A 283,024-nucleotide genomic window follows, 5' to 3' on the forward strand; every position below is an offset into this window, starting at 1 on the left:
AGCTAAATTTAAAGAGGCAATGTCTTTAAGGGCAAAACTGTATACATTCGATTTAGCAGTTAGAAATTTGCAGGTTGCATGACGCGTGAACCAGTTTATCAATGTTTGAACAAGGCCAGGGGCACAGAAATCCCCCCCCCCCCTGCGTGCGCCCCTGAAGGCCTGTTTGTCTTCTTCAGTTTAGTTTGATTTATTTTTAGTGATATAAATGTCAAGAAATACTGATTCAACTAATTGTTTTTTTGAACAGTTTCAAGTTGGTTTGATTTTCTATAGTAGTTGGTTTGAGGCTCTGCTTCCATTCTTCTGATCTGAATGCACTTAAATGTCCAGAGTGGTACAATAAAATCGTTGTCCCTAAAAGTATTTTGGGAAACAGTGGTGGTAGATGAATAAGAAATACACTATTAAAAATATTATAATAAAGATATTAAAAAATTGAAATCCGTATAAAAATTAATCAAATAAAAATAATTACTATTAATTAAAGAGAAATAACAAATGAGATGTAATGGGTAAGGGAACTGGGGATAAAATTCAAATGTAATAAAGAATGAAACAAGAAATGTAAAAATGAAAAAGTTAAAAGAAATAATAATGAAAAGCTATATAATGCAATAAATCAGTAAAATTAATTAAATGTGATAAATGGTGTAATCTTTTGAAGCACTAACAAGCTTCATGTCTTTACTAGTCCCAAAAGATTATTTGGGAGCTGGTAAAGGTGAATGAATATAAGAGTATAGCGTAATAAATGATACAGAATGAGTGAACATATTATAATAAAAAATAATGAACTATAATGATTGAGATTATTATTATTATTATTATTATTATTATTATTATTATTATTATTAATAATAATAATAATAATAATAGTGTAAAAAAATAATGGTGGGCATTTGCCCTGTGAGAAAGCCATAGACACTGGCAAAACACATTTGGAAATGATATCACTGCATTTAATCATTTCAAGAGTTTTCATAATATTGCATTTATTTTACTACTTCCTTTTCATTAATATTCTTAGCAAGTAATGGAAAAGCATGGATAGGAAGAGGATGCAGTACATCCCTTTCCATATATCCCCTGACCCCAGCTGCAAGTGTTGTCCACACATGTCAAACAGGAGTGAATTGTTTTAATATCAGTGAGTAACCACCCTTACCTTGTAAACTGTAATATTCTGGATCATAGTCACAGGGCACTCTGTCATATACTACATTAAACTCAGATTAGGCAGTGCATACTGCTCAACTGCCCTGCTGGTATATGCAGTCATGACAATATATCTACTGTACAGGATTGTTGTGAGGTATGTCCAAGTTACTGCTGGATCGGGTGCTGCACTCAACTGCCAGGATTATTTTAGATGAGGGCAGGGAGGTTAGGGGTTAGCCTAGCACTTCTAAAGCTCTAGGCACAGCCCCACGATACATGACACACTCCCAGTGTACGTGACACTATTTGTCCCAACAGACAAAGCTAAATGTTGGGAGGTATCCTAGTGTAAAATTAAAGAATGTAAAAATAGTGTAAGAAGTAGTTTAACATGGTGTAGCATACTTATATTCACTCAGTTATGTTTGTGCATACGGTGGGGAGGGAGTTTAAAAGGATATGGAGCTAGCTATGCTATTTAACAGTCTTTTCTCAAGCGCAGAAAATTATTCTGTTTAGTAAGGGATAGGCTAAGACACAGTAAATCTCACATTTTCAGAACTTTTCTGATGATCTGAAAATCTATTAAACATATTTTTAATTATGAAAAGACATTAAAACAGTAGGAGCGATGCTTGAAAGGGGGTATTGCAGTTTAATTTATTGCATGTCCAATATGCCTTGCAAAGCAAGAATTCATCTTTACGGCAACATTCCACAAACCCCCATGGGTCCCTGACCACACTTTAAAATGCAGCTACACTGATGAAAGAATGGAGACATTACTTCTTACCCAGGATTGTGCCCTCTCCTAATTTTGGATGAGAGGGCATGATATTTAATCTTAAGACACTCTGCCTGTAATATAGATCACCAATTACTGTAGAACAATTTCCTTTGTTGTTGCAGAGTGAAAAATAAAAATACATGCTCATATATATATATATATATATATATATAAGAAAACAGGGATACTCTGCACTCTCCAAACACATAACCAATGCTATATCAAGTACTGTTCTATATTAAAAACAGGGAATGTTAGTTCCACATATTGCAATATATGTTTAAGCTGACCAACTCACGCCAAAGTCTTCCCATTCTGGTCAGTCCTAACATGATCAAATGCTATGCTATTTTATCTGGGCTTAAGGCTTACCTGCACACAGCTTTTAAAGGCAAGTCTTTCCCTAGCACTAGCAGCCATGGGAGACCTGTGCCGAAGTCAGTAAATTGGATAAAAGTCATTTCAATTAAAGTCTAGCAAACTTGGTTGTCTTTGTCTGAAAAGATGCGTACGGTACGCTACGACGTACAAGGGCACGCTACGGCGTGAAAGGGCGTACGCATCCACTGCACGTGGCAGCAACAGTAATTGGTCTTTTACCATACATTCGCACAAACACGCATACTTATAAAATAGTACACATTAATGGTAGTTGCAACACATAGTCAGTTATGTCGAAATATAGTTGTATTTATATGTTATATCAGAGTTACATGCATATTAGTGAAATACACGGAATGGGTTGAAGGAATAACATCATGAGTGGTATCATAATGAACCTTGTCACATATCCTACTGTTTGGTTCACTCTGCGAGGGAATCGCAGAGTGCATACGCAAGTTATGAATGATAGGGAATTATGAACTACTTAAGACTAAGGAATCTTGGCGGGAAGAGCAGAGCATACCCCCTGCTGAGATGACCCCCTCCTTTGGATTCCTTTGTATGAACTGGCCAATGAGGACGACCCCTTGGACCTTCCTGAGACCTGGACCAATAGATGCAAGCTATTCCATCTATATTGTATTACTGTATGTGACTGTGTATATAAGCAGCAGCTTGTGATCCTGAGTGCAGACTTCTTGTCCCCAGACTTCAGGATTGAATGACTGTACTGGATCCAGAGCACCTGTGATAAGTAACGGCTGTATTTACTATTACTTCGCTTGAGCATATTATTCTACTTATTTGCGAATAAATCTTTGTGCTTTGGAAACACAAATCGAGGTTCGACAATCGTTATTGGTTAGCGACAATACGCACATAACAATTTGGGGGCTCGTGAGCTTTGGAGGTTTCGTTGCCGATGAAACGCAAGACCATTGGATTTCGGTTCCTCAACAAAGGGTGGAGACGCGTCATAAACGGGTAAGAACGCATAGTGTTCAAAACTTGAATTTTACTCTGTGTTGCGAAACCGAATGTCCGTTTTGCATTATCTAGGGCACGCTAACTAGAACCTAGGGACAAAAGAGAAAACTGTTTCTTTTTACTGTCATTGTGCGTTTTAACTGTATTGCATAGCGTATGTGTACTTCCTGCTGTGCGTACGCGAACTTCCGGTAAACTTGCCACGTGGTTAAACAATCGTTTTCATAGTTATTGTACATGCATAGTATAATCACTTGTGAAAGCCTCTGAGACATTATTACTATTGTTGGGAACTTTTGATTTTCTGCGCAGAAAAGGTGTATAGTGTGTGATGTTGTAACGTAGATACACTGTTTTATTGTGGATTGTGCTCAGTTGCTGTCTGACGAGGCGGATTGCCCAACTGAAGGACGGTATACAGGGCAGGTATACCGAATGCGAAAACCGTGTTTTTCGCAAAAGCGCTACCAATAGATCGCAATGTTTGCTAATAATTAGTATTGGTAGGCAGTGCGATCCGATCGCACCGTTAGTGCGGATTGGTGAAGCAGCTAGGAGGAATTATACTGGAAAGACAGGTTGATTGTATCGACTTTGCACTCCCAGCGATAATAAACTCAGCAGATTTTTGTGGTTAAGCCAGGGTATCGAGGAGCTGATAGCCCTTGGGGCCCACAAGTGATATTTCTGTATTAGGGATCCTCGCCTGGTGCGAGAAAAGCGAGTGAACGCGGCTAAAGGAAATACGTTCACCGAGCATTATAGATCTCTAGCGGTGAGTATAGCAACAGAGTTGAAATCATTAGGTGGAAGGAACAGAGCACTGCGGTGTGTCTGTGTTTCACATTTGGCCGGAAGGAACAGAGCACTGCGGTGTGTCTGTGTTCCGGGTAGAAGGTATATTGTTCAACATGGGTGCTAAGCATACGCTAGAGATGGTCAGTGTACTGCCTAAGGAAGGCCCTATTGGTTCAGCTAGGTTTCTCATGTGTAAGAAATATGGTGCATATGCAACTGTGTATTGTGACACGTGGGTCGGGATGACCAAAGCTTGTGATAGGCCTTTCCCAACAATAGGGAGTTTTAATGCAGAGGTACTAAATACTGTAAAAGATAAAGTATGGTTGATCAAGTCAACGAAAAAGAGAAATAGACATAATGATTGTTTAAAATTGTGGCAAATGGAAGGTAACACGTGGCAGAGCAGCGAATGCAAACCGGAAGTAGGTATGGTGAAAAGTGCGCGCGAGGCGGATGTAACCATTGAGAAGCGTGGCGAACTCAGCGCAAGCGCGCCCCCGCCACCTTATGTGGCGGGAGGGGTAAGTACAGCCGTTGTTAAAACTGAAAATAGAAAAATTACTAAGTTGTACCCTGTTTTAAACCAGTTTTAATCAAGTGTATCTGAAAATGAAGATGAACCCACTGTGATTTCGGCCATTGCCCATGCTGTTAGTGTACTAGAGGCTCAGCGCAAGTATGAGAAAATGGCTGAGATAGGTGAGAGTAGCGTGATCTCTAGGAGTGAAAGTGTTCTAAATCTAGGGCCTGTAAATCCTGTAGTGTCCCCTGAAGTTAGTGTACCAGAGGGCGCGTTCCCAGTCCGCACAATATCAGTTCCCAATGGGAAACCGGATAAGGATGGTGTAGTTCCTTTAAGAAATGTTACAATGCATTGTCCCTGGACTAGATCAGAATTACGTTCCATTATGACTGAATTCCCAGACCCTAGAAAGGAGTTAGCTAAATGTCAGAAATTTGTTAAAGACTTAGGGAATGCTCACGAACCAACCAGTAAGGATTGGCGGGTAGTGTTGAGGGCGTGTCTTCCTCCCAATACTAACATACAAAAATTTATTGAAGATTGTTTGTTGGAGGAAGATGACACCTTGACTGATGAGATTAACCAACGGAATATAGAACAAATTGTCAAACATTTAGCCATCTGTTTTCCAGTAGTAGTAAATTGGAGTAAGATTTTCACCATTAAACAAAAGGATAGTGAAACTGCCTCAGATTACTTTACTAGAGCTATAACAGCGATCGCACAATTTACTGGGATATCCAACATAAGTGAGGACCCACATCACAGAGAGGTAGCTGTAGGGGTACTGATGGACGGCCTTAGAGAAAATTTAAAGACGAGAGTACAAACCACATTACCTAATTGGAGAGGCGTAACGGTAGACTCTCTTAGGGAGTCTGCTGTGGAGCATGACAAGAACCTTTTTAGAAAAAGGGAAGAGAAAAGTGATAAGTTAATGACGGTAAGTATACAGGCTCTAGAAGGGGTGCATACACGACCACCAGCATACAACCCATATAACAGGAAACCTAAAGTGATCAGGTGTTTCAACTGTAACGAGGAAGGACATTACAGGAGAGATTGTAATAAAGAAAGACTCAATACACATAGGGGTGGGTCACATAGATATCCTCCAAGGAAGGATTCACATAGACTAGAAGACTCACATCTACCCGCGCATATTACGGCAGCAAATGCTGCGCGGGAACTCAATAGTCTGCGCTAGGGGTCAGGTCATACCTGTAGTCTACAGCCAGTGAGGTTAACTGAGAGTCAGAGTGAAGAACCAACAATGATAGTTGACATAGCTGGTAGGAAACAAACTTTTCTTGTAGATACAGGGGCGGCCCGATCTGTGATAACCTCTCCTTTCAATCTACAGATGACCAGTAAAACCATTCCAGCTATGGGGGTGACGGGAAAAGTGTTACATTATCCTCTAACTAAACCCGCTGAAGTTACTATCGGCCCTCTGCATACTAAGCATTCGTTCCTCTTAGCTGCAGCGGCTCCTACTAACTTGCTAGGGGGAGACTTGTTATGTAAAATGGGATGTGTCATATACTGTACTTCAGATGGTGTGTTACTAGATATACCCGAGAAGGTTGCACATGAGGTACAGGACATATTGGACACCCCTCAAAGGTTAATGTTACACTCTCCTGTTATAGAACAAAGTCCATCTCAAGTAAAGGGGATGTTGCTGGAAATACCAGGTTCCCTATGGACCAGAGATGGACAGGACACTGGACTGATGGCAAACGTAGCCCCTGTCATGGTCAATCTAAAAAGTGGTAGGATAGCTCCAAAAATCCCACAGTATCCATTAAAACCGGAGGTGGAACTAGGGGTATATCCTGTTATTGAGAGGCTAATACAACAAGGGATTTTAATCCGTACAGCTAGTACAGCAAATAGTCCCATTTTCCCTGTGAAGAAGAGTGGAGGGAGGGGCTATAGATTAGTCCAGGACTTAAGGGGAATTAACAAAGTTGTTGAGAGCCAATTCCCCGTAGTGCCGAATCCAGCTGTCATCCTCATGCAGATTCCACCGTCTGCCAGCCATTTTACTGTCATTGATCTATGTTCTGCTTTCTTTTCAGTCCCTCTTCACCCTGACTGCCAATACCTTTTTGCATTTTCCTACAGGGGAGTGCAATACACATGGACCAGACTACCCCAGGGGTTCATTGACAGCCCCAGTATTTTCTCCCAAGCCTTACATGACTGTTTGCAATCCTTTCAACCCCACAATGGGTCTGTTCTAATTCAATATGTGGACGATTTGTTGTTGTGCTCTGATTCTTTTATGTCATGTTTACATGATACTAAATTGTTGTTGCTTCATCTTTCACAAACAGGGCACAAGGTAGCAAAGGATAAATTACAGCCATGTCAGACTAAGGTCAAATACTTAGGACACTGCCTCACTAAGGGGCTAAGACACCTGACAACCGACAGAATTGAGGCTATACAACACATGACCCTGCCACAGAGCCAGAAGCAGATTCGTACTTTCTTGGGGATGTGTGGATACTGTAGGTCCTGGATCCCAGGTTTTTCTATTCTGGCATTACCATTGCAGGAGCTAGTCTCTTCCTCAAAACCAGAACATGTTGTACACACAGAGGAGTCAGAGCAAGCGTTCTTTAATCTTAAAGATAGTCTGACAAGAGCACCTGCATTGGGAATACCTGATTATGAAAAGCCTTTTGAACTATTTTGTACAGAAGCTTATGGTTGTGCAGCAGGGGTCCTCGCACAGAAACATGGTGACACTAGCAGACCGGTAGCATACTACAGTGCACAATTAGACAATGTGGCAAGATCACTCCCAACATGTCTCAGAAGTGTAGCAGCAACGGCCCTTCTAGTAAGTAAGAGCGAGGATGTAATATTAGGACATAATTCAACCATCTATACACCCCATGCTGTATCAGCTCTGTTAAATTCAGCCCAAACCAGACATGTTTCTTCAGCTAGATTCACAAAATGGGAACTAGCCCTGATGGCACCCTCAAACATCACCATCAAACGATGTAGCACCTTAAATCCAGCTACATACCTTCCGTATGTGTCTCTAGAGACACAAAGGGTGGGAGGTGAGGAGACCCTGGTTGATGATGAGTTAGGCAAGAATACTGACACGCATGACTGTATGGAACACCTGAATCAGACCTTTACTGCAAGGCCCGACATACGTGACACCCCCTTAGAAAATGTAGATTTTACGTTTTATACAGACAGAAGTTGCCATAGACAGACAGAGACAGGAGAGCTATGTACTGGTTACGCTGTTGTAGACAATCAGGATGTGGTAGAAGCTGAACCCCTTGGCCCACCTCACTCAGCCCAAGTGGCGGAACTAGTAGCACTAAGGAGAGCGTGTGAATTGGCAGAGGGTAAATCAGCCAACATATATACTGACTCTAGGTACGCCTTCGGGGTAGTGCACGATTTTGGGGCCCTTTGGCGTCTTAGAAACTTTACGACAGCAGCAGGTACACCAGTAGCACACTCACAACACATAAAAGGACTTCTGACAGCGATACAGTTACCCAGAACAGTAGCCGTCATAAAGTGCAAAGCCCATACCTTTGAAGAAGACCCAGTGTCACTGGGCAACAACAGGGCAGACGAAGCTGCTAAATGGGCAGCAGGCCAACCTATGACTGTATCGACCGAGACTATGATGGTTTTTCAGACATTAGACATGCAGAAATTAATTGAAATGCAAGATTTGTGTTCCCTGCAGGAAAAGGCGGTCTGGAAGGCGAAGGGATGTGGTCAAGAGTCCTCAGGACTCTGGAGGGATGGACAAGGTAAGCCTGTAGCTCCCCGAACATACTATCCAAGCCTGGCTGAAGCAGCACACGGCCTGACTCACCTGGGTAAAGAAGGTATGCGCAAACTGGTGAGAGCATACTGGTGTGCTCCCGGATTTTCCTCTCAAGCTGGTAAGAAAGCAATGTCATGTCTTACTTGTTTGAGGAAAAATGTTGGGAAAACTATTCCAACTGAGCCATCCCACATCCCTCCTACAGACGGACCTTTTCAGGTAATACAAATTGACTATATCCAATTACCACCGTGCAGGAATCTAAAGTATGTGTTAGTATGTATTGATGTGTTTTCCAGTTGGGTAGAAGCATATCTGGCAGCCACTAATACTGCTGTGGTCACTGCAAAGAAAATTGTAAAAGACTTTGTGTGTAAGTTCGGTATCCCTAGAATCATTGAAAGTGATAGGGGTACCCATTTTACTGGTGATATCTTCCAAAATATGTGTAAACTCATGGGAATCAGTAGCAAACTTCACACCCCTTACCGACCACAAGCCAGTGGTAAGGTGGAGAGAGTAAACGGTACTATCAAGAACAAACTGGGTAAGATAATGGCTGAAACTGGGTTGGCATGGCCTGAGGCTTTGCCGTTGGTCCTCCATAGCATTCGAACCACTCCTAGACCTCCTCTTAATCTGTCCCCTTTGAGATACTGTTCGGACGACAACCTCATATTATCGTGAGTCCACAAGACGACTTAAAGTGTAATAATGAAGTGACTGTACAATATCTTATGAGTAGACAGCTGAAACAACAACAACAAAAACTAAAAATACTGTCACCTGGTATGCCAGAGACGAACTGTCATGATGTTGAACCTGGAGACTATGTTATGATCCGCAATTTCTTACGTTCAGGTTGTTTAACAGACCATTGGGAAGGCCCGTACCAAGTGTTGCTGACCAGTACTACATCACTGAAGGTTGCAGAGAGAGACACTTGGGTCCATTCCACCCACTGCAGGAGAGTCCATAATCCGGAGAAAGTGCAAGACAAAACTCAGACCGACGACATAGAACTGTCACTTGTGAGCCTGTTCCGGGAGACCTAAAGCCTGCAGTTGAGACACCTGAACCAGAGACGTTGCCTCAGAACTATCCTTCCAGCGATGGAGTGGCGGTTTTTGTTTTTCTTTTGTTCCAGGATTTTCCTTTTTTTTACTTTTTCTAGGACATTCTATTTTTGTGAAGGAGGATGGAGGACGGAGGAGAGTTCTGGGAGTGATACGGATGAAATGGAGACCGAAGAAACTCTGAGTTGCCCATTATCAAACTTGGTCCAGGGGTTATGAAAAGGTCTGCTAGCTCAGGAACTCGGAGGCAGTGTGAGGGGCTATTGTCTGATGAGTATTGTATCTGCAAGTTCTGTGACTCCCTAGTTGAAGAGAGATGCATCCAACGATGCCAGTCCCCCAGTACTCTGAATATAGGCGGGCATCCTTTGGAGGATTATCACTCCCTGGTGGGTAAGGTGCTAAACCAAACCGAGTGTTGGGTGTGCTCTCACGTGCCTCAAGGGCAGCATAATATAGGACTAGTGCCATTCCCTCTAAACATATCTGAAGTACTCGAATTGAGGGGTGGGAGGCCCATAGAAGGAAGGTACAATAACACTAGGTCCCCTAGTCTGACACTTCGACAATACTCCATAGGCAGATCTTTGCTGTGCCTAAACATATCTCATGCAAAGCGCCTGGAGAATTGGGAGGCTGACCTATCAGATCAGACAATGGCTCGCCACCCTCATTTTAGAGGAAGACTCACAAGGTCACTACTAGGCAGGAATGTTGATGGAAGTCACAAGTTAGGGCGTATAACCAAACATAAGAAGGTATCCATTGGAAAAGTCTCTACAGATAAATGTGAAAATGTCATTAATGCCGACACGTGTCTAGAGCAGATGAAGATGAAGACACTAGGCAAGGGTAGTTTTATCAAAACTCTGTGTGATATTGTCAGGCGCCGTCCGCACGGCCGCCTGACTGTGTGATCGCGCGTCTGGTTGCTAGGCAACCAGACGCGTCATTTCCGGATTCCCCCTGCCATCCATTTCCCCCGCAGTATGACGCGCCCCGTTGCTAGGCAACGGGACGCTATGTATTCCCGGCGGCAGGCATGACAGCGCTCAGCGCTGAAGCTGATTGGATCCTCACATTATTTAAACCCCTTCCTGTCCTTTAGTCAGTGCCAGAGTATCAGGTCTTCCTGCCTCCAGCGTTTCTGTGTACCAGTTGCTATATTGTTCCTGACCTTCCTCGTGCTGCCTGTGACCCTTTTGACCCGGACCGTTTGACCACCCTTATCTGGATTCTGCCTTTGTACTGCGCTCCCTGAAGATTACCGACTCGGCTTGCCTCACCATTCTTCTGGATTTCCCTTTTGTACCTCCTCTACCTGAACGTTGCTGAACCGGCCTGTCTGACACCCCCTTGTATCTCGCTGTGGACTCTAGGAAGGACCGCGACCTGCGTGTCCCTGCAGCGGAGTCCATACTTCCTTGCGGGGGTTCCTGGTGAATACCAGGGGCACGTTAGACTCCGCGCCTTCCTCTGAGTTGCGCCAACAACAGCAGGTACCTTCTACCAGTCATACACCCACTAACAGTCGTGACAGTATACTCTGGCCATGACAACGGAGGGGTCTGGTGAACCGTCTGCTCGTGACCTACTTCTGCATTTGGCCCAACGAGTGGAGCAACAAGAAGCAGCCCAAGCGCATCTTCTACAATGTGTCCAAGGGATTGCTACCCGCTTCGATACATTTCAGAATGCTGCACCCGCTACACCAGCCATAACCTCTGCGGCATCCACAGCATCCAGTGTGGTTACGGTCTCTACAGCGGCCTCCGGTGTACGCATCCCGACACCCGAAAAGTTTGACGGTGATCCCAAGAAGTGCAGGGGCTTTCTGAACCAATGTGCCATCCAATTTGAGTGCAACCCAGGGGCCTTTTCTTCAGAACGCACCAAAGTAGCTTTTCTCATCTCCTTCCTCAGTGGTCAAGCCCTTGCCTGGGCCTCACCTTTATGGGAACAAGGGGGTCCACTTCTTCATAACTCCAACTCTTTCATTGAAGCTTTCAGGAAAGTCTTCGATGATCCCGGAAGAGTTGCTTCTGCAGCTACCAGCTTGTTAAACCTCCGCCAAGGTGACCTGTCCGTGGGGCAATACGCAGTTCAATTCCGAACCCTGGCTTCCGAGTTAAAATGGAATAACGAAGCACTGGTGGCAACCTTTTGGCAAGGTCTGGTGGACCGGATTAAGGATGAGTTAATTTCCAGAGAACTCCCGGCTGAGTTAGATTCTCTCATCTCCATGTGCATCAAGGTGGATTTGCGTTACTAAGAGCGCACGCAGGAACGCTCTCCTGGCAAACGGTTCATACCACGGCTAGCACCCCAGTTCCAAAATCCCATCCTGCCAGTGGACGAACCAATGCAAGTAGGACGCTCTAAATTATCCCTTGAAGAGAGGGAGAGACGCTTCAAACAACGCCTGTGTCTGTATTGTGGAGATCCGGGACACCTGCTAAGAGTTTGTCCCAAGAAACCCGGGAAACTCTTCCTCCTAAACGGTGGCGGGGAGGCCGTTTTAGGAGAATCCACAGTTGCTCCCTATGCTAAAGAAAATTCTCCAGAATTTCAGATGGCTGTCATCCTGAGCACCCCCAAGGGTACCTTTTCCACCACGGCCTTTGTGGACTCCGGCTCCTCCGGGAACTTCATTTCGGCGAATCTAGCTTCGCAGCTCCAAATACCTCTGAACCCATTGCCCCAACCGTTATCTCTGACGGCAGTCGACGGAAGTCGTGTCACTCACGGCTCCATCTCCTCCGTGACTTCTCCTGTTCGGTTGAGGGTAGGAGTACTTCACAGCGAAATGATCCAACTTTTGGTGTTGCCGAGGTCCATTAATCCCCTCATCTTGGGGCTACCATGGCTGAGAAGACATTCTCCTCAGATGGATTGGGACCACGCTCAAGTTATGTCATGGGGTGAAGGATGTCGCTTTGAATGTCTGTCTAGAGTCTTGCCTCCTAAATGTCAAGTAATGGCTCAGTCCGAGCTAACCCACCTTCCTGAGGCCTATATGGAATTCCAGGATGTATTCAGTAAAGTGGAAGCGGAGATCTTGCCTCCTCATCGTCCCTGGGATTGCGCTATTGTTTTATCTCCTGACCAACCCATCCCCAAAGGGCGGACCTACCCTTTATCTCGTCCAGAGACGTCAGCCATGTCTCAATATATTTCAGAAAACCTGAAACGGGGATTTATCCGCAAATCTACTTCCCCAGCGGGTGCAGGTTTTTTTTTTGTTAAGAAGAAGGATGGGTCTCTTCGGCCTTGTATTGATTATCGTCCTCTCAACCGCATCACTGTCAAAAATCGATATCCACTACCTCTCATCTCCGACCTCTTTGACAAACTCAGTGGATCTCAAATCTTTTCCAAATTAGATCTCCGTGGGGCCTATAATTTAATTCGCATCAAGGAAGGAGACGAATGGAAAACGGCCTTTAACACCAGAGATGGACATTTCGAGTACCTGGTGATGCCCTTCGGCCTCTGCAACGCCCCAGCCATCTTCCAAACCTTCGTTAACGATATCTTTCATGACCTGTTATACACTTCTGTGGTAGTATATCTAGACGATATATTAATATTTTCTAAAGATCTGAAGACTCATCGGGAACAAGTAAAGGAGGTCTTACGTAGACTTCGGAAACACCACCTCTATTGCAAGCTGGAGAAATGTGTGTTTGAGATTAGTCAGGTATCTTTTCTTGGTTAAATCGTGTCGAGTCAAGGTCTTTGTATGGATCCCACCAAGGTGTCAGCTATTCTGGACTGGCCTCAGCCACAAGGCCTTAAAGCCATTCAAAGGTTCATCGGCTTTGCAAACTATTATCGCCAATTTATTCAGGGATTCTCCACCATTATAGCCCCCATTACAGCGTTAACCAGGAAGACTGCCAACCCTAGGGTCTGGTCTTCGGAGGCCATGTCTGCCTTCATAACATTAAAGAAAGCATTCTCTTCAGCCCCAGTTCTGTCCCAGCCAGATCAAGAACGACCTTTCTTCCTAGAGGTAGATGCATCCTCAGTAGGCATTGGGGCGGTGCTTTTTCAAGAGTCTCCGGCTGGCTCACACAACCCGTGTGGGTTTTTCTCCAGACGATTTCTTCCAAGCGAATGTAATTATGGAATAGGGGACAAGGAATTACTGGCCATCAAGGCGGCTCTGGAGGAGTGGCGACATCTGTTGGAGGGGGCTATATTTCCTGTTACTGTGTTTACCGACCATCGGAATCTAGTGTTCATTCAAGAGGCTCGTTGCCTTAATCCTCGGCAAGCCCGCTGGGCATCCTTCTTTGCTCGATTTGACATGAAACTCACATTCTGCCCGGGAGCCAAGAATGGACGTGCCGATGCATTATCTCGCTCATTTGACGATTCCGATCGTTTAAGACCATTGGTTCCGCAGCATATTATTGATCCTTCTAATATCGTAGCCCTTACTAGGACCAAAACGTCCTCTCCTCCTCCAGGCCGGTCATTTGTGGAGCCCCATCTCCGGTTCAAGACCCTGCAGTGGGCTCATTCATCCCGCATTGCCGGCCATGCTGGAATAAAGAAGACAACATCGCTGCTTTGCCGACGCTTCTGGTGGCCTAATGTACGTGCCGATATTGAGAGATTTATTGCTTCCTGCACTACTTGTGCTCAACACAAAACTTGTAGAAGAGTCCCGGCAGGCCTTCTTCGTCCACTTCCTATCCCCGATGCTCCTTGGGAAAGTGTGGCCATGGATTTTATCACAGACCTACCCCTCAGTGCAGGGTTTACCACTATCTGGGTGGTTATTGATCGATTTTCGAAGATGGCACATTTTATTCCTCTAACTGGACTGCCCACGGCCAGTCGTCTGGCAGATATCTTTATCAAGGAGATATTCAGACTACATGGGTGCCCGAAGGAGATCATTTCGGACCGCGGAGTCCAATTTACATCCCAGTTTTGGAGAACCTTTTGTAAAAGAGTAAACATAGAATTGAAATTCTCTTCGGGATACCATCCGCAAACCAACGGACAGACGGAGCGAATCAATCAGGATCTCGAGACATTCCTCCGCTGTTTTACCTCCGACAACCAGAATAAATGGTCTCAATTCCTTCCTTGGGCGGAGTTCTCCCATAATCAACACATTCATGAGTCTACCGGATTCTCTCCGTTCTTTATTGTATACGGAAGTCACCCTGTGTTTCCGGATCCTTTTCCAGTATCCTCTTCACCGGTTCCAGCCGTAGATACTCTTTATCGGGAATTTTCTCTCATTTGGGCTAAGACTAAGACGGCTTTACTCAAGGCTACTCAGCATCACAAGATCTTTGCAGATCGTCATCGGAGGGCCACTCCTCTCTTAAAGGTGGGAGACCAGGTATGGCTATCCACCCGGGACCTAAGACTAAAGGTTCCTTCTATGAAGATGGCTCCTCGATTTATTGGCCCGTACACCATCATGCAAGTCATTAATCCTGTATGCTTCAAATTGAAACTTCCTCCTTCTCTGAGATGTCATAATACTTTTCATGTCTCATTACTACGACCACTGGTACTCAATAAATTCTATCGACCTCCCGGTCGTCCCCCACCAATACAAACCTCTTATGGAACTGAATTCGAAGTCAGTCGGATCTTGGCCTCTCGCATTCTTCGTGGCAAACAGCAATTTCTGGTCCATTGGAAAGGATTTGGCCCAGAGGAGAGATCATGGGTGGACAAGCAGGACCTTCACGCTCCTAGAATTCTTAAAAAGTTCCTTCAAACAGGAGGAGGAAGAGGAGGGTATACTGTCAGGCGCCGTCCGCACGGCCGCCTGACTGTGTGATCGCGCGTCTGGTTGCTAGGCAACCAGACGCGTCATTTCCGGATTCCCCCTGCCATCCATTTCCCCCGCAGTATGACGCGCCCCGTTGCTAGGCAACGGGACGCTATGTATTCCCGGCGGCAGGCATGACAGCGCTCAGCGCTGAAGCTGATTGGATCCTCACATTATTTAAACCCCTTCCTGTCCTTTAGTCAGTGCCAGAGTATCAGGTCTTCCTGCCTCCAGCGTTTCTGTGTACCAGTTGCTATATTGTTCCTGACCTTCCTCGTGCTGCCTGTGACCCTTTTGACCCGGACCGTTTGACCACCCTTATCTGGATTCTGCCTTTGTACTGCGCTCCCTGAAGATTACCGACTCGGCTTGCCTCACCATTCTTCTGGATTTCCCTTTTGTACCTCCTCTACCTGAACGTTGCTGAACCGGCCTGTCTGACACCCCCTTGTATCTCGCTGTGGACTCTAGGAAGGACCGCGACCTGCGTGTCCCTGCAGCGGAGTCCATACTTCCTTGCGGGGGTTCCTGGTGAATACCAGGGGCACGTTAGACTCCGCGCCTTCCTCTGAGTTGCGCCAACAACAGCAGGTACCTTCTACCAGTCATACACCCACTAACAGTCGTGACAGATATAATTCATGGGCATACTGTTCCTTATGTTCTCCCTGAGGATGTGTATTTTGTTTGTGGGAGAAGAGCTTATTCCTGGGTGACTCCGAGTTCCAAGGGCTTGTGTTTTCTAGCTAAACTGGTTCCTGAAATCATGACTATTACTCATGAAGAAATGGTTGATATTCACAAGACTACATCACCACCATACATACACACACAGTATGAACACCGTGGCAAGAGAAATATGATTCCTGGTGAGGAACCCATAGCTACAAAATTGATTAGTGAAACTGCTAGTTTCCAAGTTATGGTTGCTCTAGATCTCACCAGGACCGCTCGGGGAACATTAAACTTTAAATATATCCAAGACCTAGCCAAATTAATAGATAATATCACCGAGATGTATGATGACACTTTCAGGTATACTGGAAGGGAGCTACAAGCGTACAAGAAAGAGTTGATGCAACATAGACTGGTACTAAATTACCTCACCTCTATTACTGGTGGGTACTGTGTGACACTGGCCACCCAGTTCAGTGTCAAATGTTGCACGTACATTACTAATAATACGGATGACCCTAAAGAGGTTATAGACCGGAAGATAGATGAAATTTTGCAGCTGAAATGGGAATTTCGAAAGAGCCATAATTCTTCGTTATATGAGGTCGGGGAAAAGGTGGCGGGTTGGTTCTCATGGTTGAACCCAGCAAAATGGTTCTCCGGTCTGGGGGAGTGGGTACAGGAAATGATTGCGAGTGTAGGTAAGCTCCTTCTCCTGATACTGGGTGTCATCTTAGCAATTGGTTTAGTTGTCAAATGTGTTCCTACTGTGTTGAAGTGTGGAAAATGGTCTCATAGGAGTAACACTGAGAAAGAGACTGAAAGGGTGGTACCAGATACCGAGATCATGGTCTGTGGAGAAGTATTGTATAATCCTGAACTTGAAACGGTGATTGGGTGATAGTTTATTACACTATCAAAGGGTGGAACTGTCGAAGTCAGTAAATTGGATAAAAGTCATTTCAATTAAAGTCTAGCAAACTTGGTTGTCTTTGTCTGAAAAGATGCGTTTGGTACGCTACGACGTACAAGGGCACGCTACGGCGTGAAAGGGCGTACGCATCCACTGCACGTGGCAGCAACAGTAATTGGTCTTTTACCATACATTCGCACAAACACGCATACTTATAAAATAGTACACATTAATGGTAGTTGCAACACATAGTCAGTTATGTCGAAATATAGTTGTATTTATATGTTATATCAGAGTTACATGCATATTAGTGAAATACACGGAATGGGTTGAAGGAATAACATCATGAGTGGTATCATAATGAACCTTGTCACATATCCTACTGTTTGGTTCACTCTGCGAGGGAATCGCAGAGTGCATACGCAAGTTATGAATGATAGGGAATTATGAACTACTTAAGACTAAGGAATCTTGGCGGGAAGAGCAGAGCATACCCCTGCTGAGATGACCCCCTCCTTTGGATTCCTTTGTATGAACTGGCCAATGAGGATGACCCCTTGGACCTTCCTGAGACCTGGACCAATAGATGCAAGCTATTCCATCTACATTGTATTACTGTATGTGACTGTGTATATAAGCAGCAGCTTGTGATCCTGAGTGCAGATTTCTTGTCCCCAGACTTCAGGATTGAATGACTGCACTGGATCCAGAGCGCCTGCGATAAGTAACGGCTGTATTTACTATTACTTCGCTTGAGCATATTATTCTACTTATTTGCGAATAAATCTTTGTGCTTTGGAAACACAAATCGAGGTTCGACAATCGTTATTGGTTAGCGACAATACGCACATAACACCTGGGACTCACCTGACACAAGTTGGAATTAATGTAAAGAATGGGGTGCAAGAGTCATGGGACTTACATTGTATAAACAAAAACAGACATAGGTCCTCTGCACTCACCATGCACAGACTGGGGTGCAAGAGGGGGTTGCCCACATTGTATAGACAAGAAAACAGGGATACTCTGCACTCTCCAAACACATAACCAATGCTATATCAAGTACTGTTCTATATTAAAAACAGGGAATGTTAGTTCCACATATTGCAATATATATATATATATTGTATTTTATTTTTTTGCATAATATATATTCATGGGTCAAATTGGAAATTTATAAGTTGTGGTACGAAAATTTAGAAGTGCCGGTATTGAAAATGTAAGTGAATGAAATTTGATATCTTTACAATCAAAGCATTAGGATAAATGGCAAATATGGTGTCGAAGTCAGCAAATTGGATAACGTCATTTCAATTAAAATTGAGCAAACTTGGTTGTCTTTGTCTGAAAAGATGCGTACGGTACGCTACGGCGTAAAAGGGCACATTACAACGTAAAAGGGCGTACGCAGCCACAACACGTGGCACCCACAGAATTTAGTCTTTTTACATACATTCGCACAAACACGCTCACTTATAAAATAGTACACATGAATGGTAGTTGCAACACATAGTCATTTATGTCGAAATATAGTAGTATTTATGTTTTATATTAAAGTTATATGCATATTAGTGAAATATATGGAACAGGTTGAAGGAATCATATCATGTGTGGTATCATAATAAACCTCTTAACATTTGCTACTGTTTGGTTCACTCTGCGAAGGAATCGCAGAGTGCATACACAAGTTATGAATGATAGGGAATTATGGACTACTTAAGACTGAGGATTCTTGGCGGGAAGAGCAGAGCATACCCCCTGTAGAGATGACCCCCTCCTTTGGATTCCTTAGGATGAACTAGCCAATGATTGACAACCCCTTGGACCTTCCTGAAACCTGGACCAATAGAAGCAAGCTATACCATCTTCATTGTATTACTGTGATTCTGTGTGCATATAAGCAGCAGCTTCACATCTAGTGTTCAGACATCTTGTCCCCAGACTTCAGGATTGAATGACTGCACACTGGATCCAGAGCGTCTGCGATAAGTAACGGCTGTACTTATTATCACTTTGCTTGAATATATTATACTACTTTTTGCGAATAAATCTTTGTGCGTTGGAAACACAAATCGAGGTTCGACAATCGTTATTGGTTAGCCACAATATGCATTTAACAATGGTGTGCCACCATATTCCTGCCCATTTCAACCACTGTATATAACGAAAAGGGCCCTAAATTATCCATCCCACTTTGATTTCCCCGACCCTTAGGGATTTTCTTAAAATACAACAGAAAATTGTGTTTTTTTGGAGATAGGGTATTGCCCTTATACATCTAGAGGGTACCATCAGTGATACCGCTGGTGGTGACCCCGGCAATAAAATAAATCGGTTTTTGTATCTAATAGTTTTAATCAAGATCGTGGCAGTAGGAATACCAACTCAGGATGGAGATAGCACAAGAAATGATTAGAAAAATCCTTTATTCTTTGCATAAACCATTTTTTTCTATTTGCAAACATTTTAAAATATATTTATTATGTAGAAATGTTAATTAAACTATTGTATTACCCTCTATACAGTTATTGCAAAAATTCCTTTTAGTTTCCATATGGGACACTAGATGCCCCATAATTTATTGCCCCATCCTCCCCCATTGTCAAATGGATGTCATGGCATGAATTTACAACTGACAGAGAGGGCTTCAGGCTTATCCTTCCTCTGGCAACATCTAACACCCCTTCCCACAATCCGGTTGACACCCTTATCTTCCACTTGAGTTCTCAATGACCCTATAACCAAATACTGCTTGTATGTACCCTGACTAATGTTTCATAAATAGATACTTATTGTTACGTCTGCTCTCCACTCTGTACCCCCCTCACTTCCCTTTTTTTCTGTATCCCCTCACCCCGTACGTACAAAACTTTAATAATAAAAATTATTGATGATAAAAAATATATATATATATTTTATTTTTTATTTTTTAACTACTTTTAACAAATTCTGGTTTTTCAGTTCCTCTGCGCATACACGAACCAGCTAACTGGTTAATTTTCTGGAAAATATAATCATTATTTTTAATAATATTTATTTATATAGCTCTGAATACTCATATGTTCAGTAAATCCAAATTCCCTATACTATATTTAACAGAGGGAAACATATTTCTCTGAAAAATCTTCCATATAGGCCATGATTAAAAATCACCTGCTATATAAATGACACGCTAGATACAACATTAACACATTGCGATCAATTGGAGGACAATTTTGTTGCCTACAGCAACCAATCAGATTTTAGCTGTCATTTTTAACACGATAAGGGGTTAAAATATAAGAGATGATTGCTGTAACTCATTGTGAGCAAGAAACCGGGAGGTTAATTTAGCTTTGCTGACACATTAATTGACCATTTGCCATAGCCAAACTCTACTGTTACCTGTGTTCTGTCACATGGCAAGGGGGCTATAGCAAAGGATTTAGGGGTAAATTTATCAAGCTACGGGTTTGAAAAAGTGGAGATGTTGCCTATAGCAACCAATCAGATTGTAGCTGTCATTTTGAAGAATGTACTAAATAAATGATAACTAGAATTTGATTGGTTGCTATAGGCATCATCTCTACTTTTTCAAACCTGCAGCTTGATAAATTTACCCCTCAGTGCAGTGTTGGCTAACCTGTGACACTCCAGGTGTTGTGAAACTACATGTCCCAGCATATCCTTCCATCAATAAGCTGCTATATATTGGCAAAGCATGTTTTTTTTGGCTTGTAGTTTGACAACACCTGTGGTGAGACAGGTTAGACAACACTGCCTTAGTGACTCTTCAACACAGCTATCAGATCATCATTGTCGTCATCATCATCAATATTTACTTATAGATCAATTGTCAAATAGAAATGTATGACCATTCATACTGATTTTAGAGAACATGGCAAGATCTATATTTTCAAATAAACAATGCCCCCATCAAAGCAATTTATTTTATTATTCCTATTTGAGAAAGTCCCTGTGCATATTTATAATTAAGATCTCACTGTGCTAACTGCTCCCAGGAAACTGCTTGGGGTAGCTATCAGAGACACACCATGTTCGGCAAATCCACTTAGTCCTGGGAGGACTGATCTTGAGGTACAAGCTCAAGTCAAAGTATTGGAGAAGGTAGAATAGTGATGGACGAAGCCAAAGTCAAGGGATTGGAGAAGATATAATAGTGGGGGAGGAAGCTTCAAAGCACAAGCAGAGAAATCCAAAACAAAGCTTTGTTCCTACAAAGGTTTGGTAAAACTGGGGGACTTTATTAGGGCCACAAACAGGTGAGATAATTTGTTCTGACTGACTTGACCTTTTCATTGAAGGGCTGATTGCAGATTAAAGAAACCTGTGTAGTTATCCAGGTGAAGTTACTAGCTAGATTGCTGTTCTTAGCAGAGTGCTGATTGCAGGAATTGAGAGAAGGTGTTTGTAGCTGTCATTGTGAATTGTTTTTTGACAGCTGTCATCTGAAGTTAGCGATGTTAATCATCACACAAAAAAGTGAACTACACCTAATACGATAAAACAGAAAGGTCTACCATGCAGAGAAATGAGTAGAATATTGTCCAAAATAATCAATATTTTATAGTAATGTTGCATGTCTACATGTAGAAAAATGTATACCCTGATAATTGCATATATTATTATGATTCTGTGATGTTCGAGAATATCTGGCTATTCCTTAATATACTGTGATTCACACCCAGATGTGAATTTCCCCCTCTATCAGCATATACACTGCCTTTCTGAGTGACCTCAGAAGTGATTTCCTATTGTTGCAATAAAATATGAAAAAAACCTTAGAGAACAGATATAGAATCAATAGGACTTTCCATCCATTCTTAAATATGTCCCTTAGTTCTGTACTGCTGAGATTTTTACCAATGTATGGAAACTTCCTAATAGCCAGCAGTCTTATTTGTGAATTTCAAGAGAATGTGACATGTGCAAGTGTTTTCTCTATATCCCTGGGTAAGTGTGTGTATATTCACTCACAGCAGGTCCCTAGCAAGTCAATTTTTTGGTTATAGAAATTATCTTGGCCAAAGGAAGCAAACAGTCCAGAGAATGAGGGTTTTTATACTACAAAAATAAATATATAATGATTACTGGCTAGAAGCACAACAAACAGGAGAGCCAAACCAAGCAGTGACAAGTTATGATCTTCTAGAACAGCCAGAGGTGTTCCTGATATTGTGTGCAACTTCAAATGTGTGAAAGTACTAGCACTCCAGTTGGGGAATTCACATATTGTGAGCCAGAGTGCTTACAATGGTTTCAGGAATTAAATGTTGAACTCCTTCCCAGCGTCATAACACTTAAAGACACAGGGGTTTAAAGCTACAGCATACATTATTTGGACAAAATATGACGTCGCTCTCAATACCGATCTTCCATCCTTCGAAAAATTTTGAAAGGAGTGATTACTGCAGAAGTGGACGGCATCTGATTGGTGTAGTTTGGATTGTTATCATGATAATTACACAGGATTTATAATGTGAAACCACGCTGTGCAAGTTTTGGACTTGTGCGACTGAAGCATAAAGACACTTGAGATCCATCGCCCCTTCATGTAGCACACAAATATCAACTTTAAATTTCAGTGTACAAATAAGCTATCAAGTATTTGTGTGCTACATGAAAAACAGTCAGTATTTAACTTATGTGCAAAACAGAATACTAATTTGTACCCCTTGCATTGTAACATGGTTTTGTCCAGGAGACTGAAATAAGAAGTTTCTCAAGTTAAAATCCTTAATGAATCAGGCCCCTTGTGTATAAACCCACCATAGAAGCACAGACTGATGTCTAAATGCAGACTAATGGGTCATCTACTCTGTCCTTTCTTTGTTTTTAATGAATGGTTTATTCTCAGGATACATGTGTTTTTCCTAAGCGTGTTTAAAAGGGATGTCCACATTTGCAAAAATTCTTGCAAATATAACCCTTGCAGCAAATTATGGTCCACTCGTTATCTGAAGCTGGGAGTCAACCAACTGTTCACATTGGCTTACTTCACAGCTGGTATATGAAGCCTTCTGTTTAGTTGAAAGTCGTAACCGAGTCGAAGAGCATTATTAAAAAAGCATGGCAGGATATAGTCTCTATGAAATTAGTGTGATTCAACATTTCATCTTCAGGTAGCTGGGACTTGCTACACAGGGGGTTAAAAATCCACTATTCCTTTAAGTTGCCTTATGGTTGCATGTTGAACTACATCTTCTGAAGTTTTGCCATCTGTACAGAACTTTGATGTTACCAAGGATTGTATCAAGCACAAACACTGGGGATTTCCACTTTCTCAAAATGATGCAGCAAATTATTAAGTACTGGCTTCTTTCGCTAAAGGATGGACAGAACAGACAGCATGCCGTACAGAATATCTTAAATATAAACACTTCAGTTGTTTAAGGTATATTATTTAGTACAGTAATAAACAGGATCTATAAATGTATACAGTATGTTACTTTAGTTCTACTTGGTCTTTAAAATAACTACCATTATAGCAATCATTGTCCACAATGTTTTATTAAAGTGTTTTTGGTTAGGGTCTGATCACCTTACTCCATGCAGTCTTTAACTCCTGCTTGTCCAGGAAGTTTTGAAGTAAGCGGGAATAGAACAACATGTACCAAGTAAGGACATAAGAATGTTCGGAGATCACACAATTGTGAAGTAAGTTTCCTATGAAGCTGATGCAGGAAGACTATGTTATCAAATATCCTTGTATATGAACAGAAGTACATACATCAAACTTTTTTCTCATTTGTGTCGTGTTTTTTTATTTTTACAGGAGTTGAACTTCTGAAAATTCGTTACAAATTTATCATATTTGTCATTATGTTTTAGATCCCTTTACATGCAAATAATAATACTAATAACCTGGTATAGATCTGGCTCCAAAAGCTTTTGCACAGGAAATTTTAATACATGTATTGAAGCTGTATGACATTTTATATAACTGCTGCCTCAGGAAGTAGTCCTCGTTCCCTATAGACCCTTTCTTAGCTATAAATGATCTCTGTGTCTTATGTACCGAGATATAATTTTAGTTTTTCCGAAGAACTATTGCTGTTTGCATCAGAGCTGTTAAACAAGCATTTCCTGTAAGATAAAAAGCTTTATACCTACTTTTGTGACAGTGCCGAGGGCAACGAGAGGATTTCACAAGACAGTTAAAAGGTTCAAATATTTAACATTATATTAAAAAAGCCTTTTTACCCTATTTCTACTTAAGCAATTGGACTGTTTAAAAACCTTAGTGACTGAAACCCGCCTAAGGGACCAACAACTTTTTTGTAGCATAGGAAAACAAGTGTTGCAATTAGAACTTCGAAGTAAGTGAAAGGAGACAACAAGTTTAAACTTGTACAGAATAAAAGAAGAGTCTGTTCAGATTTTATAAGCTATTTAATACTTGTTTTACCCGGAGAACAAATGTTTCTTTTCAAAGAAAGTAATTCTACTTTTTTTTTATTCCTAGCCAACTTCCAGCTGTTTGGAAAACGATCTGCGTCATGCTGTTCCTCTATATATCTATTTTTCGTATTTCTCCAGTCATATCAGCATGAAATTAGGAGGCCCAGATTTAAATGGTATTTTAACTACAGTGTAATATAAGCTCTAAATAATGTCACACTAGAACTATATGACACCTTTTGAAAAGTTGCATTATCATGTTAAATTTCTTTGACCTGTGAATTTACAGATCATTAAACCAGAAATAACAGAGCTAATTTCCTACTTGAGTTTCTTTTTAAATCATATTCACTCAAAATATTCAGCATAAACCAACTTTTCATCTGTTGAGTTATACACCTCTGGTGAAAGTTATATTGGTGCCCTCTCCCTCCTGGTTTTCACCCCTTGACCCCTCTGTTATGACTTTCAATTAAATGATCCCCTTTCAGGGACACACTGTTTTAAATAACAATTTATATCATGTCATAGAAACCAATTAACATTATCTAGCATTTAATAACTAGACCTAATAATGTTTGAGTAGTTTTAGGTAAAATAGTGACTGAAGAATTATACAATTGGGTTTATATAACTCACATATGTGGTAATCAAAATGTATCTTATCATAGGCAAACCGAAGGGGGTTTCCTAGTGCCTGGAAACCCCCCTCCAAGCCTGGGGCACTGTATAATTGAGGTGGCTGGACCCTGTCCAGGCTTCACATAGCTCTGCTTGAAAAGGGAGAGCTGCGTGCACCTAACAGTAGTGCACGCAGCATTGCCCATGTATATTATGGGGATAGGAAGATTTGGAGAGCAGCCAAGCACTCTCTAATATTATAGCCATGCCCCCATGCATGCTGGCCATGCCCACTGGTGGCGTGGTGGGGAAACCCCTCTCTACAAATCCTGCGTTTGCCCCTGCTTATAATGAAGCTAAGACAAGAGTAATGAGAAGTTTGTTGGGCCTTTAGATACTTACAGTGTGACTGTGACCCATTAAAAATAATGCATCCCTCTCTAGTTTTCACTTACTGAATTAAGCCCTTGGTGTCATTTGGCAATGCAAAACAGTTGGAATATCTTCATTTGCAGTGTATGTCCAGCAATTACCAGCATACTGCGCCCACAAAGTCCAGCATAGCAATGTTTATATATATCATACCCAGAAGCCTCTTATATAATTTGCATGAAATCAGAGCTGGTTTGAGGTGCAGTAAACAAGGCATTTGTCCTGGGCATAGTGTAACGGAGGCTCAGTTGTGCTGGGTTGCCATAGCTAATGGACTGCAAAGGGACTAGAAAGAGATCAAGATGGATTAGTAATCAGTCATGTGACTCCCGTCATCCAACGTCTAGTGTTGGATCCTTATTTGACTGTTAAAGTGTAATTTTTAGTAAATCAATATGATTGTATCTTTAACGTCAGTTTATTGTATTTTACTATGATGCTATATTTGTCTTTAATAAGTAAGATTAATTAAACCTGCGATTTCTATATTGAATAACATATCTTCTATTCACTAGCTACTTTTAATGTTATAGTCTCATGTGAAACTTGTGAAACCTAATCTATATGTAAAAAACTAAATTTGCACATATAGGGCCTGAGTCGTTAAGGAACGTATCTGGGTTTTTTGCATACTTTCCATAATAGACATAATATGCCAAGAAACGCAACCGCGTCCACAGAATCCAAAGATGTAAAAGACATTTACTACAGCCTACTATTTAAAGGAGAGGCCATGGTGTGGAAAGGGCGGATGCACATAGGCAAAGTACAATGAGGGCTTTCCTGGGCAGCAACATCCAAGTCAGGTCCGAGCGTGTGCATGAACAAGCGGGTCTCCATGTGTAATATCTGCACCTGCTCGGGGTCTAGTTTAAATCTCTACTGTCAATCATAAATAAACACAGCTGCACACCCATCATCATCTAATGGAATTGTTAACTTTGTTCCCTACACCTTTCATACACTCCACTCATTGAACACCACTATATTAAGACTCATGGAGGATGCTTATTATGGTGCCATTTTGTCTGTTTAGGATTTATACATACTTGTTTGCTTCCTTCAGTTAACTTGGTATTTATTTTCTTCCGGCACTACGTATGAATGTGTTTGGGTTTATTTTGCTTGGGTTAAGGTTTTGTCATGAATTTATACGCTAGTAATGTGCCACATTGTCAATCTTTTTATATTTTTCAATGTTATGTGCCTGTTTAATAGTAGTTCACCTTTTTTTGTGTGTTTTTTTATTCCTCACATTTCCTCAGTTTTCTCAATGCATTTGTAATAATTGTTTGTGTTTATTTTAATTATAACATTTCCTCAGTTACCCAATGTATTGTACATTTGTGTGTTCCTTTTTGTATGATTTTTAATTTTTTTTTGCTTTACAGTTATATAATGAGTCTTGCAAGCTCACTTTTAGGTGTAGGTATATTTACAATCTTTAATGGCCAAACAGACCAAAAAGTTTACAAGTTGTGAGGTAATTTAATTTTTGGACCCTTCATTCTTCTCTCTCAGAAAGCATTTAATTGAAATGGCTGAGGCCTAGGTGACAACAGCCATAAACCCCCCCAAAACCATCAACTGTTCCACCGTCGGTGGCCCAGCGAGCATGTCTTCAGGCCAAATGTCAGCCTCTTTGAGTTGCCTGATGTTGAGGTAGTCCGTCGCTATTGGTTCCCACCTCATGTCATCATAGACACCCTGCGTATTGTGCAGAGTGACCTAGAGCCAATGTGCAACATCCCGACAGCAGTACCGTCATTGAAAAAACTGTTGGCAGTATTCTATTTTTGCGCCACTGGCTCATTCCAGACAATAGTGGGGGGTGCAGCAGGAATTTCCCAGAAGTCCTTCAGTCATGTGCTGAAGGCTGTTCCGCAGGCATTCTTGTAGCAACTCTAGCAAGTAATCCATATTTTGCCATTATAACTCGTCAATGCGGGACACGCCTTGTACCATATCGTCATCAAAACAGGCCAATGCTTTGGTCTCAAGGGGACTGAGGTCAGAAGGAAGTGGGGGGCAACCGCCTGTCCGGTGAACCTGCTTGTGGTGCTCCCTCAACTTGTCCTTTAGGCAACGCTTAAAGTCTTGCCACCGGAGAGAAGAGATTCAAGAAAACATGTGTCGTTTGTCTCATTGTTAAATTCAAAGCCTAATCTCTTTAGATATATTGACCCAGACATACCTTTATTAGTAACAATGTTTTTTTTCGTTTTTGAATTTGGTAATATTGATGTAGGTGATTAAGTATGTCTGTCATCTAAAAGAAAAAGAGGGTAAAGGAAGTGTTTATCTCATCAAAGGTGGTCCATGTGTGAGAAAAGATTTTTCACAACTAGGATTCTCCGCATAGGTCTGATTCATTTAGGAAAGGTGTGAACAATAAGAGAATACTTTTTCACTGTGGACTAACAATGTTGGTTTGAAGGGGAGACTATATAATACAAATGTGCACACATTTATAGTTGGGGCATGTCGTTCAAATAATTTATTTTTTTGTCCTAAATGAATTGTATGCTACCTGTAAAATCAAACACTAGTTACCTTACATGCCAAAGATGTAAAGCATTTTGCTTTGGCCTTTGCATTGCTTAAGGAATAAAGTGCAATGTCTCTATGTATATCTGAGGGATAACACTTTGCAATACATTAATGTGTAATATTCATGCCAACAGAATGTGTGCGCCTACATCACCAGCCTACACATCAACACCTGGAGAAATAGGAAGGGGAGGGGCAGGCAAATGACCCTGAGGAGGAGGAGCCCGATCTTTCGGGGGAGGTGCAGGATGAGGAGGCCCAGGAGGCGTACCAGGCGGATGATCATCCATGGTTCTCATTCTCTCCATTCCTATTTAGTTCAACAAATCTGGAGAATGAGGAGGAGCCACCTGTGCTGGTGGAAAAAAATGAGTGTCTGGCTTGAGTAAGGTATTTGCATGTCCAAAAGTGTGCGCCTCTGAATCTGATATTTTTCTACAGGTAATTTGGAATAGATCCGGTGAAATTTTGATATTCCACAGGGTCGGCCATAATGTACCCATGAATTTGGGCCGGAAAAACAAAACGAAACACACACAATATATATCTATATGTGACTCCGACCTTAAAAAAATACAGACTACTACTGTGTTCAGCATAACATGAAATTCTGGTCATAATTTTGCATAATATAACACTTGTGCACTCTACTGAGCTGGCAACATGTGGTAAAAAGAACAATTACACCCATTGAGCTTGCATTGTATTTTTAAATGTAGTGAAAGGGGGAAATGTTAATATTTGACTTTTATTATTTATTGACTTTATTATTATTTATTAACTTCAATTTAATATAGAAATGATGGATTCTGAAATACAGCTCAGAAGAAGTCAGACGACCCAACCATACTCTCCCCCCAAATCTTATTTCCCCATCCCAAGTTATTTTGCAGCAATTAAAAATTTAAGAAATAAAATTCAAAAAATACCACAAAACAAATCAAAAAAACAAACTAAAATTATATTTTTTATTTATTTAAGTTATTAGCTGATAATTAGTAAGTTCTTTTTCAAGTTTGTTAAACAATAAAGTTTTCAGTTGAGTTGTAACAATTGGTGTGTGTTTCAGTAATGTAGGATAGATGTTAAAGCAATTATTTACTAAGGCTTGGTATACATCCCAAAAAAACACTATTTGGGGTCACCATGTAACCACACAGACTTCACACAAGAATGTAATATTTTTTATCAATGTTTAGAAACATAGGGCTTGAGTCATTAAGGAGAGCAAATAAAAAAAGGAGTAACTTTACTCCTGGACAAATCATGTTACAATGCAAGGGGTGAAAATTAGTTTATTATTTTGCACATAAGGAAAATACTGGCTGTTATTTCATCTAGAACACAAATACCTGGTAGTTTTATTTTTACACTGAAATTTAAAGTTGATCTAGGACATGACCTATCCCAACTATAAATCTGTCCCCACATTTAAATTTACCTCCCCTCCAATGCAACATGGTTTTGTCAAGGTGTAAATTTACTCCTTTTTATGCTTTTCTCCCATTAATGACTCATAGACTTCACTTTTATTTCAAATTAGGGTATAGTTAACAAATCAGATAGTAAAGGATTTGTGGATGTTGGACATACAAATCAACAGACACAATATCAAAATGTAAAAAAAGTGAAAAAAAACTAAATTAAATGTTAATATAAATATGTGAAATCTAATAATAAAATCACTTAACAAAACAGAAACAACTCCTTAGAAAAACACATTGGGGTAAATGTATTAATGTCCGGATTCTTCAACTCCGGCGTGTTCAGCGTCTTCGGCGATTAAATTTAAAGCGGCGCTGCATTGTAAAGGTAAACTTCCCTTTACAATGCAGCGCCGCTTTAAATTTAATCGCCGAAGACGCTGAAAATGCCGGAGTTGAAGAATCCGGACATTAATACATTTACCCCATTATCTCTTACACATTTATTCACATCTTAACCCAAAAAGAAATTCATTTTAAAGAGTCATAAATTAAATACTAAATAACACTCTTCACTTAAGAAAAATATTAACACTTCCAAGTTGTCAGTTTACCAGTATGAACTTAGTAGAATTTTATCTACCACAATTAGTGTCCAGTCTTTGGTGGGTGCTTTCCTGTACTACAATCCGACAGCCTCCGTTCTCCCTAATGGATGTGCGCCTTCCCCTTTCCCGATTTGTAACGGCACCCAACAAGGCTGCCCTCTGTCTCCCCTTCTCTTTACCCTAAGGATGGAGCCACTCGCTTCCAAAACTCATAACAATCCAAATATTACAGGTATCCCTACCAGCACCACATCTACCAAACTTGAGCTCTATGCTAAAGACATTCTTCTCACGCTTATGGACCCCATGTGTCTCTCATTTTTGCGATCATGGCCTATTATCAAATTTCAAGATCAATTCAGATAAAACTGAAGCCCTCGCTCTTAGCTTTCCTCCTACTGTGCAATCTAAGCTTCCTTTAACTTTAATTGGCAACCACAAAAAAATAAATACTTAGGAACACTGATACCTTATTTACAGCAAATCCCCCCTCCCCCTTATTTGTGTCCATAAAGTGTGACTTGTCCTCCTGAAATACCAATTTCATATCTTGGGTGGATAGAATGGCTGCGGTAAAAATGTATTTACTCCCCAGTCTACTTTATCTGTTTGAGACACTCCCAGTTCGAGTACCTTCTCCTACCTTAGAGATATGCAATCTAGTATTTCGTGCTTTATCAGGCCGGGCAGACGTCCAAGGGTCCACCAGAAAGTTCTGTCCCAACACTCCAAAAAAGGGGGCCTAGGTCTCCCCTGCCTCCATAAATATTATCTCGCTGCCCACCTCGCTCACACAGTTTTGGTGCATGCTAACCATGGCACCAGGTCATCTAAACTTCCCCTTTCATCTCTCCTTTTATGTACTTCCTCGCTTTCCTCCTGGAATCCCTAGATTGCTCTGGAAGCTCCCTAACCACATTCTCACAGCTGCTAGGTATTTACTACACGGAATTGGATAAATCCTGATCCCCCCTCGATTGCTACCCTAATCAGCAATGTTTGACAAATTTACAAACTTGAAAATATCAAGACAATCCCGGACAGACTATTTTGATGCTTGAGAGCCGGCTTGTGTAATTCTTTTGCTTGACAGGTTCTGAGAACGATGCCCATTTTTCCCTACACATCTCCTTCCCTAATCTCTCCTCCTCTCTCACCAAACCTCTGCTTCCCTGTACTAATTCTCCCTTGTCCCCCTCCCCCTTGCAGACCCCTCTCCCCTTTTGTGATGCCTTGTATTTTGTCTTTTTGACAACCTAGTTTGATTTATTACTGGCTTTCGTCTTCATCACTTTGGTATATTTTTGTACAAGATTGCAATAATTGCTGTTTTCTGCATATTTGTAAACCCACTTTTTTGTCCCTCCTCCTCTTTTTGTTCTGTACCCTCCACATTCCCCAACCGTATACAAAATCTTAATAAAATATTGTTACAAAAAAAAAAAAGAATACATTACTGCCTGAAGCACGTTTCATTCATCTACACAATATGGATATTCACAGATGTGTGCTGAGCGCTTGCCTAAAGAGACTTGCTAATTACAACAATCATTTAGTTTAATACATATTTTATAGCGTGTAATTAGACTTGGGAAAATTTTATAGGTAAATTTTATTCACATACACCCCCAAAGCACAATGTGTTTATTTCAGAACTCTGTTTACAAATGACTTACTTTTATAACACAATACTAGCTCTTGGGAGGACTAAAAGGTAATATAAGCAGTAAGCGCCTCTTATGCAAACCTCACTATCATTTTTATATGACTATTAGAGATGAGCAAACTTCTTGAGTTTTGTTTTGATGAACTATTCATTCTGGCTAGACAAAGGTTCTGTTTTCATTTCAGCATTCAGTAGAACCACGGCTGGTCGGTTCAAAGCATCAAGCTTTAAAGTATGTTACGTTCTGTCTTACACTATGTAAGCTTTCCCTAGTGCTCAGTGTACATTAAATACAGCAGGTCACAGGGTGGAAATAGTTTCTGTGCAGTGTGTGCTACTAGATATGTTTTATTTTTTGCTTCATCTGGCTGAGATAAAGCAGCTCAGATAGCCTCTTACATGAATAATAGAAAACGTAACACTTCTTGTGCACCTGGTATAATTTATTTATTGTGAGTGCTGAACTTCTCTGTGTGAATACACAGAAGCACATGTGCCTCTTCTAGCTCCGCTTAAGGTGCCACTATTCAGGGAGTAAGCAGGATGAGTGTGACCAGACCACTTCTCACTCTGACAGCGATACTTTTGGTTTGGAGCCTGCAATGCTTCTGCTGTCCCGTGGCCAATCAGTCCACTCTCAAAGGATCATAGAAATAATACCCTGACCAGTTTTATGAAATCAAGCAACAACTGCTCAGGATATTGTTTTTGTTACTCACTTTTAACCAATATAGTATAAATGACTCATAATTGACTCACACCTATCCTTTGTTGCCCACATTGACTCTATATCTAAATCATGTTACATACATCTAAAAAACATTTCCAGAATTCGCACATATCTCACACAAGACACTGCAAAAACCTTAATTCATGCACTTATCATCTCCCGCATTGACTATTGCAATTCCCTCCTTACTGGTCTTCCCCAAAACAGACTCAAACCCCTACAATCTATTTTGCACGCTGCGGCAAGATTGATTTTCCTTGCAAATCATTATTCCTCTGTTGAATCACTCTGTATGTCTCTACATTGGTTGCCTGTTTTCTACCGAATCCAATATAAAATACTCTTACTAATCTACAAGGCCATCAACAACAAAGCTGCACCAACCTACATCTCTTCTCTTGTCACAAAATATCTCCCAACTAGGCAACTCCGCTCTGCACAAGATCTGCGTCTTTCATCCACACTCATTACATCCTCCCATTCCCGATTACAGGACTTTTTCAGGGCTGCACCCACTCTATGGAATTCTCTCCCTCGCACAATAAGACTCTCCTCTAGTCTACAAGCTTTCAAGCATTCTCTGAAAACCCACCTCTTCAGACAAGCTTATAATATTCCTCACCCACCCTCTTAACCTCACTACATTACCCTATTACCACCTGTTATACAACTACCCCTTGACCAACATTGTTGTGTGACAGGATCATTTAACTTATGAGTCACTTTTGCAGTCTGGCTGGGCCGACTGCAAATGTAGACTTAACCTCATGTGTCAAACTCCCATTGTCCAATATTGTAAGCTTGCGAGCAGGGCCTTCTCACTTCTGTCTGTTTTACCCAGTTTGTTTATTAGTTTACTATGTTTGTCCCCAATTGTAAAGCGCTACGAAATATGTTGGCGCTATATAAATAAATGATGATGATGTCATGTGTTAGGCTAGGTACACACTGGAGCGTTTTCGTCCAATAATCAATCAAATCAGCCGACATACGACAGTTCGGTCGGAAGTCGGGTTAGTATGTATAGTAACACTATGGTCGAAAGTTGTTCTAAAGTGTCGATTGTCTGCTCATTTGGTTGGTCGTAGTTTAATATTTTCCAATCAATCACCTAATGATCATGTAGTGTGTATGCACTCATGCTCAGGATCTCCATAGAGTTTACAGAGTCGGGCTCTTTTCAGCCGATGCTAGCAATGAATGTCCCCGTGAATAAATGTAAAGAGTGCTGTAGAAGGAATAAATAATTTGTTCGCTCTGAGACAGAATGTTTCTTTTCTTTTCAAATTCGTTAGGACATGTGGATAGCTATAACAAGGCGGTTTTAATCAATGTGAAAATGTGACAATAATGAATGAATGAATGAATATTGTGCTGTCATTCTCTAAATAGAGGACCAGATGAAGCACAGATCTGAAGGTAAATTGTGTCAATGTGTATACATGAATCGCCAGATTGATCGGACCTTCAGTCGTAGGTACAATCGTTTGAGATAACACATCGGTCAGAAAATTCTTCAGTGTGAACCGAGCCTTACTAATGATTGTTTGGATACTATTTTGAATATATAGTTGCAAAACAGAACTGACAGGACTTTCAATGGCAGTGTCAAAGAACCAGCCTGTTTATTGAAAGATTTATTATTTTGGAACAAACACGGACTAAGACAAGCAATATGTGAACAGAAGCTCAGTATATAACCTGTCCCTAGATAAAATTATATCTAATAGTACCTTCACCTGTGTGCAAATAATATTCAGATCAGATGAGGGGACTGTAGAACTGCCTCAGTCCATATATGCATAATCAATATATTCACAGAAAATATCATTAGGAAAATCTTAAATATATCCACAATTTAAATACGTTATCCAAATCTAGCCTATATTTGCCCACTCTTCCGGAATGTCTGAGAGACTCACAAATTCTGGGTAGGTCTCCTGGACTACAGAGAAACCAGGCCATTATCCCGCATTATGCCCACTTCATAGTGAAGTGGGCTGGAAAGCAGCCAAAATGAACACTTTCACGGGGCCCTGTACCCTTGCGATTCACGCACCCCCTAGGAACGATAAACCTAAACTTGGCAAGTATTATCTAGCCACCAACAGATTATCATAGATATATGATAATCATATCATATCATAAATATGAAAATATATGTAACAACCAATATTCCAGAGCATAATCTAGCCATACAGCTAGGTGATAAAACTCTCATTTTATACATGGTTAGATGAAAATTATGAACTCATACCCTTTTTTAATATATTGATTGTGTTGTTATTTATTAAATTATATATGTAGTAACATGCATTACATAGATCATGTATTTTATATATGTATTTTGTGTTTTCAGTGAATTACTGTTTGTTATATGTACACTTCAAGCACTATAGAATTTGCAGGTGTTATATAAATACATGTTAATAATAATAATATAGCGATTGTGAACACTATATATTTGGAACATCCCCACTTCTTTTTTTATGCATACCAATGACCTGTTGAAGAGGCATACTCGAAAAACGTAGTTGGTCTACACCCGTTAATGTTGGTGCCAAGTGATTTGGGTTTTTTCTGTATGTACCTTTTAATATTCGCTCCTTAATAAATGTAAATCACTTTATCTATTGTCTGTTTCTCTATTTCAGTTTAACACTAATCTATTTTTACAAATGTGACCCAGCAACCACGGGGTACAACAAAATGGAGCCGCCCATGGACTCCAAGAAAATGGTGGCACCGAGATTAATGAGCTGTTTGTATCTGCCAATAGGTTAGGATCCTGGAGGGAGGAGGAAATGGAGGGCAGAGACAACACAAGGAGCCTATCAGTGCCAATCTGAGAAGGGAAGAGCATAAATCGGAACTTACTTTGAGAGAAGGTGCCATCTTGAGCGTGTAGCGTGTGCAGGAGAGGCTGAGTATGACAGAGCCTGAGCAGAGCAGACAGGCCAGTCTGAATCCAGCTAGTGGAGGGTTGGAGAGACTTGGCGAGTAAAAGTTATCCAGAGTTGCTGAGTATCGTGTGAGGGACATGGTTTACATGGGACTAAACTTGCCAACTTTAATGATCTCCCCTCTGGGTGGTGGGTCAGGGATAGTGCTGCAAATCATGTATTCTTGCATCATCCGGCCACTGGAGGTAGGTTCAAAATGAATGAATTCTCTGAGAAAGGCCTGTTTTCACAGGAGTCTCCCTGACCTTCCAGGAGATTAGGCAAGTATGCAAAGGACTAGTAAACGACCAAATGAACCATGTAAAGAGTTGCTATTGTGGGCATACAAAGCTAGTACCTGGCTAGAGAGAGTCTACTGGTCTAGCTGTCTTGTGGGTGAGCAGAGAGGACTACAATCAAGAGATGGTTTGGTCTCAGTTGATTGCTGCTGTAGCTTGTCCAGGGTCCTGCCTCCATAGTCACATATAATTGTACTTATCATTTAAACATATATTCACATACTGCTGCCACTTCACAAAGATTGAAATCCGGGGAGAAAGAGGAAAAAAAAAAAAGTTCCAAACCTGCTGACACCAGAAATGCAAAGCGCAATGGAACTTCTTGCAGAGAAGCGTGAACAATGTGGAGTGGCTTCCACAAAATGTCTGTTTGCTAGACCAGCTGCCTTGTCACATTTAAGACTCTCTGACAGTGTATGGACCCGGCCACACAGGTCCAATGCCCAGCTAAGGCTTCCACAGGTCGGTGTAACAGTTTTATTATGCAAAAACATATTGCCTTCTGTTTTTCACAGATTCATAATGGATTTCTATTTTTCCTTTCAAGTGCAGAGAAAAACCTGAAAACCAAGCTGTGGAGAAGCACATGGTCAAGTTTATCCAGACATGCCTGTGCCCGGAAAGCATCATCATGTAGCATCTGCACTGAGAGATCGAAACTGGTTAGCTGTAAAATTCTATTCTATATAAATGACTGTATAATAGCTGTACAGATAAATAAAATTAGTTGACATGATACCTAGTGGTTGACCATGACTGTAACCTGTATAATTAGGTATCTGTGTGCGCAGGTGTATGGATGACCTCCCACGGCCGAAACAGGCAAACGTTCCCCACCATGCAGTCCATTGTCAATACTTTGATCAAAGTCAAACCGAAAATCTCAAGTGGCAACTCCGTTGAAAACTAGCTCCTACACATACCCATATGATTGTCCTGTTGCCAGGGCATTAGGAAATGGGTGTCCCGATGTAGCACACTCCAGAAATGGGCCCTCACGATGCAATAAAAACAAGTGTGTGTTTCATATATAAAATGTTGTATAACTTGACATCATATTTACATAATATTCACATTTGGTATGCAACAGATTGCAAACTATTATTATCTGCAAAAGAAGTCTAAGAGTGGCTGCAGCATTCTTCAGTGGCGTTACTGCCAAGAAGTCTCTGTGAATGAAACTACCCTTCTCCCCATCCCAACTTTATATTAAATATTTTCCATTGTGCTAAGCACTCTGCATTCTAACTCATGTCAGATTAACCTGGTTTTTTGTGTGTTTTTTTTTTTTTTTTTTTATAAATAAAAAAAAACCAAAAAAAAAAACCACCACCCATCTCAGTGTACCTATAACCAGAGAACATTAATTTAACATTTAATACAAGTAGGAGTTGTAAGGTGATGAATGCATCAATATACAGCACATCAGCTAAGCAGTTAGCACTTCTGCCTCACAGCGCTGGGGTCAGGAGTTTAATTCCCGACCATGGCTTTATCTGTGAGGAGTTTGTATATTCTCCCCGTGTTTGCGTGGGTTTCCTCCAGGTGCTCCTCCCACACTCCAAAAACATACTGGTAGGTTAATTGGCTGCTAACAAATTGACCCATCTGTGTATCTGTCTGTCTGTGTGAATCAGTCAAGGAATTTAGACTGTAAGCCCCAATGAGGCAGGGACCGATGTGAGAGTTCTCTGTACAGCGTTGCGGAAGTAGTGGCGCTATATAAATGGTGGTGATGATGATTAATATACACACAGGGATGCCCGGTGATACATTTTAAAATTAAAAACATCTTCAAATTGATTTGCAAGAATTGCTAATTATTAACCTTATTTACTTACATTAATTTACCCTGGCAAGTAAACAAAAAAACAAAACACACACACCTGTTTTCACAATGGGTGTGTATATTTATTGGCAAGACTTACCATGCAGCCGTTCAAAATGCAAGTCGTGATTATTGCCAAAATATAGAAATGATGTGCAATACTTAAGTAGATGTTTCGCATCTGACCTTGGTGAATAATAGACATACAGCAACCATATAAACAGTAAATACTCCACAAATGTATCCTACATACAGAACATGCCTCATATTGTGTATCACTGTAATATTTATTATTTTAATAATTACATAAACTGAAACAATACAAAATTGATTTTGCTTGTTGCCAATTCACCTATTTGTAACACTGTCTAATTTTCCTAAAATACTGCTTAGAATAACCTTATCTAATAAATCAGGAGCGTGAAGGGACATGAGGACTGTGTTTGTACACTGGTGTCATGTAATTTGTGGCAGAAGCCCACATCATGTAATACTGGAGAGAAATAGGTGAACCACTGTGGGGAGGCTGAGTGTGAGACGTGGTCCATTGTAATTGTTCTTGTGGAAAATATGTATCCACGGGGCTCAGGTACATGAAACAATGCTGGGAAAGAGAATAGGTGAAAGGGGCAAGGACACATTAGCTGCATGCTCCTATTACAGGCCACTTACTGTATTAACATTAGTATAAAATAGAAATGAAATATGCAAACCATATTCTAACATAAACAAGGCAATTTCAGATAAAGAGCTTTTGTTTATCATATTAAAAGTCTTAATAAAACAGAGGGTACACACAAATGCATTCTTACCTGGACTATTTTATTGCCTGCTAGGATTCCCAGATGCCAATGCCATATCAAAGAGGAATAGAACACAATATATATTGATATGTTGAAAATGACAGTAAACAGTATTACCTATATTTCCTTGCATGTCACAGCCTTAAATTTAATCTTACCCAACAGGTCTGTTCACATGAATATTACAGTACCTCTGTGAAGTCACTGGTGCCAAGTGATCAGATAGGCTGCATGTTCATAAATATTGGTGGTTGGCAAACACTATACAATCTAAATCTAATGTACTGAGTATTTTGCATGCAAACATACTCAGCAGTGAATTTGGAGGATAAAACATTTAAACAAATATTTTGAACTGCTAAATTGGAATTTTCAATAAAAAAAAAAACATTTTTATTGTTTAATCACATATTATATAGTGTAAAAAGAAAACAATTTGAGTAGAACAACAATGGTAGAATGTTTGCAATAAAATGCAGATGCACACAAATATCTATTTTTGCTTTGAGTTGGATTTGCACTCCCTTTTGGCCGAAGACCCTTCCTTGGCAGTGGGATCACATAGAGCATGCTTTATAAATCTCCGTGTTGCTCCCTTATCAAGTTTGGCAGCTTTCTTACGATCTGTTATTTCTTTGACTCTGTTCATGTAACTTCGTATTCTTTCCTACAATACAACAAGAAAAGCTTACATAACATTTCAAAGAGGCATATTCCAAAGAGTCATGGCTCAAATAAAATTTATTCCAACAAGGGACAATATTTGTTAAACACCAATTTTACATAGAAATCAAAATAATTTGTAGGACTTTATAAAAGCCTAAATATTATGTTCAAATTATTCCACTATTGCCTTCAGGGGCTGGCTGGGGAACATCTGCCCCCAGGGCTGGTCCCATTGTAGACTACCTGCGTTTTCTTTCCCTTTAAAATGTTCCTAACAGTATCAAACCCCAGGCTAAAATGTGCATGGTAGCCCCGAATTGCCTTCTATATGGAATATTTAGAAGTTCTTCCTGATCTGTTAAGATATAAAAAAAAAAATACACATAGAATATTGCTGAAATGTAAAATTACTTAAATTCATCAGCAAGACTGCATAAAACTTTAATATTTGTATTAGAAGAAATATTTAAAGAAAAAAAAACAAAAAACTCCAATATAGCACGCAACCCAAAACCATGCAACTTAGGTGAAATTCATCTCTGCAGACTCCTATACTCCAGGGCTCATTCACACATACACGCTGGCAAGATGGATAAAGCAGCATGAAATATAAAAATGAATCAAGTGATTGTTTTTTCCTATGCGCCTTTACTGCATTGTGCTTTGTCAATCCAACAGGGTGTACTGGTAGCACGCATTGATGCTTATGAAATAGGGTGTGCTACAATCTAACATTAAAAATGGTGTTAAAATGAAAATATCTACTAATGACTCATCTGACCTATTTTTAATGCGCTTTTCATGCACTTAGTAGCTCTCGAAAAAGGCATAAAAACAAAAACAAAAAAAAAACAACAACAGGTATGAACAACCTCTGAATGTAAACTGCAGATACCAGTTACTGATGCAGCGGAGCTGTGAGCAGTACGAATCGGGGACTGCAGGAGCCAGCAGTGGACAATTTTTTTCCCAAACAGCAAAGGACCTGGAAGTGGGACCTTAAGGTTTTTGTAGTAGAGAAGGAAGGAGTATTGCAGAAAGGAAATGAGAGCAATGACATTAAGGGCTAGATTTACTAAGCTGCGGGTTTGCACACAGATGTATAGAAATCACTCAAGAAATATTTGCTTAAACCTAAAATATAACAAAGAACTATAAAAAAAACAAAAACATCCGACGCTCACCTGATGGGATGACTATATTAGAGACATGTTAGTACATAAATACAAGCACAAAAAAAAAAAAAAAAAGTGTTTTAATAATAACACAATTAAAAGTTGAACAGCCAGGAAAAAGTAAAACTATTACAATAAATAAAAATGACAGATTACATCATTCAATGCAACAATTCCATATATTGCTTGGCTCTTTTTGGTGGGAGGGGTTTGGTTTGGGTAATACATATCTTTTTTTAAACCATTATTATTCCTCAATGACAAATCAAAACTACAACCAGTTCATTTTCACTTATAATATTTCATATTTCAAATCAGCGATATGCTTTGATGTTCACAGCTGGCAAGGAATCTTGAGATACAGAGCATATATATTCAATTCGTGCATTCAGCTTAATGGAACAAAAAAAGACAAACCGAAGAGATTTATTAGAAGTTGTAAATATGTCACTTATACATAATTACTGGACAGTACACATCGCTGCTGATGCCAAAAAAGCTTTTAGCTTTGTTGCAGAACCAAATTCTTAACTGTTGAGAGAATGAATTAGTGAGGGAATTGGATGAGGGGTACAGGAGTGAATGGATGCGTGTGTGTAAAAGGCTAGCCTTGTATTGGGGGCTGCTTTCTCATCTTTGCTACTAAATCATTGCATGTAATATTTATGGCGTTAAACAAGAATGCAGAAAGCCAATATATGATTTAAGAATTTACTCAAAGATCATCTTAATGTAACATTTTTCGTTAATATCTCTTGGGTAAAATGTAAATATAAAACATATATCTCCTGAAAATAACCCTTTAATCTTTGACAGATTTGCTGAATGCTGCATTGATCTTTCATTAGTATTGGATTTTTCTAGGTGTTATACAATTTGTCATCACCAACGTGTCTTTGGATGTAAAATGAAACCATGTTTTATCAGAACGAGCTGTATGCGGACTGGGTGGTTAGTTTTATAATGACAGGAGACCATTTTTCTTTTTAGGTCTCTAAAAAAAAAATTAAAAAATGTTGAAGCATCACCAAAAATGAATACCTAAATCAACAATCAGTCTGCTCTCATACATGTACCCCACGCTCTCATACTTCTAGATTCACTCTTCAATTAAAAGAGCAATAACAATAAAATAACAAAACAATAAGCCTGTAAAGTTTGGCTATTTGTTTGCAATGTGAGACAAGCTAAAAAAGTAACTGCACCTAATACTACATTGTAAGATCACAAAGATATAATAAAATGCACAACGATCCTTGGATCCCGCCAAAAACACCAAATATTATATCCTTATATTACACAGTAATATAAGGGGTTCATCATTCCTTATACAATACACAGAAAAAACACACACACACACACACACACACACACACACACACACACACACACTTATGCAGACTTTTTTGTGCCCATGCCAAAGTATCATTTTATTCCTTTAGATGGTGCTGGTGAGGCCTCACCTTGAATATGCAGTTTTTGGGGAATAAGTTCCCAAAAATACATATTCTGGAACTGAGGAGAGTGCAGAGAAGGGCAACTAAATTATTAAGGAATATGGGAGATTTGAAATATGAGAAACATCTGTCAGAGTAATATTTAATTACAGTAGATAAGATCTGATCACAGTGTATAAATATAGTAATAGTTCACATATGCAACCTGGTCATTATAACGTCCCCACAGGTTCTTTAAAACAAGAGCCGTGAAGCTAGTATTGGCAGACACTGTAGAAATATTTAAGAAAGTATTGAGCATTTTCCAAAACAGAGCAATTGCCACTAACCTAATGTAGTATGTTGGTCTAGGAAATTGTCCAACTACCAGTATGGGGTCAAGACAATTCCTAATATGCTAATTTGACAATTTCTTATAAACTTTTGGGGTCAGAAATCCAGACATGCGCTTCTGAAAAGTTATTGTTCACCCCTTAATACTAGTATAAGGGCTCATGCCCACTGGTGTTTTTTTTTGTTGTTTTTTTAAAAAAAATGCATTTCTATTTGTTTTTTCTTAGCGGACATTGTAAAACGCAAACTAATTACTAGCCATATAAAACTGCAAATATGCGTGTGTGAATTAATTCACAGTATTAGCTTGGTGTGGCTCAGATAAACTATGTCCAGCCATGGACACACAGTATGAGATGATGTGGCGCTCCACTAAGTATGCAGCCCGTCACATGTGATAGAGGGTCCACCTCCCTCCAAATAAACTACATTACAAAAACAACACACGTACGTTTGGCGCAAACCTTCCAACACACAGATGATATTCAATATATGGATAGGCTCCTCCCACCAGGTGATGAGCTAAATCCTTCTCTGCAAATGGGTATGATGACCTACAGCAGACTTGTAAAAACACAAAATATAGGGACAATAATAGTGCAATATGTTGAAAATTTATAAGTTAATAGTCCCAAAGGGGTCCCAAAGATGAGCTCTTTATTTTCCTCCACTTGTGTATAAAATGAAAATGACACCAGAAAAATTCCGTGTTGTCTACACCACAATCTCCCCCAAAGGTATTGTGCTTACAGAAATGTAGATGGTATTAGGCATCTCATGTATAATATATATATATATATATATATATATATATATATATATATATATATATATCCATGGATTTCTCCTCTAAGTCTCATCACAGGATCAGCTCCACAGAATGGACAATGGAAAAAATAAAAAAAAATCTGGTGCATTACCTTAAAACACCATATTTATTGCATGAACAGCATATCATGCTAATACAAATAAAAACATATATATAAAATGGTGATGTATATGCTCATACCAGATTCCGCTGTAACAATGCGCATATCACAAAATCCCCACGAATATGAAGAATCCAGCAAATGAAATCGATTCAGCTTACATTCATAACCTACGCATTTCGACTCACACAAGAGTCTTTTTCAAGGTAAGCTGATGTCCACTAAAAGCCTCTTCTAGTATAAAGCATGTATGTAAAGCATGTATGAGCATATACATCACCATTTTATATATATATGTTTTTATTTGTATTAGCATGATATGCTGTTCATGCAATAAATATGGTGTTTTAAGGTAATGCACCAGATTGTGTTTTTATTTTTTCCATTGTCCATTCTGTGGAGCTGATCCTGTGATGAGACTTAGAGGAGAAATCCATGGAGATAGATAGATAGATATATATATATATATATATATATATACACATATACACACACACACACACACTATCTACTATATAAATGCCTAGTGGCGTGTGTGGAAAAAAAAACCCAAGCTGCAGCGCCACCTGCTGGGCAGAGTTATACACTGACCTATATATTTCTTGAAGGAGAAGTGACAGTTGGGAGTGGTTGGTGGTTGCCGGGGTGACAGTGGGGAGTTTTTAACACCTTAAGTAGCTTGATGAAGGATGTGGCGATGAAGATGAAGGATGAGGTGATGGAGAAAAATGATGAGGTGGTGACATGTGGACAAAACCACGTTAAAAAAGGGCGCTTGCGTCGGGAAGTAACGCTCTTCCCCTGAGGAGCCCTGGGCTAGGCCTAAAAGCATGACAAGAACCTTTTTAACACCTTAAGTAGCTTGATTTGACTAGAATGCATGAGTATCATGCACGGGTTAACTTGTGTGTATATATAAATATATATATATTATATATATATATATATATATATATATATATATATATATATATATATAATGCCTAATACCATCTACATTTCTGTAAGCACAATACCTTTGGGGGAGATTGTGGTGTAGACAACACGGAATTTTTCTGGTGTCATTTCCATTTCTTATACACAAGTGGAGGAAAATAAAGAGCTCATCTTTGGGACCCCTTTGGGACTATTAACTTATAAATTTTCAACATATTGCACTATTATTGTCCCTATATTTTGTGTTTTTACAAGTCTGCTGTAGGTCATCATACCCATTTGCAGAGAAGGATTTAGCTCATCACCTGGTGGGAGGAGCCTATCCATATATTGAATATCATCTGTGTGTTGGAAGGTTTGCGCCAAACGTACGTATGTTGTTTTTGTATCATGTCCAGCCATGGGTTAAAATCTAAAAGGAGAAGACTAAATAAATGTATTTCTTTTGACTGTTTCTAAACTCTTCTGCTCTACCCATGAGATATTTATGGATAGAGATCCAGATATGTAGTTACAGATGAGTGCCCAATACCAATTTATGGCACGGTTGTAAAAGCTAAAGGGTATTGAAATCTCTTTTTAAGAGAGTATCAATATTATTAGTGATATCCAGCAAACAGAGCCCTCACATTCTTGTTGATTCTGTGATATCTCAGGACATCTCAACAGGGTGACTGAGCAGCTGGTATACGTTTGAATGAAGGGCAATAAGAACACAGTAAAATGTCATACTTACATATCTGTTTGGCATGCAAATGAAGGGAAACTTTGACCTATTGTGTGGAGGCAATATCATCATTGTAGGACATTCTGGTAAGAAGTTATGCCAGTGTAAATAAGGTCATAAAAAAAATATATATTTGCATATACACAGACATTATAGGTCTGACATCCCAGGAAGGTGGGGTTGTGGGTACCTGGAATATGTTTAAAATGTCCTGTAAATCTAACAGATATGTTCACTTTCGACAGTCAATTTCAGATTGAGAAGTGTCCCGCTATTAATGCCCTCTCGGCAGACAAACTGATCATTCAGAAGTTTACAATTTCTATTGTTTACGCTTTTATTTTACAAAAAACTATTTTACTATATCTTTGTATATCATGTTGTTAAATGTTTTTTATCTTAAGCATTGTGGATTTATTTACCATATTAAATTACACTTAATAAGTTCACGTCTCTGAGTTCTTATAATTCAATTGTAAGACTTTGCGTTTGCTTTTGTGCGCTAAATAGTTGAAAGAGGAGATCATATGGTTTTATGATAACTCTAATCAAAGTAAATTGTGATAGATTAGTTTAGCTGGAGAACCAAATGCTTCCTGAGTAAGAGGAAAGTTAGTGTGTGAGAGACAGGGAGAGTTTTAATAATTTTTAAACAGACCAGACGGTTGTTGTAGATTAACCCTTTGTCACACACAATACGCTGGGGTGCAGGCTTAAATGTTTTGATCAAAATATGAGACCAATACATCATGTTTTCAATTTGCTAGATACACACAGATATGCAGTGTTAAGGATAAGCGCTGACAACTGTCTTTGTTTTGTACACATATGGGCATTTATATTGCCAACACAACTGGTATCATATACAATATGGGATATACCAAGCGCGGGCTTATTGTCATGCAGCTGGCACCATATATAATATGGAATATACAGAGAGCGGGCTTGATTTTTCCCTGGTTTTGTTTCAACATATTACACAATTTGCTGGATCGCGAAAGACGTAAACCATATAAAAAAAAAAATCGGCCAGTGTTTCAATAGAATTCTTCAACACCCTACTTGTTTTATTTTTTGCATTTACCACAAATTAAAGGCATTGAAAAGCCTATAAGGCTCTAAACAATAGCTAAAATACAAGTAAAACACCAGTGTATATGGGACCTAATGCATACACATAAAAACACACTGTTTTACTTTCAGGCAAAACTTTTTTTTTTTTTTTTTTTTACTATATCGGATTAAATGTAAAAACCCATAAAACTGTGATATGGGAGAAATGAATCATGGTAAAGTCTCATAGCTTCAGACAAGTTCATTAACTCTACACTGAACACCGCCCTTTTGATATGCCTCCTGTAGTTATGCCGTGCCTCCCACAAGTTTTCCTGTACAGTCATCTATAATGATCACTTAAAAAAAAAAAGGTCAACTCACAGAAGGAATCCACCAGCCAACTACAAATCTTTGCAGTGAAGGAAATGAGACAAAATCTACTGTCTTAAATTCTAATCTCTGGTCTCTGGCTATGTGGAAACCTCGCTGTTCTAATTATTTTATTTGTCATGGTTTCTCTTTGTAAAAATGATGGATAGTGGTACTGGCTGCAAGGTTCTCATTCCTGTAGCTTGTACAAGATATATACAGTTACAAGGAGTATGGAATATAACGTTACAGGCTACAGCTGTATAATTTACACTCACAGCTGCATGAACCAATAGGTCTTCCTTTCACTTGTAAGGTTTCAAAGCATATACCAGCCAAGGAAAGGGGAAAATGTATATACACCTCACATACTTTATCTTGCAGAGTTGTGAATCTTGGTCCCTCCTTCACTTCTGGTTAATTTAACCCCTACAGTGTGAAACCAATATCTAATCCAGACACGAGTATCTTTCAGCACTTCAATCACTACTGAACTCTATCACCTATGAGGCAAATCAGTTCTCATGGGAGCTGTAATGCAACAATTGCTTGAGTTATTAAATGTGTGAGCAAATTCATTTCCGCGTTGCTATAAAATACAAAAAGTTAACATTTATATCAGGGTTGTCCAACCCGCGGCCCAGCACGCCTGTAAATGTGGCCCAGAAGGAGTTTTGGTTGTGGCAAGGGGGCAGCACTGTTAATGGAAAAAAAAATCCTGCAAAAAAAAGAAAAGAAAATACTTTCCTTGCAGTCACACGGTCACGTCAGCTGGTACTCCGGCTCCCTCCCTGGTCTCCTCTTCCGTGCGGTGCTCGCAGTGAATGTCGGGCATGATGTCATCACGCCCAACATCCATTGCGGAGCGCAGCACAGAGGAGTCACCCGCACGAGAAGAACAATCAACAGCACAGAATTGGAGAAAAGAAGAGAAGAGAAGAGGACCGGAAAAAAGCCGATTAAAAGGTAAGTTAAGGGGGATTTTTTTTATTCTTTCAAGGGACGCTTACAAGTGAATAAAAGTCACCGGGTCCTGGAGCATTATGGACCTTATCTCCCTGCTACATAATTCTACTTGTAATACTAATGGGGCATTATATATTATTCTCTTTGGCCCATTATAAGTTGTTATCCCTTAACTAACATAGTGGTGTCATTAGCAAAACAGGTCACAATTTGGGGTCACAGTGATGTATATGTCAGTCAGTCATTTTTAAACACTATTTTTCCCCCCCCTCACCATTCAATGTAGATTGCTGTGGCAGTAAATTTAACGATGTGTTAAAAGCCACAATCAGGGCAGAATACAGGGCAAATACAATTGTATAAACAGGTGTACACATCTGGATCATGGTCGCTTGATCTGGGTTGTCAAGGACACAGTTCTAAAAACAGACAAAAATGTCCCTGTCCTAGTTAAACTAAACTCACTGGAGAGAAATATAAACAAAAAAACAAAAACAAACAAAAACACATACGCACACAATAAAAGAAAATACAGCACACAAATTGCTGTAACCCATAGCAAGCAGTCAGCTGTTTTCCTTCATTTTCTAGACTACTTTAAAAAAAAAAGATGAATAAAAAAAAAAAAAAAGAAGGACTATCTGGGTGCTTTTGTAGTTCTCTGTGCACCAGTTTAGATAAATGTACCTCCTTGCCTAAGTAATGGCTTGTTAATTACAACGAATAACTCACAAATATGCCGGGTCTCCGTAGCTTTGTGTATGGATCACAGGCAGTGCAGCACAGCATCTGAATGCTGATATGCAAGAATGATTCACATGAGGTAAACAGAGAATGTGGCACACAACAAAAAAGTGTTTCATTTTCACATATACCCATGTAACCCAAGAAAGGGAATCCATAGTCTGTATTCAGATTCTGCTCTCTGTGTAAGCAGCTCTGTGCCTATGGAGGGAGCGTGATACACTAATCAGGAATAAATATAATCAGAGGCACAACTCCTAGTCCAGATAAAAATCAAATGTAAAGACTACAGGTTAGTAGTACGTATGTTATAATGGAAACATATAGGTGCTGTAGAATCATTAACAGTCTACATGCATGAAAATATCAACAGTCTTAAGACTGAACAGACAGCTCCATATTGGTGAACTAAGGCAGGAACTGAAGAATTACAGAAGAAACAAGAGGAAAACATTGGTGTAAATGGCATTTCACACTGCGTATAAATCACATTTACAAGATTATGACACACAATTGTACATAAAAATATACATAAAAATGATTGCCTTTTTAAACCCTCTCCCAATAACCTTTGAGATATTTGGTCCGCTAATAGAGGAAGAAGAAAACCCGTAAAAAAAAAAAAAAAGAAAAGGGAACACATTGCTGGTTTGTTTAACCCTGCATGGGTAATAATTAAAAAAAAAAGTCACTATGTTAATAAACTTTATGCTCTATTAGAAAAAGTAAAACAAAAAAAAGATGTGCTGTTGTGATCAAAAAGACAATTGCAGAGGAAACTCGCCAATAAATACTTTAATAACATAAAACAGTTTCATTACCTTCCCAGACACTTTATATAGAGCTAAAGAATGTACCAATGTGTCTACATGGAGGCGTTTTATTTGGTTTATATGTTGGTAATTAGCAAGTGCATTTCCTGACAACTAGATTTGGTAAGTGAATTAAGACACAGCACAGAGCAGGTCATGAAAGACACCATTGTCAGGTTTCTTTTATTATTGCAATCATGACTGGCGTTATTTAACATAAGGCAGTAATCACATTGAACACCTCCCCCACCCCCCACAACAGTAAACCACATGAAACATAAACCGGCTCACAGCAAATTGCTTGCACTTAACCAGATGAGACACATTTTAGATATTGGACCTGTCACCAGCACAGATAGCAGCCATTTGTGGCCAGTACCAAAGTTCAGTCTAACAAATCACTAGGAAGAAGTGACATTACTACGGCATAAGGTACAAGCGTCAGTGATGTCACTAATTTCTAGTGAATTGATAGGTAGCATTCTCATGAATATTGGTCCAGCCACCAAAATGTCACTGTGAGTAGGTATCTGGGACATTTTAATGTTCTGCCATAGTATGTGAAGGTTTACAAAGATGCATTTTCATATTTGCTAAACATCAAAAGGTGTAAGGATCTTTCAAAATATAAAAGTAATCTTACCAGCTCCTCTTTCACTGGATGCTCCTTAGGATTAACTCCCTGAGTGGTCAAATATACTATAATAAAGGAAAAATGAAACTACTTGAGTTTTATATTCAGTTATAGACTAATAACAGTTATGGACTTCAGCATCAACACTAAAGCACTACTTACCCCAGAACAATGAGTTTAATGTGTATGCCGACACCAAATCTAATTTTGCTTGTTCAAGTGGATCTATCTGAAATAAAATACAAACACTTACACATGGTAGGGAAACAGTCATGATACTCTAACAGAAACAACACTTGTATAAAGGTGCTTAGCTGGCTTTAATAGGCAACTTATGAAACACATTTTTGGAATAACAACTGCATTTATTTATAAATGTTGTGACTGCTTGCACCCACGTTGGATGGCCTGCTAAGATCTAGACTAGGACATCCCACAGGCCAGATGTGGTTGAATACTATATGTCAACACTGAACATACAGGAAATGAGTTAAGCATAAATGCCAGAGATGGAACACACAGTCCACTGAGGTCTGTGTGTGAGCCGGAGAGAGTTTATTGGCCCTCTGAGTGAATAAAACCTGTGGGCTGGGGAAGGAGGGTCTGCTTGGCATGAGGTGGAGAATTCAAGGGAAAGAGTGATATAGCATGCTCTGGGAATCATATGTGAAACTGAGTCACGTGGGACAGTCACACTATGGTAGATGTAAACCAGAGCATTAAGGTGTTGCCTATGTACGTTTGAGCAGTCATTTTGTGGACTGAGCATTCACCAGAAAACTATGACATTACGTGACACTCTGTGTGGACTTGAAGGGGGCAGAAAACAGTTGTTTCAATGTATCAAGGCCCCAGGTACACTTTAAAAAATAAGTTAGAAGATAAATGGAAATCTAATATGTTTCAAACAATGCAAGGCATGATAAAGGGTCAAGTATGCAGTGAACTTTATTGAAAAAAGTAATTAAAAAAAATAAACCTAAGGAAGGAGTAGCTCAGTAGCCTATGACTAAATAGTATTGTATAATATGGATAGGCAGCTGTAGAGTAGACTGAACTATATGTCCAGTTATGTTAAAAGCAATATACAATGTTATCCAAGGTGCGAGCTTTAACACAGCTGCAGGAGTGGACAGCCTGGGTTTTCCAGCTGTCCTTATTGTAAGCTACCCAGTAACTGGCTGAGGATTAAAGAGTTAACACTCTGTAGTTTGGTAAATTATGAATAATCATTTATAAATTTGGATTTGATTCTACTGTTGACTTTGCGATTCATGCTGTAAACTATCACCAATAACCACTATAGCAGAATCCGTAGAAATGTTGTGGTTTCAAAATGCAGTCCAAAAAAAAATTAAAAATAATGCAAACACAATGCATGTGCTTTAATTCATAGCAATCGGAGATCTGATTGGTTGCTATTGCTTACATACATCCCTATTACTCGTTGCACTTTGTTATTAAATAAACCTTGTTATGCTCTACATCCCAATTATGTTAGTGACACACAACCACATCGAGTACCCCTTTCTTTAAGCTCTATGGGACCTGGGGCTCACATAATGTATTTGTCTGCAAACAGGTGGGGTAAAAATAACACTACTACACACAGCAGCTGATATAATGTAGGGACACTGCCTGCAGCATGCAAAAAAACATCAGCACTAGTGTACAGGAACTTGTCATTTGCACTGCCTGCTATGTGCAGGGAAATAAAGCATCAGTCATTTTAGTCAGTTATCTATTATTATCGTAGATTTTTAAAGAACCACAGTGCTCCGCAGCGCCGTACAGTAGAGAAAGCAGTACATATATGAAACAGGGACATACAAGGTAGAAAATATAAATGCAGACATGAAAACAAAGGGTATAAAGGCCCCTGCTCATTAGATGTGGCTCAGAGTGGAGATTGGGATAGTTGTGAGGGTGTATTCGTGTGAATAGTTATCAGGGATAAGGTCACCTCTAAAATAGATAGAGGTTTTCAAAAATCATCTAAAGATTTGAAGGCTGTGGGAAAGTCCAATTGATCGTGGTAGAGAATTCCATAAGTGGGGAGCAGCACGGGAGAAGTCTGTAGGCGGAAGTGGGAGGTGGTTACCAGAGATGAGACAAGGCACAGGTCAGAGGTAGATCTAATAGGGCAGGAGAGAGTATTTTGACATGAGATTTGAGATGTATGCAGGGGTAGTGTTGTTGAGGGCTTTGTAGGTAAGTGTGAGTAATTTGAATTTGATTCTGAGGGACACAGGAAACCATGTAGGGATTTGCATAGTGGTGCAGCAGGTAGGCATTCTTCTTTCTTCAAGTTGCATCTTCCAAGTCTTTGTAGGTAAGGGTGCGTAATTTGAAATGGATTCTGGAAGGTCACAGGGAGCCAGTGTAGGGATTTGCAAAGTGGTGAAACAAATGTGGAGCAGTGAGAGAGGAAGATCAGTCTTGCAGCAGCATTTAGGATGGAATGAAGTGTGGATATATGGATGTCGGGAAAGCCATATAGCAGGAAGTTCCAGTAGTCATGATGGGAGATGATGAGGAAATGGATAAGAGTTTTGGTAGCATGATGAGTAAGAGAAGGGTGTATTCTGGCAATGTTTTTAAGGTGGGGTTGACAGGACTGGGAGAACGTCTGGATGTGAGGAATAAAGCAGAGGGCGGAGTCAAGTGTGACATCAAGGTAGCGAGCTTGAGGAAATTGTGGTGTTAATGACAGCGAGAGAGATTTGAGGGGAAGTGGTGAATCTGGCAGGAGGGAAGATAATAAGCTCTGTTTTGGACATGTTGAGCTTTAGGTAGCATTGGGACATCCATGTGGAGATAGCTGAAAGTTAGTTGGTTACACGAGATAGTACAGAAGGAAAGAGGTCAGGGGAAGAGACAAATTTGGGTGTCATCAGTGTAGAGGTGGTACTGGAGGCCGAATGCGCGAATTGGTGCCCCAAGAGAAGAGGTGTACAAAAAAAGTAAAGGGCCAAGAACAGAGCCTTGTGGGACCCCAACAGATACTGGGAGTGGAGGGGAGGATGTGCCAGAGGTAGAAACACTAAAGGAGCAGTTCAATAAGTAGGAAGTTAACCAGGAAAGAACTGTGTCATGAAGGTCAATGGAGTGAAGGGTGTGTAGGAGAAGAGAGTGATCAACAGTGTCAAAAGCAGCAGAGAGGTCCAGGAGAATGAGCATGGAGAAATGACCCTTAGACTTTGCAGTAAGTAGATCATCGATCCCTTTTGTGAGAGCAGTTTCAGTGGAATGTTAGTGGCGGAAGCCTGATTGCAGAGTCAAGAATTGAATGAGAGGAGAGAAAGTGAGACAAGCGTCTGTACACTAATCGCTCAGGTAGTTTGGAGGCAAAGGGAAGGAGAGAAATAGGGCGATAGTTGTAGAAAAAGGCTGGATCAAGAGATGGTTTCTTTAGAATTGGTGATATGAGCACACTGTTAAAGGAGGATGGAAATGTACCAGCGAAGAGAGACAGGCTGAATAGGCGAGTTAGAGGTGGGCATGCAGTGGAGGAGAAGCGGAGAAGTTGGGTGGGAATAGGGTCGAGGGGACAAACTATAAAAGAGGATTTTCAAAAATTGGGTTTACATGATTTCATATATTAAAATGCCCTTATATTATGTTGTTAATTTGCAACAATTTAAAGTACCCAATAGAGGCGGGAACATATTTGCAATTCTGCACTAGACCCCGATTAATAAGAAATCCTAAATGAATACCTGACCTTTCTGAAAGCTTTTGCTGAACATCACCCATCACAAGGCTGGCTGGACAGATCCCAGGATACAGGTAGCGACTACACCTAATAAATTAGCGCCTACTGAGTTAATGGATGCACATCTTCCCTGGTTCCTTCACCCCCTCATGACCAGAGGAATTTCATTTCAGGATTTTGACTATAGTTACTGTAACCCAATTAGTGGAATTGGTGAAAACTTAGTTGCCAATTTCCCAGAAGTACAGTGATACCAAATGTATTTGGGTTATGTTAGGAATAACGGATTTATTTTTTTAACAACATTTATTTCATTTCATTTTTAACAATGGAGTCTGTTTCGGGTCTCCTCTTGTGTCAACACTGACCTGCAAGGGAATATTAGAGAGCAGAGAGTAAAGGCTTTACTACATTGGTGGAAACCATTATAGTCATCACAATTGTGATGTTACAGGATTCCATGTGCTTAACTAGGAAGCCTAGACTTTCCCATTGAGCTGTATATAGCATACACTTTGAGCATCATGTACAGTGACCGGGTTCCATGAACCATATATGACAGTTCCTGTTCATTTTCCAGGAATCAGACACTGTAATTGACAGCTACACTATGGATATATGGATCCTCTACATTCAGGAGCGGTTTATAAACAGAACCCCAAGCATAAATCCAATCCACCACCAAAGGAAATCTACTGCTTGTGATCAGGAACAACTTAAAGTATCCTACTAACTCCTAGATTTGACTGGTTGGCTCTTTATTCTGCATTATTTAGTCGACCTGTCTTAACCCATGATTTCGGCAAGATAAATTGGTGGTTAGTAACAATTCATAAAAATACATATATAGAAAAACAGATTAATCTTCTTTGGTTGATAAAACTTTTTATTATTTGTGTGACTATATTTAAATGTTAGGGAAATATAACAAAACCTGCACTTAACCACCAAGTATGTTTGTTGCAAGAGCAGCACGCTTAGGAAGGTATCCCAGTAAGTAAATCATGCGGTCATTCATCATCAGCTATTTATATAGCGCCACTAATTCCGCAGCACTGTACAAAGAACTCACAAATCAGTCCCTGCCCCATTGGAGCTCAGTCTAAATTCCCTGACATACACACACGGACCGAAATTGTCTTATTGTGCGAGAAATGATTAATCAGCGGCACTATGCAGATAACTCTAGGTTATTATAAATCAATTTTGCAAAAAAAAAAATTAAAATACAAAACATTGTTTCAGCTAGACATTTTACAAAGATTGTTGCATTATCAATAACTTATCTAATTCTACCACAGCTTCCTTATTACCTTTCCTCAATTTATAAGACAAAAAAAAAAACCAGCATCAAGTCAAAACTGAATTACCTCCTCCTAGCCAGTGCTCTGTGCAGACACTTTTCCAGGGTTCCTCTGTTTCTCTCACAGCTCTGACTGAGTGGGGTGGGAGAGAGGTGTGGTTTTGTGAGTGGAAAGACCAATCACAAGCTGCAATCAAAATTCCTCCACATGCCCTTTCCATAGTCATTTAAAAATGGTTAATGAAATGAATTTGCCTGTTGCATGTAGCAGTCCTCAATGCTTTGGTTTGGGTAAGAGGTCACCAAAGGAAAAATATTCCCTAGGTGGTAGTGCAGGTTTACAATGTAAACAAGAAAATTTAAATTACAGCACATCCAAAAGAACTAAATGAACACAATGTAAGATCAATGGATCTCTATGCTGTGCCATGTGTGCACAATGGGCTGGAATGAGAAAACAATGACATTTCCAGCTGCTCTACACAAGTCCTTATGGTGGCTTCATACACTTTGATATTGCAGGAGACACAGGGCAAGTGGAAAACCAGTCCGAGTGCCGCTGTAAGTGATCCTAGTGCTACTCCTGAGCATCAATCTGCCGGCTCTCATTCAATTTAGCCTCCCACGTGTGCAGCCAAATTAGTCATTTATCCTGTTATGTCAGGACCGTGTGGTCGGCTTTACAGGTAATTGGCATCTTTATGTTTAGGAGAAGAGATAAGCTGCTATGATTGTAACCATAAAGGGACATTATTCCTCTTGTGGGAGACCAATTTGCATACACACTTTAATTAATGGCTTAATATCTTTTGTATTTTATACATTAAGTCTTCACTAACTGAGAATGTTTAATGTCACAAAAGTTATCTTTTTATGACAGTTTCTTTAACAATAAGCAATTTTTCTACGAAACTACGTCAATTTTTGCAGACCCCACCCCCATCCCCAACCCCACCCCCATAAGAGAATTAAAGCCCATTTGTAGCACATAAGCTACTGGCAAACTATCAATGATCTCAGGTGAGCGACGTGCCTGGTGCTGTGTCACGTACACCTGTTCCCCCAGGGTTCACATGATTTTACATTTAGAAACAAAGAGGAAAGAGGCGCTACTAGATACACTATTAGAGTACACATATGCAAATATTAATTATGGGTAGGGAATTATTTTATACAGATGACCTATTTTAGTTGAGTTAACTTCTAAAACACATGTGTTTTGACATCTGAAGAGATTTTGTGAAATTTTAATCTGGATATCAACAGTGCCACCTAGCATTCAAGACTGACTAAATGAAAATAAGGAAAAGCCCTTTAGAAAATCTTGCAAATTCTCTTAATGATGGTTATACTTAGCAGTAAGTCACATTGTATCATTAGTGCCCTCACCTAGCACATACACCAAGAAGGTGGCTCATCACACGTCATTATCTCTTCTCTCCCACAGCGCCAAATCACGTACCATCTACCTGAGAAGCAATTAGAGCCATCAGGGCCAACTACACCAGTGAACAGGTGGATATGACATTTAAAATACCTTCCCCAACACCCCATCTATAAAATGTATATTTTTGTTTGTTTTTATTTTAACACTTAATTTTAATGCACTCCTCAAATGCTAAAGCAGTGGGGGGGGGGGGGGGGGGGCGTTTTTGGTATTTTACACTTGGGGTCTCATTTAGAGTTAAAATGTGAGATTTTGCACCTTGGCAAATCCACCCTATTTCGCTGCAGGGAAGGTAAACTTAAAATATATGTACAGATTTGAAGTTGGGAGGGGGTACATATCCTAGCTGAGCTCACAGTGTAAAATAAATGTAGTGCAACATAGTTTGCACCCTTCAGCTACATACATTTTGGGCACGCCCTTCTACAATATACCAGCCCTTTGAGACTCTGATCAACCCCACGGCAGGAAGTATATTTACACATAGCCAGACCACCTCACGCACATGGCCGGCCTCTAACTTCCAGCTTCTGTGATTAATGCTAACCGCGGTGGTCACAGAGCTTGTTAAGCAAGGGGTGATTTAATTGTTTGCACATAATACGCAAACAATAAGGGAAAAAAACATGATTTTTACTTTCTTTTATTTTTATTTCATTATTTAATACAGGATGCAAAATTTAGTTCAAATGAAATATCATCGGAAAGCTGAACTCTTCCTGAAGAAAAATAAAATACTGACCCAATATTTTATAGCGGGGAATGTGTTCATGTGAATGATGCCGAGACTGATGCACACTACAATTGCCCTGCACCAGGTGATGGCTGGCAAATTTTACACCCGGGAGCGAGACTCTGCTAAGCAACCTACATTTTAAAGGGAAAAAAAAAATGCAGGTAGCCCAGTGAACCAAGGTGCCCCTCTGCGCCCCAGACTAGCCAGCCTCTGCCACACACCATTAGTAGGAAGATGTTCCCAATACTCTGGCTGTAAGAAATAATAATAAAAATTCCCATGTCATGAATACTTTTTTCAATCAATCAGTCTCCTGAGAACGGCCCCACAAACTACAGACTGTAGAATCAACTTTCTTAGACTCATCTGAGAATCTAAAGGCAATTCCATCCCGTCCTGTAAAAATCTACAATAAATCATTGGCTGGTGTAATTACTACTTACTTTCTGAAGAAGTTCCGACCTGGAAACAGACATCATTTTGTTCAATGTTTGATCTACAGCGCCAACAGAATTATCAAAGGCCAAAAGATATTCCTGGATCTCCGTGGGGTATTCCTCTGCACTTGTGTCCTCGTCATCCATTTTCTCCTGGGTGAATAACAGAGTACACAAATGTTTTGGTTTTTGTTTGTTTTTTATAAAAATAAAATCTATAAAAACGATTTACCTTTGTGCTAGAACAGTATTTTTTTGTTCCAAACACTGTTGCTTTTTATATTTTGTTTCTCCTAAACAATTGACCTACTTCCTTTTTGTAATATTCTAAGATTTAGGGGTATATTTACTAAACTACGGGTTTGGAAAAGTGGAGATAGCAACCAATCAGATTATACCTGTCATTTTGTAGAATGCACTAAATAAATGAAAGCTAGAATCTGATTGGTTGCTATAGGCAACATCTCCAATTTTTCAAACCCGCAGATTAGTAAATATACCCCTTAGGGTTTTTTGTTGAAGTTGTTACAAACCTAATTTAACCACCTGGAGGATTGCAGCTGTACATGCTAGCGGTTCACTAAGAATGTTATTTTAAAAATAAATTCACCAGGATACGCTAAACAAAAACAAGCTAAGGGGAAAAATACTGTGAACTAGAATACCCAAATGCCAAAACAAACAACGTCCCGGCACGTTCACACCGAGAGATGATGCCAGAAAAACATACCTCACATAGCCTGAATGCCCACAGGGTAATCCTGTTCTAAATCCTTTAAAATGATTGTGTTAGGTAAGGGAGTGGCTGGTGAGAAATACTGTTGAGATACTATAACAGGATGAGACTGAACAGGTTGAGAAATACCCATCACGTACACAGCTAGGAAGAGCACACTTTTCATTTGTTTGAATAACAAACTAAGTGAATGGCATATTTCCACATGGCATTATGAAAAGTAAAAGTGCATATTGTGTCCTCTATCAGTGCCAAGGTGTTTTATGTTAAAAAAAAACCAAAACAAAATGTTATTGGATACTGATGCTTTCCATGCACTCAAAAGATATATTCACTAAAGTGTGAGAATGTTAAAAAAAAAAAAAAAAAAGATGTATTTTAATGCTAAAAATCAAACATTTATTTACATTTTCCAAATAACCATATGACATACAGAATCAAAGATGATGAACCTCTCATATGTGAAACCTGACATTTTTTAATCTCTTTGAAAACATGGAAGAATAAAAAAATATTTTATTGGACATTATCATTTGTTTAGTGAAACTTTTGAGAATATCCTTCAATGTGAAGCTAATTGGCAGGCAAGACAAAACCCACAAAACTAAACAATCCGATTGTTTAAAACAAAGTACAGAAAGGTCATTGCACAGCACATGTGCCAATTTTATATACACTACAGAAGAAGGTGTCCTTCATTTAAGGGCACTTTTAAAACTGCATAGGATACAGTTTAAATTAGACAAGTAACCACATCAATAACACTGAACAATGACTGGCAGTCTGTAGCGAGTAAACTAAAATCTACTCTCCTCCTTGGCAATAATATTTCCTCAAACAGGTTGTGGGCAGAGTGCCACATTCAACTGCATCTCCGTATTAACGTTTTAAAAATCATAGGATGAACCTATAACCTTTTTCTATTTTACAAGGGTATACCCATTGGAAGGAAAACATTTCCCAAATGATTGATAAGTGATCTACAATTATTTGTTCTTAGCAATTAAAGCTGTACAACCACCTGTATGCCCCCAATCCCCTAGCTAAACCCACAAAGTGATACAGAACTGGCAGAGCCCTGGGAAAAACGGCAGACAATTAATTTTGGTGACAGGAGAAAAAATCCCATATATCCCTTCCTCCACCCCTCACACTACAGAGCTTACATTAATCAGGCCCTGAGCAATTGACAGTCTTCCTCAGTGAACACACTATAAGGGAGTGTATGATTCAGACCAAGGTAACTTTAGGACAAGATTTCTAGGGGCATATTCAATTGTCGGCGGAAACACCGAAAATCTCGTGCTCAGCGCACTATTACCGTTATTGCGGTAATAGTGCGCGTAAAAAACTTTATCACTGTAGTTTTCTCGCTGGATTACAGCTCGCAGCTCCCTGAGCCGCGAGATGAAATCCAGCTTACAATTACCGTAATAACGGCAGTAGTTTTAACGCCGCGGAAAACAGCAAGAATTGAATATGCCCCCTAAAGTCTAAGTTAAAAGTTACAGCACCAAGGCTGCCATGTGAAGATGTGTTGCAGTAAAGATAGGAGGGGGGAGGGATATAATAATCACTACAGCAGGAAGCATAAGGGAGTCTGTAAACTACAAAATATACATAGGGATAAAGGAGAAATAGAAAAGAAAACTATGCATGAATGTTGGAAAAGAAAATGAACATGATGAAGTGAGGGTGAAGAAATGAAAATACAAAATGAATACAATCATAAAACGTATACATGGCAATGGGTTCGTAGTAACGGAGAATGGTAAATACAATAGGTTTTGTTATTAGTACTTCTGTCTTTCAAGGTAATCCCCGACAAAGTACCTGCAACGAACACGGCACCGAATTGCAACATCTCTTCTTCTACCGCAGCATATTGTGTGCTTAACTCCGCATCTGTTCTTATATGGCACAAAACCTTTTATGTTATTCTGAGTAGCGGCTATCAATTTATGTGTACGGACAATTGCACATTACCACTTTTACTGTCACTTTTGCTAAATATAGTGTTTCTAAAAACCCTATTCAAATGTTGGCATTGTTTATACACTTAATCAGCAGATGAAGTATATAAAGAATTGTGTTACAGTGTGAAACATTGAATATATATTGTATAGGACCCATTTTAAAATTGCACAGGATTTCAAAAGGCAGCATGGTTTGGGCTGACTTGTCAATCTCTATCTGGCCCCTCCACACCAATGGCAGTGACACTCCTGTCTAGATTGGAGTCAAGCCAAAACCCATAAAAGATATTGCAGACACTGGGTAAAACAGGAGTGGTTTAGCGTAGTAGCAGTGAGCTTGTCACTAGAGAGATCAATGATAAATACAACCTCTGCACTCAATGAAAGCAGTACACACAACATTGTACATGCTTCAATTTAGGTACATCATCCTCTTGATGACTAAGGTTGGTTTTGGTTGCCACAATGATTAAGGATTTTTAAAGATGACAAACGATCTACATGTATGCGATTGAGACTACTACTAACTACGACTGGCTACTTATTGGGAAAAAGTCAGTGACATTGCATTTCCAAAGTAAATAGAAAAGAATACAGCGTCCACATAATACTGCCACAGCGCCGCTCTAATCACAAGTGCAAGTGGGTATCAGATCGTTCGACTCAATAGCTTTTATGGTGTTAAAAAACAAATTCTCACAAAAGCGTGATTTGTAACCCAGTGGGTAACCGGTCTATATATTGAAGTTAAAACTATTATTTTTCCAAGTATGTACATAACAATACTTTGTGCTTTGCAAGATATATTGGTTTTGGCTCAGATGTAGAAAAGACTTGGTGACCACAGAAAAGGTGTAAATGAAGCAGTAGAGGAGACTTTGGTGTCACTGTTCAATCAATATGGCACAAAATAAATTCAGTAAAATACTTGAGAAGCTGAAGTAAAGCATATATATACGGTAGTTAAAAGAGAATCAGCTCTGTTAGATGTTTGTTTGGGTGCAGAAAGGGTATGGTTGGGATGTTGGGGTGCTACAACATTGCTTATTTTTGCTCACACCTCATACAGGTTCAAGCAAAGATAAGCGACGTTGTATGTACCATAAAACCAAATAACATGCGCAGGGTGACATGAGGCGAGGCTCCAACAGGACCTCACTCTTTATTGAATGTGCCACATGAAGGCACTAGTGAGAGGTATCACCTACTGAAAGTAGTGACTATGCAAAACTGTACTAAATCTGTTAGCTGCTGTAGCTTTGAGATATAATTAACAATGCAGTGCAGCCTATGACTGACATGGCTCTTACTAGTCTGCCCTGTAAATGTGGGGTAGGGGGTTTGAACAGAGAAAAGGCTATATATTCCAGAGGCAGCATGTAATGTACTTGATATTCTCCCATCTATTGTTCTGAAATGTCTCTAGTTTGGCAAGGTAGTTCATTTGAATATTTGCCTTTAGAATTGTTTTAATTGCCAGTCCTACAACTCATCAGGTGTGGCCAAGAACAGCCCATGGCTTGGAGTCATTATTCCCCAGGCTATTCCACCTCTGAGGGTCAAAGAAGTGTTTTGTTTTGGGTTGTTTTGTTTTTTATTTTAACTATTAGCACACCCACTATTATGACAGAGTATCTGCTTGTCTATAAAAGCCAAATACACCAAATTATAGAAGAGAATAAAAACATACTTTGTGCCTGTATTATGCCTGGCTTTGACTGTCCTACATATTGCGCTTGTTCTGATGCCTTGCGAGTATTTTTTTCCCAAATGTGCAGCCCCAATTAGTAATGATCAACTCCACTCTTGTTCCACTACAATCTAAAAATGGACACATCTACAGTGTGCCAGAGTTTTGTACTCCACTTTTTTACAAATTTTTAATAAAAAATGTACTTGCCTGAAGTAAATCTACAGTGTAGTGGACTTTTAGTTTTCAATGACGTCCCCAGGCTCAGCGCAATATAAAACATATGATGAAGGAAACGTTTTACCCCGATTATCTTTTAAAGAAAGGAACTTTAAAAACACACATATGTTCTTACATTGAAGCAAAGGCTAAATAGTGTTCTCCCTACTACCAGCAGATAACTCAGGTTTAGATTCGTTTCCAATAGAATATAATCCTTATTAAACACTTATGAATCTCACATTACACACACCTGCTGACAAAGCGAAGTCTTACCTGTTCCTGGCAGTATACAAACACACATGTAACCACACTGCTCACTGCCTCGTCCCACAGGAAATACGTCACTACTTGGGCAAGGCATGATGGGAATTGTAGTTTCTCTGTTTAACAGTATGTTGCTGTAAGCAGCTACTGGGGAACTAATGGTCTCAGTATGACCAGCCAGCCGCAGCCTGGGATCTGTAGTTCCCCAGCTGCTGGTTACATAAACCCGTTTTAAACCTTTCCACTTATAATAACAAAATGCAGAATAATAGTTTGTATGCTGCTGTAACAGTGAGACCCTGGGTGTAGTGTAGATCTGCAGATGTCCTGTTACTGCGCTGTTCTACAGTCTTTTATTATCATGACAACCGCGTCCTACACGACGGCGTTCAATTTACTAGTGATCCAAACCAAAGGAGACATATTTCATTTTCTGCGCAGAAATTTAGGTCGGTGCTCATTTAACTTTGTATTATGCATGGATGTGTGTCACTTTTATGTTGTGTATAAATAACTATTGGTATTAGAATATGAACGAATAAGTTAATGGTACTTTTCGCAGAGTTCAATAAGTAGACTTTCTTTTATTGTTATTAAATAGTTTTTATATAATTAATTTTTGTGTAAATAAAGTTTACTTTAATAACCTGTATATTTCTTTATATGTTTATTATGCACATTTTGTTAAAGTGAATTTCATTTGCACTAAAATTTATTTACCTGTTTATCTTATGTAACCCCCTGTCCCTGTGTGTAGTGTTGAGGTGCACAGTTTAGGCAGTGCACCTCCTTCTCAGCCCTGGTTAGCTCCTGGCATGGGTATAGATGACCAGAGGGTCCCGGCACATGCAGGTTATTTTATAGAGTTTCTGTGAAGATGTTGGGACACAGGTGATGTAACTTGGTGCAGTGCAGTCAGATGTGTCAATAATTTGGGCACCAGACCATCTATTGCAAAATAAACTCTTTATTTACAATCCTCCTTCACTCCACTACATTCTTAAAAAGTTGCAGTGATAAAGTAAATATGTACAATCCCTATATACATCTCCTGTCTCCTCCTGCACCGATCTTAAATGCTATATGTACAGAATATTAATGGAGCAGTCACATCCAAAGTTACTCACCCTCATCTTTCTCTCTTTCACAGCAGTGTTTTCTCATCCTTCCTCTGCGGGTATATTATATATCTCTCGCCCTGTCCTCTGTGGGGGTAATATCATACTTGCCTACTCTCCCAGAATTTCTGGGAGGTTCCCGAATTTCGGGGAGTCCTCCTGGAAGAGTAAGTAAACATCCCGGAAACCAATAAAATGCCGAAATTCATGGCATTTGTTATGTGCGTATTGTCGCTAACCAATAACGATTGTCGAACCTCGGGTTGTGTTTCCAAAGCACAGAGATTTATTCACAAATAATAGAATATATATATGCTCAAGCGAAGTAATAGTAAATACAGCCGTTACTTATCGCAGGCGCTCTGGATCCAGTGCAGTCATTCAATCCTGAAGTCTGGGGACAAGATGTCTGCACTCTGGATCACAAGCTGCTGCTTATATACACAATCAAATACAGTAATACAATGAAGATGGTATAGCTTGCATCTATTGGTCCGGGTCTCAGGAATGTCCAAGGGGTCGTCAATCATTGGCTGGTTCATCCTAAGGAATCCAAAGGAGGGGGTCATCTCTGCAGGGGGTATGCTCTGCTCTTCCCGCCAGGATTCCTTAGTCTTAAGTAGATCATAATTCCCTATCATTCATAACTTGCGTATGTACTCTGCGATTTCCTCGCAGAGTGAACCAAACAGTAGGATATGTAACAAGGTTCATTATGATACCACTCATGATGTTATTCCTTTAACCCGTTCTGTGTATTTCACTAATATGCATGTAACTCTGATATAACATATAAATACTACTATATTTAGACATAACTGACTATGTGTTGCAACTACCATTAATGTGTACTATTTTATAAGTATGCGTGTTTGTGCGAATGTATGATAAAAGACCGATTACTGTTGCTGCCACGTGTAGTGGATGCGTACGCCCTTTCACGCCGTAGCGTGCCCTTGTACGTCGTAGCGTACCGTACGCATCTTTTCAGACAAAGACAACCAAGTTTGCTAGACTTTAATTGAAATGACTTTATCCAATTTGCTGACTTCGACAGTTCCACCCTTTGATAGTGTAATAAACTATCACCCAATCACCGTTTCAAGTTCAGGATTATACAATACTTCTTCACAGACCATGATCTCAGTATCTGGTACCACCCTTTCAGTCTCTTTCTCAGTGTTACTCCCATGAGACCGTTTTCCACACTTCAACACAGTAGGAACACATTTGACGACTAAACCAATTGCTAAGATGACACCCAGTATAAGGAGAAGGAGCTTACCTACACTCGCAATCATTTCCTGTACCCACTCCCCCAGACCGGAGAACCATTTTGCTGGGTTCAACCATGAGAACCAACCCGCCACCTTTTCCCCGACCTCATATAACGAAGAATTATGGCTCTTTCGAAATTCCCATTTCAGCTGCAAAATTTCATCCATCTTCCGGTCTATAACCTCTTTAGGGTCATCAGTATTATTAGTAATGTACGTGCAACATTTGACACCGAACTGGGTGGCCAGTGTCACACAGTACCCACCAGTAATAGAGGTGAGATAATTTAGTACCAGTCTATGTTGCACCAACTCCTTTTTGTACGCTTGTAGCTCCCTTCCAGTATACCTGAAAGTGTCATCATACATCTCGGTGATATTATCTATTAATTTAGCTAGGTCTTGGATATATTTAAAGTTTAATGTTCCCCGAGCGGTCCTGGTGAGATCTAGAGCAACCATAACTTGGAAACCAGCAGTTTCACTAATCAATTTTGTAGCTATGGGTTCCTCACCAGGAATCATATTTCTCTTGCCACGGTGTTCATACTGTGTGTGTATATATGGTGGTGATGTAGTCTTGTGAATATCTACCATTTCTTCATGAGTAATAGTCATGATTTCAGGAACCAGTTTAGCTAGGAAACACAAGCCCTTGGAACTCGGAGTCACCCAGGAATAAGCTTTCCTTCCACAAACAAAATACACATCATCAGGGAGAACATAAGGAACAGTATGCCCATGAATTATATCACACAGAGTTTTGATAAAACTACCCATGCCTAGTGTCTCCATCTGCTCTAGACACGTGTCGGCATTAATGACATTTTCACATTTATCTGTAGAGACTTTTCCAATGGATACCTTCTTATGTTTGGTTATACGCCCTTACTTGTGACTTCCATCAACATTCCTGCCTAGTAGTGACCTTGTGAGTCTCTCTCTAAAATGAGTGTGGCGAGCCATTGTCTGATCTGATAGGTCAGCCTCCCAATTCTCCAGGCGCTTTGCATGAGATATGTTTAGGCACAGCAAAGATCTGCCTATGGAGTATTGTCGAAGCGTCAGACTAGGGGACCTAGTGTTATTGTACCTCCCTTCTATGGGCCTCCCACCCCTTAATTCGAGTACTTCGGATATGTTTAGAGGGAATGGCACTAGTCCTATGTTATGCTGCCCTTGAGGCACGTGAGAGCACACCCAACACTCGGTTTGGCTTAGCACCTTACCCACCAGGGAGTGATAATCCTCCAAAGGATGCCCGCCTATATTCAGAGTACTGGGGGACTGGCATCGTTGGATGCATCTCTCTTCAACTAGGGAGTTGCAGAACTTGCAGATACAATACTCATCAGACAATAGCCCCTCACACTGCCTCCGAGTTCCTGAGCTAGCAGACCTTTTCATAACCCCTGGACCAAGTTTGATAATGGGCTGCTCAGGATATCCTATTAACTTTTCTTCGGCCTCCATTTCATCCGTATCACTCCCAGAACTCTCCTCCGTCCTCCATCCTCCTTCACAAAAATAGAATGTCCTAGAAAAAGTAAAAACAAGGAAAATCCTGGAACAAAAGAAAAACAAAAACCGCCACTCCATCGCTGGAAAGATAGTTCTGAGGCAACGTCTCTGTTTCAGGTGTCTCAACTGCAGGCTTTAGGTCTCCCGGAACAGGCTCACAAGTGACAGCTCTATGTCGTCGGTCTGAGTCTTGTCTTGCACTTTCTCCGGATTATGGACTCTCCTGCAGTGGGTGGAATGGACCCAAGTGTCTCTCTCTGCAACCTTCAGTGATGTAGTACTGGTCAGCAGCACTTGGTACGGGCCTTCCCAACGGTCTGTTAAACAACCTGAACGTAAGAAATTGCGGATCATAACATAGTCTCCAGGTTCAACATCATGACAGTTCGTTTCTGGCATACCAGGTGACAGCATTTTTAGTTTTTGTTGTTGTTTTAGCTGTCTACTCATTCTTATAAGATATTGTACAGTCACTTCATTATTACACTTCAAGTCGTCTTGTGGACTCACGATCAAATGAGGTTGTCGTCCGAACAGTATCTCAAAGGGGGACAGATTAAGAGGAGGTCTAGGAGTGGTTCGAATGCTGTGGAGGACCAACGGCAAAGCCTCAGGCCATGCCAACCCAGTTTCAGCCATTATCTTACCTAGGTTGTTCTTTATAGTACCGTTTACTCTCTCCACCTTACCACTGGCTTGTGGTCGGTAAGGGGTGTGAAGTCTGCTACTGATTCCCATGAGTTTACACATATTTTGGAAGATATCACCAGTAAAATGGGTACCCCTATCACTTTCAATGATTCTAGGGATACCGAACCTACACACAAAGTCTTGTACAATTTTCTTTGCAGTGAACACAGCAGTATTAGTGGCTGCCGGATATGCTTCTACCCAACCGGAAAACACATCAATACACACTAACACATACTTTAGATTCCTGCACGGTGGTAATTGGATATAGTCAATTTGTATTACCTGAAAAGGTCCGTCTGTAGGAGGGATGTGGGATGGCTCAGTTGGAATAGTTTTCCCAACATTTTTCCTCAAACAAGTAAGACATGACATTGCTTTCTTACCAGCTTGAGAGGAAAATCCGGGAGCACACCAGTATGCTCTCACCAGTTTGCACATACCTTCTTTACCCAGGTGAGTCAGGCTGTGTGCTGCTTCAGCCAGGCTTGGATAGTATGTTCGGGGAGCTACAGGCTTACCTTGTCCATCCCTCCAGAGTCCTGAGGACTCTTGACCACATCCCTTCGCCTTCCAGACCGCCTTCTCCTGCAGGGAACACAAATCTTGCATTTCAATTAATTTCTGCGTGTCTAATGTCTGAAAAACCATCATAGTCTCGGTCGATACAGTCATAGGTTGCCCTGCTGCCCATTTAGCAGCTTCGTCTGCCCTGTTGTTGCCCAATGACACTGGGTCTTCTTCAAAGGTATGGGCTTTGCACTTTATGACGGCTACTGTTCTGGGTAACTGTATCGCTGTCAGAAGTCCTTTTATGTGTTGTGAGTGTGCTACTGGTGTACCTGCTGCTGTCGTAAAGTTTCTAAGACGCCAAAGGGCCCCAAAATCGTGCACTACCCCGAAGGCGTACCTAGAGTCAGTATATATATTGGTTGATTTACCCTCTGCCAATTCACACGCTCTCCTTAGTGCTACTAGTTCCGCCACCTGGGCTGAGTGAGGTGGGCCAAGGGGTTCAGCTTCTACCACATCCTGATCGTCTACAACAGCGTAACCAGTACATAGCTCTCCTGTCTCTGTCTGTCTATGGCAACTTCCGTCTGTATAAAACGTAAAATCTACATTTTCTAAGGGGATGTCACGTATGTCGGGCCTTGCAGTAAAGGTCTGATTCAGGTGTTTCATACAGTCATGCGTGTCAGTATTCTTGCCTAACTCATCATCAACCAGGGTCTCCTCACCTCCCACCCTTTGTGTCTCTTGAGACACATACGGAAGGTATGTAGCTGGATATAAGGTGTTACATCGTTTGATGGTGATGTTTGAGGGTGCCATCAGGGCTAGTTCCCATTTTGTGAATCTAGCTGAAGAAACATGTCTGGTTTGGGCTGAATTTAACAGAGCTGATACAGCATGGGGTGTATAGATGGTTGAATTATGACCTAATACTACATCTTCGCTCTTACTTACTAAAAGGGCCGTTGCTGCTACACTTCTGAGACATGTTGGGAGTGACCTTGCCACATTGTCTATTTGTGCACTGTAGTATGCTACCGGTCTGCTAGCGTCACCATGTTTCTGTGCGAGGACAACTGCTGCACAGCCATCAGCTTCTGTACAAAATAGCTCAAAAGGCTTTTCATAATCAGGTATTCCCAATGCAGGTGCTCTTGTCAGACTATCTTTAAGGTTAAAGAACGCTTGCTCTGACTCTTCTGTGTGTACAACACGCTCTGGTTTTGAGGAAGAGACTAGCTCCTGCAATGGTAATGCCAGAATAGAAAAACCTGGGATCCAGGACCTACAGTATCCACACATCCCCAAGAAAGTACGAATCTGCTTCTGGCTCTGCGGAAGGGTCATGTGTTGTATGGCCTCAATTCTGTCGGTTGTCAGGTGTCTTAGCCCCTTAGTGAGGCAGTGTCCTAAGTATTTGACCTTAGTCTGACATGGCTGTAATTTATCGTTTGCCACCTTGTGCCCTGTTTGTGAAAGATGAAGCAACAACAATTTAGTATCATGCAAACATGACATAAAAGAATCAGAGCACAACAACAAATCGTCCACATATTGAATTAGAACAGACCCATTGTGGGGTTGAAAGGATTGCAAACAGTCATGTAAGGCTTGGGAGAAAATACTGGGGCTGTCAATGAACCCCTGGGGTAGTCTGGTCCATGTGTATTGCACTCCCCTGTAGGAGAATGCAAAAAGGTATTGGCAGTCAGGGTGAAGAGGGACTGAAAAGAAAGCAGAACATAGATCAATGACAGTAAAATGACTGGCAGACGGTGGAATCTGCATGAGGATGACAGCTGGATTCGGCACTACGGGGAATTGGCTCTCAACAACTTTGTTAATTCCCCTTAAGTCCTGGACTAATCTATAGCCCCTCCCCCCACTTTTCTTCACAGGGAAAATGGGACTATTTGCTGTACTGGCTGTACGAATTAAAATCCCTTGTTGTAACAGCCTCTCAATAACAGGATATACCCCTAGTTCCACCTCTGGTTTTAATGGATACTGTGGGATTTTTGGAGCTATCCTACCACTTTTTAGATTGACCATGACAGGGGCTACGTTTGCCATCAGTCCAGTGTCCTGTCCATCTCTGGTCCATAGGGAACCTGGTATTCCCAGCAACATCCCCTTTACTTGAGATGGACTTTGTTCTATAACAGTAGAGTGTAACATTAACCTTTGAGGGGTGTCCAATATATCCTGTACCTCATGTGCGACCTTCTCCGGCATATCTAAGAACACCATCAGAAGTACAGTATATGACACATCCCATTTTACATAACAAGTCTCTCCCTAGCAAGTTAGTAGGAGCCGCTGCAGCCAAGAGAAACGAATGCTTAGTATGCAGAGGCCCGATAGTAACTTCGGCGGGTTTAGTTAGAGGATAATGTAACACTTTTCCCGTTACCCCCATAGCTGGAATAGTTTTACTGGTCACCTGTAGGTTGAAAGGAGAGGTTATCACAGATAGGGCCGCCCCTGTATCTACAAGAAAAGTTTGTTTCCTACCAGCTATGTCAACTATCATTGTTGGTTCTTCACTCTGACTCTCAGTTAACCTCACTGGCTGTAGACTACAGGTATGACCTGACCCCTACCGCTGACTATTGATTTCCCGCGCAGCATTTGCTGCCGTAATATGCGCGGGTAGATGTGAGTCTTCTAGTCTATGTGAATCCCTCCTTGGAGGATATCTATGTGACCCACCTTTCTGTGTATTGAGTCTTTCCTTTTTACACTCTCTAGCATAATGTCCTTCCTCGTTACAGTTGAAACACCTGATCACTTTAGGTTTCCTGTTATATGGGTTGTATGCTGGTGGTCGTGTATGCACCCCTTCTAGAGCCTGTATACTTACCGTCATTAACCTATCACTTTTCTCTTCCCTTTTTCTAAAAAAGTTCTTGTCATGCTCCACAGCAGACTCCCTAAGAGAGTCTACCATGACGCCTCTCCAATTAGGTAATGTGGTTTGTACCCTCGTCTTTAAATTTTCTCTAAGGCCGTCCATCAGTACTCCTACAGCTACCTCTCTGTGATGTGGATCCTCACTTATGTTGGATATCCCAGTGAATCGTGCGATCGCTGTTATAGCTCTAGCAAAGTAATCTGAGGCAGTTTCACTATCCTTTTGTTTAATGGTGAAAATCTTACTCCAATTTACTACTACTGGAAAACAGATGGCTAAGTGTTTAACAATTTGTTCTATATTCCGTTGGTTAATCTCATCAGTCAAGGTGTCATCTTCCTCCAACAAACAATCTTCAATAAATTTTTGTATGTTAGTATTGGGAGGAAGACACGCCCTCAACACTACCCGCCAATCCTTACTGGTTGGTTCGTGAGCATTTCCTAAGTCTTTAACAAATTTCTGACATTTAGCTAACTCTTTTCTAGGATCTGGGAATTCAGTCATAATGGAACGTAATTCTGATCTAGTCCAGGGACAATGCATTGTAACATTTCTTAAAGGAACTACACCATCCTTATCCGGTTTCCCATTGGGAACTGATATTGTGCGGACCGGGAACGCACCCTCTGGTACACTGACTTCAGGGGACACTACAGGATTTACTGGTCCTAGATTTAGAACGCTTTCACTCCTAGTGATCACGCTACTCTCACCTATCTCAGCCATTTTCTCATACTTGCGCTGAGCCTCTAGTACACTAACGGCATAGGCAATGGCCGAAATCACAGTGGGTTCATCTTCACTTTCAGATACACTTGATTTAAACTGGTTTAAAACAGGATACAACTTAGCAATTTTTCTATTTTCAGTTTTAACAACGGCTGTACTTCCCCCTCCCGCCACATAATGTGGCGGGGGGCGCGCTTGCGCTGAGTTCGCCACGCTTCGCAACGGTTACATCCGCCTTGCGCTCGCTTTTCGTCACGCCTACTTCCGGTTTGCATTCGCTGCTCTGCCACGTGTTACCTTCCATTTGCCACAATTTTAAACAATCATTATGTTTATTCCTCACTTTCGTTGAGGTAATCAACCATACTTTATCTTTTACGGTATTTAGTACCTCTGCATTAAAACTTCCTATTGTTGGGAAAGGCCTATCACAAGTTTTGGTCATCTTGACCCACGTGTCACAATACACAGTTGCATATGCACCATATTTCTTACACATGAGAAACTTCGCTGAACCAATAGGGCCTTCCTTAGGCAGTACACTGACCATCTCTAGCGTATGCTTAGCACCCATGTTGAACAATATACCTTCTACCCGGAACACAGACACACCGCAATGCTCTGTTCCTTCCGGCCAAATGTGAAATACAGACACACCGCAATGCTCTGTTCTTTTCACCTAATAATTTCAACTCTGTTGCTATACTCACCGCTAGAGATCTATAATGCTCGGTGAACGTATTTCCTTTAGCCGCGTTCACTCGCTTTTCTCGCCCCTGGCGAGGATCCCTAATACAGAAATATCACTGTGGGCCCCAAGGGCTATCAGCTCCTCGATACCCTGGCTCAACCACAAAAATCTGCTGAGTTTATTATCGCTGGGAGCGCAAGTTAATACAATCAACCTGCCTTTCCAGTATAATTCCTCCTAGCTGCTTTACCAATTCGCACTAACGGTGCGATCGGATCGCACTGCCTACCAATACTAATTATTAGCAAACCTTGCGATCTATTGGTAGCGCTTTGCGAAAACCCGGTTTTCGCATTCGGTATACCTGCCCTGTATACCGTCCTTCAGTTGGGCAATCCGCCTCGTCAGACAGCAACTGAGCACAATCCACAATAAAACAGTGTATCTACGTTACAACATCACACACTATACACCTTTTCTGCGCAGAAAATCAAAAGTTCCCAACAACAGTAATAATATCTCAGAGGCTTTCACAAGTAATTATACTATACATGTACAATAACTATCAAAACGATTGTTTAACCACGTGGCAAGTCTACCGGAAGTTCGCGTACGCACAGCAGGAAATACACATACGCTAAGCAATGCAATACAGTTAAAACGCACAATGACAGAAAAAAGAAACAGTTTTCTCTTTTGTCCCTAGGTTCTAGTTAGCGTGCCCTAGATAATGCAAAACGGACATTCGGTTTCGCAACACAGAGTAAAATTCAGGTTTTGAACACCATGCGTTCTTACCCGTTTATGACGCGTCTCCACCCTTTGTTGAGGAACCGAAATCCGTTGGTCTTGCGTATCATCGGCAACGAAACCTCCAAAGCTCACGAGCCCCCAAATTGTTATGTGCGTATTGTCGCTAACCAATAACGATTGTCGAACCTCGAATTGTGTTTCCAAAGCACAGAGATTTATTCGCAAATAATAGAATATATATATGCTCAAGCGAAGTAATAGTAAATACAGCCGTTACTTATCGCAGGCGCTCTGGATCCAGTGCAGTCATTCAATCCTGAAGTCTGGGGACAAGATGTCTGCACTCTGGATCACAAGCTGCTGCTTATATACACAATCAAATACAGTAATACAATGAAGATGGTATAGCTTGCATCTATTGGTCTGGGTCTCAGGAATGTCCAAGGGGTCGTCAATCATTGGCTGGTTCATCCTAAGGAATCCAAAGGAGGGAGTCATCTCTGCAGGGGGTATGCTCTGCTCTTCCCGCCAGGATTCCTTAGTCTTAAGTAGATCATAATTCCCTATCATTCATAACTTGCGTATGCACTCTGCGATTCCCTCGCAGAGTGAACCAAACAGTAGGATATGTAACAAGGTTCATTATGATACCACTCATGATGTTATTCCTTTAACCCGTTCCGTGTATTTCACTAATATGCATGTAACTCTGATATAACATATAAATACTACTATATTTCGACATAACTGACTATGTGTTGCAACTACCATTAATGTGTACTATTTTATAAGTATGCGTGTTTGTGCGAATGTATGGTAAAAGACCGATTACTGTTGCTGCCACGTGTAGTGGATGCGTACGCCCTTTCACGCCGTAGCGTGCCCTTGTACGTCGTAGCGTACCGTACGCATCTTTTCAGACAAAGACAACCAAGTTTGCTAGACTTTAATTGAAATGACTTTATCCAATTTGCTGACTTTGACACATTGAATAGCGGGGGAAGGGGCTTAACCACATCATTAAGCCTTGCTATTCAATACCTTGAATTGCTGTAATTTTAGTTGGGGCGAGGCTATAGTGACGCAACAACGTCGTCACGCCCCCTCCTACCCTCTGTCACATATCCTGTACTCTCAGGGCCCTCTTAAGAACCTCTTGGGCCCCCGGGCACAGCAGTGCACCAGGGCCCCTATATATACAAAAATAAAAAAATAATATTTATATATATATGGGCCCTGCAGCCCAGGGGGGCCCTCCGGAGGCAGGAAAAAAAAAAAACCCTGAAAAAAAAGAAGAAAATACTTACCGTGCTGTCAGCTGGCGATCCGGCTCCCTCCCTGGTCTCCTCCTCCGTTGCGCTCCGCAATGGATGTCGGGCGGGCGTGATGATGTCACGCCCGACATGCACTGCCAGCGCGACGGAGAAGGAGACCAGGGAGGGAGCCGGATCGCCAGCTGACAGCACGGTAAGTATTTTCTTCTTTTTTTTCAGGGTTTTCTTTTTTTTCCTGCCTCCGGAGGGCCCCCCTGGGCTGCAGGGCCCCCGGGCACCTGGCCAGCGTGCCCAATGGGAAAGACGGCCCTGTGTACTCTGGGATCTCCTGGAGTACAGATTTCAACAGTAGCCACGTATGGATAATGCCTCTCTCCCCTCCTCTGGGGGGGGGGGGGGGTAATATCTCTCTCCAGTCCTCTGCAGGGGTAATGTTTCTATCCCAGTCCTCTGTGGGGGCATTATCTCTCACCCCTTCAATGTTTGTTGTCTCTCCTTTCTATCATCCTGTCACATTCAAAGGTAATTTATCTCTAAATATGCCCCATGTTACTAGTATTATGTCAGTGATGTTGTACCTTGGCCCCTAGTGGTAGCAGGCGATGAACCAGCTCCCCAGATTACAAGGGGGTCCCAGGACCTCCTCCCCTCTATACTGGGTCCCTGGCTGTCACTCTTCATACAGGTTCTGAATCCCTTATCTCAGCCTGATGTTGATAAGCAACATTTCTGCTATGTCTCCTCTGGGTCCTATTGCCGGGTTACACTTTTAGGGCCTGATTCATTAAGGAAAGTTAAACAAAAAAGTTGCAATGCATGGGGTGCAAATTAGTTTATTATTTTGCACATCAGGAAAATATTGTCTCTTTTTTTCATGTAGCACACAAATAATTGATAGTTTATTTGTACACTGAAATTTAAAGTTGATCTAGGACATGCCCTATCCCAATTATAAATCTGCCATCACATTTTAAATTTATCTCCCCCTCCAATGCAACATAGTTTTGCATTACTTACTATTGGTTAACTTTCCTTAATGAATCAGGCCCTCGGTCACTTGGAGGTGTGAACAACAATATCAGATGGGGTGTTACACTTAAGCTTGTTATTTTAGTACAATATTTCAACAGATGACTATTTGAGTATCTCCTAAATGTGGTGTACTATATTGCGACATTTACTATAGTGATCAATGTAACAGTCAAATTTCAACCTTGCAGTTTTGTAATTGTCCTTTGCACCAATCACTTGTTAGCAGCCAGCTCTGTCTTTCAAAAAGCTTTCTTTTCAGAGAATATACAATGCAAATTTTGAACCCTTTTCTCAACATTGTGTATATTTTATGTTAAATATAGTGTAGGAATAAATTATTATTTGTAGAATTTACTAAATCCATATATGCTGAGCAAACAACTATGCAAAAAAGGTCATTTGCATACTAAAATATGTCAAGGTTATGTATTTGTCTCATTTCATGTTTTATGTTTATGTATTGAATTTTCACACAGCTTAGTTTGTTACCAGCCACAGATTATTTAATTTCATCTTTTAAATACATTCTTTCCGCCAAGAAAAAATATATTTGTATTTATTAATGTAAATATAATTTGTGCAATGCAGAACATAGTTTTAGGCTGTACAAACGAAGACATAGAAATGAACAATTGTGACCTTGAAAAGCTTTCTGTTCCTGGAGTAAAGTTGGAGCCTCCTTTCAAACCAGACATCATGATCTACAGAACGACAGTACCTAGTCAGCTGACACGGATTACTGTGGATGCATGTCCTAGTGACACGGCAGCTTCCTACACATTGCTGGTGAGTTCAATTTAGAAGAGAATGTCGTACAAAAATACATAAGAGCTGGTATTATCATTTATTAATGTATTGCCAACCATATTATGCAGCCCTTTACAGAGAATATGTAATCATTCACATCAGTCCCTGCTCCATAGGAGCTTACAGCCTAAATTCCCTAGAACACATACACATGCATACTAGGGTCCATAATTGCAAGTCAGTTAACCTACCAGTATATTTTTGGACTGTGGGAGGCAACTGGAGCACCCAGCGGAAACCCACAAATTGAACCCATGATCCCAGAGCTGTGAGTTAGTAATGCTAACCACTATTCCACCCTGCTATCCGTTCACAATCCCGGCCTCTGGCATCAGTAACTGTACTCCACTGTAACATAAATCACATTAGTAGGCCCCCAGTCATGGATTGGGTAAGAGGGTTGAGGGTCATATGTGACCTCAGTCTAGGGTTTAAGCTTGGTAGAGGATCATATTTAGTACATTGGATTGGATAACTTCTATTTCTTGAAATGTTTATTGTGAGGTTGTTATTCTCTATATTTCCTTTTTCTGTTAAATATCGTTATTAAATGTCATCATAAGACAATAAGAATAAGGTGTCAACAATTTTGCATAATTAAAATATGACACAAATAGAAATAGTAATGAGAGAAGAAAATAGAAAAAAAGAAATGTCAGCTTTGAAGACCACTAATTCAGCACTTGCCAGACTACCATCCGCCTATCACTTGCCCCCCAATACCATGGACGTGAGAACATATTTTCCCACTTTAACAAATATATGGATAAAGAATACTTTACTAATACAAAAATTCCAACAGAGCTATAGCACTTTTAAGCAATGGTTATCTTAATCACATTACACGATTGTAACGTATCACACAGACATACAATTACCTTACAATACCGATCTGTTATTAGCCAATCCTGGGGTAACCACTTCAGACTTGAACTGTTAGCAAGGCTCCTTTCCCGTTACTGCCAGTAAGGCAGCGGTCCTGCTTCACTGTCACCCCTATTTTGGCAGGCACACAGATCCACAAGTCCCACAGGGATTCCTCGCAAAAGGAAGAAAATTGCTGCTTCTCGGAGTCCTTCTCTGTAGCCTCCAATTCTTCTGTCAGACAAGTATAAGCTGTAACCCCTCGCCAGTCCCTCTCTGTTTTCCACACTCCACTTATGGCTCCCCAGTTGGAAGACCTTATCTTTCAGGGCTGGGTCATGTCTTCCCCTGGTTACCTAATTGGTGGATATTATCTCCCAGTGGTTGGAGGGTATGTTAGACACTGCCCATCTCAGTTTCAGATCCCCTGCTAGCAGCTACTCCTTGCTATCAGAAACTAACAGTTTACTCAATGGATTTCCTGAGAAGAGCATAATCACTGGAGATGAGATGAACAAAGTCATTGTTCCTGCATTTAACCCTGCAAATGCAGATTATCACTCTCTGGCTGAGTGACACTTCCCATGGAGTATGGCCCCCTATTCTGGATGCATAACCCGGCTACTAGTCAGGACATGAGCCGGATCTTAGCCCACCGATGGGAGCAGGCTGCACTTGTCTTGAACTTGGCAAGATAGGCCTTACCTAGCATGACCATGGCTCTTTTACAAATGTAGCACTGGTACATGCATGAAACTTAGTTTAATCACAACATATATATTACATACTGTCACAAACGTGTTCCCAGCATCCCTTTCTCTCCTTTGACCTATATTTAATATCCCTATAGACAATCCCTCAGACCCTGCTGCCTCCAAACTTCTCTCCCTCTCCTCCTCCCTTGGACTCTTTTAGTTGACCACCTCTCCCTCTCACCGCAGTGGCCACTCCCTTGATCTGTTTTTTTCACACCTCGGTACTGTCTCCGACCTCATTAATTAACCTTTTCCTCTCTTGGACCACCATCTCCTCTCTTTTAGCATCTCTCCACCCCTCACACCGTCCCCATTCCCCAAGGTTACTCTCACCAGTTTTAATCTTGACACAGTTGATTCTACCACTTTCTCCTCCTCCCTGGGCCCGCTCCTCTCTTCATCACCACTCTTTTTTTCCCCGATGAGGCTGTCTCCTTTTACAATCACACTCTTACCACTACACTTGACTCTGCCGCCCCAGCTGTCACCATCAAGCTTCGTCAGTCCCCGACGCAACCGTGGCTATCTTCAAAAATGCTCCCGCATTGCAGAGTAGCTCTGGAGAAAGTCACGCACTCATGCTGACTTCCTCAACTTCAAGTTCATACTTGCCTCTTACAGTTTGGCCCTATCGCTCTCAAAACAATACTTCTTTAAAGCTCTAATTTCTTCCCAATCCTCCAACCACCGTCGGCTATTTGCCACCTTCAACTCCCTCCTCTCCTCTTCCACTCTCCCATTTCCCCTCACGCTCTCTGCTGTCGACTTTGCTACCCACGTCACCTCCATGATTGAGTCTATCCGTCATGACATCTCCCAGAAGTCCCTTCTTACCCCACTCTCTGCAGCTGCTATCTCCTTTCTCACCTCCCCTCTTGCTAGCTTACCCTCCTTCTCTTCCTTCACTCTGGTATCTGCAGATGAAGTCCATACACTTCTCTCTTCCTCACCCCCCTCCACTTGCCTACAGGACCCAATCCCCTCCAACCTCCTCCGCTCCCTCTCTCTTGAAGCCTGCTCCCACCTTGCCCAACTCCTCATCCTATCCCTCTGCTCTTGAATCTTCCCCTCCTCTTTTAAATATGCACTTGTCTCCCTCATTGTCACTCACCGGACCGTGAGTGCCTCTTCCCGGACATTTAGGAACCGTGGCCGTCCACCATCCTGAGGGTCTGCGCATGCGCAGCCCTTTTCTATACTTCAGTGTATACCCCTTTAACTCAATTGGCAGATCAGGCAACACTCCCTATATTAAGCACCTGTGGTCAACACCACGTTGCCTGATCTTGGAGTCTCATTCCTCATGAGTCTCTGAAGGTGTTCCTGTATTACTCGTGTATTCAGCGCTGCTGATTCCTGTGGTTTCCAAACCACTTCTACTACTGTGGTTCCATACCACTTCTACCATCAACTGTATCATCATGACTGTTTGCTGATTCCTATCCGCTGCCTCCGTGCACTACAGTCTTCTAAACCACTTCTACGTTATTTTACATCTATGTGACTGTTTGCTCATTGCTATCCGCTGCCTCCGTGCACTCCAGCTTTTACTTCACTCACCTGCTTCTCATCAAGTCTGTTTGCTGATTCCTATCCGCTGCCTCCGTGCACTACAGTCTCCTGCTGGCAACTCGCCTGTGTTCAACATCGTGACTGCCAGCTGATTACTATCCGCTGCCTCCGTGCACTACAGTCTCCTGCTTGCAGCTCGCCTGTGTTCATCATCGTGACTGCCAGCTGAATACTATCCGCTGCCTCCGTGCACTACAGTCTCCTGCTTTCAACTCGCCTGTGTTCAACATCGTGACTGCCAGCTGATTACTATCCGCTGCCTCCGTGCACTACAGTCTCATCTCATCTTTGCTGTGACTTCCTTGAGCCTGCCGCTTTCATTACCATCTGCTACACTTCGTGATCAACAGCTCCTGCCCTGCGCTGCACTCCTGTTTCCCATCGCTGTTGGTTCCTGTGGTTGCTACTGGTTACCTCCGTGTGCCGCTGAGTCCTGCTGCTGTGGTCAGCGCTATCCTCCATCTCCTGCTGATCCACTCTCCACGCCTTCACGTGTTCCACTGGTCTCTACCCTCCTGTCAGCATTTGATTTGTATCTCATCTACTACCCTCTGCTGGATCATCTCCATTCTCCTGGGTCTCCTATGAGTCCAGTTCCACGTGTTGCTGACTCCGGTGAATTCGTGTCCCTGTTGGTCTACTCACCTGTGCGCTGCACCTGCTAGACCGCTGCCTCACCTATCCAGGGACTTCCTATCCAGGCGGCCTCCCGCCGCTCAGGTACCGCTGCTATCCCATCTGACTGCTACTGCTGAACCACGGTATGCATACTTCTCATTGACTGTGCTGTGTATTGCATATCTTGCTGGACTGTGTTTGGTTCTCTCTGGAGTCTGCTATCCGCTGAGTCTATTGCCATCATTGACTGTGTTATAATTGTGCTGGACTACTTCAAGAGACTTTCTAGATTGCAGACCTGCTCAGTCATTTATATCTATATGTATATCTATATTGTGCATATTACTGTGGATCGTGTATAAGGTGCCTGTGTATATCCTGTGTTGCAGTCTTCCCCTGTGCACCTCCTCACATATATATTCAGTGGTACAACTTGCTGATGTCAGACCACTGATCCCTGTTTCCGGTATCACCTGTTCCATCATCCTCTCACATAGCAGTGGTACAACTTGCTGCCGCAGACCACTGACTACCCGGATACCTCCACTTGGATTCCATTCCTTCACTCAGACAGCGGTACAACTTGCTACCCGCAGACCGCTGACTCTCATCACCCCCTTGTTTCTGTTGGACATTCCTCCTCCCTATAGCAGTGGTACAACTTGCTATCGCAGACCACTGACTATCTTCACGTGTCCTTGTCCATACAGTTCCTTGTGTATTATTACCTCATTATTACCAGTGTTGCTAGTCATAGACTTTCCTGAGCATCTCATCGGCCATCATTTCATGTTCCGTGATCACCTAGCTACCAGAGTACTCGATTACCATCTACATTGCTCTGGTAAGCCTACCATCTGGTGATCCCTGGGTAGAGACTCCTAGTGCCCGTGACACTCATACTAAAGAAACCGTCCCTTGATCTCACCTCTCTCTCTAATTACCACCCTATTTTGCCTCCAAACTCCTTGAACGGGTTGTCTACAACCGTCTCACCCCCTTTCTCTCTTCTCACTCACTCCTTGACCCACTCCAATCCGGTTTCCGCCCCCTCCACTCCACTGAAACTGCCCTCACTAAGGTCACTAATGACCTTCTCCTCGCTAAATCCAAAGGACACTACTCCTTTTTTATCGTTCTTGACCTCTCTGCTGCCTTCTATACCATTGACCACGCACTCCTTTTGCAAACTCTCAAATCTATAGGCCTCTGTTACACTGTTCTCTCCTGGTTTTCCTCTTACCTCACCAACCGCTCCTTCTCAGTCTCTACACATGACTCTACACTCCCCTCTCTTCCCTTACCTGTTGGCGTTCCTCTTCCGTTCTTGGCCCCCTGCTTTTCTCCCTCTACACCTCCTCCCTTGGTGTCCTCATCCGCTCCTTTGGCTTCCAGTACCACCTTTATGCTGATGATACCCAAATTTATCTTTCATCCCCTGACCTCTCCCCTTCCCTTCTGTCTCGTGTCTTCTGCTGTCTCTCTGCCATCTCATCTTGGATGTCCCAACGCTTCCTTAAACTCAGTATCTCCAAGACTGAACTTATCGTCTTCCCCTCTTCCAGATCCCACTCCCTCCCTCTCTATTTCTGTTAATAACACTACCCTCGTCTCTGTCCCTCAAGTGCGATGCCTTGGGGTCATCCTTGATTCCTCCCTCTCCTTCAAGCCTCACATTCTGTCCCTCTCAAAATCCTGCTACTTCCAACTTCGGAATATATCCAAGATACGCCCCTTTCTCAACACGGAAGCTACGAAAACCCTTGTTCATTGGCCTACAAACTTAAATTTAAACTCCTCACCCGCACCTTTAAAGCTCTTAATCAATCCTCCCCTCCCTACATCTCCAATCTCATCTCTACCTACACTCCTAGCCGCCCACTCCTCTCTGCCTTTGTCCGCCACCTCACTACTTTACTAATCACCTCTTCTCACTCCCATCTCCAGGACTTTGCCCGGGCTGCTCTCCAGCTGTGGAACAATCTTCCACATTCCATCAGGGTAGCATCTACTCTCAAAGGCTTCAAGCGTGCCCTTAAGACTCATTTCTTTATTCAAGTCTATCAGTCCCCCTCCTAACTCCCTTGTCAGGCTCTCTCCCCCAGTTAGTACCACGCTATTTGTGTCTCCCCTTTCCTTCAGGATGTAAGCTCTCAGGAGCAGGGCCCTCTTTCCTTGTGTGCTCCTTCTACTATTCCATCACCCCCTGTACATCTTGGCCTGCTTCCCTAGCCCTGTTTTTTTAAGCTTCAGCCGACTTCTTGCTGATTTCTACCATCACTTTCACTCATTGACCCAAAAATAATTTGATTTGCATTACCATATTACCTGTGTGTGTGTATATTTATTTTTGTTCTTCATTTTTTGTTCTTTCTGTATCATGTTATGTCATGGGTCACTGTTTTCTGTATATGTCATGTACGGCGCTGCGGACCCTTTGTGGCGCCTTATAAATTAAAGATAATAATAATAATCCCTGACTTTGGTTGTTTACTGTATGGGGTTACACGCAATTCCAGCATTCAGTCTTTCACTCACCGATCACACAGGTTATATATTTGCCGAATCGCCCCCAAACAGCACTCTCACACCCATACACACCTAGGTTCTGGCACCACCTATTGAAATAGGGCAATAGGACCCCAATACTGGCACACACTATACTCCTTGTTACACCCATGTTAACAATGCACACACTTTCAAAGGGTCAACACATCAAAACTCTGTTACATAAATGTACACTTTGGCACACACTAGGCTTGTTAGTCAAATGGATTAACAATTCACACACCAGCATTCAAAAGTGTTAACATGGTTAAACAATATTTTCCATGAAAGGCTAATGGGTTCGTTAGAGTACCAAGGACAAAACTTATTCAATTTTAGATTTAATATACAAAGATACAGGCATTAGGATATAGTAAAAAACAGATAACAAATGACATACAAATAATAAATACAATACAGTTATAAAAACAAATAAGATGAAATTGCAGAGAATAAACTTATGTATGAAAATCTGTATGCCTGGGGCAGGCAGAATGAGATGGACAGTCCTTAATTAGATCTAACTATCTACTTTCTCACATAGGGTTTTTAAGCAGGCTGAAAAGGGACGGCATTCAAAGGGGCAGTGATATGCTAATGTGGGGGAGGAAATATCCCCTGGGTGTAAATTATGGCTTGTCTGAAAATAGTCCAAAAGTTTTGACCTTTCATAACTTTTCTCAGACATATCCCTGAGACATAACTCTACCTTCAATAAACCAGTCATAACCTCCCGAACATTTACATATCAAATATATTGGAATTGCAAAAATATCAAATATCATCCTCAAAGATATGTGACTACTGTGCTTTTCCTATACAGGTGTTATCAATACTTTATAACCGTTGTACGTTTTTTGCCCCTAAGTAAAAGAGTGGTACCCTGATGTCCCAAAATATGAAATATAATCATCATCACCAATATGTAGGCATTTTCTTTGAAGTCATTATTTATATATTTTGTTTTGGCCTAAACGGTTTTTCTAGCACAGTGGACCCCAAACTTTCTCTGCTCGAGGCACTCTTAGGGTCTCCATAATTTTTCATGGCACCCCTTAACCAAAGTAATTACCAAGTAGTCCCCCACCTTGCTTACCATTTGCCGTGACCGCGACACTCCTGCGAGCCCCTGGGGTGCCGCGGCGCACAGTTTGGGAACCACCACTCTAGCATGTAGCTTTCTCTAATTTACACCTTACACCTAGTACAGGGTTTCCCAAACCCAGTCCTCAGGGCTCCCCAACAGGTTTTCCATATCTCCTGGCTGGAGCACAGGTGTATTCATTACTGACTGACACATTTTAACAGATCCACAGGTGGTCCTAATTATGTCACATGTGATCCAGAAAACCTGCACTGTTGGGGAGCCCTGAGGACTGGGTTTGGGAAACCCTGACCTAGTAGTTACTTTGTTTTTACCCTGCCTTATTAGACTTTCTCCTCTAAATAGGAAATGGCATACAGGACTAAAGGCAATGCATAGCTGTGTTCTGCATATGTTAAGTGTATTTCCTGAAAGACTGTCTCAGCTTAACATAATTACCTGGAATCATTGACCAAATGTTTTTTAAAAAAAATAATCTGAGGGGAAGTCATGTACATTTCTGTTTATTAGTTTAATATTTTATTTGGGGCCCTAACATTTAATATTTCATTTAGGCCCTCACCCTGACACATACACATAAACCTGCAAGAGATATCTAAAGGACAGAGGTTCCAGAGTGACCTGACGTTTATTGAACATGCCCGGTATCCACCTCTCCTTGAACCTGAGAGGATCTAGGGGACAAAGGGATAAAAAGTACGCCAGACCACAGCTTTGTTTGAAAAGTAGACCTCCATGGTGGGGTTAAATTAACGTTTTGTTACAATACCTTATCCTCTGCTACAGCAAATGGCTCTGATACATGCTTCCCTCACAGATAAGAAGAAGGCAGAGATGCTGCACCTATCAGTTTATAGAGGTGAAGGAAAACCAATGACATATACGATGTAAGGGGATTGAGAAAAAAATTCTTTTCACAGGGTTATGGGTAATATTCAGGTTTTAGGAACGGGGGTGCTTTGCAACAGAGGGGTAAAGTGAAAATGTGTGAAATAGTCATATTATATTGTGCATGTTACATTTGTTTTATCAGTTTTCTCTTAAAATGTCAGTGTACCTGTTTCATTTATGGTTTTTTCTGTTGTGGAATGACTGAAAGTTTTCATATCTACAGATGTAGACATAAAAGTGAAGGTGTTGCAGGGGGTTGGGTTATACCGTGCAATAGGAGAGTGCTTAACTATTTAACTGCTTAAATGATGCACTTTCTTTAACTCCATTCTATTCAGCTTAAATGTCAATTTATGGATGTTTGAATAGTTGTTTGGAAAATAATTTGTCTTTACTTTGCCTGATCAATTTTAGGGAGGTGGTGGTTCAAAGGTTGCAACATTGAAAGACGGCATCAATTATGTTGTTATAGAAGTGACCGCTGAAGATGGGACTGTCAAAAAATATACCCTAGAAGTCACTAAATTATCTGCAAGTCATACTTCACTTGAAGGAATTAGTCTATCTGAGGACCTCAGTCTGGTCCCGTCATTTTCTCCACATGTCTTCGAATATTCATGTATGTCTGTTTAATATCTCATGTTATAATCTTCAAAAGCAAAGAATTTTTTTTTTTTAGTACAGTAGAAACTGCCTGTACAGCATACCAGGTGTCTTTTCTAGAAATAATTTTATTAGTTAGTTATAGTCTGTTTTCTCTCTTTTCTTTGCTGACACCCATCCCTAAAATTGGCAGATTTTACTATTATTATTATTATTTCATTATAAAGCACCAGCATATTCTGTAACACATTACAATAGGGAACAAGCACAGTAGTAAAATAAAACTGGATACTAACAGACAAAGGGGTAAGAGGGCTCTGCTCACAAGCTTAGAATCGGTGGTAGTCACATGCCCAAAGGAAGAAATACCGACAATTATCCTGCCAACGTGAAAATGCTGACAGTGTAAATGCTGGTATTTCAATTTGCCCGACACTGATAAAATACCGACATTGTGATTGCCGACAGTCAAAATGCAGAGAGTCACAATGCCAATATTAAATCAGCAATGCCAGCGGGTCCGGTCACTGGCAGTAAGCAGTGTTAAAAATAAATAAAAGCGTGCCCCCTCACCAGTCTTATTAACCCTAGTGCTGCCAGCCTAGTGCTGGTCAGAGGAAAATCAGGGGGACAAACAGAGTGGGGTCCCTCTGATTCTCCTCCAACCAGCCCTAGGCTTTGCCAGCCGAGGCTGATGGCACTATAACAAGGAAACCCGCAGAGTGGGGTCCCCCTGCTTTAATGACAAACGGACCCAGGCTATTTAGCACAGGGCTGGATTCCCTAGTTTTTTTAGGTCTGCAAAAAAAATGCAGGCCACCTCCCTAGGACTACCCAGCACCATGCTGACAGCACCAGGGCTCTTCCCACACCCCTGGTTGTGTGGGGTAATAAATAGTTAATGATGAATGAAACGCATTTTTACAACAGGTCCCAGCAAGCCCAGGCTGCCATGAACAGTCTGGGCATGCTGGTGCTTGTAGTACTACAAGCATCTGCATACCCATGGCTGCCAGGGCATGCTGGCACGTGGAGAAACCACAAGGGGAACCACAATGCTCTGACACCCAGGACCGCTGGGCCCTGTTGTGCACCAATGCAAAATGTAGATAAAAAACACCAGTCGTTTAAACCACTAGATTTTATAAAAATAAAATAAAAAACACCCTATTCATACCTACCAACTCTGTTTTTCATCTATATGATCAAATCTTGTAAGCTTTCAAACCAAATGGCGTTGTTAAAAAAACAACAACCTTAAATCTTGTGGTTTAAACGAGGGGGTATCTTTTATTTAAATTATGGGGGCAATCATTATTATGTTCTAAATGGCAAGATAGCTCAAACAGCAAGACAATCAGAAGCAGGTATAGAAAAAAAAATTTTTGACCACACTGCCGACAGTTTTAATAAATCGTTGGTGGTTTAGCTGTTTTCCCTTCGCCACAAATCGCAAGGTATTTTACATAGCATCCTCAAAGCGCCCTATAGCAAATGCAGCAGTTTTGAGCACTAAACTGCCGGTGATGTGTGACGAATTAAAACCGCCAACAAACGTGATTTTTGCCATTTTACCCCTCAGTGTGATACGGTACTGAGGGGATACTTATTGAAACATTTGCAGAATTAGTAAGAACTGTGTTATTGTTGAAATAAAAGAAATGAACAAGCAACTATTAGACGTTTTAAACTGCTATTTATAATAGATTATAGGAGATATAATGTTTGGTATGGAATTGTATATATATATATACCTATTTAATCAATTTCTTGTGGAGGATTGGTTAATTAGAAGAGAAAAAAATCATACAGGAATATGCAATAAAAATAATCTTCTACAGTCAGTTATAACACTGCACTGCTCTTTATGTGAAATGGTATTGAGAGACAATTCATTGAAATCCTCTCAGACTACTTAAAACATGAATGTGAATATTAAACAGAGAAGTGTTGTAGGTATTAATCTCTCCAACATTATATACATGATACATGATATTACTAGTGGTGACTACATATTAAATCGGTTTACAGTTGGCGAGAAGTGGTTGATTATATAAGGAGCAATTCTATAAGAAATATGTAGTAATATCAAATAATTTTACTAAGCACTGTGGCTTAGTGGTTACCACTTCTGTCTCACAGCACTGGGGTCATGAGTTGGATTCCTGACCATGGCCCTATCTCTGTGTTGAGTTTGTGTGTTCTCCCCGTGTTTGCGTGGGTTTCCTCCGGGTGCTCCGGTTTCCTCCCACATTCCAAAAACATACTAGTAGGTCTTTCTCTGTCTGTGTGTGTATGTTAGGGAATATAGATTGTAAGCTCCTATTGGGCAGGGACTGATGTGAGTGAGTTCTCTGTACAGCACTGCGGAATTAGTAGCGCTATATAAATAGCTGATGATGATGATGAAGAGATAGACAGATGGTAATACTAAATATTCTATTAGTGACCATATAGATATAAGGCAACAAAACATGAACCTTAAAAACTGAAATTTATAGATTCGTAGGCAAAAGCCAATGATGGCAAAAATTGCATTCACTTATTTCACTTTTTTTTTTACATAACTTTATGGGCCTGATTCAATAAGGCACGCAAACCGGACATATTGTGTGTTTTTTAAAAAATGCACATAAATCGGGCATAAGCACATCTGTATTCAACAAGGAACGGATGTAAAGATATGTCTCTTGATGAATTCGGGTCTAGGTACGCGCTGCTCTACACTGCAGGAAACATCCATTACAATTGTGGAACACAAAAGAATGCACAGAACAAAAAAATATTTTTTAATGCCATCTGTCAATAATATAGTCATTAGTGAAAAAACATTAAAAAATAAAATAGTTTTTTTCTCTCTAGTTTTCCCCCATAAAATACAGTTATTAGAATGTTACGAATGTCTATAGTACATAAAATGCATTGTTACAGTTGCTCTTGATTACAAACACATGTTCTAGCATGCATACGCTAGTAATCGGCACTTACACCTGATCTGTAGCTGGTGCAAGTGATACAACTGAAAAGCCCAAAACTTGAATTGGACACTGCTGCGTGCACTTGAGCTTAGCACGCTCTTACTGTAAATTGACCATGTGCATATGCCCATTCCCCTAGTAAAGGTCATTTGCACTCAAAAATGAATTGGATGTTACTGTGTTCTTCGATGTATGGTTTGTTTCTGGGCATGCACAGAACATTTTTACGCAAAATATGGCACACATCTACATTTATGTGCCTCAGTAAATCTGGCTCTTTATATCGTTTTGCTAGATTTTAATGCAATATTGAATTAATGAAAGCTCCATATAACTATGCCTGACCACGCACCTATTCCCACTCCGGAATGCTCTCAATCCACCAAACTCCAGGGGCAAATGCAGGATTTGTAGAGGGGGGTTTCCACGCAGCACCGCCAGTGGGCATGACCAGCATGCAATGAGACATGGACATTACCCACACATTCCCACACTTACCCACACTTATCTTCTTCATCTGGTGCTGTTTCTCCTGCTAGCTGCACCACACATGAGACACACACACATGCTGGCAGTGTGGGAGAAAGGGGCGGGACACACTGCAGGGGGAGCGAGAGCTGTGAACACACAGCAGGGGAGACGATCCGCAGCCACAAGCTGTATAGTGGCTGGTCCCAGGGGAGGGGCCAACCATTGCAAGGATATCGTGTTCCAGGCAGGAGAGTGGATTCCAGACACCAGGCACCAGGCACCCCCCCCCCCCCCCCCCCGGTGCGCGCCGGAACTCCTTCCATCGACCGGTACAAATTTATGCTCAGCTGCAAATCTTTTTTCTGCAAGTTTAAGAGCAAGAGATCTAGGTTTTGACATTTAGCATTGTTAATGAAGCCCACATTGTGACAGCAACAGCTGCACTTTAGCATAATCAGCTCTGGTTTCTCTTCAGAACACAAAAATCTTTCGCCTTTTACTAAAAATAGTCATTTTTATCTGGAATGTGATTTTGAATACAGTGGCATTATATTTTTGCAGATCTAGATGTATACTGAGAATTCTTTTATGATCCATTATTTCCAATGCCCTGTAGAGCGTTACTTATTAATATTTACACCCACTTACTTTCCCAGTTTAAACTGCAAATCTTTGCTGACTTGTCACTGCTATTTCAGCTTATCGTGTTGGAATTAGCTGTTATTAATAAGACTCCTGCAGTTTTTATTCAACAATTACTCTCTCTGTATAGGTGTTTAAAAGTGTTTAGGAAGGCATAAATATTTAATTATTATTCTCTAAATTGTGACGTATATGCATAAAATGAGCAGTTGTTTGCTTCACTGAATTTGTCCAATTTGTAAGCAAGTACTGTGAACTACATCATAAGTGTACAATAGTTCATTCATTGAGATGAGGTCTAATATATTCAACACTGGAATGGAGCGACATATAATGGGGCAACTTGCGGAAAAATCTGAGCTTATGTAGATTGATAATAAGGCATAAATTAGACTAGGTAAACTTAAATGGCAAATAGGGAGCTTGGCCAGAATTGATACAAGAATTCACTGCTAGTCATATCGGTGCCTTGTAATAGGAATCAAGAGGACCAGCCCACCATAGTAGTTCTGTTCAGGTTCGACAAGAGCCCAGTATCTTCTGTAACCAACTGTCTTCATGCTATCTCCACATGGATGTCCCAACGCTACCTAAAGCTCAACAAGTCCAAAACAGAGCTTATTATCTTTCCTCCTGCCAGAATCACCACCTGCCCTCAAATCTCCTTCACTGTCAATAACACCACAATTTCCTCAGTTTCCCTAGCTCGCTGCCTTGGTGTCGCACTTGATTCCGCCTTCTGGTTTATTCCTCACATCCAATCTCTCTTTCAGTTCTGTCGACTCCACCTTAAAAACATTTCCAGAATACGGCTTTTCTTGCTCAAAATGCTACCAAAACTCTTATCCATTCTCTCATCATCTCTTGTCTTGACTGTTGCAACCTCCTGCTATCTGGCATTCCTGACACCCATATATCCACACTTCAATCCATCCTAAATGCTGCTGTTCTTGATCTTCCTCTCTCACAGCTCCACATCTGCTGCACCACTTTGCCCATCCCTACACTGGCTTCCTGTGTTCTCCAGAATCAAATTCAAATTACTCACACTTACCTACAAAGCCCTCAACAACACCACCCCTTTATACATCTCAAATCTCATCAAAATGCTCTCCATCTCACCCTATTAGATCTACCTCTGATCTGTGCCTTTTCTATTCTCTGGTAACCACCTCTCACTAGCGCCTACAAGACTTCTCCCGTGCTGCTCCCCACTTATGGAATTCCCTACCACGCCCAATCAGGCTTTCCCACAGCTTTCACATCTTTAGACGCTCTTAGAAAATCCAAACTTTTTTTAGAGGAGACCTTATCCCCAATGACACTATTCACACTAATGCACCCTCATAACTGTCCTAATCTCCACTCTGAGTCACACTCGTTCCTCTTGTTTTAGCTGTGCCTTCTTCCACTTAGAATGTAAGCTCTCTAATGAGCAGGGTCCTTCATACCCTTTGTTTTCATGTCTGTATTTATTTTGTCTATCTTGTATGTCCCTGTTTTGTGTGTGTACTGTTTTTCCTACTGTATGGTGCTGCAGAGCACTGTGGTGCCTTACAAATCTATGATAATAATAATAATAAAATATCACCAAGTGGGCACACAATTGTCACTCTATTAGGTCCCAGATAGTTACCTCTTGGTTGATGTTACAGAGAAACCGTGGTTCTTACAGCTATATTGTTGTTTGCAGGGAAACCCCATGTGATCTCTGTTATACAAGGGAAGGGCTATCTGATGTTCAAGGTTCCATAACTGGGTCCAGAGGAGGAGGAGCTTTAGTCCACAATTACACTGATACCAGGGGAGGGCTGGCAATTTTTAGCTCAACTGAGTAGCCTATTAGGAACATTGTAAAGAAAAAAAAAATGCAGTTGGCCCAGTGACCCAGCCCAAGGTAGCCTACTGTGGGACCGGCCCGGGGGGCAAATGCCCCCCAGCCCAGCCTGCCCCTGACTGACACATACACTACATTGCTTATGTAAAAATTAATTCTAATACATTTTGCATACTTAAAACAAAATAACATGGCCCATTTGCTCATTTTTCTAGGGAAGACTGCCGGCAGAGGTGCGAGGGAAGTGAGCTGAAGAGCTGCTTACCTGCGCTGGAACTCAGAGTGAAGGAATCACCAGAAATATTCACTCCTCTGGGTCTTTGCATCGAGTCCAGCGCTGCACCTGAAAGGGAAAATAAAATAAAATCATGCAACCTAATGCTAAACCAAGTATAGGCAGGAGCCTATACAGAAGTGACCTATCTCCTGAAGGCACTTACAACAACTAAAGTCAGCTACAGAGGAGGGGCATAGTGGGGGAGGAGTCAGGGGAACAAACAAGTTTTATAAGTACCTAACTCCAGTCCCACCTACTATACCCCAATGTATTGTCCCCCAGTTGTAGGACAGAGAAAACTACTTCACAGAAAAGGTAGTGGATAAGTGGAATAACCTCCCGTCAGAAGTGGTAGAGGCTAATACAGCAGAGCAGTTTAATCATGCTTGGGATAGACGTAAGGATAGCCTTACAAAGAACAAAGGATCCCATAGGGTTTGAGGTTACCATAGGTTAAAACCTGGGCAGACCAGATTTTGCCTTACCTTCCTAAATGTCTACTTCTCATTTGCTGTAGATATACACTGTTTGATATTGATATTGTATTAAAGGCAGAGGTCGAAGTGGAAATTTAGAAGTGATGGTATGGAAATTTAAAGGTGGCAGTATGGAAAATGTAAGTGAATTGGATTTGATAGCTTTCAATCAAATCAGTAGGACAAGTGACGGTGTGACATACCGTCATATACCCCCCCACTTCGACCACTGGGTAAAGGTGTGCCTGTATAATGTACCATAGTTTATCACTTATCAATTGTGGTAGCAGCCTGTTGCACCTTATTTTGTAGTATGTAAATTATTTAATTTCCTTTTTATTTTTTCATAATTAGGTAGCGTTCCTTTTTTTGAGAGCAGTATAAGCATACAACCTTTGGTTCAAGACAACCAGATGAAAGTAACAGTGAATGGAAATGATGACTCTAAGCCACTCTCCATCGCGGTTGGAGATACACTTCTAGAATTGCTTGTTCTTTCTGCTGATGGCACCAAATCACAGGTGAAGTAGTAAATGAATGTTTTGTCTATGAATCTTTATTCCCTTCTAGATAGCCTTGCCTATACCTGTCATAGGAGACTAGTTACCGATGAAGTTTTTATCTTTAATGAACAAACTCTTATATGTACTATTGTAAAATAATCCTAACAATAACACCGGCTCTGAAACCTGTCACTTACATTTTATAAACTTTGATAAACTTTGATAAATGAATAAAATGCGCCTGAACTTGCTCGCTCTTGAATGATGGCAAGCAGAGATACAGATTCTCATGTAGAAGTGGACCTTTTTTGCGTACATTAAGCATTTTCATGCTGCACAAGTGCACAAAAAAAGTATGCATACATCCCTATGCCAACTCAAATGCATCTTCCACTTACAAATCCTTATACTTAGAGAGGTGGAACGGGGAACGAAAAATAACATACAAGAGTAGCTCAAATAAAGAAGGGATGTGTTAACATAATTGCGGCACATTTAGAGAGGTAATCATGCACAGAAAGGCCTGTCAGGAGGTGTATAATATGTGCTGAAGAAGATTTGTTGTTCTTCTTGGTCATGTCTCCACTGACTTTTTGTGCTTGCCCTGAACTCGTGGATAAACACTTAAAACTGCATGAAGTGAGTACTCTCTGCTCAAAGGGAAACAGGTGTTGCTAAAGGTGAAGAGCAGGAGTAGTTTGTTTTTTTTGGCATTTACCAAAGGGGTCCAGTGTTTCAGCTTCACAATCACAGGGAAGAGTGACGTAGTGTTCAATACTGCTATTAGATGCATGTTTGCAATGAATTCTGAACTTGCAGTTTACAATAAAACTCAGACACATTACTACTGCAAATATTAGCTTTTTACAGATATTAATTGTGGTCCTTCTGTAAAAGAGTACATAATAACATTGCTATTTCCTGAGAGTCTGTCCTTGTTCTCTGTTCACTAAACTGAGGGTATAATAGTTTGGTAAATATTTTAATAACCAAGCTCATTAACTGTGGATTTTACAATTTGCAATCTTTCATAGCTCTTTCAGTCAATACCTAAGAGTTTGTTACCCATGACCTAGATATTTTTGTCAATATCTAACAATTCATTGCTCATGACATCTCATAGTGATTTTCGTCAATATCTAATAAATCATTACCCATGATCCAGTTATTTTTTTTATCAATATCTAACAATTTGTTACCCATGACAGATTATAGCCATTTCCGTCAATATCTAACAAATCTTTACTGATGACACTTCATAGCCATTTTCCGCAATATCTAGCTATTTGTTACCCATGACATCTTTGATGTTCTTAAGTTACATCTTTACACAACCTTATCAATAACTTTGATAACCATTTGCATAAACATACAGACAAAATACATAGACCAAATTATTTTACTTCACAGATGACTTTGAGATCATATAAAAAAATACATATAAATCCTTGTATTCAATACTTATAAGATGATGTAATTCAACAGATAAAAGGATCATTCAATACTATTAAGTCATTATCAAAAGTGAGTTTCCAGTTTATCTTCATTAATGTGTTATCCCTTTCTGTTACTAAATGTGTGTCACGATCTGCCTCCGGCTTCACTGCAGCATCTTCCATGGGGATGCTGCTTGCTTCCTGCATCTCCTGTCTGCTAAGAACTATGTTTCTGACCTGCATTACCTCTCTACCACCAGAGGTGCTGCTGTCCTACCATTGTACATTTCACCTCAGTAGCAGGAGTTAATCCTCTTCTCTAATCAGCCCCTACACCTGTTCCACTGCCTTATAAGACTGCCTCTCCCAGTAATCTGTGGCAGTTCATTGTTGTCTTGGCTGCTGTTGCTGATTCTCCAGAGTATCCTGTGTCCAGTTCTAGTCTGACTTTCTGGTATTGACCCCTGATTGTTCCTTGGCTTCGCTGCTTATCTTCTGACCCAGACCCAGGCTCCATTCTTGACTATGCTCCAGCTCAATCCCTGGTATCTTCGTTGCTCTCCTGGCTTTTGACCCTTTGTCTTGTTTCACTCTCCTTTATTCTGACACCCATGGATCATTCCAGTACCTCGTGCCTCTTGCCTCCTGGTAAGACCTCAAGTCCTGTCTACCGTGGTTCATCCAGTACCTCATGCCTCATGAGTACACCAGGTATCCTGACACCGGTACATCCTGTGTCTTCAGTCTTCACTGCTTATTTAGCTTCTGAGCTAGGTCTGGTTTACGGCTACTCTGTACTGCCTTTACGAACTGTTTTCCAATTGTGACTTCCTGAGTTATTTAGCTATATTACCAGTCCTGCTGTTGTATCTGTGCCTTCAACTGTTTTGTCATTGTTACTGCACCATTCTCTGCCTGTGAATCTCTGCCTAATAAAGAAACTTATTTTTACATTATCTTTCTCTCTGGAGTTCATGGTAGAAATCCTGATAATGTGATATATTGTTGATCTTTTCATAAGTTCCAGGGTTTCTTTACTATATCTGTATATATGATTATGTGAGTGTGGAAAAGGGTGATAAAATAGTAATAATGTATGTAAGTGAAATATCAGTATGTCCTCTCTGTGTATATATGTATATGTTAATAGAGAGAGTATAAGTGTGCACGCGAGAGAGAGCGCGGACACGAAAAAGCAAGATCGGGCACTCAAGAACGAGAGCGTTCACATAAGAGAGAGCGAGAGCGTGCACCTGAGAGAGAGCGAGAGTATGAGCATGCGCGTGAGCGAGCGTTCAAATGAGAAAGTGTGAGCGTTCAGGTGAGAGAGAATGTGCGCGTGAGAGAGGAAGACAAAGACAAAATGGAGAAAGACAAATATTTTGTAAAAAGCAGCATGGAGGGCAGACAAAAACAACGATGTGGACATAGCCACATGGAGGGCAGACAAAGACAAAGATGGTGGACAAAGCTGCATGGAGGGCAGGCAAAGACAAAAACAAAGATAATAGACAAAGACAGACAAAGACGAAGACAGCATTGGCTAAGTTATAGGGTTTAGCAGGGTTTGGTTACAAGTATATCGCATGCATTGTATATTGTAGGGAGGTCAATGCACAATATAATGTAAATTGCCGTCTTAGGCAGTAGAGATAATGGAGCTTAAGACATTTAACAGAGAGTATAGTGTAGTTATTACAGGATTATAGATTACAGTTCAGTACAGTGTTAGAATAGAATGAGGAGGAGATAGGCACAGCAGAATATATTGCAGGATATAAGCAGAGTATATTGCAGGAATATAGTGTTAAACAGTAAGATAGATTGCAGGAGAATTGTTATACAGTATTACAGTATAGATATAGCACAATGCTAGATAGGCACAATATAGATAAAGTACAGTGTTAGATTGCCAGATAGAACAGTATATAACAATATTATAGCTATAGTACAGTGTTATATAATAGATTGCAGAATAGAACAGTGTTATGCAGTATATAGATTGCAGGATAGTATAGCCGGTTCATATCCTGTCCCCAGCCGTTAATACTGTGTATGCGTCGGAAAATTGTCTACTGCGCATGGGCCGATCGCCATCACTTGGAATCCCTGTGGGATCGGGATTCCTCAGGGATTTCCATGGCTAATTCATGCCCCCGCACATTGGCATCATCAGGCCATGGGAATCGTGGTCAGGAGAGATTGCACCTTCACACCTTCTTTAACCTGTTAAGAGGGAAACAAATCTGACACATATGACACTGATCAGTATATTTCTCCTACCCTTGGGATGAAGGCCTTGAGGGATTTTATTTCGGAGCGGTGCCTACTTAATTTTGATGTTCCAAATTTAAACAAATAGAATACTTTTTTTAGCTCGGGTTGAGGTGCTCCATCATATGTCAGGCTCCAGCACTTCAGTGAGAAATAGGCTTATTAAGCTACTTTTTCTGCTTAGAGTATTTGTTTGAACTGAATAAGTTACTTTTTTTATTTATTTATGGTGGTCATGTGTGATAACACAGAGGTTTTGGAGGGATTGAACAGACCTGGTGGCTAGAATTCTTGATTTAGTTATAGGGGGTACCGCCACGTTAAATGTATTACCGTTATTACGGTAATATTAACCTGGCTTTCTGGAGCTGCGAGCAAAAAGCCAGCGTTAAAACTACTGTAATAACGGTATTTACATGCACTATTACCGTAATAACGGTAATAGTGCGCAGGCCACGTTACTTATTCAAGTAACGCGGCCAATTGAATTCCACCCATAATCTTGTTGAGGTAGGTTGATAAATTCCCTTAATGAATGAGTTCTGCCTAATCTGATTTCTGTTTTTCCTTGCCGAGAAGGAGATAGCTTTGCTGTGGAAATGATCGTACCTACCAAGGAAGTATAAATGGAGTATACTAGTTATTGCAGCTCTTCTGCTATATAAAATACCCTATGTGAACTGTCTGTGTTGAGACGAGTTCTGTGCAATTTGATCCACTTGAATATCTCATCGGAGACTAATGCTTTGTTCTGTCTGTAATGCTCATCCTGAAATGCTTCTTATTTGGCTCAATGTTTTATTCATGAATAGCCCAGAAGTTATATGTCAGTTTGGGGTTGTTTCATTTTATGGAGGACTAGGCTGGCAATGGAATGGATTGAGGGGCAGCTTGTCATTGATTGTATGTTTTAATTTGAAAATGTTTATGAAATGGGGTAAAAAATTTGTACCACCTTAGAGGTGTTTTGTTTTGTTTTTTAGAAAATTCAACTAAGTTCATTGCGTCATCCTGGCACAAATATGCCTCAAATACAGCACAATCCACATAAATATGTGCACATAAACCAATATACTTTAGACAAGGGATATTAAAATATTGAAATACATGCAGCCATAATCTTCCCTTGTGCAAACATTTAAACTAAAACAAGAAAAACATAAATAAACATTTATTTGGCCAGGGAGACCTGGCCAAATGTGATAATAGGAAGTGCTTTGTGGTGATATATTAATGTCTGCACTTTTTAGTCCCAGCTTGGAAACTGTAATAACTGTACGCATCAAATTTGTGTTTGCACCATCAACTTACTCAATGGAAGCACCCACCGGTGTATGGGTGGATCTGATAAAGTAGGTGCAGTTGTGCATATAGACGCCACGTACCACGGAGTTTTGCAGAAATAACTGCACTGACTATATCTTTGTTATTCTAAATGCTGTCTAGGTTTTGTATGGGGGCTGAATGCAACCAATTGCCTATGTATTATACTTATAATAGTGTTTGGTCTTGTTCATAAGAATGTCTAATATTTCATATCATTTTTTTAGGTTTACAATATTATTGTTACACGTGCACAGCTGCCATTTAGTGTCAAGTTTGCCAATGTCCAAGAACAGATGAATTATGAGTGTCCTATTTCTCTGACTGCTTTTTACAGACCAGTCTCTATTAAAGGAAGGTAAGATAGATCAGCCAAAGAAAATCCTAAAATAATACAATACAAATAAAAGAAATGACTGTAGAATATTATTTAATATTGGTTATTAATATATAGTAAGTAAGCTTTAGTGTCATTATTGGGGAACATGGTGTTGTGTAACTGGAAAGGGAGTGGAATAAAGCTTGCTTGTTTGTTAGCATATTATGGGGTTTTTTGGTCTGCTGTATAATCTATCCCATACACAGCCTAATTTTAAGGGTGATGTCAGACAGGCTTGCTTTGAAGGCTAATGCTATTCCGGTTAGAAAAGGGCTAGTGTTCATAGCACTCAAATCACTCTGTGCTGACACATTGAGGTGAATGGGGAACACTGAGCAATTTTAAAGCTATGAATGCTAGTGTTTTTCTGAGTGACAAATGCTTGCTCATTAAATATTTTTCTATCTGTTTATATTTTCTTGCAGCAACCCAAAGCACACAATATCAGGACCATACATGGATCTTTTAACAAGAAGATCAAAAACAGATCCATTGGATGAGACTATTCTTAGTGAGAACTGGAGGGTTCCTGAGTATGAATTAGATATGAACATGTCAGCAGCAAAAGTCTTCTGCAGTTTTGCTTACCGAGGTACAGCTGTTTAAACCAGGATTCCAACCCAAGAATGTGTTTCCTGATTAACATACTGGTCTAGTATCAAAGGGACCAGCTTGGCGAAAAATGAAGATGCCTTTAATTCACTCATGACATAGCAATGATTTTGACAATAATTGACAATCGAAGTTCAGTGGGCAGGAACCCAAACAGCTTTCAGTCAATTATAACTGTTCGGGAGGGAGCTGGGGCAGAGAGCATGCAGTGAATAGGGGTGTGATGAATTGATCATTCAATGTTTTTTTTATGTATTAAAACATCAAGGAGTACTTTGCTTCCTGCTTTTGTGCAATGGCACTGTGTACTGACATGGGGCATATATGTATCACGCGTTGAGAAATTGTGGTCTAACTTGTTCTGGAGAGATCATAGTTGTTGATTGGTTGCTGAATCCTACTCGATTATATTGTTGTTTTCACCTGTTCATGAATGTATCTGACAAATGTTGAATAAAAAAAACATATATAAAAAAGAATAACCAAAATAACTAGTGACAGAATCAGACTTACACACTTTGTTTTGCAGGCTGTGGAGAAATTGTAAAGCTGTCTGATTTTGTTAATCATGCAAGGAGCTGCCTCTACAAACCAGCAACAGAACTGGATCTTAAGGTTGTACTCTCTACATAATGCAATATATGTTGTTACTATAACTTTTTTTATTAATATTATTTTCTTTGCTTAATATTTGTCATCAAGAACAACCATTATATTATACATACAATTATGTTAATTTCATTTATTTTTCTATCTTGTTAATATGACTAAAGTTTGTAATTTTACAAATTATTGGCTACATCTATTATATTTTATAAAATTATTTAATTATATGTTTGTATGAATCCATTAAACCATTGTTATCCATGTGGAACTTGTAGGACTTGACACCTGCATGTACAATCACTGATGTCTTCATCCTCAATTCCTAAAATTTAAATTTAAATCCCTTGTAGATATGTAAATATATTCTGTATTTAAAAGTCTATTACTGTAATTTATTTGCTGTGGAAGGCTTTTCAGTATCTTTTTAGCCCACATTACTTTAACCTTATTCTTCACACGCTTCATAAAATACCTCATTGTTTACTTGCATCCTTCCACACTTTCCTGTTGTGCTATCCAGACCACACCAGGGGGTATATTCACTAAACTGCGGGTTTGAAAAAGTGGAGATGTTGCCTATAGCAACCAATCAGATTCTAGTTATCTTTTATTTAGAACATTCTACAAAACGCCAGCTAGAATCTGATTGGTTGCTATAGACAACATCCCCACTTTTTCAAACTCGCAGTTTAGTAAATCTAGGCCCTAATCCAGTCCATTACCATCAATCTTTTCATAGCAACCAAATATTCATATATCTAAGTTGTGGAAACCTTGGTTTGTTTTATGTGTCTTGTCTACAGAAAAACATTCTGTGTAAACTGCTTCGATTAGATCCGGTTTAAAAGGATCTCTTAATTCTAGTAGAGAGGATGGATACAAGTCGCTCCTGAACTGTCCTCTGCTGTGGGAATTCATACAAATTAATAAAAATAAAACCTCTATATTTAATGGCAGTACAGATATAAGCAGTCATTGCACTGCCGTGTTAACTTGTCATTCAGTTAGAAGCTGGGAGAGTGGGGTTCATATGCTTATGAGATTTCATGTAAGAAGACAAAAAATGGGAAATGTGTATAATGGGGCACAATGGGATGCCGATCAGTTTAAAAATTCAATACTTTATTAATAATCTTAAAATAAAAACAATAACTGGTTTCTTATTAATGGTTTTAGCTAAATAAATTAAAAACTATATATATATAGTGCTTAATTAACATGATTAAATTCATAAGTGAGAAAAAACTTGTGATTAAAAATTGCAGATCAACCGCAATAGCTTTTTTACCATTTCTATTTGTTAATTAATCAGGTATAATTATACATTTTGAATATCTCTGTTTAAGTTATATTTTTGTATTTATTATTACAACCTTTCAGTTAATTACTTGCCCATTTTTAATGCAAACAATCAGATTCACAGAGTAGTCACCGAACAGTGAGATTATCAGCTTTTCACACACTCATATATAAAGGTTATGATACTTTGTTAACCTGTCTTGTTGCCATATATGATTAGAGTCCCTATAGGTATAATATAATAATTGCAGATCCCTGCAGTATGTCTAATATGTCATTATAGGGAAATATCAGGACAGTTTCCATCAGAGCCCTCTGTGAATATTATGTATTCTCAAGGTACTTGTTAATTGGCTCTGTTAATTACTGTGGCTAAACCACAAGAGACAATTAGCAAATTTACAATTTAATTTGGATTTATTGAGAAATTTATCCATGTCCTTGGATACTTAACTTTGGGACAGATTAGCTTGTCTGGTGAGAATGAAGATTTCTTTTTCAGAACTTTAGTATGATCAACTTTAACACCATGTTGATCCATTAGTTTACATCCTTCTAATTCTTCTAATATAGAGATTGCTTGTCTATCCAATATATTATGCGAAAGATTAATAGCTCGTAATGCCGTATCTAATGCATCTGTTGCATCTAACTCCTGCAATAGGATAGATCCTCCTGTTCTCCTGTTCTTTTTCTGCAATTTTTTCACACCCCACCCCCTGTATTTTCTTGTATTCATACTAGGGATGTGCACCGGCGACTTTTGAGGTCTCGTGTTTTGTGTTTTGGATCCGGATTTTCGTTATTTTTGAGGTTCGGATTTGTCTCGCAAAACACTTGACGAAAGGTCTCGGTTCGGATTTAAGGTATTGGATTCGGATTTTTTTGGAAAAAAACATAAAAAGTTTAAAAATCAAGTTTTTGGGCTTATTTTCACTCCTAGGCTATTATTAACCTCAATAACATTCAATAACAAGCATTTCCACTAATTTACAGTGTATTCTGAACACCTCACAATATAGTTATTAGTCCAAAACGTTGCAACAAGGTATCTTTCTGGACTGCGTAGAGGAGTGGGTCACCACAATATATTATAAACCCTGAACTTTTATGATTCGCACCAATAATTGTACCTGGACTGCGTAGAGGAGTGGGTCACCACAATATATATTAAAAACCCTGAACTTTTATGATTCGCACCAATAATTGTACCTGGACTGCGTAGAGGAGTGGGTCACCACAATATCTTAAAAACCCTGAACTTTTATGATTCGCACCAATAATTGTACCTGGACTGCGTAGAGGAGTGGGTCACCACAATATATTAAAAACCCTGAACTTTTATGATTCGCACCAATAATTGTACCTGGACTGCGTAGAGGAGTGGGTCACCACAATATCTTAAAAACCCTGAACTTTTATGATTCGCACCAATAAATGTACCTGGACTGCGTAGAGGAGTGGGTCACCACAATATCTTAAAAACCCTGAACTTTTATGATTCGCACCAATAATTGTACCTGGACTGCGTAGAGGAGTGGGTCACCACAATATCTTAAAAACCCTGAACTTTTATGATTCGCACCAATAATTGTACCTGGACTGCGTAGAGGAGTGGGTCACCACAATATCTTAAAAACCCTGAACTTTTATGATTCGCACCAATAATTGTACCTGGACTGCGTAGAGGAGTGGGTCACCACAATATCTTAAAAACCCTGAACTTTTATGATTCGCACCAATAATTGTACCTGGACTGCGTAGAGGAGTGGGTCACCACAATATATATTAAAAACCCTGAACTTTTATGATTCGCACCAATAATTGTACCTGGACTGCGTAGAGGAGTGGGTCACCACAATATCTTAAAAACCCTGAACTTTTATGATTCGCACCAATAATTGTACCTGGACTGCGTAGAGGAGTGGGTCACCACAATATATTAAAAACCCTGAACTTTTATGATTCGCACCAATAATTGTACCTGGACTGCGTAGAGGAGTGGGTCACCACAATATCTTAAAAACCCTGAACTTTTATGATTCGCACCAATAATTGTACCTGGACTGCGTAGAGGAGTGGGTCACCACAATATATTAAAAACCCTGAACTTTTATGATTCGCACCAATAATTGTACCTGGACTGCGTAGAGGAGTGGGTCACCACAATATCTTAAAAACCCTGAACTTTTATGATTCGCACCAATAAATGTACCTGGACTGCGTAGAGGAGTGGGTCACCACAATATATATAATAAGAAAACCATCAACTTGTATGATTCGCACCAATAAATGTACCTGGACTGCGTAGAGGAGTGGGTCACCACAATATATATTAAAAACACTGAACTTTTATGAATCGCACCAATAAATGTACCTGGACTGCGTAGAGGAGTGGGTCACCACAATATATTAAAAACCCTGAACTTGTATGATTCGCACCAATAATTGTACCTGGACTGCGTAGAGGAGTGGGTCACCACAATATCTTAAAAACCCTGAACTTTTATGATTCGCACCAATAATTGTACCTGGACTGCGTAGAGGAGTGGGCACTGGGCACCACAATAAAATATATAAAAAACCTTCAACAGATCTGCATTACACTACACATACGGCTGCTCCTCCATCCTCTCCATCATATACATGTTGGAGTTTTAGCGTGTGACAACCTCTTGTTTTTGATAATGTCAGTGCATTTTGAATATTTTTCAATTTGCCCCACACCACTGAATGTACTTTATCTATGATACGCAATACGCATCTATCTATCTTGACTGCGTAGTGTGGTGGCCCCGGTACACAATTTGGTACCGAGGCCACAATATAATTAAAAAACCCTCCACGTGTCTGAATTCCACCAAACAAGTATCTGGACTGCATAGTGGGGTGGCCCCGGTACCCAATTTGATACCGGGGCCACAATACCTCCTCCAAACATGGTACAGACAATTCGTCATTGAGAGACCCCAGACAGACAGGGTCGAAGTGTTATTGTTTGACTTTGTAAACCCAAAAAAATGTCCCTGTTGCACATAGTCGTGCAATGAAGACTGACTTTTTCATTTAAAGGCACGATCTTTAAAGTGTAGTGTTTGTAAGTCTAAGTCATATTATACTTTTGGTAAAATTGGTTTATTTTGTTCCTCTTTATGGTAATTAATTAGTAATAGAATTAAAGTAGGAAATAGAATTAAAGTATGAAATAGAATTAAAGTAGGAAATAGAGTGGTATAGAGTTGTAGTGTGGTATAGATAGAGTGGTCCACACAATATAATAATAAAACCCTCAACTGGTCTGAATTCCACCAAACAAGTATCTGGACTGCGTAGTGGGGTGGCCCCGGTACACAATTTGGTACCGAGGCCACAATATAATTAAAAAATTGGGCATCAACTGTCACCGTTGTTTAATATCTGATACACCTAAATAGACTGCACAGTGGAGTGGCCCCGGTAGTAAATTTGGTGCCGGGGCCACAATACCTCCTCCAACTTCCAAGTGTAGTGTTTATAAAGACACACAGCGTCGAAGTGTTATTATTAGTTGACTTTCTTAACCCTAAAATTGTCCCTGTTGCAAATATTCGTGCAATGGACAGTTACTTTTCTATTGAAAGACTCAAGCTTTCAAGTGTAGTGTTTATAAAATATAAACAACAATACAGTAGTTTTAGAGCACGTCAATACCTCTTGTTTTAAATTATGACACGGCATTTTACTTTTGGTTTAATTTCTTGAATTTTTTTACATTTGGTTTTACTTTTTGAACATGGCAAACGACTGTTGCTTGGTCATATAATGCAAAAAAAAAAGTTCCAAGATGGAATTGTCCTTGGGCCCTCACACCCACCCTTATGTTGTTGAAATAGGACATGCACACTTTAACAAACCAATCATTTCAGCGACAGGGCCTACCAAACAACTTTGGCTGAAATGATTGGTTTGTTTGGGCCCCCACACCAAAAAAGCTATTCATCTCTCCCTGTACAGACTAAACAGGCTCTACTGAGGCAAGATGTCGTCCTCATCCTCAACCTCTGATTCCTCTCCCCCTACAGTGTGTACTTCCTCCTCATCACACATTATCAATTCGTCCCCGCTGGACTCCACAACCACAGGTCCCTCTGTAGTATCTGGAGGGCAGTGCTGTACTTCATTGAGGAATTGATTATTCATTTTTATAAACATCATTTTTTCAACGTTGTGAGGAAGCAACCTCCTTCGCCGCTCACTGACCAGGTTCCCCGCTGCACTAAAAACTCTTTCCGAGTACACACTGGAGGGGGGACAACTCAGGTAAAATAGAGCCAGTTTGTACAGGGGCTTCCAAACTGCCTTTTTTTCCTGCCAGTAACAATATGGACTGTCTGACATGTCTACTTGGATGGTGTCAGCAAAGTAATCATCCACAATTTTTTCTATTGTGACAGCATCCAATGCAGCGAGAGTAGACATGTCTGCAATGGTTGGCAGGTCCTTCAGTCCGGACCAGATGTTATCAGCATCCCCGCCAGTGCCTCTTTTGGGAAAACTGAGCTTTTTCCTCGCAGCCATAGATGTGGAAGAAAATGAGGGTGGAGCTGTTGGCATGTCACGGTCCTCTTCAGAGGACAATCTCCTGACCAGCAGGTCTTTGCACCGCTGTAGACTTGTGTCCGCCGGAAACAGAGACACAACATACGCTTTAAACCGAGGATCGAGCACGGTGGCCAGAATGTATTCCTCTGACTTTAAAAGAGTGACCACCCTCGGATCCTGGCAAAGCGTACGAAGGGCTACATCCACAAGAGCTACATGCTTGGTGTAATCGCAATGGCTTACCAGCTCCTCCCTCACTTTCTCCAGCTGCTTCTGCAACAGCCTGATCAGGGGAATGACCTGACTCAAGCTGGCAGTGTCGGAACTGACTTCTCGTGTGGCAAGTTCAAATGGCTGCAGAACCTTGCACAACACGGAAATCAGTCTCCACTGCGCTTGACTGAGGCGCATCCCCACTCCTTTGCCTATGTCGTAGGTGGCTGTGTAGGCCTGAATGGCCTTTTGCTGCTCCTCCATCCTCTGCAGCATATAGAGGGTGGAGTTCCAGCGCGTCACAACCTCTTGTTTGAGGTGATGGCAGGGCAGGTTCATGCTTTTTTGATGTGCCTCTAGTCTGCGGTAGGCACTGGCTGAATGCCGAAAGTGTCCAGCAATTTTGCGCGCCACCGCAAGCATCTCCTGCACACCCCTGTCACTCTTGAGGTAATGCTGCACCACCAAATTAATGGTGTGGGCAAAACATGGGACGTGCTGGAAATTGCCCATATTTAATGCCCGCACAATGTTACTGGCATTGTCTGACACCACAAATCCCCATGAGAGTCTAAGTGGGGTAAGCCACTGGGAGATAATTTCCCTCATTTTCTCTAATATGTTGTCAGCGTTGTGCCTCTTATTAAAGCCTGTAATGCACAATGTTGCCTGCCTTTGCATGAGCAGCCATTTTGTAGATGCTGCTACTGATGCAGCTGTTGCTGTTGCTGCGGAAGGGGATGCATCTAACCAGTGGGCTGTCACAGTCATATAGTCCTTCGTTTGCCCAGAACCACTTGTCCACATGTCCGTGGTTAAGTGGACAGTGGGTACAACCGCATTTTTAAGAGCACTGAGGACACTTGATCGTACTTCTCTGTACATTTTTGGTATCGCCTGCCTAGTGAAGTGGAATCTCGAGGGGATTTGGTACCGGGGACACAATACCTCCATCAACCCTCTAAATCCCACTCCACTGATGGCGGACACCGGGCGCACGTCTAACACCAACATTGCAGTTACAGCCGCAGTTATACGCTTTGCAATAGGGTGACTACTATCGTATTTGGTGGTCATGGCAAACGACTGTTGGACGGTCAATTGTTTTGTGAAAGACTTAGCGGTCTTACGACTTCCCCTCTGGGAAGATGACCGACTAACAGCAGCAACAGCAGCAGTGGCAGTAGTAGGCGTACCGCTGCAGGATTCCTCGGATGAATCCCGTATTGAGGAGGACTCAGTCTGGCTGCTGACTTGGGCTGCAGGACTGAATCTGATGGAGATTGTGGAGGAAGTTGACGAGGAGGGTGTTGCTGGTGTGTATCCAACTGGACCACGGGATTTAGGTGTCCCTGTACCGATGAGGGTCCTAGCCCCAGTTCCTGAACTAACCACTGAACTATGAAGGTTATTCAGGTGACGTATAAGGGAGGATGTTCCTAGGTGGGCAAGATCCTTACCCCTGCTTATTTGAGCTTTACATAAGCTACATATTGCCATACATTGGTTGTCTGGATTTGGATAAAAATAACTCCAGACCGAAGAGGTGCATTTTTTGGTCTTCTGACCAGGCATGACGATGGGCTTTTTCATCCCATGGACATCAGCTGTTTCCCCCCCTGGTGCCTCATTTACAATAACCACATCACCATCCTCATCATCAAGTTCCTCCACAGCGCCAGCTACATCATCAATAGCCTCCTCCCGAGCCACCTCTTCCCGTACAGTGATGGGAAGGTCAGGCTTGACAACCACCAACACCCTTGGACTCGCCTTGGGGATTTGTGATAATTTCTCTTTAGAAGGCAGAGTTGTTTGCTGTTTTGTTGCTGACAGCATAACTCTCTTCAATTTTTTGTAGGGGGGGGAGGAGGAGGAGGGCTAAGATCCGTGGGTGAAGCTGAACCACTAGTCATGAACACGGGCCAGGGCCTAAGCCGTTCCTTGCCACTCCGTGTCGTAAATGGCATATTGGCAACTTTACGTTTCTCCTCAGATGATTTTAAGTTTCTCTTTTTGCTACTTTTTCTTAACTTGGGCTTTTTGGATTTTACATGCCCGGTACTACGAGATTGGGCATCGGGCTTGGAAGACGACGTTGATGGCATTTCATCGTCTATGTCATGACTAGTGGCAGCAGCTTCAGCATTAGGAGGAAGTGGGTCTTGATCTTTCCCTACTTTATCCTCCAAATTTTTGGTCTCCATTATATGTAGCACAAGATACTGCAGAATGTGTGAACTTGGTAATATTGCAGTACCAATGGACTTATACTGCTGGATTGGTTTTGCAAATTTGGTTATAATTATTATATATTTTTTTTTTTTAATTTTTTATTTTTTTTTACTTTTTTTTTATTTTTAAAAAACTTGGGAATAGTGGGGAAATAACTATGCCCTTAGAAGCACAGAGCACAGGACACAGCACCACTGGACTGAACAGGACACGGCACAGGACCCAGCAGCACTACGGAACTCAGCAGGACAGAGCACAGGACACAGCACCACTGGACTGATACTGCAGAATGTGTAAACTTTGTAATATTGCAGTACCACTGGACTTTTACTGCTGAATGTGTGAACTTGGTAATATTGCAGTACCAATGGGCTTATACTGCAGGATTCGTTGTGCAAATTTTGTGGTAATTAAAAAATATTAAAGTAGTTTTTGGTATTTTTTAAAAAAACTTTTTTTTATTTTTTTAAACACAGGGGAATATTGGGGAAATAACTATGCCCTTAGAAGCACAGAGCACAGGACACAGCACCACTGGACTGAACAGGACACAGCACAGGACCCAGCAGCACCACTGACCTCAGAAGGACAGAGCACAGCACACAGCACCACTGGACTGATACTGCAGAACACAGCACAGCACAGCACAGCACAGAACTAAACAGCACAGAACTAAACAGCACAGAGGACCACCTAACACACCCTCCCTCTACCCTGATCAATGCCCGAGTGAAGATGGCGGCGACTAGCGGGGAATTTATAGGATCCGAGTATCGCGAGATCCGACAACGGGATTATGAGTCAGAGCCTCAGTTTCACTTTTGAATTTGGCGCCAATACCCGGATCTGTCTCGGATCCGACTCGGATCCGCAACGTTCGGGTGGGCTCGGATTTCATAAATCCGAGTGCGCTCATCCCTAATTCATACCACCTCTGTCTTCCACATTTAAAGTACCTCTCCCTAAAAAAATCTTTCTGGGGTATGTCTCAGCTGGTGGAGGAATTATTGTATGTTTCACCCTCCATGGAATCGGCCTCTGAAGTGGTATAGGATATTGTGGATTTCCTTGTTCTACGTGTATCCCATTTAAACACTTTGAGGTATATTTACTAAACTGCGGGTTTGAAAAAGTGGAGATGTTGCCTATAGCAACCAATCAGATTCTAGCTGTCATTTTGTAGACTGCACTAAATGAATGAAAGCTAGAATTTGATTCGTTGCCATAGGCAACATCTCCACTCTTTCAAACCCGCAGATTAGTAAATATACCCCATTGACTTGGGCATAATTTTTTCTGTCTCTAGCAAGTTTGTTCTTTTTTTTTGTCTATTATTTGCTTTCTATATGTGTCCAGATCAACACATATCATGTTTGATGAGAATATTTATTAGTTCATTAGCACATTTCGTTAGGGCGGTTTCCCATTCCCTTTTAAGATCTTCTGTAGCTAAGACAAAAGCGAAATATAGTTTAGTTATGATTCAAATAGATAATCAGGCCAACCTTTTGTGACATCATCACTTTCTGAATAATTCGTTAGGAAATCCGTCTCTCCACTATTAATCCATCTCTCCTGTCTGCTTTTCAATTCATGACAGATATTAAATAGTTCCATTTTAATAAGAAAGATATTATAGAAAACATATTTAATCATATAACACCACAATTGTATTCCGTGTTATGTATCTTTTTATTATATAAGACCTGTGCGGGTTGAAGGGAAAGGTGAGAAACTCACCAAATTACAGTAATTGAATAGGGTTTATACAACCGCACCAAGTGATCAAATATGTTATCCCATAGATTATGCAATAATCTTTCACTACCCAGGATATTTGTATGTTATATAACTTGCACATGTAGCAAGTAACAATCACATCTAAGGGGAGAAAGAAAAGGAAATGTGTATAGTGGGGCACTCTGACATACTGATCAGTTTAAAAATTAAATACTTTATTGATTATCTTAAAATATGCACAATAACTGGTTCCTCAATAATGATTTTAGCAAAATAAATGAAAAAGTTTAATGCTTAAATTACATGATTTAATCCATAGGTGAGAAAAATGTTGTGATCAAAATTTGCAGATTATCACCAAAGGTGATTTTATTTCTAATGTACTGTATTTACTGTTTAACAAGTGTCATTTCAAGAATAAAAGAAAATCATAACATTTTAGATATTTATTATTTTTTATTTATTTTAATAGACTGTAACAGAAACAGAGTGGTATAAAGGAGACTTTTCTATGAATAAATCAGCAGAACCTTACCTAAAGCATAAAGTACAGGTAAATGGTTGACTATTTTATTTGCTCTAATAATAAAGTAATACATATATGTCTTAAAGATTAAAGCTGCAATGAGTATATAACAGATTTTTTTAGATAGTTTAATTATTTTTGTATTATTATTTTTTATTTTGTATCGCACCACCATATTATGCAGCACTTTCCAGAGAATATTAAATCATGCACATCAGTTCCTGCCTCGTTGGAGCTTACAGTTTAAATTCACTAGCACACACACGTTCATTGAACACACACTTTACAGTAACCTGTCCGTATGTTTTTGGACTGTGGAAGGATATTGGAGCACATGCCACTTGGTGACTGTTTTGTAAAAAACATATGCAGATTTGACTTTACTGGGATGTTTCCAGGTATTGATAAGACTTTTTTTTGTGGTTGATAAATGAGTCTTAGTAGATTTATCAAACCTAAATGGAAAAGTGAATGTTTTGCCCATAGCAAGCAATCACATTCTAGCTAGCATTTATCTAGTACTGTCTAGATAATGATATCTAGATAATGATACAATCTGATTGGTTGCTATGGGCAATAAGTTCACTTTTCCTTTTTAGACGGTTTGATAAATCTACCCCTTAGTGCATAAATTGTTTGATATAAAAACAATATACACTTTGTAGCAGAAACCAGCAAAGCTTTATCTTCCAGAAAATTAATAAAACAAACTATATTTTTTTCTAATTATGTAACTGTACTGAGCATGCTATATATATATATATATATATATATATATATATATATATATATATATATATATATTGTACATAATGACACATATTGTGTTCTACCTTACGTTACATTTTCTATTTATGATGTTGTTTTTTTGTTTTTTGTCCTAATAAGTACTATACAATTTGAAAAATGTAACATTTCTCAATGGTGCATAAATGAAAAGAAAATAATCTTACTTATTTAACAATTGAGAAATATTTTCTACCAGTTTTATAGTGCTTTCTATTTTCTTTGTATTGTGAGGGTCTTTGATGACTCAAACATGTTTAACATGTAATAAACGTTATACCCATACTAAAAGTAAATCCTCTTGCACTGCAGGGGTTTGAATTGCATTTCAGTAACTTCTAATATGTAAGGGGTTAAGATTTAGAAGCCTGAACAAAAAAAACCCTCATACTTTATGCTTGTTTAACGCAGGCTTTGATCTGAGCAGCAGAAAGTATAAGTATTAGGTTAGTAGAGTTATACCACTTTATGACTTGCTATATTGAACTTCATTAAATTTAACAAGCACAATAAAAGACAATGTGATAATGCATCACTGCCTATAGCTTCTTGACCCATTACTCTACTGCACACGCTCGACATATATATACTACTTAATGAATCCTGTTACCTGTACTTTAAAAACACACAGAGAACATCCTTTTTTGTGTCTGTGCACTGTTAATTATCATTCTCACAGAATGGAGACTTTATAACAGTAGATAAATAAAAAAAAAAGACATTGTTTTATAATCAGTCATTCTATTTTCATTCTAATGTTGGACTGCACGCATTTTACTAAATTTGTATTCCTTAAATACTATATCAAATAGTAAGAAAAAAAAATAGGAGATGATTGGTTAGTTTTGTTGTAAACATAAGTTTTTATAGTACATTTTTTATTTTTCTATAAATCTTCACTTATTTATTATGTATAGAGAACACTATGTCTGTAGTTTTGCATTGTTTTAATATAAGTTGAAGTCTCAATTCTGTGTGCAGCTAAAATTAAAAATTATTGAATGCATGTTCAGCACCAGGGCAGGATTTACCACTAGGCAACCAAGGCAATTGCCTAGGGCCCAGCAGCCCCCAGAGGGCCCTCCCAGGGCCGACGGTGAGACCACCCTTTAAAAATGGGCCGCTACTTACGGGCCAGTGCTATGTCCTTGCCCCCACTGACTAAAGTCTGCCAGCCAGCCCCTGAACAGGTGTATATGTTATGCTAAAAAACTATAGTGCTATGGATTTTTTCAGGGAGGGGGCCCCAAACCAGTATCTTGCCTAGGACCCCATGAGGTCTAAATCCGGCTCTGTTCAGCATTAATAACATTTGAACACAATATCAAACAATTAATTTGGTTTAAGGTCTAATGTCACACAAGTGATTAAAACACCAATATTTAAGTGCAATGGTTTATCACTAAGCACTGATACATATTAATGAATGGAGACTTGCTAATAAAGACCAATTCTTGTAATTTTTTAATTGTTATGGGCAGCATGGTGGCTTAGTGGTTAGCACATCTGCCTCATATTACTGGGGTCATGAGTTTGATTTCCAACCATGGCCTTATCTGTGTGTAGTTTGTATGTTCTCCCCGTGTTTGCATGGGTTTCCTCCAGGTGCTCCGGTTTCCTCCCACACTCCAAAAAATTGACCATAGTGTCTCTCTCTCTCTCTTTCTCTCACCAATGGGGCTTGAACTGATGTGAGGGAGTTCTCTGTACAGCGCTGTGGAATTAGTAGTTCTATATGGAGCTGATGATAATGATTGTTCTGCTATACAGTGCTTTCATTCTCACAACTGACATTTTTACACAGGAGAGAAGCTGGGAGAAGAGGCTTCAGCAACTGCATGACAGTAACATAGACAACATGAGCAGCCAAGCGGAAGAACAGATACGTCTTTATAAACAGAACCTGCCCAAGTCAGGTGAACATTAAATTTAATATATACCATACAGGAGTAAGGTCTGTCTCATACTGTGAAATAAGAGTATGCTGGCAACGGACTCCTGTAAAGTATATGCAGTTCATATTAAAGGCCCAATAAATCTAAATGCAAGTAGATCTAAAAGGAAAAGGAAAAGCTCACCATTATATAGTTACTAGCTCCTATATTGACAAGGATACATGTAAAGTAAAACATTCCTATCAGTCAGCAACTGCCCTCGGTAAATCTTCAAAATCACAAGTGTGTACATTGGGCAGCAACTTGAAAAAATACACCCCCACAGTGCATTTTATTTTATGTAAATGTGCCTATTTATCCAGCTTGTACATACATAGATGCTCACCCATACTACAGTTTTTGGAACCCTCTGTGCTGTTGCTGGATTGCCGGTCCAGCTGGAAATGTACATGGTGGAAGGAATAAAAACATTACTATGCAGGGCCTATATTTTGTCACAAACATAGATGAAATACATACGTACACACAATGCAGGTCATGTTTTCTCTTCCATTTTAACATGCATTAAAACCAACTTTGCAAACATCAGTATGTACTTTATTTTCCTATACTACATTGGGCACTTCTGTAAGCAGATGGCAAAGCAACGGTAAATTTTGTGCAATTTATCAGTGACATAGACAATGTCAGTTAATATTTTGTTTTAAGAAGTAAGAGGTGCCTACATAGGACCTTTTACTCTCTATATTACATTGGAACTTGAAATATTTTCGAAAAGTGCAGCATTTATATTAGCATAATGCTAATGCATTTATTTATAACGCAGTAAATATCAAATATCATTGTCACCTTTTCCCTGCATACCACCATCTTTTTGCAGGGCCATCTTGGCAACATTTTGGGCCCCCGGGCAAAGCAGTGCACCGGGGCCCCTATATATATATATATATATATATATATATATATATATATATATATATATATATATATATATATATATATATGTGTGTATGTGTATATATATATATATATATATATAAAAAATTATTATATATATGGGCCCTGCAGCCCAGGGGGGCCCACCGGAGGCACACAAAAAAAAAACCTGAAAAAAAACAAAGACAATACTTACCTTGCGGTCAGCTGGCGATCCGGCTCCCTCCCTGGTCTCCTCCTCCGTCGTGCTCCGCAATAGATGTCTGGCGGGTGTGATGACATCATGCCCGACAATGGGAAAGACGGCCCTGTCTTTTTGTAGCAAAAATAATAATGATCATAAACATAGTGAAAAAGAATAAAGTCTATTTTGAACAGTAAAAACTAAATGTCAACTAATGTGACTGTGAGAGAAACCACAGTAAAGTAAAAATGAGGAAGAACTAATGCACATTTTAAGATTCTGCAGGGGAGAGAATATATTAAAGGGGAAGAGGCACTGAGTACTCTCAACATTGTTTAATGAATGAGAAAAGGAGATGTAGTTCCATCACTAAAATATCCTTCCAATGAGCACTACATAACTTACAGTGGCATTACCCCATTGTGTTCCTAGCTCCATTGACAGTAAGTGTTCCACTGTCTTCATTGACAGTTATTTGCCTATAGAAACTAATGTTTAACTCCTGGGGGTAAATGTATTAACTGCCGAATTTTTCAACTCGCCGCTATTCGGCGAGTTTGCAGTGAAAATTTAAAGCATCAATGGCTTTAAAGGCAAAACAATGCCTTTAAAGCCATTGGGCTAGATTTACTAAGCTGCGGGTTTGAAAAAGTGGGGATGTTGCCTATAGCAACCAATCAGATTCTAGCTTTCATTTATTTAGTACCTTCTACAAAATGAAAGCTAGAATCTGATTGGTTGCTATAGGCAACATCCCAACTTTTTCAAACCCGCAGCTTAGTAAATCTAGCCCATTGCCTCTTTAAATTTTCACTGCAAACTCACTGAATAGTGGCAATATGAAAAAATCGGCAGTTAATACATTTACACCCTAGTTTAGCAGGAAATATACTCAGCGTCATGCCACGCTTTTGTAAATAGGCAAAGTATATCTCCATAATGGGTAGAGTGTGTTATTCTTTAAAAAAAGCACATACTATCTTCCATTACTGTTGAATTACAGGTGATGTTCTAAAATACAAGGAAGGGAAGTCACCCCTGGATGCCCTATACAGGGCTGCAATTGCCTATGCATCAGCAGTTAAACTGAAACCAAAGGACCCCAGATTCCATTTCCATCTTGCCACAGTGCTGGAGGAATGTCACCATGCAGCGGAAATGTATGGCTTAAGAAAAAAAGTAAGTGTGGCTTTCACAGAAATATATGTTGAAAATAGTAAAACTGTTACAAAAAAATTCAATATGTTTAAGAATGCTGTTCTGTTATACTGACATATATATATGTGTATATATCTATATATATATATATATATATATATATATATATATATATATATATATATATATATACACATACATATACACAATGGTCGAAGTAGAAATTTAGGAGTGGCGGTGTGAAGGCATATCATATACACCCCACCACTGTATATTTTAAAATGTGTTTCGTGTAGTGTAATTATATAAGTCTTATTCTTAGAATCCTAAATATGATAGATTTATATTTCATAGCTTTATAAAACAATATCGCTTTTGTTAGATGGTCTTTTAATTAGAATTAACAAGACACTGATGGATGTATATGTAAAATGTAAAAATTTGTCTAAAAAAATGTAAGGCAAACTTAGAATTTCATAAAACTACAGAAAATAAAAAATTAGCTAATCTTATGCAGCCAGTTTATTTGGTTTTGATTTTGTATTATTCTTTACAGTATCATTTTGATTGCACTATTAATTTTTGAATTCTCTGCCACATCTGCTGGAAGGCTATTCTATGGTTCTATCATCTACCACTTTGTAGAGGCAAAAATTATAGCCGATCCTAATCATCATCTGAAGGGGACCTTTTAAGTGTCAACCATAATGGCTATTAAATCCAGTTGGATGATGACCACATCTAACCGTGCATCTTGTCATCATCCAACCACACAAAGTCTGCCTTCTACGATACGGACATTCTGTTGGCTCATTAGATTTGGCCATAGGCGTGTATGTATGTGCATCGGCAAATTTGAGATTTGACCGTGACCAGGCCCTTTGGTGCTAACTTGAAGCCTGATGTGTGTATGTATATGCAACTCAAAATACTGTGTAACCATGTGGCTCCATCAAGAGACGCTGAGGGTGTATCTTCATGTAGCTGGAGTTTAGGTGCTGCTATTATGATAGCCTGTAGCTTGGTAGGGGTTGTTTTCCAAGGGAAATCCGTGTGTTTTGTTTCCCTGCTGTCGCACTGGTGCTAATTAATTATTTTAGAGGGTAGAAACACAATTTTATTTATTTTCTATAACGGAAGAAAATGAATGATGATGATTATTCTCAGCATCAGCTTGTATCCTTTAAGATCCGCAACATAAAAGAACATGCTCAGAAAAAACAAATCTGTTTTTTGAGGGCTGCAGTTTGACGTCCATTTCCAAATCAGACCCATTGTTTGCAGGCAACAGGTTTACTTTGACACAGTTTTGTAGATAGCAAAACGTCTGTCAAACACATATACAGGCATAAATGCTTTGTGAGAAACTAGAGATATAAGGATATAATTAGAGATGGGCGGGCTTGGTTCCCCGAGAACCGAACCCACCCGAACTTTGGGTATCCGAGTACCGAGCCGAGTAAGCTCGGTACTCTGCCGCCGGTTCGGAATCCAAATCGAGGCCGAACGTCATCGTGACGTCGTCGGATCTCGGGGCTCGGTTCTCGCGATACTTGAAGATTATAAATACACGCCTCCACAGCAATCCCTCGCCATTTGACAGAGGGAGAGAGCAGGGTGTAGTCACAGGCTGATTAGAGCAGGGACAGAGAATACAATATTCTGAATACAATTGTGCTAACAAAAATCGCTATAGAAGAGAGGAGGATAGAGGAGTTTTTTGTTTTTTTTCAATATTTGGCACTCAAAGCGCTTTTTGGGTGTCACACATTATTTTGCCTAAATATTTCTGGCTGTCAAAATTACTATCTGTCAGCAGTATCTACCAAATAATTTTTAGCACTCCCCAGTTCTTTTGGGGTGTCCCCCATAATTGTGCATAAATATTTCTGGCTGTCAAAATTACTATCTGCCAGCAGTATCTTACCAAATAATTTTTAGCACTCTACAGTGCTTTGGGCTCAGAATGGATTCAAAGCAGTCCACATATGATCAGAATGAGCAACCAGGTTCTGTCACCAGTCCAGATGTTAGTGTTCCCAGTACGTCATCTGGGCAAGGCGATGTCAAACTACACAGTGTTTCGAAATCAGTTCAATAAAACCAAAACAAAAAAAATAAATTACTGTGTTGAAGCGAAAAAGAAGTGTTACTGAGCAAAAGTTAAGTGCCGATAAAAAAAAAATTGCCAACATGCCATTCTACACACACAGTGGCAAAGAGAGAATGAGGCCTTCGCCTTTCTCTATTAGTGGCAGATCCAAAAATGTTAACGAGCCTTCTTCTTGTACGGTCACTCGTGACCAAGCAAGACCAAGTAATTTGGAGTCTAAAAGTGGTGCACAACTACTGTTACGCATCAAAGCCAAGCTGCAATAAAACAGTAAGGCATTAGAGGATAATGTATGCTCTGAATCAGAAATGACACCAATCCCTGTGGAGAGTCCATCCACCAGTGGTATGTCTAATCGTGAGCATTATGTTAGTGACAGTGTATCCATAATGAAGGGTCCTTTCAGCAGTTCTGCTGATGTGTGCCTTAACAGCCCGAGTGTAGCCGGTGATACACCAATTGAGGATGCCACTTTGGAATTAGAAGAGGATGAGGAGGAGATTTGTGTAGGTGATGAGGGCACTAATAATGATGTTGATGATTATGATGCAGACAGATACCAAATTGCCTTTCTCCATTTATTTTTATACTCTAATTCTACAGTCTATGCAGGCTGCTTTTTGTCTATGCAACTACAAGTGGAGGGCGGGGGGGGGGGGCATAGACAGCCACCAAACTACCTTGGTCCATTTATTTTGTATATTGTTCAGTCTGTGCAGGCTGCTTTTTTTCTATTCAACTACAAGTGGAGGGCAAGGGAGGGGGGGGGTCTAGAGAGACTAAAACCAAACTGCCTTTGTCTATTTCAATTAATATTGTACAGTCTATAACGGCTGAATTTTTGGGGTTTTTCAACAACTGGAGGAGGGCCTATAGAGACAGAATGCAAACTGCCTTTTTCCATTTCTTTACATATTTAACTATAAGTGTAGGGTGTAATATACATCCAAAGACGATGACTGCATTGCCAATATGCATAGATGGAGAGGAAGACAATCTGTTTTGTGTGTAGAATTAATGAAGGCCTAGCTACCAGGAATTAAACTGTTTTTTTGATAATTTATTAGCTTTACAATTAGATTACTTATCTATGAAACAGGTGGAGCACTAAATTGGGTTATTTTAGGCCCAAAAACATTGATTTTCAAACAAAATAGCAAAACAAAACCAAACAAAACCAAAACCAAAACACGCAATGGCGGTTTTGCAAAACCAAAACACGACGGTAATCCAGATCCAAAACTGAATACAAAACCAAAACACGGGGGTCAGTGAGCATCTCTAGATATAATAGTGGAATATCAGTCATCAAATTATGACTTATTTTTCATGTCATGGCTCCGTATAGACCACTATAGACCAATTAAGCTGGACATACTTGTATAATTATCTGTGCTTTAAGACACAAAGCAGAACAGGTGAATGGTTTATTTGCATCAGTCATGTACTTTTTAATCTCTTGCAAGAAACGATTTCAGTTACCGTACTTGTTTTTTCCTTCATGTTGGGGTGATTTCCTTACTACATCAAAAAGTGACACTTTCACTGACCTTCTCTTCATCTTGAAATTGTTACTCTTGTTAAATAAATGAAATATTGTAATGATGGAGTATAAAGGATTTCAAAGACAAGAGCACAAAAGTAATCCAGATGATCAACATCAAACATGGTTAATTGTTGCTGTGTGTAAGAAAATGTAATCCATACTTAGAGAATTTTCTACTTTCTGATTAAAGAGTTTTTAAAATAACAGACACACTTTTGAGATCTGCATTGAGATAAGGACTGCTAGTATAAATCACAGGGATATAACCACATGTCAGTGGCACAAAATAACAGGATATGGCAAGATACAGAGCTATATCTGGTTTCTCTATAATTTGTATCCGGTATCAAAACAAATTCAAATGTTTATTTGCAAAAGATTGGATATGGTTTAACCCTGAAATTCATTTTGTGTTTGTTTTGTCATGGTTCTCAAAAGTGTCTGTCCTATTATTGGTTGCAAACCAGCTCCTTACTATGGGTCACTTTCAGTACAGAGAATAAACACATGGGATGTAGAGGTGGTCAGAGTCTGATTTGTAGGGTGATATTGATGTGGGGTAATATGACAGCATGATTTATGTGTGAAGAGTTTACTGCCACTAACTATTGAAAGGAAATGTTTTAGATAAAGGAACTAACAGGGGCTTTTTTGCCCCTTTCCGAAGGTGCTTTAGTTTCTCTGTAATGCAAATGCCATGGGGTCCATTTGTCATGGGATGTCTACACCTTCCATGTCTGTGTTATTTTCTCAAAACTTTTACCACTCTATACTGTTGTGATTCCATGTACTGTCCTTTGTCACTGTTTACTACTCTTTGAAGCTGTTTAAGAATTGAACAGATAAAGCGTACCTGGACATTATAGGTGCATTGTTACTTTATGGAGGGGGCAAATCCATTTGTAATCAGAATTTGTTTTTAAAAGTAAGAAGGTGAATTACTTGCAGGCTATTTATACATACGAGTAACTTATAAACAGAATGCGTCTTATGTACATCTGAGGACTTTTTATTCATCACCTGTTTCTCGCAGTTTATTGTACTTTTTAATCCTTGGCACAGTCTATACACCAGCAGATTGGTGTATTATGTGTATTGTTATTTCATGTTATTAGGTATATTTTGCCCTTGCTATTACCTGTCATATTGTGTAAAAGTAGCACGACAGGATGGAAAGTTGTTTTAGATAAGGTAGTTGAGTTAACCTTTTGTTATGAGGTATGGCATAGATCTGGGCAGCTATTAATTAGAACAATATCTGAGTGATTGTTAAGATAGCTAGCTGGCAGCACAAGTTAGTTATCTAAGTCAATAGGTAATCTAGGAGGTAATTAGGTTAGAACTTCCAGATTATGTACAATGTGTCTCCACAGTACTATACTGGCTGAAATAGCATTGGCAAATGTATCAATATAAATGTTATTGTATCAAAATGTATAACAGACTTAGATCGTGTAATGCTGTAGATGCAATGTGCCAAATGTCTTAATGTTTCATGTAAGTGTGAAGTGTCATTCCCTGATGTAATATTGCCACCCTTTGTTAAGTGTATCCAGCCAAATAGTTAGTTCAGTCAAGCCATTCCATTGTATAATTAAGGTAACAGAGACAGTGGGCATGATTCATCAAGGCACGTATCTGCCGACTTTGAGCATATCGTACACAAAATCACAGGTAGAAAACAAGAGGGGCCTTCCAAACTCAAGGGCACGAAGCCATGACTGAATCAAGCCCTATGCACATCAAATTTACTTGTTTTCTGCTGTATCTCTTGCTTCAGCAAAAGGGCTAGTCTGAGGCACAATCGGTAGTGATGACCGTCTTGTATGCATGCTATAACATGTGTTTGCGATCTGGAGCAACTGTAAAAATTACTTTTATGCTCAGCAGACATTAAAAACATTCTAATAAATGTGTTGCATAGGGGAAAAAATAACATTACTGTTTTAACGTTAATGCCTGTTATGTTATGGATATAACTGGGCAGCACACTGTCCTTGCCTGTCACTGCCAAGCGGACCTGCACATAGTGTGCAGCCGCCGGCAGCCTTAGATGTCAGAGAGGGGGTGGGGCCTAAATCGTCCCGGGTACAACAATTTTCTAGATCCGCCCCTGGAGAGATGGGAATGAATGTGTATTAGCTGGGGTAGGTAATGAGAGAGTGGAAAAGAACAACTAATTCAAATGGTGCAGGGCAACGGAAGAGATGAAGGATATGTTACCGCCCCCTGGCTGGGGTTAATAGAGTAGGCAGTTCTGTAGCTCTCACGCAACGAAATCCTGGATACTAACAGATGGATACAGAAGGTCCAGCAACCAAACACAGATGGTAACAGCAATCAAAATTAAGCTCAGTGGGCAGATGATGAAGCAGCAATGACAGTTAAGCTCTGTGGGTCCCACAGTTGTACAGAGATGATATTTCAGTAGATCCTAAAACAGCCTTGTTTTTTGGTGTGAAGTTGATCCTCAGTACTGCTGTGATGTTTCCAACAGTATTCAGAAATATCCAATGTGTGTGTGTGTGTATGTGTGTATATATATATATATATATATATATATATATATATATATATATATATATATATACACACACACCTTTACCTGTAGCACAATTTTCTTGCTGTATTTTTTAATTACATTTTATCTTTCATTTATAACTTGTGCATTTCAGAATGAAGACAGTGGACATGATTTTAGCAGGGCCAAAGCTATAGGCAAAGATGAAGAAATACAAGCAATCTGCAAGCTACATGGCTTTTGTGGAACATTGAGCTTGGAGCAGCAATTGAAGACTTTAGACCTGGAATATCATCAGCTGAAAGAGCAGGGCCAATCAAGCAGGGCCGAATATATCCAGAATCTCTATGCCTGGAAGTCCAAGCAGTCTGGCAAGGTGACGTATTAATCGCTATGCCAACAGGATTGCTTTCTTCCCTGTGTACTAAGGAAATGTATTATCTGTGATATCAATTTAAAATCTGGTCTCATATATTCAGAGACCTCTGTCATGTGTTGGGAGTTGCATGCTATATTTGGTGTCAAAAGAAAATGTGTCAAATATTTGTTAATGATTTAGGGCCTGATTTATTAAGGCACATATCTGGCGATTTTGTGTGTACAATACGCAATTACCAGAACTGGACCATGTGCAACAGAATGCAACAGCATTCAATTCACCTTCTGGTACAAAGAACACTTGTGACAGCCTACGATTTTGGGTAGGGCACAGTGGTGGGGAAGGGGCTATATGGATTTTAGAGGCATTCCCCTACAAATACGCCTGTTTCAAACTCACGCAAATTATGCTGTTTTTGTGACGTAAGTATTGCACCTGCTCCGGGTCTAGTCTAACTCACGAATGAGGACTGAACAGAGCATTCACAACCTCACCATCTAATGTGAGAATAGTCTATTCACCTGCATACTGTTATGATTCCTAGCGATTTCAGGAAGCAGCAACAGAAGTATAATAAACCAAATGTCTTTATTCAGGCAAAATGCACAAACAAGGATTCAGTTTGTGGGATATGCATATTTCCAGGTAGCAGTATAGTATAAACAGGTATAACTCAAATCCACAGATATGAACAGGTGTGATCAATGGCAGGAAAGTCCACAGAGCAACAGGTTCCAAGTAATGACAGATACAGTTGAATAGCAGGGACAAGTATAATGAGTTACCCCAATCCAGGAGGCACAAGGCTGTCCAGGGAAGCAGACAAACTGAGTCCAGTGACCAAGCAGAGATCAGGGTAAGCAGAATCCAATAGCCAGGCAGAGGTCAGGGTCACAAACAAATAAGCATAGTCCAGTAATCAAGCCGAGATCAGGGCAACAGGCAAACAAACAGGGTCCAGGAATCAGGCAGAGGGTCACAACAGGAGGTCAAACAGCAGCTAATCAAAACTGGAACAGGGATTAACAGGAGACAAGCAGCAGCCAGGTGGTGCCATTTAGTCCAAAGGATTGGTCATAGTGGTGTTTGCTGAAAGTTAGAGGATTGTTGTATACCAAAGAGTTAGGTGCATTATATTAGATTTTACAAGCACTGCATACTTGTGTGATTGTTGAAATTGTCTCTGATGTTTTTCTTCTTTCCATTTTTTACTTTTAATACATGAGTCTGGACATTGCCAATGCTTCTCTGTTTTTATATGTTATGTGTGTGTTGTATAGTTCCTACATGCTTGCATACATGTACATTGTGGTTGTGGGCAGGGCCGCCAAGAGAAATTTTGGGTCCCGGTACAGCAACTTCATGGGGCCCCATTATAGTCAACTAGAAGGGAAAACCACCCTGACAAAGGGGTGTGGCCATACCATTGGAGGTGTGGCTGTGTGTCATTGAGGGCGTACCTAGGAGCTAAAAAGTGCAAGGCAAGGAATTATTTAATATATCCTCATTAGAGGATACAATCATTTGGTGCTACAGGGCTCCCATAGTCTAGGGACAGAGCCCTTTAGCACTGTCATTACAGAAATTCCCAGCAGCTTTATTCATACATGTACCATCTGCCCACATGCTTTACACACACATACCCACTCTGCTAAGCAGCTTTGCACACACATGCAATCTCTGCCTAACAGCTTTACACACACATACCCCCCTCTGCCCAGCAGCTTTATTCACACATGCCCCCCTTTGTCCACATGCTTTAATCACACATGCCCCCTCTATGCCCAGCACCTTTAATTACACATGTCCCTCTATACCCAGCACCTTTAATCACACATTTCCCCCTCTGCCTAAGAGTTTTAATAACAATATAACACATGCCCACTCCCCAACATATCACCCCTTTCTCTTACGTTTTCTCCACTGCACAGCCCACAGGAGCATGAAGACATCCAGCAGCCCACCTGCACTGGGTGTCATGTGACTGCAGCAGTCACATAACCTGCTGATTTCACAATGACAGGGATCTAGACACTACCTAATAGAGATGGATGCAGCCTGTGCGGTCCCTGCATTGACTGTCACAGCGCACTTGACAGCCTATGCAGGGATTGCATAGACTGTCTACCCGACAGCCCCTCCCCTCCCAAGTAACAAAACAAAAATCAAAAAATGAAATTATTAAAAGAAGAAAAAATCCTGCTAATCTGCAGTGCGGGCCCGGGCATCGGTAATCAGTACCTGCCCCCCCCCCCCTCTCGGTGCCCCTGGTTGTGTGCTTTAAAAGGTTTTTAAATATTTTGTCTATTTTTTACTATGTGTACTCTTTATAAGACTTTTCTGGCTACAAAAAACATGGGATTTCATCAAAATAATTAAAAACAAACCACACGTGCAAATACATTTTTAAAAAAAACATCATTCTGGTGATTATATATTGCACCTAATCACTGTTTGTCGACATGAATATTCAGGGGAAAATTAACAATGTGTATATTGTATGTAACCTTGTAATGTAATGTCAACAGTCTTTTGAAAGTAACCAGGCCCAGGGACAGATAGCATCTCTGGGGATTTACAAATAAATTGTGATGATGATGTGTAAAGCAATCTTGCCAGCCAGGCAGAATTAGCAGAGGTGTGAAGTCCTGCCTTTTGACATTCCAGACCTATCTCAGGACATCTATAACTCATTTCCAAAAGCCCTGTGTCATTCTGGTAATCAATCTGCCCTGACATTGAGAGAGTTAATTTCCAAAGGTGAGGTTGGGAGCAGTGTGAAAAGTTAAAATCCGTTGCCTGATCCAGTAATATTGTTCATTCTATGAGGAGACCTATGTATCTAGGTTGGACTGTGCCATCTTTCCCAAAGTGCACTCCTCTCACGCCAAGTCTCAAACTAGCAAGTTAGTGACTCTGGTTTTATTTCCTATTTTATTTCTGAAACTTATTTGTGCAACTTATTGTGTATGTCTAGTTATTAACTGTTTTATACTAAAGCCTTGGAAACATTTTGCGGATTAAATACATTTAGTCTAGCATATTCTCCGTGATTCTTTGGGAACTTACCAAGCCAAGTGAGGCTACTGCTGCATGTGTATGGGATTTAAGTGTGTAATATTAATAAGTGGTTTTGGTGAACTCAAGGACTCCATAGTAAATCCTTTGTGGTGGCAGAAAAGGTGTATTCATTGGTAAGTGACCAAGGTAATTCCAGTCACAACCAGCTGTTTCAATTTTCTGTATCTGAGGCAGGCTGGGCATTCGTGACAATTATTTTCTCTGGGCCCATTTGCCCCTTGGGTTGACATTAGATGTTGTTTCTTCCTTCACTTGACTTGTTACCCGTGATGTGATTAGCAACAGTGGGGCTGAAGCAATGGGCATTTGGCAAGCAGAGGGTGGTGGAGCAGCAGAGGGCATTTGGGCTGGATAGGGCAATGGGGCTGAAGAGAGCAGTGGGGCTGTGGGGTAAACTTAGGGAGCATAAGAAAGGTAAACTTTGAGGGCAAGGAGGGTAAAGTTTGTGAAGACAAGGAGGGTAAAGTTTGGGAGGACAAGGAGGGTAAAGTTTGGGAGGACAAGGAGGGTAAAGTTTGGGAGGATAAGGAAGGTAAATAGTCAATTTACAGTAAGGGCATGCCAAACTCAAGCGAATGCAGCCACGTCCGAATCAAGCTCTGGGTATCACAAAGTTACTTGTTTTTCTCACATACCGTATTTCCCCATGTATAAGACGCACCCTTTTACCCCAAATTTTGGGTCTAAAAAAAAGGTGCGTCTTATACAATGCAAGTTCCACTTACCTGATTGAAGAAGTCAGCATCCGGTGTGAGGAGTCCCCGCTAATCAGCGCTAATCAGCTCCAACAGCTCCAGCAGCTCCAGCGGTGTTCAGCATGTCAGCCGTTACAAAAGGACCTTCAGGTCCTGCAGGCGCCTCCCACAGTGTCGGCGCTGTCAGTCACATGACTGACAGTTCCGATGATCGCTGCTGCAGATTCCTCTCTGTTTCCCCTACAAAAGCTGCACAGTCTTGTTGACATTAGACACGCTTGGGGCAAGACTGTGCAGTAGTGCTCATTGCCTCACTGCCTCATTGCCTTATTGCCTTATTGCCTCATTGCCTCACTGCCTCACTGCCTCATTGCCTCATTGCCTCATTGCCTCATTGCCTCACTGCCTCATTTTGGTGTGAATGTGTAAGCTGCTCTAGTGAATCACAAATTACAAGCTACAGTGTGTTCTGTGACAAATTGCAGGCTCCTCCATAGTATGCTCTGTGTTAAAAATTAGAAAGAGCCTTTTGATTCCTCCTGCTGCACATTGCATTGAGTTCAATAACTTTATATAACTTTTTTTGCATTTTGGGCCCCAAAATTAAGGTGCGTCTTATACATGGGTGCGTCTTATACTTGGGGAAATACGTTATTTCTTGCTCCAGCTACATGGCTAGTTTAAGTCCTGATCAGTAGTGATGACAGTCTCATATGCTTGCTATAACATGTGTTTGCAAACAGGAGCAACTGTAAAAATGTTTTTTTTATGTTCAGAAGACATTAAGAACATCCCAATAAATTTATTTAATGGAGATTTTTTTTTTTACTGCTTTATCATGTCTTTATTTTTAACTGGTGACATAAATTCTATATTTGTTTTTTTTTCCTGTGCATTGTTTTGCAAGTTTAAAATCCATATACTCTTTGCACATATCCTGTAGTGTCTTGTGTAGCAGAGCATAGCAGACCTATAACCGAATTCATCAGCGTACATATCTTTAGATACATTCCTTGATGAATTTGTGTGCAGACCTGATTTACATGCATTTTTAAACAGACACACGTTGCGCTCAGTATGCGTGCCTTTATTAATCAGGCCCTACGTTTGCTTTGCGTTCCTTAATGATTCAGGCCCTTACTCTCTACCTGTTGCATAGCTCTCTATCTGTAGCATATGAAAAATATGTTCTATATATTGTCACAAGATCAGGTTTCCTGGGGTTTAACGGCTGCACTTCACATGCATCAGACAAGTATATCACACCAGTCCAGTGTCTTGGTTCAAGCAGCCGCAGCTGTTTTATTTAGCAGCTCCAAAATATAAACAAAAGACCTAGCCTGTCCAGCTTCTAACTAATGCAACATAAACACCATCTCTAAAGTGATGGACCTAGTGTCCCACAAATACAAAAGAACAGAACTTACTGGTAACAAATTGCAGTGTCTCTCAGTATGCATCTGACCTTTGAGAGACTGAGGCAAGTGACATTTTACCAGCACCACACAGGTGCAGCTCATGATTACCAGCAAAGTGTTTAGTAGGTTGGAACCCCTAGTATGGGCCTTATGAATGGAGCCCACCCTTCTCTCTCCATTCATAACCCTTGGAACCTTATATTGGCCTTTCCTACAGCCGAAAATACTCTTTGGGAAGCTCTTTCCTAAACATAAACAATCTCCCTATAGGCTTAATAATTTTAAAAAGTTAGTTGACATTAGTGAGAATGTGGCTTTTAATCACCTTGAATTTATCCAGCTCTGCCACATCTTATCTTTATCGTCTTCTTAATTTCTTATAGACCGGAGGGTTTTCACTGGATGAGGAGAATCCATTAGCCCAGGCTTTCCTGAAGTATAAAGATGCTCTGTCTCTGGATCCTCATAACTGGCAATACAATATTCATGTGGGCAGACACTTGTTGCTACAGAAACAAAACAAAGAAGCACTGGTTTTCTTACATAATGGATTGGCGCTGCGACCAGCATCAGCCATCGCCAGGTGACATGATGTTTTCCTTGCAACTTCTTATATGTGAAATGCTACTGTCATATAGTTGTTAACCATAATTATACTTGACCCTGAATGCCATCCATTTAGAGCATTTGAAAATCCAATAAATCCAATAAAAATACAAACAAAATAGATAGTATAATTATGTATGAACATTTTCATTATAACTATAACACAATACAAACCAGAATTACTGGTTATTTTGGAATAATGTTTCATTCATATCCATTTTTTTATTACAAATATTTGATTATTTGTAAGGGATAAATGTGGAAATTTACTGTACTCATATGCATTTGTCTACATATGAGGGTCTGTCTTTATCAAATCTACCTAAATATTTCTTGTGTAAGACAATGGCTAAATTGCCTCTGGAATATGCAGAGCTTCAGTTTTATTGTTTTTAAGGAAAATCAAGGTTCCTGTCCAAGCCCCCATTATCCTTATTTAATGTGCATAACCATGTTATGAGTGTTACATTGTATATTTCTCCTGGTATTTATGCTAAACATGTCAGGCTTATTTAATAAATTTAGTTTTTTTGTGATAAATAGATTTATTCTTTAAGTTTGTCTTACACATGACGCAAGCTATACCCTATTGAGAACTTAACATGGAAAATCCAAATTTACCATCATCTCACACCATACAGTAACAGTGACTCATATTACCCTCTGCAGTTGTGCACAAGACAATGGAATTGGTGCAGTTTTGCTACATAAGGCTAGGTACACACTGAAGGATTTTCCGACCAACATGTTACCTACAACAACTTTACCTTCGACCGAAGGTCCGATCACTCTAGTCACGTATTAGGCAATTAAAGAAAGACTAACCGTCCAGGCAGCAACTTTTCTCAGCCATATTGTCGTGAGCAAAGATTTTAATTTTGTACACACTGAAACGACTTATGAGGTCCATGTAACAATATCCCCAAGAAATTTAAATAAAGGGCAGAGCATGTTCAATAGTAACCAGTAATAATTTTCAACTGTTATTTTTTTCTACAGAATTCAACAATAAATCTATTGGATTTAAAATGTGTGGTTTATTCTGTATATTTTACAAATATATGCATTAGCAAGTAAATAAAGGTTCATGTACATGTAAAGGTTTACAGAACACAAGTGCAAGATGCATTACCATTTACACAGGTGTAATAATATGCAACCAGACATATATAAAATACACATCTATAGGAAATACAAAAGTGGGTTATATGCAAAAAATTATATCATTATGCAGGCAGACAAATACACATTTTGCATTTTTATGAATGTGTATTACGTGTACAATAAAGTGACAAATAGTTGTAATTATGGAGGCAGACATAAGCAGTACACATATAAATAAAACAATGTTTCTTTTTATACCACTACACTGACAAAGGTTTATAATTAATCTGGCAGATATATGCTGTACGCATTAATGCAATATATACCTGCTACTTCTTTACCGCTAAAAGCACCTAACTACCAAATGAGTGACGTACGGATACCGCACGGGACTGGTACAGGCATCAGAAATTAACATACACATGCCCTCATAGGAGTCGCAGCTCGAGGAACTTTCGGCAGTTGCTCGTGGATCGATCGGAAACTTATACACACTACATGATGGTTAGGTGGTTGGTCAGAAAATATTACACAGAACGACCAACCAAATGAGCCGACAATCGACACTTTGGAATGACTTTCGACCATCGTGTCACTACACACACTGACTCGGCTTCCGATCTGCTGATTTGCACGATTATTGGTTGAAAATGCTCCAATGTGTACCTACCCTTACTCCTTTTACTGTGTTAGAATAATAGCTAGGAGTGGTACTTCACTGGATAGAGAACATTGTAGGCCTTGTGATGCCTATCAGAAGACTATTTCTACTACATGATTGCCACGCTGTGCAACATTTTACAGAACAGTGATGCTTACACTTAGGATGTAAGGTAATTAAATACCCTCCCTGTAATTGCAAGCAAATAATCCTCAATTATGGGAATTTAAAAACGTTTTACAGCTTGAGTTGTTAAAATTAAAAAAATATTTTACGAGTATGCACTGTAGACCAATTAACTTGTGTTTGTCTTCTGGGTTAGGTGCTATGTTGGTTTAGCTCTCATAGAGCAAGAAAATGGTGCTGCAAGAATACAAGAATCAATCATTTATCTGCAACAAGGCCTGGAAAAGCTGCTCATTGAGCTGCTTGCACTAGACAGGTCTGTGAACACTTTATATTCCAATAAAAATACTAATCCAGAGTTGATTGAGTGGATATTACAGGTCTCCTGTAAATGAGATGAATACATTTAATTTTCTGGTTTGCAAATCTTGCATTAACTCCAATAGCCATATAGGAGTCAAAAAGGAATTTTTATTTACGCTGTGAAGCTATATTGGCAATCGTTGCACTGGGTGTTTAGTTTTGCCTTCCTCTGGGTCAACCCAATTAGAATTTTTGACATTTTTAACTTGATGGATCTGTGTCTTTTTTTCAACAGTGCTAACTATGTAAATTTATGTAACTAACTCCATTTTCATGACCGTGTATGCAGAGTATCTCTCAGTGCAGAAATTGTATGCATGACATACAAAAAAAAAATTGTAAAATAGAAACTGGAATCGAAAATACACTCATACATGCCAACTCTCCTAGAATGTCTGCAAAGCTCCCTATCTGACTCTCTAGAAAGTCTGCAATTCTCCCAGACAGCAAGGCCGGGCACACAATGACGTGTGTCCTGTTGTCACTGTTCACCCACCACTGCATGATGGTGCAAAATACATAAGCTCTTAGTGCTGTAGGCCTGCAGTGATGAGTATTGCATGATCATGCCCTTTCCACCGATGCATGAAGACGTGATTCATGAATCTCTTGGACGGAAAGTCTATATATTTGGCAAGTATAGTTATAGTTCAGATTGATCCATTTTTTTTCAAGGCTGGAAATCAGATTTTTGTTATTACCACTCTGATTAATGAATGTACATTGCTTGTTTGGTCTTTTTAACTTCAACAAACATGGAATTGTTTGCAAGAATTAATTTGCTTGCAAAAATAAAATGTTGCCGTATTAATAAGAAAAATAATCCCTAATGGTTAATTACAAAGGAAATATTTACACTGCAAGACACATACAGCATTGTTTTAAAGGGAATATATACTATTTGGAAATGAACCATGCAGATGTTGGCAGTTAATTTGAAATTATTTAATGGAATGTAGTTTCTTAATATTATCTACAGATGGCACTATTGTTACCTGATTGAAAGCCAGCCAAGAATCACATCAGTCTGTATACTAGGACTAGGCACTGTTCTGTGCACAACAGAACACACATCTTGATCAATAATATGAATAATGTGCAATAAATAAATAATCTATGTTATTGTAATAGGTGTTATTTTTTGTGCTGGTGTTTCTAAAAATCTAAGGAGATACAGACATTTACATGTAAAAGTACAAATTGAAGAAAATCTTTGGTGTGTGTGTGTGTGTGTGTGTGTGTCCATTGTCGTAACCCTGAAATGCACAAGTAATAAATGAAAGATAAAATGTAATTAAAAATTACAGTGAGAAATGCAAAATCGTGTTGCAGGTAAAGTTGCAAATATATATATATATGTGTGTGTATTGTAGCACCATCAGGAGAATAGGTACCATATCCTTGGGGAAGATGGCGGAGAACAGCAGCAGAAGACCACACAATTCCAGAGGTTTCAGGTTGTTGTTTCAACAACACACAGAAACATCAACTTTACACTGACAAAAATTTCTCAAACTTTTTTCTTTAAAGTCTCTTGCTCTTCGCTTATGCACACAACCAGGCCACACCCAACTTGTGCTTTGCAGAAATACACATTTCCTTGCTTGTTACATAAAATAACTTCAAAATGTATTGTGTTTAACTTAGCTCACGTCTTCTTCAAGCCGAGAATCTACTGTGTACCCTCAATGCTCAGCTTCTTAGAGGGTTTGTAAAATTGGGAAAGTTACTTAACAACCTTACAGCACAGCCTTCCATCTGTCTCATGACTGCTCAACAAGTTTTTCATCTGTAAGTATCATCATACTTTTTATTTTAACGTAAAATAGTTTTACTTAAATATTAGCTCATTTATTATGCAGATTGTGCCTAGATGGTCTGTACAGCACACTTGAAGGTGCCATATACTCCTTATTACAGTGAGACATCTCTGTAAATTTTGTGTTTTGTTCCTAAAATAGTATACTACAAAGAGGAGACCTGGGGGTAAATGTATGAACATGCGGGTTCTTCAACACCCGCGTGTTCGGCGATTAAATTTCAAGCGGCGCTGCATTGTAAAGGGACTTCCCTTTACAATACAGCGCCGCTTGAAATTTAATCGCCGAACACGCGGGTGTTGAAGAACCCGCATGTTCATACATTTACCCCCTGGAGTTTGCCTTGATTGCCAGTGTAACTTTTTAGTGTTTAAAGTTTTAGTTATGTCAGACAGAGTACATCTATCAATGTACTTTTCCGCCAAAGAGCAACTAAAAGGTGCAAAATGCGTTCCACTAAATGTATAGGTAGTAGACGATCTCTACCGGATCTGAGCTGATGCAAAATTCACTTCCTTTCATAGAGAGGTAATGGCTTTGCACGTGCCTCTAAAATGTTCTCTCTGAATTTATCTCATTTCATTTATATGGCTCCACAAAATGAAATCTTCTGAAGATTTTAGCTGCATCACAAAACTAGGCGCAGTGGTTATTATTTCCAATTACATTTTAGTTAGAATAATAGTAATTTGTAATGTTTCTTTCTGTTCATATAGCTTTACATTTAGTTTTTTTCCTGAACATCCTTAGTTGGCATTACCTTCAAACTGTTGCCATTATATTGCTGTTCCATCCAGATTTTCTGCTGTTTTCTAGCCTTTATACTTGGCTGGATATAATGTGTGTTGTGAGATACTGCAGAGCAAACATCTGCAAGGAGTATTTTATACAAGTTATATTTAGATCTACATTAAATGACATCTATGTTTGCAGGCAGAAAAGACACGGGAAAGAGTATTTAGGAATTCAGAAGATTTTGAAAGGGCTTATGCAAGGCACAGTATTTTGCATACTTAATAGGATATTATACTGAATTATCCTAAACAAGGATTGCATTTTGATACCGAGCACCGATATACATGATTTTTTTTGTCTAATGAGAGTTGTTAGTAATATTTAGTTACAGAGTAAGTAAACATATTTTAGTACAATTCAATAATCTTTGAATTTCACATCACTATTCAAACAATATTTTCAGCATATTGCAGCAATAGGTTAACATATGTATGGTAGATCTAATAATATTATACCAATAAATTGTAATATCCTATGTCTTGCTCACAGCTCACCATATCCCATTAACAACCAAGCATTTTTTACTATTGTCAGGCGCCGTCTCCGCGCTGACACTTGGTGCAGGAGACGGACGCCTGCACCTTCTTAACAACCACGTCCTGTTGCCTAGCAGCGGGACGCTATCTCTGCTCACCTGTCTGCAGCCAGCATGTCTTACCGCCAAAATCTCCCTAACCCAATCAGGAGGCACCTTAGGGTATATAAAGCAGCCTCTGACACATGTCTAGTGCCAGAGTATTTGATCTTCAGCCTTGCTCCAGCGTTTGTTCCTGTGTTGCTGTTATTTGAATTCTGACCCAGGCTTGTTCCTGACTTCTCCTTTGGTTCCTGATTCCGGCTTAGACTGATATTTTGGCATTGACGCGGCTTCCTGACCATTATCCTGCTTCTGATTTGGCTATATCCGTTCCTCTGGTTTTGACCCGGCTTGTTGACTACTCTTCCATCCTACATCCTGGTGGGCTGTCACCGCTGCCTCAATTGTTACCTCGCCAGCTGACTGATACTGAGGGCCGTGACCTGCACGTCCCTTGCAGCAAATTCCATACCTCCTTGCGGGGGTTCCTGGTGAAAACCAGGGGCGTGTTAGACTCCACGCCTCAGTACTCAGTAGTGCCAACTGCTGGCAGGTATCATCAATTCCACAGAGTGATTCTGACAACTATATCCCTGAGAATTTTCAGTTTACAGTATTTCTTTACTGCACAAACAGTGTAACATTTCTAACATTCACTAAGTAAAGATACAATACATATTGATAGATTTTGCTCAGTATTTCCTACACTGAAACCAGGAAATGTCCACATATTCATTTATTTAGCTCTTTGCTTATTGAGATTTTGCAGTTTGTAAGAGAACTTGGTTCCTGCAAGTTCTTTCCCCTACCTTTCTCTATTATTTATGCCTGGAACATATTCCAAAAATATTATCATTATCTTATATTTATCCTATTATCTTATATTTATAAAGAGCCAACATAGTGCACTACATTGAGGGGCTTGTTATACAAATAATATACTTTGACCTGAAACAGAAGGTAAAGATGACCCTGCCCAAACAAGCTTTCAATCTAAGATATGGTGGAAATACTTGATATGTAAGGTAGCTGCTGCTGGCGATACATGTTCATGAATTTAGCCACTGTGCTTATCCTTGGATCCAGGCAATTGGTAGTTCCTGGTCCAGGCAGTTGGTAAGCACAGGTACATCAGTCCTTGGCAGCTGGTAATTACAAGTACAGGGCTAATTTCTGGCTCCAGGAAGTTGGGTGTTCCTGTTCCAGAGAGCTGATTACCACATGCAGAACACCATTTCTTGACAGTTGGTGATTACAGGTACAGAGCTAGTTTCTGGCTCCAGACAGTTAGTAACAGCAGGTACACCAGTTCTTGGCAGTTGGTGATTACAGGTACAGAGCTAGTGTCTGGCTCCAGACAGTTAGTAACAGCAGGTACACCAGTTCTTGGCAGTTGGTAATTACAGGTACAGAGCTAGTTTCTGGCTCCAGACAGTTGGTAACAGCAGGTACAACACTAGTTTCTGGATCAGTGCAGTTGGTAATTATAGACTCTTTGCTAGTTTATAGCTCTAGGCAGTTTGTAATATAATTTTAGTACCAGAGAAATATCAGGAGAATCCCAGAAGCAGAAATAAAATATATCTCAGGCACAGAGAACATAAGCAAACATGTATACACAAATTCATGTATGCAAATATATAAATCCCCTGATACACACCCTGCAAATATATAGCCACATAGATAGGAAAGGAAAAGGATGAACATACAAGCCTAACCATTGTCCTTACATCACTTTTGTCAACTGCATGATTGTCAATGTGAATAGTAAAATATCATGAATGTTTAGATTCTGATTTGTTTGCCAGTGTTGCAGATTGGTCTGCTAAGGCCTTGCACCAGTGCCCATATAGAGGGTTTGTTTCTCAGGACTTAGAATGGGCTCTGCTGGAGGCGAGTTTTCATCTTCTCGAGTTGTTGGTTGAAGAAGCTTCTAAAAAAGAAGCCTGGATTAGGAGAAGATGTCAAGCACTGTCTGCTCTAATACGCCTGACCTCCATTCCTGAGTGTAAGAAGCTTTTAGACATGCAAGAAAAGGTATGTGACAATTCATGTTCTCAGTTGTATAAATTCAAATAAAGGAAGGGACATAAGGATAAGATTGAATGGTAGTGCATTTTTCACATTAATGACAAAATATTAAAAAAATAAATATTTTAATTTAATCCCCCCCATGAAATACCTTTATTATGATGTAATGAATGTCTACTGTACTTAAAATAATAACGCACTTAGGGGGGTATTCAATTGTTCGGCTTGACGGCCGAAAAACTTGCGCTCTAAAACTATTACCGTTAATATTCCCTGAGGTGCGAGCTGAAATTCAGCGAGTAAATTACCGTATGAACGGTTTTTAAGCGCAATTTTACCGTATTAATGGTAATAGTTTTAGAGCGTGAGTTTTTCGGCTGTCGAGCCGAACAATTAAATACCCCCCTTAGAGTTGCTCCTAATTGCAGACACATGTCCTAGTATACATACACATCATTACTAGTACTCAGCATTTAGACTAGCCCTTTAGGTGGAGCAAGAGATAGGACTGTAATACAAGGACCTTTGAGATGCCCAGAATCGGACGCCGTTGTGTGCATTCGAGATTGGCACGCTCGTACTTCACATTGGCTACAGACAAACACCCCTTCCCTGCCCCATTCCCTCCTTGAAATTGTAAACTGCAGTAAGTACCCTTTGTGCTCGAAGATTAATTGGATGTTGCTGCATTCTATTGCATATAGACCGATTCTGAGCATGTGCAGAGCAATTGTGCGGATTATACGCACAAAATCACAATTTACATCCCTTAATGAATCAGGCCCTATATTCATATTCAAAAAACAACAAAGTTCTTTTTAGCGCAAGATTATGGAGATGAACAAGAGAGCTACTGCACAGGGTCTACGTCCCCATACTATAAAATATATATAGCAACCAAAACGCAGTAGATCCTCAGGTCATTAAAAATATATATCCGTGTTCGCATTCAAAGCAGAAATGATTGTCAAACGTTAACAACTACAGAGGAAAGAACCTTATAGTTTCAGATAATATGAACTTAACCAAGCTGTGTAGTCAAGCAGTGGGAAAAGTGTGTAGAATACTTCTTGGTAGCAGGAAGAAGGAAGTTATATTGTCACGTTAAGGGTCATTGATAAAACATCACCTTAAGTACTGTGTATAGAACTGGACACCCTATCTCCAAAAAATACATTTGTAAACTGGAAACGTTCAGCAAAGGGCTACTAAAGTGGTACATGGGCAAAATCTTATAGCTGCACTGAAATAAATAAATTATTAAATCAATCATATATTTTTTTCAAAATGGTCTCTTTCTGGGATTATCACCAGTTGTACTGCTCTTAATATATAAGATGGAGTATCATCATCATCACCATTTATTTATATAGCGCCACTGATTCTGCAGCGCTGTACAGAGAACTCGCTCACATCAGTCCGTGCCCCATTGGAGCTTACAGTCTAAATTCCCTAACATACACACAGACAGACACACACAGACTAGGGTCAATTTACTAGCAGCCAATTAACCTACTAGTATGTTTTTGGAGTGTGGGAGGAAACCGGAGCACCCGGAGGAAACCCACGCAAACACGGGGAGAACATACAAACTCCACACAGATAAGGCCATGGTTGGGAATTGAACTCATGACCCTAGTGCTGTGAGGCAGAAGTGCTAACCACTTAGCCACCGTGCTGCCCTCAAGTAAAACCAAAAGCCCTATCACCATCAAAAACACCCATTTCCAGAGGCAATAGGGATTTTTGGCCTTTCATAAATCTCCTCATACAACTGTAGAATTTGATGACAAAAAAAGAACCTTAAGGTCAATCTAGTCTGTGGGTTTTTTGTGTTCAGTTCAATAATGCATTGAAGAAACATAATACAATGAAGACGTAGATAGAAAATATTAAGAAAACAAAAAACCACAGCACCCTTCAAAAAAATAAAAACAAATCAAGACCCCTCACAAGGAAACAAAAAATCTCAATAAGTAAACTCACCCAGAAAAGGAAGAAATGACCCATGAAATATACTTTTTTATTCCCAAAGTCCTACAGTGCTGAGTGTGAACCCTGACCATCACTAAGTTTATTAAAACAGAGTGACCCCCTCTCCATTGCGTTGAAGCAGGGGGGGAAATATATTGTGATAAATTATTATTATTTATTAAATAGCAAAGTAAACTTATTGGTGAGCAGGGTGGGGATAAAATTTCTCTCCTCTGGGACCCTTTGACACCCACCCCCTCTCTCCTGGCACCCTGTCACCTGGCATGCTCTGCTTTCTCCTCTGGTACCCTCCCCTTCTCTGTTATTCTGACCATACACCATTCCCCCTCTCCCCAGAGTGAAATAAAAACAAGGTAAACACATTGGGCATGATTCTTTAAGGAAAGTAAGGCAAAAAAATTAGTTTTCTTCTGGACAAAACCATGTTAGAATGCATGGGGTGCAACTTAGTTTAATAATTTGTATATAAGATAAATAATGGCTGTTTTTTTATGTAGCACACAAATACTTGATAGCTTTATTTGTACACTGAAATTTAAAGTTGATCTAGGACATGCCTCACCCCAATTATAAATCTGCCATCACATTTTAAATTTGCCTCCGTCTCCATTGTAACATGGTTTTGCCAATGTACCAAGTTACTCATTTTTTTCTGCTTTACTTTCCTTAATGAATCAGGCCCATTATATGGTATTTCAGGTTTTTATATAATATTTATTCATAAGTAGTAAAGAAAAGATTTATTTGCATGTAAAAAGGAAGAAAACCAGAAATAAAAAAAACTCCCTAAAAAATAAACACCAATGCAACTCCTGTTTATAAGGCATTTAACATATCGTCTTTTTCTTATGTTGGTTTTTGTACTTTTTATGTGTTGGTAATGTGTTTGTGTTATTAAAACAAAATGTTCTTTCCACATAATTAAAGCTTGGTGAGGTTAAGAACGACAATGGTTGTGTAAAGTGTAACATATTTTAGATTTTGCAGATTTGCTCCTCAAGAGTTTTCTTCTCTATTTTAAGGTCTGCCAGCTTGGAGTTATTACCTCTCCCTGCAACAGCTATGCTTTGTATTTATTGGGTACAGCACAGCTTGCCCAGTATGATGACAGGCCATCTTCTCAGGATGCACAACTTGCACTTAAGGATGCAGTACTCAGCTTTAAAGCAAGCATTCACCTAGAGAGTATGCCAACCAGAGGACCACCTCTAACAGAACTAACATGTAAGATTGCTACCAGCATATGCTATTCATACAGATGTCTCTGTAGGAATAGAACTCCCTCGATAAAATACATTTCAGCTGTTTCCTACATACAGTGAACCCAGCCATTTTGTGAAGTGAACCAATATGCCTAATAATGAGAGTATTGGGTCAACCCGCAAATTATCTGTCTTCACTAGGGACATTTATAAAATACGGGGCAAAGAATGACTGTGTTGTCCATAGCAACCAATAAGATTCTAAGTGTCATTTTTGTAGTACAGTTTAGAAAATGAAAAAGAAAACATCTTGTTGGTTGCTATGGGAAACACCACATTTTTTCTTGGCACTGGTTTTCATAAACTTCCTCCACTGACTACAGGCAATGGGTGCACTTTAAGGACTGTAGATTTGAAGGGACCCAATAGTAGATATATTTAGCTTATCATTCATTCCATTTGGGGGACACTGCTCACCATGGGATATAGAGGGCACTATGCTGGGAGGTAAGGCACTTAAAAATTAACTACTTGTCTGGCCTGCTCCCTCCCTTCTATACCACCTGCACAGAGGTTCTTCAGTTTTTATTTAAGTGCCCAAGAATTATGTTACATTTTATTTTTTTATTCTTTTTAACAGATGTTATTTTTGTTAAATAAGGTGCAGTATAACTCACCGGTTCACTATGTTGTTTAGATTGTATTCTGTGGTGTATTGTTTTTTTCTCTCTCCCTCTGTTTCTCTCTTCATGTCAGAAAAAAGGACGTCACATGTTCCAAATGTCAGGTAAGTTACCAAATGGAAGTTCGAAATCAGGTGACCGATGCGCCAGTTATAAGGCTGAGGACCGAGCTCCACGCATGTCCAGAGAGGACACGACTGATATGGCAGAGCTTGCCTGAATTAAAGCGTTAGCTCAGTCCATTGTAGAATCGACACCGCGTGCAGCACGTTTGCAGAGAGAGGTGAACTTAATCTTCCTAGTTCTACCTTAGGGATCCCATCTGCAACCCCACTTTCTTTAGATACCTCAGTTGAGGGGGTTTCTGACCCTGTTTCTACAGTACTGGAACCACTCTGGCTATAGAATTTCAAGAAGTCTGTACAGGGCATGGCTCGTGTGTCTTCCTCACTGGAAAGGATGTTGTAGACTTCATTATCCACCAAACCTTGTAAGTACCAGGCCCAACCTCAGGTACATTTCTTCAAAGACTCTGAATTGGAACTCTCCTCCCAGGAAGAAGGTGAGATTCAGGGGGTCTCTGACTATGAGGACCTGACTGAATGGGAGGATGACTCTTCCAGCAGACAGGGGGTTGATGATTTCATTTTCGTGGTCAGACAGGCCTTAATTTTCAGGATGCAGAACCGGTAGTTTCTGACATTATTCAAAAAGGAAAATAAACAAACAGTTTCTTTCTTCCTTCTTTGTTACTCTTGTTTGAATTAATTGGTAAGGCTTGGAAAAAAACAGATAGAACATTCCAAGTTCCGAGAAGGTTCCGGCTCAGCCACCCTTTTTCTGAAGCAGACACAGAAAAATGGGAAATTCCCCCAAGAGTGGATGCTGCAATTGCACATCTTGCGAAATCAACTACTATTTCTGTTCTGAGTTCTGCTTCCTTAAAAGACAGCACAGATAAGAAATGTGAGGGCATTTTAAAATACATCTTTGTTACAACAGGTTCCTCACTCAGACCCATTACTACAGCCACTTGGTTAATCAAAGCGGTGGAAATATGGGCTGGCAAACTAAGTGAGGGTATACAAACAATGGAGGCCTAGATAGGAATTGACACCATTGGTGGACCATGTAAAAGAAGTATTTGGTTGATACTGTCTTGGATGAATGTATAAGTATATCCAAAACCTCTGCCTTCGCGGTCGCAGCCAGACGTACAATCTGGTTTTGATCATGGGAGTCAGATGCAGAGTCCAAAAAGACTCTGGAACACTTATTTTTGTTGAGGGGACGGTCCTTTTAGGACTAGAACTAGACAAGATCACTTCTCAGGCCACGGGAGCAAAGAGTTAATTTCTGCCCGTTAATAACCCAAGGCCTAGAAGCAGGAGATTCCAGTCCTTTTACTAAACGGGTAAATCTGAGGGAACTTCCACAAGACGCCAATCCTTTCCCCATACTTGGAAATTATCGAAGAAGTAAGCAAGCAGACTTGGATGGACAGACGTCCTGATTCCAAGCGAGCTGAAAAACAATCCACTTTACTACCCCATTCCCCACACAAAAAACTCCATATTGGGGGCCCATCTCCTGCTCTTTTGGGGCCAGTGAATCAGATGCGTGGGTGAGGGACTTAGCAGAAAGAGGTTACATACTAGACCTCTTAGGGCTGCTGCCAAAGTGTTCTTTTCCACACACCCCTCCCCCCTTCCATGAGACAGAGCCAGGTGACTGGCTTTGCAAGTAGTCATTCAGTGCCTGTTGTCGTCAAGTTTGATTGTCCCAGTCCCAAAGAAGCAGGAGAGTTTGGGTTACTTCTCAAACATATTTCTTGTGCAGAAACCTGTACCTGAATTCCCTCAATTTACAATTGGTGGTGGCCAAATTCAGGATGGAGTCCATCCGTTCAGTGATCAATGCCATGGAATGGGATGAATTTCTCACTTCCTTGGATATAACGGATGCGTATCTTCACATCTCAATATGTGAAGGCCACAACAGCCATCTCAGGTTTGTGGTGGAAAAATTACATTACCAATTTTGGGCCCTACTATTTGGTCTGGCTGCAGCACCAAGGGCATTTACAAAAGTTATGGCTGCAAAAAGGGTAACAGTCATACCATACCTGGACGATCTTTTGATAAAGGAGAAGTTTGCCTCTTTGCTCCTGACCTATTTGTGCTTGACAGAGGGAACACTGGAATTGCACAGCTGGGTAATAAACCATCAAAAGTCCAGTCTTGTCCCAGCCCAGCCCTTGATTTTGCTGGGTCTACTCTTTGACACCAGATGTAAGAGGATGTTTTAACTAGAGGAGAAGTTTCGGGCCATTCAAAAGAAACAAGTAAGGGTCTTATTGTCTCTCAGGCAAGTATCCATCATCCATTGCATGAAGCTGATGGGAAGAATGGCATGTTGCTTCGAAGCTGCGCAATTTGCATGCTTCCACTCCTGGACATTCCATAGCTAGATTCTAGCCAGGTGGTCGAGGTCCAATCTTCAGTTGGCAGCACAGTTTTTTCAAACTGTCACCAAGGACCCATTAGTACCTTTAGTGTTTGCTGATGACGAAAAATGTCACTAAACCTCTGCATTCCAGGACTTTGGTCCCAAGAGGAAGCAAAGCTACTTTTAAACTTTCTCAAACTAAGGGTGGTTCTCAACACTCAGTTGTGGGCTCAGTCCTTCTTGAGGTACAGACCCATTCGAATTCAGTCAGACAATGCCACGGCTGTGGCATATATTAATCACCAAGGGGTACAAGAAGTCCTCTAGCGATGAGGGAGGCAGCCAAGATCATGCGCTGGGCAGAACATATCCCAGCAATCTCAGAGATCTTTATCCCAGGGGTGGACAAATGAAAGGCTGATTTTCTTGGAGTTGGTATGCCATTCATCCTGGGAATGGTCTCTCAATCAGAAAGTGTTCAATTAGATTGTGAGGTGGGGTCAGTCGGAGGTCGTTGTCACGGGCACTAGGAGTCTTTACCCAGGGATCACCAGGTGATAGGCTTACCAGAGCAGTATAGATGGTAATATGGTACTCTGGTAGCAGGGTGATCACGGAACAGGAAATAGCAGATGATGGAGATGCTCAGGAAAGTCTATGACTAGCAGCACTGGTAATATGGATGTAGAAATACACGAGGAACTGTATGGACAAAGGACACGTGAAGGTAGTCAGTGGTCTGCGGTAGCAAGTTGTACCACTGCTATAGTGAGGAGGAATGTCCAACAGAAACGAGGAGGTGATGAGAGTCAGCGGTCTGCGGATAGCAAGTTGTACCGCTGTCTGAGTGAAGGAATGGAATCCAAGTGGAGGTATCCGGGAAGTCAGTGGTCTGCGGTAGCAAGTTGTACCACTGCTATGTGAGAGGATACTGGAACAGGTGACACAGGAAACAGGGATCAGTGGTCTGCCTCTAGCAAGTTGTACCACTGAATATATATGTGAGGAGTAGCACGGGGAGAGACTGCAATACAGGGGATACACGGGCACCTTAAACTTGATCCACAATAGCATGCACAATATATTAATGACTGAACAGCACTGCGATAATAGAAAGTCACTTGAGGTAATCCGGCACAAGATAACACAGTCAATGATGGCAATAGTCTCAGCGGATAGTAAACTCCAGAGGAGAACAAACTCAGTCCAGCAAGATATGCAATACACCAGCACAGTCAATGAGAAGTATGCATACCGTGGTTCAGAAGCAGGCTGTCAGACAGGAGTGCAGAGATACCTGAACGGCTGGAGGCCGGCAGGATGCGAAGTCCCTGGAGGGGTGAAGCGGTAATCAAGTAGGTGCAGCGCACAGGTAGGTAGACCAGCAGGGGAACAAATACTCAGGAAGCAGTAGTATGTAGAACTGGACTCCTGGAGGACCCTGAAGAGTAGCGATGGTCTTGATGAGATGAAAACAGTGAGGCGCAGATCCGATGCAGACTGGCGAGTAGAGACCAGCGGGAACACGGAGAAGCACGGAGAGCGGGTCAGCTGTTGTAGGACGAGTAGAACTGAGGAGTAGCAGCAGCAGGACTCTGCAGATACACGGAGGTAGCGGATAGCAACCAGCAGGTACAGCAACGATGAAACACGGGAGAGCAGAGCTGAGCTGGAACTGTTGAGCACGGAGAGTAGCGGATAGGAATCAGTTGTAGCAGTCTCGAGGAAACACGGGAGAGATGAGATGAGCTGAAGACTGAAGCGCACGGAGGCAGCGGATAGGAATCAGCCAAACAGTCACGATGAAACACAGGCGAGTTGAAGTAGATTGAAGACTGTAGTGCACGGAGGCAGCGGATAGGAATCAGCTAACAGTCACGATGATACATAGCAGAGTTGAAGTGACTTGAAGACTGTAGTGCACGGAGGCAGCGGATAGGAATCAGCTAACAGTCACGATGATACCCAGGAGGGTTGAAGTGGTTAGGAAACCACAGGAGTAGAAGTGGTCTGGAAACCACAGGGGTAGAAGTGGTTTGGAAACCACAGGAATCAGCAGCGCTGAATACACGAGGAAACACAGGAACACCTTCAGAGGCTCATGGGGAATGAGACTCCAAGATCAGGCAACGTGGTATTGACCACAGGTGCTTAATATAGGGAGTGTTGCCTGATCTGCCAATTAAGTTAAAGGGACAGGTACTGAAGGGTTTGAAAGGGCTGCGCATGCGCAGACCCTCAGGATGGAGGACGGCCACGGTTCCTAAATGTACGGGAAGAAGCACTCACAGTCCGGTGAGTGACAGTACCCCCCCTTTTAAAGGTGGGCACAGAACGCCTGGAACCGGGCTTGTCCGGATTTTGAGAATAAAACTTCTTAAGAAGAGCTGGGGCGTTGAGATCTTCAGCTTTGATCCATGAACGCTCCTCAGGACCAAAGCCCTTCCAATGAACGAGGAAACGGAGAACTCCTCGCGAAATTTTTGCGTCCAATACCTGAGTAATCTCGAAATCTTCCTCCTGATGAACTTGAACTGGCTGAGGTGCTGAAGGAGGAGTCGAGAAACGGTTGATGATGAGAGGTTTGAGCAAGGACACATGGAAGGCATTGGAAATACGAAGATTCTTAGGAAGTAGAAGTTTAACACAAACTGGATTTATTACTTGAATGATCCTATATGGACCAATAAAACGAGGAACGAATTTCATAGATGGGACCTTCAAACGAATATTTTTGGTAGATAACCAGACACGATCTCCAATTTTTAGTAGTGGAATAGCCCGCCTCTTCTTATCTGCGAAAGACTTATATTTGGTAGATGTCTTCTTTAAACAGGTTTTGACGTGAGACCAGATATTTTTGAAGGTCTGACAAACAGTCTCTACAGCAGGGACTTGGGTGGGAGGGAGGGCAGGAAATTCCGGAAAAGACGGATGGTGACCGTGAACCACCAGCACTTGACTTTTTGAAGATGACTCCTGAGATCCATCTTCAACGTCCGATGACGTCACGAACCCCCGATGAGGAGGAAGGCGTTCAGACTGAACCTTATCGCACAGATCCGTAGATGAAGGATCCTGTGGAAGAGGACCTGGTGGAATAGACGAATGCTGTCTTTTGAATGAAACCGCTTGAGAGAGACAACGATGATGACATTCAGCTCCCCAAGACGTAACTTGAGAAGTGCGCCAGTCAATCTGGGGAGAATGACATTGAAGCCATGGAAGGCCTAAGACAATCGGACTTGTCGTAGCAGGAAGAATTAAAAACGAAATCTCTTCATGGTGTAGCACACCAATCTGAAGCGTTACTGGAGACGTACTCTGGGTGATGAGACCATTGATGAGACGTGATCCATCTATAGCAGTCACAGTAATCAGTGTTTTCAAAGTAATCACTGGTAGGGACCATTGTTTCACTAGGGATTTAGAAATGAAATTTCCTGCTGCTCCAGAATCAATCAGTGCTTGAGACTCAAAGGATTTGGTAGCAAAGGAAATCGTAACATCAAAAGCGCAGACTTTTAATTTCGTAGAAGATGGAGAGGACTCCAGGAACCCTAACCTTATCTCCCCAGTATTGGTTAGAGCCCGGCATTTCCTGGGACAAGAATTGAGCATATGCGTAGAATCAGCACAATAGATACAAAGTCTATTCTTTATTCTTCGGTCCCTCTCCTCTAAAGTTAATTTGGAGCGACCTATCTCCATGGGTATCACCGGAGATGAAGCTGGGTGAAATTGAGGATTTGAGAGAAGAGGTGTTTTAACCGAAGTTACTTTTTCGGAATCATTCTCACGAAACCTCATGTCTACACGAAGGCAAAGGGAAATCAAATCATCCAAAGAGGAGGGTACTTCTTGTGAGGTCAGTGCGTTTTTAATTTTATCGGAAAGCCCCTGCCAGAAGGCGGCGATCAGTGCCTCAGCGTTCCACTGAAGTTCAGAGGCTAATATCCGAAATCGAATGACGTACTGAGCCACAGTGCGAGATCCTTGGCGAAGACGGAGAATGCTGGATGCAGCGGAAATAACACGACCTGGTTCATCGAATACACTTCGGAACGTGGAAATAAATTCGGCACTATCCTGTAACAATGGATCGTTTCTTTCCCACAGAGAGCTTGTCCAGAAAACAATGAAATAAGATAGGCCACTCTGGAACGATGGGTAGAAAAATTTTGAGGTTGGAGCTCAAAATGAACTGAGCATTGAGTAAGAAAACCCCTACAAGTTTTGGGGTCTCCATCGTATTTTGACGGAGTAGGCAGGTGAAGCGTGGAAGCCGTAAACACCTGAGATGGCACTGGGGAAACGGAGGAAGGCACAGGAGCATCAACAGTAGTTGTGGCATCTTGCACAGACGTTCTTTGGGAGGCTAACGCCTGGTAACACCGCAGTAAATGCCGTAGTCGAACTTCCTGTTGCTCAATACGGGTAACCAGATGCCGCAGCATCTCTTTGGCTGTACGTTCCGTATCTGGGTCTGTCATGGCCTGATCTTACTGTCACGGGCACTAGGAGTCTTTACCCAGGGATCACCAGGTGATAGGCTTACCAGAGCAGTATAGATGGTAATATGGTACTCTGGTAGCAGGGTGATCACGGAACAGGAAATAGCAGATGATGGAGATGCTCAGGAAAGTCTATGACTAGCAGCACTGGTAATATGGATGTAGAAATACACGAGGAACTGTATGGACAAAGGACACGTGAAGGTAGTCAGTGGTCTGCGGTAGCAAGTTGTACCACTGCTATAGTGAGGAGGAATGTCCAACAGAAACGAGGAGGTGATGAGAGTCATCGGTCTGCGGATAGCAAGTTGTACCGCTGTCTGAGTGAAGGAATGGAATCCAAGTGGAGGTATCCGGGAAGTCAGTGGTCTGCGGTAGCAAGTTGTACCACTGCTATGTGAGAGGATACTGGAACAGGTGACACAGGAAACAGGGATCAGTGGTCTGCCTCTAGCAAGTTGTACCACTGAATATATATGTGAGGAGTAGCACGGGGAGAGACTGCAATACAGGGGATACACGGGCACCTTAAACTTGATCCACAATAGCATGCACAATATATTAATGACTGAACAGCACTGCGATAATAGAATGTCACTTGAGGTAATCCGGCACAAGATAACACAGTCAATGATGGCAATAGTCTCAGCGGATAGTAAACTCCAGAGGAGAACAAACTCAGTCCAGCAAGATATGCAATACACCAGCACAGTCAATGAGAAGTATGCATACCGTGGTTCAGAAGCAGGCTGTCAGACAGGAGTGCAGAGATACCTGAACGGCTGGAGGCCGGCAGGATGCGAAGTCCCTGGAGGGGTGAAGCGGTAATCAAGTAGGTGCAGCGCACAGGTAGGTAGACCAGCAGGGGAACAAATACTCAGGAAGCAGTAGTATGTAGAACTGGACTCCTGGAGGACCCTGAAGAGTAGCGATGGTCTTGATGAGATGAAAACAGTGAGGCGCAGATCCGATGCAGACTGGCGAGTAGAGACCAGCGGGAACACGGAGAAGCACGGAGAGCGGGTCAGCTGTTGTAGGACGAGTAGAACTGAGGAGTAGCAGCAGCAGGACTCTGCAGATACACGGAGGTAGCGGATAGCAACCAGCAGGTGCAGCAACGATGAAACACGGGAGAGCAGAGCTGAGCTGGAACTGTTGAGCACGGAGAGTAGCGGATAGGAATCAGTTGTAGCAGTCTCGAGGAAACACGGGAGAGATGAGATGAGCTGAAGACTGAAGCGCACGGAGGCAGCGGATAGGAATCAGCCAAACAGTCACGATGAAACACAGGCGAGTTGAAGTAGATTGAAGACTGTAGTGCACGGAGGCAGCGGATAGGAATCAGCTAACAGTCACGATGATACCCAGGAGGGTTGAAGTGGTTAGGAAACCACAGGAGTAGAAGTGGTCTGGAAACCACAGGGGTAGAAGTGGTTTGGAAACCACAGGAATCAGCAGCGCTGAATACACGAGGAAACACAGGAACACCTTCAGAGGCTCATGGGGAATGAGACTCCAAGATCAGGCAACGTGGTATTGACCACAGGTGCTTAATATAGGGAGTGTTGCCTGATCTGCCAATTAAGTTAAAGGGACAGGTACTGAAGGGTTTGAAAGGGCTGCGCATGCGCAGACCCTCAGGATGGAGGACGGCCACGGTTCCTAAATGTACGGGAAGAAGCACTCACAGTCCGGTGAGTGACAGTCGTCATGTTGGCCTCTAGGCTGAACCACAAGTTAGCTCAGTGCTGTGCAAGAACCAGGAATTTTCAAGCTTTCCTAGTGGATACCATGACTGTCCCCTGGCAGTACCAGCTAATGAATCCTTTCCCTCCAATTCCCATGACACTTTGCATACTTAAGAAAGCCAAGAGAGAGGATTTACCAATAATTCTGGTGGCACCAGACTGGCCGAGAAGATTATGTTATGCCAATCTTCTAAGAATCTTAACAGAACCACCATGGAGACTACCTCTCAGAGAAGATCTTCTAAGCCAGGGCCCATTACCATCAGGACTTAGAATGGCTGGCGTATATCTTAGAAGAAACCCCAGTTGCTGAACATATCACTGCACACTCTACCAGATCGGTGATCGCCTCCTAGGTGGTACGGCATGAAGCCTCAGTTGAACAATTGTGTCGGACAGCAACCTGGTCCTCCGTCCACACCGTCTTCAGATTCTACAGTACAGGTTTCACATCTTTTTTTCAAAAGATGACAGTTTGGGCCGAAAGGTTTTGCACACAGCATTGAGTGTACCCAACCCTAGGGGCCGCTTTGGAACATTCCAATGGTGAGCAGTGTCTCCCAAATGGAATGAATGAGAAAAGAGGATTTTTGTAAAATCCATTTCTCTGAATCCATTTGGGGCACACTGTGCTTCCATCCTAATGTTCTGTTATTTTTGGTTGTATGGTTCTTGTTTAACTGATGCTCTAGTCCTATCATTAGGGCTTTGTTAGTTAAAGTAATTCCGTACAGGGGGCATAGAGGGGAGAGAGCAGACAAGTGCCTTGCTCCCAGAACAGCGCCCTCTATGCCCCATGGTGAGCAGTGTCCCGCAAATAGATTCAGAGAAATGGATTTTGGGGAGAGTAAATAAATCCCCGCTTTGGAGGTATTCCTGGGGGTAAATATAGTGACCTCCGATTCTAGCAAATCGACAGTATTCAGCAACTTTTAAAAAATATTCAGCGAATTTAAAATAGTTATTTAAAATTGCAATTTATTTAAAGGCAAGTATAATGTGTTAGTACATATCTGTTAAAGGGAAGCAAGAAGAGAGCAATGTGCTTTACTAATCCAGCAAGGTTCATAAACTTATAAAGGTCATTTTGGAAAGTTCAAAACATGCAGATGTGCATAGCTTTTCTGTTTACGCAAGTTGGCATAATTGTCTGCCTAGTGCTTGGCTGCATATCCACATTCCCATTTTTGGAACTGCCCCCTGAAAATCACTTTGAAATTTGTGTGAGTAATTAATGCAACCTAACCTCCAAATCATGAAAGAGAGTCATTTTTACTCTCATATATCTTTAAGAGTTATGCAGAAAACTGCTGTCAATGAAAGAAGCTCTTTTGAATTTTACAATAAGATTACATATATTTATAATTATGTGTTTTGTTGATTGTTAGAATTATTTTGGTTAAAGGAGATTAAAAGATATTTATTGTGATTATGTTGCAGCTCAGAAGTGGTGGCAGGAGTGGAAGGCAGCAGAAGAAATTAAAAGACAAAAACAAGTGGCCCTGGCTCACTCAGATAAACAAGGGACTTCCACAAGAGAAATTTCAAAAGACAGAGGAGCATCTCCAGTGACAAGAGGAATTAATACAGCATATCGATCTGGTCCTTCCTCAAAGAGGGGAGGTTCAAGTACAACTGAAGCAAGCAACAAAACAACTGTAACATCCGGACAGAGCAATGCTAAAGCAGTGACACCTGGAGGAAGCAACGCGAAAGCAGTGACACCTGGAGGAAGCAACGTGAAAGCAGTGACACCTGGAGGAAGCAACCTGAAAGCAGTGACACCTGGAGGAAGCAACGTGAAAGCAGTGACACCTGGAGGAAGCAACGCGAAAGCAGTGACACCTGGAGGAAGCAACGTGAAAGCAGTGACACCTGGAGGAAGCAACGTGAAAGCAGTGACACCTGGAGGAAGCAACGTGAAAGCAGTGACACCTGGAGGAAGCAACGCGAAAGCAGTGACACCTGGAGGAAGCAACGTGAAAGCAGTGACACCTGGAGAAAGCAACGTGAAAGCAGTGACACCTGGAGGAAGCAACGCGAAAGCAGTGACACCTGGAGGAAGCAACGCGAAAGCAGTGACACCTGGAGGAAGCAACACTAAAGCAGTAACTCCTGGAGGAAGCAACACTAAAACAGTTACATCAGAAAAAAGCAACACAAAAATAGTGATACCAAGAGAAAACAACAATAAAACAATTATACATGGACGGAGCAACAGTAAACCAGTGTCCACCACTGTTGCCAGGTAAACATATTTATTATTTTACACATTATTGCATTGTAGTAATAGAAAGAAAAAAATTAATTTTGATGAATATTGTGAAAATTCCATATAGACAATACTACTTTCTCCAAGTGTCCCTTTGGATTGTTCCCCCTCCCCTTCCTCTCTTTTCCTCACTATCACTTTACTCATGAGTAGATCATTAATTGACTTACTACAGTCTAAAAACATACTGGTAGCTTGATAATTGGCTTCTGGAGAAGTGGACCGTGAGAGAATTTTGACTGGAAGCTCCAATGTGGCAGGGACTGATATAAATAATTTAATATTGTCTGGAATGTGCTGTACTGCTGAAACCCAGAGCCAGTGTTCACCTTCTATATACCAGAATAGACCTCTTCTTTTGGCAAGGTATATCTAAATTAACTTAAGGTGGATTATGCTCCTGTCAGTTAAAGATTTTCCGGCTACCACATTAGGTCCTCACCAATGGCACCTTAAGAAATATGTATTAACCAATTCAATGACCATCTCTATACTATGCAAAGCCTTGCAGCACTCCCCCCCCACCTTCCTCCCACAGGCATGGCCAAAAATATTGGCACCCATGCACTTTTTTCAAATAACTCACAATTTCCTCTAAACATACTAAATTAACAGCAACATTTGGTCTTCACAATTCTTTCTCTGTTAATATACAGAACCTTTATTTTTATTCTGAATTTAATACTGTATATATTTTAAATCAGAAAATGAAAATAAATGGCTTAGCCTCCCTGCCGGTTATAGCTTCCAGACTCCCGTTTGCTGCCTGCTGTTGTGCTGTTGGTGTGAAAACCTTTTGTTTACCATGTATGACCCTTGCCGGGACCTTGGATTTGCCTTCTGCCTGTGCCCTTGACCTTCTGGCTTGAACCTTGGATTTGCTCGTGACCCCGACCCTTGGCGTGTTTTCTGACTATTCTATCAAGCAAGTGACCCCTGACCTCGGCTAGTTCTCTGGATACGCTGTCTGCCATAACTCTCTGTTCCTGGGTTCTCCACATTCGGTACACATCACACGACCCTCCGTTTGTCTGCGGCCAAGTCTGTCCCCACCACTAGGGGCAACAGTGAACACCAGACTTTTGGAGCAGACTCCGGGTGTTGTTGTACTGGCTGGAGGAGTTCCTAACACTTATAGCCATGGATGAGCTTCCTAAACCCCTCTACTTGTAGTTTGGTCTACTCTTCTTGTGCAGACTGCTACAGTTCTCCTATAACTGCTGTTTTTAGAACTTCACATTAGTTCTTTGAGATTTAAAAACTGGAGACCACTTCAAAACAGTCCAGCGCTTTACGATTGTCCATGCTTGGCTACAAGCTTCTGTCTGACCTCAGACTATTCTCTGGCATTCTCTCTTTATTTCCATGCTAATTGTAGTAAACAGCAATGTAATACAAAACAGGAAAATGAGTCATTTTCTCTGTTCAAGCTTGTTGAATGAGTGATTTTCATATTGCAGGAATCTGCTACTTACCACAGGTGAGTTCAGTTTCAAAGTAAAAGCGAATGACCTTTTTCAAATCTAATTATTTTTACTACTATGTAACACCCACCTTTCCTTGGCTAGGGTGTGTTTACTAGTCTTTGTGTGTCCTATCTGCACTGTCATGACTATTTATCATGTATTCAGTTTCACGTAGTGCCTCCACCTTAGTCTAAGTACTGAAGGCACTTCTTGGGGTAGTGTTCTGGAGTTATCAACACCAGAGAGAGACCAAGAAACCCTCCGCTCCCCTACACAACCACAGGCGCACACAAAGGAAATATTATTACACCAAACTAGTCTTTAGAAGCCACACTGGCACATTTATTAGTAAAGCATGGACCTCTAAAGGGTTATTTTAGTAGATTTTATATCAAAAATACATTACTTTGATTCAAATGGTCACAGAAAATTTGAAACAATACTATTAGTATCTAATATACAATCTACACAGTCCTCACTAGTTTTATGTAGCTAAGAGGAACATACCAGCATCATAATATTACATTCAATAAACTGGTCAAAACTTCCCACATAGTTGCATATGAAACATAATTAAAAAATATTAATGCCTTAGGAAATTATGTTATTTCGCTATATTGCATGTCAGGTTAATAGTTATATTTTACATATTTTATCCATATAGTTGTAATGAGTATAAATAGATACAGAGGCCTTCACAAATATAAATTATAAAATAAATAGTTTAAGTTTCTATATGGATATAAAATTCATTTGTAGTGGCCTCCCTTTTTCTTAGTATTTATACCATATGTTTTGCCATAAAGTCTTGTTTTACCGATTGTTGGGAAAAACACTCAGGGCTAGATTTACTAAACTGCGGGTTTGAAAAAGTGGGGATGTTGCCTATAGCAACCAATCAGATTCTAGCTGTCATTTTGTAGAAGGTACTAAATAATTGAAAGCTAGAATCTGATTGGTTGCTATAGGCAACATCCCCACTTTTTCAAACCCGCAGCTTAGTAAATCTAACCCTCAGTCTCTGAGTGTAAACAACCCCTTTATGTCAGAAAACAGTCCAGAGCAAGGAGCCAAGGGAGAGGAACTGGCCAGGAGAGTTGGCTGGCATTAGATTAACCACTTATTTACTTGCACACACTAAGGTCACATATTACAACAATTCATATTTTATTTTTAACCCCTGATTATGCCATAATTATGACACTTATGGCTATTCTACTCAATTGCAGCACATCATAGTTCACACACAATGTCCATTTATTCTCTCTCTATACTTGTACAGCCAAACTAACATTACTGTGTGACTGTACCAAACTGCCCCACTAACCACTTTTTTTGCATTTCAATATGGCTGGACCAGTATGCAATATGTGACACTTAAGCTGATGTAGCAAACTCTTATATATTGTAAACATGCTTGCAGTGTACCCTTACGCCTTTGTTTGATAACATCCAGTCTTGTTTTATTGCTGTGTGTGTTTCCATTTGGAAATAGCAGTGGGGTGTCTTTTTAAGGAGGAACAGAATTTTCCACTGGACGATGGCAGGAGGTTTGTGGAGCCTGAGCACTCTGTGCTAAGTACAAAGTAAGCACGTTGATGTTTGCAGAGCAGTGCAAAACAGCTATTTTTCTACACAAAATGCATATATTTCGCACCAGCTTTGAGCTGGCGGAGGTTGGGTTGGGTGAAGCTGACTGCTCTTGAGAAAAATGTGGAGAAGCACTTCAATGTAATAAAAAATCTGTAAACACACAAAAGTGTCAAATGTGATAAAAGCAGTCCTGATGTTCCCTTTCATGAGCATTTTTAGCAATAAATATTTTATGAGAAAACAGGAAAAGCTTAATTTAATGAAATGAGTGGTTTAAAAGTGGTAGAATGTTGGACTTTAACACCTTGAGAGCTAAAGACTCGTTCTCTACCTGACCCGCTAAAGTGCTGAGGACAAGTCCCACTTGTCTTCTGCATTCAAGGGACTAAGAAAACCCACATGTCACTTCCCACTGTGATCTATGGGTTTTATGAACCTGCTGGAGGAAAGGAATCTTTCCTTCATTAGAAACATGCGTGCTTATGCACGCCGGCACCACAGTGTGTGTGTGCACACGCACAGTCTATTGAAGTCTTTGGGAAATTCCATGGATAGGGGAAGGCTGTTTTAGAGTCTCTATCTCCCTATTGTCAGAATCACTCTGTGGAATAGATGATACCTGCCAGTAGTTGGCGCTACTGAGTACTGAGGTGCGGAGTCTAACACGCCCCTTTTCACCAGGAACCCCCGCAAGGAGGTATGGACTTCGCTGCAAGGGACGTGCAGGTCGCGGCCCTCGGTATCCGTCAGCTGGTAACAATTGAGGCAGCGGTGACAGCCCACCAGGATGCAGGATGGAAGAGTAGTCAGCAAGCCGGGTCACAACCAGAGGAACGGATATAGCCAAATCAGAAGCAGGAGAATGGTCAGGAAGCCGGGTCAATACCAAATATCACTCTAAGCCAGAATCAGGAACCAAAGGAGAAGTCAGGTAGAAGCCGGGGTTAGAATCCAAATAACAGGAACAAACGCTGGAGCAAGGCTGAAGACCAAATACTCTGGCACTAGACATGTGTCAGAGGCTGCTTTATATACCCTAAGGTGCCTCCTGATAGGGTTAGGGAGATTTCGGCGGTAAGACATGCTGGCTGCAGACAGGTGAGCAGAGATAGCGTCCCGCTGCTAGGCAACAGGACGTGGTTGCTGAGAAGATGCAGGCGTCCGTCTCCTGCACCAAGTGTCAGTGCGGAGACGGCGCCTGACACCTATCCATGACACTTAGAAAGCTGGGGGTACCCTTGTTTGAAAAAGAGAAGATGATGGTACCCCTGTTTATTTATTGCCTGCTGTCGGTTTTGATCAGCAGGTATTAAATAAATGTGATGAGCCCAAAAGTGCTCAGCACAGGGCTGAGAAAAGCCTCAGTGTTAAAGGGATTAAGAATGTAATATTTTTATTTATTTATTTTTTTACCCTTTCGCACAGTGCATTGAGCCAATTGCCCGATATTGCAGCATGTGTGGCCAGCATTAGATATTCTATGGATTTATACAAATATAAATATTATAAATATCTCTCATTTTATCTGTGCTTTGGACGTCCTGGTCTACTCTTCTACCCCAGAGCCCCTCTAAGCCCTCACCCACTACTGATCCCCCTCCCTGTCCTGATTCCAAGTGTTCAAATAAACAATAGTTCAAACAATAGAATCTTAAAACTTAGCTGGCTTTTCTTTTTTATTTGAAAACAAAAACATACTTTATCTTCTGAATTATCCTTAGTTAACAGGTAAACAATTATCCCATAATTAAGTTAGACCAGCAAATCTTCAGTGGCTAATTCCAAACAAAATTAAAAATGTGTTTAATTCCATTAGCTAAACATTAATGTAGGATTTTACATAGCTGGGGTCCAGTCTTCCACTCAATCTGATGTGTCCATCAACACGGACTGGTGATAATGTCCTTGTTCCTGTTCCCAGCATGTTCTGCCATGTTATAAAGGGATAGGAGAGCATCCATGGACCACAGCAGATATCAGGGGACTCTCCTCACTACTGCCAAAGCATCATTCAATTTTTAAAAAAGTATTTAAGCAAAATTATTACTAAGTATTATTAAGTATTTAGAAGTAATGCTATGTTTGGCTGGGTGCTAATAATTTTGTATACTGCACACTTATTTTGTCCCATAATAATATGGTATATGAACAAGATGTATTATAAATCATACTAATTTATAGAATGTAGATCTGACAAACAGATTATTGAGAAATATGTATCACACTTTTATGTTTTGTTTTTCTATTATTAAATGTCTCTGCTTTAGTTTACAATTTATGTCCATTTTAGGTTAATAGATTAAAGTAATTTAACATAACAAATAGGTAATCACTACTTAATCTTAAGAAAGGAAAAATATATTCCCTCTGTAACTTTATGCAATATTTCCATATTCCACTAGAGGGCGCAGTGCAGCTGCATTGTTTAAAGTTGTCTCAGTTCCCACTTCTAAGCCACAAGCTCAAGTCTGTGCTTCAGCAAAACCTGCAGAGCCACAGTTATCTCCATCTGAAAGACCTGCTGCTACTGTGGAAGACAAGCCTGTGGCACTTCAAGGTAACAAGAAACAAATCTGAAATGTACAAATATTGCAATTATAACTTACAGTGAATATACATGTCTAAGTATACATTCTGATTCAATAGGAAAGTATTCTGTAATTGTAAAAGCTATCATTCCATGACAGTATATTAGATTAATTAGGTGTAGTTTCATGTACTTTATATCAGGTTGCTAAATGTAAACAATTGTCTTCTATACTGCTCATTATGGCTACATACATTACCACAGTTTAAATGCCTAAAAAAAGATAATTAATATTAATATTGACAATCACTTTCACTGGTATATATAGACAAACACTTTGCCATATTGTTGAACTCAAATGAACCTAAGCCATAGCTTTCTATACACAGTTATACCACAACTCACAAATATGCAAATATTGAAGTTAATGTATTTTTATCTATATACACATTTATTGGTATATTTAGTGGAATTTTTCTATAAGGGTCAATGTATACGTTCTTTTCACAGTTAAAGAAAGGAGGCTGAAGCTCACATGGAGGGTGATTAAAAGTGGAAAGTAACATTTTTTGCACATATGCGTCTGCACGTTTACGTTTTCACATTTGTATTTTGACTTATATGCGTCTTGAGAAACATGTATACATCTATTTATCTATCTATCTCATATCTATCTATCTGTATCACCAATTCAAAAACTGAACCTGTCTTGTATAGGCTCAGAATTTACACTTGCTAAGGAATGTTTTTGACAGATACATATAACTCAAAATAATACGTATCACAAATGGGAGTTCTTAACTTGTGTCTGCACCTTATTGTACTGTACTTGCACGTGAATGCCAGTCATCCACCTCTTAGAGTGTAAGAGGCGACAAGTGCAGCACAAAATATTATTTCAAGTTGTGCACGTGTTCAATGTGACAAATTTTCTATGACTAACAAGTGCGTTTGGTTGGGTCCAACTCTATATCACCCCCCGTAGAAATACTGTGATACAGAGCACATGTCTGACTTACCAGAAAGGATGGCAGAACAAGAGCAAGAAAAACTAAAAACATGGAAAATAGGTGATCCTCCACTTTCACCCAAAACTGGTCTATCATTTGCATTGTTACTTCAGCCATGGGCACTGTAACCTCTCAGTGATGATCAGAGCACTCTATGGGACTCATTTACAATCAAATTCATATGAAGGTGCAGTGGCAAAACCATGTCACCCTATGGAGAGATTTAAAGTTAAGAGGGGGAGCACAATTCTAAATTGCAATGTAAAATTAAAGCTGTCCAGTATTTGTGTGCTACATGGAAAAGCTGGCAGTAGTTTCCCTGCATGCTAAAAAACTTACATTTGTACCTCTGGCATTACAACATGGTTTATCTAGATGTGAGGGACTCACCTGGATGCTCGGCGTCCGGAGAGTCCCTCCATAGTTGTTCCGGGTCCCCTGTGGCATCAGCGGCGATTCACTGCTGATTCCCTAATACTGGGGCCTTTTGAATTCTGGTGCAGCAACGTAAACGTCATAATTACATAATGTGGTGTCGACGCGCCGGCAACTATTTCATTCACCGCCCCTCGCGCCATTTTTCAGTTAGTTGGCTGAGAACAGAGGGAGAGGACAGCGCACAGCGGCCAGCAAGTAAAGAAGAAAACAGGCCGCGGAAATAAGACAGAAGAAGCAGAGAGCAGCGGAAAGAAGACAGAAGTAGCAGAGAGCAGTGGCAGAAAACCCTTGTAAGAGCTGGGAGCTACTCTGCCAAGAAGATGTTAAGAAGACTTCAAGCAAATCCTCGAAAGCAGGGAGCCCTTGTAAGGGCTGAGAGCGCCCCTGCTCCAGAAGACGGAAGAATAGAAAATACCGGGAACCCAGAGGAGAAGCCCTGCGGAAACCCATGATGATGGCAGCAGGGAGGCGGTACAGCAGCAGACATGAGACAGATAGGGCCCTTGTGGGCACCCCCCTTTTCGGGCCCCCTCCCACACTCACACTTCGCTCTTCAATTCCCACGAAGCGGGCACCAGGCCCGGGCCTCAGACCAGGCACAAAGCCCGCAAAGCAGTTAGGGTTGTGAGTGTGAGATAAGGGCACTAGGCCCCTAATGAAAAGGGGGCATCAAACCTCATGCTGCATTTGCTACAAGGTCTTATGTTATGTAGCCACCAGGCCCTTTTTGTTAGCTGGGCATTAGGCCCATTTGATTAGCTGGGCATCAGGCCCTGTGTTGAGAGGGCACCAGGCCCTAGTAGTTGAGTTGGGCATAAAGCCCTTAGATTTATTTGGGCATAAAGCCCTTAGGTTTAGTTGGGCATTTGGCCCTTCAGTTTAGTTGACCACAGGTCCCTAGTTTGAGAAGTTAAGGAGGGTGCTGGGCCCTGAGTAGTTTAGGAGGTCGTTACACCCTGATAATTTTAGGAGGGAGTTAGGCCGTGAGTAGTTAGAAGGGGTTTAGTTAAGGGACCACTAGGCACTGTTTTGGTTAGAAGGGCACTAGGTCCTTGATCTAGTGGGACATTTGGTCCCTTTTGAGTAGTAAGTTGTATGCCATGGGGGGGGGTACGATTCCCCCTTTATTAGGTACAGAAGGGCATTACAAGTCTTGAGTTCCCAACTGACGGGCTTAAAGACCGGGGTTCCAGGCTGCCGGCGGAAACCTTTATTGTAGCTGGGCTCCGGCGGCCACGAGTGATTCACCATGTACAAGGTGGTGGTAGTCAGCATATTGATGCTGACTACCCCGACGTGACTATTCCGAAGGAGCTGGTTCCCGACCCTGCCCGATGAGGTCTCCTCAGCCAATGACGATGAAGCAACAAGGCGGCTGCAGCTGATGACGTTATTGAGCATGCCGACGGGATTATCGCTGTTGTTAAGGGGGTGAGGTAAGTATGCACCCATGTACAATGTATAATCCTTTCTAAAATACATTGTACATGGGTGCATACTTACCTCACCCCCTTAACAACAGCGATAATCCCGTCGGCGTGTTCAATTCATTCATCAGCTGCAGCCGCCTTCTTGCTTCATCGTTATTGGCTGCTGTCAGGGTGAAGAGGAGTCGTCATTGGGCAGGGTCGGGAACCAGCTCCTTCGGAATAGTCACGTCGGGGTGAGTCTTGTCGCTCTTCTCGGCATCGATATGCAGTACCACACCCGTACAAGGTAAGGTGCCTCTCATAGCTAGCCCTCGGGATTAAGTAAGTACCTGGGCAGCGGACGGCTGGCATATTTTAGTCCGGGGGCACGTCTCGGCTCACCTGCCTAAAATGCAGGTGGCCCAGTGACCCAGTCCAAGGTAGCCCACTATGGGAACAGCCTGCGAGGCAGATGCCTCCCTGCCCCTGTACCTGGGGTGCAAGGGAGGGGAGTGTGGTTTGTGGCCTTCTTACCTTAGGCCCTTTGTTCCACCGGTACGTAGATGCAAATTTGTACCTTTTTTTGTTTAAAGTGTTTTTATTGAAAGTATATATTGATTATAGAAATATTTGCATAAATATAATATTTATAATATACTATTTATTGTTTACAATAATGCAATAAATATAAATTTCCGTTATCTTCTATAAATTACAACAGATGTTAAAGGCATAAAATATATAAGGAGATAGTGTGAGGAGTTAGAGGATAAAGAATAAGGAAAAAATATGAAAGTAGGGTAAGAGAGGACCGCTCATAATCAGTTGAGAGATATTGATCAGTAAGTTTATATCTTATCAAATCATATTACAAATTTAACTCCGTTCATATCCGTAGTGAAATACAGATAAGTTATGGAGAAAGGAAATCTTATAGTTCCAGTATTTAGTTAAATAAATATAATAATAATAATTTATTTATTATTATATATAACCAATAAATATAATATTCTTGTTAGCTATCTTTATTAGTTAGAAACATGTAGTTTTTGTAACAGTCAGTTTCTTTTAATTCTAGCCATGGGAGTTAGGTAACTGTAAAGTCTGAGGATTTGTCATTGGCTGAGAAGATTAGGTCGTCCATTGACATATAGTATTCAATTCGGATGCACCAGTTTTTTAGTATTGGGGGAATGGGAGATTACCATTGTAAGGGTATAACCGCCTTAGCAGCATTGCACAGGTGGTTTAGTAGTGTTTGTTTGTATTTGCTAATGGGAATTTTAGATAAATTTAGGAGCCAAAAGGCTTTTTCCAGTGGAGCTTTAAAATTTAGAATGATTTTAACAATTCAAATGATTTTTGTCCAGAATTTTTGTATCTGGGGACAATCCCAACAAATGTGTAGATAACTCCCCAGGGCTATCAAACATCTCCAGCAAATATTGTGGCTGGCTGGCTATATTTTCCTAAACATGCTGAGAGTCCTATACCTTCATGTTAGTTTTTGGTAATGTGTCTCCACTACTGAATTACTAAGCATGCGTGAATGAAAAGATCTTTCACCATTCTTCTTTAGGTTCTTTTTAGATCTTTTCCCCAACTTTTAGCGAAGTGTGGTAAGAATTGGGACATGTTTTCAACTATAACTTGATAGAGAGTAGAAATTGTGTAGGAATGGGTTAGATTTGAAAGCCATATGGTAACATTTCTTTGAACCATTTGTGCTTGTTGAGTTTAAGAAGTTTTGCATTTGTAGATACCTCCATAAGTATGTATTGGACAGGCCCCATTTAGATTTGATTTCAGTGAATGGGCGAACACCTATTATGGCCACCAGTTGGCCTAACTGTAAGACCCCTACTTGTGACCAGTTTTGGAAGTTAAGGAGGTGACAAGCTGAGGGAAATCTAGATTTGTTATAAAGGATGTGAGAGAAGAGGTCTTAGAAGAAATGTAAGATAGTGACCTCAATAGTTTCCAGCATCTAAGGGTGGGTTAGATAATAGGGTGGGAGATTGAGGGTAGGCTCAGCAACCATGGGAAAATCTCAGGTGGAAGTTATAGAGAATATTCCTCAATATATGCCCATTGTTTACTCTTTTTTTTCTTTTTTTCCATTCCAAGATTCTGTTCAACATAATGGTATTATAGTAACAAGATATATGTGGGAGTTGTAGGCCTCCATAATGTTTACATCTAAAAAGGACCTCCTGTCAGAGGCGGGGTGATTTCTTTCTTCAAATAAAACACTTGATTAATAATTGAATATCTTGTAGCCATTTGGGGGAGATATGGATTGGTAATGTTTGCATCAAGTATAAAATTCTAGGTAATGTGTTCATCCTAATCACGTTTATTCTAGTTGTGAAATTTCACCTTTGATTGTGGCCTGTTCTTGATATATGGTGTCTTTGATGTCTTGGTTAATTGGTAGGGTTTTCAAGTATGTCAGGATTTCTTGTATGTCAGTAGTGAGAGAAGGATCGGTAGAGGGTTCTGCCAGAGCAAGAGGGGGGTGAGCCTCTTATAGAGGAAGAGGTTGTTGGATATGCATGAGAGTCCCAGCGAGGGCCTGACTGTGTGAAGAAGGATCTAAGATCAGTCAGAGAAGAGTGGTTATAGGGTTTTTTGTTGGCTTTTTTTCCATATTTTCCCATGATGGTTGATGTAGATCAGATTAGAGTACTTGCTGTTTGTGAAGTATTGTTCTGAAAAGGTTTCTTGTGTTGTGTATTACATAGGTTGCTCTAGGTCACGGTCCCCCAGATAGTGGCTAGACTGCCATATTCATTGATGTAGAATTATCATAAAATTGGGCACTTTGCATGGTATACTATATGTTTTTATGGTGTACACAGACTAAATAATAGATGAGAAGGCTTAATTTTCACAATGGTAATTGCATAACCATTATATTATGGTTACCAAATAATGGTGCTTCATAGGAGTGTGTTAAGCATAGAAAACAGAAAACAGTTGTTCAAGATGCCTTTTGGTCTCTTCAGAAAATGGCCACAGAATAATAAACCTGAGGTGTAATGCAGGTTTAGCTGATCAGTCTCCAGATGTACTGTCAGTATCAGTTTCAAACAATTCAGGTAAGTCCCGGTGATGTAATGGTATCTGAATCAATATTAGGGGACAGATTTGGTAGAGGAGTGTCCCTAGGTCTGGTAGGTTTATTCAAATAAGGCATAGAGCTGTAGAAGAATGTCTTCTCACTATGGCATCTAGACCACACCCCTACTCCCAGTATGTCTACTCACTGTGGGTGCCTGATCTAGTAATGATCCAGATCCATCAGCTGATGGTGTACTGCAAGGATAGCGTTAAATTCCGCATTAGAAGAGACAATGCTAAGCCCCAGCGATATACTTAGCAGTTCATACGTTAATCAGGGTTGATGATGGTGGGCACCACGGGCAGCAGATTTTTGCCAGATGATCTAACCACTGACAGGTAATACCAGTTAGGAGACATTTAGTGCCACCGGTCACAAATGGCCCTAAGAATCAGGGCCATTTCTTCTGTTTAGTGTATTGGGCGGTTAGGTAGTAGAAAGCAGTCCTGGGACCAAACAGGATCCAGGCCTAGATCCTGCGGGCAAGTGTCAGGAGGCTCCACTCAGATGGATCGATTCAAAAAGGATCTCCGGGGATGTAGGGACATCGTACAAGTCACCTCAAGCAATTTGGGGTAGGGGAATTCCTAGTACATACTAAGTTTGTCCCCAAGTTAGCTCTCGATATCCGCAACTACATGTAATGGCATCCAAGCCATGCCCTCTCAGTCATAAGATGTTATGTTTCTAATAAGCTTATTTGTAGTTCTCCGTATTCTCAGGTCCAAAAAACAAATTGTTATAGCCAATAGGGGCTGGCTGGTGGCCAGATATGTGGTGTACATTCGCAGTGCAAAGACAGATTAAAATATGCCCCCAATGCTTACTAGGCTAAAATAATAGGATGATTTGTCATGCAGGCATTGGTCAGCATGCTTGCAGGTGAATCCACTGGTAAAATTTATGACATGACCTGTCCAGAGGATTGCAGATCCTAAAGGGAGCCTTTACTGCAGGGATGGTTGTTCAATGTAGCCCAGAGTCAGGGAAAAGGTTCAATATTAATAGGTAGTCTGAGGTCACCAGGAACAGACAAGAAGTTCAGAAAATACTTCATTCAAGGAACAGACTGAGGTAAATACCAGGATATCCACAAAAGCATCAGTGAAGCAAGACTCAAACAATACAGACTGGACAGCTTGACTTGACCTGAAAAATTCCCCATAAAAGAAGTGTGGCCAAGTACAACGATGTGCTTGGAAAGCAGGACTTAATAACAGAGCTGATGAGGGAACATGTTTCAGGTGACACTTGTTAGAGTCATATGAGATAAATGAGCTCTTATCAGCTCAAAGGGAACAGAAAGTCCAGTTCATAACCACTGAAGTAATAGATACGCATCATGCTCTGGCTTATATTCATTGCAACCAGCCCTGTAACTCAAATAGAAACGAAAGAAGAGGGATCATCTTAGCATAATTCCATCAAGTGAGGAAAGTGGGGATTATTGTGACTGTCCAGCTAACAGTGAATATGTGTCAGGACCACCTCTAGTGACTGCAACCTCTCAGGTACCAATGGAGCGGGTGTCTTTCTTCCATCTCCAGGGGATATGCAAACCATAAATGAGTCAGGAAAATCGGGGAGGGTGCCTGGTGGGGAATTAGTGTTTTGTGATATGTGTAAAAAAAATTGTGCAAAAAAAACAAGATATTTATTTTGTAATTCTGCACCTCAGATGACCAGGGTTTGTCAGAAACTATATATGGTAATTTTTAACAATTTAATTGAATTATATTAGACAGTATATAATATCTATAACAGATAATGCACTCTACAAAATTCTAGCATATATAACAATAGGTAGTACTTGATGGACTTTTGTCAGTACCGGATTTACAGTTTTTGCCCCCTAGGTCACCTTCTCCCCTTTAGCCCCAGTGTCAAAGTGCACTAGGTCCTATCTTCTTAAAATAAATGTCCATTAAATGTTCATAATATTCAGCCCTTAGTTAAATGTTTATAATATGTAATTAAATTATTATTATTATTATTATGTTTAGCCCATAGTTCACTGTCTATACATTGTTAGCCATGCAACTATGACATATGGAGCAGATTGGGGTCATGGAGTTTTGTGGGGATTTGAGGAAAATCAAAAGTGTCATTGCTGAAATGCATATTTTGGATAAAGTGGCAATGAAAACATACCCACACCACTCATGTATCATTTTGGACACACATTTCTGTGTGTTCTACCATGTTTGTAGATTTGTGTAATCTCTGTGTTATGATAATATGTTTTCAAAAGTCTTCTAAGGTGTGTTAATCAACACACAAAAAAACTTCCCTATTTTATAAATAATATTTAGTGCCTCCTTTTGAAATGTTGGAATGTATGTTTATGAGTAAGATACAACATTGTTTAAAGTTTATTGTTTTTACATTTCAATCAGATATCCTATGTGTTGTTAACTACTTTTGTGTCATAAAAGACAGAAGTTTTATATGAGTGATACCTTTATTGGCTAACCAAAAAAAATGTTTGTAAAGTGCCTGATAAAGGGGCCTCTGTGCTCCGCAAACTAACAAATATAATAATATTTTTTTGGGGTTAGCCAATAAAGGTATGACTCCTATAATACTTTTGTCTTTTTTCACAAGAAAGTATTTAAAATCACATAGATTTTTCTGGCTAACGCAGTACTGCAATAATAATTTTTTTAAAAATATTTTTTTTGCTACACAATCAGTTATCCTAATTTTTTTTTGCAAAACTTTATTGTTCAGTAAATAACATTTGCATATAATGGATCATATGGAATGAAAATGTTTACAGTTCTTATATATTTGATGCTGAACAGATATTATATTTGAATTCTTGCATACAAGACCCTCTGAGCAATAAGATATCACCAGCATGTTCTTATTACATATTAAAGACAAGTAAAGTACAGGATGCACTTGTTATCTATAAACACTTGTAAATAAATTATAGCATTCACTTTTTATTATCATCTTCTATCTAGAACAAACTTCTGGGCCAGTATCTATTAACCACAGCTCATTCCTGCATCGCATGGGCTTAGCACGAGCACTCTCTCGTACAAAGGAAACTGTAGCAGATGCATCAACCCTTTATCAAGAAGTCATTAAGATGGCACCAGAGGTACTGAATAATTGTTTTCTAATATTGCTTCTACAGTTGGTTTAAGGCTATGTATTGTTCCAGAGAAGAACCCATATCTCAAATCACAGACTTACCTCTGTTTGAAATTCTCATTTGGTTTGACAGAAATCAAAAGTGTAGCTCTTAATCTCAACTCTCTCTCTCTCTCTCTCTCTCTCTCTCTCTCTCTATATATATATATATATATATATATATATATATATATATATATATATATATATATATGTATGTATGTATATGTATATTTGAGTTTACATGATTTCATATATATTAAAATGGCCTTATTATATTATGTTGCTAATTTGCAACCGTTAATAGTACCCAATAGAGGCAAGAACATATTTGTGATTCTGCTCTAGACCCCAATTAATAAAAAAATCCTAAGTGGATACCTGACATTTCTGAAAACTTTTGCTGAACATCACCCATCCCAAGGCTGGCTGGACTGATCCCAGGATACAGATAGCGACTAACACTTCTACTGAGTTAATGGATGCACATCTTCCTTGGTTCTTTCACCTCTTCATGACCAGAGGAATTTCATTTTAGCATTTTGCCTATAGTTATTGTAACCCAATTAGTGGAATTGGTGAAAAATGAGTTGGAATGGAGCTTGAACAGGCCTGGACAACTAGTGTCTGACCAACCAGCTGTTTTGTATCTGCAAGCCCCTACATGCTGCTAGTAGATAGCCAGCCCATAGCTGACAAGGAATGGTGGAACTTGTAGTTTCACAACACCTGGAGAGCCACAGGGTGGCCTCGCCTGCTGTAGAACCAGACTAGTTGTGTCCTTTGCCTATAGCAGCTCCCTTTTTCTTGGAGCTAATGGTGCTCACTGGTACTTGGTTTTCCCCCAAGTTCTGGGCAGTGGTGGAACTACCGTTGGTGATACAGGTGCCGTGCGCCAGGGCCCATGGAGATAATGGGGCCCGGTTTTAGGCATGTGGTAGTAAAGGCTTATTCCAGAATGGTCACTGGCACTCGAACTATTGCAGACACCAATCAAGAATACTGTAAAGATGACAAGAAATGCAGTTACTAACACGGGACCAAATTGATGGAATGGTCCCTTAGCTGTCTGGACAGAAAAAAATCTAATAATAGACCGGGTTCCAATAAGTCAAAGTAGGTAGCCTCCAGGTAATAGAGTCCAATGAAGGGATCAGGGCAGACAGCAGTTTAGAAAGTAGGCCGAGTCCAATGTAGAGGTCTGGCCAGGCAGCAATCCAGAGAGTATATACAGGCTAATGCAGAGGCAGGGCAGGCAGTGATCCAGAGAGTATATACAGGCTAATGCAGAGGCAGGGCAGGCAGTGATCCAGAGAGTATTCACAGGACAATGCAGAGGCAGGGCAGGCAGTGATCCAGAGTGTATTCACAGGACAATGCAGAGGCAGGGCAGGCTGTGATCCAGAGAGTATTCACAGGACAATGCAGAGGCAGGGCAGGCAGTGATCCAGAGAGTATTCACAGGACAATGCAGAGGCAGGGCAGGCAGTGATCCAGAGAGTATTCACAGGACAATGCAGAGGCAGGGCAGGCAGTGATCCAGAGAATATTCACAGGACAATGCAGAGGCAGGGCAGGCAGTGATCCGGAGTTTTGACAAGCCAAGAAGTATGGCAACTTGACTTGTTCAAAGATTGACTATATATAATAACATCACTAAAGGTGAAACAAACCTTGGTAGGTGGACTCTCTCTTATAGCTAACATATTTTCACTTCAGGGAGTAGATTTACTATGCGGCGGTTCCACAGAACCGTCATTTCCAGGGTGCTTTGAAGTCATTTTTTAAAATGGCACTTTTATTAAAGACGAAGGGCCTGATTCATTAAGGAAAGTTAAGTAACAAAATTGAGTAAGTAGTCTCCTGGACAAAACCATGTTACAATACAAGGGGTTCAAATTAGTTTTCTGTTTTGCACATAAGTTAAATACTGGCTGCTTTTTCATGCAGCACACAAATACTTGATAGCTTATTTGTATACTGAAATTTAAAGTTGATATTTGTGTGCTACATGAAAAAACAACCAGTATTTAACTTATGTGTAAAATAGAAAACTAATTTGAACCCCTTGCATTGTAACATGGTTTTGTCCAGGAGACTACTTACTCAATTTTGTTACTTAACTTTCCTTAATGAATCAGGCCCAAAGCCAATTTTTTATATGTGTGTCTTGTATTAATATTACAATCCCATCATTCTCCAAAGTCAGAGCACTTTTAATTATCTCTTGCACATCTGTGTGTTACCAGTTTTGAAGTGGTCCGAACTGAAAGAACTTGTAGCCAATCAGATTATCAGAATGTTCACATCAGCTTAATATTTAAGACAATGAGTTTGATAATCTTGTGGGTGACAGTGACCTGTTCACTTATGTTTGAATAAAAGAGGACAGGGCTGCATGTAAGAAGGTAGTGTTATAATGTGGGTTTGGGAAATGAAAGAAAGCAGAAACTCATATACTGAGATATCGGTAGTTGTAGGCACAGAATACCACCAACAGAAAAGTGTTGTGATTTGATGCTCCTTTGTCAAATATATCTCCAAATGGAACAAAGTTTATAAATTCTACCTGTTAATAATGACACTTTTGGATTTTTTTTGGAATGGTCATCTGTAGTTCTGTTTCTGTAGGTTCCTGATGCCTACACTGAATTGGCCGAGCTGCTGTTAAAAAGTGATCCTCTTAGTGCTGTGGAGGTTTATTGCCAATACCCTCAAAAGCCAGATCAAGAGAAGTCATTTGAGGATGCCTTCATTCCTGGAGAAATTGTACGTCTGCTTATTAAATGTGATAAGTATGATGACCCTCGTCTACTTATCAACATGATTTCATATGGGAAAGTTATGGGCATAGGTAAGTAAAATGACGCATGAAAACAAGACATATTTTATGTGATATTAGAATATTAACACCTTTATTTCTAGATGTGTACCTTATGCATTGTATTCCCATACTTATATATTTTTTTTTTATGTATTCTTTACTTAAGTAATTACACTGGGAAATGATGACATGCAGCAAATAGCGGTAACAAAGAACCAGTATACAAGATTTTAAGTATATTAAAGGGTTAATAACTATGTGAGCAAAAAGGTAACTTGGAGGGGGAGCAGGGAGGGTAAATTTGGGAGTTGGTAGGGTGGAGGGGGGTAAAGGGGGCCAGGAGCAAAAGACCAAGCAGGTGAACTTGTGTATTCAAAAACAGGAATAAGGTGACCTGTTAACAACCTAATCTACGGAGGAGTGAGTTGCGGGTTCTGGTATGTTTTATATGAGGCGGACTCTCTAAACTCTAGCCATCTGTCTGCTGCAAACGTAGTTAAATCATCCATCGACATGTAGAAGTCAATGTGCCCAACTATTCCTTGATTGTGGGAGGGGAGAAGGAACACCATTGTATGGGAATATGTGTTTCATGCATAGTTTAAATGATTTAGAACTGACTTCTTGTATTTAGATATTGGAAAGGTAGAGAGATAGGAGCCAGAAACCAGGGTCAGTCGGCAGTGCCGTAACTAGACATTTTGGTGCCCTGGGCGAGACAGGGCACCGGCGCCCCCCCCCATCTAAGTGGGAGTGGCATTTGACAAGTGGGTGTGGCCAACCTAATGTGGGTGTGCCTAGCACTTTACTGAAAGAATTTGTATATGTATGTGTAATATATATATATATATATATATATATATATATACACATACATACAAACACACAGTGGTGGGATTCCAATAAATTAACAACCGGCTCTCTGGACTATTTAAAGTATGCAAAAAATATATAGTGATAGGAATTGTAATATTTTATGCACTTAATACTCAAATAAGAATTGTGATACTAAATTGTGTGTTTTATTTGCATAATCGGTCGATGTAGGTTTAAGTGACTTTAATATATTGTGAAAAAAAATTGTGATGCCTTATCCTTGTCTGTGAAACGAGAGAGAGAGAGAGAGAGAGAGAGAGAGAGAGATCCTCCAACCGTTTATCTAAAACCTCTGCTCCACAAAAGGAAATCTTCTTCTGCAAAACTAGATTTACCCTTGGCAAAGCATGCCCTGACTCCACCCAACTTCTCCCCTGAGCCTGTGTCGCTTTCTGATCCTCCGCAAAAGCCACCATTTGCAGTGCAAATTTAGGCACTTTTGCAAATCAAGGCACCCGATAGAACCAAAGCTGGTTCTGCAGGGGTCATTGGGTGTTTTGTGTTTCTCAGATGTCCTCCAGAGTGTATTTACCATTCACAGTGATAGTTCTTCTATATTGCTAATTTATTGGAAGTGAATATTTCCAGGAATACATTTTCAGTATATTCCAGGCCAGACTCCTCATCACTCTGCTTGGACTATGTTCCTTATTTACATCGATTTTACTCTGAACACCAAATTTTAGCATACTTTTAATTCTGTGAGTAGACACTTTTGTTTGATCAGACCAACATTTACATACCCTCTTCCATAGCTTTATTGAACCAATGCAAAGCTGCTATGTGCAGTATCTGACTCAGAACATCCTTTACATTGCATGCTGTGCTATTAGATTACGAACACAGCAGCATTCGAGGTGCTAGGATTGAATTCTAGCGACACCCATATCTCAGCACATTGTATATCATTTCCTGAGAGAGAGAGAATGAAAATGAAAATGAGATTATTTACCCTACAAATGAGGACCTGCATAGATGGGAGGGGACAAACAGCAGACCTGGAGGAGAGCGCAGACACGAAGCAGCGGTGCATCACTCAAGATGTGCCTATGACTTCCGCAGTGGAACGCATGTGCGTTCCACAGACAGGAAGTTTGGTATTTGGAACGCAAATTCCGAACTTCCTGTCTGTGGAACGCACATGCGTTCCACTGCGGAAGTCATAGGCTTTTTTTTATCACTGCCAACAGAGCTAGGTAGCGGGCGGCTGCTGCGCCCTCTTTGGGCTTGCGCTCGGGGAGATGGCACCGCCCGCACCACCCTAGTTACGGCTCTGTCAGTCGGAAAACCCTCACCAACGATTTCTCCAGAGAGCTGTATAACTGCATGAAGGTGCCCCTGTCCCCTCCACATCTTCAATATGTAGCAAGAATGTTGGGGGAGAACATATGCAGAACACTTGCCCCATACAACCTCCCATACTCATATTTAATGTAGATAATTTGCCTGAACTCTAAACCTTCTGAAGTTTTCCCTGCAGGACACCTGTAAATTGTACACTCAAAGGGATCATCTAGTCCAGGGATGGGCAACAGGTGGCCTAGAGTCTTCCTACCCTTACCTGTGCCCCCCAGCTCCTTCCTGCTTTGTTGTCAGATTTGTTTGTTATAGCTTGTAGCATATGTGTAAAATTCCTGCTGATAGGAGCCTCTTTCTTTAATTACATTTATGGTTTTAACTTATGATTTATATTAAGGGTAAAGTGCGACCCAATTGACGGTTAGAGGGCCGTCCATGTGGGCCCTGAAGTGTATCACGTTGCCTATCCCTAATTTAGTCAAACATTAAAGATATTAGCACACAAAATACAACATATCACTTTAGCAATATTTATTGAAGAGCACTTTGAAGAATTGCAGGATACTTATCAGATAGTAAAAAGTTGGTTTGTTTTTATATGTTTTTTTGCAGACTAATTATGAGCTAGTAAAAGCTCACACAACCTCGAACCTCCTCAGTTTGACTTTGTACAGTTGGATACAATTTGTAGCCTTCTGGATGCAAGATCTGTGGGATTCATAAAATGATGTGAATCGTGTCTTCAAGGCCCCGCCCCTCTTTATATGAAGGAGAGGCAGGATCCGGGAGCTTGCCCAACTTTCCTGGGAATCTGGGAGGGCTCCCTGAAACTTTGGAGTCTCCCATCATTTCGGGAGAGCAACCAAACATGAAGCTAGGAGTGGGCAGGAATAGATTTGGTGAAAAGGAACAGAAAATTATATGTATGCAGTGTTATATGTAATGCTGACCTGATATTGTTATGTGTTGCCCAAGAGGAGTAAAAAAAAAATCAATGAAACTACTTGTCACATTTAAAAATGCAATTATTATTTGCATTTTAATTCTCAATAAATGAAATTGCCAAAATGTTTGCATTTTAAAATATTTTTGAACTAGACATTTTCTATAAATATAATACCAAATTTAAATGATAAATTACTTTTATTTAAAACTTTAAATGCCTTAAATAACTATTCTGTTTGAACCTAATTCCCCTATATAAAAGTTTGGACCCCAATATTTCTGATAGCTCTATCTACCAAGCAGGTGGATATCCTCATAAGGCAGGGAAAATAGAGTGTAAGTATGCCTGAAGGGAGCAGGATAACTACACCTAGCTCGCTAAGTTACAGCAGATGAAAGCACTTTACACTGGCAACCAGCCAAATCCATGCTCTGATGCAGTTACCTATGGGAACTGTAGATTGATCAGTATAGAAACAAAGTTTTTGGTATCTAATAAATAAAGACATTTGCTTTATCTTTCAGTTCCTAAAATAAAAATGGTCGGTGCCCATCCCCACTAATCCTGGGTATGTAAATGCATCAGGAGAATTGATGGGTTGGGGGGTGAATTCTAGTAGCAAGAAACATAAGAAACATGACTGTCCTGGAGAAACTAGGCCATGTGAAGTATTTTGCTTCATTTCTGTTAAACGTAGATACTTCTGTTTAACCTACACTTGCTACTAGTACACTTGCAGTACAGACTGCATGGTTGATAAGATATTAAAAGGCTCTTTACAAAATAATCGGCACTTACATTTGTGTATGTCCAGCTGGAAATGTATATGGTGAGTACATCACTACAAAATCCAACCTCCTGCCACTTTAGGACCACTACCTTCATTTATTTCAACATTTACATTATTCTCCTGAAATACTGCTTGATTTAGCTTTATTTATGACTTGAGTTAATCGTGATAGACGGGACATCGGGTCTGTCTATGACATATGTCCATTTTGAGTGCTTGGAGGTTTTTAGTACATTGGCTAAAATTTGCTTTCACTGGACGTTGCATAAGGCATCATATTGAAAGTATAATGCAATTATTACTGTATTTCACTTTATCTTAGCTTAACTAAACATCTTTAACTATTAAAATGGATATATTCTGATTCTTTATATAATTCCAGGTTGTTTGGAGAAGTATATAAATATACTTGAAGAGAAGTTTAAAACAAGCATTCTCAAGACAGTCTATGCCGGTATCTACAACAAACCAGAAGATGACAAAGATCTGCAGGATTTTTTTCGTTTCAAATATTGGATATAAGGAAAGGTTAACACAACTAAGCTGGGTACACACTGCAAGTTTCTCACCCGATCATCGTGCCAATCAGAACATAAACGACTGTTAGGTCCGATATCAACAAACAAAATATCACATAAACAAAACAAACACACTCACCTGTTTTCACAATGGGTGTGTACATATATTGGCAAGGCTTACCATTCATCAGTTCATATTGCAAGTTGTATTTATTGCCAAAATATAGGAATAGTGTGCAATACTTAAGTAGATGTGTCTCATCTAACCTTCGTGAACAATAGATACACAGCAACCATGTAAACAGTAAATACTCCACAAATATATCCTACATACAGAATATGCCTCATATTATTTGTGTATCACTGTAATATTTGTTATTTTGATGATTAAAAAAAACTGAAACACAATACGAAATTGATTTTGCCTGTTGCCAATTCACCTATTTGTAACACTGTCTAATTTTCCTAAAATACTGCTTAGCATAACCTTATTTAATAAATCAGGAGAGTGAGGGACATGAGGACTGTGTTTGTACACTGGTGTCATGTAATTTGTGGCAGAAGCCCAGATCATACAATACTGGAGAGAAATAGGTGAACCACTGTGGGGAGGCTGAGTGTGAGACGTGGAATTGTTCTTGTGGAAAATATGTATCCACAGGGCTCAGGTACATGAAACAATGCTGGGATATAGAATAGGTGAAAGGGACAGGAACACTGGAGGACACATTAGCTACATGCTCCTATGACAAGCTACTTACTGTATTAACCTTTTAGTAGACTATGGCTTGAATATTAAATTGCTAACATAAAGAGGGCAATTTCAGATAAAGAGCTTTTGTATATCATTAAAAGTTAGGTTAGATTTTAAGAAGACCGAGTGTACGCATAAATGCAGTCTTGCCTGGACTATTTTATTGCCTGCTTGGACTCCTATATGTCAATGCCATATCAAAGTGGAATAGAACACAGCATATATTTTGATATGTTGCAAATGACAGTAAACAGCATTACCTATATTTCCTTGAATGTCACAGCCCTACATTTCAATGTTCACATGAGTGTTAGGTGCCTCAGTGATGTTACTGGCACCTATTATTATTATTATTACTATTATTATTTATTTTTATTTATAGGGCTCCACAAAGTATCCACAGTGCCGTATACATACAAACAGTAGGATAGTACAAGGTATAACATTACGGTACAATAAACAAGTAGCACTATAACTCTGGAAGCTCAAAGTACAGCTAAAAAAATACAAATAAAAAATGCCTAGTGATCAGTTAGGCTGCATGCTCATGAATATTGGTGGTTATGTGACAAACACTATACAGTCTAAATCTAATGCATTGAACATACTCAACAGCAAACGTGGAGGGGATTAAAACATTTAAAATAAATCTTAAACTCTTGATAAATTGGACTTTTCAATAAGAAAGTACATTTTACTGCTTGATGGTTTTCTATTCACAATTTCCTCTGATGAAATTGCCCTTGTGCCAAATAAAGGCATCTGGACTTTGCAGACTTCACAACTGCACTTACTCAGCCATTCACTTTTGTTGGAATTGAGCCAGTCTACTGTGGGATTCCATACAAGCAGTCCTGTATGACCACGTTTACCCACGGACAGTTTTGAGGCAGTCCATCATTTAGTTGATATGGCCTACAATATTACCAGACGAAGCATGGATATATCTTCATCTCTGCAACACTATCAGCGGAATATAACAAGGATGTTATGATTCTTAGTGAAAATTAGGACGCGGCAACAGAAGTAGAAAAACTAAGGGCTAGATTTACTAAACTGCGGGTTTGAAAAAGTGGGGATGTTGCCTATAGGAACCAATCAGATTATAGCTGTCATTTAGTAGAAAGAACTAAATAAATGAAAGCTAGAATCTGATTGCGTGCTATAGGCAACATCCCCACTTTTTCAATCCCGCAGTTTAGTAAATCTAGCCCTAAGTGTCTTTATTTAGGCAAAATATGTGAACAAGGATTCAGTTCATGGAACATGCTGATTTCGGGGAGCAGAATTAACAGCTATACTCTAATACACAAATATGAACAGGTGTGATGAATGGCAGGAATAGTCCAAATAAGCAACAGGCTCCAAGCAATGATTCAAATGACAAATACAGTTCAAAATGCAGGAACAAGTAGATTAAGTTACCCAATTGCCAGGAGGCATGAGGCACCAGAATAAAGAGGCATGGATTAGGATTCCAGGTAGCCAGAGGCATGAGGCAGTCCAGGAAAGCAGACGGACTGGCTTAGTCCAGTGATCAGGCAGAGGTCAGGGCAACAAGTGTACAAGAAGAATCCAGTAGTCAGGCAGAGGTCAGGGTCACAAGCGAACAAACATAATCCAGTAATCAGGCAGAGATCAGGGCAACAGACAAACAAGCAGAGTCCGGTAATCAGGTAGAGGGTCACAATGAGAGATCAGACAGTAGAAAAGCAAACTGGAACAGCTATAAACAGGAGAAAAGCAGCAGCCAGGTACAAACAATGAACTGCCCTGAACACAGACTGAGGCAGGTATATGAAACCAAAGAACAGGTGCAGGTAAGGGGATTACCTCCTACAGGTGAAATGTAAAATTCAGGGGATCAACAGCATCTCTGAATTGAGGTACTGCAACCACATACAAAGTATAGGCAGAGTCGTAACAATGGAGCTGTTACATCATCCTTTATTGTGTGGAGAGTACAGCATCAACACTGTGACATCCACAGGTGGAAGGATCACCATTCACATATGTAGAACAGTGAGTTGGTTGCTATTTGTTATTTCCGCCTACCGCTATTTCCAAGTTGAGCGCTATCATCAGCTGACTTTCATAAATTGGCTGTGCGTTCTCTCCATCTTCTATATATTATGATATGATATATTGTGTGCAGTCACTTCATCTGGACCTACAGCTCATTTTATTTGTTTCCATCCAGTGGACAGAGCACTAGGCGAACTTTGTTGGCAGAGAACTTTATATGTAAATATATACAATATATCTTCTTTTTTTTTTAATTGCATGAAATTTTGATTCTCTGATGGTTTCATATATATATTTTTTATATCATATGTATTGGGTATACATTAAAAAAAAAATATTAATACACTCTTCTAGCATCGTGTTTGACCTTGATTAGTCCCAGCGCTGTCATATAGATTTTATTGGTTAATGACATTGTAATCATTCAATATATAAGAAAAAATATTGCGTCGAACAGCAATGGTAGAACGTTTGCAATAAAATGTATATACACACAGGCACACAAATATCTATTTTTGCTTTGAGCTGGATTTGCACTCTCCTTTCCTTGGAAGTGGGATCACATCCAGACTCAGTCTGGAGTCACCGATACGGCAAACTGACCTTAAAATTAGGTATCGGTTCTGGTGAAGTGGAGCGAACCGGCTGAATCCCACCACTGAATTCTACTATGTACACACAAACAGGTATAGAAATCTCCAAATAAATATTTGCTTAAATCTAAAATATAACAAAGAAAACGATATCAAACAAACAGCCGACGCTCACCTGATGGAATGACTATTTATTAGAGACATGTTAGTACATAAATACAAGCACAGAAAGGGTGTTTTAATAACAACACAATTTGAACACAAAAGTTGAATGGTGAGGAAAAAGTAAAAATAGAAAAAAAAATAAAAAATGACAGATTACATCGGTCAATACAATGCAACAATTTCCTATATTGCTTGGCTCTTTTTGGTGGGAGGGTTTTGGTTTGGGTAATACATATCTTTTTTAAAACCAAATGATAAATCAAAACTACAACCAGTTCATTTTCACTTATAATATTTCATATTTCAAATCAGCGATATGCTTTGATGTTCACAGCTGGCAAGAAATCTGGAGATACAGAGCGTATATATTCAATCCGTGCATTCAGCTTAATGGAACAAAAAAAGACAAATCGAAGAGATTTATTAGAAGTTGTAAATATGTCACTTATATATAATTACTGGACAGTATACATCGCTGCTGATGCCAAAAAAGCTTTTAGCTTTGTTGCAGTACCAAATTCTTAACTGTTGAGAAAATGAATTAGGGATTGAATGAGGGGTATAGAAGTGAATGGATGCGTGTGTGTAAAAGGCTAGCCTTGTATTGGGGGCTGCTTTCTCATCTTTGCTACTAAATCATTGCATGTAATATTTATGGCGTTAAACAAGAATGCAGAAAAATATATGATTTAGGAATTTACACAAAGATCATCTTAATGTAACATTCTTCATTTATATCTCTTGGGTAAAGTGTAAATATAAAACATATATATCTCCTGATAATAACCCTTTAAAATTTGACAGATTTGCTGAATGCTGCATTGATCTTTCATTAGTGTTGGATTTTTCTAGGTGTGCTACAATTTGTCATCACAAACGTGTCTTTGGGTATAAAATTAAACCATGTTTTATCACAGTGAGCCATATGCAGACTGGGTGGTTAGTTTAATAATGACAGGAGACCATATTTCTTTTTAGGTTTCTAAAAAAAAAATAAAAAAAATGTTGAAGCATCACCATAAATAAATGCCTAAATCAACAATCAGTCTGCTCTCATGCATGTATCTCCTACTTCTAGACTCACTTTTCAATTAAAAAGAGCAACAATAATAAATTAAGAAAACAATAAACCTGCAAAATTTGGCCATTTGATTACAGTGCGAGACAAGCTAAAACGGTAACTGTACCTAATACTACATTGGAAGTTTTTAGAAGAGTTTATGAAGATATGTCTCCTACCAAGTTTGACATGTTTTAAACAAACAGTGGTGTTGATGTCTCTCCCCCCTGACCTTCCAATTCTTACAAACATAGCCCTTCTGTTTTATGGGAGCTTTCTGTCCTTCCTGAGCTCGCCATAGGACACCTGCCTTACAGTTTGACAGGTGTACCGCCCCAGTCAAACTCCCAACCTGCCACTGTCCTCGACTGCACATTTAAATCAGGCAAGCGATAGTTACAGTAATGGAGAGCAGCACTGGACATTTGTAGCCTGGTTATCTACCAGATCATGGGGAACCTCACAGCAAAGGTAAGGAGAAGTTTATATTTTATTATACCTTGTGAACTTCACCCAACACTATTCTTTTTTTTTTTTAACAAATGAAATTTTTATTGAAATTTTGGGGATGACAGTAAAATAAGGGACATAAATAATAATAGGGGAAGTAAGGGGTGGAAAATCACAGGACATGGGAGGAGGGGTACAGTGAATCACATCAAACAAGTGCTTCAGACAATAGCAAAAATTCTACATCAAAAGCTGATGGTGCTGTGTTAGGAGGATAGCTCTGGTGGGGATAGATGCTCAGAATAATAGAAACTTCAATCAAACCATTTAATCAAGGGGGAAGAAGTTAATGAGAAATATGGGAGGTCTAGAGTCTCTATAACATAGCTCCTTTGGATTTTGGCTATAACAATTTAAACAGAAGGGGGGAGGGGAGACTTTCAGGATTGTGCTATAGCTGCTCTAGTAGCAATAAGGATGTTGCCAGTTACATATCTCTTATAATTTTGGAGAGAAGGAGGGTATAAGTGCTGTAGAGCGATTTCTGGGATGGGGCTAACGTTACTGGACTCACTGCATTAATTAGATTAAAAACTTCCATCCAAAGGCCTTGCAGCTTCAGGCATGACCAAAAGGTGTGTATCAGGCTCCCAACCTCACCACAGTTTCTCCAGCAAAACTTTGACACATTGGGCATAAATCTATGAACTTTCTTAGGAGTCAAGTAGATTCTGTGTAAAATCTTGAGAAGCATTTCAGAGTGATTAATGCATTTTGACATCTTATACACATTTAGAAATATACTTTCCTAATCCTCATCAGTAATAGACATCTGTAGATCAACTTCTCAGAAAGACTGAAACGGCAATTTGCTATCCTCACTGGAGGAGAGGAGGAGTAGGTACGAGGAAGAGATGCCACCAGCTCAGTTGGACGAGGATAGCCTCATAGTTATGTAAGGGGGTGGGCTAGCAGGGACAGCTAGTAGTGTCTTACTTGGGAAACCTGTGCCTGACCTGTGAGTACTTCTAAAAATCCTTTGAGGGAATCTTGAAGTGGTCACGCAAGTATGCAAAGGAAGAGAGATATCCTCCATAATGAGGCGTGGGTTAACAATACCCAACTCTTGCCATGACACCAAACTTAAGTTCACCCAACACTTTTCTTGATGGCACTTAGCAGACATTAATTTAGAGTTAGAATCAAATCAAGCTAAAGGGTGCAAATTTGCACCTGGACAAACCATGTTGGAATGCCAGGGGTGCATTTAATTTCTTTTGCATTCTTTTTACTTACAGCACTCAAAAATTGAGCATCTTTAATGTGACACAGCCAGTCCCTGAACTTTAAAGCTGGCCTCTAACTTTATATGAGGCTCCCCAATACCACTTTTTTATTAGTCTTATTAGTCCACTCTTCGTACAACCCCTACTTAAGCTGCAGTTTAGAAAAATAATACTTGGGATAATGCATCCCTACTGTGAAGTAGAAGGATGTTACAAGTCCCTGGGGTGTAGGTGCACTAGCAGCAGTTGTACAATATATTGTAATATATTATGATCTCCTGCATGTCAAATATATGCGAGAGACAAATTACTGTAGAATTCAGGATCCGGTCAGTCAAATCTAGGAGCCAGTAGCATCATTTATGCATCTGCTGAAATCAATAGAATTAACTCCATATAATATTTTAGGCACATTTGCTCTCCAGTTAATGGGCATTATCCAGCCCTGATATATTACTATTCCCATATAAAGAATGGTTCAGCTAACCTTAGGTAGGGTTCTAAAACTTTGAATAATATCATTATATTCCGCTGGGTAGGCCTCACCTTGAATATGCAGTTTTTGGGGATCAGTTCCCAAAAGTACATATTCTGGAACTGAGGAGAATGCAAAATAGGGCAACTAAATTAATAAGGGCTATGGAAGATCTGTATTATGAGAAACATCTATCAGAGTAAGATTTATTTACACTAGATAAGATATGCTCATATTGTATTTAGATATTTCATTCTAACGTCCCCACAGAGGACACAAGGGTTCTTTAAAGCAAGAGCCATGAAACTGTACAGCGCACTACCACAAGAACTAGTATTGGCAGACAATGTAGAAATATTTAAGAAAGTATTGAACATTTTCCAAAACAGAGCAACTGCCATTATTAACATAATGTAGTATGTTGATCTAGGGAATTGTCCAATTGCCAGTATGGGGTCAAGACAATTCGTAATATGGGAAATTCAACAATTCCTTATAAACGTTTGGGGTGAAAAGAACAGACATGTGCTTTAGAACAGTTATTGTTCACCCCTTAATACTAGTATAAGCACTCAAACCCAATGGTGTTTGTTTTAAAAAAATGCATTTCCATTAGTTTTTTCTTAATGGATATTTGCATATGCAAACTAATTACTAGCCATATAAAACTGCAAATATGTGATTGTGAATTAATTCATAGTATTAGCTTGGTATGGTTTAGATGAACTCTATGTCCAGCCATGGCTTAACCCTAAAGGGAAAGACTAAATGAACGTATTTCTTTGATTGTTTCTAAACTCTTCTGTTCTATCCATGAGATAACACATAGTTAGAGATGAGTGTCCAATACCAATTTATGCCAGAGGTTGTAAATGCTAAAAAGAAATTGAAAACTCTTTTTAAGGTTGTATCAATATTATCAGTGATATCCAACACCCAGGCTCTCACATTCTTGGTGATTCTGTGATATCTCAACAAGGTGACTGAGCAGCTGGGAGAAGTTTGAATGAAGGGAATAAGTACAAAGGAAAATGTCATATTTTCTCAAATATCATACATTTGGTATTCCAATGAAAGGAAACTTATGACCTATTGTGTGGAGGTAATATCATCTTTGTAGAACATTCTGGTAAGAAGTTAGGCCAGTGTAAATAAGACGTCATGAAAAACTAATTTGCATTTACACAGACTTTCTAGGTCTGACATCCCAAGAAGGGGGCTGTGGGTACCTGTAGCATGTCTAAAATGCCCTGTAAATCTAACAGATATGTTCACTTTTGGGACACAATTTCAGATTGAGAAGTGTCCAGCTATTCATGCCGTCCCAGCAGACTGAAACTGATCATTTGTAAGTTTACAATTCCTGTTTATTCTTTTATATTTTACAAGAAACTATTGTATTATTTGTTTGTATGTTAATTGTTTTTCATCTTAAGCATTGTGGATTTATTTTCCATATTAAATTACACTTAGTAAGTTCATTTCTCTGTGTTCTTACGAATTCACATGTCAGACTTAGCTTGGTTTTAGAGAGCTACATAGTTGAAATAGAAGAGATCCATTGGTTTATGAGAACTCTGATCAAAGTAAATTGTGAAAGATTAGTTTAAAAGGAAGAACCGAATGCTTTCTGTGTGAGTGTCAGCAAATGTTAGTTTGTGGGACAGACAGGGAGAGTTTTAATAACTTTTAAACACATCAGGTTGTGGTTGTTGATTAACCCTTTGTCACACACACACGTCACGCAGGCTCAGGTGAGTGCTGGATCGTCAGAGACGTAAAACATATACAAACCGGGCAGATATTACAAACCATGGTGCAATAGAATTTTTCACTACTTCATCCATTTTTCACATTTACCCCATATCAAAGGCATCGAAAAGCCTATAGGGCTCTAGAAATGAAGGTAAAACGTCAGTGTATATGGGATCTAATGTATACACATAAAACCACACACTGTTTTACTTTCAGTCAATACTTTATTTTCTTACTATCCCATTAAATGTAAAAACCCATAAAACTGCGATATGGGAGAAATGAATCATGGTAAAGTCTCATAGCTTCAGACAAGTTCATTAACTCTACACTAAAGACTACTCTTTTGATATGCCTCCTGTAGATATGCCGTGCCTCTTACAAGTTTTCCTGTACAGTTATATATAATGATCGCTTAAAAAAAAAAAAAAAAAAGGTCAACTCACAGAAGGAATCCACCAGCCAACTACAAATCTTTGCAGTGAAGGAAATGAGACAAAATCTACTGGTTTAAATTCTAATCTATGGTCTCTGGCTATGTGGAAACCTCGCTGTTCTAATTATTTTATTTGTCATGGTTTCTCTTTGTAAAAATGATGGATAGTGGTACTGGCTGCAAGGTTCTCATTCCTGTAGCTTGTACAAGATATATACTGTTACAAGGAGTACGGAATATAACGTTACAGGCTACAGCTGTATAATTTACACTCACAGCTGCATGAACCAATAGGTCTTCCTTTCACTTGTAAGGTTTCAAAGCATATACCAGCCAAGGAAAGGGGAAAATGTATATACACCTCACATACTTTATCGTGCAGAGTTGTGAATCTTGGTCCCTCCTTCACTTCTGGTTAATTTCATACTTACCAACTTTCTTCAGCTCTTTTCCGGGAGCCTGCCAGTGGAGGTGGGCATGAGGGAACGGGGCGGCCAAAATCACGCCCCTGTGACGGCATGACGCAAACGCGTCATTTGACAGCGGGGGGCGGGGCCAAACACTGTGATTCACCGGGAATCGCGGTGTTTGGGATCTAATTCTGCCCACTTCACTAGGAAGTGGGGCACTTCCTAGTGAAGTGGGCAGAATTCGGGAGATTGCCACACTCACCCGGGAGTCCGGGAGACTCTTCTAAAATGCGGGAGTCTCCCGGACATTCCGGGAGAGTTGGCAAGTATGGTTAATTTAACCCCTTCAGTGTGAAACCAATATCTAATCCAGGCACGAGTAGCTTTCAGCACTTCAGTCATTGCTGAACTCTCACCTATGAGGCAAATCAGTTCTCATGGGAGCTGTAATGCAACAATTTCTTGAGTTATTAAATGTGTGGGCAAATTCATTTCTGCGTTGCTATAAAATACAAAAAGTTAACATTTATATTATAATAGTGCAGTCATTTTTAAACCCTGTAGTTTTATTTTTCCCTCACTGTTTAATGTACATTGCTGTAGCAGTTTATTTAGCGATGTGACAAAAGCCACCATCAAGGCACAATACAGGGCAAATACAATTGTATAAACAGGTGTACACATCTGGATCATGTTCCCTTGATCTGGGTTTTCAAGGACACAGTTCTAAACAGACAAAAATGTCCCTGTCCTAGTTAAACTAAACTCACTGGAAAGCATTTATAAAAAACAGTGCACAAGTAAAAATTGCTGTAACCCATAGCAACCAGTCAGATGTTTGCTTTCATTTTCTAAACTACTTTTTTAAAAAAAAGAGGACTATCTGGGTGCTTTTTGTAGTTCTCTGTGCACCAGTTTAGATAAATATACCTCTTTGCCTAAGTAATGGCTTGTTAATTACAACCAATAGCTCACTAATATGCTCCACAGCTTTGTGTATGGATCACAGGCAGTGCAGCACAGCATCTGAATACCGATATGCAAGAACCATTCACATGAGGTAAAAAGGGGATGTGGCACACATCAAAAAAGTGTTTCAATTTCACATATACCCAGGACTGCCAAGAGGAATTCAGGGCCCCGGTACAACAACTTCATGGGGCCCCCCTTATCATTGAGCATGGCAAAACATTTTTGGTGGAAATGTTCTTACGACTGGGGGCATGGCTATGTACCATTGGAGCGTAGCTAGCAGGTGAAAAGCGCTAGGCCACAAACCTACAGAAAATAAACCTGCATTGTTGTGTACACCATTGGCACAAGGGTGCAGTTCTTGCTTGCCGGAGCGTGACATATATCCCAGAACTCCTGACTTTCAGGACATCTAGCACTATTTGGCAGAACAGTCACCAAAAATTGGGATTGTCCCACTAGAATCACAACATTTCACAGACTGTCCTGCTCTCTCCTACCTATTCTTGTCACTTTCACCACCTGTGGCTGCTGGTTTCTTTAGTTGCAGTTTGTCTGGATCCTGGAATGTTGGGGGCCCTATTTGGGAAAAAATGGGTACATTTAGAAAATGAAAACCAGCCCTGGCATTAAATTAATAACACGCACAAGTAATTAGGCATTCCTCCAGCCCCAACATTAAGATAATAGTATTCCCATTTAATAAATAAATCTATTTTTCTCCCTGAAAACAGCCCCAGCAATAAATTAATAGTATTTACATTTCATAAATATACCTATTTCCCGCACCCACCACTGCCATTAAATAATTCATAGTCACGTTTAATAAAGAGACCTTATTCTTTCCAAACTCCCCCCCACATTCAATAGTCCCCAAACCACCCCATCTTAAATAGCACCCATTAATTAGACACCACCTACCTCACACACAATACATTTCCACAAGCCCTCTGTGCCATCACACACATTACTGTGCCCCTTCATCACAACCACACGGTGCCCCTTAAGATCACACTGCGCTACCCATTCTGCTTCCCCCCTTCACCTGTTTCATCACTCTGTTCCATGCTGCCCCCCTTCATCACTCTGTGCCATGCTGACCCCCCTCTCCTTCATCATTGTGCCATGCTTCTCCCCCCTCTCCTATATCACTGTGCCATGCTGCTTCCCCCCCTCTCCTTCATCACTGTGCCATGCTGCCCCCTCCTCACCTTCATCACTGTGCCATGCTGCCCCCCTCCTCACCTTCATCACTCGGTGCTTTCTTTCTCTCTCCCCCATTCTTCTTCACTATGTCCCTTTCTGTTGTCCTCCCTTTGCCTCTGTTCCTTTACTTACCTTCTTTCATCTCTTTTCTTATCTTAACATCTGTCTTTTGTCTTGGTCCTCTCTGCGCTGCTCCGCACTGAATGTCGGGCGTGACTTGATGTCACACCCAATATTTTGTGCTAACGGAGCAGAGAGGAAGGAAGAGGGACATCATGTGATGTGAGTATTTGAGGGGTTTTTTGGGTTTTTTTTCACAATAATTAGTACCCTCCCCCCCTTTCGGCGGCCTTGCATATACCCATGTAAACCAATAAAGGGAAACCATAGTCTGTATTCAGATTCTGCTCTCTGTGTAAGCATCTCTGTTCCTATGGAGGGAGCTTGATACATTAATCAAGAGTGAATATAACCAGAGGCACAACCCGTAGTCCAGATAAAATTCAAATGTAAAGACTACAGGTTAGTAGCACTTATAATGGAAACATGTAGCTGCTGGAGAATCTTTAACTGTCTACATAAATCAAAACATCAACATACTTAAGAGTGAGCAAACAGCTCCTTATTGGTGAACTGAGGTAGGAACCCAAGAATTAAAGAAGAAACAAAAGGAGAACATTGGTGTAAATAGCATTTCAAACTGCGTATAAATCACATTTACCAGGTTATGACACACAAATGTACTGAAAAATACACATAAAAATTATTGCCGTTTTAAATACTCTCCCAATAACCTTTGAGATATTTGGTCCATTAATAAAGGAAGAAGAAATTCCTTAAAAAAGAAATTGCTGGCTTGTTTAACCCTGCATGGGAAATAATTAAAAAAATAAGTTACAATGTTAATGGGAAACATCTTATGCTGTATTAAAAAAAAAACTAAAATAATAAAAAAAAAAAAGATGTGCTGTTGTGATCAAAATGACAATTGCAGAGGAAACTCGCCAATAAATACTTTAATAACATAAAACAGTTTCACTACCTTCCCAGACACTTTATATAGAGCTAAAGAATGTACCAATGTGTCTACATGGAGTTGTTTGGTTTATATGTTGGTAATTAGCAAGTGCATTTCCTGACAACTAGATTTGGTAAGTGAATTAAGACACAGCACAGAGCAGGTCATGAAAGGCACCATTGTTAGTTTTTTTTTTTAATTCAGTCATGACTGACGTTATTTAACATAAGGCAGTAATCACATTAAACACCTCCCCCACCCCCCACAACAGTAAACCACATGAAACATAAACCGGCTCACAGCACATTGCTTGCACTTAACCAGATGAGAGACACATTTTAGATATTGGACCTGTCACCAGCACAGAAAGCAGCCATTTGTGGGCAGTACCAAAGTTCAGTCTAACAAATCCCTAGGAAGAAACAACATTACTAAGGCATAAGGTACAAGCAAAAATCGCCGCCCTCCTCCCTCCTCCCCCCTCACCCCTCACCCCGTCTCTCCTTACCTTGTCTCACCACCGCCGCCTCTCTGCTCCGTCTCCTCCCCTCCACTCACTTACACTAGTAAGTGGAGGGGAGGAGACGGAGCAGAGAGGCGGCGGTGGTGACAAAATAGCCTCTTTCCCCCTCCCCGTGCATCTGAATGCTGTGCGGCGGCCGTGACAGGTATGGTCAGCGGTCGCCGCACAGTTTTAAAGTCATTTAGTATTCTGTGGCGCCCTCCAGAGCCCGGCGCCCTAGGCAAGTGCCTAACCTTGCCTAATGGGAGCGCCGGGCCTGGTGGCGCTATATAAATAGATGATGATGAAAATGGCTACCTTCACTGTGAGTAGGTAACCGGGACATTTTAATGTTCTGCCATAGTATGTGAAGGTTTACAAAGATGCATTTTCATATTTGCTAAACATCAAAAGGTATAAGGATCTTTCAAGATAAATAAAAGTAATCTTACCAACTCCTCTTTCACTGGATGCTCCTTAGGATTAACTCCTTGAGTGGTCAAATATACTATAATAAAGGAAAAGGAAATTACTTGAGTTTTATATTCAGTTATGGACTTCAGCATCAACACTAAAGCACTACTTACCCCAGAACAATGAGTTTAATGTGTATGCAGACACCAAATCTAATTTTGCTTGTTCAAGTGGATCTATCTGAAATAAAATACAAACACTTACGCATGGTAGGGAAACAGTCATGATACTCTCACAGAAACAACACTTGTATAAAGGTGCTTAGCTGGCTTTAATAGGCAACTTATGAAACACATTTTTGGAATAACAACTGCATTTATTTATAAATGTTGTGACTGCTTGCACCCACGTTGGATGGCCTGCTAAGATCTAGACTAGGACATCCCGCAGGCCAGATGTGGTTGAATACTATATGTCAACACTGAACATACAGGAAATGAGTTAAGCATAAATGCCAGAGATGGAACACACAGTCCACTGAGGTCTGTGTGTGAGCCGGAGAGAGGTTCATGCCCCTCTGAGTGAATAAAATCTGTGAGCTGGGAAAGGAGAGTCTGCTTGGCATGAGGTGGAAAACAGTGATATAGCATGCTCTGGGAATGTGTAGCAAAAAATATTTTTTTATTATTATTGCAGTACCGTGTTAGCCAGAAAAATCTATGTAATGTTAAATACTTTTGTGTCAAAAAAGACAAAAGTATTATAAGAGTGATACCTTTATTGGCTAACAAAAAAAAAATATTATTATATTTGCTAGCTTTCAGAGCACAGAGGCCCCTTCATCAGTCAATTTTACAAATGAATGACTGAAAAAAAGGCAGAACATTTTAGAGCTATTACATCAAGAAATTTGTACAGAGGGGCGGTTACATAATTAAGATAAGCTAATGTAACAAAAAGGAGGTTTTCGTTATGGATGGAAGAGTAGAGGTCCTACGAGTTCAGAGGTCTGCAGTCTGCTGTGGGTGTGATAACAACATTCCACTCTTTAACTAAAGGGTTCAATCTAACACCTCGATCTATGACCCACTACATGGACACACTTTACACCCCACAGCAGAGTGCAGACCTCTGGGCTTTTACCTATTGAATACGGGCAATAGGACCCCGATATACTGTCCCACACTGGCATACACGGCTTACACAGGTTAGCAAAGCCCACACCAGCAAATAAAGGGTTAATTCATCACACCTCCAGACTGTTACACAAATGTAAATGAAAGCACACACTAGGCTTGTTAGTCAAATGTATTAACAAATCACACAACCGTCATTCAAAGGGTTAACTTGGTCAAGCTATATTCTTCTTAACAGGCTAATGGATTCGCTAGAGTATCAAGGATGCCCCTTATTAAATATATAGATTTAATATACAAAGGTACATGGCATTCAGATATAAAAAAACAATTAATAAACAATTTACATAACATACACAGGCAAAACAGTTTTTTTTAAAAAAGATTACATTCAGAGTATAACTTTTATGAGTTGTATAATCTGTGCCATGGGAAATTGTCTTGGAAGATGGACAGCTTATCAATGTGGATTGATTTTCCCAAAAGACTTGCAATTTGCCCCTTCACAACACAGGTTTTTACGCAAAATTAAATAGGACAGTCTTCACGGAGCAGCGTTGATGCTAATAGGGGGGCAGGCATGTCCCCTGGGTGTCACTATAGTTTGCTCACAAATATTCCAAAAGTTTTGACCTTTGGTATCTCTCCACAGATATATTCCAGAGACATAACTCCCCCTTCAATAAACAAGTCATAATCTCCTGCACATTTAAATACCAAACATGATTGAATTATGACAATGTGACAAACCTTTCCCAAAGACATGTGATTATAGCTGTTTCCTGATACCGCAAGTACCTGTCATTCATAACCCTGGTGTGATTTCTTCCCCTCAGTATGGAGTGGCACCCATATTTCCCAAAATATGAACTATGAAGACATTTTTCTTTGAAGTTCATATTTCTATATACCTGTAAAGGCAGCCTTCAAATGCTGCCTTTGTCTACAAGGATGTCAAGCTGTGAACTGCCCCACAAGGTCTATTCAAAAAATAACTTGTGTCAAGATATAGCTCACCGCAGGGGCCTTTGAAGCTGCTACAGGTGACACTGCTATCTTCTAACACTGGGATGTGCAGTCACCGAATACACACACAACAGACTTTCTGACTTCACAATTTACATTTCAGTAGCTCAATTTATCCATGGATTCATTTAATATACCATATTTGCACTGCAGTTAGGACTTAGGCCTTATTCCCCACAATTATATGATAGATTAACCCTTATAAATAACTAAGTTCTCTATGTTCACGACACCCTTAGCCTCCCATAAGAGCATGTGATATTGCCCAAATAACTGATGCCTGTCTCGTATTATAGGGGCCACCTTGCTAGTTCTGTGCTTAGATAACAAAAACTGCAAAGTTCCATGGGAGGGGTCCGTCTGCTCTCCCAAGAAGTGTCCGTGTGGTGTTCTGTGTAACGCCTAACCAGGAGACCAAATGTGTAACCTGAGAAGCAAGATAACAAATTCTAAGATTGGCCAAGGCCAGTCCTGCTGAATTTTTGCTTCTACATAAAGTGTTAAAGTACACCATAGCTCTTTTACCACTCCAGATCAGGGAAATTAGATGTTTATTAATGTTTTTGAAAACCTTCAATGGTAGATACACCCTGGAGTGCTGGAGGGGGTATAAGTTCTTCGGTTGGATCACCATTTTTTTTAGGATGATCCTACCATTGACCGTGAGAGGCAGCTTACATCATGTATGGCTTTTGGTCTTTAAATATTCTGTTAGTGGGTCAATATTTAGAGAAACATATTCTTATGAATGGGCTGTAATCCAGATAACTAAATATTTAAACCTGTTGGTCCACAGAAGTGACTGACAGTATACAGCACCTGGCGGAGGTTGTCACCCCATCGGAAAAACAACAGATATGTCCCAGTTAATCTTGAGTCCTGAATATAAACCTCAAGTCCTCAAGCATCTCTAAAAGGTGAGATAAAGACCTATCAGGTTCCTCAAGGAAGACCAACATGTCATCCGCGTAAAGTGCTATGCTGTCAGTGACTCCTCCCATCTTTATCTCTCTAATGTGTTCATGGGAGCGGATTAACCAGGACTGGGCTCAATCGCTAAAGCAAACAGGGCAGGGATAGAGGGCAGCCTTGTCAAATTCCCAGACCTAGACCAAACTGGGCTATTGTGAATCCATTACCACTCATTCTTGCCGCTGGTGCAGAATATAGTAGCCTAACAAAACTAGTAAACCTGGGTCCTAAGCCAAACCATTCCAGTACATGCCAGAGATAGTCCCACTCAACCGAGTCAAAGGCCTTGGCCGCATCCAAATACACATCAACTGCCCTCTCCCCAGTCAACCGGGTCCTCTGAATCTGCGTAAATAGTCTTCTAACATTAGTAAGCGTAGATTTGCCAGGCATAAAACCCATCTGATCTGGGTGGACAATCTCGTGAATGAACCCATTAAGTCGTATGGATAGAATTTTAGCATCTGTGGTAATCAGGGAGATAGGGCAATATGAACCCGGATACAAAGGATCTTTATCAGGTTTCAATATAAGGATGACTATGGCTTCAGACATAGATGGGGAAGTGAACCATACTCCAGCAATTGGTTATAGGTCTCTAACAGCCTAGGGACAAGGAATTATTTGTATTGTTTGTATACTTCTATCGGTATACCATCAAAGCCCGGCGCTTAATGGTTGGGAAATGAAGAGATGGCTGGCGCAATTTCCTCCTTAGTAAAGGGGTAATCCAAGAGGTCAACCACTTCTTGGTATAGCCTTGGGAGTCTTACACCATTGAGGTAGGTTATAAGTTGACTAGGCGTGTATCGAGCTTGCATGGAATATAGATTTCTATAGTATTCATTGAACACTCCTGCAATTTTGACCCCTGTAGATTGTTTAATATTATATTTGTCTATGATAGCTGGGATTGACCTCTTGGATATTTCATCTCTTGCTAGACAAGCCCACTAGCTCCCTCCCAAGTTGGCTTGGAAATATTGATTATGTCTGGAGAAGAGAAGCCTTTGACTGTGCTTGTCATATAGAAATTCAGTCCAATCAGACTGTGCTTGAAGCCAGTTCAGTCTATCCTCAACAGCACGAGACCTAATGAATAGGACCTGAATGTCTTGGCATCTCTGCTCCAGCTCTTCCTCTTTTTGCTTGTTAAGTTTTTTAATACTCGCTAACTCCCTTATAAACGTACCCCTCATAAAGGCCTTGAACGAGTCCCAAAGCATAGCCGAGTTGAACCCCCATCTCATTGTCTTTAAAGTACCCATTCCAGAGGCATGTAAGGCCAGTACTCCTTTCAAACAGATGTATTTTTAATAAAGTTATTTCTATTTTTAACAATGGAGTCTCAGATCTCTCCTTGGGTCAACACTGATCTACAGCAGCTGACAGAGAAAGCAGACAGTGAAGTTTACATTCAATAGTGGCTATCAGCAATGTCAGGCTAGGGGATATTAGATAGCAGAGAGTAAGGGCTTTACTATACTGGTGGAAACCCTTATAGTCATCATAATTGTGATGTTGCAGGTTTCCATGTACTTAACTAGGAAGCCTAGTTTTTCCCATTGAGTTGTATATAGCATACACATTGAGCATCATGTACAGTGACCGAGTTCCATTAACCATAAGTGACAGTTCCTGTTCATTTCCCAGGAATCTGACACTGTCATTGACAGCTACGCTATGAATATATGGACCCTCTGGAGCACATGGTCTCTATGTTCAGGTGCGGTCTATAAACAGAACCCTAAGCATAAATTTAAACCACCACCAAAGTAAAGGTTGGCTCTTTAATTCTGCATTACTTTGTTGACCCATCTTAACCCATGGTTTCAGGTAAATAAATGGGCGGCTAGTAACAACTCGCAAAAAAACATGTATAGAAAAAAATATTAATCATCAAAGGTTGATGAAAGTTTTTGATTTTTGTGTGACTCTATATTTAATTTTTGGAAATATAACAAAATCCACGCTCAACCACTATGCATGTTTGTTGCAAGTGATGCACGCTTACAACGTTATCGCTCTTTAGTCATTAAACATAGCCAGCAAGTAAATCATGCGCTCATTGTCTATTGTGTTGGAAGTTATTAATCAATAGTCCTAAAAATTACAGTATGCAGATATCTCAAGGTCATTCATTAACTGTCATAAATTCATTTTTGCAAAAAATTATAATATAAAACATTTTGTTTTATTAACATGTTTCAGCTAGATATTTTACAAAGTAAGTTTGTAAGTAAGATTGTTGCATTATTAATAACTTATCTCATTTTATGACAGCTTACTTATTCCATTTTCCACCCTTTAAAAAACCCACGCAACAAAAAGCAGCAGGGATATCGATTATTCAAAAATACATTACTTCCTAAGGTAGCCCCTCCTTGTAGTCAGTGCTCTGTGCACAGGGGCGGGCTGGGCCAGGCCCATAAAATCTATTTTGGGGCGGTCCTTGGTGTTTATTACTTATTACTCCCAGATGAGGGGCCAGTCACCTTCACCTATTGGCCGTGGATCCTTAGGATCTGACCCCCTCCCTCCCTTCCACTAGTGTGGCCTGGCCTCCCATTGATGACACGTGGCACGCGCACCACGTGACAGGTGCCATCCCATGTGTGAAGAGGAACATCCAGTGCGGCTGGAATAAGGTAAGTGCCGGCGGTGGCTTGGAGGTGGTATGTCAGCGAATAGTGTGTGTCAGCGTATAGTGTGTGTCAACTTATAGTGTGTGTGTGTGTGTGTCAGTTACATTGTGTGTCAGTACATATTGTATGTGAGGGGGCCAGTACATGGTGTGTGCGTGTGTGAGGGGGCCAGTTCTCCGACAGTACTGTGTGACGTCAGTGCAGCCTTCATGCCTTTAAATTTAAAACAGCAATGTCGGGACCCTGCAGGGACTCTGTTTAAACAGGGTCCCGACACTGTCGCTTTAAATTTAAAGGCATGAAGGGCACAATAACGTCACACAGTACTGCCGGAGAGCTGGCCATTCGGAAGGAGGTCCTGTCAGGCTTCTGCTGCAATCGGAGATGTGCACAGCCGTTTTTAAGGTAAGTCTGTTAATATACCTGTCATTTTTTCATTCAACCGTTTTTTTCTTGTAGGTGTGCTGTGTGTCGGATAAGCGATTACCACCGGATTTGAGAGCTATTAATTGAATGTGGGCTGTTTGGGGGAAATTAAGTCTACTTATTAAATGTGATTATGAATTATTTAATGCCTGGGATGGTTGTGGGAAATGGTTATATTTATTAAGTGTAAATGCTATTTAATTTATTGCTGGGGCTGTTTGGAGGAAGAGAAATAGGTCTGTTTATTAAATTGGAATACTGTTTAATGTTGGGGGGGAAATAGGTCTATTTATTAAATGTTTATGCTATTAATTTAATGTCAGGGCTAGTTGTAGGGAAGTAGAGCTATTTATAAAATGTGAGTGTTATATTGGTTGGAGTTTTCTAAATTTCATGTACCCTTTTTTTCCAAATAGGGCATCCAACATTCCAGGATCCAGACAAGCAGCAACTGACCTAAAGATACCAGCAGCCAAGAAAATAATCATCACATCCAAAAGGACTAAATGAAGACAATGCAAGATCAATGGATCTCTATGCTGTACCATGTGTGCACAATGGGCTGGAATGAGAAAATAATGACTAGATTTCCATCTTATCTACACAAGTCCTTATGGTGGCTTCATATACATTGTTATTGCAGGAGATGCTGGGCAAGCGTCTAACCGGTCCTAGTGCCATAAGAAGTGATCCTACTGCTAGTCTTAAGCATCAATCTGCCGGTTCTTTCAATTTAGCCTCCCACGTGTGCAGCCAAATTAGTCATTTATCCTGTTGTTTTCTCTCATACCGTGTGGCCGGCTTTACAGGTAATTGGCATCTTTATGTTTAGAAGAAGAGATAAGCTGCTATGATTGTAACCATGAAGTGACATTATTCTTCGTGTGGGAGACCAATTTGCATACACACTTTAATTAGTGGCTTAATAATCGTTGTAATTTGTACATTAAGTCTTCACTAGCTGAGATAATGTTTAATATCCCAAAAGTAAAAATGAGCTATTAGATACAGTATTAGAGTATACATATTCAAACATTAATGATGGGTAAAGAGTTACTTTATACAGATGACCTATTTTAGTTAGGTTAACCTCTAAATTGCATGTGTTTTGACATCTAATGAGATTTTGTGAAAGTTTAGTCTGACTGACTAAATTAAATGAAATTAAGGAAAAGCCCATTAGAAAATAATGCAAATGATGGCTATACTTTGCAGTAAGAAACGTATCATCACTGCAGAACATTACTGCCCCCACCAAGCACATATAGTCATGGCCAAAAGTTTTAACAATGACACAAATATTATTTTTCACAAAGGCTGGTGCCTCAGTTTTTATGATGACAATTTGCATATACTCCAGAATTTAATGAAGAGTGATCAGATGAATTGCAATTAATTTCAAAGTCCTTCTTTGCCATGACAATGAACGTTATCCTAAAAACAACATTTCCACTGCTTTTCAGCCCTGCCACAAAAAAACAGCTGACATCAGGGGGTAAATGTATCATACCCCGGTTTTGTCAACTCCCGCGAGTTGAAAAGCAGTGACAAAACCGGGGTATGATACATTTACCCCCAGGTCAGTGATTCTCTTTTTAACACAGATGAGAGTGTTGACAAGGACAAGGCTGGAGATCACCCTGTCATGCTGATTGAGTTAGAATAACAGACTGGAAGCTTTAAAAGGGTGCTGATGCTAGAAATCATTGTTCTTTCTCTGTTAACAATGGTTACCTGCAAGGAAACACATGCACATGCACATAAAGGGCTTCATAGGCAAGGATATTGCTGCTAGTAAGATTGCACCTAAATCAACCATTTATCGGATCATCAATAACTTCAAGGAGAGAGAGGTTTATTAGTTGTGAAGAAGGCTTCAGGTGTCCAAGAACATCCAGCAAGCGCAAGGACCATCTCCTAAAGTTGATTCAGCTGCGGAATCGGGGGCACCACCAGTGCAGAGCTTGCTCAGGAATGGCAGCAGGCAGGTGTGAGTGTATCTGCACGCACAGTGAGGCGAAGACTTTTGGAGGATGGCCTGGTGTCAAGAAGGCCAGCAAAGAAGCCACTTCTCTCTAGGAAAAACGTCAGGAACAGACTAAGATTCTGCAGAAGGTACAGGGATTGGACTGCTGAGGACTGGGGTAAAGTAATTTTCTCTGATGAATCCCCTTTCAGATTAATTGGTGCATCTGGAAAAATGCTTGTCTGGAGAAGGAAAGGTGAGCGCTACCATCAGTCCTGTGTCATGCCAACAGTAAAGCATCCTGAGACCATTCATGTGTGAGGTTGCTACTCAGCCAAGGGAGTGGGTTCACTTACAATTTTGCCTAAGAACACAGCCATGGAAAAAGAATGGTGCCAAGACATCCTGCAAGAGCAACTTCTTCCAACCATCCAAGAACAGTTTGGTGACGAACAATGCCTTTTCCAGCATGATGGAGCACCTTGCCATAAGGCAAAAGTGATAACTAAGTGGCTTGAGAAATTGTGGTTAATACTTAAGAGGCAGGTGGACAAACAAAAACCCACAAGTTTTGACAAGCATTATTTAGGCAAGAATGGGCGGCCATCAGTCAGTATGTGGCCCAGAAGTTCATTGACAGCATGCTAGGGCGAATTGCAGAAGTCTTCAAAAAGAAGACTCTCTGCATAAACTTAATGTAATTGTCAATAAAAAGCTTTTGACACTTATGAAATGCTTGTAATTTAACTTCAGTATTTCATAGCAACATCTGGCAAAAAGGTCTAAAAACACTGAAACAGCAAAGTTTGTGAAAACCAATACTTGTGTCATTCTCAAAACTTTTAGCCATGACTGTACACCAAGAAGGTGGCTCATCACAGTCATTATCTTTTCTCTCCCAGAGTGCCAAACCATGTACCACCTACCTGCGGTGCAATTAGAGCCATCAGGGCCAACTACACCAGTGAGCAGGTGGATCTGACATTTAAAATACATTCCCTAACATCCTATCTATAAAATGTATATTTGTATATTTTTGGTTAGTAGTTCTTTTAACACTTAATTTTAATGCACTGCTCAAATGCTAGTGGAGGGGGGCGCTTTTGGTATTTTATACCTGGGGTCTCATTTAGAGTTAGAAGGTGCAATTATGCATCTTGGCAAGTCCTCCATGTTGTGCTGAAGGGAAGGCAGACTTAAAATGTGTGTACCGATTTAAAGTTGGGAGGGGGTACATATCCTAGCTGAGCTCACAGTGTAAAATAAGGCTGCCTATTATATGTGTACCACATGCATAGCAGACAGTATTTTCAATGCATGCAAAAAACAAATGTATTTGCACCCCTTGCATTGCAACATAGTTTGCACCCTTTAGCTCCATACATTTTGGGTACGTCCTTCTACTACTCACTGACTTTCTGAGACTCCCCCCATGGCAGTAGTATATTTACACATAGCCAGAGGACCTCACGCACATGGCCAATGTCTAACTTTCAGTTTTTGTGATTTATGCTAACCGCGGTGGTCACAGAGCTTCTTAAGCAAGGGGTGAATTTTTTTCTTTAACATAGTAAATTAAAACCATATAATACCAATAGAAAAAAGCTATCAAAGAAATATCCGTTCTTGCCCCAGCTCTATTGTGGATATTACCTGTTGCCCCCTCTCCAAATACAGATGAGAGGGGACTTACTCAAATTTTTGTTTTTTGTTTGTAATGGATATATTTTAGTTTAGTGAAGGCAGGGGGGGCACCATAGGATCCCCCCAAACAATGGGCAGCAAAGATCTATAGACATTTATTATTTCATTTGTAAGCACTATTGGATATGAAGGCTAGTTATGACAACTTGATTTAATTTTTTGCACATAGTACGCAAACAACAAGGGCAGAACATGATTTTTACTTTCTTTTATCTTTATTTCATTATTTAAAACAGGATGCAAAATTTAGTTCAAATGAAATATCATCGGAAAGCTGAACTCTTCCTGAAAAAATTAAAAAAATTAAAAAAAAATATATATATATATATATATATATATATATATATATATATATATATAAACAAAATATATAAAAAATAAATAAAATACTGACACAATATTATATAGTGGGGAATGTGTTCATGTGAATGATGCTGAGAGTGATGTACACTACAATTGCCCTGCACTATGGGATAGTTAGCCTCAGGGGCAAGACTTAGCTCAACAGCCTACATTTTAAAAGAAAAAAAATTGCAGGTAGCCCAATGACCCAGCCCAAGGTGCACCCCGCGCTCCAGCCCAGCCAGCCCCTATTCTGCAACATTAGCAGGAAGATGTACACTCTGGCTGTAAGAAATAATAATACATTTATGGGGAAAAATGTCCATGTCATGAATACTTCTTTTTTTCCAATGAAAGTCTCTTGAGAATGACCCCACAAACTACAGACTGTAAAATCAACTTTCTTAGGGGCATATTCAATTAGGTTTCCGGTCCACGGTAACGCGCATTACCGTGCGAAGTGCGCAGTATTGACGGTATTACGGTACTTCAATAAAACAGATTTTCCTATTCAACCCTATGAGGGGCACACATTATTGCGGTACCGTGGCGTTACTGCGGCGCGGAAACCTAATTAAATATGCTCCATAGACTCATCTGAGAATCTAAAGGCAATTCTGTCCCGTCCTGTAAAATCTACAATAAATCATTGGCTGCTGTAATTATTACTTACTTTCTGAAGACCTTGAAACAGACATTATTTTGTTCAATGTTTTTATCAACAGAATTATCAAAGGCCAAAAGATATACCTGGATCTCCGCGGCGTATTCCTCTGCACTTGTGTCCTCGTCATCCATTTTCTCCTGGGTGAATAAAATAGTACACAAATGTTTTGGTTTTGTTTTTTTTTTTATGAAAACAAAATCTATAAAAACCATTTGCCTTTTTATTAGAACAGATTTTTTTTGTTCTATCAAACACATCGCTGTTGCTTTTTATATTTTGTTTACCCTAAACAACAATTCACCTACTTTTGTAATTTTCTAATATATAGTTGTTTTTTTTAATGTTTTCTTTTTAAGTTGTTACAAACCTAATTTAACCACCTGGAGGATTGCAGCTGTACATGCCAGCGGTTCACTAAGAATATTATTTAAAAATTAAATTCACCAGGATACACTAAACTAACAAAAACAAACTAAGGGGAAAAAAATTCTGTGAACTAGAGTACCCAAATGCCAAAACAAACAACGTCACGGCACGTTCACACCGAGAGATGATGCCATACCTCACAGAGCCCGAATGCCCACAGGGTAATCCTGTTCTAAATCCTTTAAAATGATTGTGTTAGATAAGGGAGTGGCTGGTAAGAAATACTGTTGAGATACTATAACAGGATGAGACTGGAACAGGTTGAGAAATACCCATCACGTACACAGCTAGGAAGAGCACACTTTTCATTTGTTTGAATAACAAACTAAGTGAATGGCATATTTCCACATGGCATTATGAAAAGTAAAAGTGCATATTGTGTCCTCTATCAGTGCCAAGGTGTTTTATGTTAAAAAAAACAGTTCTCATGTGTAATATTAGTGTCAATGGGTCACTGACACTAATCCCTTACCATTTGCTATGGTACAACGACTAACACTCATGCCTTGGCCTCAAGGATTGCCACAGAGAGTTCTGTGCAAATAGTCTACACGCAGACAGCTCATTAATAGTTAAAATTGAATTCTTGCTAAAAATAACTGTGCTTTAGGATATAGACTTCGCTGAATTTAGTAAGAATAATATAACGACCGATGGTTTATCACATAGTAGAAGTGATAAACCATTGTGAACGGGCATAAACACTGCACTAATTACAGTTGTAGATCACAGAAAACAAACAAACCAACAACAACAAAATTGTGCAAAAAGCTATAGAACAACTATGTTCTCTGTAAACGTTCAGAGAAATTAATCACACTTTTGATTATATTGTCCTATGATTTAACAAAGGTTTCTACATATGCAAACTATATTACCACTAGAGATGGTCACTGACCCCCGTGTTTTGGTTTTGGATTCGGTTTTGGATCTGAATTACCGTCGTGTTTTGGTTTTGGTTTTGGTTTTGGTTGGTTTTGTTTTGCTATTTTGTTGGAAAATCAATGTTTTTGGGCCTAAAATAACCCAATTTAGTGCTCCAACTGTTTTAGAGATAAGTAATCTAATTGTAGAGGTAATAAATCATCCAAAAAACAGTTTAATTCTTCGTTGGTAGGCCTTCATTTATTCTACACACAAAACAGATTGTCTTCCTCTCCATCTATGCATATTGGCAATGCAGCCATCATCTTTGGATGTATATTACACCCTACACTTATGGTTAAATATGTAAAGAAATGGAAAAAGGCAGTTTGCTTTCTGTCTCTATAGGCCCCCCTCCACTTGTTTAAAAAAACAAAAAATTCAGCCGTTATAGACTGTACAATATTAATTGAAATGGACAAAGCCAGTTTGGTTTCTGGCTCTCTAGGCCCCCCTCCACTTGTCGAAAATACAAAAAAATTCAGCCATTATAGACTGTACAATATTAAGAGAAATGGACAAAGCCAGTTTGGGGTCACTCTGTCTATGACACCCTACCCTTAAGGATAAATTGCCCAAACAGCAGCCTTTCAAGACGGTACGTGATATGGAAATGCCACAACTCCCTTTCCTCTTTGGGGGTAGATTGCACCCTACACTTACATAGAAAGTTTTAAAAAGATGTTAACGTCATCATCTTCAGCTTCATCCTCACCCTCATCAGTGTGTACGTCATCATCACAGACTATCAATTCATCGCCGCTTGAATCCGCCATTAGAGAACAGTCAGTACTTGGATGTCTTGGATGGTGAAGGCCTTCCTCGTGGAAGATGTAGTTCATTTTTATAAACATCTTTTTCTTCACATTTTTGGGAAGTAACCTTCTACGGCGATCGCTGACTAAGTTCCCTGCTGTGCTGAACACTCGTTCAGAGTACACACTGGAGGGTGGGCAGCTTAGGTATTGCAAAGCAAGTTTGTACATGGGTTTCCAAATGGCCTGCTTTTCTTCCCAGTAAGGAAAGGGACTGTCTGACATTTCCATATCAACTACCTCTTGAAAGTAATCCTCCACCATCCTTTGCATGTTTTATACCAGTATTGGATGAAGTTATGGGCAAAGTGACAAATTTTTTTGAAAAATCCTTCAAACCAGCCCAGGGGGTAAATGTATCAAAATGCGAGTTTGCCAGCGTGTTTAAATTGCGGCAAATCGCGGGTGTTTACCCGCGATTTTTTTTAAAAAAATGGAAATGTATCAAGCTGCGATTTTGAGAGTCATGTTCAAAATCGCTGGTCATCTCTTGCGATTTTGAACGATGTAAACACTCACAAGTTTAGCTAACTCTCCTGTGTTTGCCAAACTCACCTGTGTTGTAACAGTGAGTTGTCAACACATCACTGTTACAATGGGCCTGCTAAAAAGTGAAAGAATAGCTAAAAGTAAAAAAAAAAAAAGCGTGGGGTCCCCCCGCTATTTATGCTTAACCCTAGTGCTGCCTGACTAGTGCTGGTCCCATGAAAATCGGGGAAAAATTTTGCGTGGGGTTCCCCTGATTTTCACTTTACCAGCACTAGGCAAACCAGCCAGGGTTGGTGGCACTATAGCAGGGGGACGCGCGGCAGGGGTCCCCCTGCCATAATGACTAACCAACCCTAGACTGTTCAGCGCTAGGCTGGATTCCCTAGGGAGTGGGGTCCGCCGAAAAAAACGAGCGCCCCCCCCCCCCCCCCCCTAGAAAGATAAAGTATTAAAAAAACAAACTGACACCAATTTTTTTTGTGGAACTACAAGTCCCAGCCAGCCAGGTTGCCAAAAACAGTGTGGCCATGCTGGTGCTTGTATAACTACAAGCACCAGCATACCCACGGCAGCCAGGGCATGTTGGCACTTGGAGAACCACAAGTGCCAACATGCCCTGACATCCCTGGCTTGCTGGGCCCTGTAGTTCCACAAAGAAAAAAGTTAACAAAACCACAAGTCCCTCATAAACACCATATATATTTATTAAAAATAAAAACCCCACAATAAATACACTACCCATCCTCTTTTTTACCACATCTATTTAATAAAAATAAAAAAATAAAAATACTTACCAATGATGTCTTCTTTCTTCTTACTAAGGTCCCGGCTTGCCCCAGTCCCTTAATATTTATACCTCCATCTTGACGGCTTGCCCCAGTCCCAGCCATTTTATACCTCCATAAACGATTCTTGAGAAACAGGAACACTTTGCCCAGAAGGGGACCATATTTGTACAGTAAATACAGCTTATGCAAGTAGTGTTGCGCATGCGCAATGAGCTACGTTACTTGCGTAAGCTCTAGGTACAGTATTAGGTGATTCCCCGACTAGCGTGGGAAAATCACATAATACTGTACTTTGAACTTACGCAAACAACGTAAGCTCAGTGCGATACGGACCTCCTACTAGGTAGGAGGTGTTTGCGGCGTCTCAAGACTTTTTTCATTTTTCTTCAAGCAAGAACACAGATTCGGGATGTACAAATATGGGCCCCTTCTGAGCGAAGTGTTCCCGTTTCTCAAGAATCGTTTATGGAGGTATAAAATGGCTGGGACTGGGGCAAGCCGTCAAGATGGAGGTATAAATATTAAGGGACTGGGGCAAGCCAGGACCTTGGTAAGAAGAAAGAAGACATCATTGGTAAGTATTTGTTTTTTTTTATTTTTATTAAATAGATGTGGTAAAAAAGAGGATGGGTAGTGTATTTATTGTGGGGTTTTTATTTTTAATAAATATATGTGGTGTTTATGAGGGACTTGTGGTGTTGTTAACTTTTTTCTTTGTGGAACTACGGGGCCCAGCAAGCCAGGGATGTCAGGGCATGTTGGCACTTGTGGTTCTCCAAGTGCCAACATGCCCTGGCTGCCGTGGGTATGCTGGTGCTTGTAGTTATACAAGCACCAGCATGGCCACACTGTTTTTGGCAACCTGGCTGGCTGGGACTTGTAGTTCCCCCAAAAAAATTGGTGTCAGTTTGTTTTTTTAATACTTTACCGCCGTATTACCCTACTACCCACAGCCCAGGGGTAGTAGGAAGAGCCCTAGTGCTATCAGCACTGGGCTGGTTCTTTCTAGGGGGGGGGGGGGCGCTCGTTTTTTTTGGCTGACCCCACTCCCTAGGGAATCCAGCCCAGCGCTGAACAGTCTAGTGCCGCCAACCCTGGCTGGTTTGCCTAGTGCTGGTAAAGTGAAAATCGGGGGAACCCCACGCAAACTTTTTCCCCGATTTTCACGGGACCAGCACTAGTCAGGCAGCACTAGGGTTAAGCATAAATAACAGGGGGACCCCACGCTTTTTTTTTTTAACTTTTAGCTGTTCTTTCACTTTTTAACACTGCCAGGGCAGTGTAACAGTGATGTGATGATACAACACGCTGCTATCAAGCAGCGTGTTGTATCTGGCGTGTTTAGAAGCAAACTCTCCTGAGTTTGCTAACTCGCAGCTTCATACATTGTAGACTTGTATAGCTGCAGTGGCAAACAGTGGTGAGTTTGATCTCTGGCAATTTTGCAAGTAGCGATTTTGACAGAAGCAGAACTCTGGCGATTTTGTATGAAAACTCAGCTTCATACATCGGCGAGTTTCAACTCTCCCGAGAAAATCGCTGGAGTTGCAAACTCGCAGTTTGATACATTTACCCCCAGATGTGAAATTGTTCTGGTCTGCCCCCTGCCTCTTCCCTGCTTCTTTTTGGGAAATTTTATTTTTTACGAGCAGCAGCAGCTTGAGAAAGTGAAGGAGGACACGTTGTCAAGCCGAGGCCCAGTTCAGCGGCCAACTTGCTGAGCAATAGCTCCTTGCAAAAGTTCACATCTCGTCATTTACAAGTAAAGACTCAATGTAGGTTTTAAACCTTGGATCAAGCACAGTGGCCAAAACGTACTGATCCGAGTTCAAGATCTTAATAACTCGAGGATCATTGTGAAGCAAATTAAGTACTTGATCGACAAAGCCAACATACTTTGCTGAATTGCTTGCTTTCAGCTCCTCCTTCATTTTCTCAAGCTGCTTTTCCAATAGTCTAATTAAAGGAATGACTTGGCTCAAACTAGAAGAGTCTGCACTCACCTCACACGTCACATCTTCAAATGGTTTCAGCACCTTGCACATGACTGAAAGGATTCCCCACTGTGCAAGAGTGAAATACATCCCCTCTCCTTTCCTAATGTCATGGCTTGTGCAATATGCTTGGATGGCTTTGCGCTGTTCTCCATCCTCAGAAGCATGAAGTGGATTTTTTTGTTTTATGCCCAGGCATAACAATGGCCTTTTTCTTGTCACGTGCCAGAACTGCTGCCACTGGTGCAGGACTTACACAAACAACCTCATCCTCATCAACATCCTCATTAGCGCCCTCGTCGCCTATAAAAATCTCCCCCTCATCCTCTTCTAATTCCAAAGTGGCATCCTCAATTTGGGTATCACCGGCTACACTCGGGCTATTAAGGCACACATCAGCAGAATACTCACGATTAGACATCCCACTTTTGATTGGACTCTCCACAGGGATTGTTGTCCTTTGTGAATCAGAGCAAACATTATCCTCTAATGCCGTACTGTTATCTTGCAGCTCGGCTTTGACGCATAACAATAGTTGTGCACCAACTGTAGGCTCAGTAACTTTTTGGGATCTGTCACTAATAGCCAAAGGTGAAGGCCTCATTCTCTCTTTGCCACTGCGTGTGTAGAATGGCATGTTGGCAATTTTTTTTTTTATCGGCACTTATCTTTTGCTCAGTAACACTTCTTTTTCGCTTCAACACAGTACAAAAAAAAAATGTATTTTGTTTTTTGGACTGATTTCGAAACACTCTGCAGTTTGACATCGCCTTGCCCAGATGATGTACTGGGAACACTAACATCAGGACTGGTGACAGAACCTGGTTGCTCATTCTGATCAAATGTGGACTGCTTTGAATCAATTCGAAATTATTTGGTAGATACTGCTGACATATATGACTTTTGACAGCCAGAAATATTTATGCACAATTATGGGGGGACACCCCAAAAGCACTGAGGAGTGCTAAAAATTATTTGGTAGATACTGCTGACAGATATGACTTTTGACAGCCAGAAATATTTATGCACAATTATGGGGGACACCCCAAAAGCACTGAGGAGTGCTAAAACTTATTTGGTAGATACTGCTGACAGATATGACTTTTGACAGCCAGAAATATTTATGCACAATTATGGGGGACACCCCAAAAGCACCGGGGAGTGCTAAAAATTATTTGGTAGATACTGCTGACAGATATGACTTTTGACAGCCAGAAATATTTATGCACAATTATGGGGGACACCCCAAAAGCACTGAGGAGTGCTAAAAATTATTTGGTATTACTTGTATACCCACAATCCCCAAAGCTGAACCCACAGGGTGATACGGAACCGGCAGAGTCCTGGGAAAAGCAGCAGCCGGTTAATTTTGTTAACCAACTTAAAAAAAAAAACAGGAGGAATAATCCCATATTTCTCCTGCCCCCACCCCTAACAATATGTCACCGATAGAGAGCTTACAGTAATCAGGCCCTGAGCAATTGACAGTCTTCCTCAGTGAACGCACAAGAAGTGAGTGTAAGATTCAGACCAAGGTCCCTTTAGGTCAAGGTTTCTCATGTCTAAGTTAAAAATTACTTGTGACTCACCAAGGCTGCCATGGGAGGATGCGTTGCTGTAAAGCTCATCATCATCACCATTTATTTATATAGCGCCACTAATTCCGCAGCGTTGTACAGAGAACTCATTCACATCAGTCCCTGCCCCATTGGAGCTTACAGTCTAAACCCTGAAACACACACATACACACAGACAGACAGAGAGAGAGACTAGGGTCAATTGGATAGCAGCCAATTAACCTACCAGTATGTTTTTGGAGTGTGGGAGGAAACCGGAGCACCCGGAGAAAACCCACGCAAACACGGGAAGAACATACAAACTCCTCACAGATAAGGCCATGGTCGGGAATTGAACTCATGACCACAGTGCTGTAAGGCAGAAGTGCTAACCACTACGCCACCGTGCTGCCAGATACAGGGAATGGTAAAATAAAATAAAAATGAAAGTAGATATGGGGGAGAATAATAATCACTAAGGCAGGGAGGATAAGGGAGCCTGTAAATTATAAAAGGGAAAAAGGAGGAATAAAAAAAAATACTACATGAATGGCGGAAAAGAAAATAAACACGATTAGGTAAGGCTAAAAAAGGGAAAATACAAAATGTATTCCCCCGCAGTATAGTGTGTGCATAGCTCTGCAGCTGTTCTTATATGACACACAACATTTTATGTAATTCTGAGTAGCTGCTATCAATTGATGTATAAGAACAATTGCACAGTACCACTTCTAGTGTCATTTACACTCAATATCATAGTGTCTCTGAAAGTGTTATTCAAATGTTGACAAAGGGGGTGTTCATCAGCTAATGAAGTGTATAAAGAATTGTGTTACAGTGTGAAACATTTAATATATATTGTATAGGACACATTTTAAAATTGCACAGGATTTCAATAGGCAACATGGATTTGGCTGACTTGCCAATCTCTATCTGGCCCCTCCACTGGCAGTGACACTCCTGTCTAGACCGGAGTCAAGCCAAAACTCATAAAAGGCATTGCAGACACTGGGTGAAACAGGAGTGGTTTAGCTTAGTTGCAGTGAGCTTGTCAATACAAAGATCAATGAAAAGTACAACCTCTGCACTCAGATGGTCCGGACAGGATTCTTTGCCTACCTGTCAACCATCGGGAACATGAGTATAGTGAGCTCAGGGGAGGGCTGGCACATTTTAGCCCGGGGGGCAAGACTTGACTCAACAGTCTATTAGGAACATTTTAAAGGAAAAAAAATGCAGGAGACCCAGCCCAAGGAAGCCCACATCGGTACCAGCCCAGCCTGCCCCTGAGAGTAAGCTGCTGCTGGAAGCCCACTGCTGCTGGGGGGGGAGTGATTTCCCCGATCGCCCCCCTCGGATTAGAGAGAGTCTGTCCTTCAAAACCTTTATTCTCAGAGAATAAACTGGGAAATGTGACCCTTCTCTCAACATTGTGTATATTTTATGTTAAATATAGTATAGGAGTTAATTATTATTTATTTATTTATGGAATTTATTATAGTATATATGCTGTACACACAACAATGCAAAAAGGTCCTTTGCATACTAAAATATGTCAAGGTTATGTGTTTGTCTCATTCAATGATTTTTGTTTATATATTGAATTTTCACACATCTTAGTTTGTTACCAGCCAAAGAGTATTTAATTTCAGTGTATCAATACATTCCTTCTGCAAAAAAAAATATAATTCATTGCAAACAAGCATCTAATAGCAGTCGGAGAGCAGGGTGGGGAGGGGACAGAACACAGGTGTGCGTAGGGGGAGGGGATGGGGGATCAGAGCTCCAAGAAAAAGAGAGGGAGGGAGAGAAAGATGAGTGTGGGAACGAAAACACATTCAGGGCGGTGTGACCTGCACAACTTCCACCCCAGACCCTGGAGGGGGAGAAAAGAGTGTGAGGACCTCATTGGAAGGAACTGGAGCCGACACACCACAGTGGAGCCCTCAAGTGGGCAGAAAGGTAGAAGGAAAAGATTGAGACTTAGCTGTTGAGGGCATAGGGAGCTGCTCACTGGGTGCCAGGCAGCATGGCGTGGTGAAAAGTGTACCAAGGGTCCCACACTTTGTGGAAATTTTAAACTTTGTCCCAAAGGCTCGTGATGTATTCCATCAATAAAATACCCGTGAGACTTGACATCTGCATGTACAACAACTGATCTACATGCCTTGATCTTCAATTCCTCAAACGTAAATTTAAATCCCTTGTAGATATGTAAATCATAGTTGCCTAATCTTCCGGAATGTCCGGGAGACGCCTGAATTTCTGGGAGTCAGAGCAGGGCAACCTCCCGGTTCCTAACCACCTCAATAGTAAAGTAGCAGGGGGTGGAGCTTAGGATGTGAATCACGTGTTATCGTGGCCGTGCCCCGTGCTCCAATTGGGCAGAAAATGTGATTGATGTTTAAGGGACAGAGCCAAATGATGCGATCCGTCGGGCCCTAACCACATCACGGCCATCTCCCCCGATCTCCCGAAGCAGTCCTTGTCAAAGTTGGCAAGTAGGATGTAAGTATATCCTGTATTTAAAAGACTATTACTGTAATTTATTTGCTGTGGAAGGCTTTTCAGTATCTTTTTAGCCCACATTACTTTAACCTTATACACTTCATAAAATAGCTCATTGTTTACTTGAATCCTTTCCACGCTCCTTTTGCACTATCCAGACCACACCTAATCCAGTCCGTTGCCACTTAAATAACATCAACCTTTTCATAACAACCACATTAAAGTAACTGTATCCATTTTCTCAATTGTAATTCTTGTTTTTATTCATATATCTAAGTTGGCGAATCCCTGGTTTGTTTTATGTTTCTTGTCTGCAGTAAAACATTCTGGACCTGAGTCATTAAGGCAAAAAAGGATTAAATGTTCTCTGGGACAAACCATGTTACAATGCAAGGGTTGCAAATTAGTTTATTATTTTGCACATAAGTTAAATACTGGCTGTTTTCTCATCTAGCACACAACTACTTAATAGCTTTATTACTGAAATTTAAAGTTGATCTAGGACATACCCTACCCCAACTATAAATCTGTCCCCACATTTTAAATTTACCTCCCCCTCCAATGGAACGTGGTGTTACACATGTGCAAATGTTACTCCTTTTTTATGCTTTGCTCTCCTTAATGACGCAGGCCCTCTATGTAAACTGCTTTTATTAAATCCGGTCTACACGGATCTCATAGTTCTAGCAGGGAGGCTGGATAGAAGTCACTCCTGAACTGCCCTCTGCTGTGGGAATTCAACTTAAAATTATATTAATAAAAGTAAAACATCTATATTAAAGGACAGTGCAGATTTAAGCATTCATTACACTGCTGAGTTAACTTGTCAGTTCAGAAGTAGGGATGGGGAGGTTTATATGCTTATTCCCTCTTTTACCAAGTATTAACTCTTGCTGGCTAGCTCTCCGAAAGGTTGTTAAAATTGAGGGGGGCGGTTGGGGCACATGATTTCTTTTAACCCATATATGTTTGACTTTCATCTGCTTTTGGCAATTTTGAGGTTGTCTGACTGTCATTTTCTGATGTATTTTTTTTTTTTAATGAATTCTGACTTTGCTAAGAATCACTTTACCTTTTCATAAATAGGTTACAAAAAGTAGTTTGTGTTCTGACAACATGAAGTTGAAAAAAATTATTTAACTAATGCTTTTGATAAATGAACGCCTAAATCTTTTGATGTGATGTTATTATTAATGTATTTGTTCTTGATAAATGAAAATATAGAAGTCATTTAATATTGGGTGTTGTGCCTTTAAGATTGCTTCAAATATAATCTAATAATTATCAAGAAAAATAATGAGTAGGTAGTAAGGTTCCGGGAAATGTGTAGAATATGCTTAAAAGTGGAAGTTAAGAGACGCTAGCAGAAGTAATTGATTTTAGACAACAATGTAACTTTTAAGCTTCTCGGAATTTGCTCTGCAAGGCTAAAACCACATAATAGCAAACGTATATCTGCATTGGATTTTAGATATATGATGCAAGGGGTTAAATGTATCAAGCTGAGAGTTTTCAGGCGGGTTTGAAAAACCAATCATTTTCTAGCTATCATTTATTTAGTACATTCTACAAAATGACAGCTAGAATCTGGTTGATATAGGCAACATCTCCATTTTTCAAATGCGCCGAAAAACTCTCAGCTTCATACATTTACCCCCAGGTGTTATCTCTTTTCCCGCTGGTAAATAGTTTAGGAGAGTTATAAAAAATGTAACCTTGATTTGAATAAACACAACAGTTTCTTGAGACAAGAACATATTGTGTTGTGTTTTTTTCTATTCTCTGGTCATGAATGCAGTAAAGTTTTCTCTGCTTGTGTAACAACTTAGCTTCGATCCATTGGTAGCCCACTTTGGATATGACACTGTTCAACAAGTGTCATTTTAAGAATAAAAGCAAATCATAATATTTTAGAAACATATTATTTTTTAATTTATTTGAATAGATGATAACAGAAACAGAGTGGTATAAAGGAGACTTTTCTGCGAATAAATGATTAGAACCTTACATAAAGCATACTGTACAGGTAAATGATTCCCTATTTTGTCTGCTCTCATAATAAAGTAATACATGTAGGTCTTAAAGATAAAAGTGGAAATGAGCATATGAGTTTTTTAAGGTAATATAATTATTATTGTATTATTATTGCTTATTTGTATCGCACCACCATATTATGCAGCACTTATCAGAGAACATTCAACCATACACACTTACAGTTTAAATTCAATAACACACACACACACACACACTCATTGAACACACACTGTTGGTCCATTTTTTGTCAGAAGTCAATTAACCTACCCATATGTTTTTGGACTGTGGAAGGATATTCGAGCACATGCCACTTTGCCGCACTACAATGATGACTGTTTTCTTATAAAGAAATAAAATAAATAAAATCTACAGCCAACTCTACAGCTTTTTTAACAAAATGTTGCATCTATATTGTTTTTTATATTTCAACGATGGAATTGTGGCAACACACTGCACATAGGAATAGTATCCTTTATCTATCTGCCATCTAAGTAATTGTAACTGTAATATATGCATTTAAAAAATAACATGGTACTGCCCAGTTTTGTAGCCTGTTTGAGCTAACATGCATTCAGTAAGACCCATATACAGTGCAGCGCTACTGACATCACATGCCGACCTTTGCACATATGCATCCTTTTTTATGGGTAAGCTCATGGAGCATTCTGTCTTCTTTGCATTGTGAGGTTCTTTGATGACTCAAACATGTTTAACATGTAATAAACGTTATACCCATACTAAAAGTAAATCCTCTTGCACTGCAGGGGTTTGAATTACATTTCAGTCATTTCTAATATGTAAGTAAGGAGTTAGGATTTAGAAACCTTAACGAAAAAACCCCTCATATATTATGCTTGTGTAAGGCAGGCTTTGATCTGAGCAGCAGAAAGTATAAGTATTAGGTTAGTAGAATTATACCACTTTATGACTTGCTATATTGAACTTCATTAAATTTAACAAGCACAATAAAAAGCAATGTGATAATGCATCACTGCCTATAGCTTCTTGACCCATTACCCTACTGCACACGCTCGACATATATATACTACTTAATGAGTCCTGTTACCTGTACTTTAAAAACACAAAGAGAACATCCTCTCTTGTGCCTGTGCAGTGTTAAATATCATTCTCACAGAATGGAGACTTTATTACAGTAGATAAATAAAACAATATTTTTTAATTCTGATGTTGGACAGCACAAATTTTACTAAGTATTTTTTCCTTAAATACTAAATCAAATAGTACTAAAGAAATAGAAGTGTCATTGGTCGCTCTAGGAAGATGATTGGTTCATTTTGTTATAAACATAAGTTTTTATAGTACATCTTTAATTTTTCTCTAAATCTTCACTTATTTATTATGTATAGAGAACACTATGTTTGCAGTTTGGCATTTTTAAATATAAGTTGAAGTCTCAATTTTGTGTGCAGCTAAACTTAAAAATTATTGAATGCATGTTTAGCATTAATAACATTTGAACACAATATCAAACAATTCCTTTGGTTTAAGGTCTAATGACACACAACTGATTAAAATACCAATATTTAAGTGCAATGGTTTATCTCTAAGCACTGATACATATTAATTAATAAAGAATTGCTAACAAAGACCAATTCGTGTAATTACTTCTGCTATATAGTGCTTTCATTCTCACAACTGACATTGTTACACAGGAGAGAAGCTGGGAGAAGAGGCTTCAGCAACTGCATGACAGTAACATAGACAGGCCCGGCGCTCCCATTAGGCAAGGTTAGGCAGTTGCCTAGGGCGCCGGGCTCTGGTGGGCACCACAGAATTAAAATTACTTTAAAACTGTGCGGCGACCGCTGACCATACTTTCCACGGCCGCCGCACAGCTTCAGATAGATCCACTTGGAGGGGGGAGGGGCTATGGATCACCACCGCCGCCCTCCCCTCCAACAGCTGATGGGGCGCTCCGTCTCCTCCCCTCCACTAACTGACTGTTGGGCGTGACATCATCATCATCATAGCCCGACAGTGTTAGTTAGGGACAAGACCCGGCAGAGAGGAGTAGCTTTATCGAGCCAAGTTAAGGTAAGGAAAGACGTGGGGGGGGCGGTTTTGAAAGTGTGCCTAGGGCGCCAAGGACCCTAGCACCGGCCCTGAACATAGACAACATGAGCAGCCAAGCAGAAGAACAGATACGTCTTTATAAACAGAACCTACCCAAGTCAGGTGAACATGTATTTTTAATATATTCGAAAAATATCTACAGGAGTAAGTTGTGTCTCATACTGTGACATAAGAGCATGCTAAGGCTCAACAGACTCCTGCAAAGTACCTGCAGTTCTTATTAAAGGCCCACTAAACCTATATGCAAGTAGATCCAAATGAAAAGTTCACCAATGTATAGTTATTAGCTCTTATGTTGACAGGAATGTTTTACTTTGCATGTATCCTTATCAGTCAGCAACTGCCCTCAGTAAATCTCCAAAATAACAAGTGTGTACATTGGGCAGCAAGTTGAAAGAATACATCTCCACAGTGCATTCTATTTTATGTAAATGTGCCTATTTATCTAACTTGTACATACATAGATGCTCACCCATGTTAGTGACACTTTCACTGACCTTCTATTCATCTTGAAATTGTTACTCTTGTTAAATAAATGAAATATTGTAATGATGGAGTATAAAGGATTTCAAAGACAAAAGCACAAAAGTCATCCAGATGATCAACATCAAACATGGTTAATTGTTGCTGTGTGTAAGAAAATGTAATCCATACTTAGAAACGTTTCTAATTTCTGATTAAAATTTTTTTAAAATAGCAGATACATCTCTAATGGGATAAGGACTGCTAGTATAAATGGCAGGGATGTAACCACATTTCAGTCACAGATAATAACAGGGGGCCTGATTCATTAGGGATCTTAACTTAAGAAACTTCTTATTTCAGTCCCCTGGACAAAACCATGTTACAATGCAAGGGGTGCAAATTAGTATTCTGTTGTGCACATAAGTTAAATACTGACTGTTTTTTTCATGTAGCACACAAATACTTAATAGCTTATTTGTACACTGAAATTTAAAGTTGATATTTGTGTGCTACATGAAAAAACAGTCACTATTTAACTTATGTGCAAAACAGAAAACTAATTTGCACCCCTTGCATTGTAACATGGTTTTGTCCAGGAGACTGAAATAAGAAGTTTCTTAAGTTAAGATCCTTAATGAATCAGGCCCAGGATATGGTCAGATACAGGGCTATTACAACAATACATTATATAGATAGATACAGGGGTGGATTGGCCATTGGACTTACCGGGAGGCCGGGGGTCTAATGAGGCCGACTGTAAGGTGCTTGATAGATTTTATTTTTTCATGCCATTTTTTTTTCTCCTTCAGTAGATGCTGGCCGCAATCAGGGCCATCCTAACATTGGCAGATTAGGAGGAAAACGAGGGGTGCAGCGGAGGCCTCCCGGATAGGATGGGCAGCATCGTTGTGGCCCCCCCTCTTGCGTGGCCTCCTTCTCCTATCCAGTATTAAAGACAGGTCACATGGGACGCGCACCATGTGACAGGTGCCGTTCCATGTGTACAGTGCTGGAAGCGCGGCTGGAATAAGGTAAGTGTAAGTGTAAGTGTGAGGGTGTTTTATGTCAATGTAATGGGGGTTAATGTAGTGTGTGTGTGTATGTGTGTGTGTGTGTGTAGGGGGGCTTATGTCAGTATAGTGCGTGTGTGTGTGTGTGTGCAGGGGGGCTTATGTCAGTATAGTATGTGTGCGTGTCTGCGTGTGCAGGGGGGCTTATGTCAGTATAGTGTGTGTGTGCAGGGGGGCTTATGTCAGTATAGTGTGTGTGTGTGTGTGTGTCTGCGTGTGCAGGGGGGCTTATGTCAGTATAGTGTGTGTGTGTCTGCATGTGCAGGGGGGGCTTATGTCAGTATAGTGTGTGTGTGTGTGTGTGTGTGTGTGTGTGTGTGTGTGTGTAGGGGGGTTTATGTCAGTATAGTGTGTGTGTGTGTGTGTGTGTAGGGGGGTTTATGTCAGTATAGTGTGTGTGTGTGTGTCTGCGTGTGCAGGGGGGCTTATGTCAGTATAGTGTGTGTGTGTGTGTGTGTGCAGGGTGGCTTATATCAGTATAGTGTGTGTGTGCAGGGGGGCTTATGTCAGTATAGTGTGTGTGTGTGTGTGTGTGTGTGTGTGTGTGTGCAGGGGGGCTTATGTCAGTATAGTGTGTGTGTGTGTGTGTGTGTGTGTGTGTGTGTGTGTGTGTGTCTGCGTGTGCAGGGGGGCTTATGTCAGTATAGTGTGTGTGTGTCTGCGTGTGCAGGGGGGCTTATATCAGTATAGCGTGTGTGTGCAGGGGGCTTATGTCAGTATAATGTGTGTGTGTGTGTGTGTGTGTGTGTGTGTGCGCAGGTGGGGTTATGTCACTGTAATGGGAGTGAGGGCAGGGGGGCTTATGTCACTGTAATGGGGGTGAGGACAGGGGGGCTTAGGGCAATGGAATGGGGGGGAGGTCAGGGGGGCTTAGGGCAATGGAATGGGGGCGTGAGGTAGGTGATGACTAATGAGTGATGGTGGGACAATTTAGTTTAATAGTGGGGGCCTATTAATTTAAGATGTGGAGGCAGGACTTTTCATTTAATGCTGGTTTGGAGCTATTAACTGAATGTGGGGCTGAGTTTGGAGAGGAGGGCTATTTATTAAATGTGAATATGAATAATTTAATGACAGGGGTGGTTTTGGGAAATGGTTATATTTAATAAACATAAATGCTATTTATTGCTGGCCTGTTTGGAGGTAGGGAAATAGGTTAATTTATTAAATGGGAATACTCTTATTTAAATGGGACTGGAGGGAGGCCTAATTATTAAACTTGTATGCTATTGATTTAACGCCGGGGCTGGTTGGAGTTTTCTTAATTTAATGTACCCATTTTTTTTCCAGATATGACTCTCAACATTACAAGATCCAGACAAGCAGCAACTGAGCTAAAGACACCAGCAGTCACAGGTAGGGAAAGCAACAAGAACAGAACAAACATACTCGGGTACATACAGTGGGTGCACAGATACTGAGCGCACACACATACAGGGACAGACACAGTGGATACACACACATACTGGGCCCCGACTACCATTTTTTGGCCCCACCCACATGAGGCCACTTTCAGACTTTTTTCCAGGGCCACTTTAAGTTCCCAATCCGCCCCTGGATAGATATACACATCATTTTTAGTTCTCATTTATAACTTGTGCATTTCAGAATGAAGACAGTGGACATGATTTTAGCAGTGCCAAAGCTACAGGCAAAGATGAAAAAATACAAGCAATCTGCAAGCTACATGGCTTTTCTGGAACACCGAGCTTGGAGCAGCAATTGAAGGCTTTAGTCCTGGAATATCATCAGATGATAGAGCAGGGCCAGTCAGGGCTGATTACATCCAGAATCTCTATGCCTGGAAGTCCAAGCAGTCTGGCAAGGTGAGGTATTAATCGTCATGCCAACAGGATTGCTTTCTTCCCTGTGTACTAAGGAAATGTATTATCAGTGATATCAAGTTAAAATCTGGTCTCACATATTAAGAGTCCTCTGTCATGTCATTGGGGCAGCACGGTGGCTTAGTGGTTAGCACTCCTGCCTCACAGCGCTGGGGTCATGAGTTCAATTCCCAACCATGGCCTTATCTGTGTGGAGTTTGTCTGTTCTCCCCGTGTTTGCGTGGGTTTCCTCTGGGTGCTCCAGTTTCCTCCCACACTCCAAAAACATACTGGTAGGTTAATTGGCTGCTATCAAAATTGACCCTAGTCTCTCTCTCTCTGTCTGTGTATGTGTGTTAGGGAATTTACACTGTAAGCTCCAATGGGGCAGGGACTGATGTGAATGAGTTATCTGCACAGCGCTGCAGAATCAGTGGCGCTATATAAATAAATGGTGATCATGATGATGTCTTGGGAGTTACATGCTATATTTGGTGTCAATGGAAAATGTGTACATTTTTTGTTAATGCTGTAGGGCCTGATCCATTAACGATCATATCTGGTGATTTTGGGCCTGATTCACCAAGGCACATATTCTGAGCGCAACCTTCTTTCAGTATTATACGCACATATAATACTGAACGCAGAATAGTGTTTGAAAAATCCCTGTAGGGAACTTGCTCACAGTACACACAATCACTCATAATGAATGCTGGATGGACCATATGTGTAACAAAAAAATTCATGTTGTATCTATAGTTCATCCAAAGTAAACGTTCTTCTGTACTGTGGGGGGGTTCTCTACAGAGGTTACTGGTTCCTATTCTGAGTTGTGGTCAAGCAGCCATAAAACACACAGAAGAACAAAGGACTATGCTCTGACTATGTTACCTAATTTATGTCATCATTCTGGGTACAACAACTGACTTATACTTAAAATAGGACATCTGCCTGACGTTCCAGTTGAAGACCCTGAATTCTACTGTTGCTGGCATTTTGCAGATAGGATACATATCTGACACTCCACTCCAATCTCTGCAACCAATGCAGTCTACAGTTAGTTTGCTTCCGTGGTTGCAGGAGACGCTATGGAGTATCAGTTATTCCCATCTGTAAAATGCTCAGCATAATAATTTTAATAAGTAAAGATAATTTATGAGGATAGTTGCCTTGTAAGTGAATGACTGTCAGAAATCCCTCTTGCCTCACGTGAGCTGTTCTCTCCCATAATGGACAGTTCCAGACACCTCTATGTAGCTCAGTGAGACAGGGCAGCTGATAAAGGCTAAATGTGTGGTATGGAAACGAACATTTAAAATATAAGTCTTCTTTTCAAGAGGGTTTTTTTAAATTATTCAAATTATGAACTGTTCAGCTGCTCTATATGCTATTTTAATTGCATGATAATTGTATGCATTTTACATTCATTCTAAACATAGAATAATTAGTGTTATAGCAACTAAGAAACCATATGTTTATAAAACATGGTATCTGGCATACAACACTGTAGCTTAACCTTTTTTTTTAAGCCTTTTAGTGTCACTCCACATAGATCCGATGGGCCTGATTCATCAATGTATGCACACTGAGCACAACCTGCATTTAGTATTAAACGCATGTATTTAGACTTTGCACATGCCTGATTTCATCAAGGCACGGATCTCAAGATACGTGTTCTGTTGAAGACGGATGTAGGTCTGCTCTGCTCTACTACACCAGATGCTGAAGGATGTGTCCAATACCTATGTGACTTTTAAATTCGCACAAATAAAAAAAATTAATTAATGTCATCTATTTATAATAGTTATTTAAAAAATAAGTTTTTGGGTTTTTTATTTCTCCATTTAATACAATTATTAGGATATTCTCAATGTCTACTGAACATAAAATAAATTTAAGCAGTTGCTCCTGATTGTATATGTCATAGCATGCCGACGAGACTGTCATCACTACTGCTCAGGACTTGAGTAGCTAGCTCTGGAGCAAGAGATACTGCAGAAAGACAACTGACTTAGAGATGCTCAGAGCTTGAGTCGGACATGGCTGCATGTGCTTGAGTTTGGCAAGCTCTTATTGTACATTGACTAGGGCAAAACACTGCACCCCCCAATCCCCCTCTCCCATTCACTCCCCAAAATCGTAGGCTGAATGAAGTGTCCTTTGTGTTTGAAGACAGAGCAGACAGGGTGGTGTTTATTGGTGTATGTCCTAGTCCCAGAGTGATTTTGCATATAATACACTCAAAATCGGCAGATACAGTATGTGATAAATCAGGCTCTATATGTCCTTAAGTAAAACAATATAGAATTTGCTTGAGTAGATTAGACAAAGAAACATTTATTCTTTGTGAAGGGTAACACAACTATGAAAATGTATCTCATCCTAGGTGTCAACCACTGCTGGTCTTGAAGGCAGGCGCGGGCTGGCAAGATGCAGCCCAGGGGGCGCACAGGCGGCCGCGTCACATGACACATGATGTGCCCGCCTGTGCGCTGAGGCGGGCGCGTCACATGACATTTTTATCGGCAGCCGTCATGTGATGCGGCCACCGGTAATAATTAAGTTATAGTGCAGCCGGGGGGGAAAGGGGGGAGGCGGAGCTGGGCGGCTGGCCCTAACAATGGGTAAACTGAGCGGCCCAGGGAACTGATGCCCCCCTGCCCCCTGGGCCAGCCCGCTCCTGCTTGAAGGGGTTAAAATAACGTGAGTAGCTAAGGTCCATGCTGTGCGCTGCATTATGTTGGGTCTGCTTTTCTCTAAGTAAGTTGTGCAGTAGATTGAAGAGATTCCAATTTGTGCTGGGTTCTCACTTTTCTCCTGCAGCCGAAGCCTCTCCAGAGACGATTAAATGTGCAGTCTATTGATTCCTTCAGCACTTTCCGTCATTGGGCCTGATTCATTAAGAAAAGTAAGGCTAAAGAAAGAGTATATTTTCTTCTGGACAAACCATGTTACGATGCAATGGGTGCAAATGAGTTTATTATTTTTTATTTTATTATTTTAAGTTAAATACTGGCTGTTTTTTCATGTAGCACACAAATACTTGATAGCTTATTTTTACACTGAAATTTAAAGTTGATCTAGGACATGCCCTACCCTAACTATAAATCTGTCTCTACCTTTTAAACTTACCTCCCCCTCCAATGCAACATGGTTTTGCCAAGGTGCAAAGTTACTCCTTTTTTTTGTCTTACTTTCCTTAATGGATCAGGCCCTTTATCGTGAATGCTGTTTCTAAAGGCAGTGAAATTGCCTGGTGCAACTCCATTAACTGCTGAAACATGAATATCTTCAATTATGCATTATTTGCCATTGTGTGACATAGGAAGGTGCCCATACTTACCCTACTACTCATGTCCTAAACATTAATACCTATAATCTATGTTATGAATTAATAACCAAATTGTGATGTTTTCTTTGCTTTCAAAATAATATGATTTTTCTTGCTATTAGCTTAGCATAAAGTGTACCTGTAATACAGGTTTGAAAAAAATCTAACTTTTATAGCATTGCCGAGTCTGTTTGCAATGAAGTTATATATATATATTCTTGAGAAAATTAACAATAAAACTTTGCCTCTCCCACTATGTTTTTGTTCTAAAATGCTTGAGCATTAGTTGTTTGTCACATGGCTGAAGACTATGTGGCACTAGTCTCATGTGATTATTCACAGCCAATGAAAGCTGGTAGATTTCCTACAGTTTGATCTTGCCACAAAAAGTTTCTCCCTGAGCACAGTACATGGGATGTTCACCCTCTCAGTAGCACCAATGATTATATTCATACTTGCCCAGAAGATGCAGACATGTAATAAGGGGAATTTACTTAAATTAAACTGCTGTAACACTGTAAATGTATCATATGTGTATATGTTGTCATTACACAACTGATTTGCAAAGTTCAGTTTACACTGATGTAAACTGATGTCCCCCTTTTGCAGTGATAACAGTTTCCACTCTTCTTGGAAGGCTTTCCACAAGATGTTGGAGTGTTTCTGTGGGAATTTGTGCCCATTCATTCTGTAGAGTATTTATGAGGCCAGGCATGGATGTTGGGCGAAAAGGCCTGACTCACAATCTTCGTTCCAGTTCATCCCAAAGGTGTTCGATGGGATTGAGGTCAGGGCTCTGTGCAGCCCAGTCACGTTTTTTCACACCGAGCTCCTCAAACCATGTCTTTGTAGTCCTTGCTTTGCGCACTGGGACACAATCATGTTGGAATAGGAAAGGGACTTCCAAAACTGTTGCCACAAAGTTGGAAGTATGAGTTGGTATGCTGAAGGATTAAGATTATCCTTCAAAGGAAATAAGGGGCCTAGCCCAAACCCTGAAATACAGCCCCATACCATTATCCATCCTCCATCAAACTTCACAGTTGGCATAATGCAGTCAGACAAGTAACATTCTCCCGGCATCCGCGAAACCCAGATATGCCCATCTGACTGTCAGAGAAGCGTGAGTCGTCACTCCACAGAACACGTTTCCACTGCTCCCCAGTCCAGTGTCGGTGTGCTTTACAATAGCGCTACGCAAACTTTTCTCACCCTCGGCACACCTAAGGCCTTCCCAGAATTCCATGGTACACCATTGCCCAATATGAAATGCTCTATAGGAAGTGACTGCAGATCTCCCTGTTCCAAAGAGCTAGCACTTTAAACTCGGGGACAGAGAGAGCCGCTGCTTGTCGACGTTGTTGTGCTGTCGGTTGGCAGGCAAAAAACGCGAGAAAGCGTATTTAGAAATTCAGATGATTTTAAAGGGCTTATGTAAGGCAAAGTCTTTTGCATACTTAATGGGATATTATACTGAATTATTCTCATTATCATTATCCAGACAGTGATTACTGACTCAAGCTTGACCGAGGGAATTCCTAAAGTCTGGGCGAATTCCACATCCAGAAAGTTACTGGCTTTACCACCCTCCAGAAAGGTGGAGCCAGAGGTGGAATTAGCACCAAAGGCAATCCAAGCAGGAAGCAAAACAGAACTTTTAAAAGAGACTAAACACCTAGATGCAGCTCTTCCTCAATGCCTGGGCCTGATCTTTTCCCTCCTTGTTAAGGCGGGAGCAAAGGAGATGGGCCTTGTTGGCACAGTACAGATCTTCGCCGGGGCACGGCAGTGAGAAACAGAGCACCCCGGCTGATGCCCGGGACGAGGGGGATGGAAGTGACGTCCCGGCTGTCAGGGCAACAGCCGAGATGTGGTCAGAAGAGTAAACAGACAACCCACTGCGACGGTGGCGCCGTCTCGTAACATTGAATTCAAATCAAGTGGGTTTCCTTAAACATAGAGAGGCTTCTGATAACACAATACATATCTTAAACTTGATTTATTCCCGCCTGGTCAATACGACTGTTCTTTTACTTTTACTGGTTTAGAGATAGATTTTGAGTGGGAGAAAAATTAATCAATTACCCTAAAATCAATATTTGTCTATAAGATCATTCAAAGAGATTACAGGACACACATAAAATATGTCTACTTGCTGACAATGTTCTGCTAGTCATTACTATTAGATTAGTGCCATACTCGCTGGGTCAGTCTCAGGGCATATGCATGTGCTGTGGATCTGAATGCCCTGACTTTGACTTTCATTACCACTTGTTTAGAAAAAAGAATAACAAAAGTGCATAATAACAATTAATATTTTTAAATATTTACCATTGGAAAAAATGTTTTATTTAGATATTACATTTTTTTTACATTCACTATTTTCTGCTATCATCATCCTGAGATGGCGATAGCGAAAGGAGGATTGCAGAGGTACAAGTACTCTTTGTTAAATAGGAATCTCTTTAATAGCCTTTGATAAAGCCATAGATACATCCATTTGCCCCTGAGATATGGCTTTTCTGCCTTTGATAAATAGACCCTTGTTACAGTCTGCCTCGGCTGTATTGCAGCATCTTCTGTCGGGATGCTACTTTGCATTCTTTCAGCACCTCTTTCCTGCAAGGGATTATGTCTGGACTCTGTCATTATATGTATCTAGCCTACAGTACCTCTCTACCATCAAAAGGGGCTGTTGCACCTGGACTAGTCTCCTTCCTATAGGAGTTTAGCTCATTACCATCGGATCCCTTTCACCTGTGGTAGCCTTTCTAAGACTACTTCTCCCTGCAAACTGGGCCAATTCAGCTGTTGTCTTAACTGCTGCTGGTTCATCTGTTTATTCCTGTGTATGGATCCTGATTGACTTCCTGGTACAAACTCCTGCTTGTCCTTCTGTTTGCATCTGAGCTTATGACCCTGACCCCTGCTTTGCTTTGACTTCGTTCCTGTTTTCTCCCTGGCTTCATTGTGGACCGTCTGACTTTTGACCGATGGCTTGTTTGACCCTTCTTTGTCTGTGTCTGCAGCCCGTTACATCTTTTCTGTTCCAGCCATCCAGCTATCTGTTTACCTGAACCTCCGTGTACTCTTGCCTGCAGACCGTTACACCTCCTCTGATCCAGTCTCCTGACTGTCTGCTTACCTGGATCACTGTGTACTCCTGCCTGCAGACTGTTACACCACCTGTGTTCCAGCTTCTGTGCTGCACAGTATTGCATCTCCAGCTATCCAGCTCCTGTGCCTGCAGTCTATTGCATCTTCCACTATCCAGTTCCTGTGCAAGTGACTACTACATCTCCAGTTATCCAGCACCTGTAACTGCAGACTATCTCTGCTTAGCCTGGACATTCAGTCGTTCTCTGCCTGCGATCATAACACCTATCTGGATACTGTAGGCGAAGCTCTGTTTTATAATCCTGCCATCTGACATCCAGTACCTGTGTTTATCTGCTGTTTTAATTTGCCTTATCTCAGTCCAATCTATGTTCTGTGCTTAATAAACCACTTTGCTTCATTTTACATTGCTCTCCGTGAAATTCTTGCTAGGAATTCTGACAGCTCTATACTTTTTCCATACCGTTCACTTTCAAGTTCCTAAACAATACCTTAAAGAGTTCAGGCCTTTTAACTAATTGTATTTGAAAGAAAGAGCAGGCTAAAATTTCAAGGGAGCTCCTACAAAAATTTAAACCTTTTGATGGGTGTAGCTCTCCCCTTTATTGAATTATATAACAAAGCTGTAGTTTGGATGTTGCTCACAAATGCGTTGTTTCCAAATTCTGACAAAAAATGAAGGTTCAGAAGGAGAAAGTGGTCCTGGGGGGATATAAACTAAAATATCTACTATGTGTCCAGACAAATTGCAGATCAAGCTTTTTTACCCCAAATTCAGGCACTCAATATACTACTAAAATCTATCACATCAGCTTAGGTACACACTATAAGAAAATTCTAATGATTAGTGATTTACCAACATAGGGAGAACAAATTAAGTCCCGATCAGCATGCCCATTCATGTGTACACACTATACACATTTTACCTTCAGATCTGTGCTCTTCATCTGATCCAAGATCTGGTCCAACAATGTCACCTCATTGAGTGACTGATTTAATTATACTGCCTTTACTGCTCCATAATAACTATGACATATGGGTAAAGTCTTAAGTAAAGTGGTAGATATCAGAGGTCTAATTAATGTTATATACTCAATCACCATGTGGCCAAGTTAAATCATATATTCACACAGCGTAATGTCAGCTATCTCATTCAAATATGATTTTACACAATCCTGTTATTCCCCGAGAGACGCTGTCTGTTTGATTTATACTTATTCACAGAGCAGTGAGCAGTGTGTGCTCTGTATTAACCACTCGTTACTTAACTCAAATGTAGCTTATCTCCATCTCTTATATTAATACATAATAATTTATGTTCTCACTAATTATTCCTCTGTATTTGCAGCTCGCTGGTTCAGATGCTGTTTGTGAGGGGACGGTGTCTACCAAGGCTGAACAGCCTACCGAGTTCCCCTGTACTTGGTAAATACTTACACCCAGGCAGATATCCAACTTAAACAATGGTAGCTTTTATTAATGAAACATCAACAGGCACAAAACCAACATATGTACAGGAGTAACAATTACAGGTATGCACAATGGACACAAGAGTAGTACATACAACACAATACCGGTCCTATTATGGCCATCTTGGGAAATCCGACTATAGGCTTACGCTTTCCTGGGAGTTCAAAGCCCCAGTAACTGCCAGCAGGGTAATGGTCCGGCTTCACTGTCACTTCGCGTTTGGCGAGCACACAGATTCACAAGACCTGGGGTAACTTATCCAAAGGAAGAGGAACAAGGGTCCTTGCAGTACTTCTCCTGATCTCTGTTCTCTGTCAGCTGGCAGGAACCATACCTCCTACACCAGTCTGATCTTTCCTCCATCAACCCCCCCTGACACTCCACTGCTCTATCTTATGCCCACAGAATAGCCTCAGGCTGTAGGGGTGTGTTGACTGTCTGCTGTGTCTTTGGATATTAAGGCATAGTAATACAATACACGTTTCCTAATTAAGCTGCTTAAATAAAAAAGCCATTATGTCTGGCTTGTGAATACACCACTAAACATTATCTCGTTTGCCTACAGATGTAGCTAAAGGCACCATATTACAGTTTCTTATTTTTAGCCTCTGACATGTGGTTAACTAGCAATGTAAATAGCAGGACCAAATATACACAATCTATATAAATGGTTACAGCATAATCTATTGGTGACTATTCACTCCATTGTGTTTTAAACATAACACTTGCCTGACTAGATTTTAACAGAGGAGGGGACATTACCCTTAGTTAGATCTCCGGTTGTTTAGATAAACAAAGATAGCTTCTGTTAAACAATAGTCTGGTCTACCTGATATAATATAATTATTGATGTATTGTTTATGCAGACCTACAATAGACATAGACTTACTCTGTTGGCATAAGTAAACAATAGGAATCCCCTACAGTGTAATAGATAATATGACACATTTATCTCATATATTGCCTAAAGCTAATATAAAACACAGTATGGGGGTGACCACAGACAGGCTATGGGAATGAAAACACACATACTGAATACACAGTCATAATGTGTGCTAGAGCAGACCCTCTAGGAGGATACGGGGATAAAAAGTACATGCTCAACGGTAACCTGACACTGTTTATCTTGAGCCCTCAAATTAGTGCATGATAATTTATAGGGATTAAGGGAATGCTGTTATCTATTCAAAGATGAGTTGGGATCCGATTTGATCCTATTAGACTGTCAGTGGTATGAAGTTTCTCTGGCTGTAACTTGTTTTTCAGCCCCTTCTTACATTTGCCAATTACTGTTTACTTTGGATACAAACTATCCTATTCTGTGACATTAATGATAAAAGTACATGTTATCAAATAGATATTGTAACACACATCATTTAAAAATAAGAGTAGTTCTGTTATGTATACTGGGTAAAGTGGGATCTTTTTCAGTCCTGTTAGACTGCCTGTAGTGTGGATCATGGCGACTCTGAAAGTTATTATTCAGCCTGTTCTCATGGGGCTGTTTTTGATAGTTTGCAATCGAGATGTCATATTTGCATCTCTCCTCTATAGGAATATTGGTCCCACTTACTTATTAACCACTGATTTATAGAACTGATGTTATTATCATCATCTACCTAGTTTTACATTATCAGCTTGGCATGTCATATACCACATAACCATTAGACACATTTCAGAATTTACTAATTTTCCTAAAGCAGAATAATTGGTATTTATATTGTCCCGCTTATCACTCCATCAATATATTTGTAGTATTGTTAATTCTGACAGTTTCTCAACATGCTTATATCTAACCAATTGTGACAGGTTACTGAGATATTTTCTCCGTTGGCGTCATTGACAAACGAATGAATAAAAGGACACACTCAATCATTTAATTTAACCATTCATTTCATTCATACAGCTTTAGTGCAGCGTTGTGTCTCCTGGAGACTGTTTGAACCGGGCTTACAGATGCTGCTTCTCCCTGACAGTCCCCAGGAGGGAGGCAACTCTGCACTGAAGCCGTATGAATGAAAGTAAGTGAAGCAGAATACAGTTAGAAGAGTGTTTGATAATGATTGGGATTGATGGGTATTTTGATTAAAACCAAGCTGTGAGGTATGATTAATTTTTGTGTTTCTAACTTTACTTTATGTTATGGGAATTTGCATTAACGCATTTGTTACATTGGGGCCTATTTATTATAGCTAATTTTTCATGTAAATTCCCTGAAAACAGTTATAGACGCAAATTTAAGTATTGTCCAAATCTATCAACATTATATTGCAGCAGTTATCATAGATATCTGCTGCTTTGCATTTTTTTTCAAAATACATAGCAGTCTCCATAGATATCTACGGGGACTGCTATTTACCGCAATTTAACAAGTAATGAAAATGCATTTACACTTACGGTAATGTATGCTAGCTCATGCATATACAGCACTGGCTGGCGTACATTACCGTATTTGTTATATCTGCTGTATGGGGAGAGCATTGCGGTAGTGGGATCTTCGGATCCCTCCCAGTGTCTTATTACTCTCCCCTCAGGTCACTATCGTAAAGGTGGCCACATTGCGATAGTGACCATAGGAAAGATAGGACAGTTTTTCGTGACTGCTGTTCCTGTTTGTTTAAGTTTTCTAATAAATATACATGATCTTTCAATCCTTATCTTTGCGATAAGAATTGAAAGGGGTCGTGTTGAAAACATGGTCATTAATAAACAAGCTTCAGTGAGAGATGCTTTATACACATCAGTTCTTTTTTTTTTTTAAAAGAAAAAAAAAAGTAAACATTCAATGTCACCACCAGGGATACTATAAGCCCTGCGACTTCTATTTCAGTTATCCCAGCAACATACTGGCCCATGCATCCATGCATGCACCCATTTCACTACATGAATAATGTTGGGAGCAAACACATTTAATTTAAGCAATCATTTCAGGGAGAAGCGGCAGCTGCAAGTCCAGTTCAAATAGTCCCCAGGTGGGATACAATGCTGCACTAAAGCTGTATGAATTTTTTCCCATAATAATATGACATGTACAAAATCCATTATGAATCACCCTAATTTATAGAATGTAGATCTGACAAACAGGTTATTAAGAAATACACTTTTATGTTTTATTTATTTTTCTTTTTTTAAATGTCTCTGCTTTTTATTACGATTTATGTCCATTTTAGGTTAATAGATTAAAGTAATTTAACATAACAAATAGGTACTTACTACTTAATATTAAGAAAGGAAAACAATAAATTACCTGTTAAATGTATGCAATAATTCCAAATTCCACTAGAGGGCGCAGTGCAGCTGCATTGTCTAAAGTTGGCACAGGTCCTGTTTCTAAGCCAGAAGCTCAAGTCTGTGCTTTAATAAAAACCATCAGAGCCACAGTTATCTCCATCTGAAAGACCTGCTGCTACTGTGGAGGACAAGCCTGAGGCACTTCAAGGTAACTGACTTCTTTATATGGTAGAAACAAATCTGAAATGTACAAATATTGCAATTATAGTTTACAGTCAAAATACATATTTAACTATACATGATGCTGAGGAGAGGGCTGGCAAATTTCAGCCCGGGGGGCAAGACTTAACTCAGCAGCCTATTAGGAACATTGTAAATTAAAAAAATGCAGGTGACGCAGCCAAAGTTAGCCTACTATGGGACTGGCCTGGAGGGCATATGCCCCCCTGCCTCCCTTCCCCCCTGCCCAGGCAGCCTCTGATGTTGATTCAATTTGAAAAGTATTCTGTAATCTTTTTTTTTTTTTAAAAAAAGTAAAATCTATTGTTCCATGACAATATTCTAGCTTAATTAGGTACAATTTCATGTACTTTATATTAGGTTGTTAATTGCAAACAATTGTCTTTTGCTCATTATGGCTACATACATTACCACATTTTAAATGGCTAAAGAAAGACTTAAGATTAATATGGACAAGCACTTTTGCTGTTATATATAGACAAACATTTTGCTATATTGTTGGATTGAAATGAATCTAAGCCATAGCTTTCTATACACCGTTGCAAATACCGCAACTCACAAATATGCAAATATTCAAGTTAATGGTTTTTTTTTTAAGCTAAATACACATTTCTATATATATTTGGAGGCAATGTATGCATTCTTTTCACAGTTAAACACAGGCTGCTGCCCACATAGAGGGTGATTAAAAGTGGAAAGTAAAAGTTTTTGCACATGTGTCTGCACGTTTACATTTTCACATTTGTATTTTGACTCTTAAAGCGCGAGAGGCGACAAGTGTTACATAAGTGCAGCTCAACATATTGGTCTAAGTTGTGCACGTGCTCATTGTGGAAAATTTTACATGACGAACAGATGCACTTGGTTGGGTCCAACTCTATATCACCCCCCCATAGAGAGACTGTGATACAGCACATATCTGACTTGGATGGCAGAATAGGAAAAGTAAGAACTAACAACAAGGAAAATAGGTGATCCTCCACTTTCACCCAAAACTATTCCATCATTCCCATTGGTACATCAGCCATGGACACTGTATCTGTACCTCTCAGTGACGACCAATGCTCTCTACGGTCCTCATTTAGAATTATGATGGTGCAGTTTTGCACCTTGGCACAGCCATGTCATCCTTCAGGGGGTAAAATGTAAAATATATGGAGGGATTTAGAGGTAGGAGGGGGAGCACAACTCTAAACTGCATTGTAAAAATAAAGCTGTCCAGTCTGTAATGTTTGAGTCTTGCTTCACTGATGCTTTTGTGGATATCCTGGTATTTACCTCAGTCTGTTCCTTGAAAGAAGTCTTTTCTGAACTGCTTGTCTGTTCCTGGTGACTTCAGGCTGCCTATTAATATTGAAACTTTTCCCTGACTCTGGGCTACATTGGACAACCATCCCTGCAGTGAAGGCTCCCTTCAGGATCTGCTATCCTCTGGACAGATCATGTCATACATTTTACCAGAGGATTCACCTGCAAGCATGTTGACCAATGCCTGCATGACAAATCATCCTATTGTTTTAGTCTAGTAAGCATTGTGGGCATCCTTTAATCTGTCTTCCTACAAATCATGTACGCCACATATCTGGCCACCAGCCCCTTTTGGCTATAACATTTTGTTTTTCAGGCCTAAGAATACTGGAACTACAAGCAAGTTTATCAGAAACATAACATGTTATGACTGAGGTGTTATCAGAGAATGTTCTGCCTTGTTATCGGCCTTGATTTTATCATAAACATTCACAGCTGCCAAATAACTAATCTGTTACACTCATCTTACAAATTTGTTAACATATAAAAGCTATAATATATAATATTGTTCACTTTAAACCTTTCCAGCACATCCACTATGTTATCTAGCAGGTGAATAGAAGAGACAAATACCAGGATAGGACTTAATTAGGAGCAAATCTATCTAAAGGTACAAATTTGCATCTAGATAAACCATGTTGCGATGCCAGGGGTGCAAATCCATTTTATTTAGCATGCAGGGAAACTACTGCCAGCTTTTGCATGACGAACAGAAATACTGGACAGCTTGACTTGACCTGAAAAATTCCCCATAAAAGAAGTGTGGCCAAGTACAACGATGTGCTTGGAAAGCAGGACTTAATAACAGAGCTGATGAGGGAACGTGTTTCAGGTGAGACTTGTTAGAGTCATATGAGATAAATGAGCTCTTATCAGCTCAAAGGGAACAGCGAGTCCAGTTCATAACCACTGAAGTAATAGATACGCATCATGCTCTGGCTTATATTCAATGCACCAGCCCTGTAACTCAAATAGAAACTAAAGAAGAGGGATCATCTTAGCATAATTCCATCAAGCGAGGAGAATGGGGATTATTGTGACTGTCCAGCTAACAGTGAATATGCGTCAGGACCACCTCTAGTGGCTTTAACCTCTCAGGTACCAATGGAGCGGGTGTCTTTCTTCCAACTCCAGGGGATATGCAAAATATAAATGAGTCAGGAAAATCGGGGAGGGTGCCTAGTGGGGAATTAGTGTTTTGTGCAAAAGACAAGATATTTATTTTGTATTCTGCAACTTAGATGACCAGGGTTTGTCAGAAACTATATATTTTTTAACAATTTCATTGAATTATATTACCAGTATATAATTTCTATAACAGATATGCACTCTACAAAATTCTAGCATATATAACAATAGGTAGTACTTGATGGACTTTTGTCAGTCCTGGATTTACAGTTTTTGCCCCCTAGGTCACCTTCTCCCCTTCAGCCCCAGTGTTAAAGTGCACTAGGTCCTATCTTTTTAAAATAAATGTCCATAGTGAAATGTGTATAATATTCAGCCCTTAGTTAAATGTCTATAATATGTAATTAAATTAATTATTATTATTATTATGTTTAGCCCATACTTCAGTGTCTATACATTGTTAGCCATGCAACTATGACATATGGAGCAGATTGGGGTCATTGACTTTGTGGGGATTTGAGGAAAATCAAAAGTGTCATTGCTGAAAATGCATATTTTGGATAAAGTGGGAATGAAAACATCCACACCACTCATGTATCATTATGGACACACATTTCTGTGTGTTTTACCATGTTTGTAGATTTGTGTAATCTGTGTGTTATGATAATGTGTTTTCAAAAGTATTCTAAGGTGTGTTAATCAACACACAAAACACTTCCCTATTTTATAAATAATAATTAGTGCCTCCTTTTGAAATGTTGGATTGTATGTTTATGAGTAAGATACAACATTGTTTAAAGTTTATTGTGTTTACATTTTAATCAGTTATCCTGAATATTTTTCTTTTGTGAACGTTTATTGTTCAGTAAATAACATTTGCATATCATGGATCATATAGAATGAAAATGTTTACAGTTCTTATATATTTGATGCTGAACAGATATTATATTTTAATTCTTGCATACAAGACCCTCTGAGCAATTAGATATCACCAACATGTTCTTAGTACATATTAAAGACAAGTAAAGTACAGGATGCACTTGTTATCTATAATTAAACACTTGTAAATAAATTATAGCATTAACTTTTTATTATCATCTCCTATGTAGAACAAACTTCTGGGCCAGTATTTATTAATCACAGCTCATTCCTGCATTGCCTGTGAAGCCCCAGCATGCTAGTAGATAGCCAGCCCACAGTTGGTAAGGAATGCTGGGACTTGTAGTTTCACAACACCTGGAGAGCCACAGATTGACCAGGTCTGCTCTAGAACCAGACTAATTGTAGCCTTTGCCTATAGCAGCTCCCTTTTTCTTGGCTAATGGTGCTCACTGGTACTTGGTTTCCCCCATTTTTAGGTATGTGATAGTAAGGGCTTATTCCAGAATGGATGCAGGCACTAGACCGATTAGAGACACCAATCAATCATACTGGATAGGTAACAAGAAATGCAGTCCCTTAGCTTTCTGGACAGACAAAATCCAATAATAGACTCCAACAATGTCAAAGAGTCCAGTGCTGAGGGCAGAGCAGGCAGCAATGCAGAGAATAGTCAGAGTCAAATACTTAGGTCAGGGCAGGCAGTGATACAGAAAGTATTCACAGTCCGCTGCAGAGACAGGGCAGGCAGTGATCAATCCAGAGAGCAGTCAGAGTCCAAATGCAGAGATGAGAAGCAGACTAAGAACCAAGCTAAAGACACAGAAGGAGGTCCACAGAGACAGCATCATTGCACCTATCATGGGCACAGTAGCATTGAGCTTCCTACGCTATAATGTACAGGCAGAAAATCTACATTTGTCTACAAAAGATGGTAAAGAAAGGGGAGACCCCTGTAAACTCGTGTTGGTGGTTGGTATGTGAGAATTCTGCCCAGGGAAGGTGATCGCTCCAGGTGGTCTGGTGTTCAGAACAGTAACATCGGAGGAAAGTCTCCAAATCCTGGTTGATTTGCTCAGTTTGACCATTGGTCTGTGGGTGGTATCCCGAGTAGAACTTTAACTTGATCCCAAGATGATTACAGAAAGATCTCTAAAACCTGGAGATGAATTGTACCTCACGGTCGGTCCCATAGGCAACCGTGGATACTAAAGATATTCTCAATGAAGAGAAGATCCAGATCTGCAGCAGAAGGTAACATCTTAAGAGGGACTAAATGTGTCCATTTGGAGAAACTGTCGATCACAACCAAAATTGTATTAAAACCACGGCTGATGGGAAGGTCGGTGATGTAATCCATAATAATGCTGACCCACGGAGAATCTGGAACAAGTAGGGGAAGTAAGAGACCTGCCGGAGACTGCCTGGGTGTCTTAAGACGGGCACAAACCTCACAGGCTGAGACGTACTTGTGGACATCAACGCTTAAAGAGGGCCATCAGTAATTATGAGATAAGAGGGCTAGGGTCTTCTTGACACTAGCATGACTGACAAATTTGGAGTCATGGTTCCACGCTAACAGCGAAGGTGATTGGTGCGAAGGTTGGTACGAAGGTGTGCTTCAACAAAGATTGTCCAATAGGAGGAGTCTTGACAGAAGACTTGGTTAGGGCCAGGATTTTGAGTGGCTTGTTGATGAGTTTGGGTTCCAGAATGCAAATATCCAAGGGGTCAAGGACCTAGAAAGGGCATCAGCCCTGAAATTCTTAGTGCCGGAACACAAGGTCAGGTTTAATTGAAATCTGGAGAAAAAAGTAACCACCAGGCTTGCCGAGGATTCAAACATTGGGACGACTGTAGGTATGTAAGATTCTTGTGGTCCACGATCACGGTAATGGGATAGATAGCCCCTTCCAGATGGTAGCGCCACTCCTCTAGGGCAGTCTTAATGGCGAGGAGTTCTTTATCCCCGATGCTGTAGTTGATCTCATTAGGTGAAAATTTCCTGGAGATCAATCCACACGGAATGAAGGTGCCATATCATCTAGTCCAGTGATGGCCAACAGGTGGTACTAGGATCTTCCAAACCTTACCTGTGGCCCCCAGCTCTTGCCTGATTTGTTGTCAGATTGTTTGTAACACTTTTGTACAATTCCTGCTGATAGGTCCCTCTTTCTTTGATTACATTTATTACTTGCCTATCACTGATTTAGTCAAACATTAAAGATATTAGCAAAAATGCAACATATCACTTTAGCAATATAGCATGAAGATCACTTTTGAATAATTGGAGGATACTTATCAGACAATAAAAAGTTGGTTTGTTTTTATATGTTTTTTGCAGATTAATATAGTATTTCATAGGCCTTTAAAAATATGATCTAGTTAAAGATCACCCAACCCTCAATATCCTCAGTTTGGCTTCATACAATTGGATACATTTGTAGCCTTCAGGATGCAAGATCTGTGGGAGTCAGAAAAATACACAACCATGTTAACTTATGTTTGTATACTTTCCAACATTCTAAACGAAAACATACACCCAGGCCACACGGGTTGGGTATGAAATCCCGATGGAAGAAATACCAACACTTATCCTGCCAACAAGCTAAATGCCGATATTTCAATTTGCCCAACACTGGTAAAATATCAACATTGTGATTGCCGACAATGAAAATGCTGACAGTCACAATGCTACATTAAATCAGCAATGTCATTTTTTGCGGACCCCAAATCCCTAGAGAATCCAGCTCCGTGCTGACCAGTCTTGGGCTGGTTGGCATCATGGCGGGGGGACCCCCTGCTGCAGGTTCCCATGCTATAGTGCCATCAAGGTTCCCCTGCTATAGTGTCACCAGCCCCAGCTGGCTAAGCCTAGGGCTGGTTGAAGGACAGTCGGGGGGCCCCACGTTGTTTGTCCCGATGATTTTCCTCCGATCAGCACTAAGCCGGCAACACTAGGATTACTATGACTGGGGAGGGGAGGGGACACTTTTTCAAAAATGTATTTATTTATTTTTATGACTGTTTACTGCCAGTGGTTCAAGCTGTATAGCTGGACCCGCTAGCATTTCTGATTTAATGTCGGCATTGTGACGGTCAGTATTTGCACTGTCGGCAATCACAATGTCGGTATATTATCAGTGCAAATTGAAATTCCGGCATTTAGCCTGAAAGCATTTTTATGTCATCAGGATAAATGTCGGTATTTCTTCTTTTGGAAAACATGACTACCACCGGTCCACACCTGTCAGTTAAGACAATGCCACTGATCCACCCACTGAGAGGCCAAATCCATTGTGTGAACTCCCTCGCTTTTAACAATAGAAATAGTGACTGTCCAGTGAAAAAAGAACAGTTCGGCGGTATGCCTAAATCCTGTTTTCTACATCATTAATTGGTAGCAATGCTCAACAAATCCCCAGAACTCATAAAGCATTATTCAACAGTCTATAAACAGAAAATATATTTTTTGATATATATATATATATATATATATATATATATATATATATATATATTTGGATACATACATATGTATATATAATTATATATGTCTGTGCCATAAATGCTTATTTTTCAGCCATGTATCTTCTTCAGGACACTAGCAGGCCCTGAATAATGCCAGTGGCTATAGTATTTAAATGAAAGGGAAGAAGCTTATTCAAAGCAGTCTTATAGTGCATAAAGATAGATGGCTCATGTCACTGTAGCTTAGGGGCTAGTTATATGAAGCAATTATAATAATAATAATTTAATAATAAATGTGTAATAATAATGTGTAATTTTAATTATAAAAAAAATTATATCTCTGATATTTCAGAAAGCATCAATAATATATTTAATAGGCTTAGAATTTAGTATTACATATTATTATTGTAATTATCAATTGCTATATCTATGCATTCATTTGTGGAAAATGTAAAATTATGAAATTAGTAAATGATGCTATTAATATTTATATATTTCACTCGCTATTGCCTTTAGACTGAAATTCTCAAATCCTTCGTTATTTTCTTTTGGCATGTATATGGTCACCATGGGAACCATGGTGAACAGCATCTGAAATGTAGGGAGTGCAGTGAGGGGCCTGCTAAAACAAAGAGAAACAGCATATGGTAAAAAGACGTCTGGAAGCTTTTTAATTATTCAGAAATACATAACATGCATGTAACAGAATTGATGTTTATTTATTGATGGCTTTGTTCATTGAACAGAGCAATGCCATTTGTTGCAGGCTTATCAATTATAAGTTATTGCACTGGAGGCAGTGCTATTTATATATGTATAACTGATTGTTGATTTCATGCCAGTGTTGATAAAGGAACATTTGAGACACAAATTATCCATATTTGCCTTATTTTTGGACCGAAGGGCAAGTGAGGGGGTATAAGTTGCTACATTACAGCCTGCCCCCACCATGCACTGACAGGCAAACGCCCGGCGAGGTCTGATGATGTGAATCGTGTCCTCAAGGCTGTACCCTCTTTTTATGAAGGAGATGGCAGTATCTGGGAGGTTGTGCGACTCTCCTCGTATTCTGGGAGTCTCCCACCGTTCCGAGAGAGTAAGCAAATATGAAGTTATAAGTGGGAAGGAGAGGATTCACTGAAAAGTAACAGAACATGATATGTATGTAGTGTTACATGGAATGCTGACCTGGTATTGCCATGCGTTGCCCAAAAACAACTGATGTGACTAATAATAATACAATCAAAATTGATAAGATTATTGGGCATATTGGTAAATATGGTCGGCAGATGACCGCTAAGGCCTGTGTATGTGGTCAATTTTCATTAGCACTAACAGACGCCAGTTATCCTGGAAGTGATCCATAATCTCATCCCACATTTTATTCTGTTGGTTTGAGCCCCATGTGTCTCATCTTGGACATAAGAAAGAGGAGTAAAAATTTCAATGTAACTACTTGGCACATTTAAAAATGCAAATACAGGATCACACACAGGAGGAGATAAACCTCAATAAATGGAATTGCCTAAAATGTTTGCATTTTAAAATATTTTTGAACTAGACATTTTCTAAAAATACAATATCAAATTTAATTTATATATTACCTGTAATAAAAATGTTAAATGCCTTTTTTAAATAACTATTCTGTTTGAAACTAATTCCCCCACATAGAAGTTTGGACCCCAATATTTCTGATAGCTCTATCTACCAAGCAGGTGGATATCCTCATAAGGCAGAGAAAATAGAGTGCAAGTAAGCCTGAAGGGAGCAGTATAACTACACCTAGCTCGCTTCTTAAGTTACAGCAGATCAAAGCACTTTACACTGGCAACCAGCCAAATCAGTGTTCTGATGCAGATACCTATGGGAACTGTAGATTGATCAGTATAGAAACAAAGTTTGTGGAGTCTAATAAATAAAGACATTTGCTTCATCTTTCAGTTCCTAAAATAGAAATGGTTGGTCCTCATCCCCCCTAATCCCGGGTATGGAAGTGCATCAGGAGAAACTAGGACATGTAAAGTATGAGTAGTAGTGTATGGCAAACAATCATCATCATCATCATCATCATCATCATCAAACAATCCTATTTTACTTCATTTCTGTTAAATTAGATACTTCTGTTTAACCTACACTTGCCAATAGTACACTGTTACAATACAGGCTTGAAGCACGGTTGTTGACATTAAACAGTTATTTACATAATAATCAATTAGCATCTAGTTTTGTGTATGTCCAGCTGGAAATGTATATGGTGAATACGTCACCACAAAATCCAACCTACTACCACTTTAGGACCACTACCTTCATTTATTTCAACATTTACATTATTCTCCTAAAACACTGCTCGGTTAAGCTTCATTTATGCTTTGAGTTAATTGTGAGAGAGGGGACATCAGAGGATATATTAACTGAATTGCGGGTTTGAAAAAGTGGAGGTGTTGTCTATAGCAACCAATCAGAATCTAACTGTTATTTTGTAGAATGTACTAAATAAATGATAACTAGAATCTGATTGGTTGCTATAGGCAACATCTCAACTTATTCAAACCTGCAGTTTAGTAAATATATCCCCAGGTCTTTATTACATATGTCCATTTTGAGTGCTTGGAGGTTTTACTTTTTCTTGACGTTGCAAAAGGCATCCCATTGAAGGTATAATGCAGTTATTACTGTATTTCACTATAACTTAGGTTAGCTAAGCATCTTTAACTATTAAAATATGTACATTCTGATTCTTTATATCATTCTAGGTTGTTTGGAGAAGTATATACACATCCTTAAAGAGAAGCTTAAAACAAGAATTCTCAAGAAAGTCTATGGCAGCATCCACAACAAACCAAAAGATGACAAAGAAGGCTGTTGATGGAGCCTGTAGTTTACTGTACAAAGTCCAGACAGATGCAGCCCTGGTAAAGGAAGACAGTCAGAGGCTGATTCAGCTGGCACTGGAACAAGATATGGATCTGTAAAAAAAAATTAATATAGTAGTGCAGCCTCAGATGAAGATGACTGTTTGACAGACAGATCCTCTGGGAAGGTAGACAGAGAGACAGAACCTCTGGAGGAGAGGGCTGAACAGCAAGGAGAACCTTTTGGAGAGTAAGGCTAAAAGGCTGACAGAACATCTGGAGAGTATAATTAAGTGACTAACCAATCCTCACAATATTCAGACTTCACAACTTCAGTTGTGAGGTAGGGGTTAAGAATATCTTACATAGAAGAGTCCAGTTAGTTTCAGAAAGTCTAAGTGCTTCTAACTTGTCCTTCCAGCAAAAACAGAATAATAAGCCTGCACTTGTCAGAGTCTTTGGCTTGTTTGAAGAATGCAGTGGAAACCAAGGTTCGTCAGGATTTAAGAAATTATGGATATAAAGCCACATTTCCATCATTGCGGGTCAACGCAGATAAAATGTAGTCCTGTTTAGATAGCTCTTCCTTCTTGGTTGGAAGGACTCCAATGGACTCTGTATTTACGCCAAATCATTATGTCATGGGTGAGATAGAGATCAGATCAGAGCAGGCCGGAGACGATCAGAACCAGTAAATGAGCTATGGTTAGTACTGATGGCAGAGCATGAAAAGCTAATTAGGGTCAGCAATACATGATCAAACAGGACTGAATTAGAATCAGAAGTCAAGAGTTAACCAAGTCAGGAAACTATTCATTATTGAAGTACTGACAGTTTGGCATTGGTCCATTTGCTAAGCTGACTATATACACTAATAAACAGAACGGATTAATCCTGGTTGCATGTCTTCTAATGGTATAACACAGTAGTGTATCATTTAGTACTGACAAGTGTTGCTAGGGTAACATCCTGATTTCAGAATAGGGCTGTGCAGCTTCTTAGGAAATATAAGTTTTGAGCAAATTTCCTAGGTTTTCTTTAAAAAGAATAACTGCTGGAATCCATTGCAGGATTGTAATTTTCTTTCTACTTATATATTCTTCTAAATAGCATAAAAGCCTATGGATGTTTTCCAGGATGGTGTAAAGGCAGTTTGTTTCCACTAACCGGATATATCATTGCAATCTGCACTTAAGAACCGTGATTGCTGCTAATGGGCTTTACATGTTGAATAAGAGATTTCCCTAAGGGTATTAAGGCTGTAATATATTTATGGTTTACATCCTTGTAATTTTAGTGTATTTGTTTTGAGTCCTGCATAAGTGTATGTAATATATATGTGTTATATTAATTATTTTGATATATTTTATGTGAATGATATTTTTTATATCTTAATTTTGGATTAAATTGATTTTGCGAGAAGTATAATGTTAGTTGCCCACAAAATCCCTATGGCCAGATATCAGTGAAGGAACCAAACACTTAAGCGCCCGACAAACATTTTTTTCTGAATGTAGGATGACTTTTGGACCTTCTATAAGTCCTGTAAAGAGCATAAGTGGCTTGGGCGCCCCAGTGCTTGTGCTCACCTCATATCCTTGGCAATTGTCAGGTAACCGTTTTATGGCGTCTGGCGGTGGACATTGTAGGACCATTGCCTGTGCCAAGTAGATCAGGACAGAGATACATTATCACCATGGTGGATTTCACCACATCATAACTTGAGGCTGTGGATTTGTCCACCATCATCGCGGAAAAGGTAGCAGACATGTTGCTAGGAATAATCAGCAGAATAGGATTCCCTGGAGATATCCTAACTGATCAAGGGACACAGTTCATGGTCAAGTGTCTCTGGGCAAAGTGCGTAGTGAGACACTGTACTGCCCTCTACCATTCAGTTTTTGTATCTGGTTGGTGACCAGATTACATTTGGTTAGTAATGATGTGATGTTTGCTAGAAATTTTTGTAGCTGTTATTATAAATACATTTGTAGACTTCGTTAATTATGACATTCTTTGTTTACACTGTTTGTGAGAAATGTTAGTGCGCTTAAGAATTAATGCGGTTTAAGGGTTTGAAATTAGTAATACCTTAGGAGTTTGATTGTGCCAACACAATAGACCTCATCTCCCTGCTGAATATGGAAGCAAGGTGATATACAGAACCATAATTCATGTGTAAGTGATTGAACAGTATTAGAAACAGAACTTGACGGCAGATAAGAACCGCTTGGCCCATCTAGTCTGTCCATTGTTTTATTAACCTATGGTAACCTCAAACCTTATTTAATCCTTTATCCTTTGTAAGAATACCCTTATGTCTATCCCAAGCATGTTTAAACTGCTCTACTGTATTAGCCTCTACCACATTTGATGGGAGGCAATTCCACTTATTCACTACCCTTTCTGTGAAGTAGTTTTTCCTCAAATTTCCTCTGAACCTACTTCCCTCCAGTGTCAGTGCATGTCCTCGTGTTCTAGTACTTCTCTTCCCTTGAAGAATGTTTCCCTCCTGTACCATGTTCAAACCCTTGATATATTTGAAAGTTTCTATCATGTCCCTCCTTTCCCTTCTCTGCTCCAAACTATGTATATTAAGATCTTTTAGTCTTTCCGGGTAAGTTTTGTGCTGTAGGCCATGCACCAATATATTGTAGTAAGCGATATTAGATACAAGTTATCAAAAATGTTATTGTGGGAGTGAATGTTTGTGTTGTAAGAAGAACACAAAAAGTTCTGTTATAAATAGCTTAAAGAGAAACAGGGCATGTGATATAGCTTTTAAGAAGTGTTCGTTAGTAAATGATTAAATAGTAAGAGATATTGTTGTTCAGGAAGATATAAGTTAAATAAAATAAATTAGTTTAAGGATGTTAGTTTAAGTGTATACATTGAAATACATTCAATTTGACTGTCCCTATAATTGTGTCATCTGCCTTGCTGAATCTCATCCACTCCCCCCCCCCCCCACCATGGATAATGGCTGCTAGTTAAACAGATGTGTAATAAGACAGAAAGGCTTCTTTGGCTGCACAACGTTTGAATTGAAATTAAGGAATGTTGCTGGTAAATTGTAGATATCCACTCCCAGTGAGACCAAAGGGAAATTAGTGGACAATGCTAGATAAAGATATATTACTGGTTGTGTAGTCTAATAAGTTAAAATCTGTTACAGTGGAATGAAGATTGCATTGTTAGTAAATTAGGCCTTTGAGCCACCTTCTGCTAGCATGTGGTCATAACAAAGCATGGTGTGAGATCAGACATGGGTGATGACTTTGCATTGCAAGAAGTTTCATTATGAGTATATGTTCTGGAATAGTGATTATATGTATATATATATATATATATATATATATATATATATATATATATATATATATTTAATATGGAGTTGGTCCCCCTTTTGCAGCGATAATAGCTTTCACTCTCCTTGGAACTATTCCCACAAGATGCTGGAGTGTTTCTGTGGGAATTTGTGCCCATTCATTCTGTAGGCTATATAGGGCGTCAGGCACTGATTTAGGACGAGAAGGCCTGGCTCGCAATCTCTGTTCCAGTTCATCCCAAAGGCGTTCAATGGGATTGAGGTCGGCTTCTCTGTGCAGGCCAGTCAGGTTCTTCCACAACAAAATCATCACACCATGTCTTTGTAATCCTTGCTTCTTACACTCATGTTGGAATAGAAAAGGACCTTTCCCAAACTGTTGCCACAAAGTTTGAAGCATAGCATTGTCCAAAATGACTTGGTATGCTGAAGCTTTAAGATTCACTGGAGATAAGAAGCCTAGCCCAAACCCTGAAAAACAGCCCCATACTAGAGATGCTCAGGCTCGGTTCTCTGAGAACAGAGCCCATTCAAACTTCGCCGATCCGACGTTTGCATGCCCTTGGAAGTGAAAACAAGGCAAAACGTAATTGTTGTGTCGTCGGAACTCCTGAGTTTTAGATTCTATAAGTACCGCCCTCCACTAGGAGCCTCTAGTGCAGTTGGGCAGTGTCATATCTAAAACATAAAGAGAAGGGGTGGCAGTTTTCTTAAAAGTCTCCAGTGACATTCTACTTAGTTATAGCTCACACAGAAACAGGAGAGGTCCATTGCTAATTGTCATTTCTGATATAGAAATAATAGGGCTGACAGTGTTCTTCAGAATCTGCAGTCACATTGTACTGTGTTATTATAGCTCACACAGAAACAGGAGAGGTCCATTGCTCCATTGATAATTGTGATTGCTGAAATAGAAATAATAGGACTGTCAGTGTTCGTCAAAATCTGCAGTCACATTGTACTGTGTTATCAAAATGGATTCACAGTACTACAACGAAGACCACGAGCACCAAGCAGCTGCTGGCACGTCATGATGATAGTAATCCCTCTACATCATCTGCTAAAACCTATGTTAAAGTGCATAGTGTCTTTAAGTCAGGGAAACAAAAATGTAAGAAAACACCTTTTTCCTTGGTAAAGAAAAAAAGACCTGTAATCCAGGAAAAGTTATCTGCAGAAAAAAATAAAATTGCCAACATGCCATTCTACACACGCAATGGCAAGGAAAGAATCAGGCCTTCACCTTTCTCTATGAGTGCTAGTTCTGAAACGGTCACTGAGGCATCTTCTTGTAAGATCAGTCATGACCAAGCAAGACCTTGTCATTTTGATTCAAAAATAGGTGCCCAAATACTTTTACTTGTAAAAGCTGAGCTGGAAGAAAACAGAAAGGCATTAGAAGAAAATGTATGTTGATTCAGAAATGACACAAATCCCTTAGGAGAGTCTATCCACGAGTGCAATGTGTAGGCCTGACCTTTCTGATACTGTACCCATAAAGAAGCCTCCTTTCAGCATTTCTGCAAATGTGTGAATGAGCAACCTAAGTGTAGCCGTTGATACACAAATTGAGGATGCCACTTTGGAATTGCAACATGATGAGGGGGATATTTGTGTAGCTGACAATGATATTGATGCAGATGATGTTGTTTGTGTAAGTCCTGCACCAGTAGAAGCAGTTCTTGCCAGTGATAAGATGGCCATTGTCATGCCTGGGCATAAGATAAAAAAAATCCACCTCTTATATGTGGAATTATTTTTACCCAAATCCTGACAACAGTTGTCTAGCCATTTGTAGCATTTATAAAGCCATAGTCAGTAGAGGTAGGAACCTTAACCATCTAGGATCCTCATCCATGTTACACCATTTGAAGCTAGTACATGGAAAGCTCTTGGGAAAATCTGAAATTTATGCTAAAAAAATAACAACAAGCAGTCCAGCATCAGATAGGTCCCTTCTCTCAGCTAGATCTCGGCACCTGCAATCTACACCCTCAACATCTTCCTCATCAATATCTTCAGTAGCGATCGGAGTTAGTCCTGTATCCAAGTTGCTAAGGCTAGATGACTCCTCAACTATCCTGGATTCTTCAGAATAATTCTTGAGCATTAGTCCCACTGCTGCTGCTGCTTGGGGTGAATCTTCATCCCAGAAGCAGACCAAGAAGAAGACTACTAGTAGTTTACAACAATTGACTGTTAAGCAATCCATTGCAAGAGGAACCAAGTATCAAAACTGTCATCCAATCGCAAAGCGGATCAGAGACGCTATGGCAACTATGCTAGTATTAGATATGCTATAATATCCACTATTAATGTAGCTGGTTTTAGACAGTTAATTGAGATCTTGTGTCCCCATTACCAAATTCCATCATACCACCATTTTACTAGAAAAGCTATTCCTCACCTCTACCAGAAGGTTCATAAAAATTTAATTATTGGGCTACAAAATGCCATTCTACCCACTGTACACTTAACCACAGATATGTGGACAAGCGGAACTGGGCAAACTAAAGATTATATGACTGTGACAGCCCAATGGGTTGACGATTCAATTTCACCAGCAGGAACAGCAGCAGCATGTACCCAAGTACATCATATTTTTCTGAGGCAGGCTAGTCTGTGTATCACCGGCTTCACTAAGAGGCATACAGCTGACAATCTGTTACAAAAACTAAGAGATGTCATTGCAACATGGCTTATCCCGCTTGGACTTTCCTCAGGATATGTCATTTCTGATAATGCCACCACTATTGTGAGAGCATTACAGCTGGGTGAATTCCATCACATTCCCTATTTTGCGCACACAATAAACTTGGTGGCGCAGCATTTTAAAAAATGACAGGGAAGTGCAGGAAATGCTGTCTGTGGCCCGTAAAATATCTGGACATTTCCGGCATTCGGCAAAAGCATGTAGGAGATTGCAGCAGCTACAAGAGCAATTCAATTTGCCCTGCCACCAAATAAAGCAAGGGGTGGTGACAAGGTGGAATTCTACCCTGTATATGCTTCTGAGGATGGAGGAACAGCGAAATGCCATCCAAACTTACTCCACAAGCCATGACATTGTCAAGCGCAGTGGAGAATACTTTCCGTGTTGTGCAAGGTTCTGATACCATTCGAAGTAGTCATCTGTGAAGTGAGTTCAGATACTGCTAGCTTGAGCCAAGGGATTCCCTTAATTACTTTTGGAAAAGCAGCTTGAGAAACTGAAAGAGGAGATTAAACAAAGCAATTACACCAAGTATGTAGGACTTTATATGCTTCGCCAGGATCCAAGAGTTATCAAAATCTTGAAATTTGATCACTACATTTTGGTCACTGTGCTTGATCCTAGGTTTAAGCGCTATGTCTTCTCTTTGCTTACAACTTACCCAGATCTCAAGAGATGCAAGGAGCTCCTGGTGAGAAAGATGACAGCTCAAGTGTTACGTGACAAGACGGCGTCTCCTCCTTCAGTTTCTCACTCAACTGCTGCTCGGAAAAAACTTTCCCAAGAGACCCAGGGATGATGCAGATGACTCTGCACCAAATTTTGACATCTGGTCTGGTCTAAAAAAATTGACCAAAAAACAGGACACCTCTGCCGTAACTGCACCTGATCCTACTATCAACATTCAAAGGATGGTGGAGGATTATTTTAACGACAGCATAGAAATAAACACATCAGACAGTCCCTTTACATACTGGGAGGAAAAAAAGGGAATTTGAAGAACATGTACCATCTAGCTTTGCACTATCTAAGCCACCCACCCTCCAGTATGTACTCAGAAAGAGTTTTCAGCACAGCCAGGAACTTTGTCAGTAATCGGCTTAGGAGGCTACTTCCTCAAAATGTGGAAATGCCAGTGGAAATTCGGAACTCTTCAGCTATGGAATCGACAGAGCGTTGGCGACTTTTACGCACCATTTGCCTTAGCTGTCGGTGACCCTGCTATGTGATTTTACGTTGTCTTTCGCTTCATGACTGAGTTGCTGTTGTTCCTAAACACTTCCAGTTTCTAATAATATCACTTACAGTTGACCGTGGAATATCCAGCAGGGATTAAATTTCATGTAATGTCTTATTGTAAAGGTGGCGTCCTATCACAGTACCACGCTTGAAGTCACTGAGCTCTTCAGAATGACCCATTTTGTATCACAAATGTTTGCAAATGCAGACTACATGGCTAGATGCTTGATTGTACACACCTCTGGTAACGGGTTTGATTGAAACACCTCAATTCAATAATTAACAGGTATGGCCAAATACTTTTTTCCATATAGTGTGTGAGTGATTATATATATATATATATATATATATATATATATATATATATATATATATATATATATATATATATATATATATATAAATAAATGGTCTGAGATACATACACACAAATGCATGCACATACACATACATAATTAACAAAAAATTAATAAGATATTGTACTTACACACAGAATGTCATCTATTATATGCACCATGTGTAAGATTATGTTATTGAAATTATATTATTAATTTATTATACAAGTAAAGACTATTTTATACATATATAACTGCATTGTGGTTATGAATTTATAATGTATTGATGCAAGAGATATTATATATAGAAATCTGTGTGATACAGTAAATTAGGCTTAAAGGACTGAAGTAGGCGCGTCATAAGAAGGAAAGTGTAAATGCGTATGGTAATAAGAATAAGAAGACAGCGTGCGCAATTATGGCGTATATACGGGTTCTTTTACACTGGCGAGTCATATCCTATATATAATATAGTCTTGTAATAGATTAGTTAAGACAAGTCCTTCTTTCGTTTATTGTAAAACAGAGGTTTTTGGGTATTTGGAAAATCTGGTTGACAGAGTCTGTGTTACACTGGGTGACCTGGTTGCAGCCAGTTTAAATGGAGGGCTTACCAAGCTGCCAACATTGCTACCAGATTTAGTTTTTTCCTCACATGACACCTCAGTCCACAGTGAACAGCAACAGCCGTCATAAAACAACATTGCTACAGTGGAACTGAATACAGTGGTGGAACAAGAAGGGTTTTTGTTAACTGTGAACGGAGGATAATTTTCCTCTATTCCCCAACGACCTTTTCTGGTCTCTTCAAGAGAGAGAAATGTGTAAAAACTGGATTCTGATCCTCTCTGTGGTACAAAGTTGAAATCAAAGTTTGTTCAGCTTGGTGACGATGAGCACCCTGACCGTCTGGTCAAATGACGTGGATACGCACAATCCTTTTTTATCTGGGCTCCAGTCTATGCTAGAGATGGGCTGCGTTGATAGCGTAACGTTCTGTAATAAGCTGACTGTTCCTGCCACACCAATATCAACACCATCGGTGTCTTTGCGTGATCGCTGAGCAGGGTATTCACTAGGAAAGAAAAAATAAACAAATGTAAAAGATTGTTTTCATGGCCATTCTTATTTAACTGACAAAATATACTAAAAGTAAATGGCAAAGCATACAAATATATTTTCATTATTTTGCTTTTTTACAGTGCACCCATCGGCTAAACACTGTGGTGACAGCCTTTTTCTGTGGACCAGCCCAAAAATCATGATAATTCAGTATATTGATTCAGTAGGAACTACGCAGATTATTTATAAGAATACAGTGTATTCGCTAGTAACAGTGCCATGGTTTCTTAACAAGTTGATAAGCAGGCCTTTGTCTCATGAATACTAATTTAGGCTAAACATTATTGTGTCCACCCTGTACAGGCCCATTTAAACTACTTCCCAGCCTCAGCCTTAAGCTACACAAAGGGCAGACCCGATTTCAATGAAAAGGCTCTTCCTCATTGGTGTGCAATGGAAATATGGTACCTCCTCGAGCTGAGGAAGAGTGACCAGTCAGGGCAAGGGGGAGAAGATCAAGTTCTAACCTACAACACTACTACAAGTGATCTGTTGCTGCAGAAATGCAGGTGATACATGGGGCATATCCCACTACACTGCCCCCCTTCCCCCCAAAAAAAGAAAAAATATAAATCTTCAATTAAATAAAACCAGTTTACCAAAATGATGTCACTATTTCTTAGAGATTCCAACACTTATTGCATGAGTGTCACATAGGATCTCAGGCTTACAAACAAAAAAAAACCACTAACAATTTGTGCATCTGTGTGTAGTCATTATAGAGCAATGGGGAAAAAAGCTTCCTATAGTAAGGCGTAAACTTTTGCTTATGGCCTTATAACTATGCCAGACCTTATACAAAGTACATCAATTTGGTAGCGTTATACTCAGGACTAGCCAGCTTAGTTGTGGGTTAAACATCTGCGGGCTGCACTTTTTGCCTGAAAGTATCTTTGGAAAAGAATACCAGAAAAGTGTATTGATCTCATGCATAAAACCTATAAATGTAAATATATGTACCAAAAAGAAAGCCTCATCATCTACCCCAAAAATAAACAAAACAATATAAATTCACTTTAACAGACTAAAAAAATTGTTAGATTTAACTGCTAGTGAAACAGACATCTCCACAGAATAAAAAGTGATTATGAAGAAGAGAAAACCCTCCGATCATTATAGGGTTAGACCAAATCACTATCCCAAACATGACAGGTGATCCATGAAGGAGAATGAACTTACTATTTCCAAAGATGAAGACTTCCAGCTCCTCCGGTCGTCATAAAGACATCTCTGTTCTGTGGTAGATGCCGAACTTGCCAGATGGTAGATTTCTGTGCCTGGTTTAATGAGTTTTAGAAACGTGTAATTATACTTGGAAGAAGATATCACAATCAGAAATCAAATATTTTAATATGTAATAATTATAAAAGGTGCCTGAAATAATGTTATACAAACTTCAGGGGATTGGAAAAGAATTTTGATGGCATTTTAACTATCTACAGAGTAACAGTGGTGAAGTTTGCCTCTGGCATAGGACTAGTTAATAAAGGTTAATATGACTATAAAAGTTTAATAGTTTATAAAGGTATAAGTGTATAAAGAGTAAATATGAATAGGTTCCCAACATACATGCAAAGGGTAATAACACACGTGCTTTATACACGTGTAATGGTCTGCAGCCGGACAGGTGCAATACACATCTATACAAAACACTAGTCAGTGATGTGCAAATACCGCACCACGTGGGACTGGTACAGGCATCACAAATTTACATACACACGTCCCCCAGGTCGAGGAAGTATCGGAGGATTGTCGTGGATCAGTCGGAAGTTTATACACACTACACAACGGAAACAGGATTGGAACGAAAATATTTAACGGTATGACCAACCAAATGAGGCGACAGTCATCCATTTGGGCAGACTTTCGACCATCGCGTCACTGTACACACTGACCCGACTTTTGAACGAGCGGTCGTATGTCGGCTGGTTGAGCCGGTTATTGGACAGAAACCCTGTAGTGTGTACCCAGCTTTAAGAAACAGGCTGGGAGCACAAGAGGAGCGATTACCTTTTCTGTCACTGATGCAAAACCTTTGGTAGGGTGTTGGGTCCTCATGTCATAAACATGAAATTTTCCTTCCAAGGAAGTGGCAACTAATTTATTCATAATGATATCCTTTCTATCAAACTCCAAGCTGCAAACCTGTTAACAAATTAATTGCGCAAATGAAAACGTATATAAAATATACAGACCATCATAAGTCACTAGTTGTGGTGACAATGACCATACCCCATTTTTAATATTGGTCTCCCATCTTAGAGACATGTTGCGCAGGTCAAACAGCTTAATGTCTCCGTTATCATATCCAGCGCATACAACACGCTCCTGCTGATTGTAGGCATGACCTTGAATAAATCACATGACAGAAGTACAATTTAAAAATAGTATTAGCATCAATTTAATTAGTTATTATCCACTGAATTCCTAATGTTTCATGGCTTAATAAACTAGTCTAAATTGGACCTTTCCGGTGCCAGAGGCCAATTAAATGCCTTCCGTAACGGCTTTCTCCTCATTTGTGCATCCAGTCACTGGCATTAGGGACAGTGATGATTTCTTGTATAGAATAAAAAGAGACGGAAATGACATGATTTATTGGCCATTTCCCAACCAGGCCTTATTGGATCACCACTATTATATTTGTTTGATTGTATTACTTATATTTTCCCTTTAGTCTACAGACCATTATATTGGCCAAGAAAACACCATGGCTGTTCCAGTAAATCTTCATAAATTATTATATCCATGGGAAAACAGAGGGCCCGATTCATTAAGGTAAGTAAGGCAAAAAAATGAGTAAGTTTTCTTCTGGACAAACCATGTTACAATGAAAGGGGTGCAAATTAGTTTTTTATATTGCACATAAGGTAAATACTGGCTGTTTTTCATGTAACACACAAATACTTGATAGCTTTATTTTTACCATGAAATTTAAAGTTGATCTAGGATATGCCCTACCCTAACTATATAACTGGCATCACATTTTAAATTTACCTGCCCTTCAATGCAACACGGTTTTGCCAAGGTGCAAAGTTACTACTTTTTTTTGCTTTCCTTTCCTTAATGAATCAGGCCCATGGTGTTTAGTGCTGCTTACGGAATAAAATAACCTAATTTATAAAAATGATTTAATTTCCCTTTTAGTAATACATCACACACATTGCATGAGCACCCTATGACCCAATGTTATGTAGTTTGATATTGTATATTTTTTACCAAATGCCACTGTCCAGCAATCTCTCTTGTTTTCTCCTTCTACTGGTTCCATATTAGCAACTGGGGTGTCTTTTTGCCTTGTGTCCCATACTTTCACGGTGCCTAGAAGAACAACAGTGAAGAGCATACAATGTGAATGCTGTAGAAATGATCACGTTGTTTTGTATCATACTAGTATACACAGCCCAGCATTTAATCTTGGATGCCAATAATGTAAGTAAAAATGATGTTACCAAGTGCTAAGGACCCTCTAGGATCCAATCATTAGGCATGTTCTCCAATTCAAACAAGTTTCTTCCATGAAATATTTTAGGCCCAAACAAACAGATCTGTCAATACAACAGGGCACGTTTGAACTTTATTTAAGAAGCTCCAGCCATATCTGGCCTCCTATGGAGTAATGTTGTTTAGTTTGGGACTGTCTGACCCACCTTTCCCCACTTCAAAATCCATTTTATTTTAGCTCCTCTCCAGGTTTGTCCCGATCAGACCAGACGGTTGGGAGGTATGTCCCATTCTTTCCATAACAGAACAGTAGTGAGCGGTATCAGTCAGGTGTGGACTGCAATGAATGGGTGGTTTGCAGGTTGAGGAAGGAAGCCGGGGGTACTGGACCCCCCCTCCAACACATGTGAGGTGCATGCAAATTTGTCCCTATTCCGCAACTGTAAGAGTTGGGAGGTATAGCTGGGTGATGAGGTCACAGGGGAGCAGCAGACAGTGTTTAGTGCTGCTTTTGGATGCATGTTTGCAATGGACAATAGGAATTGTAGTTTACTGCCACAATTACTGCAAGCTGTCCCTACCCCCACTAGCACAGCATTTTGAACAGCTACACAGACAGAAAGCAATACTGGATCCACAGAAGTTCTTGCAAAACTAATTTCAGGAGTCACAATAATAAAACAAACACAGATACATATTTCTTAGACAAGTGTTAGCCATATTTAGATATTATTTAGAGATGGAAAATAAATGACACATTCTCAGTAGTTAAGTAGTTTAGAAATAGTATGTAAAACAGTGTGTTGGTGAGATTTATTTAGTAAGAGAATATGTTAAATTGGTCAATTAAATCAAATGTCGCCAACTGTACATTTTGTGCATTAAAAAACCCAACTAAAACAAAGTAGTAATTCTATATACAATGGTTAGTCATTTACATATAAAGCATATTTTTAAAACTCATATTTTAAGGATTACTTAACCTCTCTTTAAGGTTCCCACTAAACCCAGTGGAAGTTAAACTGCTCAGATTGTACATGAAAACATACAGAAGTATCAATAACTGCTAAATGTGTTATATCATTTGTTCCCAGGTAGTAATGAATGATAGGAATGAATGGCCAGATGAAAACAGACAGCTGTGGAGATAAACATGCAATGTGTGAACATAACCAATTAGGATTCTTTACGTGAAAATACTCCATTTGATAATGAAGGACAACACTGTCTGGGCAGGCTATCATATTTATGAATAATACAATATTGAAAATGTATAGTTTAAAAAACAGTATTAAAGGAGAAGTCCATTCAACTTTTTACATTTAACTTAAATGCTTCAGTTTTTAATAAGATAGAGTGCCAAACATTTTTATATATATTCTTACATTTTAATCAATGGATTAAAGGTTATGGCCGCTCTACACAGGGATTAAAAATCACCTGTGCAGATCATTCCAGGGGTGCACTCGGGGGGGTTTCCTAGTCTCCAGAAACCCCTCTCCTACCTGGGGTGCCATATACTTACAGTGGCTGGCCCCTTTCCCGGGACCAGCCACTACTGCTTGTAGCTTGGGATCTTCTCCCAGTCAGTCCCCTGCTGTGTGAGCACAGCTCTCTGCCGGCAGTTTGGCCCCGCCCCTTATTCCCACACAGCCAGCATGGGTGTTATGCAGGAGGCAGCAGAAGAAGGTAAGAATGTGTGTGTGTGTGTGTGTGTGTGTGTGTGTATGTGTGTGTGTGTATGTGTGTGTGTGTGTATATGACAGCTTACATGTCTGTGTGTGTGTGTGTGAGTCTGTGCTTGTCTGTGTATATGACAGCTTACATATCTGTGTGTTTGATCCTGTGTGTGTTTGTGCTTATCTGTGTATGGGGCAGTTTACATCTCTGTGTGTTTGACCCGGTTGTGTGTTTGTAGCCACGCCCCTACACATGCTAGACACGCCCACTGGTATCGTGGCGTGGAAACCCCCCTCCTCGAATCCTGCATTTCCCCTGCATTCTATAGGAAACAAGTTACTGCAAAATGGGCACAGAAAGGAATTGCAATTAAGAAAATCACTTTTGTAGTTTAGCCCTAATGTAACAGCTATGCATAAAGCTGCAACAATGTAAAAAGTAACAATCTCTCTGACAAATCCTACTGTAGGGTACAGGAAGCAGGTAGGAGAGCTCAGATGGCTTTATTCCAATTGAATTAATACATGTTGGAAGAAATACTCAGCTGCAACTTAAAAAAGGTTACAAATAATTTAAACAAATGCTTCTTTTTGTAGCAGAAATGTTAATAAAAGTAATTTACAAGTCTCATTATTATCCATTGAGGGATATGGCTATACAAAAAACATGAATGCCATTCCATTTAACATCTATAATGTTAGTTGACAATGACAGCTTTACTGCTTATTCTGAAGTGTTCAGTAAACTTCACATTTCGCTTATATTGATTACAAACATTATGTCCAATGCATATTCCATAACTTTGTTTTTTTTATTGCAAATCACTTTATACAAGCAGCTTTTTTATCTCTTTTTTTAGCCTTATCGTATGATTTATGGCCACTTTGTCTGTTTTTGCTAAACTAGCGCCATATATGTCCCAATTTAAGCAAGACAGACTCAATACTGGGGGATTGTTGGAAAGTGTGTCACACACATGGAGATGCAGGGGTGTTTTTAGGGGATAGGAAGGGCACCAAACACAGTGTCCCGGAAAGTATGGACAGCTGATGATCCAATATGTGTACGAGGTACTACTGCCTGATCACAATGTGTTGGCCCCATTGAATGATATTACAGCTCTAAAGCAGAGTGAACTTACCATCACGGCTTCCGGTTACAATCTCTGGTGCTCCATCCCCAATGCCTAAACCTCCAATTCCATCAATACAGTTAATAATCTCCTTGTGTCCTTTCACAGAGTACACTGGAGCGTCAGCAGCTTCAAGATTCCTAAAACACAAAACACCTTTCACAATTTGGGCAACAACATTGTTTCAAAATATGTCATGTGATCAGTTTTAGAAAAAATAGAAAAACTTATATTTTGTATTATAAAATACAATGATTATTTCACCCCATGAGCTGTGATGTTTGAAGGAAGCAAGTCTGCCAAGTCACATAGCATAGTCTGAAAGCTCTATAATACGTGTTCTCTTCTGGGCAAAAAAGGGGAAAAGCGGGACCTGGTTTTTATTAATAAAAACAGTGTACAAGGAACCTGGTGACAAATTTACTATAAAATAGAAAATACTTTAATAAAGGTGGATATATACATTCCTTTTTGGCACATTTTAATAAAGCAGAACAAATTCTAAATGTAATGGAAACGGTATTTCAAATAAAAAATACTAAACAAATATATGCAATATTAAGCAATAGACGAAATGGAGAAATTAAAATCAACATAATCCTTGTTGTGGTAATACATGGTGCTGTTGTTATTTATGTTTATGGAGAGCTTTAAACAGGTGACTGTTCTCTTTCCTGTAGTAACCTCACTAAGGCACCTAACATTATAATGAACCAGCAAACATGCTAACGTTGGCTACTGTTGCTCTTCCCTTTTATTTCCCGACACAGTCTACACTGGAGGTGAGAGGGCAGCTTATCCTGATATTAGCGCACTTTCTATCTGTTCCTTTCCAGGGCAAATAATGTTGATGGAGGGGATTTTTTTTTTTCCCCTACTGGCTTTGAACAGCCCGTATTTAACAAAAGAGGACATATGTGACAGGTGCTCAGATTGTACTATCACCATTAAGCAAAACTAACACTAAGGGGGGTATTCAAATGAATGCGTTGATTTTTTTTCCCCCGCAGCGTTAATATAAAAAAAAAAAAAAAAATCACACGCAGGTTTTTAACTGCTATAGCGACCGTTTTTAGTTAACGCAGCATTAAAACTCGTGCAGTTCAATTGAAAAAGAGGGAACCCTGCCTCCGCGCGTTAATCATTGGTGTTTGGGAGTGAAGCGGAGGGTTTAACACAAAAAAAGGACTGGCATACATTTTCATACATTAGACTGCATTACACAACCATTCTATTTGATAATGTCTACATTACAGTACTTTCTTTAGCATATTTTCTCATTTCACTATTTTTTACTAGAGAATCATCTATATCATGTCGAAACACATAAGTACAAAACATATTTGTACCAAAAACATACAGAAATATATTTAATTAGTGATTTTTATTATATTTGTGTGGGGATTTTTTTTCAATATTTTTTAACAAGAAAATCAACTTTTACATTTTATGCATTACTGATAAACATAGTTCATCTTTTTTTTTTTTCATTATTACATGATTTCAAATAGTTTTCTTAGGTTTTTTTTATTTTTAGCACACCCCAAAGAGGTGCGAGATAAAACAGCATATTGGCCTGTTTATCGCGCCGCGTTAAAAAACAACTGAATAGCTTCTTCCTATGTGCGCACCTTAGCCCTCTTGTTGCTAGTTTTTTTTTTTTTAGTATTTTTGTGTGCAATTTAGATATTTTCACACTATTCACACTATGTCTGGATGTGCCTTTATTTATTATAATATAAAAGGTCTTGAATACAGTTTGTGTCATTGAGCCCACAGTATTTTGGCTAATGTTTGCCCAAGTACATGATTTATTGATTTGTGCTTATGTTATATCTAGCAGGTATTAAGTTGTGGAGGTTATCCTATATTTATCTGTTTACAGCTACATTTGTAAAGGCATTGCTGATCATGACACGCATAGTAAGAAATGAGAAGTCTGGTAGCACGTTAATGAAAGCATTAGATTTTGTCCTATTTACTCACCCTCTGATGGGGACCACAAAGCTGTATTATGAGATTTGCTATAGAGCATATAAGTGAGATCAGCAACACAAAATTACTTACCATACATCTAGATTTCCACCAAAGTCACCAGTGGCTAAATATCTCTGCTGTAAAGAGCTGGCTCCAAATGTTCCACATTTCAGAGGCTTTGGCTTTTCAATCTATTAAATATAAAAAAGGTAAATAGGTTATAAATTACATTAACTTCAACTAATGAAAAATGTAGGTCCTAATAACCAATGAAAAATATTTATAGGGATTCAAATATTTTACAGAAAACATGTGTTTAAGGCCAAGACACACACGTGTTCGTGTTCTGTCAATATTTATATAATCTAATTTAAGGTTCTCCTTTGTCCCTCTCACATATCCACCTGCACCATCTTCTCTCCTGTCCCCCTCACATGTCTTCCTGCACCATCTTCTTCCCTGTCTCTCACTTAACCCCCTGCATCATCATCTCCCCTGTCTCTCTCACTTAACCCCCCTGCACCGTCATCTCCCCTGTCTCTCTCACATATCCCCTGTCTCTCACATATCCCCTGCACCATCTTCTCCCCTGTCTCTCACATATCCCCTGCACCATCATCTCCCCTGTCTCTCTCACATATCCCCTGCACCATCATCTCCCCTGTCTCTCACATATCCCCTGCACCATCTTCTCCTCTGTCCCTCTCACAAGCAATCCAATCCCCCCCCCACGCACGACTTGCAGCAAACCGCCCCTTACCCCTGCGTGAATATTCACCCACCCCCCATCTCATACCGGCACACTTCGAGCATTATATATATATTTTTTTAAATGAATTTAAACATGGTGACATACCAACAATATGTCAGAATTCAAATTATCTTTGAATTACATTAGATAAGTTTTCACAGTAGCAGCAGCTTTTTTTTGCCAATAACTTTTTTTTTTTACCTGTAATATAATGATATTAAAAGCGCAACGATTTGTAGCAGTAAATAAAACTTGCTCCTTGGCCGTGGCCAGGGCCAGAACTAACAATTGTAAGAATATTTACATATACCTCTCAGTCAGAAGAAAGAAGATTAAGTGATTAGGAAGTAAAATCTAATCGGAAAACATAATTTGAAATGTTTATAATCTGACAGTAAAATATTTGTCATATATATTATACTAAAGCTGCAACAAGCTGAGTTCTACCCATTTCCTCTGTTTATTACAGGAAACAGAGCCCACACTACCTATTACAGATACTTTGAAATGGCACAAATGGGCAACTACTCTTCTTAGAAGTTAGATGAACTGAATGGTGTTTACACATCAAGCCATGTCCCTGCTGGCCTGGCAGAACCAAGAAAGTTTTTGTGAGGCCCTCCCTGTAGGATTGTTTCGGCTCACAGCACCAAAGACAACAAAATCAAAACATGTTATTATATTCTACTGGGACTTTCAACTATGAAACAAAGCCTTCATGATCTGTAATTGTACAACCTAAATTACTGCAGTAGAGGACTGGTACCTATCTTTTAACCTATTCATTATTACAGGAACGAAATATGCCTGCACCAGGCCACATATATATTTTTTAGGGTACCAGAGACTAGGGATGAGCGCGCTCGGATTTCTGAAATCCGAGCCCACCCGAACGTTGCGGATTCGAGTCGGATCCGAGACAGATCCGGGTATTGGCGCCAAATTCAAAAGTGAAACTGAGGCTCTGACTCATAATCCCGTTGTCGGATCTCGCGATACTCGGATCCTATAAATTCCCCGCTAGTCGCCGCCATCTTCACTCGGGCATTGATCAGGGTAGAGGGAGGGTGTGTTAGGTGGTCCTCTGTGCTGTTTAGTTCTGTGCTGTTTAGTTCTGTGCTGTGCTGTGCTGTGCTGTGTTCTGCAGTATCAGTCCAGTGGTGCTGTGTGCTGTGCTCTGTCCTTCTGAGGTCAGTGGTGCTGCTGGGTCCTGTGCTGTGTCCTGTTCAATCCAGTGGTGCTGTGTCCTGTGCTCTGTGCTTCTAAGGGCATAGTTATTTCCCCAATATTCCCCTGTGTTTAAAAAAATAAAAAAAATTTTTTTTTATAAAATACCAAAAACTACTTTAATATTTTTTAATTACCACAAAATTTTCACAACCAATCCTGCAGTATAAGCCCATTGGTACTGCAATATTACCAAGTTCACACATTCAGCAGTAAAAGTCCAGTGGTACTGCAATATTACAAAGTTTACACATTCTGCAGTATCAGTCCAGTGGTGCTGTGTCCTGTGCTCTGTCCTGCTGAGTTCCGTAGTGCTGCTGGGTCCTGTGCCGTGTCCTGTTCAGTCCAGTGGTGCTGTGTCCTGTGCTCTGTGCTTCTAAGGGCATAGTTATTTCCCCATTATTCCCAAGTTTGTAAAAAAATAAAAAAAAAGTAAAAAAAAATAAAAAATTAAAAAAAAAAAAAAATATATAATAATTATAACCAAATTTGCAAAACCAATCCAGCATTATAAGTCCATTGGTACTGCAATATTACCAAGTTCACACATTCAGCAGTAAAAGTCCAGTGGTACTGCAATATTACAAAGTTTACACATTCTGCAGTATCAGTCCAGTGGTGCTGTGTCCTGTGCTCTGTCCTGCTGAGTTCCGTAGTGCTGCTGGGTCCTGTGCCGTGTCCTGTTCAGTCCAGTGGTGCTGTGTCCTGTGCTCTGTGCTTCTAAGGGCATAGTTATTTCCCCATTATTCCCAAGTTTGTAAAAAATAAAAAAAAAGTAAAAAAAAATAAAAAATTAAAAAAAAAAAAATATATATAATAATTATAACCAAATTTGCAAAACCAATCCAGCATTATAAGTCCATTGGTACTGCAATATTACCAAGTTCACACATTCTGCAGTATCTTGTGCTACATATAATGGAGAGCAAAAATTTGGAGGATAAAGTAGGGAAAGATCAAGACCCACTTCCTCCTAATGCTGAAGCTGCTGCCACTAGTCATGACATAGACGATGAAATGCCATCAACGTCGTCTGGCAAGCACGATGCCCAATCTCCTAGTACAGGGCATGTAAAATCCAAAAAGCCCAAGTTCTCAAAAAACAGCAAAAAAAGAAACTTAAAATCATCTGAGGAGAAACGTAAAGTTGGCAATATGCCAATTACGACAAGTAGTGGCAAGGAACGGCTTAGGCCCTGTCCCGTGTTCATGACTAGTGGTCCAACTTCACCCAAGGATCAAAGCCCTCCTCCCCCCCCCTACAAAAAATTTAAGAGAGTTATGCTGTCAGCAACAACAACAAAACAGCAAAGAACTCTGCCTTCTAAACAGATGACATCACAAATCCCCAAGGCGAGTCCAAGGGTGTTGTTGGTTGTGAACCCTGACCTTCCCATCACTGTACGGGAAGAGGTGACTCCATCCAGCATTTGCAGCACGCCCTCTGCATATGCTGGAAGGATCACCCACAGTCCAGTTACAGATTTGGCTAATGAAGGTGTGAATGTTGTGCACTGGGAGGAGGATATTGATGTAGCTGGCGCTGAGGAGGATGTTGATGATTATGATGCAGACAGATACCAAATTGCATTTCTCAATTTCTATTTATATTCTAGATTATATAACGGCTGAAAAGTTTTCTGTTTTACTCCTAGTGGAGAGGGGATCTGATGCAGACAGATACCAAACTGCCTTTGTCCATTTCTTTGTATATTTGAATTGCTAGTTCTACAGTCTATGCAGGCTGCTTTATTTATATTCAACTACAAGTGTAGGGCGGGGGGGGGGGCATAGATAGCCACCAAAGTAACGTGGTCCATTTAATTTCACTTTCTAGCTCCACAGTCTGTGCAGCCTGCTTTTTTTTATCTTCAAAGTATTTATATTTACAAGCCTTGCAATCTAAATTAACTAGAGGTAGTGACGTGGTAGAACTCCAAAAGGCAGTTTGGAAGCCCCTGTACAAACTGGCTCTATTTTTTAACTGAGTTGTCCCCCCTCCAGTGTGTACTCGGAAAGAGTTTTTAGTGCAGCGGGGAACCTGGTCAGTGAGCGGCGAAGGAGGTTGCTTCCTCACAACGTTGAAAAAATGATGTTTATAAAAATGAATAATCAATTCCTCAATGAAGTACAGCACTGCCCTCCAGACAGTACAGAGGGACTGTGGTTGTGGAGTCCAGCGGGGACGAATTGATAATGTGTGAGGAGGAGGAAGTACACACTGTAGGGGGAGAGGAATCAGAGGTTTAGGATAAGGACGACATCTTTCCTCAGTAGAGCCTGTTTAGTTTGTACAGGGAGAGATGAATTGTTTTATTGGTGTGGGGGCCCAAACAAACCAATCATTTCAGCCACAGTTGTTTGGTAGGCCCTGTCGCTGAAATGATTGGTTTGTTAAAGTGTGCATGTCCTATTTCAACAACATAAGGGTGGGTGGGAGGGCCCAAGGACAATTCCATCTTGCACCTTTTTTTTTGGCATTATGTGACCATTCAACAGTCGTTTGCCATGTTCAAAAAGTAAAAGAAAATGCCAACAAATTCAATAAATTAAATCAAAAGTTAAATGCCCTGTCATTATTTAAAACAAGAGGTTTTGACGTGCTAGAATTAGTGTAGTGTTAAGATGTTATAAACACTACACTTGGAAATTGGAGGAGGTAATGTGGCCCCGGTATCAAATTGGGTACCGGGGCCACCCCACTATGCAGTCCAGATACTTGTTTGGTGGAATTCCGACACGTGGAGGGTTTTTAAATTATATTGTGGCCTCGGTACCAAATTGTGTACCGGGGCCACCACACTACGCAGTCAAGATACTTGTTTGGTGGAATTCAGACCAGTTGAGGGTTTTATTATTATATTGTGTGGACCACTCTATCTATACCACACTACAACTCTATACCACTCTATTTCCTACTTTAATTCTATTTAATTCTATTTCCTACTTTAATTCTATTACTAATTAATTAACATAAAGAGGAACAAAAAAAACCAATTTTACCAAAAGTATAATATGACTTAGACTTACAAACACTACACTTGAAAGATCGTGCCTTTAAATGAAAAAGTAAGTCTTCATTGCACGACTATGTGCAACAGGGACAGTTTTTTTCTTTACAAAGTCAACTAATAACACTTGGACCCTGTCTGTCTTTAACATACTTAATGGGATCTCAATGACGAATTGTCTGTAGCATGTTTGGAGGAGGTATTGTGGCCCCGGTATCAAGTTGGGTACCGGGGCCACCCCACTACGCAGTCCAGATACTTGTTTGGTGGAATTCTGACACGTGGAGGGTGTATTTATTTTATTGTGGCCCCGGTATCAAGTTGGGTACCGGGGCCACCCCACTACGCAGTCCAGATACTTGTTTGGTGGAATTCTGACACGTGGAGGGTGTATTTATTTTATTGTGGCCCCGGTATCAAGTTGGGTACCGGGGCCACCCCACTACGCAGTCCAGATACTTGTTTGGTGGAATTCTGACACGTGGAGGGTGTATTTATTTTATTGTGGCCCCGGTATCAAGTTGGGTACCGGGGCCACCCCACTACGCAGTCCAGATACTTGTTTGGTGGAATTCTGACACGTGGAGGGTGTATTTATTTTATTGTGGCCCCGGTACCAAATTGTGTACCGGGGCCATCACACTACGCAGTCAAGATAGATAGATGCGTATCATAGATAAAGTACATTCAGTGGTGTGGGGCAAATTGAAAAATATTCAAAATGCACTGACATTATCAAAAACAAGAGGTTGTCACACGCTAAAACTCCAACATGTATATGATGGAGAGGATGGAGGAGCAGCCGTATGTGTAGTGTAATGCAGACCTGTTGAAGGTTTTTTATATATTTTATTGTGGTGCCCAGTGCCCACTCCTCTACGCAGTCCAGGTACATTTATTGGTGCGAATCAAACAAGTTGATGGTTTTCTTATTATATATATTGTGGTGACCCACTCCTCTACGCAGTCCAGGTACATTTATTGGTGCGAATCAAACAAGTTGATGGTTTTCTTATTATATATATTGTGGTGACCCACTCCTCTACGCAGTCCAGGTACATTTATTGGTGCGATTCATAAAAGTTCAGGGTTTTTAAGATATTGTGGTGACCCACTCCTCTACGCAGTCCAGGTACATTTATTGGTGCGATTCATAAAAGTTCAGGGTTTTTAATATATTGTGGTGACCCACTCCTCTACGCAGTCCAGGTACATTTATTGGTGCGAATCAAACAAGTTGATGGTTTTCTTATTATATATATTGTGGTGACCCACTCCTCTACGCAGTCCAGGTACATTTATTGGTGCGATTCATAAAAGTTCAGGGTTTTTAATATATTGTGGTGACCCACTCCTCTACGCAGTCCAGGTACATTTATTGGTGCGATTCATAAAAGTTCAGGGTTTTTAATATATTGTGGTGACCCACTCCTCTACGCAGTCCAGGTACATTTATTGGTGCGAATCAAACAAGTTGATGGTTTTCTTATTATATATATTGTGGTGACCCACTCCTCTACGCAGTCCAGGTACATTTATTGGTGCGATTCATAAAAGTTCAGGGTTTTTAATATATTGTGGTGACCCACTCCTCTACGCAGTCCAGGTACAATTATTGGTGCGAATCATAAAAGTTCAGGGTTTTTAATATATATTGTGGTGACCCACTCCTCTACGCAGTCCAGAAAGATACCTTGTTGCAACGTTTTGGACTAATAACTATATTGTGAGGTGTTCAGAATACACTGTAAATTAGTGGAAATGCTTGTTATTGAATGTTATTGAGGTTAATAATAGCCTAGGAGTGAAAATAAGCCCAAAAACTTGATTTTTAAACTTTTTATGTTTTTTTCAAAAAAAATCCGAATCCAATACCTTAAATCCGAACCAAAACCTTTCGTCAAGTGTTTTGCGAGACAAATCCGAACCTCAAAAATAACGAAAATCCGGATCCAAAACACAAAACACGAGACCTCAAAAGTCGCCGGTGCACATCCCTACCAGAGACACATCACTATAAATAAAAATAACAATAATAATTATTATTATTATTATTATTATTATAATAATAATAATAATAATAAAAAAAGAACACAATTGTCAGCTCTTGTTCTTACCGGTGTAAATATGTATATATCTAGTAGAATAAAAATATTGAGTTTGGGTTTATATTTTGATGAAAACATTTAAACTTGCAATCCAACATCATGTGTCTACCTTTTTTCAAAGGATGAGCAATAATAATAAGTTAATGTCTGTAGGGGTGTAGCTGCCAAATATACAGAGGATGTGACCATCTGGGCACAGCACCCACAAAGGGTCCAAATCATCTGCAGCTCCCTGACATTTATACCACTTTGTATTGCGTTATAACAAACTGTCCTGTGATGCCCCATATCACTAGATGTTGTTTTACATGAAGCACATTTGTAGATCCTGTACAAATATTTACTTTTCTATACAGCTCTCACAAAGCACAAAAGGCTGGAGTCAGATTGTGCACAGGGCCCTGATAGCCATAGCTACCCCTCTGGGTCACCTATTACTACAAAAACTTAGTCAAGCTATAATTTTTCTCCAATAAAAACATTTATAATTAGTCCATATCAGAAAGGTGGTTTGAGCATCACTATGTCATGATTTCATAACACAGTATTCTTTTGCACCATGGATTGCTGACAGTAACATTGGTTACAGAAAAATAAAATACGCAATTTGGACTAAACAGGTACTAGCACTACTTATGAAATATTATTAAACAAACAATCTTATAGAACGATGTACCAGCTGCCTTTTAATTGGCCAATGGCACTAACCAATGAGAAACTAGAGCACATGCTCACATATTGGTTCAAGTGTGAATGTTACTGACTATTACTACTGATGGCAATGTTACTGGCCATTAAAGACAACTACTTGATTGCTGAATAATAGACATCTAGCTGGACATTACTTCTACTGGTGGGCATATGCTTGGGTATTAATGTGAACTAAGTGACATTTTACTGCTACTGAGGGACTTTTATTGGACATTCACATTATTACTGTGGAACTTATTGTGCATAACTGCTACTAATTTACAAATTTCAGGGCATTACTTTTACTGATAGGAATCTTATCAGTAAAAGCAATGTGCAGTAAGCTGCTGATTAGTAGCAGAAATTAATAATCAAGCCAGAGAATATTTGTCACATATACTACGTGGTCTAGTTAAGAGATGCAAAATTGTGGTTTTACTCCTTGACAAATGTTTGGCGAGTCAAATGTGTACTTTTGTATTTTCTTTTGTATCACTGCTGTAGCCACACCCATTAATTTGCATTCACACTCCCATAATTTGCCTTGTGCACCGAGACACTCCGCCATGCCCAAACATAACTTTCATTTCACAACATAAAGGTGTCCCTGGATTATTATTTTTTTAACTCTTGGCAACTATGACTTCAGCAATACTGTTGTAATGTTAAAAATTGCTAGTTACCCAGCAACAGAGTTAAGCAGAAATGCTCAAGGCTTACAAACAATGTACAGCTTCCCATGTTTCCATCTTGTTATCAGTGTAGCCCCCGACAACCTTAATGGACAGGGGCAAACGCGGGATTCGTAGAGGGGGGTTTCCACACCACGCTGGCAGTGGGTGTGACCAGCATGCATGGGGGCGTGGCTATAATTTTAGACAGTGCTTGGCTGCTCCCCAACTCTTCCTATCATAATATACATGGGCAATGCTGCATGCACGCAGCTCTCCCTTTTCAGGCATAGCTGTGTGAAGCCAGAGCAGTGTCCAGCCACCTCAATTATACAGTGCACAAGGCTTGGAGGGGGTTTCCAGGCACTAGGGTATTTTGTCTTTTTTTAACAGTACAAGTTTGTGTACATACAGCAGTGTGTTTAATCACAAAATGTAATAAGAAGAAATGCTGCATACATACATTTTATTACTATGCTACATGATCCGGGTTAGGGATGCCACACTGTGTTTTGCATCCTATTAATATGGCCATCTAAGGTGAAGATTATTATTAGTCATTCTTCATAAACTCAGTCCCATGCTCAGTTCTGATATTATTAGAGTAAGGATGAGCCTGCACTGTAGCTTATGGTGATTTGGTGTAAGCAGCCAAGTGTCTTATTGTAAAATTGATTTGTCACCAATAAACGATGATGATTGTAAGGAGTGTGGTAGATATTGTTTCACATGCAGTGTTCTCCCCAGAAAATTTTGCCAGCTGGGTGGCATTAAGAGGTAGCCTGGTGGGGGCAGTTGTATTACTATGTAATAATATTGAAAAATGTTAGAGGTTATTGCCCACACCTACTAGGACTGGTCAGACTGGTGGTCAGTGGTCTAACACACACTACTGGTTGTAGTGCTCACATAGTGACTATTCTAATAGGAGAAACAATGGTTTATTCTATTATAATAGGGCTCTGTTGGGCTCTAAGAGCCGAGGGGCAAGTACAAAGAGCTGGGAGGTGCACCCGGGAAATAGGTGTTGGGGAGAACGCTGACATGAGACAGCAGTGTAAATGAGGACAGCACTTCTTATATTTTGCATTTCTGCAGAGTTACTTTTGCAGAAGGTTTATATTGATAGATTATGCATTACTATGCTCTTTGCTCTGATATAACTTTTACAAATGCAAGGAAACAGAAAGATTCTGTCGCACCAATTGATAAGAGTTAGATTCCCTGAAGTGTCATAGGGCCCGATTCATTAAGGAACGTAAATTAAGAAGTTTCTTATTTAAGATCTCCTGGACAAAACCATGTTACAATGCAAGGGGTGCCAAATCGTTTTCTGTTTTGCACATAAGTTAAATACTGACTGTTTTTTCATGTAGCCAACAAATACTTGATAGCTTATTTGTACACTGAAATTTAAAGTTGATATTTGTGTGCTACATGAAAAAACAGCCAGTATTTAACTTATGTGCAAAACAGAAAACTAATTTTCACCCCTTGCATTGTAACATGGTTTTGTCCAGGAGACTTAAATAAGAAACTTCTTAATTTAAGTTCCTTAATGAATAAGGCCCAGAGTATGCATTTCGGAGGGATGTCAGGATATTACTTAAAATGTAACTTTTATTTTGTATCATTGAAAATGATGATTCCAATTAAGGACAGCAAAATACATAAGAAGAAAAGTGCAACTGATCAAACAGTGTGTCATAAAATTGCCGGATATACTTCATTAAATCCCCTAAATTTCTTAGAAGTAGAGCTTACGTGTGTAATTATAGGTAAGGCTGTATTTCTGGAGTGATAAGGTTTTTCCCTTGCATACCAAATAACTGGCTATCAAATATATACAGCTTATTCCTAATGTACAAAGAATATTAATTCAAGTAGCAGCTAAATATGGCAAGTAACATAAAGTAGTTGGATATAAACTGTCTGCCTTATAAAATTTCAAAGGCGTGGATAATAATATCATTAGAACCTTGGTGGCTGCTCCAAGATCTGTAGCACGCTATCTCAGCGCGACAGCCGCTGTTACTGTATTACTAAAAGTTACATTTTAAGTAATTTCCTGACGTCCCTCCGAGATGCATACTCTATGTTTATGCTAGTGGGTTATTGTGCACCTAATTGTTAACAAACTTTCTGTTATTCGCTTTGAACATTTACAAATGCATCAGAACATGTTTTGTTACATTAACAAAAAAACTAAGAAGATTTATCACAATTGGAAAAAAGAAGGGGACAATATGGCTTCTGCAAGTGCATTAGCTTAAAGCTATTATTAATCCATTATTTTTGGAATTTGAACTCCTCATCATTCACATACAATACATGTTGTTAGTAGATAACTTAAAATTAGAATTATTAATACTGATTCCAATCAGCAAAGAAAACATTGTTTTGTTATAAATATTTTGAACAGATAACATAAATTAATGCACACTTCATTATGGTGTGTTATGATCAGGCAATTTCTCTTCAATTGACTGGTGATTAATAAGGTGTGACCATCCCAAACAACAGAAGAAGCATGTTCAATGTGCTTCTGAGAAGTTTCTGTAACATCATGAACCAACAGGACATCTGTTGGCTTTTAATGCAGGCTCCTAATTACCACTGAATGATCAAATGAGAATAGTGTCACAGTGTTATCAATCTATACCTCAAGCTGATTTAAATACCAAAGGCATTTTAGCAAGAAGTACAAAAGATAGAGGGATGTGCACATTCTATTTCTGATTTTCTCAAGAATGGAATCACACGCACAAGTAGAGAAACAAAAATGGGCCACATTGCACTGTGCGTATGTTTAAAACTGATCCCTCCTTTTACTAAACCGTGCCCTAAACTTTCCTCATCTCTTTTAATTAGGGTAAAAGAATACTTGCTGTCAGGTGCCATCCCCGCTGTTATTCCACAAAGCGGGGATGGTCACCTGATGTTTTCGGCCGGGGGCGTTCTGTTGCTAGGTCCCTGGCCGGCTTCCTGCTGTCGGGTGCATGCGCGCCTCCTCCCGTTGCTAGGCAACAGGACTCTATGTTCTTCCCGCTTCCTGCAGGCCCGTCCTATCAGCTGCAACCAGTCTCTATATTAACCGCAATCTGGCACCATTAGGGTGGCAGAGAATCAGTCTCCATTTTGGTCTCTCTGTTTCCTCCAGCGTTCCTTGTTACCTATTGGTTTTGACCCGGCTTCCCTGACTATTATCCTGGTTCCTGCGTTCTGGTTATTGACCCCGGCTTGCTGACCATTCTCTGAATTCTCGTGACCTTTGACCTCGGCCTGTTTGACTTCGCTTCTGGATCTCTCCGCTGCACCGCCTGTCTCCGTTGATTTGACCCAGACCATCATGACCCTTCTTCACCACGCTGGTAACTGTAAGTGGACCGCGACCAGCGTACCCCTTGCAGCTAAGCCCAAACATCCTTGCGGGGGTCCCTGGTTAAAACCAGGGGTACGTTAGACTCCGCACCTCCTAGTTCAGTGGTGCAAATACCAGTTGGTGTTCTCAGTGCATTTAGCGGCTTCTCAACCTCACACTTGCCTACTTTTTCTACATCGCTCCTGGGAGATGCTCAAGCTACCAACAGAGCAGTTTTCCTTAAGACAATCTCAATTTCCAGTTTGAAAATGGGCCATGGCCTCATGATTTGGGGTGTTGATTGATTTAATGGAAGGGTTGACTGTGCAGATAATAGTGTTGCTTAAATGTTCCAGTTTTGAAATGAGGAATGTTAAATAGTATTTGAAAATATTTTGCTATAAAAAAAACAAAAAACCTATATCATTAAAAGTTGTACTTTAAAACTTCATATTAGAGATGTTGGGGAACATTTATTACAACTGCTCCAAAGGAGATTGTAAATATGGTGCTGCCCGAAGCAACCACAGTCTATCATTTTTACACTACTCTTTAGAAAATGAAAGCAAACATCTTATTTGTTGCCATTGATAATATTATTATTTCTGCAAAGCTACCCACAGAAGTTGTCATAACGCCTCCTGTGTATGTTTAATAATTACTTTAAATCAGTTTTACAATTTCAGCCTGTGCTGACTAGGAAGGTTATATATTATGGGGCATATTCAATTAGCTTTTTGATTCGCGGTAACGCGCGTTGCCGCGAAAAGTGCGCGTTCTTGCGGGTATTACGGTACCGCATTAACGCGGATTTTCGTTCGCAACCCTATGGGCTGCGAACGAAAATCCACGTTATTGCGGTACCGTGTATTACGTTTCGCGGCTGTTCCGGCGCGTTACCGCGAATCCAAAAGCTAATTGAATATGCCCCTATGAGTCTTAAAATTGTCAGTTACTGTACTGTATAATATGAGGCCAAAGGACTTTACTTGATAATGAAAAAGAAAATGATATATTCTTATTTAAATAAGCCAATACACATAATCAGACAAAAATATATATCAGTGTAAAATGATCTGCTAGCAGGGCAGTTTAGGGGGACTCAAGTTGTGCACAAGAATTTACTTAAATTATGGCAACATACAGTACACAGGGATATGAAATAAAAAAATGAAATTGAAGAATAAAGGAAAAGCCAATCCCCAAGCGCTGCACTATAGCAGAGAATGTTCAAATAAAATATATATATATATATATATATATATATATATATATATATATATATATATATATATATATACACACACACACACATACAGATTTATACATATACTATTAATAGAGTTGGAATCCCCAGTGCTTGAGGACAGGATTAATACACCCCTTTACTACAACATATCATTCACTGCACGTCAGATGTAATGTTTTTATTCAGAACTGCTTAGTTCCCATTCATGCACTGCTGTAGAATAGTCCAGCAGCCATTACATTACCTGCTCTCAGTTACCATGGTAACACTGATACACTGGGCACGATATACAGCAGGACATGGCGCTGTGCAGCCCCTGTACCCCCACAACCCCCCGTTACTCTCTCATTAGGGAAGAGGGGAAATATCCAAACTCCTGCAGTTATAGATAACCGGAACCTATAAGTAGGAGCAGCAACCTGTCCTCTCCAGACACTGGCACTAGAACCCCAGTATAACCTGCTAGCTGGTCACCCGTGTACGGTACTGGAGCTGACCTCCCGGACGAGCTTGGCCTCCCCGTGCTGGATCTCGTAGATCTGCATGACGCCGCTCCCCCTGGCCAGGTTCCCCAGGCACACGAACTTGGCGCTGCACGGGATCCATTTGCAGTCAAACAACGTGTAATTAACCGACTTCTGGACGTGGGCGATAATCTGCGGCTTCTCCAGCGGCGAAGACATGTCTGCGGTTCTACCGGTGTGTGCACACAGCTGACACTCACTGACCCAAACACACAGGCTCCTCCCACCCACGGAAACCTAACTGTCACCGACACTTTCTGAGGACTGTGACTGCCCTAGACGAGCCAGTTCCAATAAACTTCATAAGATCGCTACCTTGGTCCTCGGTCTAATATATTTGATACGTAACAAGTTAATTAATTCGATTAAAGTCTGAGCAATGTTCTTTTTAAATATAAAGCAATATAATGTGTGACATTGTGTACAGGCAGTGCTAGGGCAGCTCACCAGACATACAGGATATGGCGTTTGGGGGGCTTTCTTGGTGACGTCATTCTGAAAACGTTCTATTTTGGCTCTATGTTCTTGACACGCCCCTTTTTGTACCCGGATGGCAGCTGATTTACACGTGTGGTGGTGAGTGAGGAATCGGGTCCAACTTTAGTGACTTAGTTCTATAGACAAGATGGAGACTGAGAGCGCAGCCACCTCCGGGGAGGCCTTCACCACCGTGACCACCAAGAAGAGCAGGAAGAGAAGGGCGGCAGACGAGAGACCCATGGAGACCGGGCAGCAGCCCAAGAAAAGGCCGGATTTCCCCCCGATATCTGGGGACAAGCTAATGGTATGTGTGTGGGCCAGATAGCTTGGCAGAAGCTGTCCCTGATAACGGTAAACATGTGGGTTTCCAGATGCTATGGAACTACAAGTCCCATCATGCCTTGCTAGCTGAAGAACCACAAGTCCCAACATGCCTTCCATTGTGGGCACCGCAAAGGAGGAATAAAAGTATATCCAGTAACAAGAACTACACTCTGTTTTAAAAGGCAGCTATGTTAAGCCATGGAAGTATTACCATATACATTTGGGTAATCTAGAACTTAACAAGTACCTGACTGGCTGCAGTAGATATACTGCAGGTTGGAGGCTCTATAGGGCCTATTTACTATTAATCACACTTTTGCCCTGGTAATTATTATCTGTCATTGCAGCAATGACAGATGAATTAGCACAGCAATTTACTATTAAAGTCCTGTTGGACAGCGCTTTCGATAGTATGCTGTCCTGGCTATCATCATCATCATTTATTTATATAGTGCCAACATATTCTGTAGCGGTTTACATTTGGGGACAAACACAGTAAACCAATAAACAAACTGAGTAAAACAGACAGGTGAGAAGGCCCTGCTCCCAAGCTTACAATCTATGGCTATGACTTTTTCTAAAGACAACTTTGGGTTCTGAACCGGAATCTTTACTGCACATGTGTGACAAAAGGTCACGCGTACATAGAAGTCATTTATATTGTCTCTCTTGTTCCTATTCCTGTTACCTTTACATTGTAAACTGTGAGATAATCTGATTTTTATATTGCCATGTATATACAACTTATTTTGTACAGTGTTGTGAGATATTTGCGTTTTAATAATAGTAGACCCACTCCCTTGAATGAAATGGGCAGGACTTTTGACGATGCCCCTTTGTGTACTTCTTAGTGCCAGTGAATGACTTAGACTAAGGGAAGCGGCATAGACATAAGCTCCGCCTGTTGCTGCCAGGGAGTGAGACTAGTACACAGAAGTGTGGAGGACCATTTTGGATTAGTCTGTAGGTAAAAAATTTAAATATAATCCATATCCTATCTGGAAGAGTTGGAGTGTATACACTCTCTCAAATTATTTTAACACCGTACACTGGTTCAGATATGAGGATATTTATTTCATCACATTTAAATTACTTGTAATACTAAGCTTTGTGGAATTGCAAATTGTAGCAAAAAGAAAAGATCATTCTGCTATTGGAATCACACAACTGACAATGTACCCTTTACAGGGAGACAAAGATGAAATGAGAAAAATCCCTGTTCCGTCACACCGATACACCCCCTTGAAAGAAAACTGGATGAAAATTTTTACTCCTATTGTAGAACACTTACAGCTTCAAGTCCGGTTTAACCTGAAAACGAGAAACATTGAAATAAAGGTGAGGCGTGTGTTGGCTTTGTGTGCTTTTGCTTATTTCATGTTTTTTATTTAGTTGTGTATATTAAAAAGAAAAAATAGAAATTGAAAAAGTACTTTAGGTAACCTTGAGCCTCAGTGATGCCTATCTGAGTATTTTATTGCATACAGAATTTAGAATTTCCTCATGCAGCTGTTGGAACATCAAGGGATCAACATCTGCTATTCAAAGCACTGCCTTCTGGTTTATCTTTTAGTGACTAAATGGAATCCTGCCTAATAAGGATGTTCACTAGTGCCTTGTTCGTACCAGCCAGTACTGGAGAGGAGCTACAATTTCATCTGAATTTTGTTCAGGCCTACCTGCATGATCAAGGCTGGCTAATACACTGATAAATCTCAATTACCTCCTTAAAACGAATTCCCTAAAAGGAATAGTATTTGCAGGAGTACTTTTCCACACCACAGTTTGCAAAGTATTGCGCACTTGCCAGCAAAAAGACAAGCTGGAGGTTCATCGGCTGCTACTCCATGAGTATCTTTGAAGTGATGCAGGCATTCATAGAAGTGGTCCTGTGGGCCACAGCACACGCATGACCCCCTTCAGTTGAATATCTTGAATTGGTGGAACAAGTACTTAGACTATCTGGAGCAAACTTTACACCGATCCCTTTAAAACAAAGATGTGATTCATATATTGGGTATAAGACTAAAACAATTTTGGAGTAAGAGCCTATCAATACAGTTGCTCTGCATCACTACAGATGCAAGTACAATTGATAACGTTGCTCACTTTTAACAAAAATTGAAAAAGCAGCATCACTAGACTCGACTATACTGAAATAAAAAGCAGTCTTGAAAGTATAAATAATACTCCAAGATCAATTCCAGAACAAGCCGGATATAGTCCAAACAGACTACAACATTGTAGTGACTTTCCTGAACTAAAGATAATGAAATAACCTCCCTTAATAAATCTTGAGGCTCAAATTTATGCTTGGAAAGAACTACACTGGCGAGCATTATCGAATGTATATATTTGCAAATTCTTTGCAGAGCAGACTTTTTGTATGGTGAACGGTCACTAAGCATTGAAGTATTTCAGCTGATTAATACACATGGACCTGCAAGTAGTTCTGGGATGTCTGCTCAGAAGTCGTTGAGCTGCTCCAGAATGTTGTCTGGATAATGTGATCCAGGTCCTTGCAGCTTGGAAAGGGGGGCTCCTGAAAACAAGAGGCTTCTCCCAACCAGTAATGAAACCTAAGACAGAAGAATCTGGATATTTATAAGCCCTCTGGCTGTAGGTAACCCTTTATAGTTGTCTATAAATATGCTGACGCTACAAATATAATTCCCCCAGAAATGTCCTTATCTTTTCCACTGGTCTCAAGAGATTATTTTTCCCACACTGTCCATTTACCCCCCCAAAAAAAGACTGAATATTTTTAATGTCAAGACCGGTTTACTTTATTTACATAGAGATCAGCAGAAGCTTTCCACAACTCTCATTGTTTTTTCCTTTTTCTCAGTACCCAGTGTCCGAGCCAAGTCACTTGAATTGTTTCTTATTCCTGGGCAGAGTTATGGTAGAGCAGATTTGTAGGACAGCAGCATGTAGCTGTTCAACACCTTTTATCATACATAACTTCGCCATTGTGTTCTGTTCAGAACCTGCTATCTTTGGCAGGACAGTAATACAAACAGGAGATTGCCGCAGGTAGTCTGGTCTGAAGTAAAAGGATTCCTTTTGGCATTTTCTATGGAATTTAATTTCCTTCTGTTTTCAGATGAATAAATGCAAATGTTGACTCTCCTGATTGTTGCGCAGCATATAGAATCTCTTTAAAAATCCAAACACTTATCAGATATAGGGGAGATGGGCTTCAATTGAAATTGTTGTGACTGGGAGTGCTCTTTCTCTTTGGACATTGGTTGGTGGAGTCCTTCTCAGTTGTGCAGAGTCTTGAAGACTGAGGGAAATTTAATCTCTTGATAGTCCTAAAATTCATTAATTTCCCCTTTGTCCGGCTTTGATTGAATATATCGTTATTGTGATCAGCACAAATCTAGACTTTATTCAGCGTGGTCATACTGAAGGTTTGCATAACTTATGTAGTATTTATGCTTAGAGAAGAGATCTAAGACAAACTCCAATGTCTCCCATCGAGTTGATGTAAGTAAAGTAATAAAATACTTAATAAAATAAAATACACCTTTTTTGCAGACCTGTAAAGAGACGTCAGATGTTGGTGCACTAACAAAAGCTGCAGATTTTGTCAAAGCCTTTATTATGGGTTTCCAGGTGGAGGTGAGTTTATAGCTATGTAACTGCTGTAACATTGTCATTTCATCATTTATGTAGCGTCACCAATTACGTAGTGCTGTATAGAGAATAGTTTTGTGATTGGCCCCATTAGAGCTTTGTCTAAATTCCCTAACACACACTAACTAGGGTTAATTTTGTCAGCAGCCAATTAACCTAACTGCATGTCTTTTTAGAGTGTGGGAGTAAACCCACACAAACACGGGGAGAAACATACAAACTCCACACAGATAAGGGTCTGGTATCGAAGTCATGACCCCAGTGCTGTGAGGCATAAGTGCTAACCACTAAGCCACTGTGCTGCCCATACAGTGCACTAGCTGGGGTTGCATGTGTTTTAAATAGATCCTATCAGCTTTTTATATGTAATGTTCTTTCCTGGTTCAGCTTCCTCCATACCACTCCCCTCTCACAAGCATTGGTAAGCCAGGGATCACAGTTGCATATCCTTATCATTTATTTATATAGTACCATACCAGCAAATTCTGTAGCGCTTTACATTTGGGGACAAATACAGTAATAAACAATACTGGGTAAAACAGACAGAAGTAAGAGGGCCCTGCTTGCAAGCTTACATTCTATGGGATAACGCAAAGTAACCAATTTTTATAGAGTGTGTCGTCCAAAACTCGCTAAATGCCAGAGGAATTTATCAGATTATTTTTCGGGTGTGCCCGACACTGGTTGGCAGATGACTGCTTTTTGGACTTTGTCTTCGGGCATCTGCTGATCTTACGTACGTGATTTTACCACTGTTTCATTTCACCACACGTGTGAGTGGTGGAATTGAAATCGTATCCTGTGTGGAAAGTAACAGGTCCAACAGACAAAGAAAGCAGAGCAGCAGGATTCAGAGAAAGGACAACAAGGAGGGAACACTCTGTGCACAGCACTCTAAAACTACCATAGTCCACTAGCACATTATAATACAATCTTATTTTAGACACTTATCCTTCAGTAAAATGTGACATGAGAAATCTATCTAGAGTACAGAACAAGAGAAGCACTAAACATTGTCAGGGACAAAGCTTTAAGGACAAAACATCAGACAACTTTTGGCTGCAATGCGTATTAAAGGTTGTGGAGGCGAATTACACAGCTCAAACGGGCCACTTGGCAGTGAAAACGCAGCCTTGTTTCCCATGGTGCACCTCTATTTGCGTAATCGTATCTGGATTTCCACTGGTCAGTGTCTGTTTATGGAGACATATGGTCACATTTTCAGAGGAGCAGCGGTTTGCACAGTCCGTAGTGGGCAACTGGGCATAAAGCATTTTTAGTGCCGGGTAGTCGCACTGATGCACCTAATTTTGCAGTATACTGCAGGAACGGGGTTTCAGTTTAGATGGAGAGTTTACTGAAATTAGATAAAGGGGTGGAGAGGGTAAACTTGCAGAGTGGCGCAAGAACCACCCCTACATCAGCTCAAATCCGCCTGCTCACCAATAGGCGTCTCCAAAGTGGCTGAAGGTTGGACTGCAAACCCCACTGTCGTAAAGATTTCCCTGCCTCTTCACACATCGAGGGACACTTCTATGCAGTGGCAGCTTCCAAGAGCGGGAAAAATAGGTGATAAGGTGTGCTGGGAGCAAAGCCAATGTGTTTTATGGCAAACTACGTAAATGACCTCCTGGGTATTGCTGGGATAGATAATAAACTTGAATTACTATCTATCCCGAATGAGATCGGTCATATCCCTTTGGGGAAAGCAGATTAAATAGCTGGTTAATAGAATGGAGCTTCTCTAACGCGCATCGCTCTGTTGTAGAGACTCGTCTGAGGGTGTTGCTTACTGCCTCCTAGATTCCAAATGCTCTGTACACAGGGGAAGGCTGGGCTGGGGGGCATCTGCCCCCTGGGCCGGTCCAATAGTGAACTACCTTGGGCTGGGTCACTGGGCCACCTGCATTTTTTACCCATTAAAATAGACTGCTGAGTCGAGTTTTGTCTCCCGGGCTAAAATTTGCCAGCCCTCCCCTGCCTATAAACATAGGTAGGTTCTCATACGGGGAGCAGCAAGTTTAAATTGCTTGCTATTGTTCATGTGAGACTTTTGTCCAACATTAGTACATCTTTAGTCACTGGTCAGTGAGGAAATACTCCATTACCCACCATCACTGAACATATGGAGAAAGCCGGCCTAGGAGGGTGCATAGCTCAATTTGGAAACCAAATTGAACCAGTAATATATAGAACTGTTCTCCTTGTCGAACATTTTTTGTTTTGTTTTTCAGATTACTTTATATACAGGTATTTAATTTATTATTCGGAAAAGCAGGGACTTTGGGTTTTCCTGATGAGGGTCTCTTCTGTAATTTTGAGCACTATGACTAAAATATAGTAAATTACACTTACAAATGATTTACTGTCAATACCCCTGGCCTCCCCCCTTGTTTAACATTGCTCGTTAAGTGACTGATCACCTAGGATGAGGCTCTAATCAAAGTACCTCATTCTGCAGTCATTTTGTATGGCATTATTACTGAGGAACAATTAAGTTTATAATTCTAACTTCTTTTGTTGTAACACTATGGATTTGCAGTCTTCTGGATTAGCAATCCCAGACCTATACGTGTACAAAGGACTAAATGATAAATTGCAACATTCAGTCTCCCATGCAGGTGGAAGGTTCTTTAATATTTTGTTTGTAATATGCACTGCTTTATATCGTGCGGTCAGAGTATTTGCAGTTTGTCCTGTGCTTAACAATTTGTATATGATTATAACAAATGTATTCCTGCAAGACCATTTAGCTCAGTTAGACACCAGCACCCTCTCTTTGTAGCAGTAGCAGGGACGTGTACTGTGAGTGAAGACTGCATCTGATTGGATGGCTGTGGTACCTGTCCAGTCTAATCCCCCCCTTCATTATACACCTCCAAGCTCTGGAATGTAAGACACTAGCATTGTTCTGCCTATTTGACTTGGTCTATTTGTTTTTCAGGACGCCTTAGCGTTAGTTCGACTTGATGACCTCTTCCTAGAGTCTTTTGAAGTCACAGATGGTAAGTTGTGTGACTTGATCTCAAATTCTGAATTCATTGTTGATGTACCCTTTTTAACGTGCCTGTTATACGTTGGCAAAACCAGTATATTACAAAAGGAGGGAAGAAATCTATTTTAGATTTAAATTCATTGTGTAATTTAATTGTAACTATAGTGGTCTTAAAATCATTCTGTGTGATCCCTTCTTGCTCATTGAAGCTCAAACTGAGTGATTGTGTTAAGCCGACAAAATATTGCTAAAATAAATAAAAAAAAGTCTTGTTTCGTGTTAACTCTCTGTCGATAACTAAACAAACACTATTGTCTGCCATAATCCGCCACTAACCTGTTGCCCAGGTCACTTTGAAATCTTTGCCTTGTGTTTCTTACTTCATCAGTATTGAGTTTAAATAACATAATTTCCTGACTTCTTCCCTTTCCAGTTAAGCCGCTGAAAGGGGATCATCTCTCCCGTGCAATTGGCAGAATAGCTGGAAAAGGAGGAAAAACAAAGTTCACCATTGAAAACGTAACAAAAACCAGAATAGTTCTTGCAGACGCGTAAGTATATGCTGTGGTACCATGCAAAGGGCTAATATACATTGAGCAGTTATATTAGTATTCATAGTAAGATGAGGTTAGTAACAGCAATAGATCTGTATATATGTTATACAAGGCATAATTTGTATTTAAAGTTAAAAAAAAAAAAAAAAAAGTTATGAACCTTACCATATAGCATATTCAGAATAATTTGGATGTAGTGTAAATAAAAGGTTTAAAGACAGAAGGACATAAGGAGAGATTGGGGAAGGGTGGAGTTAAGCTTACTGTAATCGTATACTGATATTACTTTCAGTGATAAAGCAGGGTGATGACCATTGTACCTGGCAAAATCTCTATACAATACATGCGCTAGATCTACATTGAATGGCTTCTGTATAGTGATGGAATGTAGGAATGCATGTATTGTAACAAGACAGAAATTGAGCTCGCCTTGATATGCATTGTCCTTTTATTCATGACCGCTTCAGACTGTTATAACCAGTGCACATAGAATGGCACGATGAGCTCAATTTCTATCGGGTTACTAAGCGGTACCTCCGGCATAGTAATCATTGCACCTGCTAAGTACAGCAACATGGAGATGAAGCTGGGAAGGTAAGTAGCTTGTTTTCACATAGCGGGCCCTGCCCACTAAATAGGAAAATATAATAGTTGGGTGGAAAGACACTTTTAATTATGCTGTCCAATTAAATATACTTTAAAGGGAAAATTGTCATTGTTTGAGAGAACTCCTTTGTCATAGATATCTGTGTTAAATATGTTACTGACGATCCCTTGGACATTGTCTGATGTTTATATTGTTCGTTATGTTCGACTTTTAAACCAAGACATTAAATGTGGGCATACGAGTTTAAAATGCTGGTTCCATATTGAACATATCTTCCTTCCGTAGGTCTGTCCAGTTGAAAATCTGTTATATCTGATTACACAGGAATATTTGGGATAGTGTCAAAGTTACAAAAAACATAATGTATAATTTATAAACCTCAAGGACTTTAATGACTTCTGCTTACATAGAGAAAAGACACATTAAGTTAAGATGATCCAGAGGCTGTAATTGCAAAAGCCACATAAATATATATATTGGATCTTATTTGAAAACCAGAAAGGAAAATATAAATGATTGCTGCAGTTTGGTGACTTTGTTGTATACGCAGACGTGACCACCAATTGTTACCTGCTGTAGTTACTATAAGGAGCTCTGCTAAACCATTTAATTCCAGGGTGGTGTAGGGAAAGAGCAATTTTTACATGTGTTCTACTACTTTTAGGGAGTGCTACAAATTGTGGGGTCCCAAGCATTCTGGATAATAGATCACATACCTGTATACACAATCATTGTGTTTTCATACATTCTGACTGTATGGTGTTCTGTTGAAACTAATAAGGATTTCTTCTTTATTCATACCTTGGCTACTACAATTCCCAGCTGTCTAGTTTACTTTCTTCCGACCTTTCTCTTCTACAGTCAGAGCTCAGCAACTAGTATAATGTTTTCATTATTCACCATGTAAAAGAAAACATTCAGCTGCTTACCTTAATTTTAAATGGAGGGTACTCTCTAAACTGGAGTATAGAGAAAAGCAGTAAAAATAGTGATACATATTTTCAAAGCATGTATTTCAATACTTTGGATTATACCATCTTGTCCATGTAGCCCACTGTTTCTGAATTCCCCAATGTTTGCGCTGCATTATTATATTCGAAAACCTCCCTATGTTAAGTAGTAATGCTGGATAGCTGGGACTGGGACTATTGGCTAACTGTTGGGAGAATAAAGTCAAAGCAATTCCACCATGTTAGTAAAGTCACTGGTTGCTTATGGGGTTGTTTTTTTTAAAATTATAATCGTGACTCAAATAATGCAAAGTAGCAATTTTGTGTTAAATTATTGTAACAATTAGTTGGTTTTGTTTTATTACAGAAAAATACATATTCTGGGATCATTTCAAAACATCAAGATGGCAAGAACAGCGATTTGTAACCTCATTCTGGGTAAGTGTTGGTTCCACTGTTTGCCTGGTCTGGATATTTTCACGGAGAAAGAAAGGTGATCTGACCCTAGCTTTGTTCCTTGCATGTCCACAATCATAGTGCGGTCCTCTAACCTTAAAAGGGACCACGCATTACCCTTGTTCTTGGTAACAAGTTAAAACCGTACATTTAATCAAAGATTGACACCTATAATAACCTATCAGCAGACATTTTAAACAAGTGTTACAAGCTATAATAAACATATCTGACAATAATTCGGGAAGGAGCTGGGGGCGGCAGGTGAAGGCTCAGAGGGCTGTCTGTTGCTATCACTGGTGTAAAGGATTGTTGACACCACAATCTTCTTGTATCAGATTAAATACATGTAACTGGTTATTTTCATAATATTAAGCTTATGCATTCCAAAAGTTAACCATCTCTTTTCCTCAACCCCACAGGAAGCCCACCATCTAAAGTATATGGAAACATACGGGCAGTGGCAAGCAGAGCAGCGGATCGATTTTAACCCTGTAATATGGCTGCTATAACAGAATACTGCAGATACCCACGCTCCACTGATGTCCTTATATCTACACTGCAAGATCTTTTAGCCAATGGTTAACGATCTGGCCAAATTACACAAGTCACACATTTGCTCTCCCCCAGTGGTGTGGAAGTAAAGACTTGATACTAAAGGATTGTAGGGATAACCCTTTGTTGCCATGTGGGCAGCCTCCATATCCTAAACATTGACTTGTTAATGGATTAATGGTGTGGCTACAGATGTATGATGAACATTTAATTGCAATAAATTATTTTCTGGTTTATTTCTTTCTGCACACGTTATTAAACTGTTTACATATATGTATGGCCCAAATATATGGGACTCTCATTGTTTAGAGTTAGGTCCACCCTATTGGCAAAAGCGACGTGGAGTGGCGGGTGGCTTTAACATACATTTGCAAATGTGTGCAACTAAAACTTTTGCATTTTTATTTACAGTAGAAATGGCAGCTCCTTTGCTGGCTATAGCAGTGTGCTGGGGGATTTTTCTGTGTGTTCTATTCTTCCTTGGCAAAGTCATTAGCCACTTTTTGCACATTGAAATTGAAGAGGCACAAGTTTGCTTCTACATGTTGTCTGTGAATTCTATCCACTGATAGCAATTATTCCTATTTGGCCTTGCTGTCTGTGGTTTCTTGAAGACCAAGAGATGCTCAAGGAACAGCCTTGGACTCAGGGGCTAGCTGGGCTGGGAGGGGCATCTGACTTCTTTCAAGATGGTCTCCGCAAAGGTCATGTTTTTATCTACACTCTAGGTACATATGTCTGCTCTAAGTGTTTCTCTAGATACTAAGTTAGCCTCAGAAGATTTAGTTATTTACTTCTTTCAAGCCTTGAAGATGATTTAAACCTTCATTAGATCCTTTGTGGCTCTACTTTCTACTAAACACCTTCATGTCTGACCCAGAGTCAGAGAATTGTAAGTGCTGTGGTTTGAAGAGCCATGTTTTCATAGCTATTCAGATATAGTGATGCTTAGACACTACCTTAGGAAGCAGTTTTGGATTGGCTCTATGTTCCATATCAACTAGCAGGTTGTACTGCCATCTTTCTGTTCATAGTGTAAAAAAACCAAAATAAAACAATTTATTGAACTTGGTGAGAGCAAATGTCATATGTCTGTCCAGGACAGAAGGATTCAGAAACACAGAAAAACTGTTTGTGGTTACACCTGGGCCTCAGAAAAGATATACTCCTTCCAAACAAGCCATTTCCAGATGAGTTAGAGAAGTTATTATATACAGGTGTACAAGAGTATTGGGGCTAAGGTGCTAGAGATCCTGAGTGCCCACTCAACATGAGCAGTGGCAACATCTTGGACAAGCAAGGTTTAGGTCTAGCATTTATTTATTGTTTTATGTTTAATTTAACAGACACTTTTTTTTTTTTTTTTTCTAAGAACGATTTTATTTTGTGAGCTTAGAGTGCTGTTTGAGGTGTGGTTAGTGTTGACCTCCAACTTGGTGTTTGCCAAATGTTCTTTTGTGTCCTTGTTTGAGAAGCAGAACTAAAGTTGCAATCTAACATTAATGATAATATAGGCTTTGACACTAGAGAGTAATCATGAAGTAAATCAGACAGAGAATGTTTAAATATATTTTTGTACTAAAAAGAAACAATGTGACACTCAATAGGATGGGATAAGATTATCTGCAGATTAAGTACCCAGTAAAATTAAGATATTTTCCTTTAAAGCAGTTTCCAATTAAAAAAAAATAAATGTTGGAATGCAACATCTTAAAATACAAATTAAAGGTATTCTGGTGAGACCACATTTGGAAGTCAAAACTGCTTCCACTAATCAGACACAACATTAAAACAACCTGCCTAATATTCTGTAGGTCCCCCTTGTGTCACCAAAACAGCTCTGACCTGCTGAGTTATGGACTTCACAAGATCTCTGAAGGTGTCCTGTGGTATCTGGCACCAAGATGTTGGCTGCAGATTCTTTATGTGCTGTAAGTTAAGTGGGCTTCATAGCTTGGACTTGTTTTTCCAGCACATCGCACAGATGCTCGATCGAATTGAGATATGGGAAATTTGGAAGCCAAGTCAACACCTTGAACTCTTTGACATGTTCCTCAAACCATTCATGAACAATTTTTGTAGTGTGCATTATCCTGCTGAAAGAGGCTACTGCCATCAGGGAGTAACATTGTCATGAAGGTGTGTACTTGGTCTGCAATAATGTTCAGGTATGTGGGGCCAAAAGTAACATCTACATGAATGCCAGGACCTAGGGTGTCCCAGCAGAACATTGCCAAGAGCATCATACTGCATTTGCTGGTTTCCTTTCTTCCAATAGTGCATCCTGGTGCCATCTCTTCCCCAGGAAAATGATGCACATGCACATGGCCATCCACATTATGTAAAAGAATATGTGATTCATCAGACCAGGCTACCTTCTTCCATTGCTTCATGCTCCAGTTCCTGCACTCATGTGCCCATTATGGGCTCTTTCGGCAGTGGACAGTGGACAGTGGTCTGCCTGGGCAATCTGACCGGTCTGTGGCTGTATAGCAAGCAGCGATGCACTGTGTGTTCTGACACCTACCATAGCCAGCATTAACTTTTTCAGCAATTTGTCCTACAGTAGCTCTTCTGTGGGATTGTACAAGACGGGCTAGTCTTTACTCCCCCATGCACATCAATGAGCCTTGGCCGTCCATGACACTGTTGCCAGTTCACTGGCTGTCCTTCCTTGGACCACTTTTGATAGGTACCACTGAATCCCAGAAACACACCACAAGAGCTACCATTTTGGAGATGCTCTGACCCAGTCGTCTAGCCATCACAATTTGGCCCCTTGTCTAAGAAGCTAAGACCCTTACACTTGCCCACTTTTCCTGCTTCCAACACATCATCTTCAAGGACTGTCACTTGCTGCCTAATATATCCCACTTGTTGACAGGTGCCATTGTAAGGATATCATCAATGTTATTCACTTCACTCTTCAGTGGTTTTAATGTGTGTGTTATACACACAAATATAGGTTATACAAAAATAAAGCATTGGATATTTGTTGTTACTGTAGGAAAATGTCACAGTAGCGCTGAGGATGGACTTCACACTAAAGACAAGGCTGTTCAGGATTTATTTAACTACCATCTCTGTTCAGCTGCTGGAGTCATTGATCTCAACTGTCATTGCTGTTTCAATCTCTGTTCAGCTGCCCTCTGAGCTCAGTTGTGATTGCTGTTGCCATCTCTGTTTGACTGCTGGACCCTCTGCACCCAACTGTCAGCATCCTGGACATCGTGTCTGAGATACAGAAACCGCTTAACATCAGCCGAGGAGAGATAAACAATCCACTACCTCCATTGCCCTGGATCAATTACTCCTTTCCATTCTATCATTACCTACGCTAGTTAATCCACATATTTCACATCATGAACCTACTCAATTTACAATCTTTCTCTTTCTCCTATTCACTTTCACCACACTTGTCTCTAATCTCCTCTTCTCAGTCCTGCATTCTATTTCTCCGTCCCTTATTATTATTTTTTTCCCTTCGCTACTTCAGTCTCTGATTTTTGTTTTACTTTTTTGTTTCCTGCACCCACTACACTCACCGGCCTACATAAATAGAAATAAACCTCACACTTACAAATCATACTCTCATGTCCTATTTCTCACCCTGCTCCTTCTCATGGCTGCTGGAGATTTCTCATCTAACTCTGAGCCCCATGCAATCCCCACTATCTCCTCACACTCCTCGTTTCAACAAACTTTCCATCCGTCTCGTAGTACTTCCAATCCCACCAAGCATATCCACTACCCTCTCTTCCCTTCTCCTGTGCGCTTTGGAATGCCAGATCTTTGTAAAAAACTCGCATTCATTCATAAATAAACCCTGCAACCTCCTTGTCATTACAGAAACCTGGCTAACCTCCTCTGACTTTACATTTCATGCAAATCTCTTCTAACTGTGATCTCCCTCATCATCATTCCCAGACAAGATAGTGGACTAGGCATTCTACTTAGTCCAAACTGCACCATCCAAATCATATCCTCTCGTTCTCTTCCTTTTAAGTCTCCACCTTCATGTTGCTGTCATGCATCACCCCCCAGATAAGGTTTCCCAGTTTCCTTGATACCTTTGCTGCCTGGCTCACTTACTTCCTATCCTTTGACCTGCGTAGTCTCATACTAGATGATTTCAACATTCCAACCAAAGTAGAACTTATCTTCCCATCTCCCCTCAAATCTCCCTCATTGCAATCTCTTTAGTAGAGCACAATAGTACTTAGTCTCACCAATAGTATTCACACTAATGCACCCTCATATTTGTAAATAATCTCCACTCTGAGCCAAATGCTTCTCTTGTTTCAGTGGTACCCTCGTCCAATTAGAATGTGAGCTCTCTAACAAGCAGGGCCTTCTGTACCCTTTGTTTTCATGTATGCATTTATTTTGTCTACCGTATCTGTCCCTGTTTTATATATGTCCTGTTTTTCCTACTGTATGGCACTGCAGAGCACTGTGGCAACATACAAAACAAATATTAATACTCCTATGTCAGAGAGTCCTTTGATAACTATTAAAGATCAGAGCTCTTTTGTGGGCAATAAATTGGGAGACCCAGGATAAATTAAAAAGTGCTAGTATTACTATTGATAAATGTTTCTTGCAATGTTAGCATTAAGAAACATTATGTTGATAAACATTAAACATTTTGGGTGCAGTCTGCTATGCAAATGTGGTAGTTTTTATGTCGGTAAAAAACAAATGCTTAAACGGGGGATGAATGATATTTAGAATACAGATCATTGTGATTGTCATTTTTACTCCAATTAAGTAGACATTTCACACAAACACGATGGACAAATAAATGGGATAAAGATTTTAGGTATAGTATGCAACATAACCCTAGATTTGGCAAATCGAAGGTTTTGCCACAAAGAGAACTTGCTTTTAAAAAGCAACCGAAGGTCAGAAAGTAACTTTTCAAGATCTTGTTTTGATAATATGTAAGTGGGTTTTTTTTTATTATGTTTTTTTTCTCTCGCATTGCTGTATTACAAACATCTTTATTCTTTAATGTGCTGACTGGCATTCATGCTGCCACTAATTTTATATACAGCAATTGATTTTATTTTGCTACTATGATAAAAGCTTTTTTTTTTTTTTTGTGGTGCACACTTTTAACCTATTGTATATACCACGATAAATGCAATCATTTATTTCATTTGTGTCATTCCAATTCATAGCTGCATAAATTTTGACTTTTAATGGCATAAGCTAGATAAGCATGTCAGTAAATCAACAGTAGTTAACGACAGTAAAAATACAAATACTATCAGATTGTTAGGACATTGCGTTGGTCTCTGCCATTGTCCTGTTCCTGGATGCAGTACCTCCATGCCGCCAGAGGTCCTGCTCTTTTCCTATGGAAATTTTCTACTCACTAGTAGGAGTTAATCTCTGCTCCTTGTTATTGCACACCTGTGTTTCTCATTTCTTATACCAGCTTCATGTGTTGGTCATGTTTGTTTGTCTCTGGATTACCTGCTTTGTCATTTGCTGTTTCTGTGGATATCCTTGTTTTAGCCAACTCCTGCAACTCACATGTACCTTATCTCCTGGAAACCTTCCTGATTTCTGTTTCATGCCAGGAAACACTACTGACTTATAGTTCTTGAGAACTCCTGGCTATTGCTGTGATCTGGCTTCAGTTAAGTTACCTGCTGTTTTGCTATACCTGGAAGTCCATTGATTTATCAAGCCTGAACTGGTCTCTCTTTATTCTGCGTCACCTGGACTATGTTTTCACTGTAATAAACAGTTTAATGTTTGTATCACATTTCTGGCTCTGTGGCTATAATTATAAGGAATTCGTTTTTGAAAAGAACCATAACAGAATGACCAGCCAATAAAAGAGTTTTGGAGCCGTCTGAAAGATTCTGCTTCTTTTTACCTCTGGAACTTTTACTACAATTGTTTCCATTTGTTTTCTCCTGCAACATGTCTGCCTCCAGCTCTGAGATGCCATCCTCTGCCTCCAGTCCTGGGTCTCCTGCCATTGTCTCCAGTGCTGAGTCTCCAGCCTCTGTTTCCAGTCCCAAGTCTTCAGCCTTTGGCTCCAGTTCCGAGTTGCAAGCTTCTGTCTCTGTTCCAGAGACATTGTCTGCTCCAAAGGGGGCGCTGACCTTCCGTCCTGCTCCAGAGGGGGCCCTGTCTCTCCATTCCGCTCCAGAGATATTGCCATTCCATGCGGTTCAGCCCAAGTTGCCACTTGGTGCTGTCTGCTCTGAGGCTTCTCACAGTGCTGTCCAGTCTGAGTGGTATGCCCAGTTCAGGCTTTCTATCAGGTGTGCCCAGCTGCACAAGTCGGGAACTCTTCAGAGTCTGCTATTGAGCCACAGCTCCCAGAAGCCTCTTCTGAGTCATCAGATCCTCCTCCACTCTTCTTTGATGGAGACATCAAACAGTTTATTACGGTACTTCAACTTTCCATGAAACAGTTTCAAGAATCTCCAGATTACTTTGCCGACCAATTTAACCAAGTGGGTTCAGTAATCATGAGTTTTAGAGGGGAGCCACAGAATTGGGCCTTCTCCCTTCTTAATTCCGATGATCCTATTATCTATAACACTGTAGATTTTGTTAATGCTGTTTGTCAAAAATATTCTCCATCCTCCATCAAATCATCTGTTCATGAATCCTCTGTTCCAATTCACACCTCAACTTCAACCTTTGTATCAGTTTCCGAGTTAATTCATAAATCTGTGCACATGGCCTCAATCTGTCCTTTCATGTCTGCAAAGAGTAAAATTAACCAGAAGGGAAAAGTACTTCCTAGTCTGCATCAGCCACAACAGACACCAACTTTGGTTGCCAGCTTCATGGATGTATCATTATCTGGTCATAAAATAAAAAGTTCAGATCTGACTTTAGGCTGGGACTCAGACTCTGAAACCTAATTTGCTGTTCCTAGAGACTTAGTTGATGAGCTTGCCAATTTTTCTTGTGATTTCAAAGAATTGTGTCGTGCCTGCACCCCTTTGGAAAAGGGCTCAATGGTTTTTTTACAGAAGTTCTCAGAGGAAGAAAAAAACGGAGGAAGAAAAGAGCCTGAATGGAATCTTTGTGGGAGCATATGGAATCCGCTCATTTAAAAGGGAGGGGGGGGGGGGGGTAATGTTGGTGTCTGCCTTTGTCCTGTTCCTGGATGCAGTACCGCCATGCCGCTAGAGGTGCTGCTCCTTTCCTTTGGACATTTTCTACTCACTGGTAGGAGTTAATCTTTGCTCCTCATTATTGCACACCTGTGTTTCTCATTTCTTATGCCAGCTTCTCCCAGGTTCATGTGTTGGTCATTGATGTTCCTGAGTCTGTTAATGTTTGTTTGTCCCTGGATTACCTGCTTTGTTATTTGCTGTGTCTGTGGATATCCTTTTAGCCAGCTCCTGCTACTCACCTGTACCTTATCTCATGGAAACGTACCTGATGTTTGGCTCATGCCTGGAAGTCCATTGATTTATCAAGCCTGAACTGGTCTATCTTTATTGTGCGTGACCTGGACTATGTTTTCGCTGTAATAAACAGTTTAATGTTTGTATCACATTTCTGGCTCCGTGGCTATAATTATAAGGAATTATTTTTTGAACAGAATTATATCACACATTTGATATGAATCTTTTACTAGCATTTTAAAACTCACTGGATATTTCTTAATATATATGAAATTATTAAATTTTTGGTAGCAATAGAAACAATGATTCTAGTGGGTATATGCAGATACATAGAAAAGAATGGATTCTTACAGTTAATTCATTTTCTTAGAGATACTCCATGGCAGCCATAACTATAGGTAGCTTCCTTTGTCTGATTAGGGAGAAACGGGTAGTTCCTCATATTCCCCTGTGTCAGAGTTATTTCCCAAGTTTTTTTCTGAAACAAACACAATACAAGTCATAACTATTGGATGTACCAAGGCTTATACAACAGGGTATGTCCCATAATAAACAAAACTCAGCCAGGTATGCTGCAAATTAAATATTTATTTGGAAGCTGAACTAAGAACTTCTCTACCAAACTGACCGTCCAAGGTGGATAGGATATCCAGATGATAATGACTTGTGAAAGTATGAAAAGATAACCATCCAGCTGCTTTGTAGAGCTGCAGCACAGAGACCAGAGCCTTGCTTGCCTCAGATATTGTCACTGCTTGACTTGAGTGGGACCTGAGGATCTCTGGCACCTTGCAACCATTACTAGCTTCTCCAATCCACTTAGAGACAGTTTGCTTAGAGGGATCATGCCCTCTACTGGGCCCAGTTGTGAGCACAAGGAGCTGTTCTGTCTTTCAGATTCCTTCTGTTCTAGATATATGGAAACTGCTCTCACTAGAACTAATGCATGTAGATTTTTTTCATTTTCATCTTTTGTATGTTGATAAAAATATTGCAGCATTATTTCCCAATTAAGGTGGAATCTAGATTTTATCCTCAGTAGAAATTGTGGATTGGTTCAGAATATCACTTTGTCTAAGCCAGGGGTAGGCAACCTGCGGCTCTCCAGGTGCTTTGTGAAACTACAAGTCCCAGCATGCTTTGCCAGTAGATAACCAGCAGATAGGTGGCAAGGCATGCTGGGATTTGTAGTTTCACAAACACCTGGAGAGCCGTAGGTTGCCTACCCCTGGTCTAAGCAGACATTGAGACTATGTTATTTCCATCATAGACCTTGTAACTCTCCCACTCTCCGAGCAGAGGGAATTGCTATCAAGAAAACAATATTTAGTGCTTCCATCTCAAGGAGACTTTCTGCAGATGTTCAAAAGTAATTAGGGCATTTATAAGTAAATTAAGGTCCCAGGTGGCCACAAAAGGTCTTATGGATGAATCCTCTTTACGGTTTGAAAGAACCTCAATCAAATCTTGTGAGGCTAACTTGGTGTTTAAGAAAATGCTCAGAGATGACATGTGTACCTTAAGAATGAAAGCTGCATGGTCTTTGCCGAGTCCACCCTGGAGGAAATCCTGCATCTGCAGAATGGTGGCTTCTAATGACTTGAATCTGGTGCCACACCAGGAATTCAATTTCTTGTAGATTCTGTAATAGACTTTAATAGAAACCTGAAGAATCCTTCTTTCTTGCCTGTAAAAGGATATTGATTACCATTTCTGTCACCCCTTTTGTTCTGAGCTGGTTCTGCTCAATTTCCATCTCATCAAAGCCAACTTCTCTGGATCCGGATGCAGAATAGGACAATGGATCTGGATAGAGAGGTAGAGGTCACGGCTGTTCTCTGAGCATTTCCCAGGCCACTGGCAACCACAGATGGCAAGGCCAGAATGGAAGGATTGCAAACACTTCTGTCATTTTCTTTCAGACCTGTCTTAGCATGTGAGTGATCAGTGGAAAGAAGACATACCGCATCTGAAATGCCCATGGAATAGTTAATTCATCTGTCCTTTCTGCTTCTGGATCCGTTTCGAGTGAAATATCTGGGAACCTTTGCATTTCGTCTTATTGCCGTGACATCCATACCTTTCCACTAGTAGCTGGAACACCTCATGGTAGAGAGCGACCACTCTCCTGGATGAATATGCTTTCTGGTGAAGTAATCTGCTACTACGTTCTGTTCTCCTGCTATATATAATGCTGAAAGCTTCATCAGATTTTTGTCAGGA

The 283,024-nt window shown here is 40.2% G+C and overlaps 4 protein-coding genes and 1 long non-coding RNA gene across 10 annotated transcripts; 2 read left to right on the forward strand and 3 right to left on the reverse strand.

Moving 5' to 3' along the window:
- Positions 1 to 38,624: 38,624 nt before the first annotated feature.
- C1D (C1D nuclear receptor corepressor) lies at positions 38,625 to 87,419 on the reverse strand. Of its 5 annotated transcripts, none has more exons than XM_075203926.1 (5): positions 87,324 to 87,419; positions 56,686 to 56,832; positions 49,204 to 49,270; positions 49,051 to 49,106; positions 38,625 to 38,904 (listed from the first exon to the last, which is right to left on the reverse strand). In XM_075203926.1, the coding sequence occupies exons 2-5, from the start codon at positions 56,824 to 56,826 to the stop codon at positions 38,731 to 38,733; spliced, it is 438 nt and encodes a 145-aa protein (XP_075060027.1). In that variant the 5' UTR covers positions 56,827 to 56,832; positions 87,324 to 87,419; the 3' UTR covers positions 38,625 to 38,730. The 5 variants fall into 5 exon arrangements, with proteins under 5 accessions (XP_075060027.1, XP_075060024.1, XP_075060025.1 ...); XM_075203923.1 differs by lacking the exon at positions 87,324 to 87,419 and adding an exon at positions 62,695 to 62,846; XM_075203924.1 differs by lacking the exon at positions 87,324 to 87,419 and adding an exon at positions 61,577 to 61,648.
- A 169-nt stretch (positions 87,420 to 87,588) lies between these two features.
- On the forward strand, positions 87,589 to 232,400 carry LOC142144756 (uncharacterized). Its single transcript, XM_075203921.1, has 19 exons — positions 87,589 to 87,625; positions 90,883 to 91,049; positions 96,292 to 96,422; positions 96,869 to 97,035; positions 97,585 to 97,670; positions 108,202 to 108,282; positions 110,846 to 110,957; positions 113,060 to 113,235; positions 119,549 to 119,770; positions 125,351 to 125,550; positions 127,661 to 127,780; positions 129,475 to 129,618; positions 132,828 to 133,056; positions 136,068 to 136,269; positions 147,081 to 147,888; positions 153,374 to 153,528; positions 162,449 to 162,588; positions 165,252 to 165,474; positions 232,193 to 232,400. The coding sequence occupies exons 2-19, from the start codon at positions 90,942 to 90,944 to the stop codon at positions 232,303 to 232,305; spliced, it is 3,417 nt and encodes a 1,138-aa protein (XP_075060022.1). The 5' UTR covers positions 87,589 to 87,625; positions 90,883 to 90,941; the 3' UTR covers positions 232,306 to 232,400.
- Positions 182,584 to 219,356, reverse strand: LOC142144759 (uncharacterized). 2 transcript variants are annotated; one of them, XR_012689783.1, is made up of 4 exons: positions 219,277 to 219,356; positions 183,568 to 183,634; positions 183,433 to 183,488; positions 182,584 to 182,890 (listed from the first exon to the last, which is right to left on the reverse strand). It is a non-coding gene; the product is annotated as an uncharacterized LOC142144759 (long non-coding RNA). The 2 variants fall into 2 exon arrangements; XR_012689782.1 differs by lacking the exon at positions 182,584 to 182,890 and having other exon boundaries at positions 183,153 to 183,488.
- A 7,996-nt stretch (positions 232,401 to 240,396) lies between the features above and the next one.
- Positions 240,397 to 263,102, reverse strand: DNAAF10 (dynein axonemal assembly factor 10). The gene is made up of 8 exons (XM_075203928.1): positions 262,827 to 263,102; positions 249,352 to 249,452; positions 247,294 to 247,424; positions 244,248 to 244,349; positions 243,261 to 243,376; positions 243,039 to 243,173; positions 242,208 to 242,305; positions 240,397 to 240,981 (listed from the first exon to the last, which is right to left on the reverse strand). The coding sequence occupies exons 1-8, from the start codon at positions 263,010 to 263,012 to the stop codon at positions 240,774 to 240,776; spliced, it is 1,077 nt and encodes a 358-aa protein (XP_075060029.1). The 5' UTR covers positions 263,013 to 263,102; the 3' UTR covers positions 240,397 to 240,773.
- Positions 263,103 to 263,378: 276 nt separating this feature from the next.
- On the forward strand, positions 263,379 to 273,649 carry PNO1 (partner of NOB1 homolog). The gene is made up of 7 exons (XM_075203929.1): positions 263,379 to 263,637; positions 264,846 to 264,995; positions 267,201 to 267,284; positions 270,244 to 270,304; positions 270,728 to 270,845; positions 272,773 to 272,843; positions 273,281 to 273,649. Exons 1-7 carry the CDS (start codon positions 263,479 to 263,481, stop codon positions 273,346 to 273,348), a joined length of 711 nt encoding a protein of 236 aa, XP_075060030.1. The 5' UTR covers positions 263,379 to 263,478; the 3' UTR covers positions 273,349 to 273,649.
- The last annotated feature ends 9,375 nt before the right edge of the window (positions 273,650 to 283,024 follow it).

This window comes from Mixophyes fleayi, chromosome 3 (assembly GCF_038048845.1).
Source record: "Mixophyes fleayi isolate aMixFle1 chromosome 3, aMixFle1.hap1, whole genome shotgun sequence".
NCBI lineage: Eukaryota > Metazoa > Chordata > Amphibia > Anura > Limnodynastidae > Mixophyes > Mixophyes fleayi.

Coding starts and splice junctions, on each gene's coding strand:
- LOC142144756 (XM_075203921.1), top strand. CDS start 90,942: ATGAAAGTAACAGTGAATGGAAATGATGACTCTAAGCCACTCTCCATC. Junction 119,771..125,350: donor AGTCCAAGCAGTCTGGCAAG/GTGACGTATTAA, acceptor AATTTCTTATAG/ACCGGAGGGTTTTCACTGGA. Junction 153,529..162,448: donor CAAGCCTGTGGCACTTCAAG/GTAACAAGAAAC, acceptor TCTTCTATCTAG/AACAAACTTCTGGGCCAGTA.
- PNO1 (XM_075203929.1), top strand. CDS start 263,479: ATGGAGACTGAGAGCGCAGCCACCTCCGGGGAGGCCTTCACCACCGTG. Junction 263,638..264,845: donor TATCTGGGGACAAGCTAATG/GTATGTGTGTGG, acceptor TACCCTTTACAG/GGAGACAAAGATGAAATGAG. Junction 272,844..273,280: donor GATTTGTAACCTCATTCTGG/GTAAGTGTTGGT, acceptor TCAACCCCACAG/GAAGCCCACCATCTAAAGTA.
- DNAAF10 (XM_075203928.1), bottom strand. CDS start 263,012: ATGTCTTCGCCGCTGGAGAAGCCGCAGATTATCGCCCACGTCCAGAAG. Junction 243,377..244,247: donor TTGCTGGACAGTGGCATTTG/GTAAAAAATATA, acceptor GATTTATTCAAG/GTCATGCCTACAATCAGCAG. Junction 242,306..243,038: donor TTGCATCAGTGACAGAAAAG/GTAATCGCTCCT, acceptor TCATTAAACCAG/GCACAGAAATCTACCATCTG.
- C1D (XM_075203922.1), bottom strand. CDS start 61,604: ATGTGTGTTTGTATACTGCCAGGAACAGGTAAGACTTCGCTTTGTCAG. Junction 56,833..61,553: donor AGACTTCGCTTTGTCAGCAG/GTGTGTGTAATG, acceptor TTATTCACCCAG/GAGAAAATGGATGACGAGGA. Junction 49,271..56,685: donor GGTCGGAACTTCTTCAGAAA/GTAAGTAGTAAT, acceptor ATTTTATTTCAG/ATAGATCCACTTGAACAAGC.